The sequence below is a fragment of the Macaca mulatta genome, chromosome 7 (assembly GCF_049350105.2).
Source record: "Macaca mulatta isolate MMU2019108-1 chromosome 7, T2T-MMU8v2.0, whole genome shotgun sequence".
Classification (NCBI taxonomy): Eukaryota; Metazoa; Chordata; class Mammalia; order Primates; family Cercopithecidae; genus Macaca; species Macaca mulatta.
This window is the reverse complement of record NC_133412.1, coordinates 123,903,408-124,191,765: the sequence shown is the minus strand read 5'-3', so window position 1 is coordinate 124,191,765 and position 288,358 is coordinate 123,903,408. Positions and strand designations below refer to the sequence as shown.

Here is a 288,358-nt window from a genome sequence, read left to right as displayed (position 1 = left end):
CGGGAGGAGGAGGTTGCAGTGAGCTGAGATGGAGCCACTGCACTCCAGCCTGGGCAACACAGCAATACTCTGTCTCAAAAAAAAAAAAAAAAAAAAGAAAGAAAGAAAAAGAAAAATGAAAAGAGGAAGATTCAGGTCTTTTCTGGAAATGGCCAGTGAACTTCCCAGAACTGGAGTTCCTTCCTTCTTTTCTGTCCTTTTATAACTTCTTCTGGTCATTGTCCTAGCAATTGTCCACTGTTATGGTGCTGGTCAGAGTGTCGTTTAGCATGGAAATGAGATTATAATGAAGCCTGAGTTCTTTTTGAAGTCATTTGCTCAGCTATTTTGGTTCTAACCAGTCTCAACTGTTCTGGTTACAAAGGGAACTTTTTATTGCAGGCATCCTGTTTCTTAAAGCAGTGTTAGGGCAGAGTAGAAATTCAGCTATGTCACAGAGGCATTACACCAGCTAACAATTTCGTCATTCTGTTAACTTCTGTTGAGTTATTTCCTTTGATAGCTGATAAACTTAAATTCACATCTTAATTATCACTTAAAAGGTCTTTTAAAATATTCCATTATAATGCAGTATAGAAATGAAAAAATATATTGTACATGCATAAAATTAATAATCATTCACTGGATAATATACAATTGAAATAATAGTTATACACTGGATAATATAATTAATAAAATTGTCAAGATGCTGACAACAAATCACAAATTTTTTAAATCTAGGAAAAGTTCTTGGGGCCAACTGATATGTCAAGAACTATCATTCAGATGTCTAAATCTGTCAAAAGCTTCCAGCTACTTCCCAGAAGCTCTTTACTTCCTATTATTTATAATTCAGTTAACAGTAGCAATACAAACAAAATAGCCAAAAGAGAAATGCAAAAAAAAAAAAAAAAAGAAAAGAAAAAACAACACACATAATCCCACTGCATTCTTTAAATTATTCTGCAGCCTCACAAATATGATAACAAGGTCCAGATCTCGTGCAAGGGTAATCATTACATTACATATAACTGACAGTGGCCCTGCTTGACAGAAAGGTATTTGGGTCCCCAATTGTGTTTGTTAGTCTGAAGAGCAAAGTGTCATGTATTTTGGCAGATAATGCATGCTATTGTAAGTAGAGTTTTTCAAAGTGGTGTACATTAAATGTTGAACTTGGCTTTGGTTTTCTCCAAAAGAGCTACTTTTTTTTTTTTTTTTTGAGAGGGAGTTTCGCTCTTGTTGCTCAGGCTGAAGTGTAGTGGTGTGATCTTGGCTTACTGCAACCTCCACCTCCCAGGTTCAAGCAATTATCCTGCCTCAGCCTCCTGAGTAGCTGGGACTACAGGTGCGCGCCACCATGCCAGGCTAAGTTTTTTATTTTTAGGAGACCGGGTTTCACCATGTTGGCCAGGCTGGTCTTGAACTCTTGACCTCAGGTGATCTGCCCGCCTCTGCCTCCCAAAGTGATGGGATTACAGGTTTGAGCAACGGCGCCCTGTCAAAAGAACTACTATTAAACCGGTGGAGCATCGTACAATCTCTAACTAGAACTTCTTACAATTGAGAAATCCAATCACTCATTATATCCGCAGGTTCCACATGGGTGCATTCAAACAAGCTTGGGTTGAAAATATTGAGAAGGAAATAAAAAAACAAGAAAAATAATACAAATAAAAGCAATACAGCATAACTACTATTTAAAAGCATTTACACTGCATTAAGTATTATAAGTAATCTAGAGATTTAAAGTATATAGGAGGATTTGCATATGTTATATGCAAATGCTACACCATTTTATATCAGAGACTTAACTATCTGTGAATTTTGGTATCCCAGGGGGGTCCTGAAACCAAGGCTTCATGGATACAGAGAGATGACTGTGCTCTAATAAGTTGCCAAATATTGAATCTTATTGTTTTCCAGGCAAGGTACCAAGGGCTTTTAGTGATTCATCTTACTTACCCTTCATCTTACGTATGCATTTTTATTATTACCATTTTAGAAATGAAGAAACTGAAGCACAAGAGGTTAAGCAACTTGCCCAAAGTCACACAGTACACAAGTATGACAGCCAGGATTTGAACCCGAACAGTCTGACTCCCGGACACAGGCTCTTAACCAGTAGGTTATATGACATATGATTGCTACACATAGGATGTACCACAGACAACACACTCATTCATTCAATTAATATTTAATGAGCACCTATTAAGTGCTAAATACTGTTATAACAATGCTATTACTAGGAATACCAGTGAATAAAAAAGACAAGGTCCCTATGTTCTTACAGCTGATATTCTAATAGGGAAATGCAAATAATAAGTAAACACAGATCAAGATCATTTTAAGTATTAATAAATAGAACACAGGAAATCCAACAGGCTATGAGATAGAGAGATATGGAAAAGTCAGCCATCACCTCTCTAAAGGGGTGATATTTGGGTTGAAGAAGCCAGGACCAAGGAAAAGGGTAAAGGCCTTGAGGTGGGAACAACCCCAGTAAGTCAAAGAGTTAGTGAGGGTGAGGTGCAGTGAGAGGAAGGAGGGTGGAGAGCCCAACCTGCTGAGGTTATATGCAAATGCTACACCATTTTATATCAGGGACTTGAGTATCTGTGAATTTCAGTATCTCAGGAGGTCCTGGAACCAATGCCCCCACAGACACTGAGGGACCACCGCAGGGAGGCCCTGCCAGGCAGGTGTGCCAGGTAGGAATCTTTAGCTACAAAAACACCCAACCTGACTGTGGCTGACCTAAAGGCATAGAAGGAATATGTGAGAAAGACATGGGGTAGCTCAGAAAGATGGGAACCAGGGCAGCTCTGGGGATCAAGGTAGTGGGAACTGATGAACATTGGGTCTTATCAGAGACTGCCAAGGGAGCGCAAAAGCTCCAGCTCGTCCTCATTTTATTGTCTCACTGCTCAAGATTTAATTCCAGAAAGATGGTGTCTGATTTTGCTTGGGTCCTGGGTCTGCCTCCTAGCTGAGGGAGGGCAGGACATCACCGCTTAGAATTCCAGCCACTGAACCCAATTTGAGTGCTATATCTAGAAAAGTAGGGATGGATGCTTGGCAGCAAAATGAGCAAGGTCCCCTGCACCATGATGAAGTATTTGGGCTTATTCCAAGTGTAGCAGGAAGCCATCGGGTTTAAGCAAAGTAAAGTGACAGGTTATATCTATGTAATGTTTTAAATGAATGAATGCTGTTTAGTCTGGGCCTTTAATTTCTGGGATTTTTTTTTTAACAAAAGTAAATGTTTTGGAAATGGCAGAAAGCTGGGAGACATTTACAATGGTAGCAGAGAATAAACAGCGAGAGGGGAGGTTCTCTTCTATATTGACTTTATGTCTCAGAATGTCAAACGCTCACAACTGATCTAGCTCAAAAAACAACATAGCTTCCACAACTCAGTAGAAACTGGGACCACAGCCAATTTTACTTGACACATCTTTCCCAAGCAACGAACACAAGAAATTATTGCCTCTAAGCTACCAGAAACTGAGCTGGGAATTTTTTTCTGACATAAAGATCCACACAACTGGTTTTACAAATTTTTTAATTATTTGAATCTTATTCACCTGAAAATCTGTCTCGTGGACTCTGGGGTCACAAAAACCCAGTTCCCAGCCGAGACCAATCACCTACTAGATGTGAGCTTAGACAAGTTAATTAACGTTAAACAATAGTTTTAGTCTATCATAAATTGGAGATAATAATATCTGCATCCTAAGGTGGTTGTGAGGAATAAGTTAGAAAATATACTGTGTCTAGTGCAGGAGGAGCTCACGGAGATTCCTTTTGTTTAAGCTGTTAAGTTTATCCTTGCAATGGAGAATGGTCAGTATATAATTAAACATACGTTGCTATTACGTTCACAGTGAGGATGTGGAGAGGTAAAATTATTTACAACGGGTTTTGATTTTGAGTAACTTAAAAAGATGTATAGTCCTTGAATATAGTTCCCACCAATACTTCTTAGGGCAGATAATAATAGTAACTGCCAGTGTTACGGAAGTGCTCAGTGTGTCAGGCACTATTTGAAGCATTTCATATTTATTAACTCATTTAATGTATACAACAGTGTCATGTAGTTGGATTACCATTATCCCCCATTGTAAAAATTAGGAAACTATAGCAATTAACGTTTCTGTATTTGCCCAAGGCCACATAGCTGGTAACTGACAGAGCTGGGATTTAAACCCTTACATGTTGGTTCTAGGGCCTTCACTTTTTTTTTTTTTTTGAGACCGAGTCTTACTCCATCACCCAGGCTGGAGTGCAGTGGCACGATCTCAGCTCACTGCAACCTCTGCCTCCCGGGGTCAAGCAGTTCTCCTGCCTCAGCCTACCAAGTAGCTGGGATCACAGACACCTGCCACCATGCCCTACTAATTTGTGTATTTTTAGTAGAGACAGGGTTTCGCCATGCTGGCCAGGCTGGTCTTGAACTCCTGACCTCAGGTGATCCACCCACCTCAGCCTCCCAGAGTGCTGGGATTACAGGAGTGAGCCACCATGCCTGGCCCTGGGGCCTTCACTCTTAACCATACTTTCCCACACAGCAGAGAAGCACAAATCCACACATTCCCCAGAGAGCTACTCAACTCCCTTCCGTCCTCACATGCAAAGTTGTTCCACTTGGGATTTGGAGTAACAAATTAAAATTCCAGTCTTATGTGTGTTTTGTGGATCCTCAAACATAGATTTGAATGATTTTCAAGTTTTAAATTTTGTTTAGCAGTACTTTTTGTGAATATGCGTTACCTGGAGGCAGAGACCATGTCTTCTTCAATATGACTCCATGCACCTATTGTTCCCTGTAAGCTGTTCCATGTGCACATGAACAAACCAACCACAACCGCCCATGCACACACCTCTAATACCTAATACTGAGCAATGTTTCTCAGCTCCATCTGCTCACTACACTGGCATGTATGGCTTAAAGAAGATGTTATCAACTGGGATCAAAGAGTGGCTTTGGAGGAGAGGGAAATCAGCCTTTCTCCCCCATTTTCTGGAATACATGGAAATGGTTTATATCCAGGACCTGGAGAAATTTTGATAGAGAACTGGTCTCCCTGCAAGCTGGCCCTGGCCCTGGCCCTCCCAGAGGATCACCAAGATGGTATAAAAGAGACTCTTCTCGGTAGGGTCTTAGTCCCCACCAAGTGTCCTGGAGGACAGTGAATAAGGCCAACCTCAGGCAAAGCTCCCAAGTACCTCTCTGGTACCTCTCTGGCACCCCCTCACTTTACTTTCTGTGCCCAACAATTCTCACCAGGAATACAGTATCAGAAGTGTGGAAAGCTTCCGATACTACAGCTCACCCCACGCCTCCAGAGCCATCCTCAGCTCAATCTCTTCTGTTTCCTCAATAAAATTTCCCAGTCTTCAATGTTCAGGTCATTGCTGATCAACGTAATAATCTCTAATACAATTTCTTACAACTTCCCACTAAGAAACCCATAAGAGCGTCTTAAAATTTAAAAGTTTCAATAGCATTAGAAATCCTGTCAACCATTTGACAGTGCATATATGAAAGGGTCATAAATGCAAAGTGGACCCCAAATACCGAAGGAGCCAAGACGCCAAAGAATGAGGCAGACAAATTCAGTCTGTTGATATAAAGTGATTTATTGGGGCTGGTTATGGTGGTTCACGCCTGTGATCCCAGCACTTTGGGAGGCCGAGGTGGGCGGATCACTTGAGGTCAGGAGTTTGAGACCAGCTTGGCCAACATGAGGAAACCCAACTCTATAAAGATAAAAAAATTAGCTGGGCATGATGGCACATGCCTGTAGTCCCAGCTACTCAGAAGGCTGAAGCAGGAGAATCGCTTGGACCCAGGAGGCAGAGGTGGCAGTGAGCTGAGATCGCACCACTGCTCTCCAGCCTGGGTGATGAAGTGAGACTCTGTCTCAAAAAATAAAAATAAAATAAAGTCATTTATTGGGGGGAACATACAAACAGAAGCTTGGTCTTAGGCAGCTGGCTACAAGACAGGTAAATCTCTGCACTGCAACCGCCCAGACCCAGGATGTGTTTCTTGAGGGAAAAGTATCTGTACTCTAGAAGGAATGTGTAGGTGGCTATGAGCATCACAGTCTATGATTTCTGCAACATTATCAAGGATTGTTTTGAGGGAAACTTACAATGAATAAGTGTTCCTACATAAACAGTAATATATCACCTATTCATTTTGGAGGTATTCCCAGACTTGGGGTTAGTCAGCAGATTAGCATTTAAAATAAAGTCACTTATGTCCCTACTAGTGCCTAAAAAGCATTTAGGTCAATGTCAGCATAAAGGAGGCTGGACTGCGAAACACAACTGTGGCCAAGATGCAAAGGAAATTTGTTGAAATAAACAGGCTGCACCCTCTGGGACAGAGAAGCATGGTCACCTGGGAAGGAGAGAGAGGGGAGCTTGGGTCACTCCAGTATCAGAAGCCAGCTCAGAAATGTAAGCCTGCACAAAATAATACCCAGGCAGCTATGAGAATATCTGCTGCAGCGAAGAGGGCACCCTGCCTTCTCTTTTCATATCCTGTGAAGACCGTCCGTCTCAGTGACACCACAGCTGGAGGCAGTGGATACACCACGCTGCGGAGGTGATGCTGCATCTGAGGGCTGAAATGCAAGATCTTCAAAGGCCAGCCATGTTCAGGGCATTTTGTTCACATTCTTGAGAACAAAAATTATGCTTCTCAGTGTAGCAGAACAAAAGAGAGGGAGCTGAGAGTAAGATGGCTAGAAGGATGGGAATTTTTAAGCTCCAGCCATTGCTGCATTGAGGACACTAGAAGGGTGTTTTCAGAGAAAAACTGCTTATTTTCTTCTCCCCACCCAATTTTGTTGTTAAAATGCTTTCATGGAAACTTTGATTATGCAAAAGGAAAACCCTAGCCCAGCCCAGCAGAGATGACTGAGAGAATGTGGAACTAAATTGTTCTGTGCAGTATTTCAACTTTGTGTAGATAGCATCTGGGAATGGGGGCCGGTTGTTTTCTTTATTCTTTTCTCTTTCTTTTTTTTTTTTTTTTTTTTTTTTTTTTTTTTGAGACAGAGTCTCGCTCTGTCACCCAGGCTGGAGTGCAGTGGCGCAATCTCGGCTCATTGCAACCTCTGCCTCGCGGGTACAAGTGATTCGGATACCTCAACCTCCCGAGTAACTGGGATTATAGGCACCCGCCACCACACCAAGCTAATTTTTTTGTATATTTAGTAGAGACAGGGTTTCGCCATGTTGGCCAGGCTAGTCTTGAACTCCTGGGCTCAAGCGAGCCACTTATTTTTGCCTCCCAAAGTGCTGGGATTACAGGCGTGAGCCACTGCGCCAGGCCTGGTTGGTTTCATTTTAAGGGACTCCTTTTTACTCCTGACAAGTTCAGAGATTGCAGTTGGAGTTCTCAAGACAATAGGACATGGTAAAAGCCATTCTGCTCCAAAACAATGGTCACCAGAAACATGGAAGCAGAATAAGACCCAAGGAAAGAAACAGCCAATAACGAATTCCCTTGGACAGTGTTTGTCTAATAGACTTTTGCTGCAATGATGTCTGATATCCTATCTGAAGGCATTTCCTGCTCTGTGAGATTATTCTCTTCTATTACCTCCCTCCCTGCCAAGTTTTTGAAAAGGCTTCCTTAATTTATATAGACCAATGTCAGTCTTTTTAAATTTTATTTATTTATTTTTAGATGGAATCTCGCTCTGTCACCCAGATTGGAGTACAGTGGCGCAATCTCGGCTCACTGCAACCTCCGCCTCCTGGGTTCGAGCGATTCTTCTGCCTCAGCCTCCTGAGTAGCTGGGACTACAGGTGTGCACCACCACACCCGGCTAATTTTTGTATTTTTAGTAGAGACGGTGTTTCCCCATGTTGGCCAGGCTGGTCTTGAACTCCTGACCTCATGATCTGCTGTGATTACAGGCGTGAGCCACTGCACCCAACCTAAACCAGTGCCAGTCTTAAGTGAGAAGTGCTTGTATGATTGAGAGTAAGTGATTTGGGGATTGGAGAGTAAGCCAATATGGGCAGAGTTGATTGTGAGTAAACCAACGCCCAAACAACACATTTCCTTTAATATTTTTTCTACTCAAAGAGTTGTATGCCCAACTTTATCCTAAAAAAGTTTACTTTATCGGCCTTTGTGAAGTAGAGGTAATGACTCATCTGACAATTTCCTAGTGGGTCATTGTTTCAAGGGCCCCCAAGACCACCCTCATGTTTGATGATTCGCTAGAAGGACTCAAAGGACTCAGAAGTAAAAGTATTCACAGTTACAGTTTCTTGCAGTGAGAGGATACAAAGCAAAACCAGCAAAAGCAAAATTCAATACAAAGCAAAATCAGCACATGGGGCAAAGCCCAAAGGAAATCAGACATAAGCTTCCAGGATCCTCCCAGTAAAATGGCACAGGATGCACTTAACTCCTCCAGCAACAACATGTGGCAACATATGCAAAGTGCTCCCTACTAGAGAAGCTCATTAGATTCAGAGCCTACGGTTTTTATTGGGGACTGGTCATAGAAACCCTCTGCCTAGCACATATAAAATTTCAGACTTCCAGCAGGACAATGGTATTCAGCATAAACCATATGGTTTGTACAAATAGTCTAGGCACAGTAAACCATCCTTATCAATCTCAGAATGGTAGGAAGACTCCTGAAAGCCAAGTTCCCAGATGCTGGCCGTGGGTCAACCTTGCAAGTAGGCCTTTCTAAGGTCTGCTGTCTCGGGGCTGCTATGTTAGCACTTTTTTGTTACAGTCACCCAGAGATCCCCCTCTGCAGCTTCTCCATCACCACCACTGACCTTAGAGTTGTTCTTGATTCTGTTGTATAAGTTATGGTCTTGGAGACCCTATAAAGGATTGCAGAATTTCTAGTTCTGTTCAGTTTTGCCATCTATACACAAGAAGTTCTCAGAAACATATGGGTTGAACAAATGAGCTATGTTAAGAAAAAAAAAAGAAAGGCACTTTTAAAACTGAAAAACTCCAAAATATTAACAAAGGATGACGTTATTACGTATAATTTTTATTTCTATTTGTATACGCTTTCCAAATTTTCTAGAATAAACACATTCTATTTTTATTATTAGAAAATAAATAAAACAAATAGTAGTTTCCAAGAAATCTGCTAAACGATGCTCCTGTAGATTAGATGCCCAATCCGCAGGGTTGAGCCAAGATCCACTGGATAACTTTGACCCCCGCAGGGATATTTTTAGCCACAGACATTCTGAGTGAGGCCCACATCACAAAGCATTTGTTTCTTACGACTCAGACTTAGTGTTGCTCCTTTTCATACAGTCTTCATAGCTTAAGCTCATGAAACACAGTGGTCAATGCTTACAATAAATTTGCCAACTTATTAGCTAAAAATAAAAAATTAGAAGATTCACTGATTTTTCCTGGTTTCTAGTGGTAAATGCTACAAACTATGAGTGCCACAATCAGCTTTTAACCATCTGCACAGATAGGAAGAAATTTTTTTTAACTAAAAATTACTTTCCAAGCCTATTGTCCTGAGGTTAATATTAATAATTAGTTTGCAGGATGAGACATTCTAAAAAGATTCTAGATAGCAGTAAAAAACTACGCTGTAAGTTTTTAAATCCAGCACGAGCAATGAAATGGTTTGCCTTGTTACCACTTATTATAACTTATGATAACTAATCAAGATTCGACATTAATAAATAACATAAATACATAAATAAAAGTATCAGTACCCAGCCACTATAAATAATGTCAACTCTTTCTTTCTGGATTTCTAGTCAAATTCGCTTTCTTCATTGCTTCAAATACTTTACTTCCAAAGAACAGTACATCTGTACTCAAACAACATTTTTCACATACAGAAGAAAATGCATTAAAACTTATATGTCACATCTAGCAGTTATATTTCCAACAGAAATGAGGATATGCATGCAATAAAGAACATACACAGGCCGGGCACGGTAGCTCATGCCTGTAATCCCAACACTTTGGGAGGCCAAGGTGGGTGGATTGCTTGAGCCCAGGAGTTCAAGACCAGCCTGGGCAATTCAGTAAAACCCCATCGCCACTAAAAATACAAAAAATTAGCTGGGTGTGGTGGTGCATGCCTATAATCTCAGTTACTGAGGAATCTGAGGCATGAGAATTGCTTGAACCTGGGAGGTGGAGGCTGCAGTGAGCTGAGATCACACCACTGTACTCTAGCCTGGGCAAAAGAATGAGACTGTCTTGAAACAAAACAAAACACATACAAACGGCCGGGCGCGGTGGCTCAAGCCTGTAATCCCAGCACTTTGGGAGGCCAAGACGGGCGGATCACGAGGTCACAAGATCAAGACCACTCCTGGCTAACATGGTGAAACCCCGTCTCTACTAAAAAAAAATACAAAAACTAGCCGGGCGAGGTGGCGGGCGCCTGTAGTCCCAGCTACTCGGGAGGCTGAGGCAGGAGAATGGCGTGAACCCAGGAGGCGGAGCTTTCAGTGAGCTGAGATCTGGCCACTGCACTCCAGCCTGGGCGACAGAGCAAGACTCCGTCTCAAAAAAAAAAAACAAAAAAAAAACACATACAAACATGTTTATGGCAGCTTTGTTCATAATAACCCCAAACTGGGTGCAACCCAAATGTCCATCAGCAGCAAAATGGATATATAAAATTGTGCTTTGGGAGGTCGAGACAGGCAGATCACGAGGTCAGGAGATTGAGACCATCTTGGTTAACACGGTGAAACCCCGTCTCTACCAAAAATACAAAAAATTAGCCGGGCGTGGTGGCGGGCGCCTGTAGTCCCAGCTACTCAGGGCTGAGGGGCCAACCTGGCATATAATGTCCTGTATTTCTGGGAGTCTCCAGGAGGTGTCTCTACGTGCTGCTCCCAGTCCTGCTGGCTACGCCCTGCCCCCCTGGTCATCACAGTTCATCCAGATCCTCCTCTAAGATACAAAAGAATGACTCACTTCTTCCAGTTAGAAGGTATGACACTGTTTCTGAGTCTGAGTATTTTCTATAAAGCTTGGTGAGAAAATTCAGGGTTTGCTGACAGCCCTCTACATCCACAGGGTATACAGGCTTCTAGGTAGCCAGGCCAGGAAACAGAATCCAGAAACTGCTACCGTGCCATAGTCAGACTTACTCCTCCCTTCTGATAACTAAGGCTTCTTCCTGGGTGAAGTGAATCAGCAGACTCCTGCCCTTAGGGTGAGTTCTCACCCAGGAAGCTCCTCAGCCCTCACAGCTTGCTAAACATGCCCGCATACATCTAAATCCCAGCAGTGGGTGTGACCTGATGTCTTTCCCAGATGGCTCCACCTCCCCTACGCACATAGAGTTCACCCAGGCCTGTCTCACCAGTTCACAGATGTGCCCAGACAGGCCTGAAACCCTCTGCTGGACGCCAGCGCAGCTCCCTCTACTTCATGACCCTAATCCTGTAAGCTCGTGGTTCACTGAGAGGCCCAAGTCTCTAGCACATCAAACTTTGAGTGTTCTTTTTTTGTTTGTTTGTTTTGAGATGGAGTCTCGCTCTGTCGCCCAGGCTGGAGTGCAGTGGCCGGATCTCAGCTCACTGCAAGCTCCGCCTCCCGGGTTTACGCCATTCTCCTGCCTCAGCCTCCCGAGTACCTGGGACTACAGGCGCCCACCACCTTGCCCGGCTAGTTTTTTGTATTTTTTAGTAGAGACTGGGTTTCACCGTGTTAGCCAGGATGGTCTCGATCTCCTGACCTCGTGATCCCCCCGTCTTGGCCTCCCAAAGTGCTGGGATTACAGGCTTGAGCCACCGCGCCTGGCTGAGTGTTCTTTAAATCTAAGAATGTTGGAACTCCATACTTCTTTATAATTTTTAAATTTCTCCAATTTATCAGAATAATTTTTTATTTAGATTTCAATGTATGTACATCTGAGATTTTAAAACGGAGAAAATGCCATCTCTTTATGCTCTGTCTAGAGTGATAAAAATAATCCGTTTTTATTTATCTTCTTCAGATTATGGCTCATCTTCTCACAGGGTTTTGCTGCATAAATATCTGGAACAAAGAAAGGGAAATGAAGCAGTGATTAAAATTGTAGTCACATCCTGCTGAACCATTCACTAGCCTGTGATGTGTTCAAATGGTGAATTCCTCCACCTGCTGGTATCAGTCCGTCTCTGCAGTTCACACATCGACTCCCTAAAAAACACAAAATGAAAATTCTGAGTGGGGAGAAACTTTACATTTTCATCTTAAGCTGGAAACGTATGATGACTCCAAGACTGAGAAACAATCATTCAATAAGGTGGAGAAGGAAATGGAACTTCTAGGAAGATAGAGAAATGGCTGTTATCCTTTGGCTTCTAGACAAATGCAAGACATTCTTTTCTTCCTGTGACCTCAGCTACCATCTAAGATCTGGGCTACTTGTTTTTTCTTTAGCATAGTCTGCCTTGTAACTTCATGCGAATATGATGCCTTGAGCTAGTTTAAAGGTTCTGGGTAAGGCAGATGCCATGAACTGAATTTTTTATACCATTAGCAGCGAGCACAGTACCTTGTATACAGTGAGTACCCATTCAATGATCACATTGTTGATATTCCAAGTTGGCTAATACCCAGTTCTTCTGATGACGCCACAGAAGTCCTATAGTCATGGTTGTAAAAACTGGGTCAGGGTGTAAAACAGCCATTCCCACAGTAAGTATATGGGCTTGTACTTAAAGGTAAGACCAGAAGCAGGAAGATAAAGAGAAGAGGGTGGTTCTCAGAAGATAGGATCCTGGGAAGACAAGGTGTTTTGTTATTCTACAGTCAATTTAGTTCACTGTAAGTGTCCAGCACAATGCTGGACTCATAGTAGGTACTTAACAAATATTTTCCTAATAAATCAATAAATTAGAAACATTGAATTTGAAAAACAGAGGTAGGTTATGCTATGCAAAGCTATGCTCAATGAACTATAATCTATTTAATACAACAAGAACTGCAAAAAGAAAAGCCCTCATTTGTATATGAGATCAGCCTTCAGTATATCATCAGACTCCCAGCGTCCATCCTAGGAAATATTAAGTGAAAGGGAAGTTATTTTCTTCCTGTATTTTTGTATGTTTTAAGCTAACACATGTTATCTTTCACTATCTAAGCACCTTACTAGTTAGAACTTTAACGATGGATAAACAGCTTAGAGAAGTTAAAGTATTTGGCATCTGAGAACTTGGGGTCTGTGATTCCTTAGGTTTACCCCCAAAAGGGAACAAAACTCTAAAAATCAATAATATTTTTATAGAAGTCTATATGTTTTATATACTTAACGCCTGCAATTAATCAATCATGTACAAAGGGCAAGTCAAAATGTGGGCTCAGTGGAGGGTTTGCATGACAAAGGCCCTGAGACAAGGCAGCAAAGAGGCTGTCTGTTGTGCACATCGCATCACGGTTATCTGCTGAAACCCTGTGCTTAGCACACTTTGCACTTCCTTTCCTTGGTCAGGATTTGTTCATATCGCTTTGCAAAATTGTGCAGAATCACTCTCCTCATTTGTTCCCATACAGAGGTGAAAGCTTGGCCAGGCACGGTGGCTCACACCTGTAATCCCAGCACTTTGGGAGGCTGAGTTGGTGGATAATCTGAGGTCAGGACTTCAAGACCAGCCTGGCCAACATGGTGAAACCCCATCTCTACTAAAAATACAAAAATTAGCTGGGTGTGATGGCATGTGCCTGTAATCCCAGCTACTCAGGAGGCTGAGGCAGGAGAATCACTTGAACCCGGGAGGCAGAGGTTGTAGTGAGCGGAGATCGTGCCATTGCACTACAGCCTGGGTGACAACAGCAAAACTCCATCTCAAAAAAAAAAAAAAAAAAAAAAAGGTGAAAGCTTTTTCTGGAACATGTCTTATTGCATTAGTAATAACTCCAGTGGGCAAAGCAAATACAAACAGTGTATAAGCTCAGATGTGCAAGGAATGCAGCTTTATATTTTTTGTATTAGTTTAACTTCTTTTTTGTTTTGTTTTGTTTTGTTTTGTTTTGAGGCAGAGTCTTGTTCTGTTACCAGGCTAGAGTGACTGCAGTGGCACCATCTCAGCTCACTACAATCTCTGCCTCCCAGATTCAAGCGATTCTCATGCCTCAGCTTCCCAAATAGCTAGGACTACAGGCGTGCACCACAACACCTGGCTAATTTTTGTATTTTTAGTAGAGTTGGGGTTTTGCCATGTTGCCGAGGGTGGTCTCAAACTCCTGGCCTCAAGCAATCCTCCGGCCTCAGCCTCCCAAAGTGCTGGGACTATAGCTGTGAGCCACCTCGCCCTGGCCTGTATCAGTTTCAGTTTAACTTCTAATGTAGGGTCTCATTCCTCCAGGGAAGAAATTTGATCTCAAATTCAGTCAACCAGTCTATTCAACCGAGGACCCCTCAACAGGGGTTCCCTGTGCTAAGGCCCTGGTGGCAAGAGCTGGTGGAGGGAAGCCTCTAGCCTTGATACCTCTTCCTTGGGTGTTCTCTGAATCAGTCTTCTCTGAATCAGTCTTCAGCTCTGGGGATTCGGCCAATAGCTGCCCTGCGCCTCCCTGGGGATGAGGAGCCTTTGTGCACCTTGTCCAAGACCTGACTACCGAGACCCTCCAGGCAGTCACTTCCTCGTTGGGCTCTTCTCAGGAAGCAGAGCAAAGTCCTGCGCACTTCTCGGATACTCAGCCTGCCTGGGATTTCTGCTACCTGATCGAGGAAGCCAGCTCCAGGATCCTGACTCCAAGACCAGTGACGTCTCTACTCCCCACACCTCCGTGTCATCTTCCCATTACTGCTTAATGTGTCTCCTGAATGTTAACTTGGAGTTCAAAACCAGGAAGGCTCACATCTTCCTCAGAGATTATAAGCACCTCAAGTGGGAGGGAGATAGTGAAAAAGTAAACCATCAGGAGAAAATCAAAACACTGGTTAATATGTCAAAACATAATCCTAACCCAGAAGTTTCCATCTTAATAATGCTTTTTCCATTTCCTGGCACTTCTCCACCTTCTCCACTCATATCTTTTTGAGCTTAACCATCTTTTTTTTTTTTTTTTTTTTTTTTGAGACGGAGTCTTACTCTATTGCCTGGGCTGGAGTACAGTGGTGCGATCTTGGCTCACTGCAATCTCCGCCTCCAGGGTTCAAGTGATTCTCCAGCCCCCCGAATAGCTGGGATTACAGGCACCCACCACTATGCCCAGTGAATTTTTTGTATTTTTAGTAGAGATGGGGTTTCACCATGTTGGCCAGGCTGGTCTCGAACTCCTGACCTCATGATTCGCCTGCTTTGGCCTCCCAAAGTGCTAGGATTACAGGCATGTGCCACTGCACCCAGCCAAGCTTAGCCATTTTACAGAGTGAGAAGGACAGAGAGCTTTGTCCTTACTTTGCAGAAGTTGAAATCAAGGCAGTAAGTGATTCTCCAATCTCAGCATATTCTACAATAGGCATATGAAGGCTGTCAGTGATTTGAGGGAGAAGAAGAAGATAGGCTGGAAGTATTTCCATCTGTTCAGGAACTCCCACTGGACTATGCCTAAGAATTCAAACTACTATATCAATGAGCAGATCAAATATGACAGGACCTGAAAGTGTCAGGAACATCCACTTGTTTCGAGACAAGCCAAATATACTCAGGTAATGAGTAAATGGTCACTGTCATAGCCAATTATAGAGATGGCAATGCAGTCAGCTGCATTTTCTGCAGACACTAAGGGAATTCAAAAGTAAAATAAATCTGGGTTCTCAGTCATCTTTCTAAATATTTGAAACAGTGGAGCCTAGATAACAACCTTGGTTAACAGATTCATACATTAAATATGCTGAGTGCAGTGTACTCAAATTCCCTCGCTGAGCGTAAAGTTCAGCCCATTTTTTACACCACCCCTCTCCAGAGTGTAAGTGACCTCTCCATGGGGCCACTGTGGACCTCTGGCATTTCCCTGGATTGCAGAATGATTAGAAGGTCAAAAACCAATAAACAGTACAAAACAGGCCAGGCACGGTGGCTCATGCCTATAATCCCAGTACTTTGGGAGGCCGAGGCGGGTGAATTACCTGAGGTCAGGAGTTTCAGACCAGCCTGACCAACATGGTGAAACCCCATCTCTACTAAAAATACAAAAAATTAGCCAGACATGGTGGCACATGCCTGTAATCCCAGCTAATCGAGAGGTTGGGGCAGGAGAATCACTTGAACCTGGGAGGCAGAGGTTTACTTAACAGATCACAAATCCTGTTTCAGGGGAGGAGAAACAACATTAAGGGACTTGAAAACCTCTTCCATCACTTACTGAGGTGATCTTGAGCAAGCTACTCACCTTCTCTAAGCCTCGATTTCCTCATCTGTGAAATGGAAAGAAAAACAGAACTTGTCCCACAGAGCTGACGAGAAGATTAAATGAGGTAATGCACATTATGAGCTTTGCCTGAGCCCTTGGAAAATGCTAGTAGCCACTTTGATGAATCTGAAAGTGGTATGCCACCACAATAGGCCCTGCTTTGAAACACAGTGGATATTAACCTATATTTGTTTATCTCATCTCTTTCTGTGGTGGTCACTAGAAAAGACCTCACAGACGCCCCAAGCTTCAGGAAGCATAACCGACCCGGGACTCCAGATAGCCCTGCAAAGGCCATGCCTCCTGGGGAATGCTCCCACCAGTGACTGAGCAGAGTACCGTGGTCTCCTGACAGCAGATGTGCTCCAGAACTGCCCAGTGATGCTGCTGGATCTTCCTGGGACTACAGGGCTGTCTGAAATATGCCCTTCTACCCTTCCATCTCTCTCCCCTTCACTCTGGGTCACACTTGCATCACAGTCTGATGCTGTCTCTGGCTAGCACTCTCTATTTTTCCCTCCCACAAGCATTTACCCCAATAAAAACTCTAACATGTTTAATCCTGCCTTAGCCTCTGCTTCTCTGAAGACCCAAACTAACACACTACTTTCTCATGTTCTTTTGTATTTCCAACAGTGGGAAACTTACACTTGTCTGTGAGTTCTGGACAGTTTGTTCAGCTATCTACAAATGCCACTTTGTTACAGCAGCCATGGGGAAGCAGTGGATGAGAAGCAGGAATAATATAGGCCATTGTGAGTAAGGCTGCTATAAACATGTGAGCCACTGAAATCTGATACGTTTTCAGGGATCCATAGTTTCTGGTTCTTTCTGGTCAAGAGAGGCTAAAGGAAAGGTTTTTAAAGATAGTAATTTTCTTAGTCAAGTAACTTACCCTCTCAAGGCCTCAGTGTCCTAGACTAGCACAGAACAAGCAGATGAAACAAAATTTATATCAGAATGTCAACTGAAAAAGTATCATTTACCATAAATGGAAGATAATAGTATTAAATTCTAGTTAGATGCTAAAACTTTAAGAACGTTTAGAGTCTGGACCTGCATTCTGTTAAAAATATAGATTAAAGAATGCTAACATGTTGACACAAAAGACTTTCCAGAAAGACTTAAAGAAAAGTGAAAGGGGAATAACTGTCTTGCAATGTTATTTATTTATTTATTTATTTATTTATTTATTTATTTATTTTGAGATGGAGTCTTGCTCAGACGCCCAGGCTGGGGTGCGGTGGTGGGATCTCGGCTCACTGCAAGCTCCGCCTGCCGGGTTCACGCCATTCTCCTGCCTCAGCCTCCCGAGTAGCTGGGACTACAGGGGCCTGCCACCTCGCCCGGCTAATTTTTTTGTATTTTTAGTAGAGACGGGGTTTCACCATGTTCGCCAGGATGGTCTGGATCTCCTGACCTCGTGATCCGCCCCTCTGGGCCTCCCAACGTGCTGGGATTACAGGCGTGAGCCACTGCGCCCGGCCTTGCAATGTAATTTATTGTCATTTAATACCGGGTCTATGGAGCACCCTAAATCACCTGGTTCCATCATGTTCTTTTTAACATGGAGATGTATGGTTCTTCCCCATATTCTATATATTGAGCATTCTACAGTTCATGATTTTTCTGCTTAGAGAAATGTTCAAGTTGGGGGTGCAGGCTCATCGACTGGATAGCGAATCAAGAAAATAATGTGTTCATTAGTTCATCATTACCCTGAGTTTCCAACAAGAATTTAGTACAGGAAAGTAGGCAGTGGAGCTGGGAGCCATCTATTTGAAACTGTCTTAAGCAAAACTATGAAACCGAGTGAGCTTGCTTTTGGTGTCTTTCATCCCTTCTTGTGTGCCCCCTAATTATTCACTCCCCAGTGCGCAGACATTATGATGCCTTCTCCTGCTCAGAGACCTTTTTGGGAGGAAGACCTACTCAGACCTGGCATTCTCTCATCCCAGGCGCTACCCTATTCTTTCATCCAGCTGTTAAAGCTGAGTGACTAATTTCACAGCTATGTCCAAATGACCCATAACTGGCTTAATGCTGTGACCTTCTTGGGGGTATTCAAAGCTGATAAACACTTTTTAAAGTTATATAATTATCAAAAAAAACTTATCTTTCTGCTTTATTTCAAATTTTACCCCACAGGCCTTACTTATTTTTAAGATCAATGATTTTGATGGGCCCCCCTTCCCACTCTTAATTCAGGGTATTTCTGGCCCCATCCAGATCCAAACTCTCATGCTCATCTCTTCTATAAATACTTTCCTTTGCAGGTCATCGGTATTGCAAGAGTTGCGCAAGGCCCAATTCAGTCTCTGCCCCAAAGGCTCAAGTCCAAACTTCAGAATCTGGGAAGACAAGGATTCAGGAAATTTTGTCAGACCTATGAGATTTGAACTTTCACTTGTATGGTGAGGGTCACATTTGGTCTGAATCAATTAATCCATCACCCCCTCCCCACCACCATGTATGAATTCAAAATAATCAACTTTGCTTCAATATAAAAAGCAAAACATATTAATATCGGTATACTAAGATTTTTCTAGAAAACTTGGCCGGGCGCGGTGGCTCACGCCTGTAATCCCAGCGCTTTGGGAGACCGAGACGGGCGGATCACGAGGTCAGAGACCGAGACCATCCTGGCTAACACGGTGAAACCCCGTTTGTACTAAAAATACAAAAAATTAGCTGGGCGAGGGGGCGGGCGCCTGAGAGGCTGAGGCAGGAGAATGGCGTGAACCCGGGAGGCGGAGCTTGCAGTGAGCCGAGATCGATCGCGCCACAGCACTCCAGACTGGGAGAGAGAGCGAGACTCCATCTCAAAAAAAAAAGAAGAAGAAGAAGAAGAAGAAAAGAAAAGGAAAAGAAAAAAGAAAACTTCATTCTGGCAATGGACTCTTTCTAAAATAATATATTAATACTACTTAATGAGGAAGAAAAAACCTCTGATATCCTAAAATGTCAAGTGTTTGCCTTTGCCAAGGTTTAAACATACATAAACATGCATATTCAAACAAATACCACCCAAACTGGAGGTGCAAAGATCAGCCTGTACAGCACAGTAACACAGACTGGGTTGTTTTTTGTAAACAAGGCAACTAGTCCAGTGAGTAATCCCTTCATTTTCCACACACATACCCTTCTGTTTTCCCCCCCACACCCTCCACTGCGGTTAAAAGATGATTAGAAGAAGCCTAAGGTAAAAGCCCCTGCCGCATAATGAGCCTAGAGCTTCATCTCACCTGCTCTGATTCTTACTAACCTACCTCTAAGGAAGAGCGACAGGGTGCCTACCCGCAGGGTGAACTTGGGTCCAGGAGTCAAGAAACCTGAACCCTGGAGGCCTCAAAAAAATGAATGAAAACAACAGAGGCGCCCTGAGGATCCAAGCTGGGGCGGTGCCAAGGGCTGGCAAGGGAGGTTGGGACAACAGAAGTCAAACGTGCCGTCCTTCTAGATCCCGGCGCTTATGGCGGAAGCCACTCCAGGTGAGAAATCCTAACAGTCATAATGGCATAACAAATAAACATCTGCAAAACAGCAGTCTGCCAACGACGTGCTTCCCTACACAGACGTCTTCCTGTGTCTCCACACTCTAGAAGGGAGAGGCGGGACAAACGCTGCCTCCGCAGATTTTGGAGATCCAGAAGGGAGCCCCCGAACCCAGGTCCCGGGCTGGCAGGGGTCTCGCCGGCGCTTGGACCTCGGCTCCCACCCGAGCCCACCCGCGGCGCCAAAGCCCCAGGAGGGGCCGGGCACTTCCTCTGCCCTCCGGCCTGGATCGGGAGCCAGGACGCCAAGGGAGTGCAGCACCGCCCGAGGGGGCGGGCCCCAAACTTTCGTGCGCCTTGAAAGCGGCAGGCGCTGCAGGGCCGACTCCACCCCTGCCCGGCAGCACCGCGCCTCCGGCCGCACATCCAGCTTTCTGCGCTGCCCGCCGCCCCAGCCATGGCGAAGCCCCTGACTGACCAGGAGAAGCGGCGGCAGATCAGCATCCGCGGCATCGTGGGCGTGGAGAACGTGGCAGAGCTGAAGAAGGGCTTCAACCGGCACCTGCACTTCACGCTGGTCAAGGACCGCAACGTGGCCACCCCCCGCGACTACTACTTCGCGCTGGCGCACACGGTGCGCGACCACCTGGTGGGGCGCTGGATCCGCACGCAGCAGCACTACTACGACAAGTGTCCCAAGGTACCCGGGGGCGGGCGGACGGGCCGGGATCCAGCCCGGACTCGGAGTCTGCGGTCGCGGTCGGGAGCGACGAGGTGGAGGACCCCTCAGAGCGGTCCCTTGCACCCGGTCCTTGCCCGAAAGTCCAGAGGAGACGTGTCTAGGCTGTGGGCGGGCAGCCTGGGGGACAGATTCGGCCTCCCCACCGACGCCGCACTCATGTCCCCGAGGTGCCACCGCCAGCGCCCCGCCCAAACACTGTGCGGTCCGCCCCTAGAAACCGCCAGGTGGGCAGAAGCCCAGGCCCCTCTTGCCTGTCCCTTCACAAACTTTTGGAAGTTTGACTCTCAGCATTTAATCAAGAGGTGACGGGCGCCTCTTGTCCTGTGTGCGGGACACTGTTCTCTGCCCTGCACACTCAGCCCTAAACAAAAGGGACAAAAGTCCTGCCTTGCTGGAGCTTGGTGTTTAGGGAGGGGAGACAAATACCGAACTGGGAAAAGGTCGTAAGTTTCAGGCCTCTCGGAGTGGCTGCTTAAGTGTGGGGCAGAGGAGGGGCAGGGTCCCGCTCCAAGCGCAGAGCTCCGCCCACCCATTCTTGTGAGTCGGGTTCCGAGCTCCCGCACTTCCGTGAGTACTGCGCGAAGAAGGCCCAGGGCCAGGCAGTGCCCTGGACTCGTACTCCCCGAAGACACACACTCCCCCCACCCTTAGCCCCTCCACCCCCGAGGCCTGCCCCCAGAGCTGCTGAGGAAGGCTGGTCAGGGACCACTTCCATCCACGGCGTGGGGACGGGAGCAGAGACCTCCCTAGGGTGATTTTGGACCTACAGAGGGACAAACTCTCTGCCTGACAGTTTGCGAAGAGGGCGAGAGGCAGTTGGGAAGGACTGGGGAGGACATGGCAGGGAAAGGGATTGTGTGCAGGCTGGAGTGAGGGCGGGTGTGAGTCTGTATTGGGAGAGGAAACTGGAGAAGCCAGGTGGAGACATATTCGAAAGAATAAAATATTGGGATACATCCCAGGGGCAGTGAGAAATATATATAAACGTTTATTAGAACTTTTTAAATATGTAAAGGTGTGAAAAAAAAAGGACTATAATCCCAATGCCCAAGAAACCCCGTAAGAATTTTTAAGAAAGGAAATGAATGTAAATTCTCATAGTAAGAAATCGCAGCTGTAACAGCTTTCAAATGGAAAGTAACTCTTCTTCACCCCAAAGACCTAGGCCTCCACCAAGGTAGCAACTGCTAAAATGTATCCTTAAAAATTTAAATGCACCTTAGAAAACACTTTATGTATACATATATTTACTGTTTTGTTGTTTTGTTTTGTTTTGTCTTGTTTGAGACAGAGTCTCGCTCTGTCGCTCAGGCTGGAGGGCAGTGACGCCATCTTGGCTCACTGCATCCTTAGCCTCCAGGGTTGAAGTGATTCTCCTGCCTCAGCCTCTTGAGTAGATGGGATTACAGGCCCCTGCCACTACACCTGGCGAAGTTTGTATTTTTAGTAGAGAGGAGGTTTCACCATGTTGGCCAAGCTGCTCTCAAACTCCTGGCTTCAAGTGATCCTCCAGCCTTGGCCTCCCAAAGTGCTGGGATTACAGGTGTGAGCCACCGCACCCAGCCACTATCTTTTAAAAATTTATTTACACAGGCCGGGCGCGGTGGCTCAAGCCTGTAATCCCAGCACTTTGGGAGGCCGAGACGGGCGGATCACGAGGTCAGGAGATTGAGACCATCCTGGCTAACACGGTGAAACTCCGTCTCTACTAAAATATACCAAAAACTAGCCAGGCGCGGTGGCGGGCGCCTGTAGTCCCAGCTACTCGGGAGGCTGAGGCAGGAGAATGGCGTAAACCCGGGAGGCGGAGCTTGCAGTGAGCTGAGATCCGGCCACTGCACTCCAGCCCTGGCGACAGAGCGAGATTCCGTCTCAAAAAAAAAAAAATTATTTACACAAAGGGAATGCTACTAAGTACACTATACTGCGCCTCTCATTAAAAATTATTTTTAACAATTTTAAGCGGAAGGGTGGGACACTGAGCATATATTAGAAACACACACTCACGCCTCTGTAGCATTTAGCATCGTAGAGCACCAGAGAGTCTTGTATGTTTTTCCTTCACTGGCTTATGCTGTGCTTTATGGTTTTCCTGGTTCTCTCGCTAGTTTCTTCACTGGGCTCTCCTTTTCTACGTGAGTGCAGATATAAGCCAGGAATTCTGATGTGTATAAACCAGGTATTCTGATAGTGATACACTGGGGATACAACAATGAACATGTTTCATTCCACACGTGTTCATCAAATATCTACTCCATCACAGTCGTCTGTCTAAACAGGATGGTTCCTCCCCTCATAAATTAGAGCCAGTAGGTGTGTGCTCCTTTCCCACCTCCCTTGCTCTCTAATAACTGTGCAGATGAATCCCAAATATGGATCCCACGTTTGAATTCCTTTTCAAACTCTATGCGTACATTTCTAAGTGTTTAGTGAACATACTTAGATATCTTCCTATTTCCTCAAACTCAGCATGTTAAAAACTCAAACCATTATTTCTCCCAATCCTGCCCCATCTTCTGTGTTTTGTTTTGTTTTGTTTTGTTTTCAGGTGGAGTCTCTCTCTGTCACCGAGGCTGGAGTGCAATGGTGCAATCTCAGCTCACTGCAACCTCCGCCTCTCGGGTTCGAGCGATTCTCCGGCCTCAGCCTCCGAGTAGCTGGGATTACAGGTGTGCGCCACCATGCCCAGCTAATTTTTGTATTTTTAGTAGAGACAGGATTCCAGCATGTTGGCCAGGCTGGTCTCGAATTCCTGACCTCGTGATCTGGCCACCTCGACCTCCCAAAGTGCTGGGATTACAGGCGTGAGCCACCACGCCTGGCCTCTGTGTTTTTTATTTTAATGCCATTGCCATCTTGACAATCCAGACACGAACTTTAGTCTCACTTTTTGGCGTTCAACTGTTTGCCAATTTCTGTTGATTTCTGTAGGTTCCCCTGAATGACCTGCTCTCCTCCCTTCTCTCTTCCTGCCTTGGTGAGGCTCTAGCTACCCATTTGTTGTAGCAGACTTCTACGTGGTTATTTTCCTTTCTAGAAGAGGTAAAACTGGCAGCCTGAGGCTGAATAAGGATAGCAGACATATTTTGTTGGCCAAGACGTTTTTCAGGAGTTTAATTTTTAGCACCTATGGGCAGGACTTGCACACTCCTTTTCTTAGCCCGGTACTCTTCTTTGCTTTATGTGACCTCAGTTACACATTTATTTTCTCTGCCTAGTTCCTGAAGGCATTGGAGTATACCATCCCATCTCATTTTGTGCGTTGTAGTTTGCTTAAGCTTCCTGAAGCAACACATCTTGCCCCCTGCTCAGTTCTCATTGGCTCCTCTTGCCTGCCATAGTCCTTAAGCAAGTATTCAAAAGCCCTTCTCCGTCCAGGTGGGCCTGTTCTTCCCTTGTTATCTTCCATTACCCTCTGTACCCACCTTGCTCTCGCAACAAACCAATCCCCACTGCGGGGCCCCCAACTCACTTGCAGTGTCTTTCCTACCACATTTCTATGTCAACTCTTGCCTGACCTGCAAGTCTCAAGTTTATTGACCGGTGTTCCAGAGGTCTTCCCAGAAGTACCCAGGCCCTCTGACTAATGCTGGGGATAAAAATAAAACATATTTTAAAAATATTTGTTATATCTTCTTTATTTTATTTTACAAGGCTTTTGAAAATACCCACTTTTACATAAAATACTAGTAATCATAGTACATGCTTGTAATTTATAAGGTATATTGGAGATGCTCATATATTTTACTATTAGGCATATGTAACAAATGTTTAGAGACCATTAATTAAGAGGATGGCAAAGATCTATTTTTTAAGGTCTTATGTATTCCCAAATATAAGGAGAGATTACCTCCAAAAAGTTATTTATGAGAAAACAGGCAATCACCGTACATTCCTTCCTTATAAAGCCTGTCATGCAAGGAAGTATTTTCTCGTTTGCCTTATTTTGAGCAACCACATATTTCTCAAGAAAGACTTTGAAGTATTTTTAAGAAGACTTAACTTGGTACTAATGTGGAATCATTAAAAGGGAGGCAAAGAAACTTAATACAGATGTAGTCCTTATTCCTGGGGGTATGACCTCACAGTTGCAAGTGTGGAACATATACTATATAAACAAGCTTTTTATAGATTATTTAAAAGAAAAAGGCAAAACATCATGGTTATAGAGATAATGAAAATACACACAGGGAAGGATTTTTTTTAACTGGGTAATATTATGCAAATGGGTATTTGTGGCTTAAAATACTATTTCCTGTGACAGCAGTCATCATGTACTAGAGCACCAGCCATTGCCTATGTCTGCCCCAGAAATGTACTTTCATCCAATCATTTGAAGGCATCTAATAGCTGGTGAGGGTTCTAGTAACAGCATTATAGACATTCAAACAGCTTGGATGAAAACGAAGATGATGTGTTCTGGAAAGCAGTGTTAGATGGCCCGTTAGGACATGGATGTTGACTATTTGTTGTGAAATTTAGAATTCAATTGTTCATAAAAGGAAAATGGGAAAGAATGAAATTTCCAAGTAGACATTTCAAATAATATTTTGTTTTAAATATTTATGTGTAACTAGTGTGTTAAATATGATAATAGGCCTTTATTATACTGAATTCTGTTCACAATTTTTTTTAATGGGTCAAATTCTGTTTTTTTCTTTTTTTACTTCTTATCTTACAGAAATGGGGCAATCCCTAAAATTTGCGGTAACTATATTTGTGCATTTACAGATTTTTGCCATTTTGTTTTGTGTCTAGTAGAGAAGCAGAGGATAAATGATATGGAGAGTAAGATATTGTAAAAGGAGACCATGAAGTTACTCACTGGTTCTATTTTATTTTTTTAATTAGTAAACTGTGCTTGTATATAAAGAAAGTTTTCAGCAGGTCTGACCGTTGTACCTCTCACCTTCAAATCTGATGGTATTTGCCTGACTTTTACCATGTCAAAAGCAAATAATGTCTAAGTCAATAGAGAAATTTCCAATTTCAATAAGAACAAACACCAGTAAACCTTAGGTATCTTCTTGTACATAAGGAATTTGCCAGTAAATAGATCTTATAGAAAAATTTGATTCTAAAATTAATTGTAGGCCGGGCGCTTGACTTTCGCCTGTAATCCCAGCACTTTGGGAGGCCGAGGCAGGCAGATTACCTGAGGTCGGGAGTTCAAGACCAGCCTGGCCAGCATGACAAAATCCCATTTCTACTAAAAATACAAAAATTAGCTGGGCATGGTGGCAGCTGCCTGTAGTCCCAGCTACTCAGGAGGCTGAGGCAGGGAGAATTGCTTGAACCTGGGAGAGAGAGGTTGCAGTGAGCCAAGATCATGCCACTGCACTCCAGCCTGGGCAACAGAGGGAGACTCTGTCTAAATAAATAAATAAATAAATAAATAAATAAAATTGTAAAATTTCTTGCAGTAATCAGTCAAGGAGGAATATTTTCTAGCCATGGGGTGTGTGGGAGTTAATCTTTGTGTTTCTTGGATGACTTGAGGTAGTCATGGCCAACCCACCTTACCAGAACCCACTGAGGTGCCCAATAAATATTTTATTAATGAATGGTGAGCTATGGCAGTCTGACTTCTGTTTGTCCAAAACCTATGCTTTATTCATGAGGCTCATGAACAGGAGGGGGAAAACACAAAACGTTGAATCTAGTTAGTTAGATGAGTTTGCTTTTTTTCTCCCTGAGGGTAAAAGATACTGAATTACTTTGCCAAAAATAGTGCTTTGTCAAAACCTGGTGTCAGTAACACTTTTATTTAGACCTTCATATATCTTTATAGGAGTGTTACCGGAAAGGAGTCACCATCCCAGACCCCAAGAGAGGGTTCTTGTATCTCACACAAGAATTTGAGGCAAATCCATAGAGTAAACTGAAAGCAAGTTTATTAAGAAAGTAAAGGGGCTAGGCACAGTGGCTCACGCCTGTAATCCCAGCACTTAGGGAGGCTGAGGTGGGCGGATCACCTGAGGTAACGAGTTCGAGACCAGCCTGACCAACAGGGAGAAACCCCCATCTCTACTAAAAATATAAAAAATTAGCCGGGCGTGGTGGCACATGCCTGTAATCCTGGCTATTTGGGAGGCTGAGGCAGGAGAATCACTTGAACCCGGGAGGCAGAGGTTGTGGTGAGCTGAGATAGTGCCATTGCACTCCAGCCTGGGTGACAAGAGTGAAACCCTGTCTCAAAAAAAAAAACAAAAATTAAGTAAAGGAATAAAGAATGCCTCTTCCTTAGGCAGGGTAGCCCTGAGGGCTGCTGATTGGCTATTTTTATGGTTATTTATTGTTTATATGCTAAACAAGGGGTGGATTAGTCATAAATTTTCTGGGAAAAGGGTGGGCAATTCCCGGAACTGAGGGTTTCTCCCCCTTTTAGATTGCGTGGGGTAACTTCCTGACGTTGCCTTGGCATTTGTAAACTGTCATGGCACTGGTAGGAGTGTTTTTTTAAGCATGCTAATGCATTATAATTAGTGTATAATGAGTAGTGAGGATAATCAGAGGTCACTATCGTTGCCATCTTGGTTTTGGTGGGTTTTGGCTGTCTTCTTTACCAAGAAAGAAGTCTTTAAGAAAGACTTTGAGGCCGAGTGCTGTGGCTCACGCCTGTAATCCCAGCACTTTGGGAGGCCAAGGTGGGCAGATCACGAGGTCAAAGATGGAGACCATCCTGGCCTTAGTAGAAATTCCATCTCTACTAAAAATACAAAAATTAGCCGGGCATGGTGGCGCATGCCTGTAGTCCCAGCTCCTCCGGAGGCTGAGGCAGGAGAATCGCTTGAACCCAGGAGGTGGACGTTGCAGTGAGCCGGTATTGGACCATTGAACTTTAGCCTGGTGACAGAGCAAGACTTTGTCTTTAAAAAAGAAAAGAAAAGATTTTGAAATATTTTTAAATATCTTAAGTCCATGCTAATTTGGAATCATTAAAAAGGAGGCAAAGAAAACCTTTTATCAGCAAGATTTTTGTGACCTGTATCTTGTGCGGACCTCCTATTTCATCCTCTGACTTAGAATATCAGACCTTCTGAGAATGCAGCCCAGTAGGTCTCAGCCTTATTTTACCCAGCTCCTATTCAAAATGGAGTCGCTTTGGCTCAAATACCTCTGACAGGAGTCTCATTTGAACCTGTGGTGACATAGTCCTGCCTATTTGTTTATTATTGGTGACCTAACACATGACCTTGTGTTTTTATGTTAAGTAAGGTTGATCTCTTAGAAGAAACATTATCTTTCTTTTCTTTATTTCAGAGGGTTTATTACCTCTCTCTGGAATTTTACATGGGCCGAACATTACAGAACACCATGATCAACCTCGGTCTGCAAAATGCCTGTGATGAAGCCATTTACCAGGTACATTGTTCCTAGATTTCTCTCATCCTGTCTCTTTAAATTTCATGTGCACTTCAGGAAACTTGGGGACATTAAACAGAAAAATAAAGTGAAATAAGAGTGAAAAATCACCTCTATAGATGTGGCTATTACAAACTTTTAGAAATATACATCACTGGTCATCTCTCATTTAAGAGGAACAACCAGAAAAAGAAGTTAGAGAACTCATTATGACTCATGAGAATTTTCTTTTGCAATCAAAGTCTTTGACAGCATTCCCCACAAATTACATTTCAGAAATTAATGTCTGAACAAGCCTTTTAAAAGTACTTGAGTCTTCTGCTATCAGAATCACAAGCTTTACTTTGGGCTTCTATCTCATTTTTAAGAAATGATCAAACTTTGTTATTCATGTATCAAGGCAATTTGTGAAAATGATCAGCTTTAAAAATTCTGTTGTCATACTTTCTCTGTTGCTTAATGAGAGGTAAAATACACTTCCTCCTTAAAGGAGGAGCTTGAAGTATTAACCCTAATGTACTAAGTTGTTTTCATGAATATATTTAACTTTTTCTTTCCTGAGCTTCAGGCACCGTCACACCCAAAACAGGTAGTCCTTAACCTTTTTAATGTGGTTGAAAGGAGAAATGTGTATTTGCAAAGACAAATTCTAAATGAGAGACTGTTCAACCTGTTCCTTTCCTTTGCCATAGGATTGTCCCCTCATGTGTCCTTCGCTCAAGAACAAACACATCTACAACCAGGTCATACCTAACCCACACGTATGTGGTTAGGTGGAGTATTTCCTGGGAAGGAACCCCTGCAGGTCCTCTCCATGTCCCTTCCCTCTCCTTCCCCTAATATCAGCTGAAAATAACATCCCTCCCTTGGAGTAGCCTATAGCCAGGCGGGGTGACGTGATCCATGTCTACTTGCTCAAAATTTGTATCATACTTTTTTTTTTTTTTTGAGACAGAGTCTCATTCTGTTACGCAGGCTGGAGTGCAGTGGCACAATCTCGGCTTCCTGCAACCTCCACCTCCCAGCCTCAGCCTCCTGAGTAGCTGGGATTACAGGCGTGCACAACCATGCCCAGCTCATTTTTGTATTTTTAGTAAAGATGGGGTTTCGCCATTTTGGCCAAGCTGGTCTCGAACTCCTGACCTCAGGTGATCCACCTGCCTTGGCCTCCCAAAATGCTGGAATTACAAGCGTGAGCCACCGTGCCGGCCTGTATCACACTGTAGACTTACATTTTTAGAATTTAAAAATGCTGAGTGTTAGCACCAGCAGTTGGCTTACATGAGGAACCTAGTAAGCTCTAATCTGCAGAGAGCAAATTTGAAAGCCCCTTTAACACTGAACAGAAGCATAACCATGGTTGAACTCGTAAGATACAGTTGTCAAGACCTATGTGAGAAAGTAACTTTTGGTATAAAGGTAGGGATCCAAATAGGTGGCTCCATGGAAACTGGGGCACAACTTCAAGCATTGGTACGTATTCCACATATGTTTTTAAATGTGCAAATTATTTTTCCATTTAAAAAAATAGCCGGTTTCATGGGTTGCCTAACTTTCAGATAAGAACCCAGTTGTTTCACAACAGACCACCTTTAGCCATGCCTGGGCTAGATTTGCATCTAGTAAGCATAGAACATGTCATTTGCCTGACCAACAATTCTTTCATTGTAAAATGAGCAATGCAGTGTGATCTCCAGGGCTGCAGAGCTCTGTCCCGAGTGCACAGTGGCGCTGTGGACTCTGCTGTGTGATCCCCAGCACTTTGGGGCAGGGAGCTGGCTGGCAATCAGTCCCATCCATGTCCAAATTCACAGATGCTGCTTGACTTCCCACAGCCTGTTATCTACCCCAGGGAAAAGTAAAGGATTTTACCCCATCCAGCTGGATTGCAGGACTGCAGTTTCCCTGCCTGCTGTCAGGCCCCAGGTCTCCGGGGCAGTGACTCAATAGCTGGTTTTGAGTTAACAACTTTTGACCCTACTGAGTAAATATGCTGTGGTCATGAAAAGATGAACTTTAGTCCATTCAGGAACATCTGACCTCAGGCCTTTTGGTCATTTTCAAAACCCCTCAGTCCAACTAATATCAGCTTGGTACTGGACTGTTTCTGAGGTTTTAACCCTACTGTACACACACAGAAAAAAAATGTTTTCAATGATAATAGCTAACATTTATTGAGGGATATCTGCCCAAGAATAGTTCCAAATGCTTTGTTTGTATAATGTTATTTAATTCACAGCAATCATCAATGAGGTAGGTACTGTTAGCCTCCACTTTTTTTAAATAGGAAAATTGAGGCATAGAGTTAGTAGCTTGCCCGGGGTCATATAGGAAGTAACAGAGTCAATAATGGACTTTTAGAGCCTACACTCTCCTCCATGCTGCAGCTGCACCGTCTCATACAGTTTGCCTCTGCAGTCAGTATCTGATGCCAGAACAACCTTCAAGGGAGCTGACGCTAGTTTAAGTACACAGCAAAACCTGAAAACCTTTACCCAGAGCTGTAGGAAATGGCTGTCCCTCTGAATGGCCTGAATTTGTATCTGCTTCCAATACTGTTTTCCCTGCATTACCAGCTTGGACTGGATATAGAAGAGTTAGAAGAAATTGAAGAAGATGCTGGACTTGGCAATGGTGGTCTTGGGAGACTTGCTGGTAAGTGACATTGTGAGTGTGTTATATTGTCTGGCCGATTGAAGACATCTAAGATGCCATGCATCACCATGCCTGGAAGAACCAGACAGGCTTCCTAGAAGAAGTGCAAGGTATGACCTGGTTGTAGATGTATTTGTTCTTGAGTTCGCACTTTGGTTTGATCAATTCTACACAAATAGTAGAGACGGGAACTTGAACAGAAGAGACACTGCTTAAAATTCAGTTAACCAGATCCTTCCTATGCACTTAAGGGTATGTTAAATGTTGACAGACTAAAAAATTTATTATGCTAGCGTCCACTTTGATCACTACCCAGTTCTGCACTCCTCCCTATAGGGGGTCCTAGGGAACAGTTTAGTATTTAGAATTCCAGACCTTTTTTTCTACATATTCATGCACATTATATACATTTGTACACACACACACACACACAAGCATAAACGTCTGGAATATATATCTTCCAGACCTTTTTTCTACATATTTACACACACACACACACACACACACACACATATATATATATTCACAGAAAACATTTAATTTTTAAGAAACATAATCACACTGTATGGCTTTAATACAATGTGATTTCTTTTTTAATTTGGAGATCTATCCAGGAAAGTACATCTAGGTCAAAAGTAGCACCTTTACTTCACTGTTATTTGTTCAAAGATTCTCAACTCACATCCTTGTGTGGCATGACCTGAGTTAAGTTGCCGTCAGAGGCATGACCCCGGTTGGTCAACCATTGTCTTGCCTTGTGCACTTGACTGCTTGATTGACTAGTGGGCAATGATACACTAATATTATTGGTATGGTTTTTAATTAATGTCCTTTTTGAGTATAGATACAATTTGAGTTCTTTGCTTTTTTCAGGGAATAATTTTTCAGCAAATATATAGGAAAGCACTAAAAATATAATACCAGCTCCATTAATTTAGAAAATACCCATCTCTATAACCTAGTACTTCTACTTGATATCTACCCTAAAGAAGAACACACGTAAGAAGACATGTGGGGAAAATAATTGTTACAGTATAGTTTATAAAAGTACTACACCGATTGTTGAAGAACAAAATTGACCTAGATATACTTTCCTAGATAGATATCCAAATTAAAAGAGAAATCAAATTGCATTAAAGCCATACAGTGTGATACCATTTATGTTTTTTAAAAATTAAATATTTTCTGTGAATGTGTGTGTGTGTGTATGTGTAAATATGTAGGAAAAATATCTGGAAGATATATATTCCAGACATATATGTGTGTGCATGGGTGTGTATATGTGTGTGTGCACATAGGTATATAATGTGAATATGTAGAATAAAAGGTCTGGAATTCTAAATACTAAACTGTTCCCTATGACCTCCTGTAGGGAGGAGTGCAGAACTGGGATAGGGATCAAAGGGGATGCTGGCATAATAAATTTTTTTGTCTGTAACTTAATATTTTTAAGAAGATGCATTAATGTATTATCTGTGAAATTTAAATTTAATAATAAAAATGTACTACCACACATGTATCAGATTGTATTCTATGAAAAATAATTATCTCCTCTCTTTTAGAAATTGTTCAAAAATCTTCTGATTTTGCATACACTCAAATTACTAGAAATCCATTTGCATCTGTTTCATTTTTTTTCATCCTTAGTACATTAGTCACAGTGTGCTTTAACATTGCCATTAATAATGTGCAAAACAAAATAAAACAATGCCTGTGGGATACTTGCCACCTTCCCGTGAAGTGAATTATCTGACAATTTAGTAGGCTTTCTATGGGGCTGCAGGAAGGCCAGCAGTGCTGATGAAATGCACATCTAAGAATAAGAACCAGCCTGCCTACCTTTTATGTGAAGCCCGAGCCCTCAGTCTTCGTTGACTAGGTTAACTCTGTGCCCGACATTCATGGCACCGCTCCTTAAGTTGACTGATAAAGTCAGAGTGAAGAGGCTGATGAAGCTGAGAATTCTCATTAGATGATCTCATCTAAGTTGGGACCCCCTCTAAGGATAATCTGATCACGACTCAGGAAAAGCTGAAGAGCCACAGCTCAAAGAGAACAGGAATGGGAGCAGAGCCAGGCCGTATGTGAGCATAGGGACTGGCAATGTTAGAAAAACTTGAAAGCCTAGACCATTTGTGTTTGTGGATCTCTGTTTTAAGGGCTGTACCACCAACCTCATTCAGTCCCTTTCTGTTTGATCTACAGCTTTCAATATTCTTGTCAGTTTTAATTCCTACTGTACACTTCCTCATTCTCTGTACATTTCTCAGCTTAAATTCCTGGGAGGGACAATCTGATTAGTGTAACGCCTTAGTTCTCACCCAACCACAAGACAGATCCTTACCCAGCCTGTTGGTTCACTGTTCTGGATCAGATGCCCTGTCATCAAATAACAGAAAATCCAGCAAAAATGGTTCAGTCAACAAGGACATGTGTTATCACATAACAAGAACTCCAGAGGTTAGGCCATGCCAAGACTGGTTTGTTCAGCAGCAGGAGTACGGCAGGACTCCACATCTCTGGTCCTTTTGTCTTTCCCCTCATGGAAAAAAGATAATGGCAGCAGGGAAAATATTTCCCAGAATTCTATACCCAACAGACTTTCTAGCACCTCTCATCTGATTGAATGTCGTTGTATGCTCATGGAGAAGGAAATACAATTGCTATGATTGGCTTAGTAGATTAGAACAATCGAGCAAGATTCACTTCCTGGTTCAGCCTCCCTGAAGCATATGATCACCTAATATCTGAACAACAGTAGAATTCCATGAGCCCGGAAGAAACAGAGCTGGCCACAGAATATCTTGTCAGTCAGGTGCTGGAAGGGAATGGGACATATGTAAGTTATACTCTCCTGGGACTGTCTTTTCCAATGGGGTGAGTCTTAGGGGAGGATAGAGAGAGCTTCCCTTAGAAAAGGCAGTGTGGGAACAATAATCGACATTATCTCGTGCAGGCTGGCTTCCTTATCTGTTCTCAAACAAAATGTACACAGTGGTTATTTCTAGATGGTGAGGTTATAGATGACATTTTCTTCTTTATACATTTTTTACATTTTCTAACTTTTGTATGGTATTAATTTTATAATTAGAAATGAGTTATTTTTAAAAAAATCAATACCCATTGTGCAGTAGTATCTCTGCTTTAGAATACAAATGTGGTTCTTCATATAGCAATGTTTTGTGGCTACCATGTGTTTTAGGGAAAGACTGGAAATTTTGACTCAGCTTAGTGACTCTATCTTTTGCCTGTGCTCTGTTGAATGTAGCCTGCTTCTTGGATTCCATGGCAACCCTGGGACTTGCAGCCTATGGATATGGCATTCGGTATGAATACGGGATTTTCAATCAGAAGATCCGAGATGGATGGCAGGTGTGTGAGCTATCTTTTTAAATTTTGTTATTAAGGTACTTCTCTTTCATGGTGTTCTGGATGATTTATAATATATGGACCTTTAACATAGAGCTGTACTAATTTCTCTGGCATTTGGTTGGTATCAGTGAGTTCTATCTATCCATCTTCCCGCTTCAGGATGTAAGTTTCCCAAGAACAGAGAACCTTCCAGTATCACTCATCACCAGATCCATGGCACCGAGTGCAGTGGCTGACTCACAGGGTGCTCTGAAATATTTATCACTGACTGCCTGAATGTGGACCACTAAAATGTGTGAACTTATGGAGGGCACATCTTTGACTCATGATCTCAGCCAAGAACCCTTGATGGTAGGAAGCACGATGCCATTTTGTAGGTGACAACACTGAGTGTCTGAGGAAGTAAAGTTACTCAGATCACACTGCTGGCAGATACATGTCCATATCCCCAGATTCCCAGGACCACATTCAGTATTCTCTTCTACACTCAGAGTCTTGCCTTCCTTAACATGCCAAGGTTACAAGATACAAGCCAAGTGTCCTGATTTTTTTATAAGATGAAATCAGACAGTGTTGTTAACTGTTATAGCAAATAAATCTGGCACGCATTTAAGATGTATAATTACATTGCTCCATAGAAATTTGTACAAATCTATCCAAATGACACTACTTTTACTTTATATAAGAAAACCAGATTGTTAGGTACTTTTTTTTTTTTAATCTCTAGTAATTGTTTGAGTCTACAATTGCCCTAGTGTGGACAGTTTTTGCTGATACTAAGTGTAATTTAGGCTTTCTCTCTCCCTATTTTTGTCTCATATATACACCATTGACAGAAATATATATCTTCAGTTTCCAAAAACCCTGAGCTCTCTGAGCCTTTCCCACACTTATGAGATGAGTCCAACAAGAGAACGCTCAGGGACTGGATGCAGAGACCTAGGCTGATGCTAGGAGAAAGGAAGATGGCCCAATGAGGATGAGTTTAGTGTCACCACTGCCCTCTTTCCCTCCCTCAGTATTTGGATTCTTTGTGAGCCAAGGAAGGGAAAAACTAAAAAATTTGGTTTGATGAGAGAATATGCCAAGGAAAAAGGCTCAGGAGAATACTGGGGATAGAGTAGAAGACAAACTTCCACATTTTGCTAAGGACCATTGCTGTTTATCTTTAGCTACCCGCAAACAAATAAAAGCTGAGAGGCAGCATCTTATAGAAGAGAAGCCTGGGTCCCAATTTCTCATTTGAGACCTAATATCAACTTAGAAGACCTGATTACTTTTATAAGGTATGCTGCCTCAATTAGGTTACCAAACTTCCCTGAACCTCAGTTTTCTCAATGACAAAATGGAGATACAAACTCTACAGAATTATTATAAAAACATGTAAAATATCTGGCACACAATAAAATGCTAATATTAGTAAGCACACAATAAAATGCTAATTTTGCCTAAGAAAAGGAGGACACTTTAATAAATTGTGGTATTCTATAATAAAATATTAGTGAAGCCATTCATATTATAGTTTTGATTAATTTTAACAAAATAGGAAATCATTTGTGTTAGCTATAAGTAGAGGATATAGAGTTGTAAGGGTGATATAACCTCAGCTATCCAGAAGAGGCCAGAAAGATAAAGGAAAAGTGCTAGAAAAAAATACATCAAAGCTTCAACAGAAGTTATCTCTGGAAGACGGGCAACTTCTACTGTCTTCTATGTACTCTTCTACATATCCATTTTCCGTAAGAAATATATGTACTATCTTCTATTTACTCTTCTACATGTTTTATATTCTATAAGTAATGTGTATTTTGTAATCATTAAAAGTTATAAAAATGAAATAAGTTGTTCCTCTCCCCAATGGAGTAACCTAGAGTTCCATGCTGAGAGCCTAGTTTAGCAGGCATTTCCAGGACAACCAAAACTTTGACACAATCTAACCAAACAACACATGGTATCTAATTTTAGCCTTTGAAAAGGATACTGTGTGCTACTCACTATACTCCAGAATCTCCAAGGATCTCATTTCTTATCTCTTAACTACTGTCAGATGGAAGATTTAAAAGAAGCTCAGGAAAGAAATCTCAATATTTTTTTGTCTCAGGTATATTTTCCCCTTACATTTTATGAAGGACCACTATTATCACACCTACCTTTGCTCTTTTTAAATGATCTTTATTCCAGGAAACTATCTTTCTCTCCTATCAGACCAAGAAAGCGTGTATTCCAGTGTTCTTTAAAAAGAAAAATAAAGAAAGACCAAATAGGTTTTGCTCATTCAAAATATTGCAAAGCTGGCCAGGTGCAGTGGCTCACGCCTATAATCCCAACATTTTGGGAGGCCGAGGTGGGTGGATCATTTGAAGTCAGGAGTTCAAGACCAGCCTGGTCAACATGGTGAAACTCCCGTCTCTACTAAAAATACAAAAATTAGCCATGAGATAGTGGCGCACGCCTGTAATCCCAGCTACTTGGGGGCTGAGGCAGGAGAATCGCTTGAGCCTGGGAGGCGGAGGTTGCAGTGAGCTGAGATAGTGCCACTGCACTCCTGTCTGGGCGAGTGAGTGAGACCCTGTCTCAAAAAAATAAACAAATAAAATAACATAAAATAAAATCCAAAGCTAATCTTATCAACCATCATTTCTTCTTTCATTATGACTTGAAATTGAATCAGGAGAGTATGTGATTTTACTTAGCACCTCCATTGTTTACTGGAATGGGATTTTAACTGTCAAACATAAAATATATCATACCATAAAAAAGAAATTATTTCCATAAAAAACAAAAAGCATCTGTCAAGAAAGCAGCAGGCCTCTTCAGAGTACAGTCATGCCCCCACTCATACGTAACACTGTTCTTACAAAGGCAGATTTGAAGAAGACTAATGAAAATTCCACATGCTGGGAAGATTTTTAAAGGTTGATGGGCTTTTAATTTTTGAGTCTCTTCAAAGAAGATTTGCAGTCGTAGAGTGTTCATCATGAACCCCCTGAGGAAAATAATTGTATTGCTAAAATTCTATATTTACCATCTACTCTCATGGGGAGTGCAGTAATAGTCCTCTATGAAAATTGCTGGCCCTGAGGAGGAAGTGGGGAGAAAGACGATTGTAACAACCTCACAGAAGTTTCACAATCACACCAAAGCCCTAGGTGGAAAGGCGCTCACAGTATGTATCTCGGAGCTGGATCCAGGTGGCTTCTGCAGCCCTTCTCTTGCCTCTTAGAACCCACACCTAGTTCGTGATAGCCAGTCATGCACGATTCACGTTACTCAGCAAAGCTTCTAATTATCATTGTGGAATTCTTGGTGTGCCACAGAAACATTTATCAGCTATTTATAACATCAGAAAGCCAAGTTCATGGGCTTTCCTGATGTCTGTTCGCTGGTTCTTTGTGGACTCTATATCCCACAGGTGAAGAGCATTTCTTAGAATTCGGTCAACAGAGTCTCCTGGGCTGACCTCTCCATCCCTGCTGGCTGGGACAGGTTCCATTGAGTCATTCCTCTAAAAAAATGCCTAGTCCATCTGCCACCTGCACCCAGGTTGGCTCTTTTACTCCACAGATCCGCACTTGCTTTCTTCAGCCCTGTGCAGCCTCTGCGATGAAACAGCTCTGACAGCTCACTTGGATGTAGATGAAAGTTCTCCCATCTTGGCCCCCCACCTCTACCCCTTCATATGATTAGCATGTTAGTGCATTTTGGGGATCACTGGCTACATGGAAACCTAAATTTACAGATCAATTTGTCAATTCATTGGAAGAAAGCAAGGTAGAGAGAAGGTTTATCACCATATGGCAGCTTCTGTGGATTTAGTGGAGGCAGCAAGGGATAGTTCTCTCCTTCTCCTCAGATCTCCTCAGATCAACTTATTGTTATGAAACATTTGTTTCTCAATCTACCTTATATACAAATCTTATAAAATTGATATAATTATTCACCGATTCTTTACTGAATCAGTGAGAGATTCACAATAAAGAACAGCAAGAAAATAAAGTCTCCAAGTTGTTAGCCCCATAAAGCTAAAACCAATCATTATTTGGCAGGAAAAAAATTCAACCAATATTTGATGGCATTAAGAATGTCATGTGGCCGGGCGCAGTGTCTCACGCCTGTAATCCCAGCACTTTGGGAGGCCGAGGCAGGCGGATCACTTGAGGTCAGGAGTTCAAGATCAGCCTGGCCAACATGGTGAAACCCCATCTCTACTAAAAATACAAAAATTAGCTGTGTGTGGTGGTGGGCACCTGTAATCCCAGCTACTTGGGAGGATGAGGCAGGAGAATCACTTGAATCTGGGAGGCAGAGGTTGCAGCGAGCCAAGATTGTGCCACTGGACTCCAGCCTGGGTGACAGAGCAAAACTGTGTCTCAAAAAAATAAAAATAAAAATAAAAAGAGTAAATGCAACCTCTGACTTCCACAGGAGTCAAGGAGTGAACCCACAGGAGGAAGTTCAGAGCCCATCCTCTCTTATCTGAGCACTTCAGGCTTCTTGGGAGCAGGACAGTATATGATCCTGCTGCATTTCTCAGCAAAAAAAAAAAAAATGTCGTCAGTTCTCCCACGGTCATGAGTTTTCAGAGGAAAACTGTTTCTGCCTCATCGTCCTCCTATTTCATATAATGCTTTCAGATGGGTTTTACAACAGCCCCGTGTGCTGAAACAAGGTTCTTTCCTGTTACAGGAAGCAGTGTTCACATTGCTCAGTATTTTAAAACCCAAAATTGGCCCTTGCCTAAGTGCAGAACAAAGTATTTTGTAAGTCAGGGTGTTTTGATTCTTTGTTGATGTTATCATTTTACTTATTATAGCGTTTCTAGTTATGAAGCTGTGCTAATGGACTTTTTTTTTTTTTTTTTTTTTTGAGATGGAATCTCGCTCTGTAGCCCAGGCTGGAGTGCGGTGGCACAATCTCTGCTCACTGCAACCTCTGCCTCCCGGGTTCAAGTGATTCTCCTGCCTCAGCCTCCTGAGTAGCTAGGATTACAGGTGCCTGCCACCATGTCCAGCTAATTTTTGAATTTTTAGTAGAGACAGGGTTTCACCATGTTGGCCAGGCTGGTCTCAAACTCTTGACCTCATGATGCGCCCACCTTGGCCTCCCAAAGTGCTGCGATTACAGGAGTTGCCACCACACCTGGCCAAGTTAATGGACTCTTTAACAAGCTTCTTGTCAATTGGCAAACCTCAATTGTTTCTTTATTAAAATTTTAAGAAGATGTGACTTTCTGATGAGCTCAGGTCTCTCTCCAGCCTTCCCTAGGCTTCATCTTGCATCTGATACCTCCTCCTTCCTCCAGTGGCTAACTCCTAGCTCTCCTAACTAAAGATGTTGTTGCTATGAGTCCCATTTCCATTCATCATGACGCTGGTAGTTAATATTAGTGGGAAGCTTACCAGCTTTCTTGATAAAAAGTCATTATCAAAGTTTGAATAAGTGAACGTGTATTCATTTGTCTAGCTGTTGACAATAATCTTTAGTGTTTATTTTTGTCTCTTCACACTGTTCCTGAAACAGGCATTACACTCATGTTTAGGTGATCATGAGATGTCCAACATTGTGTTTAATTCTTAAGCAATATCTTTTAAAACTACAGCTGAGTTTTCTAAGAGGTGGATATGAGGAATCAAATAGGTAAAATAACCATCTTGGAGATGATCTCATTGACAAAGCTGCTTTTTTTTTACCCCCTTCTGGCCAGAACACAATTCCATTTTTTAACGTATAGTCATGCACCACATAACGACATTTCAGTCAACAATAGAGCACATATGCAATGGTGGTCCCGTAAGATGGTAATGGAGCTGTCTCCTACAGGTGTACCATTTCTTATGTCTTATACTGAATTTTTACTGTACCATTTCTATGTTTGGATGTGTTTAGATACACAAACACTTACCATCGTGTTACCATTGCCTACAGTATTCAGTACAGTAACGTGCTGTATAGGTTTGTAGTCTAGGAGCAGGAGGCCATACCATATAGCTCAGGTGTGTAGTAGGCAACACCATCTGCGTTTGTATAAGTGCACTCTGTGATGTTTGCACAATGACAACATTGCCTAACAACACATTTTTCAGAATGTATCCCTGTCGTTAAGCAATCCACAACTGTATGTGTAATATTTTAAAGGTTAATAATTTACTTTAAAAATACATCCCCCTCCAATGTGTTTGGTGGTGGTGGTGTTCTTATTTTGATGTGTTTGTTTGTTTGTTGCAAATGAAAATGTATTTGATATCCAGGATATCCTAAATAGAAACCATAGTTTAAAATTGTATATAAGAAATATTTTGTTATACATTGACATAAATACCTAGGAAAATATTGAAATTGTCAATAAAATAAGTTCATTACTTCTTAGAATATGTTATTTTCAAAATAAACTATAATCTATAGTTCATTATCAAATCAAAATTACATAAGGATTAATATAAGCAAAGACTACGTAATGCAATAATGTTCTGTACCTGTATCAATAAGCTTGATTAAAAGAGTGTTCTGTAAGTAGCATTTTCTAACTGATTCTGTATATTCGAGCCACAAGAATCTTGACTGAACCCATTGTGTAGGACTCGACAGGCCCAGGTGTCCAATGGTAAACATCCCCGGAAGGCCTCTGTCTTTAGCTGAAGCTGGACAATTGGATTCACAGATGTTCAGACACAGGCTGTGGAACACAGAGACCTAAGCGCAGATCTTATCTCTGTCATTTACTGTTTGACCTTGAGATCTTATCTGTACCGTTTACTGTTTGACCTTGAGCAGTTACAATTCCTCATCTTTAAAAGAGGAATCATAGTTCCCTCCTATATGGTTGATATAATGTGAGGATTAAATGCAGTCATACATATAAAATATTTAGAGCTGTATTAACAAGTATTATTATTGTTAATTGTAGGCTGTAAAACAATTATAAAAGAGTACTCAGTATTCATAAGTTGTTTCAGTTAAAGATGTTTTAAACTTAATATAATTGAAGGGCTAGGTTCACATTTCCTCACAAATAAATTCTAAGCAATACTGTATCCTTTTGCAGGTAGAAGAAGCAGATGATTGGCTCAGATATGGAAACCCTTGGGAGAAGTCCCGCCCAGAATTCATGCTGCCTGTGCACTTCTATGGAAAAGTAGAACACACCAATACTGGGACCAAGTGGATTGACACTCAGGTATTCAGAGTGCTCGCATAGCCAGCATTTTGTATAGTATTTAGTTCAGCAGATAATACATTGACTATGTAGCATACAGTGTGATATTGAGTATAGGGCATGTTGTGTATTGAGTAATAGAATATGTTTTTGTAAATAAATCTGCTACTTCTCTTAGTGCAACCCACTCATTTTTGAGACAAGGGAGCTGAGACCAAGAGAGGAGTGACTTTTACAAGGGTCATTTTGCAATCAACTTTGTCAGAAAATCATTGTTTGTTTGTTTGTTTTTTGTTTTTTGGTGGTTTTTTTTTTTGGCACCAGAAAACTGTCAGTTCTATAGTAACCAGCGTGCTTACCTCTTTGGTTTTATATTAAGGTGTTGATAGCAAAATTGAATAATTTTAAATGTCATTCCTGGCTGGGCGCAGTGGATCACACCTGTAATCCCAGCACTTCGGGAGGCCGAGGCGGGCAGGTCACCTGAGGTCAGGAGTTCAAGACCAGCCTGGCCAACATGGTGAAACCCTATCTCTACTAAAAATACAAAAATTAGCCAGGCGTGGTGGCCTATGCCTGTAGTCCCAGCTACTTGGGAGGCTGAGGCAGGAGAATCGCTTGAACCCAGGAGGCGGAGGTTGCAGTGAGCCAAGATCATGTCACTGCACTCCAGCCTGGGTGACAAAATGAGACTCCATCTCAAAAAAATAAAATAAAATAAAATAAAATAAAAATAAAAGTATGCAGTTTACACAATCAATCCTGGAAGCATTTTATTTACACTGTGGGTCCCACTGCTGAGCTAACGTGTATTTACAAAGCACCTCTAGATATTTTCATAAAGTATCGAGAAATTCAATTAGAGAGAGTGTGTGTTTCTGGGCCCACAGAGGCAAGGTTAGGGGGCAGAGGTAATATAAGTGAGCTGGCCCAAGTCATGCAACTTAGCTTCATAGATTGAAGTAATCACATGAATTAATCCCAAACTGGTACCCAGTGAGCTCAGAGCATGAGGCCACATGTGCTCTGTGCATGCATGGGATGGCTTCCAATAAAGTCAAATGACACAGTCATGTGTCAGTTTAGGTCCTCTAGGAAACAGACACCAGAGAGAAGAAGTGCAAGTGACATACTGGGGGGAAGGCTATGAAAGATAAAGAGGAGACGGAGCAGGACGAGGAAGTCTTCAGACTGTGACACGGGTGTGCCACCTGTGAAAAGTGAAGTGCAAAGAAAGAGGATTCTCATGGAGAGCCTCAGACCACAGTGCCACTCTGAGCAAGTGGCCAGGCTGATGGAGCCTGAGACTAAAGATTGCCCATTTAGTGTCCCAGCCACATGGAGCATCCCAGAGAGCACAGCCTTGGTGTGAGCTCTGAGGGAGCAAGTTCTCTTTGAGGTTCTCTGAAAGAAGATCTAAGCTGTGCACTTCCTGGGCTGCCTTAATTATGCTTCAAGGGTCAGAAGGGTCAAACTCTTGTTTGAACCGAGACTCAATCTCAGCCTGCAAATGACTTTCCCTGATTGATTACAACTTGCTTTAAAAGTCCAGAGACTTTATATATTAATGAAAGATATTTAAATGGGGGTAATTTATTACTTTGAGGTCACGGTGATCATGAAAGCATGACTGAATATATGTGATTGATATGGACTAGAATGCTTCATTCATTCACAATTTGGCAGACCAAATTAAAGAGATGCGTGTTTAGGTTTCAATGCTGCCATGACTGTGACCTTGGACAAGTCACTTCTCTCTCAGCTTCAGCTCCCTCATGTCCAAAATAAGTGGGTTGCACTAAATAAGATCCAGCATCCTCCAGTTCAATTATTCTGTCATTCTCCTTCCTTCGAGCTTGACTCTGATGAGGCAGGGAATAAAAATGAATCATTTCTCACATGAATTTTCGATGCACTGTGAAACATACTTCATCTTCCTCTTCTCTATTTCGGTGACTGTCACAAAGATCAAGCTAGATTTTCCAAAACTTACCTCTTAGACTCAACTCAGCTAATTATCAGTTGATTTGGCAGATCACTATAGGAATCACTAAAATAACTCCTTATGCAACTTTAAAAATCTAGCACAGCATTTTAAATATTATATGAGATGTTATAGCTTCATAAATTTCCTATTCCATTGATTTTCATCATATTTGAAATCAGATCACTGAAAAACCTATGCAAAATGTATTCTAAGTGCTATTTTTTGGTGGGTACAGATTCACATTGTCACTTTGTTTGCATATCATATTTTATTATTATTAGAGCAATGGCTTGATATGAAACATGAAAGATAAACTTTTTTGAATACCAATACCATATCATTCCATTCCACTGCATTTATATCAGGGCAAGGACACATGGAGAGTCAACATAGAAACATTATAAAGGACCGTCAGTGTGTATAGTTCCAGTCACTAGATTGTACCAGGTGGGGGAGGAACCACATGTTCCTCTAATACCCTTTACAGCCCTGGGACCCTCTTCTCCATTTAGGCCTCACACAATTTGAGTTGGTGATGGAGCCAGGAATAGAATTCCATTGCAGTCTCTCAGCCCCATGTTCAACCTATGTCATCACACTTGGGAAACAATGAGCAGCTGTTTCTGTTTAATCCTACAGGTGGTCCTGGCTCTGCCATATGACACCCCGGTGCCCGGCTACATGAACAACACTGTCAACACCATGCGCCTCTGGTCTGCTCGGGCACCAAATGACTTTAACCTCAGAGACTGTGAGTACAGCACAGATCTTGGTTTCTTTATGCGTGTGCTTAATCTTTTTGATTGCTAGTTAGAACCAAATTGAGCTTGAAACAAACAAACAAAAAAGCCTTGAGTTTCTGATCTGAATTTCAGTGACTAAGCAGGTGTTGTATGGAGGAAGTAGGGAGGGCATTTTTCAAGCAATTCTCATGTGAAGTCCAGCATGATGGTGTGTTGAAATCCTTTGGGATTTTTAGGAATTTTAGGAATCCCACATGACACACAGCACAGAGCCAGTGAGATCAAGAGGTTTCCAACAATGGCTGGTTTCTCTATTTATTGTTTCTCTAACTTTCCCCTAGTTAATGTTGGAGACTACATTCAGGCTGTGCTGGACCGAAACCTGGCCGAGAACATCTCCCGGGTCCTCTATCCCAATGACAATGTGAGTGATCAAGGTTGCTTTCTTAGTGGCAACAGGAGCAGCTTATTTCACAAGAGCCTGTTCAGTAACTTATAAAACACATTTAATATCGATGTTTTTCCATGTGCAGAAGAAGCTCCATATTTCTTCCTGAATTGTCTAGATTTCCCCTCCCAACCAAGTAAGGAAAGCAAATCTGTATAGTTCATGAAATCAGAATTTATATTTTGCCCTTGATTAGTGACCCTATCACTAACGGGGAAGTTCTAGAGATGTATTTTGAAACAAAACCTGGATATAAGAGATGAAGTAAATCACTGGTGAAGCACTACTTCCTTTCCAGATAGAAAGTTTATCTGCAAAGTCAGAAGACAGTGAAGATTTCCTGCCTCGCCTCTTCTCTCACTGACTAGGCCCTTTCTGGTCCTCTGCCCTGATGCTGGATGGAGTCAGATACCCTGGGGTAGTCCCATGAACAAACACCTGTTTCTCCTGCCACTGACTTGTATCTTTTTCTTTTGTATCTTTTTCTTGTCGTCAATTCAATTATTCTAATTTTATTATAAATATAGCTTGGTTAAGAAAAAACACTTGGGGCTGGGTGCAATGGCTCATGCCTGTAATCCCAGCACTTTGGGAGACTGAGGCGGGCAGATCATTTGAGGTCAGAAGTTCAAGACCAGCCTGACCAACATGCAGGAAAATCGCTTGAGCCTAGGAGACAGAGATTGTAGTGAGCCAAGACTGCACCACTGCACTCCAGCCTGGGTGACAGAGTGAAACTCCGTTTCAACACACACACACACACACACACACACAACTTGGAACTGGATCTCAGGTAACTGCTATTGATTCTTAGTTGTTTTAAATATACGTAACTCTAAACTTCTCTATGGGTAAAATCCTTTTCATGAAGCTGTAATGATTTTTTTAAAGTTTTCTCAGAAGCAATAAAATTAGCACTCTGCTTTACAAAGATGGCAGAAAACAAGGATCTTGGGGGGACTAGGACATGAATAGTCCTTAATACCAGATGTCCACCTGCTGTTAAATCATAATCCCTCAGAAAGGAAGATGATTACATGGATTTTGCTGAAGCATTTTTAGGAACCTAATGGTATATGTTATTATTCCTTTGTGGAAAACATTGTGGCCTCAGTACATTTCAGAGAAATCTCTAACCCAAAAGCAAAAAGTTATTCTATGTCAGGGTCAAAGTAAGAATTCTTCCAAGTCTGGGACCATACTGCCAACCTAAACCCAGGCTGCAGGGGCTTGAAATTCATCTTCCTGTCTTCAGTAAGGACCAAAGCTAATTTTACTGGGAAATAATCATCTGCAGTAACTGACAATATATACGAAGTTAGCACGGGGCAAAAAGTTGACTAGATTTGTTGGGTAAAAGGGAGCTCTCAGGATCATGTTTTTGTTTGTTTGTTTTTAAGAGTGAGCTGATAAATCCTTTTGTATTGTAATTACAATAACAAATTCATTCTTCTCAACTTGGCCATAGCCCTAGTCCAAACATTAGTTTCTCTTCCAGGAAGCCTGCACCTTTCTTCACTCTGCAGCTTTGAGATATCTGTTCCCTGCTTAAAACTCTTGAAAGACTTTGGATCACCTATAAGAGAAGGACAGAATCTTAGTCATGTTACCTAAGTTCTTCATTGATGTGGTTACCAGTCCCCTGATGCATCTTCCATGATTTTGCCCCAACAATAGGCCCCAGCTGTGCAGGACTATTGACCCTGTTCCTTCCCACCTCCATGCCTTGCACGGCATCCATTGCTTGCAGGGAATATTCTGACCCTGTGTGTCAATTCTGACACATTCCTACTCATCTTTTAGGGCTTAGGTTAAGAATTACCTGATCACCCAGGTTCTCAAAATACTGTATATTTAGCTTAAGTTAATTTTTTTAAAAAAATCATCACATTGTATTTATAGCCTTGTTTATACCCCCCCTTTGCCTACTAATTTGAACTTCTTCAAGTCAAGGACTGTGCATAATTAATCATTTTATTTCTAGGACCTTAAAACTTTCCTGGCTCAATAAATGTTACAGTTTATTAGAGGTGGATTCCATAGTGCTATTTATTATGTTTTAGAATAATGACTTCATAACTTTTACAATGATACATGTCATTAGAAAAAATATACGAGTAACATAAAAAGTACCAAGAATAAAATAAAAGCTGGTTCCTAATTCTACCACCTATAAATTTCCGTTGGTACAGGTTGAGTATGCCTTATCCAAAATGCTTGGGACCAGTAGTGTTTCAGAATTCAGATGTTTTCAGATTTTGGAATATTTGCATATATAATGAGATATCTTGAGGATGAGACCCAAGGATAAACACAAAATCCATTTATGTTTCATATACACATTATACACATTATGCACACAGTCTGAAGCAATTTTGTACAATATTTTTAGTAATTTTGTGCATGAAACAAAGTTTTGACTCTGTGTTGATTATGAACTGTCACATGAGGTCAGGGGTAGAATTTTCCACTTGGCTGTGTCACATGAGTACTCAAAAAGTTTCAGATTTTGGATTTCCAGATTAGAGATGCTCAACCTGTACTATCAATCCAGACAGTTTTCTATTAATGACTTTTAATTTTTAATCCAGACTTCTAATTTTTATCAAAGTTGTATATACACATAATTGATTTTCTGGGTACTTACTTCCATATTTCTGAATAACATGCAGTTATTGCTACTTGTTGATTTTTTTTCTTTTTTACAATTGTTTGTTGACTCCCCACCATTGAAGATGAGAATCTAGCTCACATCCTCACATGTACTCCCACCCTCACCACATGAACACATACTTCCCATCCCCAATTCTCTCAACATGCTTGCATCATAATTTCCACTAACTCCTTAATCAGCATTTACATTATTATGACTATGTAATGCTACAGACAGCTGATCTGTGCATATGTATGTCCTCATATAATGATTACTTTTCCTTTTCTTAAAATGTTTAACTTATCCTGGAATTAATAATTTTAATTTCTTTGCTTGCTTGGTTTTCTGATGAATTTTCCCTAATTTAGCCCATACTATGCCCAGTTATATACATTTCCTCTCAATATGTTCACTTTACTTATTCTATTAACTTAATCTTTTTTTCTGATAAATACTTTTTAGTTCATTTAAATATCCCCTTTTAATAGCTAAATCCCAGAGGAAAATGCTAATTCTAGGAATGTGTTTAACTGAAAAAGACTCATATTTCCATTTAAGTTTAGGCAATTATTCTTGACAGGAGGTACACTAACTAATGTTGCAATAAAGCCTCCATCAAGTATCTCATACTTAAGCAAAGACCTCAAATCATAGTTTGTAGCTTATTGCAGCCTTCATTCAAAATATGCTTTATGGCCTGGTGCAGTGGCTCAAGCCTGTAATCCCAACACTTTAGGAGGCTGACATGGGCAGATTGCTTGAACTCAGGAGTTCGAGGCCAGTCTGGGCAATATGGTGAAACCCCGTCTCTACAAAAAGTACAAAAATTAGCCAGGCATGGTAGCGCATGCCTGTAATCCCAGCTACTTGGGAGGCTGAGGCAGGAGAATCGCTTGAACCCGAGAGGCAGAGGCTGCCGTGAGCTGGAATCAGATCACGCCACTGCATTCCAGCCTGGGCGACAGAGTGAGACTCCATCTCGAAAAAAAAAAAAAAAAATAGCCAGGCATGGTGGTGCATGCCTGTAGTTCCAGCTACTCAGGAAGCTGAAGTAAGAGGATTGCTGGAGACTGGGAGGCAGAGGTTGCAGTGAGCCAACATCACGTCACTGCACTCTAGCTTGGGCAACAGAGCCAGACCCTGTCTCAAAAATATAAATATAAATATAAATATTATATTAATATATATGTTTAATATATTTTAATATATTTTTATTATATATACACATATATTTGTTTTATATTATCTGTGATCAAGGAAATCACTGATATATTCCTATCAGACTAAAAAAAGGAAACTGTGACATAGGTCAGTGACATAGAATCACTGGCCTAGGTCAATGATTATACTTTTAAGTATTAGGGAGTTTAGAGCCCCAGATATTCTATATGCAGACCTCTATGCTCATATTCATTTGTTTTAATAAGACTTTAGTCCAAGGCTTACATTTGGGGGGTGGGGTGCTCATCATTTAAAAAATTTTAATTTTAATAGTTTTAGGGGTACATGTAGTTTTGGTTACATGGATAAGTTATTTAGTGGTAATTTCTGAGATTTTACACACCTGTTACCTGAGCAGTATACACCCAATAAATTGCCTTTTATCCCTCAAGTCCCCAAAGTCCATTACATCATTCTCTTACCTTTGCATCCTCATAGCTTAAGCTCCCACTTACAAGTGAGAACATGCAATATTCGGGTTTCCATTCCTAAGTTACTTTCACTTAGAATAATAGCTTCCAGCTTCATCGAAGTTGCTGCAAAAGACATTATTTTGTTCCTTTTTGTGGCTGAGTAGTATTCCATGGTATATGTGTGTGTGTGTGTATATATGTGTGTGTGTGTGTGTATATATATATATATATATCTCACATATTCTTTATCCACTCATTGGTTGATGGGCACCTAGACTGATTCCATATCTTTGTAACTGCGAATTGTGCTGCCATAAACGTGTGTGCGTCCGTGTGTCTTTTTCATATAATGACTTCTTTTCCTTTGGCTAGATGTCCAGTAGTGGGATTGCTGGATCAAATGGTAGTTCTACTTTTAGTTCTTTGAGGAATCTCCATACTGTTTAACATAGTAGCTGTAGTAATTTACATTCCCACCAGCAGTGTAGAAAGTGTTCCCTTTTCACCACATCCACACCAACACCTATTGTTTTTTGACTTTTTAATTATGGCCGTTCTTGCAGGAGTAAGGTGGTATCTCATTGTGATTTTAATTTGCATCTCCCTGATAATTAGTGATATTGAGCATTTTTTCATATGCCTCTTGGCTGTTTGTATATCTTCTTTTGAGAATTGTCTATTCATGTCCTTTGCCACTTTTTCATGGGATTATTTTTTTTTCTTGCTGATTTGTTTGAATTCCTTGTAGATTTTGGATATTAGTGAAGGCTTACATTTTTAATAGAAGCTACAGTTTTTAATTCTGCGACCAGGTAAAGACAGGGCAGCTCCATGATCTATAAAAATTGAAGGGTAATGGCTCAGGGTTAGGACCGTTTATTGGTGACATTTACACGGTTTTGCTGACTGACAGCAAATTTATGTGGGAGGAACTTGGAAGGTGGCCGCCATCGTGGCCTCTAAGGCCTCCACCCTGCACACCATGGCCTGGCTGCAATCCTGTCTCGCAGTCGTGTAGGGCATTCTCAGCCAGTCGTGGTTCTCCACACGGTCCACGGCTGCCAGTGCTTCCTGATACATTGCCTGCCAGGAATGGGACTGCAGTGAGGAAGGCGGTCATGGACATTGTGCTGGTTGTGTTCAGCTGCAGGAACTGGAGATAAGGTCGGAGGCCAAGTGTCCTTAGGCTGTCATTAACCTTTTCCTTCATCTTCTTCCCTACTTCCAAAAGTACTTGGTACTACCAATTCCTGAGCCTTGAGGGGCTCCAATGTACACACTGAGTTGCCTTTTGGCTTTTCCCCACTACCAGGTCAGGATGTGGCTGTCTTAGGTCTTCTGAATCACTTACCATTCATGCATCTGGTTTTCAGCCTCTAAAAGGTCGTTGCTATTGTCTTTATCCCAACCTCTTTATCTTTTATCTGTATGCCTTTAGAGAATCCTTTTAGTGCCATTTTCATGGGGTCTCAGGAAAGAGCAAAGGCTCACAGTTTGGCATTCAAACCACCACCCCTCAGCAGATGTCCAGTGGGCCTTAGTCCTAAAGTTCCCAGGGCAAGAGACACCAGTCACATTTTGGCCACACCTATAATATGAACCACTTTCATTCTATCTCTCTGGCTTGAAGTTTTTTGAAGGGAAGGAGCTAAGATTGAAGCAGGAATACTTTGTGGTGGCTGCAACCTTGCAAGATATCATCCGCCGTTTCAAAGCTTCCAAGTTTGGCTCCACCTGTGGTACAGGAACTGTGTTTGATGCCTTCCCGGATCAGGCAAGTATTTAGTCTGTGGATGCAAGTGGGGTCCACTGAGGGACTGACTGGGATTTCCTATCAGATTAATTCCTCTCTCTCAGTGCTAAAAACGTTGAGCAGGAATAGTGTGCATCAAGCATTTCATAGAGGGTGGGCATATCATCCAGTGCTTTCTCTAGATGTGTTAGGACAAGGAAGCCAGACCCTGAGCCATCCGTTGCCTTCACATTGATGTCTTTCCCCACCCAGGTGGCCATCCAGCTGAATGACACTCACCCTGCACTCGCCATCCCTGAGCTGATGAGGATTTTTGTGGATATTGAAAAACTGCCCTGGTCCAAGGTCTGGATAGTTTGGCTTCTTTTTCCTTTAATTAACCAGAATGGCTGCAGGTGAAAGACTGCCAAAAACTCCCTTTTTAGTTTTTCAAAGTAAGTTATTGTTGCTAACTTTCAACAGTTAAAGGTATATTTTCCCTGATGCTGACATTTCTCCATCCTTAGAGTTTTACAGGGAGTAAGACTATAAAATAAATGAGTACATTCCTAATGGGACACAAATCAGTAGCTGTATTAAGGCTTATATTGTTTACCATTTTTGTGTGGAAAAAGATTAAAAATTAAGTTCTCTAACCTCAGAAGACAGCTAATTGAGTGTCCCCAATGTTTTAGAAGTCAGCATTTTACATACTTTGTACTTGCTAAGAGCACTGCTTATGGTTTTATCCCTCAGTTTTTGTGTATTTAATAAATGAAAGACATGTAAGGATAGTAGATAGATTGATCAGAATGCTGTCTTAAGTTTCATCAGGTAGCTTTACAAATGACTTCCCCCTCACACCCAGAACATGTTTCCATTATCTGGACTATTCGGGAACTTAGTGGAATTGAGTGTGTCTGACTATGCACACTTGGAATTGTCCTGTTGCAGGCAGGGTAGGGTTAAAGAAGGGTTTGGCCTGTGCAGTGGGGTGCCCGCCTTCAGGGCAAGCAGCTGACTCCTTCCTTTCCCCCAGGCTTGGGAGCTCACCCAGAAGACCTTCGCCTACACCAACCACACAGTGCTCCCAGAAGCCCTGGAGCGCTGGCCCGTGGACCTGGTGGAGAAGCTGCTCCCTCGACATTTGGAAATCATTTATGAGATAAATCAGAAGCATTTAGATGTAAGTCATTTTGAGAGATTTTTTTTCTTTTCATGAGCGTAAGGTCTTAAGGTGTTACAGATGGCTACAGTGTTCCCTCTTACCAAACATCTTTCGATCATTGATACAGCAAAAGTACTTGAGTCCCAGTGGGGCTCCGGCAAAGGCAGCTTTTTGAAAGTGCTGAAATGGAGAGATGGCACCTCCGTAGAACTAACTCACCTCCTCCCCGTGGAAGTGAAATTTATATTGAGTACACCAAAGATGTTGCTTAAGACATGAACAACGTTATCCCAATGTTGCTTTAAACCTGAGTGACCAGCAAGGGCTTTCTCTTCCTTTGGCTAGAAAATTGTGGCCTTGTTTCCTAAAGATGTGGACCGTCTGAGAAGGATGTCTCTGATAGAAGAGGAAGGAAGCAAAAGGATCAACATGGCCCATCTCTGCATTGTGGGTTCCCACACTGTGAATGGCGTGGCTAAAATCCACTCAGACATCGTGAAGACTAAAGTGTGAGCCTCCATTACTCTGACAGTGGGTCTGACACTGATCTATTAATGGAATGATGCTACTAAATGCAGGGTTGCACTTAGGGATGAGGAAAGGCCTTGTTCAAATGTTTAAAAGTATTTTCTTCTATACAAAAAAAAAAAACTCTTCTCTAAAAAAAAAGAAAAGGAAAGAAAAAAATGCTTTCCTCTCAGAGTCATCTTAATTCTAGACATAGGAGCCAAAACAAATAAACAAACAAAAACAAAAAAATACCAAAAAACTATTCTACTGAAAGTGTGGTATATATGTCAGTGTAAAGAAGTCAGATGGAAGTGACTAGATTTGGAATTTTTCTGGTAATTCTTTTGAGTTGCAAATGAATTTCTATTTAAATGACAGCCATAGCTACTGTCAGCCTGTCCCTCCACCTTTATTTAACCTTTCTAAGCCTGCACTTGGCTTCTTGAATATAATTCCAAACTTTATCCAGTGTGCAGGACCCTTTGCCGTTTCAGCCAAATTCAGTGATGTGTATACTCTGTCTCCAGATTCAAGGACTTTAGTGAACTAGAACCTGACAAGTTTCAGAATAAAACCAATGGGATCACTCCGAGGCGCTGGCTCCTACTCTGCAACCCAGGACTTGCAGAGCTCATAGCAGAGGTAACTGGGAAGTGCTGAGGGGAAAGGAGGCCTGACTCAAATGCAAGAGGCATATGACTATACTTGTAACTTGTAAATCCAGTCTGCAGCAGGGCCGGCTTCTTCAGCATGTGGCTTGTGCAGTCATACAGGGCTCCATGCTGGGTTTAATTATCTGCTGTAGTCATCTTGAAATTATTATTATTACCCAGGCTGGAGTGCAGTGGCGCCATCTCGGCTCACTGCAATCTCCGCCTCCTGGGTTCACACCATTCTCCTGCCTCAGCCTCCCAAGTAGCTGGGACTACAGGCGTCCACCACCACGCCTGGCTAATTTTTTGTATTTTTAGTAGAGACGAAGTTTCACCACCCAGCCAAAGTTATTATTTATTTATTTTTTATTATTATTAATATTATTATTGAGACAGAGTTTCACTCTGTCGCCCAGGCTGGAGTACAGTGGTGCAATCTCTGCTCATGGCAACCTCCACCTCCCGAGTTCAAGCGATTCTCCTGCCTCAGCCTCCCAGGTAGCTGGGATTACAGGCACCCATCACCATGCCCAGCTAATTTTTGTATTTTTAGTAGAGACGGGGTTTTACCATGTTGGCCAGACTGGTCTCGAACTCCTGACCTCAGGTGATCTGCTCTTCCTTGACCTCCCAAAGTGCTGGGAATACAGGCATGAGCCATCACACCCAGCCGTCATCTTGAAATTCTTAATTTTGGAACAAAAGGTACTGCAAATTATGTAGCTAGTTGCAGCTAACAGTATTCATAGGACACCCCCAAAGAAGATGGTTTTCTCTAGTAAAAGAGGATAATAAAGCTCATATAAATAACTAACAGAACCTGGGTTCCTGGTCACTCTTTTAAGTAGATTTCCTGTTTTTAACACTTTAATACCAGTGAAGCTGGCCGGATGTGATGGCTCATGCATGTAATCCCAGTGCTTTGGGAGGCCTAGGCAGGAGACTCACTTGAGACCAGGAGTTTGAAACTAGCCTGGGCAACATGAGACCCCCCTCCCACCACCACCCATCTCTACAAAAATAAAAAAATTAGCCAGTTGTGGTGGCATGCACCTGTAATCCTAGCTACTCGGAAGCTGAGGCAAGAGGATTGCTTGAGCCCAGGAGGTCAAGGCTACAGTGAGCTATTATCATGACATTGCACTCCAGTCTGGGTGACGCGGTGAGATCCTGTCTCCAAAAAAATGAAATAAAAATAAAAATAATTTTTAAAAACCACTGAAACTACATTTAAGATACTATCAAAAGTGTTCTTCCCACATAGACTTTAGAGCCTCTTCTTTGAGTCAAACTATCCCATGTTCTGTGTGATGCGTGAACCACACTGTGGTAGGTGACGGAGAGAAATACTGACAGAAACTGCCCATGTGGACTTGATTACCATCCCCAAATTGAAGTCACCTTTTCCTTTGAATTGAAAGAAAATTGGAGAAGACTATGTGAAAGACCTGAGCCAGCTGACGAAGCTCCACAGCTTCCTGGGTGATGATATCTTCCTCCGGGAACTCGCCAAAGTGAAGCAGGTGAGCCTTCCAGGTGTGGGTCCCCTCCCAGGTGCTCACTTGGAGAGTTTATCCTGTAGTTTTTGTTTGTTGATTTTTTGAGACAGAGTCTCACTCTGTCGCCCAGGCTGGAGTGCAGTGGCACGACCTCGGCTCACTGCAACCTCCGCCTCCCGGGTTCAAGCCATTCTCCTGCCTCAGCCTCCTGAGCAGGTGGGATGACAGGCGCCCACCACCACGCCTGGCTAATTTTTGTATTTTTAGTAGAGACGGGGTTTCACTATGTTGGCTAGGCTGGTCTCGAACTCCTGACCTCAAATGATCCGCCCGCCTCGGCCTCTTAAAGTGCTGAGATTACAGCCATGAGCCACCATGTCCGGCCTATCCTGTAGTTTTTAAAAACAGACTACCCAGCCAGATGCAGTGGCTCATCCCTGTAACCCTAGCACTTGGGAGGCCAAGGAGGGTAAATCACCTGAGGTCAGGCGTTCAAGACCACTCTGGCCAACATGGTGAAACCCCATCTCTACTAAAAGTACAAAAATTAGCCAGGCAGTAGGGGCGTATACCTGTAATCCCTGACAGGATAGTCGCTTGAATGTGGGAGGTAGAGGCTGCAGTGATCTGAGATCATGCCACTGTACTCCAGCCTGGGCATAAGAGTGAGACTCCATCTCAAAAAAAAAGAAACACCGGACGACCCAATGCTTCTAAACCAAAAGAGCTCTCTGGCGCCATGCACTGTCTCAACAGGAGAATAAGCTGAAGTTTTCTCAGTTCCTGGAGAAGGAGTACAAAGTGAAGATCAACCCATCCTCCATGTTTGACGTCCAGGTGAAGAGGATACATGAGTACAAGCGACAGCTCTTGAACTGTCTGCACGTGATCACGATGTACAACCGTGAGTCAGTCCTGTAGCCAACAAGCCCTCTTGCAGGTGGAAGCAGCAGCCTCAGCGTAGGTCTCACTGCCCTGATCATCAGCTGTCTTCCATTCCATCCACTTCTCCATCTTTTTCAGGCATTAAGAAAGACCCTAAGAAGTTATTCGTGCCAAGAACAGTTATCATTGGTGGTAAAGTAAGTTGATTCTATTCAGTGGGGACTTGAGGGCTCTAATCTCTTGCCATTCTTCTACTTCATCATGGCTGCCTTCTGTCAACGCGTTTGACCTTCTTCCCCAAGGCTGCCCCAGGATATCACATGGCCAAAATGATCATAAAGCTGGTCACTTCAGTGGCAGATGTGGTGAACAATGACCCCATGGTTGGAAGCAAGTTGAAAGTCATCTTCTTAGAGAACTACAGAGTATCTCTTGCTGAAAAAGGTACTACCCTCATTGCAAAACATGCAGGGACCAGGGCAAACTCTAGAGATTACATGGTATCAAAGATGGGGCAGCCAACCTCCAGGAACTAGTAACTTAGGATAAAAGGTGTCACTCTTGTGCAGAATAAGGGCCTAAGGTAAGAGGTTTTAAAGTGACCCAAGTCACAATGAAATTGAGTCCTGGAGTCAATATCACAGGATTATACTTGCAAGTACATTTTCTTCCAAGCCAGCGAGAGCTAGGTGCTGGGGGAGGCAGCCCTGAGGTTTTCACGTCATTCAGAACCCACTCTATAAAATAGGGGAAAGGTCTTCAGTTCCCAGCCCCAGTTTTGCAAGAGAACACCAATTCCCCAGTCCTCAGATATTCCTTTGGTCACCCTGTGAGAAGAAGGGCTGTCACTTGCTCTTGTAGCAATAATGAGGGCAGACGTCAGGCTGCCAAAGCACAAGGCTTAGATGTGCCTCACATGGGCACTCCAGCATCAAGCATGATGCTCCCACATGGGGACAGCCAGATGGGCAAGAAGCCAGTGTCCCTTTCTCTTCCACTGGGACCTTTGGTTATTTGGGTCACAAGCTCACAGAGCACCATCCACATGCAAATGCCCAACTGTGTATTCACCCACTTCCCAAACTGAAAAGGTAGAAAGGGAGCTTTTTCTTTCCGTGGTGTTTTTAGGTCCTCTGATGTTACTGTTTAAGAACTGTCTGCGTGAAGAGAAAAGAGCCAGGTTCCTAGGGATGCAAAAGAAGATACATCTAATCCACAAATAAGCTCTCAGAGTAAAGCAGGAAAGTGGTCCTGACCTTTGTAGTCAAAGGAAGTGCTTCAGGCAGCTCAAATCAGTCTGAAAGGTCAGAGGCTTGATGTCTAGCCCCAGGCATACCTCAATTATGTGTGGCTTATTTTCCCGCAGTGAAAGTGGAAGGAAGGAAGTGAGAAGTAGAAGGAATGCAGACAATCCAATCTCCTCAAGTTGCCAAAGAGGAGTCCTGGAGAGACACTCTGAATCAAGAAAGAGACGTTCAGTCTGGGCAACATAGGGAGACCCCATACCTACAAAAAATTTTAAAAATTAGCTGGACATGGTGGCGCTTGCCTGTAGTTGCAACTACTCGGGAGGCTAGGGCAGGAAGATTGCTTGAGCCTAGGAGGTCAAGGCTGCAGTGAGCTATAATCACACCACTGCACTCCAGCCTGGGTGACAGAGTGAGACCCTGTACCAAAAAAAAAAGAAAGAAAAAAAGAAAAATTTCGATGTATTTTATAAAGTAGAAGAAATAAAACCATAACAAAAATTGGAAGGAATAAAAGAAGAGGAATGTAGTATCAATGTTTGTAGCAGTCAGTAGATACTCTTCAAAGTTTATAGCTTGAGAAAGAAATATCAACATATAAAATGGACAAAAGTGGTTGCCCAAGTCAAAGGGAAAGAGTGTGATCTGCCTTCTAGACCATTTGAATGTTTATCTTGATGTGCATGTATTACTTTAATTATCAAAACAGCCCAACTTAATAAATGCTTCAATACAATATAAGCGGATCTAGAGAGACAAAATTACTAATATTAACTTGCCTTTCTTGCAGTCATTCCAGCCACAGATCTGTCAGAGCAGATTTCCACTGCAGGCACCGAAGCCTCGGGGACAGGCAATATGAAGTTCATGCTAAATGGGGCCCTAACCATCGGGACCATGGATGGGGCCAACGTGGAAATGGCAGAGGAAGCCGGGGAAGAGAACCTGTTCATCTTTGGCATGAGGGTAGATGATGTGGCTGCTTTGGACAAGAAAGGGTGAGAGAATAGCTTCTCTTTGCTGGTCACCTCCCCCGGCCCAAGAAGGTATGTGACCTCAGAGGGCTTCCTGCCCACACAGGTATCCCATTGAGGTTGGATCACATACGAGGTGGCAGCAGAACATCTCCCACGATGAGGCAGGAGAGCCTCCTGGCCACAGATTCATATTATTAAACCCAGCAAGTAAAAGGACAGACACACGGAGGAGTTGCTATTTGTTATTGGCCATTGCAGAGCTGGCCTCAAAGAGCTATTCTTTCCTCCATATGTATGATTTTCACTTTGCTCAAAAGATGAACTAGTTTCTAGTTGGAAGGGTGACCTATAATTTAAATCATGATCTAGTGCTCCTTTAAGATATCAAAGAAATGGACTAAAATGTGATAGAGAATGGATATGGGTGTACGGAAGTACTTGGAAACATTTATTTTCATTTAATATCTGGATGGGTTTATTAACCTGAGTTCAAGCACAAAATAAAGAGTACTGCCCAAAGAATCAACATTTGGAGGATGTTGAATATAATTCCTGACCCTTGGAAGTCAGTTTCACTCAGTAGCAATAACTTTTGAGAATCTGTGGATCCGAAAAGCAACTGATCCACTTAATACAATGTTCATTTAGAGCCATAAAGTCTGCTTTGAAATGGACCTTGCTGTATTCTACCACATTAGACTCTTGCTCTTTGACTAGAGTTTTCATTATCTATTGTTCTTAGTGTCTTTGGTTACAAGGAATCAAATTTACAAAGAGAAAAACTTACAGATCTAGTTAAAAGTTATATATACTCATGGTGAAATCTATAATGACTTATTTGAATGCTAGTATTTCTGAATGCATTTTTTCACAGTGAATGCAGTGTCTAGTGTGTTGTTAATCATACACAATAACAGAGCCTTTTTCTTATCACCCACCCACCCCTACCCCACAGGTATGAGGCAAAAGAATATTATGAGGCACTTCCAGAGCTGAAGCTGGTCATCGATCAAATTGACAATGGCTTTTTTTCTCCCAAGCAGCCTGACCTCTTCAAAGATATCATCAACATGCTATTTTATCATGACAGGTGAGTTCCCATAAGAAGATGGTGCTATTTGGATCATGAAAGGGGGACAAGAAAATCTTAAGCCAACCAACTCTAAAACCAACAAGAAAATCTTAAACCAATCTTAAACCAACTTAAACCCACTCATGTAGATTAGCATAGATTAGCATGATCTGCTCAGGTAATCTAGGCTTGGGAAAAAAGTTAGATATTCCCCACCAACGATGCCAGTAAGGTTTAAGAATAACACACACAAATCCGGTTCTGTTTTTCTCCTTCCACTGATATTCCCAACTTGCAAATGCATCCAAGTGATGACATTCTCACATGTGAGAAGAACCATAAGAAGGTTGAGGGCTGGTTAAAATTCTTACAAACAGAAATATGAATTTGGTAAACCAGCCATGGCTGATATCAAGCAAAAGATGATTTTACATGGAATCTTAGCGAATATCTGTTAATGAAGCTTTTGACTGTTTTTTTTTCCCTTCCAATCACAATATAAAAGGTTTAAAGTCTTTGCAGACTATGAAGCCTATGTCAAGTGTCAAGATAAAGTGAGTCAGCTGTACATGGTGAGTAAATTGCCAAGATTTATAAAGAAAACCAATTTACTATGATTCATTAAAATGTGTGTTTTTAAATTAAATCTAAATAGCAGGTCCCCATTAAGCAATCAAACAACAACAACAATACAATAAAATATAATAAAACAACAACAACAACAACAAACCTTGACTTTTCCCAAGTTCAGGCCAAGGTTAAGATTTGACATTTCAGCAGCAGTTGTAATTTTTTTTTTTTTTTTTTTTTTTTGAGACAGATCTCGCTCTGTCACCCAGACGGGAGTGCAGTGGCGTGATCTTGACTCACTGCAACCTTCACCTCTCAGCCTCCCAAGTAGCTGGGTTTACAGGCACATGCCACCACACTCAGCTAATTTTTGTATTTTTAGTGGAGATGGGGTTTCACCTTGTTGGCTGGGCTGGTCTAGAACTCCTGACCTCAGGTGATTCACCCATCTCTGCCTCCCAAAGTGCTGGGATTACAGGCGTGAGCCACCATGCCCAGCCAGTTGTAAATTTTTTAATATCCAAGTTTTTTAAAAGTCACAAATAATTCAATATTTATTGAGCACCCACTCTGTAGCAGGCATGTCCTGGAAGCTAAGGAAATAAGTCCTCAGAGGGGCATTAGGCGTCTTTTTTATGCCAGGCACTGTGCTGGCACTGAGAACATAGCATGAGCAAAGTCGAGGTCTCTCCCTCCCTCCCCTCACTCAAGGAGCCTGTTTGAACATCGAGGTTCTTAACCAGAGGTACACATCAGAATCACCAAGGTAGCTTCATCATAGTACAGATGCCAGCCCCCGCACTGAGAGATTCTTTCCCAGTAGTGGGTGGGGTCACCATCCATATTTGAAAAACCTGCCATGATGATTCTAAGGCTAAACCATGGTTTATTAAGGTAAGCACTGACCCCTATTCTTTGAAAGTTGTAAAATAAGTACCTCTTCTAGATTTCTCGTGGAGGGGGCTGCATCAACAAAATATAAATGAGTAGAAAGAGAAAGGGGTTCATATTTGAATTTTTTTTTTTTTTTTTTTTTTTTTTTTTTTTTTTTTTGAGACGGAGTCTTGCTCTGTCACCCAGGCTGGAGTGCAGTGGCCGGATCTCAGCTCACTGAAAGCTCCTCCTCTCGGGTTCACGCCATTCTCCTGCCTCAGCCTCCCGAGTAGCTGGGACTACAGGCGCCCGCCACCTCGCCCGGCTAGTTTTTTGTATTTTTTAGTAGAGACGGGGTTTCACCGTATTAGCCAGGATGGTCTCGATCTCCTGACCTCATGATCCGCCCGTCTCGGCCTCCCAAAGTGCTGGGATTACAGGCTTGAGCCACCGCGCCCGGCCCCATATTTGAATTTTTAAAAAAAGAAAGGAGAAAAATAAGGAAGACAATACTATACTGAGGAAAGTAAAAAGGGATGGGTACAGCCATGTGAATAAGCCTCCATGCAAAGTTATATGCTTTATCAAACACCTCTCTAGCTATGTTTTGTAAATATGTAAAAAGGTTGATCATCTCTGATAGGAGAGACTTTTAGTGAATTTCAGATACCCCAGAGGAATGGATACAGGAGGGCGCTAGCTCTGTGCCAAGACTCCAGGGTGGGTTTCACTAACATTTCTTTCTATTCCTTTCCCAAGGCAGATAACAGGGTAGTTCCTACAGTCATCCTAAATGTCCCATTGGGGTTTTTAAAAGGATCATTCAAGGCCTGTGTTGCTTTATGGCCCTTATCTTTTAATAGAATAATGGCCAGTCCCCCAATGGCATATAGACCAGAATAAGTTCAAGTTAATGGCTACAAAAAAGCAGGGCAGTGCTAGAGCTAAACTCAGGGGTTCACTACCTGCCTCCTGTACATTGGAGAGAAAAGCCACATACAGGCCCCAACAATGCAAAGACACAGGGAAGAGAATGGCCACCTCAAAATAGAGCAATAAAACAGTGGAGGAAAGAAAAATGTGAACAAGGGCAAGGACAAATGTGAATGTCTCCTCTGTTAAAATTATGGCCCAAATCCAAAGGATGCTCATCTAGAAGCCCAGCATTTGATTCAGTCTTTCTTGTTCATTAGTGCAAATTGCAGCTTTTTACTCTTAACAATTATTGTATTGTTGAGACTTAGTAAACATGACCTGTATGGCTGGGAAGTCTATTCATTATCTATTTAAATAGTTAAAGAAAATGAAGAGAGAAAGCTTTTATCCTCCTCTTATTATAGGAAGTTTCCAAACTCTGAATAAACAAATCTCAGATGCTGTTTTGCTGTACCTTAAGGAATGATGGTAGTTTTAGTATTTCTCATAAGCATCTATAATGCATTGATAACAATTTCGAATAATGTTCTGTTCACTTCCAATACACTTTTAGAGTTCTTTACAAAATTAAGAGGCTATAAAATAAATTCCTCCTTATAATATTCTTTTATATAAAATTTATGAGATGTTGATATATTTTTATAAGGATAAAGCCTCAATTGACCCTGTTTTGAAGCCCCAGTGGAGTGTTTGGGACTCATTGTAAGCCTACTAGGGTGCATACCTTCCGAAAGAACAAGAAAAGCTAAGTAGGTCAATAAAGCCTCTCATTGAATTGTTTGCCTGCATTGTAGCTAACATTTTAGAGTAGTGTTTTTCAAACTCTGTGAGCCACAGGGTAAGTCTCTTGACATGGCATTTAGCAAACAATGAATTCCTTCCCTATAGTTTAAAAGGAAGTATCTTCATTCATAAGAAAGCATGGGGAATACGGCTTACATGCCCAAACATTGTAACCATAGCAGGAATTGCCAACTAGGCAATGTACATCCACGGTTTCTCTTAGAGTGAAAAATACTTTTTTTTCACTCCTAAGAGAAAAATACTCTAAATATGAGAAAAGTGCATTCTATTCTACTTCTCAACAAGAATATTTATAATTTATTATAATTTATTCCTGTCATTTTTCCTCATGAAATGTGTTTAGATGTGCTTGGCTGATGTTTGTTATAAAGCTCGCTTGGCACTGGGACTCTGAGCTGTACATGCATATGTTGTTTACAGAATCCAAAGGCCTGGAACACGATGGTACTCAAAAATATAGCTGCCTCTGGGAAATTCTCCAGTGATCGAACAATTAAAGAATATGCCCAGAACATCTGGAACGTGGAACCTTCAGATCTAAAGATTTCACTATCCAATGAATCTAACAAAGTCAATGGAAATTGAATTCTAAAATGTCTCTAGAAAACATAGCTTCTTACTGAACTTGAACATTTTTACAACATTCACTGGTTTTTGTTTTGTTAGCTAATAATCTATAATAGTTGAGTATCTCTGGGAATGGGGAGGGAAATTATATGTAATAGAGTTTAAAAATAAAGTATCAATTTCCAAGGGATACATGAGTGCCAAAACTTATTTTATAGCAAATCTAGTGATGCTTTGCTACTGCTAGGATTTACCCCAAAACTAGCCATAAAATTATAAAACTCCTTAGAACTTTCAAATACCATTTAAATGAACTAAACTAAAATACAAAAAAACGTAACTACATAGAAGCAACTTTCTTACACTGCTATCTGAGTCCAAACCAAACACCAATGTCTTAGTCCCTGTGGGCTGCTACAACAAAATGGCATAAACTGGGTAGCTTATAAACAATAGAAATTTATTTCTCACAGTTCTGGGGGCTGGAAAATCCAAGAGCAAGGCACTGCCAATTCAGTGTCTGATGAGGGCTACTTTATGGTTCACAGATGAAGCCTTCTCACTGTATCTTCAAACGGTAGGAGGAGTGAAGAGCTCTTTTGGTCATAATTTATAAGGGCACTAATCTCATTCATGAGAGCTCAGCCCCACCTCCTATTAACCATCACATTGGTGATTAGGTTTTAACATAATTTAGGGGACAAGCCCAGACATTCGGACCATTGCAACTACCTTATTCACAAATATCCATAGGATGTTTGATAACTACATATTTTTAGATAGGATCTAGATTTTACCAAATTTTGGTTCTCCACAGTGAGATTTCAGCATGTTTTACAAAGTAGATTATGATAAACTAAACAAGAACATTCCATACTGCCTAACATTCGTGATTTCTGTTGTTAAAATGGCAAGTGATTTGTAGAGAAGTCAATGGCTTCAGCTCATCCGACCAGCCCAGTACAATTTTACTTAAAACAATACGCATCACAGGTGGTGTTTGGGCGAAGTCTTCATTGAAGATTTCCACTCCTCCCAGACTCATGACCACTGCTTGCTCAGGAAATCTCTGTAGAAAAAGGACCCAGATCAGCTCACACACTTTCCCTACCTAAATAAGCAAAATATTATACATTTTCGTGTTGTGGCCTAAGTAAGCCAGAGCAGCCCTAATTGCCTTGAAGGGCAACATACTCACATTTAGCAAAGCAACTCTTACCTCACGGTTATTAACAGTGTGGGGCTTTTACAAAGCAGGTTGTGTTGGAAGCCAGGAGGAAAGATAACCATCTTGACCCTCTCTTTGTTCCTGTATGCATTGTGTGCAATTTCATAGAGCTGCCAGGAACAGAAAGACAGAGACTCAAAAGCTTGCCATTCAAAGCTGTAGATTTTCTAGTCCAATTTTCCTAAAAGTGTACAGAAACAGCCAACTTGGGGAGTTTGTTCCATTAAGTCAGAGACGCAAGAACTCTCCGTATCCCCAGTTGGCTGTCTCTACAGCTAAAGATCTGAATGCTGCTCAGCTAATATAGACTACTGATAAAACCTCATCCTTCCCTGCTTGAACCCCACTGCAAAATGACAAGCAATTCCTATGGACCCACTCTAGTAGAAGTTTGTTTAAAAGGAAAAAGTCTGCATCTTCCATTTTAGAGCCATTGCAATAGACAACACGGAGGTTCCCATAGCAGCCTGGGATACCCTACACCTGCAGCTCCACACAACCCAGATGAGGAGCCAGGCTCTGCCACAAACACTCCTTCGAGCTAAGGAGCCAAGGACACTGATGCCCATTGTATAAACCTATGGAGGCTATTTAGTGGGGTAGAGAATCTCCTGTAATGTCAGAGACCCTCCTTTCAGCTCTAATCAAAATTTGGCTGAATGAAAAAAATGACGAAATAAGTATAGTATATTTCAGTCAGCATTGAGCTCTTAGTTTACCTTTTTCCCATATTCCAAAGGCACTGTCCTGTCATCCTCTCCATGTAAGATGAGAAGAGGAGAAGAAAGGAATTTAACACTAGGGACAAGTAGAAGAAAAGCATTCAGTTAAAGAATTATACATCGAGATTTTTCCTCTTCTAAGTTAAAGCTTTAGCAAAACACAAGGTCTGTCTAAATTACAAGAAATATCTTTCCTTCCTTCCAAAGAATAACAATATCATACATTTAAAATTTCACATAGTAGCTTTTTTTCTCCATGTAAGTTTCCCTCTCTCTCATTTACTCATGCAATTTAATTGGCTGTTTAATTAATTTACTTCTGCATGATTTTTAGAAATACTAAAAAAAAAAAACACTGAAAGATTGATTTTGTACAGTGTAAGAAGAACCTTATATTCTTCTTTACTCCACCTTATTTTGTAACATCTGAAATATTTTATTAAAAGACTAAAAAAGAAAACGAAACTCAAAACCTCAATAAAACAAAAATTATGACAGATTCAGAGACCTCTTTGTAGCAACTTGTTTACTTTTCTCCATAAATGTAGAGAATGGACACGCAGTTAACAGGTCTGATTAGCTTCCTGGTCAACCCCCTAGTTTGCTAATTCAAAAGGGCTATGGCATGAAGAATGTCTTGTCTCCCGCTCCAGCTACTTTCTCAAACAATGCTTCCCTGTCCCCCCAAAATCCTGATACCCATCCATCTCTGCCACAGTGACTCACTGACACCCCTGAGAATGTTGGATTTTCTCAAGTGTGTTGACATAGAAAAAAGTATTGACAACAACTGTCTATTTGGAACCTTTCTTAAATTCTCTAACTGTGACAGGCTAACTTGATAAATTCTAGTCATTGGATTTGCTGTCACGTTAGTAAGGTAGATGGTAGATGAGTTTTCGTTATATGGGGAAAAGGGCCTAGAAGTCAGAGATGCCTCAAGAAATGTTAGGCTAGATCCTAGAGGACCTTTAAAAGGTTTTGTTTTGTTTTGTTTTGTTTCATTTTGTTTTGTTTTGGGGGGGAGTTGTATGTTGGTTTGTTTACAGGATGTCACTCTGTCACACAGGCTGGAGTACAGTGGCACAATCACAGCTGACTGCAACCTCAACCTCCCAGGTTCAAGTGATCCTTCTGCTTCAGCCCCACATGTAGTTGGGATGACAGGCATGTGCCCCCACACCTGGCTAATTTTTAACTTTTTGGTAGAGATGGTGTCTCCCTATGTTGCCCAGGCTGGTTTCAAACTTCTGGGCTCAAGCTATCCTCTCACCTCAGCCTCCCAGAGTGCTGGAATTATAGGCATACGCTAATACTCTCAGCCCTTTAAAAGGGCTTGATAGGCCATAGATATACAACTTCCTGTATGAATTTAGAGATAGTACTGAATTGGTGAAATCATTGAACTAGACATGAGGAAAATAGCAAATACTAAAAATTCATAGATACTTTACCCAAATCTTAGTGCCCATCTAAGAAGCACAGAACAATATTCTAAGAATAAGAATGATATTCAGTATGTCTCATGTCACCATCCAGTAAGTCACATGATAGCTTCCCCTAGAATCCTTTAGATACAGTAATAATGCACATCTTTTCATCATTAACTTACTTTTCATCATTAGGAAAGACTATTTTGTCTTTTCTCATGGCATCCATAAATGTACGTAAAAATCCTGGAACGTTCCGGTAAATCTATTTTTAAAAAAGAAAAAAAAATTAATATTTGCCCCATAGCTATGCCATTTGTTATATAGTCTTTCGCTATGAACCAGAGTAACACAGAGAGTAGTGACTCTCTAAATATGATAAACTTAACAAAAAACTTCTAAAAGTAATGCACGTCGGGAATTTGGAAAAAAAGAAAGGAACGTAGAAGAAACACATAATCCTGCCATCATAGATCATCATCGTCAACATTTTGTTTTCACTTCCTACAAATGGCATCACTAACTCTTACTTTTCTATATAGAAGCAGTGGTATGCAAAACCTAAAAATTGCTTCTACTGTGAACGTAACTGGTTTAGTTGGTGGACAGAATATTCTGATTAGTCAAAAATTCTGATGAAAATACACAATACATGGCAAATTGATTTGAGAGAAGTTGAACACTATAAACTTTTAAATATGATTTAATTTGCCAATGCCTTAAAAGACATTCTAGGTTTTAACAATGACTGCAGGATTCCAGATACAACAACGCTTATTCTAGACATACTAAATTTGTTGTTTAATAGCAAAATCCAAGAAATAGAATACTAGCTAAAACCACTTTTACAATGTTTTGACTCACATAGTCAACATGTAAGTTAGTTTATATGCCCCAGAAACATCCATTTCATCTGGAAAGAAGGAGTAAAGGATAGAAACCCTGAGCAATATTGCACCTTTCTCACAAACTTTGAATCCTACCTCCAAAACTGTATCCCAAACCCATTCATTTCTCCCCATCCCCACTATCACTTAGCCTAAGCCACCCTTCATCTCTTGCTTATACTAAGCTGCAATCACCCTACCACAATCCAGTTCCCACAGGAAAGCTAGAATGACTATTTTAACGTGCAAATCAGATCATAGTCCTCTTTTGCTTAACACCCTCCAAAGGCAATTGGATTAAACCTGAACATATCACCTTGGCCTCCAAAGCCTTGCAGAATCCGGCAGCTGCCTGCCTCCCTCTCCAGCCTCATCTCCTATCACTAAGGCCCTTCCTGTCTACCTCCTGGCTTCTGCTTCTGGAACATGTCAGGCCTGATCCCACCTCAAGGCCCTTGTCTTTACTTTTACCCCAGCCTGAGATCTCTAGATTTTCCTATCAGCTGGCTTCATCTCAAGCAGGTCTCAGCTCAGATGCTATTTCTTTAGAACTGTTTTCCATAACCAGCTATCAAACCTTGCCCCCACCACCCAGTCATTCTCCATCACATTATTTTGGTGCTGTCACAGCACTTCTCACTATTGGGTTTTTAAAAATGTATTTATCTTCTATCTATTTCTCCACCAACAATATGAACTTCATAGGCAAATGGACCACAACTCTCTTATTCCCTGTGGTATCCTCAGAAACTAGAAAAGTTCCTGGTACATAATAGATACTTGATAAATATTTGCTAAAGACAAAATGAGTCTATTACGCAAATATCCCTGGTGTACACTTTGTTATTATCTGTCATTTTCATGTTAGAATGATTGAACTTCAGGTATTATTTATTTTATTTATTTGTTTCTTTATTTTGAGACAGGGTCTCACTCTGCTGCCTAGACTGGAGTGGGTGCAGTGGCACAATCATGGCTCACTGCAGCCCTTGAACTCCTAGGTTCAAGCAATCCTCCCACCTCAGCCTCCATAGTAGCTGGGACTACAGGGATGTGCCACCACAGCTGACTAATTTTTTGTAGAGAAGGGGTTTTGCCATGTTGCCTAGACTAATCTTGAACTCCTGGGCTCAAAACCATCTTCTGGTCTTGACCATCCAAAGTGCTGGGATTACAGACATGAGCCACCATGCCTGGCCCAGATTTTAAATCTTTTTTTTTTTTTTTTTTTTTAAGATAGAGTCTCACTCTGTCACCAAGGCTAGAGTGCAGTGGCGCAATCTTGGCTCCCTGCAACCTCTGCCTCCTGGGTTCAAGCAATTCTCCTGCCTCAGCCACCCAAGTAGCTGGGACTACGGGCATGCACCACCACGCCCAGGTAATTTTTATATTTTTAGTAGAGACGGTGTTTCTCCATATTGGCTAGGCTGGTCTCAAACTCCTGACCTCAAATGATCTGCCTACCTCGGCCTCCCAAAGTGCTGGGATTACATTTGCAATAAATTTGCAAAGGGGAAAAATAAGCACAGTATTATACATTTTCATGTTGTGCCTGAGAGAGGAGGGGTAGACTGGGTAGTAAATGGGACATGGCCAAGGGAAGGAAATACACACAGAATAGGGAGGTTGACCCCAATAAATACAAACTTCTGCTTCACAATTTTTTAAAAAGAAAAAGAAATTAAAACTTGCCCCATGGCTATAATGTCATTTGTTAATAGTCTCCTACTATGAACTGTAATAATTGAATAGAGACTTTCTAAATAGAATAAACTTACAATTTTTCTGATTTTAGGAAGTAATTCATGTCATTTTAGGGACTGTGGTAAGGAAATGGGTATAAAATAGGTGAGCCAGTACCACTAAACACAAATTTCTGCTTCATAGTTTTGACTTAGGCCTGCTATTCCCCAGAAATCTCCTTGGTGTTTTGTATAGTTTTGTTTTGTTCTTTTGAGACGGAGTTTCGCTCTTGTTGCCCAGGCCAGAGTGCAATGGCACGATCTCGGCTCACCACAACCTTCACCTCCTGGGTTCAAGCGATTCTCCTGCCTCAGTCTCCCAAGTAGCTGGGATTACAGTCACCTGCCACCATGCCCAGCTAATTTTTGTATTTTTAGTACAGACACGGTCTTGCCATGTTGGCCAGGCTGGTCTTGAACTCCTGACCTCAGGTGATCCATCCGCCTCGGCCTCCCAAAGTGCTGGGATTATAGGCATGAGCCACCGCGCCCGGCTGGAATCTCCTTGGTTCTGTGGGATTTGTCTGGCCTGAACTTTTTGGCCTGGTCTCACAGCAACTGAACTGCATTCATGTGTGCTCTGGACTTCCTGACACTGCCTTTCCTTCTCTTTCTTCTCCCTCCTCTTCCATGCCAAGGGCAAGATTTCTTGTTTGTTTTCTCTTTTGTCTTCTGGTACTCTCACCCCCTGAACTAAGAATCCCCTGAGGATAATTCAATAAGAGAAGTCCTTCAGCAATTCATCTTAAATTCTGAAAGAGTAGGAAGAAAGCAAACCCAGGTCAATCTACTCTCATTATTCCTCATTCCCTCCCACCCTGGAGTGCCCTTTGAGACTCACAGGTTATACCTTCCCCTCCAGCCTAGATCATGGCAATGGGCTCTCCTAATTGGTCTTCCTACCTTCCTCTCTCTTCTGTAATACCACCAGATAAACATCCTTAAATTACCAGTTATATTAAATCTTCTGTTACAAAGCTTTGGGCATGTCACACTATCTACTGAAAACAACAATTCCCAGCTAACCTGCAAGCCCATCCACATCTGGTCACAGTCTTTCATTCCAAACCCTGCTCACTTCCAGTCTAACTGCTTGTAATTAGAAGATGTAGGTTTGAGTCTCATTTCTTCTTCTTATAAGACGTGACAATTAGGCAAGCCTCTAAGTCTCCATTTGTCTCATCTCTAAGTGGAAGCAGTGATGACAAACTCACAGAGTTGCCGTGAGGATTTAAAAGAATAACGAGTGTGAAAGGCTTGTGTGGAAGCCCTCTATTAACTCTCAGGCCGTTTATGACATAGAACTGCCCCATTCCTGCCAGGGGTCTGCGTTCACATGCACCTGTTTCTTGCGCTGTTTCCTAACTGCTTTCCCTCACCTTCAAGAAAGCAGCTTAGGTCCAATACGCTGTGAAGTCTTCACTGGCCACACCTGTGAGCAAAGCCTGTAATTCTCCCTATCTTGAATTCTCCCTGTCTTTTCCTGCCATACATAGCACCTTAGCCTAATTTGTAACAGGAAGGGGACAGAAAGGAACAAGTATTTGTCTAGTGCTTACTAGCAGCTGGGAACTTCACATACATTATCTTCCTTAATTCAATCTTCACAACGACCCTGTGCAGTAGGCGTCGTCAACCCCTTAGTAAAAAAATGGGAAAACTTAGAGAGCGAGAAACAACTTACCAAGGTTATAAAGGGTATGTGGCCAAGGACAGATTTGAACCCAAGTCTGAGTGGCTCCACAACCCATGCTCTTTTCCACAACATCATGCTGCCTTTCGATTCTGAGTAACAAAACTGATTCCAAAGAGACCCATAGAAATCCCTGCTGTTACTTTATACCTCCTATTTGTGTCCTGTCTACCCAACTAAACAGAAAGCCTCTTGAGGTTGAGAACACATGCCTTTTACTACATCTGTATGTCTCACTCCATTTACACCTTCTTATTCACTAATGATCAGTTACGGCATTCTACTGAGCATTAAAAAAAAAAAAAAAAAAAAGCTGACATCCACTGAGGGCTCACTCTCTGCCAGGCACAACTGTAGATGTGTTTCATATATTAATTCACTTAATTATCACAGCAATCTTGAATAGACTATAATTACCCCATTTTACAGATGAGGTAGTCAAAGCATTAAAAGTAAGTTTACACAGCTATTAAGCAACAATCCTGGAAATCAAACCTGGCAAGTCTGACACTAGAGCCATCATTCTTTAAGACTGAAATACACAGGACTGTTATACTTCTAGACCTTAGAGTACCTATTAAACTTCTAGACCTTAGAGTACCTATTAAACTAAAGTTTATGACATTTTAAATTAAATCTCAAATTTGAAAGAATGGGGAAATTTACCTCTTCTAGTAATAGAAGAATTGTTACAGACTAAACCTTTCACCAAAGACAACTAGAAAAATTGGACAAAATATTTCTTTAAAACTCTTCTTGAAGGTGTCAGAGAGCTACCAAGGCAGTGAGACCTGGAAACATTTAGATCCTAGAGAGAAGGGGTGATCAGAGAGGTGAGCCTGATACCATATTTCTCTTTGAGACAGAGCTGCCAAGTCAAAGGAAAGCAAGAAACTAGAGGCAAAAGAACACAGAACAGATGACACAAAAAAGAACATAATAAGAAAGTATATTTGAACCTCAATATATAATGGTTACATAAAATATAAATAGACTAAATACTACAATTAATAAAGTTTATTATGTCAGAAATCAAAACCCTACTATATGGCACTTACAAGAGATATATATTAAATGCAAGAATTTAGAAAAGTTGAGATCAAGTAATAGAAAAACATATATCATGCAAACACTAATCAAAACAAAGATATACAAATATATCTCGACAAAGTTGACTTTAAGTCAAGAAGCAATATCGATCACAAAAAGAGTGAACATTTTATGATGAAAATGAGAATCCACCTGGAAGATATGAAAACTAAATCATAGGCTGGGCATGGTGGCTATTGCCTGTAATCCCAGCACTTTGGGAAGCTGAGGCAGGTGTATCACCTGAGTCAAGAGTTTAAGACTAGCCTGACCAACATGGTGAAATCCTGTCTCTACTAAAAACACAAAAAATTAACCAGGTGTGGTGGCACATGCCTGTAATCTCAGCTACTTGGGAGGCTGGGGCAGGAGAGTAGCTTGAACTCAGGAGGCAGAGGTTGCTGTGAGCTGAGATCACATCCCTGCACTCCAGTCTGGGCGACAAGAGTGAAACTCCATTTCAAAAAAAAAAACTAAACTAAATCATAATATTATTAGGCATATTTACCTAACGACATAACCTCAAAAAAACTAAAACAAAAATTGACAGTACTAAAATAGGAATAAACAATTCCACAATCAAGATGAGGTATTTTAATAATCCTCTTTGAGTAACTGAAAAAACAAGCAGTCCAAAAAATCAGTAACAATAGACAAAATTTGAACACGATTAATAATCCCGATTTAATTGACATACATAGAACACTGCATGAAAAACAGCAGAACACATTCTTTTCAAGCATATGGAAAATTTGCCAAAATTGACCATACATTAGTACATAAAGCGAGTCTCAACAAATTTCAAACGACTAAAATCATTCACAGAATATTCTTGGATCTTGAGATAATTAAGGTAAAAATCACTAAAAAAATAATCAAATGCCCAAATGCATAGAAGTTATAAATCATACTTCTAAATAATCCATATAGTCAAGGAGGAAATCACAATAATATTATAAAGTATTTGGAACTTAACGATAATTAGAACACACTTCAAAATTTGGATGCAGCTGAAGTGTGGTTTAGGTGAAGTGTGCCTTAGTGCATAAATTAGAAAAAAATAGTAAAAATAAATTATTAGATGGTATTAAGTACTATCTGAAGAAATTTTTAAATAATAACAAATTAAATCCAAAGAACATATGAGAAAGGGAATAATACAGGTAAAACCAGAAATTAAAAATATAGAAACCACATAACACAGAAGATGAACAAAGTCAAAGTTGGTTCTTTGAAAAGACTGACAAAATTAATAAACTTCTGCTGTGAGTGTTGCCTGCTTCTCCTTATTCTTAGATAACAGAAGCCATCACTCCTAAAAGGTTACGCCATCCTCCTGCCCCTCCTCCACTGCCTACCCTAGGGGATGGCAGAAACAGCAGGCCCTTTACCTCAAAGCTTAGCACCCCGCCTGAATCAGGCCAAAGCTAGACTTTGCTTGAGGTCACGTCCTTGTTCTGCTCTTCCCCTTTCCAGTGCTACTACCCTCATTCCCTTTGGGATTCTTTTCCTGAAGAACATTTCCTCAATAAATCAAACACACCAAATCTCTGTCTCAGGCTTTGCTTCTAGGAGAATATGACCTAAAACTGAAACTAAACAAAACCTAGATGAGAAATAAATGTAAAATTAAATAAATAAATAATAAATAAAATACAATACTCATGAATTTGAAGACTCAATATTAGAAGGATACCAAGTCCACCAAATTGATCTCAAGTCCCCCAAATAGATCCAATGCAATCCCAAAGTCCCAGCAAGTTTTCTGTAGAACATAAGTGTATTTCAAAATGTATACAGAAATGGAAAGGGTTAAGAATAGCCAAGACAATCTTGAATAAGAAGACCAAGCTGAGGAACTTATACAACCAGATATCAAGACATATTATAAGACTTTCTCTCTCTCTCTCTCTCCCCCTCTCTCATTTGCTAACATTTATATGGATGTACAACTATAAACAATTGAGCATTAGATATAGAATAAGATTATAAAGTTAGGGTAGTCTACAAAACAGATTTTTTTTTTCTTTGAAACAAAGTCTCGCTCTGTCACCAGGCTGGAGTGTAGTGGTGTGATCTCAGCTCACTGCAGCCTCCACCTCCCAGGTTCAAGCGACTCTCCTGCCTCAGCCTCCTGAGTAGCTGGGACTACAGGTGTGTGCCACCATGCCCAGCTAATTTTTGTATTTTTAGCAGAGACAGGGTTTCACCATGTTGTCCAGGATGGTCTCAATCTCTTGACCTCATGATCTGCCCGCCTCGGCCTCCCAAAGTGCTGGGATTACAGGCGTGAGCCACCTCACCCAGCCAACAATAGATATTTTTAAACTGCATCTTGTGTCTTGTGGCCCAATTCTTTGTACTTTTTTTTTTTTTTTTAAGATGGAGTCTCACTCTGTGGCCAGGCTGGAGTGCAATGGCATCATCTGGGCTCACTGCAACCTCCGCCTCCCGGGTTCAAGTGATTCTCCTGCCTCAGCCTCTCGAGCAGCTGGGACTACAGGCACGCACCACCATGCCCAGCTAATTCTTGTATTTTTAGTAGAGATAGGGTTTCACCATGTTGGCCAGGATGGTCTCGATCTCTTGACCTTGTGATCTGCCCGCCTCAGCCTCCCAAATTGCTGGGATTACAGGCGGGAGCCACCATGCCCAGCCTTTGTACTTATTTTCTTAGAAAGTTTGTTCTCTTTATCTGGGATACTGTGTAAAAGTATTTGGCAGCTTCCTTAAATTCTCTAGAAAGTTTCTTACGATAAAGTTATGAAAGAGATATAAGTGACATTCATAGGGCTCAAAAATGATGCATGAAATGTTTGCTTTCACTTTTAAGAAGAAAATAAAAATAAAGAATAAACTTAAGGCAAGTCTATCTACTACAAAATTATAAAAGAGATATCGTTAGAAGAAAATAAAAGAAATATCAAACCCGAAAGCCATGGGTTCCCTTCTGTGGTAACTGGTTAATAAACTGTCTCAGATTAGAATGACTTAAAAACATATAAAACTACTTAAGAAAAGGAAGACTGTTAATAAACATAGACATGTAGAAATAGCCTACACTGTATCAAAATAGCCTGTTTGATCCCTTGTAAAGATGAACCAGAGTCTCACCTTTAACAAAGGATAATTGATACTTGCAACCCACATGTTGGTAAATGGAGCTTCCAAGACAATAGCATCAACTGGGCATCCTTGAAAATTAAAGAAAGAAAGAAAGGAATCAGTACCTCCCCTATTCAAATACCATCTTTCCTAGATAAGGGGTCTTCAAGATCTTGTACATGAGCTACGTGCACCAAAATTATTTGTGAAGGTTATTAATAATGCAAATTCCTGGACCCCACCTCATATTTATGAGTCAGATTCTCCAGGATGAGGGCTGAGAATGTGCATTTTAACACGCTTCCACCCTCCCCTCCCCAACAGGTTTCTGTGCACATGATGATAATTGAAAACCACTACCTTCTTCTATGAACACAACCAGGTCATCGTGGCTTGGATAACTAATGAAAGAAAGGCCGGGCGCAGTGGCTAACGCTTGTAATTCCAGCACTTTGGGAGGCTGAGGAGAGCAGATCACGAGGTCAAGAGATTGAGACCATCCTGGACAACATGATGAAACCCCATCTCTACTAAAAATACAAAAATTAGTTGGACGTGGTGGCGCACACCTGTAGTCCCAGCTACTCAGGAGGCTGAGGCAGGAGAGTTGCTTGAACCCGGGAGGCGGAGGTTGCAGTGAGCCGAGATTGCGTCACTGCATTCTAGCCTGGCAACAGAGCAAGACTCCGTCAAAGGAAGAAAGAAAAAAAGGAAGGAAGGAAGGAAGGAAGGAAGGAAGGAAGGAAGGAAGGAAGGAAGGAAGGAAGGAAGGAAGGAAGGAGGGAGGGAGGGAGGGAGGGAGGGAGGGAGGGAGGGAGGGAGGGAGGGAGGGAAAGAAAGAAAAGAAAGAAAGAGAAAAGAAAGAAAGAAAGAAAAGTACTACAGGAAGACAGTGTTCTGCAGTCCATTGCTAAGAATGTGCCAGAGGTTGACTGGGTTGTTTTGGTCAACACTGCCTCTGAGAACAATTAGAAAAGGTATGGTTGGTTAAGGTATGTATACATATATGTTTGAATGGATATTAGAGTTACTGATCAGTGAGAAACTACAGAACCAATACTAAAAGAGAGAAGTCCAGAGAGTTTCAGCTGCCTTTTCCCTCAACTCAGTTGAAAGTAATAATTGTGGCTGAGAGGATCAGAAACAAGACAAAACTTTCAGCATTCTCACAAAATCCAAACGACAGAAATTAGAGTTCAGGATCTGACAAGAAGGAGGACCTCAGTACGTTTCTCAGGTTTTTGGTTATGATCTCAAAGAACTACACTCTAGGAGTAATGTGAACTAGAAATAGACCTGCCATCATAAAGACTGAAGACCAGCTTCAGATCAGCTCAATCTCTAATTAGATTGAGGTGATCTGTCCCTACCATAACTGCCTTTCAGGGGAAGAGTAAATTATATCTGGAAGAAGATAATATCACTTCAAGCCTCAAATCATTTCTATGATTTTCCATAAACCATGTGTAGCACTTAATCAAAAATAGCCATACAAAGATGAGGAAAACACACACACACAAAAGCAGATAATTGTAATGTAAATATTTAAACTGTATGGCATTAGGGTAATGAATATTTGCATTTATATAGCATCTCTATATATGGAGTAAATTCTAATTTTAATTTTTTAAAAATGACTTGACTCTGTTCACAGAGATTCTAATTCTTCAAATCAGCTATGGTCGAAGATTCTGATACAAACAGTTAGATCACTTTGAGAAACCCTGACATAAATATTACTAGGAAGGACTGCAGAAAGCCAGTTCTGTGTATCATTTAATGATACAGTATTTTTTATCCTGTAATTTAAATTAATATCATATCACCAGGAGGACTCTTTTTTTTTTTTTTTTTTTTTTTTGAGACAGATTCTTGCTAGAATGCAGTGGCAATCTCGGCTCACTGCAACTTCTGCCTCCTGGGTTCAAGCAATTCTCCTGCCTCAACCTCCCGAGTAGCTGGGATAACAGGCACCCACCACTGTGCCCAGCAAATTTTTGTATTTTTAGTAGAGACAGGGTTTCACCATCTTGGCCAGGCTGGGCTCGATCTCCTGACCTCGTGATCCGTCCGCCTCAGTCTCCCAAAGTTCTGGGATTACAGGCATGAGCCACCACACTGGCCAAGGAGGACTCTTTCAAAGGTGATTTTAACTTGTTCCTTCATATTTATTTTTAACTGCAGAACCTGAAAACACAGCTATTATTTTATATTAAATGGAGATAAAAAAGAAAGTCCATTGCACTGCCAGAAACCATCTAAAGTTGGGATGCTTTTGGTGTCTGTATGTTCAAAGTGTACACAATAGTCTCTTGACTGTTTTTACTTTCCCATCTTCAGATAGGAAATTATACCACTTAAGCATTTTATATTACCTTTTTCTTCTAACACTTTTGCAGCATTTGTTGCAACTCTGTAAAGCAATGAGAATTAGGACATTATGTTAAGCAATAACTTAACAGTACAAATGCAACTTCCGGTATGAGCATCTGATAAAAGCTCTGGGCTCTCTGGTTAGAAAAATGCATATAGATACAAAATTTGCACACTATGTCAAAGGGTTCCACAGGCCCTATATTAAAGGTCATTTTCTTTCTTTCTTTTTTTTGGGGGGGGAGACAGTCTCACTCTGTCACCCCGGCTGGAGTGAAGTGGTATAATCTCAGCTCACTGCAACCTCCACCTCCCTGGGCTCAAGTGATTCTCCTGCCTCAGCTTCCTGAGTAGCTGGGATTACAGGCATGTACCATCAAGCCCAGCTAATTCTTGGTACTTTTAGTAGAGACGGGGTTTAGCCATGTTGGCCAGGCTGGTCTTGAACTCCTGGCCTCAAGTGATCGGCCCACCTCAGCCTCCCAAAGTGCTAGAATTACAGGTGTGAGCCACCCCGTCTGGCCAAGGATCCTTTTCTTTAAAACCCTCAGAAAGACTTGGACTTCAATGTAATAGATAACCATACAGCTGAAGGGACCTTCTGTTGTTTTACAAACAGCGTGGTGAGGTGGCAAGATCTTCAGCCACTTCTAGAGTGTGAAAGTGATCAGCAAAGAGTCCCTGTCTTCTGGCTCAGTGCTCCTTCCACTACTGGCTGCTGCCTTTGATAGGACACTAAAGCCTCCAGGACCTGCCTCAGGACACATTTGCAGATCTCACTTACCCTGTACCCAGAGAGTGGCCCCAGAGACACACGGGAGTGATGCCACTTCTTGCCTTGGTCCACTCATAGACACGAATGGCATCCGTAGTCAGTCCCTCCTCTGTGGGCTTACCCGTAGAGTCCCCAAATCCTGGCAGCAAGAAAAGGCAAACACAGTATCACTGCCTTCAAAATGAGGGGTCATCAGAGGCCCCCCACTTATTGAAAAATCTTTGTACACTGTTCTTAACACATACCTCTGTAGTCAACAGACAAGACATGAAAGCCACCATCACTCAGCACCTAGGTAACAAAGGAGCTGTTATCACTTTAATTAGAAGATGTAAACAGAAAAGGTTTCTCCTCCCTATATCCATCCATATCACATCACAAGGAGGGCTCTTTCAAAGGTAATTTTAACTTGTTCATTAGTATTTATTTTTTAACTGCAGAACCTAGAGAAACAGCTAGTATTTTATATTACATGAAGATTAAAAAGAAAGTTTGTTGCACTGTCAGAAACTCTCTAAAGTTAGGATGCTCTAGGTATCTGTACATTCAAAGCATATACACTAGTTTAACAGGTGGGGAAAGATGTATTTTTGAAGTCTGGTGTTTAACTTCCAACTTGAGAAGCCAAGGCTCAGTGGGAGAGATGGAGAGCAGGAAGGCTGAGCAGGGTCAGACACGCAGGGTCTCACGCTGGCTCTGCCGCTTACCTGCTGTGTGACCTTGGCCAAGTTATTTAACAGTTACATATGTAAACATTGTTCTGAAAACTGAGAAACAATAATAGTCGCCTTTAGGTCTACGAATGTCTTTTTTTAAAAATTCCTTGAGAATAAGAACTCTACACAGAGTTGTAGTAGAGGCAATCAAAAAGTGGAAGCTATTTATATTAAATATGAAAAAAGAGTTAATTTCAATAAAAAAATAAAGAGATCACTCTAATATATAAGACCACTGCCAAGCTTTTAGTAGGTAAAGAAGGAGATACTATGAAAACATAATTTGTCATGAAATGAAATACAATGATTGTTGGGTATGGTGGTGCAGGCCTGTAATCCCAGATACCAGGGAGGCTGAGGCAGGAGAATCACTTGAACCTAGGAGGCTAAGGTTGCAGTGAGCAACCAAGATCGCACCACTGCATGCCAGCCTGGGCGACAGAGACTCCGTCTCAAAAAACAATAAATAAATAAATAAATAAGAAGAAATACAATGATAAAGAAAAGAGAGATAAAAAAGGACAAAATTTTACTGTGCCGACACTTTTGAAACTTTATTTAATCTTCACAACTGTACTGTAGACATTATCCCCATTTTACAGATAAACTGCGTCTTGTGGAGTTTAAGTAACTTATTTAAGATCGTCCAATTCGCTAGAATTAAAACCAAGATTCACTCCTGGGTCTTCCTCTGTCCAAATACTGTGCTTCTCCTACTGCATCTTAGATCCGGTGGCAAAACCTCATTAGGAACTTGTAAACACAAATTGAACTAATAATGAGGAGCTAAATGTAGCTTTTACATATCTGTTACATTCCCTCCAAAAAAGTTAGCCAAGGCACATGGCGGCTAAGCATCCAGGAAAATGGGAATATCCATGTGTGTTGCAGCACGTGTTGAAGGACCACTAGGCAACACAACCCAAGAACAATACCAGCAGCACACCCTACTCCTAAGAATTCATCTCTAGAAAAAGACACGAAAGAAGAAAAAGCTAGGTGCTTAGAGTTTTCTGAAACAATACTAGTTAGGAAGAAAAAAAATCTTATATACAACAGCAGTGGAATAGTTAAGTAAACAATTGCTTATAAATATAACTGAGAATGATATAGCCTTTAAACTGGATAACTATCATGACTGTGAAAACACGGAAGAATGTCTACAAAATAGTTTGAAGTAAAAGAGCACAACATAAAAGTGCATATAGATACAATCATAGTAACAAAAGCTTTTTATAAAGAGACATAAAAACTAGGTGGGAATGCAAATAAATGAAAACAGCTGTATTAGTCTGTTGCCATGATGAATACATGAATGAATGAAAATTTAATAATGAAAATTTATTTTTTTTTAATCTCCTCTCCAGAGGAGGGAAGGAAGGGCTAAGGAAGTTTGGTCCTGTTGGGGAATGATGACAGTGGCATTTGCTACCCACAATCTGCCTGAGGGCAAAGTCCTGCCGTACCAGCCGTTCTCCTCCCCCACCCATCCTAACTACCACAAGGATCACCGGTCTGCATTTCACACCCACAGCTCTTCTCCTTTCTGGGAACACTGAGACAGCTCTGAGTGGGAGGGGAAAAGCACGCACATTCTCATGTGCATCAGCTTTACCGCGTTCCATGTGGGGAATGCAAAGGGCAAGGTGCAGAGGGGAAAGCAAAACTAAAAATGAATAAACATGGTCCTCCTGGGTAACGCTGCACCCAGACCCCTGCTGCTCCACAAGGGGATGAGGGGAGGGGACAGGAGAGGAGCTTCCTGTCTGCACAGGGGAGGGAGGATGAAGAAAGCACTGGAGATACTGGTACTGCCAGGATTCTGGGCCCCACTAATATCGTTTGACCAGGAAAGAACTCCGAGATGGGAGCCAGCATGTGGGAGGAGAGACCAAGTCCCTGTGGTCAACAGCCGGTCACCTGCAGCGGAGATGACCTAACCAGAGGGTGGAAGAGGATAAACAGGCAGCTTGCTCAACCAGTTCTGAGGAAGATATGGCTAAGTGGAAAGCCTGCCGTCTTCTGCATGCCTGGAAACACAGGGGCTGTCCCAACAAGCCAGAGTCATGCAGCAGGGAGTGAGGAGAGCAAGTGTGGCCACCATGCTACTCTACAAAGCCTTACATGGGCTGAAGCCAGGGTTTCAATGACTTCTTTTTTGAGTCAGGGTCTCCTCACTCTGTCGTTCAGGCTGCAGCGTGGTGGCACAATCCTAGCTTATTGCAGGCTCAAACTCCCAGTCTCGAGTAATCCTCTCGCCTCAGCCTCCTGAGTAGCTGGAATTGCAGGCAAGTACCACCACATCCGGTGAATTTTAAATTTTTTTGTAGAGACAGGGTCTCATGAAGTTGAGACCTTGGTCTTGAACTCCCAGTCTCAGCCTCCCAAAGTGCTGGGATTATAGGCGTGAACCACTGCACCCAGCCTTGAATGACTTTTAAGAGCAGACATTCTGTGTCTTTAGCCTATAACCACTAGAAACTAAAAAGGTTGCTTCTTTTAAAAGGAGTGACCATTGTGCACCTTAATAATACTCTCTCAACCCAACCCCCAGCCCTCGGAGAAAGCAAATAAAAATGTCAGCCGGGTGAGGTGGCTCACGCCTATAATCCCAGCACTTTGGGAGGCCGAGGTGGGTGGATCACCTGAGGTCACGAGTTCGAGCCCAGCCTGGCCAACATGGTGAAACCCTGTCTCTACTAAAAAATACAAAATTAGCCGGACGTGGTGGTTGGCGCCTGTAATCCCAGCTACCCTGGAGGCTGAGGCAGGAGAATCACTTGAGCCTGGGAGGCGGAGGTTGCAGTAAGTGGAGATTGCGCCACTGTACTCCAGCCTGGGCAACAGAATCTCAAAAACAACAGCAACAACAACAAAGCTCTCTCAACCCATCCCCCAGCCCTCAGAGAAAGCAAATAAAAATGCCTTCGCCTCCATTTGGCAATGAGATTATTAAGTTCACGAAGGTACTTAGGGACCTAGAGAAGCTCAGTTCTGTTTTGATCAGTGTAGGAGCAGAAGTCCACCGGTGGGACTTTGAGCCCCAGACACCACAACCCACCCTGACCAGTACCCTAGAGACCTCTCAAAAGACAACCACACGGAGGGCCTGAGGACAATCTTATGACTATCGAACAGCATTCATGAGGACTTATGAAATGGGTGCTTTGAGGCCGCTTCAGACATACCTTTACTAGCTTCAGTCTGTGAGAAGCTGCCCTGTGAAGGAAGTTTAAAAAAAAAGCAAGAATTAGGAATGATGTTGACAAGTTCAATAACAATCACTGTCTGCTGCTGGTATCTGAGCTCACGCCTTTCTCTTTCAGGTTGGAAGAATAAATAACTAGGAGAAGGGGGAATGCTTTCTGGTGTCAGAGCCAGCTCAGATGTGTCAGGGTGAATGATCAATGGCTCCCCACTGGGCCGGCGTTCCTCTCGGTGAGGTCTGGCCAGATCTTTGTAGCGCTTCTCAATACAAGCATTTGATGAAGCGCTGATAATCCACCTTTTTTCACTTCTACACAGTAAAACTTATTTCTAAGAATACTCTTAGAAGCTAAAGGAAAATAGTTTCCAGAAAGTGACTTTCAGAACAAGGGATGATGTCGTCAGGCTGCACTAGACTAAGATTTGCCTATACCCTGTCCACTCTGCCATTTAAGTGCAAGACGAAGTGAAGGGGAGAGGCTCACAGCCCTGTAGGCACCAAAATTATTTTTCCCCAAAAATAGTCTGCTTTATGTTAACCACATTAATAAGCAAGCATCAAAGATCATTCAAAAGACAGAGACTTTTATTATGTCGCCATACTAATGCAACCACAAATTCGATTTTATTTATTTTATTTTATTTTATTTTATTGAGACAGTGTCTCACTGTCACCCAGGCTGGAGTGCAGTGGCATGATCTCGGCTCACTGCAACCTCTGCCTCCCAGGTTCAAGCGATTCTCCTGCCTCAGCCTCCCGAGTAGCTGAGATTACAGGTGCCTGCCACCATGCCCGGCTAATTTCTATATTTTTAGTAGAGATGGGGTTTCACCATCTTGGCCAGGTTGGTCTTGAACTGCTGACCTCGTAATCCACTCACCTCGGCCTCCCAAAGTGCTGGGATTACAGGCATCAGCCACCATGCCCGGCTCACAAATTCAGTTTTATTATGATGAAGTACAAGGTTCTTTCCAGAATTTTTAAATTTAATTGTATTGTAGATGCTATTTTAAGTTTGTGAATAAGAAGTTAGTAGTTGTAATCTTTATTGTGACTGAGATTTCTGTGTAACATTTGTCAGAATAAGATTGGACCTGTATTTTCAGGAAGAAGCCTGATGGTCTTTGTGACCTGTTTATTTTTTTTAGAAATTAATAAAATTTATTTTTAAAACAGTTTTAGGTTCACCACAAAATTGAACACAAAATGCAGAGTTCCCATATAACCCCTGTCCTCACTCACACACAACCTTCTCTCCCTATAAACATCCGAAGCACCACAGTGGTACACTTGTTCCAATCAATTAACCTACATGGATACATTATTATCATCCAAATTACCTAGTTTACATTGGGGTTCACTCTTGGTGTTGGATATTCTATGGATTTTGACCAATGTATAACGACATGTATCCACCATTGTAGTGTCATCCAGAAGATTTCCACTGCCCTAGAAATCCTCTGTGCTCTGCCTATTCCTTCCTCCCTAACCCGCCAAGCCCTGGCAACTACTCATCAAAAGGCAGAGAATTCTTAAAAGTCATTTATTTGAGTTCTATCTTAGAGCCATTACATTGGCTAAGATAGAATGTATGTATATGTATGTATATGTAATGTATGTGTGTATATGTATGTGTATGTAATGTATGTATGTATATGTATGTATATGTAATGGAGCCTTTTGAACTTCTAGTTAAGGCTATGAACCCATTTCCCACGAAAAAATGTACCCATACTTCAAATTTTATGTACAATTGTGGAGAGGAGTTCATGGGCCTTCTGGGGCTTCCACAGATCTCAAGTCTAGAGCCACTGCTTTTGATGCCTCGACAGGTTCCCTGTAATCTCCCATTTGAGGAGAGTACTGTCTGGTACTCATTACTTGCAGCTCAGGACTGCTGATAGAAAACTCAACTTCTGGACAGAGAACAAAAGCAAGCTGCGTCTGATCCCAGAGCCAGGAAATCTGGGCTCATTGAGGGCACTTATGGATTTACACAGAGGGGCAGACATGCTGTGTGATCCACAAGGTCCTTTAAATAAATACATTGTAACATCATGCCCAAGTTTACAAAATCAATACAAAGTTAAACTATGTAAAAATGCTGGGTTTCGGGCCTGGCACGGTGACTCACACCTGTAATCCCAGCACTTTGGGAGGCCGAGGCGGGCGGATCACGAGGTCAGGAGATCGAGACCATCCTGGCTAACACAGTGAAACCCCATCTCTACTAAAAATACAAAAAAATTAGCCCAGCATGGTGGCAGGCACCTCCAGCGTAGTCTCAGCCACTTAGAAGGCTGAGGTAGGAGAATGGTGTGAACCCGGGAAGCGGAGCTTGCTATGAGCCAAGATTGCGCCACTGCACTCTAGCCTGGGTGACAGAGTGAGACTCTGTCTCAAAAAAAAAAAAAAAAAAAAAAATGCTGGGTTTCACAGGAAATTTCAGTAAATGTGGCTCTAAAATGTACACATCAAGAAAGTCTCTTGAGAAAAGGCGAGTCTTGAGAAAGGCAAGTCACCTGCCAGAAAAAGACGAGGAGGAAGGGAGTCACAAGCAGGTGCTCCTCCCCACGTGGAGAAGATCTGTGGGTTTCCGAGGCACATCGCACCTGCCCCAAGCTGAAGGGGCACAGTCACAGCGGGTGATCATCACCCAGCATAATTACACAGGCCCAGAAGGGCTCTGACAGCACATCAAAGGGGAGCCAGACTCCTGGGAGATGTTCTTTATTACAAAGCGAGGTTGGGACTACAGAGAATGGGCTGAGGTATGGCTATTCTAGATTAGAATTAGTCAGACGGTCCCCAGTACCTGTGGTCAGAATTCCATGTGACCTCTCTTGAGGAGTCATATTTTCAGCTAGTAACATTAAAGTTAAATAAAGGACTCTCCCCTGTAGTGTTCTGAAAAATCTCTCATCTGGAAATGGCTCTTCCTCTCCCCCATAATGCGTGCCTATTCCCTTTCCCGTCATTCATGGGTTAAATCCATCATTTCAGACACTCTTAGGGAGCGAAAGAATCACTTTCTTTAAAATCAACATCCAACTTTTGGAAGAGTTATTCTTTTCTCCTTCTTAATTAGGGATCCACATTATTCTATATATAGAATAATCTTTTCAAGCGAAGCTTATTGCCAGAACACCCTCAGATTTCAACAAAGGAAAAGAAATATGTGAAGGCATGCCTACAGAGTTAAAAACAGAGCCCTGTCCTTCTTCATTCCCCCGTGGGGCTGAAATGCGCTCAATCTCTTGAAAAAAAAAACACGTAAGCAGAGCCACTGACCTGTGTTCTGCACTGCCATGAAGATAAACAACGATTGGGTTCCCATCGCGAAGGGCTGCTTCGTACCAGCAACGGTCCTTCCCTTTGGCTTCCTCCTCCCGGCAGCTGGGGACCGTGTGCCTGAAGAGCAAGGGAGGTTTAAACAAATGTAGTAAGAGGAATTATCTATCCTTGCCAAAGGCTGAAGCTCTCCTTATGATATATATACATATATTTTAATTTTTTATCTGAGTAATATATGCACATGGTAAAAATAAAAATCTAACACCACAAAATGTCTTATGATGAGAACCACTACGGCCCTACCCCATGTCCCCATGCACAGAGACGCCTTTTAATGACTTACTGATTTAGTTCTTCTGACTTCTGCACCTGCTAATTTTCCAAGACTGCTGTTCTTAGGTACATTGAAATTGTTTTTTAAAAAAGGGAAACAAGTAAAAGATAATAGATATTTACCATCTGCCGTGAATTTGGCTGAAGAGACAAGTAGGAAATAATTTAAAAAGAAACCCGTTTATGTAAGAGAAAAGAACTAAAACACTAAACCATTTTGCTCCAGAAACCAAGTAACCTTGTGATTTTAAATGTCTGCGTGAGTTCCATTTTCTCCACTTTGTTAAACCAACAAATGCTGCAAATGTGAACACTGCCATATGACATGTCACCATGGGATGTGGGGAACTGGCTAAGGGTGACAAATTTTCTGTCCTCTCCATCATTTAAGGGCAGAAAGTCTGCCATCATCCCCAGGGCCTCTGTACTCAGAATACAGGCACTGCTGCCTGCTGGATGAGCTGATCTTGACGAGGTAGCTGACTCACCAAACCAAGGACCAGTGGGGCAAAAGCAAAGAATAAAAAGATTTCTAAATTCCAGCACTATTGGATGAACTGTACCCTGCAGAATAAGAAGAAGTTACGTGTTGGTTCTTAAACATTTTATGATCAAAGGTTTGAACTCAGGGAGATGAAATAGAAAACAGATCACTGGAAACTTGGCAGCCAAGAATGAGTATTACAACTAAACAGAAGAAATGGTAAGGTTAGCATTGTAAGACAATAGAATGTTCATGACGTCATCTGACATATTTACTGAATGTCCTTTATGTGCCAAGCACTGTGCTAAGCAATGAAAACCCACCAACAAAGTCTATCACCTGCTGAAGTTACAGTCTTGTAAGGAAGACAAATATTAACCAAATCATCACACAAACATTTATTTCATGACAATGGGAATAATTGTCAAAAGGGACAAGCATGGGTGGCCATGGCAGCACATACCTAAAATGGGCAGTGAGGAAAGGCTTTCCTGAAAATTACCAACTGAAGTAAGATCCAATAGATGAGTAGACAGTTAGCAAGGCAAGAAGAGGGAAGGCAGGGAGCTGAGAAATAGAAGGAAGCCTTGAGGGCAGAGCGTGTCCTGGGAAGGCAGTGTGTCTGGACTTGAAGGCATGAAGGCAAAGGTGGTATGGAATAAGGCAGAAGGGGTGGGTGAGGCCAGAAGCCAAGGCAACACTTAAAAGTCTATACTCCAAAGCAAAATTCTTAGAAAGCAAAATCAAGCAAATCAACAGAAGAGGAAGGTATAGAAAACAGCCTCCAGGTACCTCCAGGAGCACTGACCTCTCCATGGGCGGGGAACACAGCACTGCTCCTCTGCGTCCTAACAGGAAAACCTGTCCCATCAAGCAACCCAGTGTCCCATCCGTGCACTCACCAGATCCCTAGCATCACCCCAGGTTCAACTCTCAGGTAGAAGTTCACTGTGTGAGGAATCTTTAACTCTGGTTTCTTTAAATCCACAAGAAATGGGGCTTTGACTGGAAAGTAAAAATCATTATCAACTCCAAGAATCAAATTCCATGCCTTTTAATCACAATCAAAGAAAGGAATTAGCCTACATAGGTTAACAGGCTTCTAAGTTGCAAGCTACTACACTAAACTCCTAGCAGAGTATTTTACTTTATCAACTAGGACTAGCCTGCAGAAGAGGGGAAAAAACAAAAACCCAAAAGCTAGATTTTAAAATAGCATCAGTGTGGTAGCTCATAATACAGAAACAGAGTAATTCAATCCTTATCCTTGTCTCTGGCTAAAAGCAGAGGAGACCATTCTCCTAAGAAGGTAAAAAGGCCTAGAAGAAAATAATAAGTATTCTGATACTTCAGTGAAACCTAGTCATCAGTCAACAGGCAAGAAATGTCCAGAATTCACACACACCAGGAGGCAAGCAGGTAAGAACTAGAAGGACTGTGTTAAATTGACTAACACATAGCTCAGCAGGAAAAAAAAAAAAAAAAAAAAAACCAGAGGAAAAATAGATTCCTTACCTCAGCACTATTCTCTCTCTCTCTCATCTTTAAGGGATGCAGATAAGAAGAGGAAGGGGAAAGGCAGAGAATACAGTAAGCAGTTAGGTAACCATATTAACAATGAATTAATTTGAAGTCAGCTCTTGAATGGAACCCTCACCCACAAGGCCATGCATCTCTCTTTACTTCCAACAGTTTGCAGGGATTCCTGCTAGACTTCAAAGTCAATATTAAACAAGTTTCAGACCATTTCAGTCTAGCCACAATTTTACAGCTGACATGTCTTTTCACTACGTCACAACTTTAAGGATAGTGAGGTCTTTATTTGGGGAAAAAAAAATATATAGGCAAATTTATGGAAGGTCCATACTTACAAAAATTAAAATAAATTAACATGTCTATCAGAGGAGGGAAAACATGTTCTTTTAAGGATTTACTAGTAAAACTGTCATACAGAGCAGCAATTTTTCGTCCGAGCGTTGAACAGGAGTGTGGAAAAGATCTGCAAGATATTGGGAAACACACAAGGTTTTCGAAATTAATCCAATTGTCTTGGTTTTTTCTTTTTCTTTCTCTTTCTTTCTTTTTTTTTTTTTTTTTTTCTTTTTTTGGACAGAGTTTTGCTCTTGTTGCCCAGGCTGGAGTGCAATGGCAAGATCTCAGCTCACTGCAACCTCTGCCTCCTGGGTTCAAGCAATTCTCCTGCCTGAGCCTCCCGAGTAGCTGGCATTACAGGCACCCGCCATCAGGCCTGGCTAATTGTTGTAGTAGAGACAGGGTATCACCATGTTGGCCAGGCTGGTCTCGAACTCCTGACCTCAGGTGATCTGCCCCCAAATTTCAGAGACTAACAGTGGGAATTCCATCCAGGTCAGTTGGTATTTAAGCAAAATCTTTTTACACAATGACATGGAATTATCTATACGGCATGTCAAGACTGGGACTAAGGGGAAACCAGGTAAGAAGAGCAATAAGGCAGGGCCCCAACCAGCAGCTGAAAAAGCCAGGACACGGCAGGGACAGGAGGGGAAGGGAAATGTTTGCACCACAGCCAGGTTTGGTCCCTTACTGTAGCCCCATAGAAGGCTGAGACTGGACCCCAAAGTCACCAGTAAACAGGATTCAGACAGTTTAACAGCTGCCACAGTTTTTAATTATATCACAATTCTGCACTATATGTGTTAGCTATTCTTATCATTAGTCTCAGGCAGTGAGGGAATAATCCTTAGATCCTCTATATTCTGGCCGCATCTTAGGAGAAATGAACCAGTGTTAGAAGACCCCACTTCTGAGATGAGATCCCTGGAAGAGAGGGACCCATGAGGCACAGGGCTGGAGCTTGGTCAGGGAGTGGGATGGGCGCGTGCACATCTTGCCTACACTATTGTTCCCTGTGACACAAACCACCCAATCAGGAGCTGTCAGCACACAAGTGACGATTTGTCCATGAGGGGTCACTAAGGACACTTCTGTCTCAAGCCACTTCTCTTGTGAGGGTCTTAGAGAAATGAGGGATACAGGAGGTCAATGTCATCACCTCCTGCTTCCAGTTTTTGCCCACATTAGCCATTAAATAAGTCCCTTTCCATGTCGTGAGAGGTCATTGTTAAGACTGTTTAACATAATCAAATGGTAAGGTCGAGAGGTTAGAAAGCCTTTTTGATAAATTGTCTCCCCCTGCCCTGATTTCTCTGCCAGACCAGAGGTATTTTTGGAAGATAATTATTACCTTTGCTTTGCAAATGAGACTGGAAAGTTAACTAATCTTTCCAAGGTCGCAAGCCAATGAATGGCAGAGCCGCACATACCCAAGTCTGTCTGATCCCATAGTCCTGTAAGGATCTCCAGGATGTCACAGTCCTGGTGACATCCATGTAAGCAGAAATGAACCCCAGGAACAAGGCTGACCTCTGGCAAAATTCTGCTGGTAGACAATCTTGTTTTAAGATCTCTTTCTGCCCTTAGCCCTCCCAGGGTCCGGTCCTTTCTTCTTTCCTCCTTCCTGCTCCTGTATTCTCAGGAGCCCTCTGATAACAAAGTCATCAAAGAAAGACCTCTAAAAAACTTAACTCCCCCAAAGTGTTAATGAATTAAAAATCAGAGCACTTATATGTGTTTGGAAGAGACACAAAGAGAGAAGATAATGAATCTTTGATGAATTTCCAGCAGTTCTGCAAGAAGTGGAAAAGATATGTGGGCTAAGGGTAATGGATAGATTTTTCAAATACATCATACACAGGCAATTGCCTACTCATAAAATCAGAAAGAAAGAAATGAAAATGATTGTTTCATAATACCTTAAAATAGCACCCCACCACCCCCGCCATGAAGGCGGCAGGAAGGAGAGGACATTGTTGTTCTGATTTTAGAGATAAGAAATCAAAACCCAGAGAAGCCACTTTGAGCCACAGATCAAGCCCAAATGGACAGAATTGAACCTGAGGCTGAACTGTGCCTCCTTCCAGCCGCTGGCTCCTGCTGGCTTCCCTCTAAGCTCCCCTCACTCACCTCCACCCTGCCTGTTAGTCTCCCACTAAGCTGTCTTTTGAAGGTAGGCAGGGTAGTCTCCCGCTAAGTTATGTTTTGAAAGTCTGCTTGGGAAGCAGAGGCAGTAGAGGGAAATGTGTGTCTGTTTTTAAGGAATAATTCATACAGAATTCTTCTCTCAAATAGCTCGAGGCACTTCTCTGAGATGCACTGCAGGAAGAGAACAGAGTGACCAGATCCTCCGAGCATCAATAATGCAAAGCAGCTTCTTTTAACTAAGGGGTTGTCAATTTGACTTCCCCTAGATCAGTAGGGGATCAAAAGTCACCAGTGGCTAATAGACCTTATTTGAGCAGAGGATGCAGTTTCAGCCCAATCCCCACTAACGGCCAGCCACATCAAACGGCCACCTTGGTGCTTTGGTGTTCTTTTGCTTGCCCTTTGATCAGCTGCAGCTGTAACTGCACAGCATCCCGCAGGGGCCTCAGAACCTCACTGTATGATTCTTACTGGTGGAAGCTGGTGGAGTCTGAGCTGCTACAGGGTGAATCACTCATGCTCAGAGGTTTCTGCAAACCAACTTTGGGAAGCCCAAATCTAACTACATTTACTATTTCAAATATTAAGACATGTACCTTCAACCTATGTGCCAATTCATTCAGTCGACATTTGTTTGTCACCAACCACCAGGAGACACCCTCCCAACCAAATACCCTCTTCCTTCATGGCCACGGAAGTATCTCTTTCTTGTCAAAGTCTCCTGGAGACATCATCCTATGGTGACCTCTCCTCTCTTGTCTTTCCTCTCACAAATAATAACGGGGCCTCAGCTGGCCTTGAATTGTTCTCTGATGGCTTTCCCATTATTAGCCCTATCTTCCCCACTCTATCAGGCCACAGACAACAAGAACAACATGGCATAGAATGCTTCCTTTACACTTCACTCTGTCCAGCCCAGGGCTGAGCTCAGCAAATATTTGTTGACGCGTAGGTTGAAAATGGAAAGAAAGTGCATTTTATTTTGTGAGGGAAATGGAGACAACATTTATTGGTAGCTTTGGAGGAAAGAGCAAGGACTTCATTTTCTTTTTTTTTTTACTTAGAATTGCAAATGAATCAATGTAAGCTCCACAGAGCAAGGACTTTTGTCTGTTTTATTTACTGCTGTGTGACCAAGACTAGAATAGTGTCCAATAGATCATAAAGAACCAACCCTGTGGAAAGAATGAATAGATTTATCAGCCTACTCATGGACATTTCCTGAGCACTATCTAGGATTGTAATGACTTGGGGTGGAATAGGGGGAAATGAGGAGGAAAATAAACCTTTGGTTTCCCCCAGCTTCCTTCTGGAGCACTTTTTCCACTTTTGTTTTTATTATTATTGTTATTATTTTTTTTTTTTTTGAGATGGAGTCTCACTCTGTCACCCAGGCTGGAGTGCAGTGGTATGATCTTGGCTCACTCCAACCTCCGCCTCCCAGGTTCAAGCAATTCTCCTGCCTCCAGAGTAGCTGGGACTACAGGTGTGTTCCACCACGCCTGGCTAATTTTTTGTATTTTTAGTAGAGACGGGGTTTCCCTGTGTTAGCCAGGATGGTCTTGATCTCCTGACCTCGTGATCCGCCCACGTTGGCCTCCAAAAGTTCTGGGATTACAAGCATGAGCCACCACACCTGGCCCCATTTTTCTAATTTAAAGAAAACCAGTTGTAAGGTGGAGACTTACTCTCCTTGGCCCATCCACCTTAAGCAGCAAATGGATTTGATAAAAAAATTTATAATATAAATAACTAGATTCCCAAGGCATTAAAAAAATGGCCATTGAAAAAATCATATGAAAAAATGTTCTTCTTAGGTCTCACAACACATCTCACTAGTTCCCGGGCCATGATCAGGGCCAGGGGCATGACAAGCCCTCCATGAAGGTTTGCTCATCTAAACGAACCCGGCTCCAAGAATCAAAGAGGACTTGGGATGGTGGAAATGGGTGTGGGCCTCAGCCTCAGCACATCTTACATTAGACCGATAATCTTCTGCTCAGATGAAGACATGCGCTAGTATTTTATTCAGGAAGTGTCTCTTGAGACTTTTTTCACCAGTTAGTAAGGCAAGTAATAGATAGTCCCCAACTCCCCATCTCCCACTCCATTATCAACAAAGTGGGTTACTCTCTATGAATGTGAAGTGCAACTTTGATTCTCTGCCTAATAAATGCCATTTACTGCCAAATAAATGTTAAATAATCGGCCATCAATTCCACAGAGATCGTCAAAGTGAGAAACATTAGATGTCAACTTTCCCAGAATCCCCACCTCTGGGAGAGAAGTCCTGTTAATATGCAGTTGACAAGTGCAATCAGGACATTCTGCCAGGTGTTCAGATCCAACACAGAGCTGGAAGGCATGGGTTCTAGGTGACTGGGCCCCTGCAGAGCTGCCAGCACTCTGTTGTCTGCAACAAGAATAAAAAAGAATAGAAGAGAAAAGAGGCCAGGTGCAGTGGTTCACACCTGTAATCCCAACACTTTGGGGTGCCAAGGCAGGTGGAACCTGTGAGCTCCAGGAGTTTGAGACCAACCTGGGCAATGCAGTGAAAACCCATATCTACAAAAAATACAAAAATTAGCTCGGTGTGGTGGCAGGCACCTGTAGTCCCAGCTACTGGGGAGGCTGACCTGGGAGGATCACTTGAGCCCTGGGAATGAGCCAAGATTGTGCCACTGCACTCCAGCCTGGGCAACAGAGTGAAACCCTCAAAAAAAAAAAAAAAAAAAAGAGAGAGAGAGAGAGAGAAAAGATCCCTGTTTGTCCTCATCACTCTGTCTGGGCACTCCAAAGTGAGGTCTCCTGTGTCTGGATATTATTTTTGGATATTTTATAATCAGCACAAATTAAACAAAAGGAATAGAAAGAGGGAAGTGAAAATGCCAATACCTTCCCACACCAACAAAACTAAATGAAATACCCACATATCCTGGGTCCAGGATCCCCAACCAATACTTGGCTTCATTGCGAACAAGATTGGCAATATGTTGCTGGTGGATTCCGGTAATTTAAGATTACTGTTTAAACCGAGGATCCATGAGAGAAACAAAACGGAAACAAAAACCAAAACACCCACTGATACATTTCAGATTTAAACAACGTAAGAACTTGGTACAGGTAATACCAAGTTATGGTTTCAACACACTGTATACGTCTTTAGCATACTGGAGGTGTGTTCTTTAAATACGTGCCAGGGAGTTCACACTCAGGGAACTAGGTAGGGATTTTCTCATCCTTTTCCACCTACACAGATAGGCCCTTGACCTAAGAGAACCCCGTCCAAGATTACAACATATATTACTATTGTCACTATTACTAGTGTCATTCAGATCCATCTTGTATGTTAGCTAAATGGTCAGATAATAGAGATTGGTATAGGAATCCAGCCATCTCCCTGACATCTGTATTTCAGACGCCCCCAAAAGTTATAACTTCCTGAAATACCAAACCTGAGAGTATCGCTGGTCCAGGTTGGGACTGAGGCTGAGGATACTGAGGGCAATCAAAGAGCCCTAGAGTTCGCAGGTGGCCGCCGAGGTCCCCCGGGAGCCACAGTGCCGGGCCTTGGGCCCGGGCCGGCAGAGGGGATTAGGCCTCGGCCGCACCCTCGCCCCCTGCCCCATTCCCGCGCAGCCCGAGCCGTCGGGGCACGGCCAGAGGTGGACCTGGCGCGTACTCACCGCAGGTTGCGGTCGACCATGTCCCACCAGGCGGCCACGCAGCCATGGGCTGGGGGCCCGGGCGGCTCGAGCGTCGCGGCAGCCTGGCAGTCCTGCGCGTCCATCCCGTGCAGTGTCCAGAGCCGCCGCCACCGCCGCGGGAGCTGCAGCCCGGAGCAGCCGCCCGCGACCTTCCAGCCCCGGCGGCGTCGCGCCCGCCCTCCTCCCACGCGCGGTCAGGCCGGCTGGTGCGACGCCAGAGACGCAGCCCCAGGGTGCGCTCCGCCCGGATCCGCCCGCTGTTCGCGTCCACACACACACACACACACACACACACACACACACACAGAGAGAGAGAGAGAGAGAGAGAGAGAGAGAGAGAGAGAGAGAGAGAGAGAGAGATCCTACGCTTATAGCTAGCTATGCAACATTTTATTTTAGATTGATTTCCATCATACATCTGTGTGTGCGCGCGGGCGGGAGGCGCGCACAACCCAGTAAAATATGTTTTCACCATGGTACTAACACAAAAGTTTGACAGCCACAGCTTTTGATTTTCACGAAGACTATAAGCTTTCCCCTACTTAGATCCCACTTTTTTCTTTTTCTCTTTTTCTGAAGCCTCCCTGTCTCCAATTCCCCATCCACCCCCAACATCCTCACAGCCTCCACCCTGTCACCCTTACTATAGAAATAATTTCTTTGGCTCCCTTTAACTAATGATGTGTCTGTCCATGTGGGGTTATGAACACAATTATTCTATGTAGCAAAAAATTAAGACCTTTTTGGTATTTTGTTTACGTACCAGCATGTAACAAAACCTCACCATTGTACCAAGGAGTTCACACCTTGAAACTTTGACCTTGGTACAGGTTTACATCTTGGTGCATGTTTACAATGTGCAGCTGTCTCCTGGGAGCAGGAACTGTCTACCACAGCTGCTCTAGGGAAGCCACGGCACGCACGTGTGGAAACAAAGGAGGAAGAAAGAGAATGAGGTTTTATTTGGATACATTCGGATGCCAGCATCAAGGCTTCATCTTGGAGGCAAGGTGCAAATCTTAAGAGGTGGAATGGGTTTTTTGTAGTGTCTGTGTTCAGAGGGCACAGCAGGGGGCTGTCAGCGCCAGAGAGTGCGTGGAAACCCATCTGCTTGAAGACAGTAGGATGGTCTGGGGGAAAATACCCACGCTTCTCACGAAAGGGCAGTTTTCCTTGAGGACAAGTTCATTTCATGGAACTGTCAGGGCAAAGAGGGATTTTGTTCACTGCCTGTTACACTCTTATACTTGCTCTGGGAATGTTTATTTTCTCTTTCTTTCTTTCTCTCCTTCCTTCCTTCCTTCCTTCCTCCTTCCTTCCTTCCTTCCTTCCTTCCTTCCTTCCTTCCTTTCTTTCTTTCTTTCTTTCTTTCTTTCTTTCTTTCTTTCTTTCTTTCTTTCTTTCTTTCTTTCTTTCTTTCTTTCTTTCTTTCTTTCTTTCTTTCTGTCAGGGTCTTACCCTGTCACTGAGGCTGGAGTACAGTGGTGCAATCATAGCTCACTGTACTTGAACTCGCTTCAACTCCTGGGCTCACACAATCCTTCCACTCCAGCCTCCCAAGTAGCTGGGACTACAAGCATGCACCACAATGCCTGGCGTGCACGCACGTGTGTGTGCATGTGTGTGTGTGTGCATGCACGGGTGGAGGCACATGTGTGTATAGAGATGAGATCTCACTATGTTGCCCAGGCTGTCAAACTCCTGGCCTCAAACAATTCCCCCACTTCAGCCTCCCAAAGTGCTGGGATTACAGGTCTGTGTCACCACACCTGGCTGGAATGCTCAGTTTCTGATTCACACACATCAAGATAGAAGAGGAATTAGCTCAGGAAGGACCAGTAGGATCCAAGCCTGACTGATGAGCCAGCAACAGGTGGGTTTTCACAGAGCCACACCCTGCATGATGAGAAAGCTTCAAGCAGATGTCGATTCTACCCCTGGAGTTCTTCATAAGCTTGGTCTGGAATCTCACAGAACTTGTTCAGGGAAGCTCTGAATGCGACTCTGGGGCCATGCCATGTGGAGATGGAGGGATCAAAGATGGGGAGGAGAGGTAGGAGGAGAGAAGAACAGCTGCACATGGTCCCAGGGTCTATTTCCATCTACTTGCTCAGGTTGAGAGAGGATATTTCCATCTACGTGCTAGACGAACAAAGAAAGTTGTAAGCCCCAAGTCTAAGGATGTGTTTGAAATGCTCAGCAAAAATCTCTGAAGTCGGAAATCACTATGGCCCATTTTTTGAAAGGTTGCATAAGACTTTAAAAGAAGGCCTTTCCCAACATAAATAGCCCCTTTCAAATGACACATCCTGGAAATCAGAGAACGAAGTCTCCAATATGATTTGATAGAACCTGAAAAACAAAATATTCGTTCATTTATCCAGCACTCATTTACTGAGCACCTTTTAGGTGCCAGGTACCACATTGGGCACTGTAGGGATACAAACCAGGATCCCAGCTGGTAGAGATTCATCTCAGGATGAACCATGAGAACACAGAACAGGAAATGAAAAGTGTCTTAAGGGTACAGATTAGATAAGGGGATGGCAGAGACTGGAGATGGGGAGAGAAGGTTGACTACAAAGGGGTGTGAAGAGACATTTTAGAGTGATGGCAATAGTCAACATCTCAAGTGTGGTGGTGGTTACTATAAATATCCACCAAAACGCATATAACTCACAGGTGAATTTAACTGAATAACCTCAATAAACCTGACTTTTAGAAAAGTGACCTAAGAAATGTACAGATAAACTGTATAAATGAACATGTCCTATGTCATGTTGTATACATGTTAAGACAAAGCTGATGGTACAAATACATCAGAAACCAACAGTTGAATGTTATTTGCACTAGCAGAAAAATAAGTCTTGATTGGAGATAGATTAATTTGACCACCTAAAATTATTCTGGAAAAACAGGGAATGGGGAATAAGACTGACCACCTCTCAGCTGCTGCATAGCTGTGAATGTAAACTGCTGGTAATAAGGCAGTTGGGTGTTGAAGAACTAGATATCTTGAAAAGAAAGTATGCATCGCCCTTGTGTTTTCTTTTATTTTAAATAAAGCGTTATTGAGACATATAATTCACACACTATAAATTCACCATTTTAAAGTATACAACTCAGTAATTTTAGTATATTCACAGAGTTGTGCATCTATCACTACTATTTACAATAACTTTAGAACATTTTTATCACCACCCCCCAAAAGAAATCCTATACCTATTAGCAATCACCATTCTTCCCTACACCTGCCCTAAGCAATCACTACTGTACTTTCCGGCTCTATATATTTGCCTATTCTGGACATTTCATATAAATGAATCAAACAATATGTTGCATTTTGTGTCTGGCTTCTTTAACTCAGTATAATGTTTTCAAGGTTCATCCATGTGCTATCTCAATGGATACTTCATTTTGGTGGCTGAATAATATTCCTTTGTATGGATATACCACATTGTGCTTATCCACTCATCAGTTGATGGACATTTGGGTTGTTTCTACCTTTTGTCTATTGTAAATAATGCTGTTATAAATATTTGCATACAAGTTTTTGTGTGGACATATGTTTCCATATCTCTTTATTGTACAGCTAGGAGTGAAATTGCTAGGTCATATAGGTAACTCTATGTTTAATTTTTTGAGGAACTGCCAAATTGTTTTCCAAAGTGGCTACCCCATTATACAATCCCACCAGCATAAGCATCATATACCTTTTTCACCCTTTCTCGCTTTCCAAGCACAGGTAGGAATTTTTTTTAATCTAATATTGTTGAGATTGAAATAAACTATTAAAGGGAAGTTTGAGTCTAGTCCCAGATGATAGTGAAAGAATGATGTAACTCACTCACTCAGAATATTTATTTTTCTATGTTGTTAAAGTTTTGGATTGTCTTCCTCTATATTAGATCTAATTTAAAACAATTCATTATAGCATCAAGAGAAGCTGTTGGATTATTCTCATGTGCTTAAAATTGAGAGTGTTAATATGGGTTTCCTTTTAGCTAAAGGAGTGGTTTCTTTGAGAAGAGAAAGTGATAATGTCATGGGCCCCTTTCAGTCGAAACTGGAAGTGCTTGAGTACATTGGGTACACTATTTCTTCCAAAGAGGTCTCCACATTCCTAGACATGGCTCATAGGGTCCTTGCGGTTCTACAGTAAGACATGAGACTTGGTTTTCCTAACGTCTATGGAATAACTGAGCTGGGATTACACCCCAGCAGTTACAACTCCCTCCTACCTCTCTGGGTATTCCTTTCCAAATTCCTCCAGCCACTCCTCAAAAGTTAGCTGTTCTCAGGGTTCCTTCCTAGCTCTGCTTCTCTTCTTGTGTTGTATACACCAGCATTTCCAAAATCCACTGGGAAAGAGGCCAGGCACAGTGGCTCACACCCGTAATCCCAGCATTTCCAGAGGCTGAGGCGGCGGATCACTTGAGGTCAGGGGTTCAAGACCAGCCTGGTCAACATGGCAAAACTCCATCTCTACTAAAAATAAAAAAATTGGCCAGGCATGGTGGCACATGCCTGTAATCCCAGCTACTCAGGAGGCTGAGGTGGGAGAATTGCCAGAACCCAGGAGGCGGAGGTTGCAGTGAGTCGAGATTATGCCACTGTACTCTAGCCTGGGTGTCAGAGCAAGACTCTGTCTCAATAAAAAATAAAAATAAAAAATTTTAAAACTATTGGGAAATAAAGGAAACTTTTTATCTGAGAAGTGTGAGCCCCTTTGAATTATCAGGCCCAGTGAGGCATTGAAATGTGACAGCAGTCACCTCTCACTCCTCCCTTTAGCTAAGTAATCTCTTTTTGCTATGTGGGCTCTACACTGAGTGATGTCAAGTAGCCATAAATTAACCTAACAATCCCACATGCTGGACACCGTAACTCCTACCCTAGAGTTCAACAATGTATAGCTAATCACAAATCAATGAGAATTGCCGGCAAACAACTTTTATAACTGCCCCCTCTCCTTATTCGTCCTTTGCACTTCCTTTGTTTCCCAGGCTGCACTCCTCAACCTTGGCCCAAATAAACTCGCCACCTATATTAATTTTGCCTCAGTTTCTTTCTTTAGATCAACACTGTGTTTAATCATTTGGGAAGCTCTGGGCTAAACACAGTAATAATATGTTCATTTGGCCAAGATTTCATATCTCAAAATCTTTTCTTGTTTAATGATCTTTGAGAGTCTCCCAGAAAAAGGTATAGAATGTGGCACTTCACTAAAGTCTTTCTCCAGACCTGTACCACTTGCAGAATTTCCTATCTTGAAGAACAGAATCATCATACACCAAATTTCCCTAACCACAAACTTGACATTTATCTTGATTCTTCTGTTTTCTGAAGCCCAGTATTCCCTCTAGAAAACATTAAGATTAAGCCTTTGGGTGATATGTCTTTATTTGTATATTTTATATAGTATCTGGCTTTGGAAGCCTACACTCTAATTGCAAGGGAAGGACCTACATATATGAAAAGCTAAATAACAACCTGAGGGGTACCACCAGATAATAAGAAGGCCCAGTGAGAAACACCCGTGTGGGCTGAAGAGGTCAGGCAAGGATTCCAGGGAAGTACTATTGTGTTGCTTAGAAACAGCCTTGGAGATAGGAGGTAATTAAAAATGGCTATCCAGAGAGTCCCATAGAATGTTAAAGCTAGAAGATACATAAGCTTTCATTTGCTAATAATCTCACTTTACATAGAGGAAACTGAGACTGAAACAGACCAAATGATGAGTGATAAGCTGCATTCATTCAGTATTTATTGAGTACCAACTGCGTGCAATGCACAGAATGGGCTACACTTATACAAAAGAGCAGGCAAGGTGAGACTATCAAATAGCACTGGTACTTGGCAAGAAACTAAAACTATCACAGCATCCCAAGGGGCAGGTCTTTGAGGCAAAGGTGGTCATGCCAACTGGTAGTTATAAACTGGGTTACTAGTTCTTCCACTTACCCTTAAAAATAGTAGAATTCAAATAGTTACTCAAAGGTTAGGTAGGCACTAATTATTTCTGCTTCATGAGTAATCAGGGTGGAAGAATTTACCACCACCTACAGTGTCCAGTCACCTCATATCTGGATATACAGACATCCAGGCAGAAAATTCTGAAGCAATCTTTACAGTGGACACAAGCCTGAATGTTTGTGATGTGGTAACACAGCAGCTGGTTTAGGATTATGGAGACAGAGAGGCAGAGAGTGGCTCCCAATCACGGATTATTTATTTTCTTGACTTCTCCTTATTTTTTTAAATGCCCCTCTAATAAATTCAGAGTAAGGGCGTTTCCAAGATGTGCAGTTCTTCAGCCTTAGGATAAATAATGACACTGAATTTTTAGCCTATTGAAGTTCGACAGGAGAAGCTATTATACAAGATCAGCAAGATGATGTAAAAATATCTTCCTGTTAATAGAAGCGCACATGAAGAAATTGTGAAGACAGGAAAAAAGTCACAGCTGTAGATAAAGTAAACAGGAACTGGCTTTCAGTCCTAAAAGATGACGGGCCTGTAATTCTGGGCTTTCTGAATCCCTGCCATCAGTTTGAATTAATCTGTTCCTCATCATTTAGAGAATCTCCGAAGATGGTCCTGAAAGCAGCTTCATTTCCTCAGTTCCCCTGCTCAAGTCCGAGTGTATATGTGCTCCCAGCACAGCTTGAAATTAGTGTACTTTTTCATCTTGGCCTTTAGTTTTTAAACAAGCAGGCAAAGACCCCAGGAGACTTGGACAGGCTGGCCTGATGGTACGAATGGTGTCCGGTAGCCCGAGGCGGGACTTTATTATCTTCACATGGCCTGACTTAGCATGCAAGGAACAACCTGCCCCTAGAGAGGAGTTTTAAAATAATCATATGTAGTGTGAGATGAGATCATAGATATGAAAGCTCTTCTTTGAAGTTAAAAAAAAATTTCAGCCTACAAATGCACAGTATTGGTATTATTTATTAATGAATGTATTTGATACTCTCTTTGTCAGGCTCCTGGGCGTATTTGCATGCATTCATTTACAAAGACACTCATCAACATTATGGCTTATAGACCAATATAGAAGTTTAATTACTAATAAATACGAATAGATACACAAATATACCTAGGAGTCCATGCAGTTATCCTGTTCTACTTCACCGCCTACCAAAAGCAATTAAAAATTGATACCAGGAGGAGACTCATACCCTTCCTTGCAGAGCAAGAGACAAAGGAGTGTGTGAGAGTGGGGGTGGATAATGTTCTTCCTTCTCCTGCCTGCTAAGTGTCAAAGAGGATGGGAACTCCCAAAGGAGTTCTCCCAACCCGGTAATCACAAGTCACTTAGCAAATATCAGCTCATTAATCCGGAGGTGAGTGTCAGGTAGCTTTGCGAGGTGACCACTTAAACAATTTTTCAGCAGAAGGGCTACAGTGTTTCACATGCAATTCGATAGTCTTGCACTATCTAAATCAGGAATCCTTTTTGTCTTTGGTGTTGCTTGTTAAGTTTGGAACAAAATTTCACACATACAGGCTGTGTGTATCTCCAGCGCGGAGCATAATGTGTGGTACAAAGCAGGTACTCAATACATATTTTGTAAATAATTGAAAAACTTCAATCTGTACTGCAGCCAGTCCACGAAACTCCATCACATACATTCTCCATAGGCCACTCTGGCATTCTCTAGTTTGCACCTATACAATTCTGAACTGCGGGATGCCAGGAAAGAAAGCAGGAAGGGCTGAAAGGTGCACTAAGCTGGCCTGGTCTGGGATCTGCTGCCCTGTTCTCACCTCCCCCACCCAGAGGCAAGTTCTGTGCTTAGCATAGTCATCATGTCATGTGTAAAGGTGCGATTCTACCCCACCCCACCCCTGACCCATCTAGAGATTAGACAGGTAGTCCTTCTCTTGTGCAATCCCCACTCAGCAAGCATTCATCAAATGCCAGCTGTCCATATTCCATCATATGAAGCCTTGTAGAGGAAAGGGAAAAGTCGTGGCCCCTGATCTCAGGAACTAATATTATCATTAGAAAGACTATTTATTATTGCTCATTTATTCTACAAACATATATTGAGCACATGTGCTAAATACTCTTCTAAGTGTTGGAGATTCAAAGTTGACCAAGACAAATAATTTTCCTCCTCTCATTATGCTGATGTTTTAGAGGGGGAGACAAAAAGCAACGATGCAAATAAATAAATAATAGAAATTCAGATTAGTGCTACCAAAACCAAATCATATAATAGAGAAACTACTTCATCTGAGATCTTAATGGCAAGACTTAAGAGTGAGGTTCCAGCCAGATGTGGTGGCTCGCACCTATAATCCCAGCACTTTGGGAGGCCGAGGTGGGCAGATCATGAGATCAGAAGATCAAAACCATTCTGGCCAATACGATGAAACCCCGTCTCTACTAAAATACAAAAATTAGCTGGGCACGGTGGGGTGTGCCTGTAATCCCAGCTGCTCAGGAGGCTGAGGCAGGAGAATCGCTTGAACCCGGGAAACAGAGGTTGCAGTGGGCTAAGATTGAGCCACCGCACTCCAGCCTGGGCGAAAGAGCTAGACTCCATCAAAAAAAAAAAAAAAAAAAAGAAAAGAAAAAGAAAAAAAGAATGGGGTTCCAGCCAGAAGTAATAGCAAGTTCAAGGACTCCCAGGTAGGGTACAAGCTGGAAGTAATCAAGACCCATCAAGAAAGCTGGTGTGGCTGAAGCATTGGGACTGACAGGGGGAGCAAAAGGAGACAAGGTTGCAGATATAGCCAGGAGCCAGATCATGCAAGATCATGTCCCTTGCTACTCAAAGTATGGTCCTTGGATCAGCTGCATCAGCATCACCTGAGACTTTGTTTAAATTACCCCAACATTCATTTCCCTTCTTTTACAGCCATAGGACTATCAAATTTCAGGTGGCAAACACCTGTCTCCAATAAAGGCCACTTCTCCAACTCTCTCTTGCAAATAGTTGTAGCCATGTGACATAAAGGAAGTGATATATATGGCTTCTCAGAAGTCTCCCTGAAGGTACATCCTTCCCTCCTTCCTGCAGTCTGGAACACAAATTTAAAGCCTCCTTCTCTGGCAAGTTATCTTGTCCCGGGAGATATCTTTGAGTATGGAAGCTACTCAATGCAAAACAATAAGACAGAGGAGCTGTGTCTTTGACCCTGTGGATGACCACACCAGCCCTCTCAAACTTGTCAGTATGAAAAAAATAGAAATGTCCATTTTCTTAAGCCACTGTTACTTTGGATTTTTCTGTTACTTATAGCCGAATTTAATCCCAACAAATTCACACGCTATGATATATTGTCATTTCTTTTAACAAAAGTGTACATGTTACTAAGCTTTGAGTAAAACCAACAATCCAAGAAGATGTGCTATATTTATTCTATAGCTTCAATAACTCCCGCTAGGTCCTCACTCACCTCTACTCCTCTACAGACACACATACAGCAATTTAGTAGCATGGTCCCGACTGGATGGTGGTCAGGAGAATGGACATGGCAGAGGTCAGTGGCAAAGGCAAAGACATAAGGTTAAGGCAGACTTGGACTCCAGGACCTCTGCTTCTTCCCTCCTGAGAGTACTTAGGGAAGGGGGCCCCTCCAGGCTGAACTGACAAGCCTGAAAACTTGCAGGCATTGCAGGCGTCTCCCTACTCTGAGATTTCTAAAACTCTTACACAACCATGGATCCTCTGGTCTGTTGAACAGACTTCAACCTAGGCTGAATAAACGCTTCACACCATGTTTCTATGCTTAGAATGAGTCTATTGATTGAAAAACTGAAAGAATGACCAACTGAATTCTCTTCAATGACAGTTCCAATGAGCAGCTCCAATAGCGACCCTCAGAGCAGCCCGTAATAAATACACAATTGAAAAGAGTGTGCTTGAATGCAAATGCAGACTCAAGGGATTCTCTCCAGCCCTGTCATCCAATCAGTCACCTCAGCACTCCTCCTATGTAGAAATTCTCAAGTCCCTGCTGCCAAGGTTGTCAGCTACCTTTCCAGACATTGACAGGCACCTTGCCTCTTAGGGTTAAATGTCTGTAGATGTGCAGAACCTGGAATGTTACTAGAAATACACTTTGTCAGAGCAATGCCAATAGCCAAGAAATACTGGACTGTATCTCATTCTGTGACCCATAGTCTCTGCCTTACCTTCCAGAGTGATAAAGCTGGTCTTAACCTAGTTCACAGGAACCTCACACAGATGACTGAAAGAATTCCAAGACAGGATGAACATTCTACCAAGTGGTGTTCTTACAGTAACATCGGCTGCCGATTCAGACCATGCCCTTCACAGCTTTCCTTTGGGAGTAGACTTGGGGTTGGATCTAAGAGAATCTGCCCCCATAGGTCCTATGTGGGCACTGACTTTAACCAGACTTGTTCGATTGCTTTGGTAGGAGATAAAGCCTCAGCCCTCTCTTCCAGAGGTATTTCTGGATTGAACAGTGAAAGATCATTAAGATCCATAAATGGCACTCGGGTTTTAGTGGATGACTTTGGGAAGTCTCACTAAAGTATAGGAAGATTCTGGTGTGAGTATTGGGAACAAGTGGCCATTTCTTCCATGTAGGTAATGTTGAAGAGGAGACTGTGTCATCTCTGCATAAAGGAGCAGGCCCCCCGATCTATCCAGGATGGAAAGCACTTTCCAAATTCCATCTAGAGCAGCATGATATTCTGTGTGGTCCCAGTTTTTATAAAGCAAAAAGTGACTCAGATAAACTACATAGATGAGCAAGAAATAGGAAAAATTGGTGCTCAGTAGAAATCACAGAGGCAGCCTAGTTTCACATCAAAACAGTGATCCAATCTGCTCACCACAGACAAAGGTGCCAGGTGAACACAAAGAGGCTGCCCTTTGGTGAATGTTTGAGCCTTGTGTCAGAAATTCTCTCACATCACAGACTCTTTGTGATTGAAAGCAAACTTTCATCCTAAATACAGGGTTTTTATTTAATGTTATAAAACAAACTCTAATTCAGGTCAATAAGTAACTCATGTGGTTTCTCAGGAAGAGCATAGCATTAATAAGACGTCACTAATATAATCATAACCACTCCCTCTAAGAATTAAATTTATCCCTTCACCAAAGGCTCAATGAATTGGGAAAAAAAAAAAAAAAAAAAAAAGAAAGAAAAAAAAATTGAGTAATCTAATGATATCTTCTGGAATGAAAGACTTGTTGAAAATTCACCTGGGTTATGCAGCTGTCACTAACAAGCCAAAACATTGCTTTCATTCTATACCGTTTGTTGTCATGGGAGCTAATAGGTTGGGGGCGGGGAGGGGAGATGGGACTTTTCTCCATTTATTTGCAAAGCATAAAATTGAGAACGAGCTCTGTGTTGTGATTTTTAGATCAGACACGCGGGGGCAGCAGTGAGCTGATGAGGAGCACAAACAATGGTGACACCTTGGAGCCAGAAAGTTTGAATCTAGAGATTGAGATGCCGGCTAGCTCTGCTTTAAAATCATTTACACCAAAAAGATACACATTTTTAAAACCTTTAAAATTAAATACTAGAGGAATTCCTTCTAGCAGATGTTTCCTGCTCCTCATTAGTGCTTCATGTTCTAATTTCCCTGATGTTTTTGGTTTTTCTATTGACAATTTTTTTTTTCAATCCGTTGAGGAATTTGATCATTTTGAAGCTGAGAAACTTTCTCCTGACCAGCCCGAGTTGAAACCCAGGGGGCACAGGCGGGATATTCCCACCCCACAGGCTCAGAAAACGAGCTCTGTGCGGTGCGGAGGGTAAAAGGACTGCTTTTGTGGGTAGCCCACTTTGGCCTGGAGCTGACAACACTGTGAGAGCAAATCGGTTCTAAGGGCTCCTTTTTATAAAACGGGGAAACAGAGCGGCACTCCTTCGTCCTTCCCAAAGACGGATGTGTTTCATCCCTGCCTATCTGGAGCTGCTGTTCTAGTATGGCACAGGCGGATCGCCCATCTGGGAAGAGCAAGATGGGCCGGTACCCGATTTCAGTTTCACTGCAGACAGGACAGTCTGTACACAAAGGTACCTCAGCCGATCCACCTTTTTTTTTTTTTTTTTTTTTTTTTGAGACGGCGTCTCGCTATGTCGCTGAGGCTAGAGTTCAGTGGTGCGGCCGATCCCTCTTTAAACCCCAGCTGAGGCGGCTTGTTCACTGAGGACAGGCCGGTCCACCTGAAGAGGCTGTTGGAGAATGACACCCCAGAGGCAGAAAGGGAGGGACTCCCCACGTGGCCCCAGAACAGCCTCACAAGGGCGGCCAGGACAGCCCCTCTTGCTGCGCCTGACAAGAGGCCCTTTGTCAGGCTGTCAGGCCGGGTTTTATTTTTAGACTCAGCCAGGGCTGCCCTCCCGCCCGGAGCTTTTCCCTCGCACAGCTGTTGCCTCTGCTTTCCAAAGCCCTAGCCTACAGGTGCTGGGCTTCACTTGGCCTTGGTGTGGCTTGACAAGTTGGAAGAATGATGGTGGCTTTAAAGAGAAGGGCTGGGGAGGGGTGAGCTCCCGGGCAGGCTTCTGGGCCCTTCCTGCTCAGCCCTGGGACAGCTTGCTTCCACCCATCCCAGCATGCAATTCCAACTCAGGCATTTTAAAACCAAACAATCCAGGGCCCCCTGGAGGGGCGGCCCCATTGCATTGGGTGGTTGGTTACCCCTCTGTCTGGGTGTGGGACACTTTACCTGGCACTGACCTGTTGAGTAGCCAGTGAGAAAGCTCAGAGCCAGGAGTCAAACTGCACAGCCACTCCTGAACCTCAGCCCCTTCCTGATCAAAGGAGTTACTTGTATGTATTATATTCTAGATGGCTTATTTCTTCCACTACAAAAGAAATGTGCATTTATTGTAGCATTTCCATCCAGCTCAACTCTCTAGACAAATCTAGGCATAATTTTACGTTTCTGATGCCATACTGAATATGTAACTTTGACCCTCCATATGTGTATTTAAAATCCACACTGAGACAGGGACTATCACTGGGTACTAGGATCAGGGAAATGAGGCATTTTTGCTTTTTCTTTTCGGCCCTTTTGTATTGTTTAATCTTTTCCCAAGAAATAAATTTATTGTGTTTATTTCTTTAATTTTGTATCTTTTATTTCTTTTAAGATGGGGGTCTCTGTTGCCCAGGCTGAAGTGCAGTGGTGCAGTCATAGCTCTTTGTCACTTAGAATTCCTGGGCTCAACTGATCCTTCTGCCTTGGCCTCCCCAGTAGCTGGGACTACAGGTGTAAGCCACCATGCCAGGCTAGAAATGAATTATTTTGTAATGTAAAAAATAAAGGAAAGAGAACAGCTCTAACTGAAGTCAGGCCCATTGCTATGTTGGACATGCCTCAGCCAGGACTCGACACAGCAAGTGGGTTTTCTCTGTTCTTAAAAATATACTTAAGTTGGGCCGGGCACGGTGGCTCAGACCTGTAATCCCAGCACTTTGGGAGGCCAAGGCGGATGGATCAGGAGGTCAGGAGATCAAGACCATCCTGGCTAACACTGTGAAACTCCATTTCTACTAAAAATACAAAAAATTAGCTGGGCATGGTGGCACACGCCTGTAGTCCCAGTTCCTGGGGAGGCTGAAGCAGGAGAATTGCTTGAACCCAGAAGACGGAGGTTGCAGTGAGCTGAGATCGTGCCACTGCACTCCAGCCTGGGCAACAGAGTGAGACTGTGTCTCAAAAAATAAAATAAAATAATATATATATGTGTGTGTGTGTGTGTGTATGTGTGTGTGTGTATATGTGTGTGTGTGTGTGTGTGTGTGTGTATATATATATATATATATATATATATATATATAAGTTCTTGCTCCCACTGCTGTGGTCCCTTTAGCTAAAAGAGTTTGAAGCGGCTATAGTGTCCCTAAAGACCTACTTTTGAGGAGCAGGCTGAGAGTTTCCTTCCTCTGCCCATCCCCCCTCCCCTATGACTTTTTTCCCTCTCTTTTTCAGAAGGCTGATGCTATTAGGCCCAAGAATTGGCCAGGAAAGGACTCACTACAGACAGGACCACTCAGAGAAACAGTAAGATAAGTCCATGTATTTACAATACTCTGAAAAGCAAATTGTCCAGAGAGGGGAAGATAACTAGTTGTTCTTTATTTTCGTTAGCACTTTTGTCCTTTGATTTGTATTCTTTCTTTCCATTCAGCCTCTGCTATAGTCTGAGTGTTTGTGTCTCCCCAAAATTCACATGCTGAAAGCCTAACCCCAGAGGTGATGGTATTAGAAGGTGATCAGGTCCCTCATGAATGGGGTTAATGCCCTTATAAAAGAGGCAGGAGGAAGCTCGTTGGCCCCTTCCATCCCGTGAGGACACAGAGAGAAGCTCTATCTATGAGAAAGCGGGCCCTCACCAGGCACATCTGCCAGAACCTTGATCTTGGACTTCCCAATCTCCAAAACTGTGAGAAGTAAATTTCTGGCTCTAGGCGGCATCTGGGTTATGAATGAGGGTGCCACATTCCCTGCCTGGAGGATGACATGTTCAACTCAGGACACAGGTAAGTGACGAGTCTGTAGTGAGTTGGGCAGGTGAGCAATGAAGTCCAGAGCAGCCAGCCCAGCTCAGCCCAGCCCAGGTCAGAGAAGGTTCTCAGGATGGGGAGATGCCTGCATCTTAAAGGACTCATTAGGTGAGCAGAGACCAGGAAAAGGCTATTTCTCCAGGGAAACAGGAACTCATAGCAAGGCCCCTGTGCTGAGCTTTTCTATACATCACGGCCCTGCCCTGCACGGTTCTCATGTGGTATGTCACTGAATCCCCACAGCCCTGTGTGGCCAGTGCTCTCATAACTCCCATGCTGAAGCTGAGGTCCCCGAGGCACAGAGGAGCCGAGGGACGTTACCAAGGCCATCAAGTGACTGATGGAGCTGGGATTTGAACTGAGGCACGCTGGCTCTCGAGCCCCCACTTTTAACCCCTCGATCATCCTGCAGTTTGGATAACTTAAGAAAGGAGGAATGGCTGGAACACAGAGTTGCAGGAGCTGGGTTGGAAAGGTGGACAGAAAGCCATGCCACACTGAGGAGCCTGAATTTCATCCCGAAGACAGCCAGGAGGATGAAAACAGCCATGCAACCTGATCCAATCTGGGTTCTAGATAGGTCTGTACCTTTGCAAGAAGGATTGGTGAGGCCGGGCGAGGATAGCAGTGTGGAGGCTGGTGTAGTCATAACGAAGAAGGCAGGCACTGGAGGTGGGTGGAGAGGGTGGCAAACCTGAGCTCCATTGAGGAGTCAGGGCTCCATCCAAACAGGATGTGAAGAGGGAAGCCTGATGCTCAGTTTCTGGTGTAGATGAGTGGGTGGCGGCAGCTCCTCTCGGGTATACAGGGAACAGTGGAATAACAGCAGGCTTAGGAGAAAGGGGAGGACTCAGTTTGGGTGGCTGTGGTGAGTCCACATGGAGATGGGACTCTAATTAGGTCAGTGGCAGGAGGAATGGAAAAGGGGAGGTGATTGCCAGCGATCACTTTAAAACAGGTGTTCTTCACCTGGCCAGAGCTCAGGGGTCTGTACACTTGTGTAGGAAAAGCATTGTATCTTTATTTTCATTTCCTTCCTACTAAAGTTTATCATCTTCTTCAATTACTAATGTAAAGACATGACTATAGTAATGTTAGCAATATCTATGACTTTGTCTTCAATAGAAATCACATATTTTTCACATCATATTTTCACCTCACATTTCAGTTGTTGCAGATATTTTCAGGTATCATTTATGTTCATCACTACTAGGTGTGGCGGCTCACACCTGTAATCCCAGCATTTTGGGAGGCCAAGGCAGGAGATTGTTTGAGCCCAAGAACTCAGGACTAGCCTGGGCAACACAGCAAGATGATGCCTCTACAAAAAAATTTAAAAATTAACCAGGCATAGTAGCACATACCTGTAGTCCCAGCTTGCAACTTCACACACAGACCTTCTTGCTGCTTGTAGAAATGCTATAATTCTATTTCACATGATTCCCATTAAGAAAGAAAAAATGGGCCAGGCGTGGTGGCTCGTGCCTATAATCCCAGCACTTTGGGAGGCCGAGGCAGGCAGATCACTTGAGATCAGGAGTTCGAGACCAGCCTGGCCAACATGGTGAAACCTGGTCTCTACCAAAACTACAAAAAAATAGCTGGGCGTAGTGGCAGGCACCTGTAATCCCAGCTACTCATGAGGCTGAGGCAGGAGAATTACTTGAACCCGGGAGGCGGAGGAGGTTGTAGTGAGTTCAGATCATGCCACTGCACTCTAGCCTGGGCAACAAGAGCAAGACTCCATCTCAAAAAAAAAAAAAAAAAAAAGAAAGAAAGAAAGAAAGAAAGGAAGGAAAAAGAAAAGGAAGAAAGAATGTATGTGTGTCTTAGCTTAGGCTGCTATAGCAAAATACCATACACTGGGTGGCTTAAGCAACAGATGTTTATTTCCCACAGTTTTAAAGACTTGAAAGTTCAAGATCAGGGTGGAGTTCTGGTGAGGGCCCCATTCCTGGCTTGTAGACAGACACCTTCTTGCTTATATCTTCACATGGAAGGGAGAGAGAGAGTAGGCTCCCTGATTTCTTTCCACATGAGGACCCATCGCTCATGGCCTCATCTAAACAGAGTCACCTCCCAAAAGCCTTGTCTCCAAACACCATCACACTGGGGGTTCCGGCTTCAACATACGAAGCGGGGGTTGGGGGAAGAGCAAAAACATTTAGCCCATAACCATGCATTTATAGTCATAAATTCTGCTTTCTCTAATATGTTCCTGAGAGGGAAAGACCTTCTGCTTTGACTGTGACCTGAGAGCCAAATCCTCCTATTGATTATTTTTTGTTTTCAATTTTCTTTTTAGCTATAGCGTCTCACTCTGTCACCTAGCCTATAATGCAGTGGCACAATAATGGCTCGCTGCATCCTCAAACTCTCGGGCTCAAGTCAGCCTCCTGAGTAGCTAAAACTGTAGGTGCAGGCCACCATGACTGGCTAATTTTTAATGTTTTTGTAGAGACAGGATCTTGCTATGTTGCTCAGGCTGCTCTTGAATTCCTGACCTCAAGCAATCCACCTGTCTTGGCCTCCCAAAATGCTAGGATTATAGGAGTGAGCCACCATGCCCAGCCCACTTACAATTTTGTATGCCAGAGAATTATCAGAGTTTTCCAAAGACTAACTTCTTGCTCTGCACATTTGGAGCCTGGTTTTCCTGTCTACCCACATGCCTCTGCTGCGAGGCTCTGTGGGACACGTTACCATCACCATGTCCTGCCTTGCAGCACAGTGGACACGGGAGTCCTGGGGGCTGTTTCAACACCAGCATGACCAGCTGTAGCCGAAATCGGCAGGGAAGTGAACAAACCACACAGACATTCCCACACTAAACCCAAACTAAGTGTCTCCAACTCAACTTCCTCTTAGCTGGATCCCCAAATGCCCAGGGCCACCTCAATGCCACTAACATAAGGAAACAGATGACATCTTAACAATTTGTGGTTAAAATATCTTACTTTTGCAAACTTGACTAAAGCACCACATGAACACAGTGTGAGGGCCCCTGTCAGAGACCTGGAAGGGGCCTGGCACGTGAGGGGCTCTACCTTCACAGTGAGTCCACCTCTGCCTCTAGGACACCAGTTATGGATGTGTTGGCCACGGTGAAACCACGGCTTAAAATAAGGTAGCTGACAGTTACATAGCACCTACCAAGGGAAATGCTTTGTATGTTATTAAGTTATTTAATCCTTATAACAACCTTAAGATGTTGGTGTTATGATAATCATCATTTTATAGATAGAGAAGGCCAGCTGACTTGCCCAGGGTCACACATGTAGTAAGTGTTGGACCTGGAATTTGAACCCAGGCAGCCTGGCTTAAGCTAGCATCTCATACACTTTCCACAGCAGCCCCACAGCCTCCACCACCATTCCAGGACTCTACAGTCTCACCTATCACCTTCTAACATAGCACACATCTTACTGATTTGCCCATTATCGACCCCTTGTTACTAAAATATAGACTATGAGGACAGAGCTGTTTGTTTTGCTCACTGCTGAATCACCAGCACCTGAACAGTGCTTGGCACATCATAGGTATGTAGTAAATCTTTTGTGATTCTCTCTTCCTCGCTCCTCTTCATCCTCCTTCTCCTCCTCTTCCTCCTCCTCCTCCTTCTTTGAGACAGGGTCTCACTCTGTCACCCAGACTGGAGTCCAGTGGTACCATCAGGGCTCACTGCAGCCTCTGCCTCCCTGGGCTCTGGTGATCCTCCCACCTCAGCCTCCCAAGGAGGCACGCCACCATGTCTGGCTATATACACATAGAGAGAGCGCGGGGGTGGGGTGGTTTCACCATGTTGCCCAGGCTGGTCTCAAACTCCTGGGCTCAATCCATCCGCCCACCTCAACCTCCCAAAGTGCTGGGATTAGAAGGATGAGCCACCGCACCCAGCTGTGATTCCCTTAAATGCTTTACTTCTCCTCCCAGAAAGTAACCTATTTACTTCCTGAAAACTGCAAAAGAAAATAAAAATAAGAGGGGTAAAACACACACCAAAAAATGTGAACAGTCTGGTTCACATGAAATCCAGGGAGAAAATACTTTTTAAGAAGGTAGTTAGCTCAGTCCTAAGTGTCAGTGATTCATAGTCCCACGTATTTCAGATCAGGCAAGTTGTACAGAAAGCCAACTAAGGATAATCAAAAACTTTCAGATGATCTTGGCTGTTCAGTTGAGGTTCGAAATTAAAAATCTATATGAGCACCTGACTGTATAAGTAGGTGATTTTTTTCCCAGTAATATAAAGAGCCAAGGAAAACAGGTGGGTAGGTGGATCCAAGATTGAGGATTTGTTGGTAGGCTGTGCCAGCAAATCAAACAAGTGTCCTTCAAGCCAAGAGCTCTGGAGGTCATTCAATGGGAAGGCTGAAGGTCAGATGCTTTGTTAAGACTGAAGCTTGGTCGGGCACAGTAGCTCACACTTGTAATCCCAGCACTTTGGGAGGCCGAGGCAGGTAGATCACTTGAGATCAGGAGTTCGAGACCAGCCTGACCAATATGGAGAAACCCAGTCTCTACTAAAAATACAAAATTTAGCTGAGCATGGTAGCGGGCACCTGCAATCCCAGCTACTTGGGAGGCCGAGGCGTAAGAATTGCTTGGACCCAGGAGGCAGAAGTTGCAGTGAGCTGAGATCACATCACTGCACTCCAGCCTGGGCAACAGAGCGAGACTCTGTCTCAAAAAAAAAAAATACTGAAGGTTGGTAGGATGAAGGTGTAGAGGAGGGAAAGGGTATGGGGTTGAGGACAGAGTGGATTTCAAAGTTCAAGATTTCAGAGGAGAAGCAATTATAGATGATGACCAGGTCTTGTAACAGGATAGGAGATATTGATGACAAGTGAGTAGAGCTCTAAGATGAGTCACAGGACATGAGAACATTTGATATTATGTGGAATAGGCACTAATGTGTACATTTATGAGCTGGAGCCATGATTTGTAAAACCTACAAACCGTAACGCCAGCTTTAAATGTCACCTTCTCCAACAATCTGCTTTTGATTGAAAATACTCTGTTTATAGTAATTCTAGGCAGGACATAGTGGCTCACACCTGTAATCACAGCACTTTGGGAGACCAAGGCGGGTGGATCACTTGAGGTCAGGAGTTCGAGACCAGCCTGGACAACATGGTGAAACCCCGTCTCTACTAAAAAATACAAAAATTAGCTGCGCTTGGTGGTGGTCACCTGTAATCCCAGCTACTCAAGAGGCTGAGGCAGGAGAATCATTTGAACCTGGGAGGTGGAGGTTGCAGTGAGCTGAGATTGTGCCACCGGACTCCAGCCTGAGCGACAGAGTGAAAAAAGAGAAAAGAAAAGAAAAGAAAAGATTCTAAATAGTAATCCTCCTAAAAGTAACAAACCAGGATAGTAACATCACCTCAGTTTGGTAGGTTCATAAAGTTGGAGATTGTGAGTTAGGCTTGTTAAAGGTTGATTCTCTTCAAAGAATCATCTGCAATTCAACACATACCAAAAAAGTGTGAATTTTATAGCTCCAGATTAAAGTCCCTTTTGAGATAATACTGAAGAATCCATATATCTTATTCAGTGCTGCATACATCATAGAAGATCTTTAGTCTCCAGAAGTTCACATTGCAAGGCTACAAGACACTCAATAAATACATAAACATAATGGTAAACAACAGTAGGGTGGAAAAAAGCACTTAAATCTCCCAGACACCTGATCCATTGAGCTCCAATTAGATACAACCAGCTGATTTTCAGAGAAACAAAAAACATCAGTGGTTTTTTTGTTCTCTGGTCACTTAAAAAAAAAAAAACATAATAGGAGGTTGAAATTACATGCAATATGTAGTGAGAAGCAAAATTTCAATTTTTTTCACTGTCAAGTATAGCTGGGATAGGGAGAGAAATTATTTTTCATATTTTAAAAAATCCAGTACTTAGCTTGAAACATTGAAGAAAGAGATCATAAATCCCAAATCAACTGCAAGTAAATTGATTATATTCTCCTTTGAGGAAATTCGTAACAAAAGAACCAATATGTGCATTTCATTAAATTCACCTGCAGTGATAGGAAGCCTTACTGAACTCTTTCAAAGTAGTGGCTGGGTAAAAGGCTTTCTATCCTGTGGACTTTCCGAAAAGGAAACAACTAAGCAATATCCCCTGTCCCTGCTTTGGAAGGCACAAGCGCCTGGAGCCAATGCATCTCGTTTGGCAGGTTGACAGGCACCTGGGTAGTGCTGTGGACGTTGGAAGTGAAGGAATCCATGCACTAGAGCTTACATATGAAATAATTTTCAGAAATTTTATGAAACAAGGGAAACAATTTTGCCCTTTCCATTTTTCCTCTACTGAGTTTTCCATATCTCTGAGACAGATGGAGCACATGTAACAAAACCAACCCAATGCAGAGGATGCAATCTGGGATATTAAAAATAAAATCTTTTCCAAATCTTCATAAGCTCCTTTAAAAACACTTCCACCCAAGTGTTAAAGCCTCTAACAGAGGTATCTAAAAATGGAAGGAAGAAGAAGAGATGCCCCAAGGGCTCTTATTTCAAAACCAGTCAGAATTAATATTTACTTCTTCACACAATCAGCAAATATGACCACATTTAGTCATATGTGAACTAGAAAATGAGTATATCCCAGAGGAACCTCCATTAAGAATCTTAAAATATAAAAATGCTGAATTAAATACAGAAATAAGACAAATCAGCAAATGCAACTAATGCTCACATATTGTTAATATATTACTGGACTCCAAATAAACACTCTGTACCATTAAGTTTTTCAAAAAAACTAGTAAGTGTGTATGTATACAATGCCATATATACAATTGTATATTATCATTGTATACATACATACTTGATGATGTATATATATAGAGAGAGAGCTAGATTTTGACATTGTATTCTCTACCCTTACTAACTATAAGTTCTTTATTATAGAAACATTGTAGTTTACATTTTCATAATATTTAATTTTATATTTTCATAGTATTTTAACATAGGAACCTATCCATAGTGGCTCCTGGGTTTTATATTTTCTATGAAAAACTAATTTATTTTGAGCCATATGTAATTTCAGGTTTTCTAGGGGTAGATTAACCTCACAAAATTATGTTCAAATATCACTATTCTATTCGCACAATCCAAAGAATGCATCAAAATTCAATTACATGTCAATAAAATTATTTTTTCTCCTTTATCTCTTTTCCACTGGGACATGTAAGTAACCTGCTTGAAATCTATTACTGATGGAAATTAAATGTAAATTGCTATTTCTTTTTTTTTTGTTTTTTCCGAGACGGAGTATCTTCCTGTTGCCCAGGCTGGAGTGCGGTCGCACAATCTTGGCTCACTGCAACCTCCACCTTCCGGGTTCAAGCGATTCTTCTGCCTCAGCCTCCTGAGTAGCTAGGAATACAGGTGCCTGCCACCACGCCCAGCTAATTTTTTGTATTTTTAGTAGAGACAGGGTTTCATTGTGTTAGCCAGGATGGTCTCGGTCTCTTGACCTCGTGATCCCCCCGCCTCGGCCTCCCAAAGTGCTGGAATTACAGCATGAGCCACTACACCCGGCCTTTTTTTCTTTTTTCTCCAGACAGACTCTTGCTTTGTTGGCCAGGCTGGAGTGCAGTGGTGCAGTCTCGGCTCACTGCAACCTCCACCTCCCAGGTTCAAGTGATTCTTGTGCCTCAGCCTCCTGAGTAGCTAGGATTACAGGCATGTGCCACCACACCTGGTTAATTTTTGTATTTTGTTTTTAGTAGAAATGGGGTTTCACCATGTTGGCCAGGCTGGTCTCGAACTCCTGACCTCAGGTAATCCACCCACCTTGGCCTCCCAAAGTGCTGGCATTACAGGTGTGAACCACTACACCCGGCCTAAATTACTTATTCTTAATTTATGAAGCATCTATGCATTTGGGAACTTTTCTAGGTGATGGGTATAGCCACGAATCAGGCAAACAAAGGCTATTTAGTCAAATAGAGAAGACTGTAAGCAAACTCATAAACAAGCAAATGAACAAAGACAATTTCAGATAGTGATGAGTGCTATGAAGAAAACAAAATCTGCCAGTGGGATGGATAGAGGCCGAGAGAGAGTTGTGGGGAGAAAGGGAACAAGGTGGTCAGGAAATTGGAAAAGCTGGTATCTGGATCAAGACCAGAGTGGGGGAAGAAGCTAGCCTTGCAAAGAGCTGAGAGTGGTGTGGGGGATGCGCGGACAGAGTATTCCAGGCAAAAGAAGGACCAGAGAACACAGAGACCCTAAAGCAGGAAGGAGCTTGGGACTACAGTGTAGGGAAAAGGCAGGAGTGGGGCTAGTGAGAGATGAGATCAAGGAGTGAGGCAGGGCCAGATTATGTAGCAAAGAATTAGGGTTTTATTTTAAGGAGAAGAAGCCACAAGAACTGAGTGCATTTTTAAAAGATCACTCTGTCTACCATGAGGCAAATGGAAGAGGCAGTGTACATAATAAAAATACATATATTTGATCCAGGCATGGTGGCACATGCCCGTAGTCCCAGCTACTCATGAGGCTGAGAGGGAGGATCACTTGAGCCCAGAAGTCCAGCCTGAGTCACAGAGCAAGACCTCAGCTCTACAAAAAAAATAAATAAATAATAATATATGTACACACACATGCACACACACACACTTTCTGCTTTCAGTTCCTGGTACAGAGCTTCTAAAACCCTTGTAATTTCCTGACACAGCGTTCCTAATCCCTTGGATCCCTTGGAATTTCCTGGGTAACAGGACAGTCTTTTGTTCTAATGAAGTGACTCTTGCTGGCCTCTGCATGAGGGCTGGTCACTGGAAGGTCTAAGCCATGATTAGATGCTTGCAACTTTCAGCCCTACCCTTCAGACTCTAGGAAAGGGAGAAGGGATGGAGATTGAGTTAATAATCCATCATGCCTTCGTGATGAATCCTCCATAAAAATCCTTGAACTAGGAGGTTGGGCAAGTTTCCAGGTGGGTGAACCCATCCGCTTGCTGAGAAGGTAACGCACCCCAGCTCCACAGGGACAGAAGCTCCTGCACCCAGGACGCTTCTGAACTTTGCCCATGTAAGTCTTCGTCTGGTTGCTCATTTTATCCTTTAAAATATCCTTTGTAATAAATAGGCAATAGTAAGTAAGCTGTTTTCCTGGGTTCTATGAGCTGCTCTTACAAATTATTGAACCCAAGAAGGGGGTCATAGGGGCCTCTGATTTGCAGCCAAGCTGGGCAGAAGTTGTGGGGAACGTGGCAACCTATGACTTGCAATTGGCATCTGAAGTGGGGCAGTCTTGTGGATTTGTGCCATGAACTTGGAGATCTGCGCTAACTCCAGTTAGCAGCAGAATTGAACTGAATTGTAGGACACTCAGCTGCTATTGGAGAATTGGTTGTTGGTGGGGAAAAATTCACACATCATTGTGACCAGAAGTGTTCTGTGTTGAGTTTGAGTAGAGAAAAAACAGTTTGACTTTTTGCTGTAAAGGAAGGGACAAGAATGGAAGCAGGGAGACCAGTTAGGAGACTAACACAGGAGTCTAAGGAGACACTATGGTGACTGTAAGGTAGTCACTTAGGTAAGGTGCTGGCAGTGCTCACCGTGGAGATGGTGAAAAGTGTTCAGATATAAAATATATTTTAGAGATACAACCTATATGACTTGCTGGTAGATCGTTTCATTTTGCCTAAATATTATCCCTCTTGAGCTACATTTTCAAAGCTTTTGCAAAACAACTTTAGATCCAAGCTCCTTGCCCTTACTTCCCTACTCATATGTACATCCACATACCCATCTTGTGCCTCAGAAAAATTCCCCTCACCCTTTTTTTTTTTTTTTTTGACACGGAGTCTTACTCTGTCGCCCAGGCTGGAGTGCAGTGGCACGATCTCGGCTCATTGCAACCTCCATCTCCTGGATTCAAGCGATTCTCCTGCCTCAGACTCCCGAGTAGCTGGAACTACAGGTGCATTTCACCATGCCCAGCTAATTTTTGCTTTTTTTTTTTTGATATGGAGGCTCATCCTGTCACCCAGGCTACAGTGCAATGGCGCAATCTTGACTCACTGCAACCTCCCGGGTTCAAGCGAGTCTCCTGCCTCAGCATCCTGAGTAGCTGGGATTATAGGAGTACAACACGACAGCCAGCTAATTTTTTTTTTTTTTTTGAGACGGAATCTCACTCTGTTGCCCAGACTGGAGTGCAGTGGCATGATCTCAGCTCACTGCAAGCTCTGCCTTCCAGGTTCACGCCATTCTCCTGCCTCAGCCTCCTGAGTAGCTGGGACTACAGGTACCCGCCACCATGCCTGGCTAATCTTTTTTTTTGTATTTTTAGTCGAGACGGGGTTTCACCATGTTAGCCAGGATGGTCTCAATCTCCTGACCTCATGATCCGCTTGCCTCGGCCTCCCAAAGTGCTGGGATTATAGGCATGAGCCACGGCACCCAGACAATTTTTTGTATTTTCAGTAGAGAAGGGGTTTCGTCATGTTGGCCAGGCTGGTTTTGAATTCCTGACCTTGTGATCCAACTGCCTTGGCCTCCCAAAGGGCTGGAACTACAGCCGTGAGCCACCGCGCCTGGCTTACTCTTCTTAAATCATGATTGGTCCAAATGGCTTACCCAGTCATCCATTCCAGGGCACCAAGTGCATCTCAGTCACTGCTGTGTCTGCAAAGCCCAGAAGTAACTCTCTAGCTAACTGTTCCCAGGCCTTACGGTTCATACCCTCCTACAGGCTCCTAGAGAAATTATTTTCAAACTTGTGCATGACTCTTTGCATGCCCAAGACTTCTGCACCTCTGAGGGTCTACTCTATAAACCTCCAGCAGCCCCAGTGACATGCAGTCGATGGTTATCAGGGCCCAGCTCAATAGTAGGACTTTTACATGATTCATTTACTTAACTCTTCACCACTCTCAGAGAACAGAGCCTATGGCTGAGGAAAACAGTTCATAGACATGTTTTGCAAATTGTGAGACAACACCCAGGTAGGATTTAAGTCAGGTGGAGCTCAATGTGACTGTTAACTTCTGGCCCCTCTGAGAACTGCTTCTCCAAGAACTGCTGCCCCAGGAACAACTCTCTCCCTGCTTAGTTAATCATCAGAGTTAAAACACAACTCTGGAGCCAAATTGCCTGGAATGGAATCCGAGTGTCACTACATTTTAGTTGCATTACCTTGGGCAAGGTATTTAATATCTCTGCACCTCTGTTTCCTCATCCATAAAAGAGAGATAATCATAATGCCAGCCTCGTTATAGGTGAGGACTAAGGGAATTACTATATACAACGTGTTTAGAATAAAACCTGGTATACAACAAGCTAATATTTATATAAAATATTAGCTATCATATCTCATCATCATCACTCCCCTGTCCCAACCACTGACGCATCACCCTCATTTTATATTCGTGCAACAGAATTTCAGCTACGTGATCACGAGCCATTACCAAAAGCCCCTAGGTAGGTGTCTGTTGAGTAGGTTGTTAAGGTAATGCATAGAAAGGTCATTACAAAAAAAAAAAGTTGGTGGGGCACAGTGATGAGGTGACTGTCAGAGATACGAAAGAGACACTTAATAAGTTGTGATTAATTTACTCTGAATAATGCATTGAAGTGAAGACATTTTCAAAGCATTATTTGGATTAAATTACTTACTGTTCCAAGGCTCATTTCACTAACCAGGAAGTGTATGGGGTGGGTAGAGATGAGTCTGTCCTTTCCAATATCTGTTTAGTCATTGACATATACTGCTCCCAATCAGTTTCCTGGCAACTCAGGGTTAAGGTCCTGCATCTCAAGCTCTTGCCTTCACTTCATTGTTTTTAGTACTACAGCTTTCAGGATGTCTACTAGTCAATATAGACTGCATTTATCTGTGATAACAAGAACAACACATTGAAGCAGCAACAATGATCAAGTTTATTTCTTGTCTATTCCACATGTCCGTTGTGGGAGGGACAAGAAGGCCCTGCTTATTATAGTCATTGAGAAACAAGGCTGAAGGAGGCTCCACCTCAGCATGCTTCCCTGATCACAGGGCCAGGGGAAAGGAAGCATGTCAAACCACATATTGACTTTTGAAACTTTTACCTGGAAATATCCCATCACACTGCTCATGTTTTATTGGTCAGAACAAGTCACATGGCCAAGCCTGGGCTTAAAAGGGAGAGCATGTACAATCTTCCTGCAAGGAAGTGCCCCAAATATTTGGAGACAATAATACAGGTTTCTGTAGGAAAGATTTGTCTGAAAGCAAAAACACCATCTAAAAGTGGCTTAAATAATTGAGGGGTTATTTTCTGACACAACAAAAAGTCTGGAGGTGGATCAAGGCCCAAGGAGGTAAATTTGGCATCTCAAAGATGCCTTCAGGGATGCACTTTACTTCCATCTTTCTACTTTACCATCCTTAAGATGGCAGCAATATCTCCCTTCATAGTTACAAGATGGCTGCAGCAGTGCCGGGCATCATGGGTAGACCAGTGATATCCAGAGAAGGGTAGCAGTGTTTCCTGCATTAGTCTCATATTGTTTTGTTTTTTGTTTTTAATTTAAAAAATTAGCCAGGAGTATTGGTTCATGCCCATAACTCCAGCACTTTGGGAGACGGAGGTGAGAAGACGGCTGGAGCCTAGGATTCCAGGCTGCAGTGAGCTGTGATAGGGCCACTGCACTGCAGTCTGGGCAACAGAGTAAGACCCAGTCTCTAAAATAAATAAAAAATAATAAATAAATAAATAAATCAATCAATAGTAAAAGTAAAATAAATTAGTATTTCCACAGTCTGGTTCAAGCACTGTGCCCAGCACTTATTCCACGGCCTCATCCCAAAACTCATCACAGTTAATCACGTGGCTCATCACAAAACTACTCCTGCAGTTTTGAGAAAATCCTTCTCAGAACCCCAGCTTACTTCCTTTTGGGTCCCATTAGCCACAATGAAATTGTATGTTCATGACTTAGCCAGTCGTTGGCAAAAGGAATAAGACTACCTTGACTACCTTCTGGGGTAAGAAAAGACCTATATTCCCTTTGTAGGAGCAACTCTGTTTTCTGTAAGAGATGTAGCGCTGAGCATAAGAATCAGGTAAATGTAACCTTATTTCACCAATTTTGGGAAGGTCCTTTTTGCAGAGTGTAAATAAAGAGGGACCACAATGTCCATTAGTGAAAAGCCTTCATTTGTGCTTACGTAATTAATTTACAGTGGAACAACTATGGGCAAATAAAGCAGTCAAAACAGGCATTTAATAGGGAAGGATCATTTACCAAAGGGTCAGGGAAATAAGAAACTACTTTGGGTTGATATTACATCCGTCTCAAAAGAGTTGACCAAAAGAATTCACCACTCCCTTCTCTGTGGCCCCCTGACTAGAGTCTCCATTCTTCATCATTTCACCCACCACACTTACCATGCTTTATTGCCTTTATCTGTGTACCTGTCTGTCTCCACCTGCAAGATTGTAAGCTCCTTGAAAATATAATCTGTTTCATCTTTTTATTCCTGTGCATAATATGAAACAGTAGTGGCTAAAATGAATTGATAACTCACTGTGTCCGAGAGCCCATTCTAAGTTCTAAATGAACTGACTCTTTAATATTCACAACATCCTATGAGGCATGTGTTATTATTATGTATGTTTTATAAAGGAAGAGATGGAAAGTCAACAAGTTAAGTCCTTGACCAAAGGTACATAACTGTTAAGTGGGAGAGTTGGGTTTCAAATGAAGGCAGCCTAATTGGGTTATGTTTAGGACATTTGCCCAACAAATGGGTGAACCCTATATGCTTTAATACATAATAGGAAGGGGAGAGAGAGAACAAGGGTGAAGAAAAAGTGATAATCTTTTATTTACACATAGAATCTGAAATCAAGTATGATAGACTTATATTCCATGAGGGTAGAGAGTGTGTATGTCTCACTTGTTTAGTGCGGTATCTCTAGCTTCTAGTACAGTCCCTGGCACACAGTATGTATTCAATAATTCCTGGGAGTGGCAGAGGAAGGGAGAGACGGGGGGAAGGATGAAAGAAAGGAAGGAAGAGACTGAACGAATAAACACAACCAATGACCTCTTTATCTTGCTTTCTATTTTTCCTATCTTCTCTCCCTCCATTATTTTCATGCACAGCTTTACTTCTTAAATCTACCTCTTGCCTAGGATTGGAGGAAGTGGTAGAGGCTCTAAGTATTAAGTGTTCTCAAAGAGAATTTAAATGTAACATTGTTACAGAGTAGCAAGTCCTCTCTGAGGCCCTAATTCATTTGGCTTTTGAAACAATGTGTCTTGTATGAAGTAGACTTTTCCTCAAACTAAAACATTTTTTAACAATTTGGACTTGTGCTTTTTCTTCTAATTGTGTGCTGCTTAAAATGTCAATGCAATGCAGGGATGCCAATTCCCACATGGGCATATTGATTTTTATAAAAATCAATGCAGGCTGGGTGCGGTGGCTCATGCCTGTAATCTCGGCACTTTGGGAGGCCAAGGCAGGCAGATCACTTGAGGTCAGGAGTTCGAGGCCAGCCTGGCCAACATGGTGAAACCCTGTCTCTACTACAAATACAAAAATTAACCAGGCATGGTGGTGCACGCCTGTAATCCCAGCTACTGAGGAGGCTGAGGCAGGAGAACCACTTGAACCTGGAGGTTGCGGTGAGCTGAGATTGTGCCACTGCTCTCCAGCCTGGGTGACAGAGACTCTATCTCAAAAAAAAAAAAAAAAAAAAGACTGTCTCAAAAAGAAAAAAAGAAAAATTAGAGCCATAGCCATAAGCAAATGAACAGCAATGATTAAAGGTTAGGAAATGACTACTGTCAAAGCCTCTCTACAAAAAACTGGTTACATTACCCAGATAATAGTCTGTACACACTAAAAGCACTATTTTTTCTCCTTGATTTCAGCACTATTGTCATAGGGCTCTGCTTTCAAAGATTGCTTCAAACAGCCATACAGACTTAACATTTCAGATTCAATCTTTAGACCATACAGACTCCTTACTCTAGTTTCAGTAAGCAAAGTACAGTCGTGATGAAACTGAAGCATTGCATTCAGAATTCTAAGTGTTCCTATTCCTAAAGGATGTCTGAGTTTCTGTTGTTAATTTTGTCGTTTTGATTCCTGTCTAGAAAGCTAATTTTTAAAAGTATCTTTTTGTTCTAATTTTTTTTTTTTAAGAGACAGCGTCTCATTCTGTCACCCAGGCTGGAGTGCAGTGGCACAATTCTGCTCACTGCAGCCTCAACCTCATGGACTCACAGGATCCTCCCACCTCAGCCTCCCAAGTAGCTGGGACCACAGTGCACCACCACACCTGGCTAATTTTGTTTTTTTCCTATAGAGATGAGGTCTCGCTATGTTGCTCAGGGTGAACTCAAACTCCTGGCTCAAGCAATCCTCCTGCCTCAGCCTCCCAAAGTGCTGGGATTACAGGCATGAGCCACCGTGCCCAGGCTTTTGTTCTAAAATTGAACAAGAACGTCAAGAGTATCCAAACATTCTGACTTTTTTGTTTGTTCTTCATTCTCGGATTACTTTGATTCCATTCAAATGTATTTGAGCCATTGTTTTTTTTTTTTGTTTTTTGTTTTTTGTTTTTTCCCAAAAATGAACTCATTGACTTTTCTTCAGCCTGATTTTCTCCTCCTGGCTTCTTTCTTGGTTAATGGCACCATTATCCACCGTGATCCAGACAAACACCTCAGCCACTTTTGACTTCTCACGTTATTGCCTCATATGTCCAGTTAGCTGCCAAGTCCAATTGTTCAATCTCTAGAGCTGTCATTTTCTTTTCATTCTCATGTCAAGGACTCTAAGTCAGGCCTTCATCATCCCCTCTTAGAATATTGCAATGACCCTCAAACTGGCTTCCACTATTTGTCTCTTATTCTCCAATCCATCTTTTGTATTTTTGCTCAACTGTTTTCCCAAAAGATTTATCATATTTCTCCCCTGCCCAAAAACCTACAATGGCTCACTATTGCCATTTTTTAAGACTTTAAAAGTCAAACTCTTTAATGGCATTGAAGACTCTTCCTCAGTTCATCCCAACCAACTCTAGCAACCTCATCTCCTATCACTCCCCATCATTACTTTGATTATTCCTTCATTAATGTATTTCCCCCAGATTTATCATGACATTTCTTCATTCTATCTGTCTGGCAAATTCCAAATTATGTTTCAAGGCCTTGCTCAAATGCTCTCTCCGTTTACGGAAACTTCCTTGTTCTCCAGGCAGAATTAATCCCTCCTTTCTGTGCTCCCATAGCATTTTGTTCGGATTCCTATTATGCCCCTTATTGGGTTCCCAGAAGCAGTTCATGAGAGGAGGATTTGTAGGGAAGGGTTTTGTTAAGGAAATGCTCCCCAAAGAGTCTGGCAAGTGAATGAGGGAGGTAAGACAGAGAAGAGAAAGAGATCAAGCAAGGGTGAGAAATTTGGTGAAAGTCCCAAGGCGAGTAGCCCAGCTCAATTCCATAGGGGAAGTCTGGACATTAATTGATGTCCTTCTCTAAGACAAGGGAGCTGAGCTTGCTTTCTCCCATACTGAGCAGTCACTAGCTAGGGATTCAGTTCCCAAGCACTTCTTGCTCTCTGCATGCATTTGTACACAGCAGCCCAAGGGCAGCCACCAAAACAGAGTCACAGGTGCAGGCCAGTGGCAGCAAAAGCACTCCAAAGTGGATGGAGGAACACACAGAAATGGTTAGAGAAATCCCAGAGTACCTGGGAGGAGGCTGACGGTGTCAGCTATGCTTCTTGGTATAGTGTGCCTTGTATCCACCTAATCACGCACTGTCATCCGCTGCCTCCTCCAGCCAGTGGATGCTGAAGCACTTAGGAGCAAACACTCCCTCTTAGTCATCCTTGTGTCCCTACAGCAGGTAGGATATCACTTTGCACCTGGAAATTGCTTAAATAGGATTTATTGATTCAAATGGAATATTCCTTGTGCAACATTTTGCTTCTACTAATCGTTTCACAGAAATTTTTTCCCCTAGCTGATTTTAGGTCAACGACAATAAAACATGTGAATTCTGGAGTTTCAAAACCTCAAATCTTCAACTTTTCACCTCGCACTTTTATTCCTGGGGCAAAAACTTGCTCAGCACATCTCTTCCTAAATTCCAAGACAGGCTGCTTGTTCTGTTCAGTCAAGAATGCCAACCCAAGAAACATTTTTGAAAGATCACAGTCAACGTCATTGCCAAAAGAAGAAGCTCTTGGCACACAAAGAACCTGGTTCAATATGAGATGCCAGATGGTGATTTCAACTTCAGCTAAATTCCTGCTGAAAAGTGTTTGAACTGCAGATGAGAAAATCTTCTATGACAAATTTCCAAGCGTTAGAAGATTCAGAGGAAAATGGCAAGTGTTGATACCCTCCCTCCCTGCTGCCACCACCACCAACCACATGCACACATACCATGGAACATACCTGCATCTGGTAGCTAAAATTCCAACAAAGATGCCTCTGTCTTTTAAAAAGTCTATGGACCCTGATTTGATTTTTACTAAGAGTATATTAACTAAGTCCATTGGAGCAAATACCATTTGATTAATATGCAGTGCTTTTTCAAAGGGTGTGTTCCCTTAGCATCAGAGATAAGGCTTTCCTGTCTGCCAATAATTCTATTGTTAATTGATAATTAATTGATAGTCAACTGATACTCAGTGTATCTCTCCTCCCTAAATACTTTCGAATTCCAGGAGATATATGTGAGGCATAAATTGATGTTGCTCTGCCCGGATGCCCTGGAATACCTTTTGCTGGTTCTGTGTGCCCACACCCCAGCTTCAGTGTGTTTTGCTTTCTAATGATGAGCTTCTGCAACTATCTTCAGAGGGTTGCCCTTGAACTACTGGAGTTTCACCTGTTTGCACAGAGAACTGAAAGTGCCTGGGAGCTTACTGTGGCCATGAGGTGCCCACAGCCAATGAGTTACTGGTACAGGAAACTGAAAGCCCAGCTCCCCCGAATCAAGTGTGGGAAAACTCTGAGGTGTATTATACGCTCCAGAGCTCCAGTCAGCAATAGGCTGAGACTGGGACTCTGCCTGAATAATACCTGCACTTGGCTTTTTTCCCTCCTTCTTTCCCTGTGTTGCTCCTGCCTTCCCATGTACCCCCTTGGAGGTCTCTCCTCTAACACATCTTTCATATAACTCATGTACAAATCCTCATCTCAGGACCTGCTTCTGGGAAACTGACCTGTGATGATTCTGGGTAATGGAAAAGTTCAAGGAATATCCTGCTAATAAAGAAAACAGAAATTCTTTCTAGAACAAGGAACATATGCATACCCACTTTATCAATCAAAGTCTCAGAAGGAAATAGTGGATAAAGTCAAAGTAGGTATTTGGAGAAAGGTTAGTAATAAAGGGACTATTTACAAAGGTGTGGACTGGGTTCAGAGGAACAAGGATAAGTGCCCACCTGAAAGCTAGTAGCAGGAGGTGCCATTGCCAACTTTAGGCCTCACTGGCAAAAGGAGAGTGTGGCTTTGCAAGCTGGTGACAGAGATGTGTGGAGAGGCTGTGAGACAGGAGCTGTGACTTTATGGGTTGCAGCCAGCCTGCAGAGACCCTACAGGGAGTAAGCATCAACCTTATGCTCCATCTTGCCTCCAATCTTTTGTCAGCGCTACCCCATCAGCTGAACATAATGGGAACTAGGGCTTGAGGGAGCCTGCTAATGTAGTATATCTAGGTTCGCCTCTTGGGGAATACAGCAGGTGGAGAAGAGTAGGCAGAGGATCTGATGGGACAAACAAGCTTTCCAGCACACTTGCCTACCTATCTTACACACACCCCCCCCAACACACACACACACCCCTAAACACACCCAAACACACACACACCCAAACACACACACATCCAAACACACACACACCACCCACACACACACCACACACACACACCCAAACACACACACACACACACTCAAACACACACACACCCAAACACACACACTCAAACACACACACCCAAACACACACACCACACACACCCAAACATACACACATCCAAATACACACCACCCACACACACACCACCCACACACACACCCAAACACACACACCCAAACACACACTCACACTCGAACACACACACTCAAACACACACACCAAAACACACACACACCACACACACCCAAACACACACACACCACACACACACCCCCAAACACACACACACCACACACACACACACACACACAGTTTGGCTGGTTCTTGATCTTGACCTGTGACCAGATACACCTGAATAAACACCACTTTTCTCTCTGCTGCCCTTGTTTCCTTCTATATTATTTGTTTGCATATTGAGGGACCCAGAGATAGGCTGCATGATGTGTGAGAAGGGAACATCAAAAATCAAGTGACAAAATAGATTTTTATTAAAGTCTGAGTATGGCATTTGGGTATCAGCATAGCCCCAGCACTTCAGCCTCTAAGACAATTTATGTAGAGTGAGATATGACTCACAAACCCCACTGCCATAAGATTTATCATCACTTTGACCTCAGTATTTTAGTACAGAGGTCTAAACTACATCTTTAGAGAATTACACCCATTCTCTCACAGCTGACAAAATGCAAATCAAAGATCTTTATGTTGCCTTTTGTAATGCCCTATCTAATTGCTTTCTCATCGGTGCAGGTGCAACAATGTCCTCATTATTCGGTTTACTCCCCAGTGTTCTCATTATTGAAAGTAAGGGTCTCTTCCTAGCGGGCTCATTTTGTTTTTGAAATGGTCACTTCTCTTGGATTTTGGCTTTGGCTTGATTCAGAATATAAGGCATTACAAAGTGTGCAGAGTGGAGAAAAAAAGGTCACTCAGTTATTTTAAGGCCTTTGAGATTAATCATGGCAGACAGCATGGGTCCTTGGGATGCTGGCAGGAGCCAATGTGGGTGGGATGGAGGATGGAAAACAGAGAAGCACCCCTCCCACGCATCCCTGGAGGACAGGCAAGGCCCAGCAGTTACTGCCTCCTTGGCCTCCAACCCTCTCTCTGCCGGGTACCCTTCAAACGCCAATACAGCTGAGTCGAAAACATGTGGGGTGCGCTTTAACAAATGGCCTACGGGGTTGTCATTTCTAAGTATTAAAATAGTATATATTGGGGCCAGGCGTGGTAGCTTATGCCTGTAATCCCAGCACTTTGGGATGCTGAGGTGGGTGGATCACCTGAGGTCAGGAGTTTGAGACCAGTCTGGCCAACATGGCGAAACCCTGTCTCTACCTAAAAATACAAAAATTACAGGAGGCTGAGGCAGGAGAATCGCTTGAACCCAGGAGGCGGAGGTTGCGGTGAGCCCAGATCGCGCCATTGCATTCCAGCCTGGACAACAAGAGCGAAACTCCATAACAACTACAACAACAACAGCAACAAAAATTAGCTGGGCAAGGTGGCATGCTCCTGTAGTCCCAGCTACTTGGGAGGCTGAGGCAGGAGAATCGCTTGAACCTGGGAGGCAGAGGTTGCAGAGAGCCAAGATTGCGCCACTGCACTCCAGACTAGGCATCGGAATGAGACTCCGTCTAAAAAAAAAAAAAAGAAAGAAAAGAAAAAATAAATAAAATAAAATATTATAAATTGGGCTATTTTCTTCAGAAATTTTATGTCTAAGCATATTTTGAGGGCCCAATGGACTTAGAGGTTGGTGATTGTTTTAAAATGTTAGTAAACACTGGGTTTCATTCCATGGCAGCTGTCTGAGTCAGTCATAAGCCCTCTCAGGAGGCGAGTGCTGAGGTGGACAGGTCAGGCCAAGGGGTGTGTGATCCCTGGTGTGATCCTGAGCAAGGCACCAAAGCTTCCTGAACACAGCTTTCTTTTAACAGTAATGGAATTGGGTTGGACAGATTCTGAATCCTCTTCTTGTTCTGACACTGCATTTGTGGCAGCCACTAGCCCCGTGTGGCTGGTCTGAACTGAGATGTGCCGCAAGTGTCAGGCACACACCAGGTTTCAAAGGCTTAGAACAAAAACAAATGTAAAATATCCCATTATAACTTTTTTGTTGATTACATGTTGAAGTGATTGTGTTTTGGGGGTATATTGGGTTAAATAAAAATCTAAAAATTAATTTTACATGTTTTTACTCTTTTAAATGTGGCTACTAGAAAATTTTGAACTACAATTTGTGGCTCACATTATATTTCTACTGAACAGAAATGTTTTAACATGTATGTTTCTGGGTTGCCATTTCTTTTGTGTGCACATCAAATTCTAGAGATTCAAAGTAGTCTTGCTTGGGGAAAAATGTTTCATTTTCCATTCAAAACTCTTCTAATAAAAGCATAAAGATTTTATGTCATATTGGTTTAGTGTTTAAGAGTGTATGAGGGAGGGGCCGGGCATGGTGGTTCACTCCTGTAATCTCAGCACTTTGGGATGCCGAGGTGGGCCAATCAGCTGAGGTCAGGAGTTCAAGACCAACCTAGCCAACATGGTGAAACCTCATGTCTACTAAAAACACAAAAATTAGCTGGGCATGGTGGCGCGTGCTTGTAGTCCCAGCTATCCCGTAGGCTGACAGGAGAATTGCTTGAACCCGGGAGGCAGAGGTTGCAGTGGAGGGGCTGAGATTATGCCACCACTGCCCTCCCGCCTGGGTGACAGAGTAAGACTCCATCCTCAAAAATAAAACAAAAATAAATAAAAATAAAATTTAAAAAAAAGAGTGTAGAGGGAGGGAATGCGAATGCTTCTTAAACTAACATTTCATTTCCTCCCCCCTTCAAATGAAGCTAGAGTGGCAGTCCTTTGGCACTTACAGTCTTCAGAACAGTACACCATTGCCTGCATCCAGCTACATGAAAAGGGATAATTCCAAAAGTAAAGATTAAGCCCCCACCCGCCCATCCCATGTATACATATGCAACATCTCTTCTCTACATGAATGCCAAGTATTTGGAAAGTACCTAAGTGCTCAGCCCATGGGATCCAAAAGACACGTGCAAAAACCACTTCCTGCTATGCTTCAATTGCTGGGCCAAATAATGAACAGACACAAGGCATTCAATACACATTAGGACTGATGATCTGGGCTGAAAGAGCAGCAGAGGGAAGATTAGAAGGTCCACATGAGCAGAGTGGAGGGAGGGTAGGTTTCCTGCAGACACTGAGGATACATACATATGCATTGATCAGGAAGGACCTTCAATATCGGGAAAAAGATCTAGGACCTGATGTGAAAAGCAATGTTCAGAATGCTCAAATAGAAGCCATGTTTTAGGGAAATCATTGCTCTCTTCTCTGCCTTGCTGTAGCGTGTGTATGTCCCCCAAATGGAGAACGTAATTAGACTCCAATGCCACCTAACATCATTCCCTTACTGTCTCATGAGTGCATATTTTTACCTTCCAAAAGGAGAATACATTCCTCAAGGGCAAGAACCAGGGTTGACTTTTGCTTCATTTTGTTTTGTTTGAGACAGGGTCTCTCTCTGTCACCAGGCTAAAGTGCAGTGGTATAATCATTGTTCACTGCAGCCTTGACCTCCTGGGCTCAATTGATCCTCCTATATCAGCCTCTTGAGAAGTTGGGACCAGAGGCATGTGCTACCCAGCCTGGCTAATAAAAAAAAAGGAGAGTAGAGAAGGGGGGTCTCACCGTGTTGCCCAGGCTGGTCTTGAACTCCAGGGCTCAAGGCATCCACCCACCTCAGCCTCCAGAAATGTTGGGATTACAGGTGTGAGCTGTCACGCCCAACCTGATGTTTATTTTGAACATCGTGTGACTTTCAGGACAGTATTAGGCACAGGGTAGGCAATCAATGCTTACTTTAAAAAAATAAATTGTATGGAATCCTGCTTTCCTCTTCTTTCATTTTCTTCATAAGGAAAATGAAGAGATAATCCTAATTTCTAATAAGTGTCCCCCAAGGGCAAAAGTGTAAATCAGTTTGCCTTCTGTCACCTTCCCTTCCCTTTTCTATACTTTCCTTCTTTCTTCCTGGGTTCTTAACCACCAACATTTTGCTGCTGGAACTCTTAGTCCTTGACTTGTATGTCTGGAACTCAAATTTCTCCCTTTTTCCTTTCCTCATTCATCTTTCTTAGGGCCTTGGGGGGATCACTGATGTCCCTTTCTTTCACGCAGTGAGTTCCTGGACTAGACTATAACTGATCATCTACTTTAACAATTTGGCTGTCCTTGACACAGCTCTGCAACGTGCCTGAAAACTGTCCTGCTGAGTTCAAATGGTCACAGAAATAAGAAAGATATCGATTAAAGAAGTTTGAAAGGAGCCAGGAGCTGCTACATGAGTGACAGGCTGTTTGACTACTCTGTGAATGAAAAATAGTTTATACCCAACTGTGACTTGGAAGAGGGTAGACCATGTTTGGTTAGAGCCTTTTTTTGACTAAGAAAAAAAAAATAACTTTTCAGGTTCCAGTAAGTTTACAAAGCCTGACTCTCTCTCTCTCTCTCTCTCATTTGTCGTCTTGACTCTAAACTGCTAATTTCAAAATTACTTCAAGAAGAAACAAAGAGTAGGCCAGGCGCAGTGGCTCACGCCTGTAATCCCAGCACTTTGGGAGGTCGAGGCAGGATCACTTGAGGTCAGGAGTTCAAGACCAGCTTGACCAACATAGTGAAACCTTGTCTCTACTAAAAATTCAAAAATTAGCCAGATGTGACTGTGCACACCTGTAATCCCAGCTACTTGGGAGGATGAATCAGGAGAATCGCTTGAACCCAGGAGGTAGAGGTTGCAGTGAGACAAGATTGCACCACTGCACTCCAGCCTGGGCGACACAGTGAGATTTTGTCTCAAATAAATAAATAAATAAATAAAATACATAAATAAAAAGAAAGAAAAGAGACAAAGAGTAACTTTCTCTTCCCTGGATTATTCTTTAGTTAACGTTTTAGAGCTTTAACCATCTGAGAAAGCCAGTTCAGTCCTGTGAAATATGGCAGAAAACCCTTCAAAAACTTCATGTTCAAATACTTCAAGGATCCTGGGTCCTTGAACAAGTTTCTTTGTAAAGTGAGAGTAAAAATCAGAGGCAGATAAGCTGCAACAGATAAGAGTGAAGTTTTGTTTGTAAAGGGTAATAACTCTGAATAAACATTTACTTTTTTAAAATCTTATATTGGTTATAATGTAGAATTGGAGCCTGGTTGCTACTTCTGCTGTCATTTTGTGTTTAATAGAGAAAAGATCAAGTGATGGGCTCTAAAGGAAGTTTCTGGTTTTTTTCCCTGTGACTCCAGTCTGGACTAAGACTAACCATTTGCTCAATGCAAACCAAATTGCAGGCCCATTGTGTTGAATAAATGATCTTTCTTGGTAGGGTTGCTCTTGCCAACCCACACCATGCAGTAACCATGTTCCATGCTTTCCCTCCTTTGTAGCAAGGCTGGAGGTGATCCCAGTTCCCAGTCCCAGCGCTAACTCCACCCCACTTACTCCTCTCAAGAAAGCGCATCTTGTGTTTTTCAAATTACACAACCCCCAGCAATTCTGATCTTCCTGCACAGGGAGTGAATGCCACTTCCAATATCCCCCGACCCCCAAGAATCACTGCTTTAAACTAATGAGCAATATCATCCTTAAGGATTCTTGCCAGTTAAAAAGTGATGCTTGGAGAGGTAACCAGTAGGATGACGATTCCATGGCAGAGATTAAGTGAAACAAAAAAGACACCTCTTCATTCTTACCTTCCAAGATTGTTGGCTCTTTTAGTGCCCAGTGAGCATTATTGTCTGTCTTACCAGATGATCTCTATGTAAGTATTCTGGTAACAGGTTAGCTATCCTCTTAATGAACTGCGTGCGTGCGTGTGTGTGTGTGTGTGTGTGTGTGTGTGTGTGTTGTATAATTATTACTGGATGACTGAACAACCATGCATACAGTATATGAGTGTGTGTGTTTGTGTGTGTGTGTACTTATTCAAGAGTGTTTAAAAAGGAGAGAGGAGCATAACTCTCTCTTATTCTGCAGGCACACTCACATGCCGTGTTGAAAGAAGTGAGCCTGGTCTTTTGAATAAGATTGATCTGTTTAAAATTTTAAAAAATTTTTTTGAGATAACTGTAAATTCGCATGAAGTTGTAAGAAATAATAGAGATCCCCTATAGACGCTTCACTCAATTTTTCTCAATGGTATCATTTTGCATAACTGTAGAACAATATTACAACCAGGAAATGGACATTAGTGTAGTCCAAATGTCTTATTCAAATTTCATGAGAGTTTCACGTGCTCTCATTTGTGAGTATATATTCAGTTCTATGCAATTTTGCCACATATGTGATCTGGTTTTGAATCTCAATTCTGTGGAGTTCCTGCTGTGTGATCCTGAGGAAGCTCTTTGACTTCTGCGAGATCCATTTTCCTCATCTGCAAAATAATGTCTGCCTCCTAAGGGTGATGTGAGAATTAGGTAAGATGATTTCTGTCGAGTTTCTAGCACACTGGATTCTCAAGGAATGCTGGTTTCCTCTTGTCTATTGCTTGCTCTCTCGGAGCTATCACCAGTTTCTTGCTAAAATAACCACACTTGAGGGTTGTAATCCATCAGGCGGATCCTTCAAGGGCAATACATTTAACACTGCAACTCAAAGAGAACCATGGCCTGAACTTGGGATCCTATTTGACTGCAATGAGATCAGAAGTGTAGGGATGGGGGAGTGAGAACGGAGACTCTGGGGTAGGGGTAGGAGGCGGTAAATATCGAGCAACTGTTGGGCTGCGAACCATCAACTCTAAGGAGTTTCCGTCCTGTGTGGCTTGCGACCGAGGGTTAGCTTCACCCGGAGAAGTCTGCACAGGGGTGGCAGCCTGTGAGGACGTGGTGGGCAGGTGCGGAAGCCAGTGTAGACCCGGCAGGAGGGTCGCGCTCGCTCTACAGGACACCGAGTCACTTCTAGAGCCCTTCCGCCTCCTGAACACCCTTTCCAATGTTGACGGCCAGTGGACACCCGAGGGCTGGGAAATCCAGGGCCGCCCGAGAGCAAAAGAGGCACAGGGATCCCCCCCTTAAAGTCCCGCTGGCTGAAGGCGGGGGCCCTTCCTCTGCGCTGAGACGTTGCTGCCCGAGTGTCAGCGGTGCGGGTGAGTGCAGGCGTGTTGGGAAAGAAAGGGAGGCGGACAGGCAGGAGGCGAGGGTGGCAGCGCCAGCCCCAGCTCGGCGGCGACCTCGGGGCGCCAGCCTCCTCCACCCGCACCAGGAGCCCCGGCGTTTCTAACTTCAGATCTCGGAGGCGGGCACTCGGAGAGGGAGGGCGCGTCCGCGAGGGCCCAGGCGGCGCCGCCTGCTCCTCCCTCAGCTGCCGGAGCCGCGCGGGCCGCAGAGGAGGAGCAGCGCCGGGACCGGCGTCGCCCTGACTCCTCCTCCCCGCGCGGGCCGGGCCCTTCCTCCCCAGCGTCCGGAGCTCCGGGTGGCCGCGGCCGAGCCGGCAGCCGAGCGCGCTGGGCGCGGCCGTCCCGCCGCCGCCGCCGCCGAGCCCGGAGTGCGCCAGCGGCCATGGTTCCCGCGGCGGCGCGGGGCGCCTGAGCACCGGAAAGCAGTAAGTGGCGCAACCCCGGGGACCCGGACCCACGGCCTGGGGGTGCACGGAGGCCTCGCGCTGCCCCCGCGCCGTCGGCGAGGCCCTGAGCGCCCGGAGCGAACTGGGCACCAGATCACGCGGGGGCTTCCCATTTGGGGTCCGGGGCCTGGGCGAGCGCAATCCCTGCGGGCCGGGAGGAAGCGGCGGCCAGGCGGGAGGACGAGGCGGGGACGGGGCGGCTCCGGAGGCGGGAGGAGGGGCCGGTCCCGGAGGCGCGGGCGGGGGGCGGGCCGGCGGGGGTGGGGAGGATGCGCGCTGCAGCCCGCGGCCCCCGAGAGCAGCGCTTTTGTAAGCCCTGGCCCCTTACATATGGAAATGACGCTCGCGCGGGTCCCCATTCGCGTCCTTTTGAAGGACACCCGCCCGGAACCGCGGCGCCGGCTGCGAAGTATTGTCCCGCTTCTCCAGCCCTAACAAAGCGTCCTCCTTCGCTTTGCAGAGCGCTGGAGGCGGGCGGCCGGCTGTGCTGGCGCTCCGGAGAGACCGACAGAAGGTAGGCGAGGGCGGCGGGGCCGGGGGGGAGTGCGCTGCCTGTCCACACAATAGGGTGTCTGAGGTTTCTGGTGGTGGCGATGGGCAGGCGAGTTGAGGACGCATCGCAGGTGGCTAGGGACTTGGGAGGCGCGCCCGTCCTGTGGCCGCACCTCCGCTTCCCCGTCCGGCGGCACCCCTGAGTTTGGGCACCCCCAGTACCCCTGAAGCCCCGGCCGCCTGCCCGGAGCTGAAAGCCGCTTCTGTGCGCTGTCCGAGAGCAGACTTGAGTCCCGGAGGGAGCAGAAGGGGTGGTGGTTCCGTTGGCATGTGCCGCCCGCACAGTCTTGTGATTGAGACGCTGAAGAGGAAGCTGCGTGGGGAAACCCGAGGTGTTAGCCTGGGCTGTCTGGGTAGCAGAGAGCTGCTTGGAGCCCGGAAAGTGGAGATTTTGGAAGGTGTGTGGGGTCGATGCGCGTAAACAGTTTCCCGGTGTAATGCCTAGGAGAAGGGGAAAGAACAAAATGACGTTTGGTTATTGCCTAAAAGGTGTGGCCTGGAGGTGTGGAGTGTCCGGGAAGGAAGCTTCCAGCGGCTAGGCTTCTGCAGCTACCGAAGCGGCCCCTGACAGGACACTAGGTGATGAGAACAGTCTCTGCTTGCAGCTCTCGCTGCGAAGTTAAGAGATAGAGACGGAAAGAGGCATTTTCCCTAACCCCAGCCCTGACAACCCGAGGTGAAGGCACCAACAAAATGGGAGCTGGAAAGACTACCCTGCCATATATCATGTTTCCAGACAACTTGGATATTATGAGATCTGCTTTTTGCACCTAACTAGAACAGATCCTCTCCTGGCATTGAGGACTTCTAAGATGGGCTTGCCATACAGCTCAACTCCTGAATTTATTGCATCGAAACAGATTGCGTAGTTGTCTTTTGTGACTGACGTGGTAGCTTTGTAGGATGAGAATCCTGATAAAGTCCATCCTGACACATGAGGGAAGCCCCTGGAACCACGACGTTTCTCAGTTGGGTCGCCTTAAACACCGTAACGTACACATATGTTTGCATGCTTCCGGAGGCTTGATGATCTAACAAGGAACATTGCTTTTTTCTGTCAGTTTAATTTTACCTTGAGTCTTCTCTCGTGGTGAGCTTATTATACAGGTGGCTGACCTGGAATATTGGTGGCTGCTGCTCTGGAGTTGAAGGGAGCTGTGAGGATTTCCAGAGTGTGTATAGGGGGAACATTACAGGCTGGCTGAAAAACGAGTTTGTGTGTTGTGGTCTCTTCAGCTGTTGTCAGTGTCCTTTGGGAGGTGATGTGGACTGCCTGGGAATTTGTTTGCAGATTTGTTTATTTTCCCTATTCTCTGGTGATTCTTTAGAGCGAAGCATTCTGCAGAGTGGGGAAAAGGTAGGTCATATGAACGTTCCACAGGGTTGGACATCGGCAAAGTTATTGCCAATACAGAGAAAGGCTTCACAGGGGGCAACAGAGAGGAAGCCATCATACTCACAGTCTTTGCATTAAAATGTCGAGGATCAGTCATTTTAACAGGCACTTGCTCAGAATGGCGTGGGGTTCTTTTTTCTTATTTCTTTTTAATTTTAGATGTGTAATGACCCTTAATATCAAAAGATGTTAACTGTCACAGAGGGGGAGAATAGGGCTCCAGTGAATTCTGAACAGCCAATCTTAATTTAATAGGCAGTATTCTTATCATGAGTCAAATGTTTAAATAAATTGTTTTAAATGTCACTGCAAATGACTTTCTAAACTAACATTTCAACAATCTTGATGCTTCCATTTTATGATAAGGAACATACATTTTATCAGTCTTACATTGATAAAGGGTGGGCAAGCTTAGAGCATTTTCGAAGGATTTAAACAGCGTAAAGCCTTTTTAGAAAGCTTATTTTTATAGATGCCAATTCATTTGTAAGCCAATAAATTATCTGGGTTGAATTCTGGCTATTGAACTTGCATCTGTTGGGCAGGGGCTTATGGAGAGACTTAGTGAAGCTTGCAAGAAGATTTTTATCCTATTTATGAATAAAATAGAATTTTGAAAAGATTATGAGATTCTGAAAGTGAGCATCCTTGTTTGAAATTAGGACACTTCTTTATTGCAATTTAAGTCAGCAATTAACCATTTATTCAAGCTTTTGGATGGAAAAATTACAAAGCATCTATCTATACCCTAATGCTCACTTTAAAAACAAAGTTGGGAAAATATTGTTCATAGACGTGAGAAGAGATCACCTTCAGTTACACCTCAGGGTACCATACTCATAGCCTCAGGCATCCTAAATTAACGTGAGTCAATATGGCTCAAGAAGTGGAAGTTGTTATAAGCTTTCTCTTTTTTTTTTTTTAAGTAACAAACTCTTTTTTTTTATTTTTAAAGTAACAAAGCTCTGTTTTCTGCTTCTGTAATTTACTTAGTAGTTGATTACAGGTTATTGAATGCACATTGTGCGAGGCTAATGGGTTTTTTTTCCTGCAGCTAACCTGAGTTATTTGATGGGGTAATCTACCAGTTATTAGCTTGAACAAAAGCATGGGTTTATTACATCCTTCAGAATAGCAAAATAATAAAGCTTGCTTACATTTTTGAATAAATGCTAGTAGGATTCCCTTAGTTAAATATTATAGTGTAGTTGACAAAGGTTGTTATTTTTCTTTTTCTTTTTTTTTTGACATGGAGTCTCTCACTGTCTCCTGGGCTGGAGTGCAATGGTGGGATCTCAGCTCACTGTAACCTCCGCCTCCTGGGTTCAAGCGACTCTTGCGCCTCAGCCTCCTGAGTAGCTGGAATTACAGGCACGTGCCACCGCACCTGGCTTTTTTTTTTTTTTTTTTTTTTTGTATTTTTAGTAGAGATGGGGTTTCACCATGTTAGGCAGGATGGCCCCGATCTCCTGACCTCGTGATCCACCCGCCTGAGCCTCCCAAATTGCTGGGATTACAGGCGTGAGCCACCATTCCTGGGCATTTTTTCAAATTTATTTAATGTGACTTTTTTCCTGTGCATTTAAGCTTTTGTGTTATATTTTTATACCATGATTTCATTCAGAGTGATATTGTTGTGCTTTTGGTATCCAGTTAGGAGTGAGACACCGTCTGAGCAGAGAGGAGGCATTCTGACAGTAATCAGTTTGCTGCTAAGCAGCACTAGTTTTTGGCAGAAGTATTCTCCTATATAAACTCATAAATGGCTGCAACTGCTTTTTCTATTGAGCTTTTACTAAACTTGAATTTATCCTTGTCACTCTTTCCTTTATACTGAAATTAGTCCAATATGGTGAGCCTGAAAATCTTTGCAGCCAATTAAAGTATTTGCGGAAAAGAGAGAATAAAAAGAAACACTTTAATTTGATCATTGGCGTTATTAGGCTCCGAGTTGCCAAATGGTGAAAGCTAGAGGCATAAATGGAGAGTTTTCCCCAAGTGGGGTTTGTTGGTGTTCATCACATCAGCTGTAGAGTAAGTAAATGAGTCGCTGGTTGTCACTGCCTGGTCTGTGGACCCCCAACAGCTATGTCTGCACACAGGTCCAAAAGCATCTATTATGATGCCCTCTCAAGGAAAGCAGCTGAGCCGAGGGGACATGCAGACATTCCGCAGAGCTCCTCAGCTGCTGAACCATCTGGAGGGGAAATAAAAGGCCTGGGCTAGGGGCTCTGGCATTGTGCATATTTATTATTTGGTTTTCACTTGCAAGACTTTGTCCCCTTTTTACTTCCTCTGGCCCAGAACAGACGTCCCCTTTAGCTGGGGTGTCATTCTCACAAGCTCCTTTCTTGTGAGAAGGAGCTTGGTTGAACACTGAAAAGTTCATAAATCCACATATCCACTCATGATTCTGGTCACACCTCCACCTATTTCGTTTGCAGTCCTATTTGGCACTGTGATTTCATCAGCTGGGGTAATGAACACTACTGTCAGAGTCGGCAGCATTTTGGCAGCCTTATTTTGAGTTATTTGGAAGGAAAATGCTCAGAATAATTGTCATGATGGGTGGTTATTGAGTGGTAAATGTTTTGATTAATGGTTCTGTGCATCTGCTTCGTATTTAACCATCCCCAGTTAGAACTCCAAAATATTGCCCATACTGGTTTTTTCATTCCAAAAGAGTCATAAAGCCTTCTAACAATTTGATTGGAAAGGTAGATGTTGAGGAGAGGCCCAGGTTTATTATGGCAGGCTTCATAACACTGGAGTTCTTCTTTGCAATTTGGAGAATTTCTCACTCAAAATGTAACTTTCTTAATCTCTGAGTAAGATTCCTGCTTCTGGTGGGTACCAGTTAGGGTTTGACTCTGAAAAGCATTGGATTGCACAGATTATACATACTTAAGTATTTATTTAGGGGAAGTAATTTACAAATTATCAATTCCTAGACAATGCCCATTATTGAAGATATGGGACGCTTCATGATCATTTTTATATAAGAATTTATTTCTTTCATGCCCTAAATCCCAAAGCTGCTTTAGAAAAAAAGGGGATATGTGTTCTATTTGTATATCCCTGGTGCCTTGTAGGCTATAATTATTCAATAAATGGATCGAGGGAGGTGGGGAGGAAGGAACTCTGCTTCTCAATTCCAATTTGGAAGAGTTTGTGACCATGGAGTGTTCTGTGGGGATTTCTGCTGCTTAGTACTGTTCAACCGGCTGACACATAAAGGTGGAGATGAGTGGTTTGCCAATGGCATCATTTCAGAGGTCTCATTCATGTGTTCTATGTGCATGTGTAGGATTGAGGGATAATATAATTGAGCGTCGCACTAGAGTTCAAATCTTGGCTCCACCTCCATTTTGTTCAAGGAGATTAGTGCTGTATCCTTGGACAGTTGCTTAATTTTGTCAAGCCCCAATTTCTACATCTTGCAGGAGAAAATGAGAATATCTACTTCTAAGAATTGGGAGGATTAAATGAGATAATATACATAAAGTACTTAGTTTAGGCCAGACTCATAGTAAATGTTCAGAAGTAATTCCGAATTACAGTTCAACTTTCTGCTTTTATTTGATGTTAAATTTATCAATAACCTGCTTTTAAAGATAGAGGAAGCTCTGAACATTACCTGCTGCCGTTATCATTTAGTAATATAATGATGTTTATGTACATAGAACACTCCCTGCCCATTCTCAGTCTGTTCTACAGCATTTCACATCTCCTGCTTTGCTTCTTTGGAGGTAGATCTATAGATGATTCACTTGTTACCTCCTCTTCAGTTTACCACTCCTTTGCAGCTGCAGATATTCTCTTGGTTATCTTAAATTCCCTCTTGTATCAGCTTTCTCTGGGATTAGCCACTCTCGCTTGCTTGCCACATTTAACTCTCAGAACAAACCTTCCAGATGCACATTGTTATTCTCATGCTGTAATCGAGGGGACCTGAGAAAAGTTTTAGTATAGATTCTCCTCCAAAGTTCCATCCCATAGCAAGACAATGCAGCCAAAGTTTGTGAATCCATTTACTTAATTACTAGCCTATGGAATTAAACTTCAGACAGCGCTGCACGGTACAGATTGGCAGTTGGTGTTGGCTTTCTACTTCTTGCTTATGTCTAAGGCTGAAAATGCCTTTGAGAAAGGATAGGGTGGAGGAAGTGGAGGTGTGTTGGTGGAAGAAATAGACATTCCAAAGTTTTCATATGCCCACTTCTGTAGACCTTATTAAGGGTACGTTTCCTCTCAAGGAGTGATCCATACAGGAAGTCAATCCATGATATTTGCTGAATCCCTGGCGTGAAGAACAGACTGACTTTACTATGCATTTGGGGGAAGATGTAAAAGAAATAGGAACGTGGAGCTTATGATTAAAGAACTTTCTGCCAAGTGGGGAGAAAAAAAAATTCTTGCACATGAAATTACCGATGAACATTTGGGAAATAATATCAACCAGTAAAAATGCCTTCTGTACCACTGACAACTTTTCACCATGAGTAACATCTCCTGGATGTTTCAGCGTGAGCATTTGTTCCACAGGAGTGGTGCTTTTCTCCCCTTCAGTCAAGCACAGTGTTTTGAGAAGGAAGGAGATGAAATGAAGAGATAAAGAAAAGAAAGCTGCCATAAAATGAAAGAGGTTTGATTTAGTGAAAATCCAATGACCTCCCAAAGAGTCGGTCATGATAGTATATCAAATTCGACACCGTGGATAAGATCAGGACTATAAGTGTTTTATTCCTCTCTTTCGTTGGACAAATCCCCGCCCCTTAAAAGTAATTTTTAAAAAGGGAAGTGTTAGAATTCTTTCACTTTTGAGTTTTTAAACATATATGCAAAATCAAGCAAAAGAAGAGTCTTGCTTTTATGAAATCGGTCAGATAACAGCCCAGGGGACTGTAAAACTCAGAGTGAGACTGAGAGCTACCAACACTGAAAATCCCGAGCACCTTGGGGATTCTCAGCAGCTCTTAGTTGACAATTAACTGGTGAACTCTAAGTGAATCTCGTTAGCCAAGTGTTGGCCTTGTCTAAATTCTTAACTCCTGTGGCTTTGCATAACAACTTGGTATTTCTTTTCTGAGGCTTTGATGTTTATATAACACTCTCAACTTATTTTGAAAACATTTACATAGTGATTAGTTAACCCAGCAGACCAATCCTGGGAAGACAGCCAGAGCTTGCAGCACCTTAGTAACAGAAAAACTGATAATTAGAAGAGACCTGTCCAAGACCAGGAACCTGGACCAAAATTGTGCCATGTTGTTTTACTTTAATGAGTGGCCCCAGTAAAAACTGAGCTGTGTGGCAGAGCTGTTCACATTTATCTTCTGTGTCCACCCAGTTCTGCTGAAACCCCTGGCAAGATCATGGCTCTGTTCTAGCTTGTCAAGTTTTGAACAGCTGTCTATGGAAAGAAAGCAAATACAACCTAGAGCAACGCTGATTTGTTTTAGAAAGCTCTTTTATTTTCAGTTCTGGCTGTGTTCAACATCTTAGCTTACGTTTTTCGTGTTGTAATGATCTGCTGTACGGATGATCACCTCTAAGTTAGTTTTCTCTAAGTTGACTTGGATTAAAGACGCTTGGTTAGTGAAAGCTGCTGCTTTTTTATAGTCAAGGGACTGGTTCGGAGAGCCTTGTTGCAGATGGCTGAGGTCACCGTCCCAAGGGTGTGTTTTGTGTTTGGCATCCATTGCGTCATGGTGAAGGCACCTTCAGATGTGCAGGTTTCAGGCTTTCATCGGAAAATCCAGCACATTAAAAATGAATTGTCATGCAAAGAAAAATAAAAAAAGATTTCATTTGTAAAATACGAGCTCCTTGGAATTTTATGATGTATATTTTTAACAAAAATGACTCAGTTTTTGATGTCTCCAATTTTTTACTGATCCTAAGGAAGGTGGCAAAGTGGAAAGCCTGGAGTATGGGTAGGTGAGAGAGACGGAAGACAGGTTAACCAGGCATAAAGAGGTGAGATGCTCTAGTGAGTGGAGGTTCCCTGAGATGCTGTATGATTCATATAAACCAGTCTGTGGCTCCTTTAAACCTCACTGTCTGAAAGGTTGAAATAGTGTCTTCCCTTTTTTCTAGGCAACTAAGCATTACCTAAAACTCGCTGGGACTAAAGCAATCTTCAGGGAATATTCTTCCCGTCACACCTCATGTAATTGCACCAGTGAAGTTAATTGAGTTGCTTTTTGAGGAACTCGTGTAAAAGGCATTTGGTTTCATGTAAACAGGGAGGTGGTTTTGTAGCATAGCCTCTTGCTGCAGCCCTCCAGTCTAGCTATGATGGAGGCCATCTACGCTGAATGAAGTAGAACAAATCAGCTTGGCCACGCTGATCAGTTGCAACATTGGGGCAGGTTATCTAAAGCTTGCCAGCTAGCATGGAAGTTCTGACCATACAGTCTGCTGTTGCTAACAGTTAGTTCACTTGAATAGTCTTGTGGTCTAAGTGGCTTTTCACCTTCTTAAAATCCTGGGCTAGAAGAGCTGGGAGAGAACTACCTTCAGCCTTGAGTTTGGCAGTCTGGCTGTCCGCCTGAGAACCAGGCAAGAGAGGAGGGTGTCTCCTACTGTACATGACCCCATCATTCTGGTAATGTTGCTCCCAGTGCCATCTAGCCCTGTGTATGTGGCCCTGGTGTGAGTGCATGTGGGAGTGTCACTGGCTAGGGCTGGTCCTGCAGAGACCAGAGGTCTTGCTGTGGGGTGCATCAGAAACTGGGTATTCCTGAGCATTCCCTGGGGACTGGTGGGGTACAGAGAAGGGGAATGTGCCAGGGGGTGACCACAGCAGGACTGGAGAGGCTGCCACAACCTGTCCTTGTCTCTGTCCTGCACAGGTGAGCGCTGTGGGCTATGGGATGGATGAGGTGGAGCAGGACCAGCATGAGGCCCGACTCAAGGAGCTGTTTGACAGTTTTGACACGACGGGCACAGGGTCCCTGGGGCAGGAAGAACTCACCGACCTTTGCCACATGTTGAGCTTGGAGGAGGTGGCCCCAGTGCTGCAGCAGACGTTACTTCAGGACAACCTCTTGGGAAGGGTAAGGTCTGGGGAAGAACATGGGCTGTGGGAAGTGGGGTGCGGTTTCTGCCAGGGTGCTGGGGGTGGGGCAGACCACACATGTTGCAACTTGTTTCTAGCATCCTGGCTGTTACATGATAAAAAGAAGAATGTAATGGATGTGGCATCACAGCCCAGTTTGCTAGGGTGACAAGGGCCTGCTTTAATTTGTGCTCTGGAGTTATGGTGTACAGTGAGCATCTTAGATAAAGAAAAACAGATAATGAAAGGATGTTTTCCAACTTTTGTCTTGTTCTTTGTAGTTTATTTTATTGACTCCACATTCATCACTGGGACAGAAAGGAGGAGGGTGAGATTTCCATTGAAGAGAAAGAAAATGCAGTAAGAAAGCTATTGTTATGACTTTTACTCCCAATGAAGCTATTTCTTCTGTGGATTATTTCTGGGTGAAGCATTAATTAAACCTTCTACTCAGGAAATAAGACAGCAGGGTAAATAAATGCAGTGCAGGTTCCTTTAAAACCCAGCATGACTTGCTTCCAGCAGGGATGTGTGTGTGCATGCCAGTGTTAGCCTCTGTGTTTGACGACAAATAGTCATGTTATTACCATAGATCAAGTCACAGATATGAGTAAGGAGCGAGAGAGGGTCTTTTTTTTCCTCTTGCCAGTGGTGGATATTTGATCTGCCATGACCTGAGATTGCCTTCCATTCTCATAATTATAACTAATAGCTTTTATTTTTTGCCTTGTTTATAATTAATAGCTATTTAGTATCAATAGCTTTGTTTATATGGCTTTGAGTCAGATCTCTTGCTGTTGGATTTTAGAATGATTAGAGAGAAAGATGGACAACACTTTTTACACTCTGTTGCTTCATTCTGGTTTTTATCACGTATAAATTGAGGAAGCAGTCGTGAGGCTTAACTTTATTCTAATGACTGAACTTCCTTTTCTTCATTTCATTTTCGCTGTCTTTTAGCTGACAAGGGAGGTAAGTGACTTCAGATATAGTACCGTATATTGGCTTTCTGTAACCTAAGACAGACAGGAGTAGCCATCATCCTGAAATTAATGTGCAAAAGATGATATTCTCAGGCACTTGGCACATGAATGTGATGTTAAATGGGACTCACACTTGGAAAAAAATGTGAATTCTTTGCAAAAACTGGAGCCATTCTTGGCCTCTCATGGGGGAGGGAGGGTTAGCTGTCTATAAATACATGTGGTCCCCATAAAAAGCTAAAAATCTTCCTTTAATAATCTTAAAATGAAGCTTTGAAGATTGAACCATTTGCTCTTCCGCATGTCATGCAGTCACATAGTTTCCAGTTCTGCCTCAGTCTTAGACCCTGTGGGGAGCAAAAAAACTGGCATCTCCCGGTATGGTCCTTGGGGATCTCAGTACTTTTGATGTCTAAAGGATAGTATCAATGGGCTGATCTGTTTTAATGCTCATTGAAGCCTGAAAAGGCATGATACAACTAAGGTTTCCTTGAGTGGTGTTCTTAGAGTCTGCGTAAGTATGGAATGCCACGCCGTAAACAGACTGCACCTTGGCAGCAGGTCAACAGTTTGCTCTCCAGATGTTGCACATCTTTACCTTCATTTGGTAGACTCAAACAGGGAATAGTTATCGATTGATTTGTTAACAACTTGACACTACCAGCCTGCTTTTGACGCTTGCTATTTGCCTGAATAATGAAAACTTAAGTGGCCTATAGTGTGATATTTACTTAGTGAGCCAGTGATAAAAGTTAAATAGATGGATGCATATTGATTTCATGCGGGAGGTCCCTGGTGATGGTCTTGAGAGTCGGGGGTTGGCATGAGTTAATGCACTACTGTTAAATTTGCATTTTTTAATGAAACCAAATTATTCTCCTCAGATGATCACACAAACTTGGCCATATGCTATTAAGATACTCTATATGGTCTATAATTTTAAATTATAAGATAAAATACCATAGGATTCACTGGAGTCATCCAAGTATTATCATTTTCATGATGCATACAGTAGGGATTATAGTTGTAAAATTATAAGTGTTTTTTACTGCCAGTCATCTTTCTTCTCTTTAGAAGATATTTCTTTAGAAAAATTTATAAGGGTTAGCAGCTTGGTTTAATTAAAAAGAAATAAAGAAATGGTAGCATAACAAATCTGTATATATTAATCTATTCATTAATTCAACAAATATGTATTGTGTATGTCCTGCCTGTGAGGCATTCCTGTAGTCTTATGGCATGGGGTCTGTATTAGCCCATTTTCACACTGCTGATAAAGACATACCCGAGACTGGGTAATTTATAAAGAAAAAGAGGTTTAAGGGATTTCCAGTTCCATGTGGCTGGGGAGGACTCACAATCATAGGGAAGGTGAGAGAGAATGAGAGGAGGAGAGAAACACCTAATGTGGTGGCAGGCAAGAGAGAATGAGAGCCGAGCAAAAGGGAAAACCCCTTATAAAACCATCAGCTCTCGTGAGACTTATTCACTACCCCAAGAACAGCATGGGGGAGACCACCCCCATGGTTCAATGATCTCCCCCCAGCTCCCTCCCACAACACATGGGAATTACGGGAGCTATAATTCAAGATGACCTTTGGGTGGGGACACAGCCAAACGATATCAGGGTCTAAGTTATTTATATTTACATTTACCGTAAACTACAGTTTTCCATTAAGTTGGCTTTTGGCTGCATTAGTATCCATCAACTTCCTGGATGCTTCTGGCTTTAATTTTGTCTTTTAAATCTTAATGAATATAATTTTTAAATCAAATACAACTTCCAAGTTTCCTCTATGGGACTTAGGCTGAATTATCTTAATGAATATAATTTTTAAATCAAATACAAATCCACCTTACCTCTATTGGACTTGGGCTAAATTACTCCTTTTTTTCTTGAAAAAGAAGTACGATGAAAAGCATTGTCTCGCTCAACCAGGAATACAAACATTGTGTATTTATTTTTACATTTTACAACCCATCTTCAAGAACTTGGTTTTTTTTAAGGCCTAATGTTTAACAGTTGTTAATGAAAGTCTCACTCTTAAATCAACTTGCCATTTCTATGTTTTTTACTGATAGGTCATTTCCCTCCAAATTATGTTTCGATTCATTTGTCTTGCTTTATAGCTTGAAACCATATTCACCTGAGCAAGGTGGTTACTGTACAGGTGTTTGAAATGCTTAAAGCTTGTGGATCCCTGATTTGAAGGAAAAGGGATATTGCCAATATGTGTTTACCACTAGATTATGAAAAGAGTTCCATCATATCTCTGTCATCAGTTAAGCACCTGTCAGCTAGGTGAGGCCTCATCCCAAGGGGCTCCTCAAGACACTGAAAAACTTACAATCTAGTCGGGTAATATATATGACAAATGAGTAGCATGGGGAGCAAATACTACGAAAATCTAAGGGAACCATGAACCAAGTTTTATCCAAGCAATCATATTAGTTGTAGATGCTTAAATGAAGTGTTTCTGCATACCTCTCTATCTCCTTTATTAGAAATCAGGACATGAAGCTAATTTGCCTTGGTTTTGTTGAAATATTTAGTTATATCCAGTGTTTTTCTTTGTTTTTTTTTTTTTTTTTTTTTTTTGTTGTTGTTTTTTATAGACAGTCTCGCTGTCACCCACGCCACCCCGGCCACCGTGCAGTGGCGCAATCTTGGCTCACTGCCAGCTCCGCCTCCCGGGTTCATGTCATTCTCCTGCCTCAGCCTCCCGAATAGCTGGGACTACAGGCACCTGCCACCACACCCGGCTAATATTTTTAGTAGAGACGGGGTTTCACCGTGTTAGCCAGGATGGTCTCGATCTCCTGACCTCGTGATCCGCCCGTCTCGGCCTCCCAAAGTGCTGGGATTACAGGCATGAGCCACCGCGCCTGGCCATATCCAGTTTTAAAAATGCATTCTTGGCCAGGCACGGTGACTCACGCCTGTAATCCTAGCACTTTGGAAGGCTGAGGCGGGTGGATTGCCTGAGCTCAGGAGTTCGAGAGCAGCCTGGGCAACACAGTGAAGCCCCGTCTCTACTAAAAATACAAAAAATTAGCCAGCGTGGCAGTGGGCGCTGGTAATCCCAGCTACTCGGGAGGCTGAGGCAGGAGAATCGCTTGCTTGGGAGGCGAAGGTTGCAGTGAACCGAGATGGTGCCATTATTCTTCAGCCTGGCGACAGAGCGAGACTCCGTTTCAAAAAAAACATTCTTTCCTTACACAATATACCAACTTTGAGACAAAACAGCCCCCTGAAGTTCTGAAGAGTTTCATTGCTATATTCTTAAAATGAATTTGGATGCTGAAATACGTTATGTCCCTGGCACACTTTAAAGTGAGAATAAGCCTCCAGGCAGCAGAAATCACCATTGGTTTCTAGAGTACCATAGATATATCGACTTTGGTAATCAAAGACGTGTTGAAATTTTTAGTATTAAAATTTAATAGCTGTACAAATATATATAACTCAATTCTCTTACATTTCTGAAAGGGTTTGAAGTTCTTTGATAAATTTCTTGATTAATTTCAGGTGGTGGATTTGTTTCCAACTCGAAAGCTTTTTAAGATTTCTTTTTCTTATATACATTTTAATCATTTGAAGTGTAAATCGAAAATGGAGAAGAACTTTCTTGTAGTGCTTCTTTGGACTTGTTCTCTGTATGCAAAATTACATTCAATATTAACTGCCATTAGTTTGTAATAGTGGTCCTGCTGATGGGGTTGTCATTATATAACTCAAACAAAAGTCAGACTGGTTGTCTCTGACTTGTGGAAGGGAGGCTAGGGAGACTTAAACCCGCGGAGGGAAATGGCCTATGCTGTGGGAGAGAAAAGATAGCTAGGAGGAGGTTTTTTGCATATGTAGACTTGGATCTAATCTCTAACTTTGAACTCCTAAGGGTCTGTGGTTTCCCATTTATAGACAAGAAGACCTGATTAGGAGACTGCTCAACTTGCTTTGACTCTGTATTAATGCTTTCTCATCAAACTCATTGCAGCATTAAGTGTGTGTTTGTGTACAGTACGTCGCTGTGTCTGTCAGAGATGTTTAGTGTGACAGAGATCAAAAGGGAGAACTGCTGGGAAGGCCTGGACTCGGAACGGCAGGAACAAGTGCTAAATGACCATTCTCTTCTACCGACCTGGTTTCAGAATGTCTTATTTCTACGATTAGGGACGCTCATTAGATTTCATCATTATTTCATGGATACTTTTATGAGTAGCTTCCTGTCTGGACAGAGGGGACTTAAAGTTCTTCAGTATCTGCCTCAGATTTTAGACCTCAGAGTTCATCTGTCTGACAGAGAAACCTTGGCTTTTCCAAGGTCAGATGACTCATTTGAGTCAGTACCAGGATAGGATCCTAGATTTCCCAGCCCCTGCATTTGAATATGTATCTCCACAATTTCCTCAAACTCCAAATTTGCAAAAGTGAATCTCCATTCCCTCACCCTGCTCCCTAAACACTACCAACACCACATGAGGATAGTATATAGTTAGAGCACAGGCTTTGAAGTCAGTCCTGGATTCAGGTTCCCCTTCTTGTCACATTTGCTTTCCCTTTAACTTTTAAGCTCTGGGGTACATGTGCAGGATGTGCAGGTTTGTTACATAGGTAAATGTGTGCCATGGTGGTTTGCTGCACAGATCAACCCATCGCCCACGTATTAAGCCTGGCATCCATTAGCAATTTTTCCTGATGCTCTCCCTCCTCCACACCTCACAGGTCCAGTGTGTGCTGTTCCCCGCCTGCCCCCCAACCCCTACCAATTAGTCCCTGTGTTTTCATTGTTCACCTCCCACTTATTAGTGAGAATATGCGATGTTTGGTTTTCTGTTCCTGCTTTAGTTTGCTGAGGATAACGGCTCCCAGCTCCATCCATGTCTTGCAAAGGACATGATTTTGTGCGTTTTTGTTTTGTTTTGTTTTTTTGACATGGTGTCTTGCCCTGTCGCCCCAGACTGTAGTGCAATAGTGCGATCTCAGCTCACTGCAGCCTCTACCTCCTGGGTTCCAGCGATTCTGCTTCATCCTCCTGAGTAGCTGGGATTACAGGTGGGTGCCACCACGCCCAGCTAATTTTTTGTGTCTTTAGTAGAGATGGGCTTTCTCCATGTTGGCCAGGCTGGTCTCGAACTCCTCATGATCCGCCCACCTTGGCCTCCCAAAGTGCTGGGATTACAGGCCTCAGCCACTATGCCAGGCCGATTTTGTCCCTTTTTGTGGCTGCATAGTATTCCATGGTATATATGTACCATATTTTCTTTATCCAGTCTATCACTGATGGGCATTTGGGTTGATTCAATGTCTTTACTGCTGTGAATAGTGCTGCAATGAACATATGCATGCATATATCTTTATAATATAATGACTTATATTCCTTTGGGTATATACTTAGTAATGGGATTCCTGGGTCTAATGGTATTCCTGCCTCTAGATCTTTGAGGAATCACCACACTATCTTCCACAATGGTTGAACTAATTTACGCTCCCACCAGCAACATGAAAGTGTTCCTTTTTCTCCACAACCTCACCAGCATCTATTGTTTCTGGACTATTTATTGATTGCCATTCTGACTGGTGTAAGATGGCATCTCATTGCATTTCTCTAATGATCAGTGATGTTGAGCTTTTTTTCATGTTTGTTGGCTGTGTGAATGTCTACATTTGAGAAGTGCCTGTTCATGTCCTTTGCCCACTTTTTAATGGGGTTGTTTGTTTTTTTCTTGTAAATGTGTTTAAGTTCTTTGTAAACTCTGGATATTAGACTTTTGTCAGATGGATAGATTACAAAAATTTTCTCCCATTCTGTAGGTTGTCTGTTCACTCTGATGATAGATTATTTCGCTATGCAGAAGCTCTTTAGTTTAATTAGATCTCATTTGTCAATTTTTGCTTAGTTGCAATTGCTTTTGGTGTTTTTGTCATGAAATCTTTGCCCATGCCTATGTCCTGAATGGTGTTGCCTAGATTTTCTTCTAGGGTTTTTATAGTTTTGGGTTTTACATTTAAATCTTTAATCTACCTTGAGTTAATTTTTGTATAACGTGTAAGGAAGGGGTCCAGTTTCAATTTTTTGCATATAGCTAGCCAGTTCTCCTAGCACCATTTGTTAAATAGGGAATCATTTCCCCACTGCTTTTTTTGTCAGGTTTGTCAAAAATCAGATGGTTGTAGGTGTGCAGTCTTATTTCTGAGTTTTCTATTCTGTTCCATTGGTCTATGTGTCTGTTTTTCTATCAGAACCATGCTGTTTTGGTTACTGAAACTTCGTAGTACAGTTTGAAGTGGGTAGCATGATGCCTCCAGGTTTGTTCTTTTTGCTTAGGATTGTCTTGGCTATTTGGCTCTTGCCACTTTTTAACCATATGAACATGTTATCTTAAATACTCTGAGCCTCAGTTTTTTCATCAGTATAATGGGAAGACTATTTCTCTTACAAGAATGTGATGAAGGTGGACTGAGATTTGTGTGTATCAAAGGCTTATCATAGAGCCAAGGACACAGTTAACTTGCTGTATGTATCTGGCTGTATGCTCCTTTCTCCTACCCTCTACACACCTAGAATGACTCTTTGATAAATAGTGACTCCCTAGTAATGATTTACCGGGAAACATGGTTAGAGTGAAAAGTAGATTTGCTAGAAGTTCCTCTTGCATGGTGGTGGTTTGAATTCATTTCCATCTGTAAATAGGATTCCTTGGATCAGTCTTGGAGTACAGCTTCATATAGTTGCTTTAGGTTTTATAAACCTACCTTTTAAAATAGCCTTTGCCTCTTTCTACATTATCTGCAGTAAATGAATATTGTTATAATATTATAATTTAATAGATGAATATTAAATACAGTAAAATTAAGTTAACAATTCAAGTTACAATAACCTGAATACTTGATTTAGAATAAAATAGAAGTGTATCTTTCATTACGAAACTGCCTCTTTTTTAGTCTATGTCATTTCTCTTTGCATAATACTGTAAGCACTTTCCTGTGCATTGACTTCTGATAAGTCCATATTTCTGTAGCCATTTCAATTAACACAATGTTTTGAATCTTCTTTCATTAATTTCTCTTTATATTAGTAAAGACAAACCTACTAAGTTTGTATTAGTTACATAGACCTTTGTGTCATTTCATAAACTCACCTGGTTTAGAGCTAGCTTGAGTTCTCCCACCTGGGGTCTATTTCCAGTAGTGCCTGCACACATGAGGAAACTGCATTTGATCTCCACGATTGCACGAGATGGGTTTATGCAACATTAGTTTCCTTGTTCCACTTCCTGTTACAGGGTTTGTGTGTGTGTATGGTTTGAAGTTGTTTCTTGTGTGATGCTTAAGTTCTTTTTTTAAAAAAAGCAAACTGCATTTCTAAAAAAAGCATTCCTGTGAAATGTGGAGAGGAAAAGTGATGAGGTAAATTTCTCCCAAGAGGTGGTGACACATGACAGAAAATATCAGACTTGACCGGTCTTCCTCTTAATTTAGTTTAAATGTCATGTGTGGTTTTCATCAGTCGTGTAGTTTCCCCATTGCTGCAAACTGCCCTTTGAGGCATACAAGGTAGAGGAATGCTTGCAAAATGAATGGCAGCAATTATTATTCAAATGAAGAGGTACCAACCAGTGTATACACAACTCGGAAACTTGTTACCTTGTGAGACTTAATTGTATTGTATATGTGTGAAGATTTCTAATTTTTAACAAAATGCAGTAGTAAAGCTGCCTTGGAGGAGAAAAATGGTACTTAAAACTTTGCAGTTACTGAACATAGTTAGCCCACCGGTGGGGGGCGTTCATCAACATTTCAGTTCTGGGTTGTGCCCTAAGGGGCTTTTCCACCACATCAGTGTTCATGAGCATTGATGGAAAATAGCAGTAGCCTCCTCCACAACAGAACTATCTCTTTGAAAGATGAGGCATTTACTGCTATTTAAATCCAAGGGCCCAGTGTCTACACTTGCAAGAAGGAAAATAAAGATCAATGCAAGACTTAAGCTGCTCTAATGGTTTGGACCAGCTGCTGTGTGGTGTGTGAATTTTCGGACTTTTTGTTGGGAAAAGAGGAATTCAACCAAGTAGACGTTATTGGGCTATGAAGAGCCTCTGAGTTAATAATCCTGTTTAATCTTTTGTAGAGCCCCTTTTCATCTAAAATGAGGCCGATTTACTACATCATAAGTAAATTTTGGAAACCTTTAATCTCTGTCTGTGAAGATTTTAGAGAATTCAAGCATTGCAAAACTGTCCCTCTTTTCCTCCGTATTGGCCAAGTAGGACATGCTTGTTTATCAGAGGCCACTACCAGCTTTTGTCTCTCTCAGGCATATACCAGCTTCTATCTTGTAGTTACTAATAAACCTTCCTCTCTTTTTCCCCATTCTACCCTTCCACTTTCTGGAATCTATGGGGTAACTGATAAACTCCTTGAGGGCAGAGGTTATATGTCTTCTTGATCATGTATCTCCTGATCCTGCCTTATACCTGGTGTGTGCTTTACACCTGGTGGCTTCGTGTGAAGTTGAGGATTTGACTTCCAGCAGCAAGGGATTTCCCTGAGGGGTCAGACCAAGAGGGAAGTGGGCCTGAGCCAGGCAGGCTTGCTGGGCTCTGATGAGTCCGGTCAGAGGCCTGGTGCATGCCTTCTCTACCTCTCACCTTTCAATTTTGAGGTAGGGTCTCTGCCTTGACTGTGTCACATGGATATGGTGAGATTCAAATGACAAAATGTCTAGGAAAGACTGAACCTATGATAATACTGTCATTCATCTAGCATTATCCATGACCCACATTCATAAAAAAAAAAAACTTTTTTTTTTTCAGAGACAGAGTCTCGCTCTTTCACCCAAGCTGGAGTGCAGTGGTGCTATCTCAGCTCACTGCAATCTCCACCTCCTGGGTTTAAGCGATTCTCCTGCCTCAGCCTCCCGAGTAGCTGGGACTACAGGCACCTGCCACCACGCCCAGCTATTTTTTTTTTTTTTCAATTTTTTTTAGTAGAGATAGAATTTCACCGTGTTGCTAAGGCTGGTCTCAAACTCCTGAGCTCAGGCAACCTGCCCACTTCAGCCTCCCAAAGTGCTGGGATTACAGGTGTGAACCACCGCAAAAGCCCATAAAATTGTTTAATAGCTGGATCTTTTACCCCATTTAATGGTAGACCAAAAACAAAAAAGGTTGACCACTGGGGATTCAAAATTTTAGTTTTATCATATACAAGAGTGTATTAAACACAATTAGATTGTTCATGATCATTTCGAATCTCCTGACCCATGAGTTTTTCTTCTGTGTTATAAGAGTAATACCCTCAAGGCTGAGCGCGTTGGCTCACGCCTGTAATCCCAACACTGTGGGAGGCCGTGGCGGGTGGGTCATCTGAGGTCAGGAGTTCGAGACCAGCCTGGATAACATGGTGAAACCCTGTCTCTAGTGAAAATACAAAAAATTAGCCAGGTGTAGTGGCGGGCACCTGTAATCCCAGCTACTCCGGAGGCTGAGGCAGGAGAATTGCTTGAACCCAGGAGGCGGAGGTTGCAGTGAGCCAAGATTGCGCCACTGCACTCCAGCCTAAGCAACAAGAGCAAGACTCCATCTGAAAAAAAAAAAAAAAAGTAATAGCTTCAGGATTCACTTAATGAATCCTTGCCTCAACACTAAGCATGGATACATGCCCCAACACCAAACAACCCCAGCCCTAATAAGTTTTTGAATACACATGTTGTCTTTTTTTATAGTTTATGTAGTTTTTAATAGAGTTTTAAAAATATGTTTGTAAAGTATAAGAAGTATTATACTTTATTTTTGTTTGAAGGAGGATAGTTAATGTCTTTCTTCAATCTCAATATGTCAATAATTGCTTCTTTTTATTTTTTATGTTTTGAGATGGAGTCTTGCTATGTTATCAGGCTGGTCTCAAACTCCTGGCCTCAAGCAGTTCTCCGATTTCAGCCTCCCAAGTAGCTGGGATGACAGGTGCACACCACCATACCTGGCTAATATGTTAATAATTACTCCTTGTACTTTTAGCTTGGAGTGCCCCTGTCTTTTATTTGCTGCTTCCAATCTAGTGAGTTGGGAAGCAGGATTATGCAGTTTATAATAATCAGGTAGAGTAGGAATGTAGAAATACTGAGCTGGTCCTGTGGCATTTTCTATGGGAAGAGTGCCTGGGCTTTATGGCACCTCCCTCAGCTTTTGACCCCCTGTGTTTCTTTCCTGGTTGTCTGCTGTACTCTAGATAGGTGAGGCTGTGAAATAAACTCCACATAAATGAAGGTTTTACTGTCTCAAAAGCTTGTGTATTTGTCATACCATATTTAAGGTGTACTTAGGCCTCATGTAAAGCTGGAAGTGTATTAGAATCAATTCCAGATTATAGATGTCTTTGTCATTTGTCAGGGAAAGTAAAATTGAGGTACATGGACTACTGAGTGACCTTCGAACAATGAGTTGAACTATGTCAGGACCAAATTCAGGAAGGTGATTTCCAACGGCCTCCATCAAAACTTACACCTTTAGAAGACCCGGGGAGACCCACAGAGTCAAGTGTAAAGGATCTGAAATCCTCCAAACACCTTCCTTTTGAAAGAGAACCTTCTTTATGTTCAACTTGTAACTCTAGCAAGGAGAGACTTACATTTCATTCAGTCCCCTCCATTAATATCCTTAAAAGAGAGAAGAAACCTAGAGTTACAGGTCCCTAAATATAGCAAACTGGATCAGTTTCTCTGATGCTGGGCAACTCCACAGATCCCGGAGGAGAAGGCAGGCCCTCGGACCTCCCTGCTGCTGCCCCAACAACTCACCCTTGGCTATCTCGGTCTCTCTCACAGCCATTAGCTTTGCTTGAAAATATGACCCTGATTCTTTTTTTTTTTTTTTTTCTTTTGAGATAGTTTTGCTCTTGTCACCCAGACTGGAGTGCAGTGGCTCGACCTCGGCTCACAGCAACCTACGCCTCCTGAGTTCAAGCGATTCTCCTGCCTCAGCCTCACAAGTAGCTGAGATTACAGGTGTGCGCCACCATGCCCAGCTAATTTTTGTATTTTTAGTGGAGACAGGGTTTCACCATGTTGGCCAGGCGGGTCTCAAACTCCTGGCCTCAAGTGATCCACCTGTCTTGGCCTCCCAAAATGCTGGGATTACAGGTGTGAGCCACTGTGCCCGGCCATGGCCCTGATTCTTTATAAAAGTGATGGGAAGAGTCAATCACCCTTATTACTATACCTATTGGTACTATTAACTACCACTTGCTGGGTATCTTACAGTCCCAGGACATTCTTGATACTTTACCCAATTCTCATTTTATCTTCCTAACACAGGGAGGCAGTATTATAAATACCATAAAATACGTGCAGTGCTCTTAGCAGCTGCCTGGACTCTCTGTGACATTTCCTGAGACTGTGAGCATCGTGGCACAGGAACTTGTCACTCTCATTCACTACTGTGTCACCAGGGCCAAGTACAGTGCCTGGCATAGAGCAGCTGCTCAATAAATATTTATTGAATGAATAATAAATATCAGTTGTTAGATGTCCCCAGTTTTCCAGACAGACAAACTAAAGCTTGGAGAGGCTTTGTAACATCGCCAATTCACATCAGGCAGTGAAGGAAGAGCTAGGGTTAGAGCCTGGACCCACCTGGCTGTAGAGCCTTTGTGTGTCCTCCTAACCCTGCTTCTGGCTGCTCTGAGAAGAATGAATGATTCTGTGGAAATTGATAGATGCCTGTCAAGTGGCCCTGAGTGCCAGAGCTCTTGAGTGTGTGATGTTTGTGAACTGGCTGATTGGGAAGCTGGCCTTGCCCATGTTAACTGGAGCCTATTTTTGACTCTGGGACAGTAGCAGGACCTGACCTCCCCTCCATCCCCCAGGCTGTTTGAATGTGAAACCTAATTAATGTAGCCTGCCTTTCTGCAATCTTTTACCCTTTCAAGGATTGTACCTCCCTGGATCTTTAGCAGGTGCCTGGTTTTCCTTGACAGGCTTCTGCTCTGGCTCCTTAGGTTATGTAGATTTTTTAAGTCTGTATAAAGGTAACTATGTGAGGTGATGTATATTTTAATTAGCTTGAATGTGGTAATTATTTCACATTGTATACATATATCATGCCATCAAGTTGTACACCTTAAATATATGCAATATAATCTAATGATTTCAGTAATTCCAATCAATCAAAACTAACATAGTAGAGAAATCACATATATTTTGGGGAGAATGTGGTAAATTGCAAGCAGATACAATTTCATGACATATAAATCTCAATGGATTCCTCTCTTGTTTTGATTTGCACAGATAAGACATGATATGATTTTTTGTCCACTGTTTCAATAACTAATGAAATTTGCTGCTTTTGTAAATTTGATTTGGAAGTTTATCTGTCACCTATATTAAACCTCTGGGCAGTGTTTTGTCATGACATCCAAAGAGACCCGTCCTGTAACAGTACAAATTACAAATTTACCAATTTTGCATTTACATGGGGGTTCTGTGTCAATAGGTGCCACATTATCAAACTAGAATTGTGATGAGAAGACCCAAGGTGAGATTACATACATTTAAGTTATAGAATATCCTTGGCCATAAAGAAAATGCTTTTACCTTTTCAACAAAGTCATATCCTAGTTCTGACTATTTACTTAAATAAAACTCAGGTTCTTTCCAACTTCAATCAAGATAACTCTATTTTTTAAGAATTCAGGGAAATACTTCTTAAGATTCTGTTATCCTTTGTGCATCTGCTATTGATTTTTGCTTATTTATGGAGTCATAGGGGTCTTGGGAAATAAATATTATATACCTTCCCCCAAGGAAGACTGTATTCAAGTCATCCTCAAAAGACAGCTTACTCCCTTCTAGAATATCTCAAGATATGGCCGCGTCTTTGGGACACCATTACATTGGATCATTTGCTTGGGAAGGCTTTTCTAATGTCTAGCCTAACATCTTTCTCTTCTGGTCTTGTTCAGAAAAATAAAAGGAACTAAGAGTTTAAAATATATCTTTTTCTGAGTGTATAAAGAGGATTTTGCTATATAACTTTTTTCCTTGGGGGTGAATACATATTGATATGAGTGTTTATGGCACTAGGTGTCAAAATGATCAGCCTATTTTCCCTTCTGTCTTTAGAGAAATGAAAAAGGCAACAAATTGGGTTCTGACTCATTTCAAGGCTGTCAGGATGGGAAGAAAACAGTTCTGGTACCTTGTAGATAGGTTTGCATGCTTAGAGCTGTGGAAATTACTTTAAATCTATTTTTATTTTTTTAGGTACATTTTGACCAATTTAAAGAAGCATTAATACTAATCTTGTCCAGAACTCTATCAAATGAAGAACACTTTCAAGAACCAGGTAAGGGCACTCACTCTTCTTCTCTGCATTCCCCTTTAAAAGTTATCCAGGGAAGAATCTGGGGACCTTGAAGCATGTCTATGAAGGATTGGGGACATCTGCCTTTCACAGATTGAGCAGTTATTTTCAGTGACTTCTCTTCAATATTATCAAAAGCTTTGCAGCTGTTGAACACTAAAATGAGACTTCTCTACTACAGCAGCATAGTATTATGGAGAAAATAATTGGATTGTTTCTAGGCAATATGTCAGATGGTGTGGCAATAACTCATTCTTGGAATGAGTAGAGTGAAGCTGAATGGTAACTGCTTTCATCCTTATTTCCTTTTAAGTGGAAGGATATGATTTGGGGAAATTTTTTCCCGAAGGTAGAAGAGTGGCCAGTGTAGAGATAATTTTACTTAGTCGTAGTGAGTGGATAATGCTCTACTATAGACATTATCATATTACATTATAATTATCTGTCTCCTCCTCTCAAGTGATAATTCCTTGAGGACCATGCTGTTCATTTTTGTATTCCCAGTGCCTAGAAGAATGCTTAGCATGTAGTAAGTATTCAATGAACGTTTCAAAATAAAAGACTAATATTGTATTTCACTGATTTTCTTCTAAGCACCATAGGTTGTAAGACACATTGTTATTTCCTGTATCTAAAAACAAAAATTGTTGCCAATTGTAATGTAAAATGACATTAATGGTAAATTTTCATTTCAGAGTTTCTGGTGTGTGTGTAGGGGGGTGTCTTCAAATCAATGAAATATGGTAGATGTATAAAGGGGAGTCTAAACACTGTGGAAATTTGTATTACAGTACAGTCTGTAATACAAATTAGTGGTTGCCGGGGTAGGGATAGGAGTTGACTACAAAGGGGCATGAAGGAATCTGGGGGACAATGAAACTTTTATATCTTGATGGTGCTAGTAGTTACAGGATTGTGTGAGTTTTTCCAACCCAGAGACTTGTGCAATAAAAGGATTAAATTTACTCTGTGTAAATTATGCCTCAATAAACCCTACTTTAAAAAAGAGAACATCAAAAATATGTCCAGTTTTGAAACTGAGGATAAATCGTTAACATTTTGTCACTACAAGGAGTCATTCGGTGTGACCTATTTAGGTGAGGCACAGATGGAAACTCATTTCTCACCCTTACTGGGTGATCTAGTTCTTCATCCTGCCCTCTGAAGTGCTCTAGATTTGTGTTGTGTGGATGGACCCTACCTTTAGCAATGTTTTAGATTCTGGATTGAGTGTCCCCCTTTTTCGGTAATGGTGACACCCCTAGCAATGTTATTCTTAACTCTGACCCTTGATAGAGCTCTTTAGAAGCCCCCAGTGAGCCTCAGGGAGGTTATTGCATTCTTGAAATTTTCCAGACAAACATTGGCGTTTCCACAGGTGACCACTGCTAGAACATGGACTTTTGTTTTTTCATGTGGTCTCATTTTATTAGTGTTTTCACTTTTTTAAGCTTGTCTGTCATGTTGATAACAATGGTGCAACATCTGGGGGGCCTGAGACATCTGGGGGGCCTGAATAGAACTATGGTGATATCACCACCAGGGTAGATATTAGCTAACATGAGCATAGGTCATATAAGCATAAATTCAGGATTCTGTGTCCTGATAATGTGCTTTTATGTGGATTTGGAACCAGCCATCCTGCTGCTAATCCACATGATCCTCCTGCTGCCATTTCTTCAAAACCCGTACTGTCGCTGTCACCTGCAAGAAACTTATCATAATAAATATACAGATTTATAGTGACTACAGATGTGAAGAGTCCTCACCCAGAGTTGTACATTGCTGGGATCCAAGCAGTAGGATAGGCTAGACCAAGCTTGTCCAACCCACGGCCCACGGGCTGCATGTGGCCCGGGACAGTTTTGAATGCGGCCCAACACAAATTTGTAAACTTTCTTAAAACATTATACATTTATGCATGGACCTTTATTTTTTTTTCTAGCTCATCAGCTATCGTTAGTGTTAGTGTATTTTATGTGTGGCCCAAGACAATTATTCTTCCATTGTGGCCCAGGGAAGCCAAAAGATTGGACATCCTTGAGCTAGACAATGGCTGGTTGAGCTTGGTCACAGCCAGGAAGTAAAATTGATAAATCTAGCTCCAGATGGTGGTTTCATAGTTATGTGTCTGCCTCACTGCTATGCAGGCAAAGATCATAATTTGGACAAGTCTTCCAGGACGACACATGGAAGGGATTTTTCTAGTTTTGCTGTGTGCTCCATCCTTTGAGTAGGCAGTAAGTCTTCGTCTCAAAACTGCCCCACGTCAATGTAATGCAGCAGAAAAGTACTTATTGATAGCATTTCTTGTAGCATTTATGACTTCCCTAACATTTGTCCTGGCAGGATAAAATCTAGGATTGAGCCTGCGCTTTGAGACATGAGTCAGCTTTTCCTCCCACATTCCCTGCTTTGTTCCTGAGCATCTCTGCTTTTTCTGTCTTTTGCCAATTTCTCCTTGGCCCCTCCAGTTGTTCGTGGGGATCATGCAATTCTTTCCACTCAGACATTCTTCCACCCACTCTAAAATGTGACTCTTAGCCAGGCATGGTGGCTCACGCCTCTAATCCCAGCACTTTAGGAAGCCGAGGCGGGCAGATCATTTGAGGTCAGAAGTTCGAGACCAGCCTGGCCAACATGATGAAACCCCATCTCTACTGAAAATACAAAAAATTAGCCAGGTGTGGTGGCAGGCACCTGTAGTACCAGCTACTCAGAAGGCTGATGCAGGAGAATTGCGTGAACCCAGGAGGCAGAGGTTGCAGTGAACCAAAATCACACCTCTGCACTTCATCCTGGGTGACAGAGTGAGACTCCATCTCAAAAAAAAAAAAAAAAAAAAAAAATGTGACTCTGCCCTGCTGCAGGCAGACTGGTTTGGCTGGGCAGAGACAGAGGAAGTAGGGTCGGGATTTGAATGCAGTACATCAAGAGGCCACCTTCATTTACGTCTCCCTCTCCCTTTATGGAAGTAACTATCCCTTAAATCATAGATCATAGCATGTTTAGGGCTGGAGAGAACCCTGCCATTTCATCCATGAGCAAAATAGAGGCCCAAAGAGGTACGTAGCTTAATTGAAGTCTTACAGCTAGTGGCGAGGAGGGTGCTTACACTATATCACCAAGGGATGTGATTCAAGGAGGCTTTAGGTTGAGGATTTTAGCTTTCAGATGGGTGAGCCAGTCCTCAGTCAGTGCAACCTGGCCAAAAGGGTCTGACAAGTGACCAGAGGCAGCAAGGAGGAATGCACAAAAAGCAAGTTTCACCTGATCGTTAGGGATGACAGGGATGCGTGTGTCCTCTGCATTATTTGGCTGGTCATGCTTAGCTCATCTTAGAAGGGACCGGGTCTGTGTTTTTGTTTTTCTATCGCCCAGGCTGGAGTGCAGTGGTGCGATCTTGGCTCACTGTAACCTCCGCCTCCCGGGTTCAAGCAATTCTGTGCCTCAGCCTCCTGGGTAGCTGGGATTACAAGCGCCCACCACCACGCCCGGCTAATTTTTTTGTATTTTTAGTAGAGATGGGGTTTCACCATTTTGGCCATGCTGGTCTTGAACTCCTGACCTTGTGATCCACCCGCCTCGGCCTCCCAAAGTGATGGGATTACAGGTGTGAGTCACTGCGCCCGGGCAGGTCTGTGTTATTTTTGTCTTGCCTTTTTGAAATCAATGGAGATGGTAGTCTTTGAGATAAAAGGTTACCTTTACACTATAGAAGGAGACTGAAAATAATAGGGGGGCCATAGTGCACAGCCTTGGAAACCAAGAGGGTCATGAATTGATATTTTATAACACCAAAGCTTTTTATAAATATCAGATATTGTACCAGACTCTAATATAGAAAAGTCAGCTTGATTTAATAGAGCCACCCTTGAGTGAGGAGTTAGGAAATGCTGGTTCTGTCCCTCTAATCAGATGATCTTATATATCGTGACCTTAGTGGTCTTTGGTCACCTCGTATGTGAAAGTGGTTGTGCTGAAAAAATACATAAAATCCCTTTCAGCTCCAAGATTTGATTGTGTCGCCTCCTAATATCTAAATGGCATTATCCATATCTGTGAAAAATGCTAGCCTTGTGTTTCTGTAAGATTTTACTTAACATTCATTGAAACTATAAAGTTCTTCTTCCTAAGGACAAGTGCATAGTATATCTCATGTTTTTATAGCCTCCTAATAAAAGGCAATTGTATACAAATTCTATGGAAACAAAGCTCCATGGGATTTGAGAGGAGATGAAATGAAGTTGTTATTTCCATAGTCTTGGGCTCTGCCATTTGTAACTCCTCCAAGGTACAGTTCTTTATTTTTAGAATCAGGAGATATGGACTAGATTATTTTCAGCATCTTTTTAACTCAGATATTTATAATTCTAAGACTCTTAGAGTTTTTCCCCTAAAAAGCAATTTTTATAATAACAACAACACAGTGAAAAATATTGAAATTCAAATAAAGGCAGAAAAATGAATTGGGATGTAGGGAGTCTTTTGTAAATTCCAAACTGATTAGCATTGCCAGTGGCATAATTCTCTCATATCTATGTGTACAATTTAATTTTTAAATTGTTTTTCTGGAATAGGAGAGGGGTAACAACTTAATTATTAGCTTTTTATTCAATTTGCCGTGGCTTTGGATTATAGGATTTTTGTAATGGAAATGCTGGCAGAAGCTCCAAGCTACATGGCATCAACATGCCAGCTGGATCCTGTCTCCAGAGATTTTGTCCTCGTTTGATGCATCTTGCATTAGATTTCTGTTCTTTAGTAGATGTTAGCATAATGCAGGAAGCCCTTTCTTCCTTGATGTGATTCATTGGAAACGTCTCTTTGTTTATTTGTGGCAAAAACTCAGGTTTGAAAAAGCCAACTCATTAAAAAATAGGACCAGGCATTGTTTTGGTGCAGATGATTGTTTTATTGTAACAGACCTTCCTAATTTCAAGGACTGCCACAATTGTAATTATTTTCTTTATATTTTGAAGAAGTGATACATACAGTTAACAGACATTTTTTCACTTACTCAGCAATTGTGCCTTGAATCAGGTCTTATAGCCTGTCACTGGGCTAGCTGTTGATTTCGGTGATTGAAGAGTCGTGTTTATAACTATGTTCAGAGGCCTTGGGGTAGGCACTGAAGTCGGGCTGAAGTCCCTGATTTTAGGCGGTATTACACACAGATGGCCCAAAGGCTTGTTCTGTTGTCCTCTCTTGGTTAAGTAAGATAAGTAATAACTTAGTCCCTGTTCTGTTGGCATCAATGAAATGCTAACAGTGAGGACCAGAAGTTTTCTCCAAGAATTAAAAGCAAAACAGGCTGGGCACGTTGGCTCACACCTATAATCCCAGCACTTTGAGAGGCTGAGATAGGTGGATCACCTGTGGTCAGGAGTTCGAAATCAGCCTGACCAACATGGTGAAACCCCGTCTCTACTAAAAATACAAAAATTAGCTGGACATGGTGGCAGGGGCATGCAATCTCAGCTACTCGGGAGGCTGAGGCAGGAGAATCACTTGAACCCGGAAGGCAGAGGTTGCAGTGAGCTGAGATGGTGCCACTGCACTCCAGCCTGGGTGACAGAGTGAGACTGTCTCAAAAAAAAAAAAAAAAAAAAAAGACCGGGTGCAGTGGCTGACGCCTGTAATCCCAGCACTTTGGGAGGTCGAGGCGGGCGGATCACGAGGTCAGAAGTTCAAGACCAGGGTGACCAACATGATGAAACCCCGTCTCCACTAAAGAATACAAAAATTAGCTGGGAGTGGTGGTGCACACTTGTAATCCCAGCTACTCAGGAGGCTGAGGCAGGAGAATCGCTTGAACCCAGGAGGCGGAGGTTGCAGTGAGCTGAGATTGCACCAATGCACTCCAGCTTAGGCAACAAGAACGAAACTCCATTTCAAAAAAAACCAAAAGCAAACCATTACCACCACCAGTGCCAACAACAACAACAAAAGAGGATATTAGGATTGTGTTTATAATCCTGAAATTGGAAACACCTATGCCTACTGATGTTTTGTAAAATGATAGAACCTTTCTAGGATTACATAAGATAATAGGCACCAAGAACTATAATAACGCTTTTGGCTAATCCATGCTACTCTCAGATTTTATGCTATGTACATAATTATAGATGTACATAAAAATGTGTGTATAAGGTTAGTCATTTAAAATAGTGACAAAATATATATGTCGGGCATCCCTAATCCAAAAATATGAAATGCTCCAAAATCCAAAACTTTAAGCACCAACGTGATACTCAAAAGAAATGCTCATTGGAGCATTTCAGATTTCAGAGTTTGAGATTTGGGATGTTCAACTGATACACTTGAGATTTTCTAAAATCTGAAAAAGTCTGAAATCTGAAACACTTCTTTCTGATCGCAAGCCTTTCAGATAGTGGATACTCAGCCTGTATAAAGCGAGTGAAGAAATTGGACAGTGTATTCATACGCAAATCATGATCAATCTATGTAATCAGTGACTAAGTAGCTATTAAACTGTGCTATGAAAGAATACTTATTTATGTGGTAAATTTACTAAGGGTAAAAGGCAACTTAAAAATATTGTATATGTGCAAGAAATGCTCATATCATTTAAAATTAAATAGGACTGGTGAGAATTTTGATAATGAAACAGTTTACTTGGGAGTTGTGTCTGAGATATATATGTGTGTGTGTGTGTGTGTGTGTGTGTATCTTGTGTGGAGTTTCCAGGAGAGAGTAGTTGGGGAGGGAGGTGCTAATGCCCTTCCAAGCAGCTACCTTGGAAAGGGCTTAGTGCACACAGAAGTGTGGTGAGGCTGCTTACTGGTGATGGCCCTAGAGGCAGGGAGTGCACTGGGAAGCAAAAGGAATGGCAGATCATGTCAGAAAGCTTTTGCTGATGGCTTTTTAATGTTTAACCTTTCTTGGCCTCCTCTTCTCCCTTCCCATCCTTGAGACATTCCCCTCCCCACTCCCTTGTTTCTACTTGTTTCTCTTGTTCCACTCCAGCTCACCTCTCCCCTCCTCCTCCTCAGTCTCCTACTCCACCCTTTCCCTTCCTGGTGGTCCTCCCACATCTATATCTCTCGCTCCCCTTCCCTACCCCTCCTTAGGCCTCTAGGTCCCTATTATCTCCTGTTTCCCCACCCACTTCTTTCCCTCTCTTGGTCTCAGTCTCTGTCTCATTCTCTCTCCATATCTGTCTCTCTCTGTCAGTCTCCATTGGTCTCTGTCTGTGTTTTTCTTGGTCTTAGTCTTGCCTTGGATTCTCTTCCCTTCTCTTATTTAGAATCAGGCGTGGGTTTGCGTTTTCACTGTGTAATCCCTGTGTGATGGTGCATTCAGCAAAGGCAAGGAGGTGGGATGCAGAATGGGGCTGGGTGAGGCTCATTTGCTGCATGACTGCCTTTTCCCGAGAAAGCTTCTTGGGGATGCTGTCCTTGAGGTTTGCGCATGCTTCATTTTTTACCTTTCCTTTTCAAACGATTTCAGCACTCCTGTGAGCTCAGCAGCAATGTAACATGAACATGGGCCTCCTGTGCTGAGGTTCTTTGGATGGGGGTGGTGTCTCTGGGAATGATTTCCCAGGCTCGCTAAATGGGTCAGGAAGGGACATAGAAAGCAAAGTCCTATGCGAGCAATTCCAAAATGAGAATACCAGCACCCTAAGGACAGGGTTTTCTTCTTCAACCTTGGAAATGGCCTCAGGTCATTTTGGGAACAGGGAATTTTTTTTATTCCAAAAAAGTGATAAAATATCCATCTTATTCCTCAACAGGGACAACATAATGTTTTGCCTATGGCAGGTGTTTGGTAAATACGCTTATGCGTTAAACGAATCTGCCTAACACTGGGGAGCATCTTTGAAAAATCTCCTTTAACTTCCAGGAAGCAGCTATGGCTGCTTCATTCCAGGTCCTGAGCTTGTGTTTTTTGCAAAGAAAGCATTCAATTGGATATCTAGTGTTCAGGTTTTGCATAATGATTTTAGCTTCTCTTAGCTCCTCATTGCTTTGTCTTTGGCCGTTCATGCAGTGGTTTCAGGAGAGCTGAGCATTTTAAGCAGTGACCTGTATCACATCTGATGCAGATGTGGTGATCTGATGCAGTGGTCAGTTTTAGGGGAGAGCTTTAAAAAGTGTACTCTGTGTTGCTTGAAACCTGGAGTAGGGGAGGCTGTGTTTCTCCCCTCCACACTGCTAGTGGGAAAGGAATTGGGCGAGGAATGAGGCGGCTGTTGGTTATTTCCCCTGGCTTCAGCTGGCTTATCTACTCAGAGTGGTCATTTTCCCTGACACCACATTTTAACTTTCTTTTTATTATGAGTGCAAGACCTCTGGTCAAGCATCATACATGTGCATGGTGGTTTATCCTGATTTGGAAGGGGAACATTATCACAGCTCTGGAGTTTCCCTTCTCGGGACAGATGAGATGTGAGATAACAAATGTGGCATGTGAGCATCCCAATTGTCGTTTCCAAGGGCAGAAGGAATAGTATTTTCTTCATCTTTTTAACTCCTGGATCAGATGTTTTTCCTACATGCTCTGTAGAGACCGTCACTCACTTCCACATTACTCCAGCAGAGGACTGAAACAAGGTTTCTCTGTTGTCCCCTGCTCATAACCAAACATTTGGTTTGTGGAATAAAACCTAGACCATTAAACTAGGTCAGGTTGGACTGCCTCAAAGCCACCTTCTTCTGATTGGTGTGTCTCATAATAAGCTTTCCAGGGATGGGGTCTGAGACAGCTCTAGGCAAGCCGGGCTTGTCTGCTTTCCTTTGAAGCCCATTTTAATTTTTGTAGTGATGCCAAATAGGAGAAATGGAAAATGGGAAAGAAGGGAAAATGGCTCAGAATTTTGACAGTCCAGGGAGAATCATAAATATACTTTCAAGGAACTCAAACACTGAAACACTGAAAGCATGGCAGTCCTTTATACTTTGCTTTGGTAGCATTTCTTTTTGTTTTGTTTTGTTTCTGTTTTTGAGATGGAGTCTCGCCCTGTTGCCCAGGCTGGAGTGCAGTGGCACAATCTCAGCTCACTGCAGCCTCTGCCTCCTAGGTTCAACCGATTCTCCTGCCTCAGCCTCCCAAATATCTGGGACTACAGGCACAAGCCACCACACCTGGCTAATTTTTGTATTTTTAGTAGAGTCGGAGTTTCGCCATACTGACCAGGCATTTCATGTCCCTTCTTGGAGGTGGTGATTGGAGCAGTTACTCTCACCTGTGTTAAAGGAAGCTCTGTGATGTCGATAATTTCATTTCTTAATAAACCAAAAGCCTCCATGTTATCTGACATAGGTAAGATTGTTCCAGAATGACACCCTGAAAAATAAAGGTTCCATCTGGATGTGCTCATAAAGTAAGTAAACTTAGCCCCAGGGTTGCAGTTTTGGATCTCTTCCATTAGGCATGGTCAGAAAGGCTCAAGGCATTCTTTAACTTGAGTGGGTAAGCGTGTCTTAGAGTCCGCATGGTTCCGTGAACTGTTGCTTTTCAGTTCTAAATCTCTGGTTGAGACTGATAAGGAGAAACAGTGTTTTCAATGCTTAACCCAGGAAGGGCTAATAGGAGAAATGGAAAATGGGAAAGAACATTCATGGGACCATGAATGTTCTCTCTGGACATCCTTACCTTTGCCATCTCTGTTCCCTTCGTATCATGTTAAGTGCAGTGAGGTGGATGCTCTAAATGGGAGAGGGATGTGTGAGTGTGTCATTCTACGAGGTGACTATTTTTTAAATGGTGTGATTAATCCACTTCGTTATTGGTCACATGTGTGGTAATGAGAAACTTTAACCCATTTTTCTTTGTGTGTGCTAATGTCTTTATTCCAGAAAGGTTACACAGTTTAGTAGATGTCTCTAGAAATTGACTTTATCATGTTTGTGTATTCTATGAAGGATATTAACTTAAAGTTTGCTCAAATTGGTTATTATATTAAATAAGATAATGAAATAAACGTTTTAATGCCTGGCAATGCAAAAATAAATGAGTAAATAAACCAAAACTCCATAGGGTCCCTGTTGGCTCACAATCTATTACCTTTTATTGCTTAGAAAAAGAGCTGTTTTGAATCCGCCACTGCATCTACACTATGCACTACATGGGGTAGTGAATAGTAAACAACTAGGGAACCATTTCATCCACTGGTAGGTTTGGGATTAGATCACGATGGATTTTTAAAAGATAGTTGTGTTGTCCCACTGCTTTTTTTTTTTTTTTTTACCGCTGATGAAGTGCAGCATGCAGTAAGAGCTCCTTCACCACTTCCATCCCCAGGATACGACTTTGTTCTTACACTGGGAAAATACCGTGGTTCATTATCCAAGGTTCTAAGTGTTTCTTTTAATCTTTGCCAAACCCTATGGTCACTAATGGTGTATCTTGTTGTCTGCCACCAAAATTTAAGAATAGGTAATAAATTAAGGATGGTTCTGCATTGCCTCTTATCTGACTAGCATCTGTGGGTGTCAGCTGCCAACAAGTAGCTCGGGTGTCTGGGCCGCTCCTGAATGGTCACAAGCTGACACACTGTCTTCTGATAAAAGGTACCTTCAAATATGCATGCAATTTTCAGTATAAATTTTGTATGCTTAAACACTTCCTGTAAGAGAATCACTCGACCTAATAAAATGACTTGACTGGGACTTTTTAAAAGCTGGATATAAATATCACTGGAAATGATACAGCTAGCATAAATACTTCACTCTGAGCTTTGCTGAGCATTTTCAGGATGTGTCTGGCCACATTTGTGAAGTTAGTGAAATCTGAGCTTGTCCCAGTGGAAGGACATGGCGGGGAGGTGGTTAGTCAAAGAGGGTCGCCAGTCCTCCCTGGGAAACTGTAAAGTAATGGCTGAACCCCAACATGGTTTCAATGGTGGTAAAGGAACAGTCATTCTTTTAGTTCTTATCTAATCAACTGTTGTCGTTTTTATAATATGTGTACATAATCTCATTTAAAAGTCTACATGTCTGAGTTCAGACATACCTTGCTAAGACTCATGTTCAAACAGAATACATATCTGTTCTCAAGAGAGTATGTCTGTGTGGACAATCAGACAACAGAAATCAAAGCATTGCCATCTTTTGTACTTTAATGAAACATTTTATTCTAATGCTGTACAAGGTGCTAAAAAATCTATATCCGAGATAGCATTTGAATAGAGTGAAGTATTTATTTTATTGCTTTAAAGCTCCAATTGTGGAAAAAGCTTAGCTTGTAGTTGTGGCGGTGGAGGTGGTGGTGGTGGTGGTGGTGGTGGTGGTGGTGGTGGTGGTGGTGGTGGTGGTGGTGGTGATGGCAGTGATGGCAGTGATGATCCAGCAGTGGTGATCCAGCAGTGGTGGTGATGGTGACAGGGAAGGTGGTGAATGTTGAACCTGAGACCTGTGATGTCAAAATGCTGAAGTCCTTCTTTAAGGTCAAGAGATGACTCGCTCCTCATGCACATTCCTTTTTATTTTGTACAACACCGATGCTTACAAAGAGATAAAACAATACAGGTTTTTTTTTTTTTTACCGTGGTTTCACATTTGCTATTTTATTTCACTGCTTTTAATTTTACAATGAGATCTTGATGCCGGGTATCATATAAGTAACTAGCTGTCATTAATTACTTAGAATGTGCTGTGTCCGTTTCTTTGTTCTGTTATCCTGCTTGTCTAATAGATCAGAGAGTGGAATGGTTAACAGCGGAATCACTAAGGTAAGGGAGGGTGTTTCAGACTAATTGATGTGGATACTAAGTTTACAGTGCTGATTTGGTGTCGTTGTATTACCATTTTCTAAGACTTCCTCCAAGGTGATTCTTTGTTAATATGATGTCTCCCCACCCTGCTGGAAAACCCAGCTTAATAAACAGAAGAACAAATGTGACCCCTCACCTTTTCCTGACCTTAATCCTCTACTATTAAGTCAGATCCCTTGCTGCCATTGTTGGATGGCTCCCATCATGTGTAGATATATACTCATGGTCCCATAAATCATTCAGAATTAGAAGGCGTGTTCTGCATCTGACCTGATGGTTCATATACACCCACAGCCACCACAACTGGCAAACAGTGGTGGTCTATTTTGAGGCTGGTATAAGAGGCTGTGTCCAATGGCTGTGAGTGGCAGCTAAGAACTGAGATTCTGATGTCATGTGGCCTCAACTCTTGTCTCCTCACTCAGACTGCTCACTAGAAGCTCAGCCCAAATATGTTAGAGGTGGGAAGCGTTATGGACGAAGGTCCTTGCCCGAGTTCCAAGAGTCCGTGGAGGAGTTTGCCGAAGTGACAGTGATTGAGCCACTGGATGAAGAAGCGCGGCCTTCACACATCCCAGCCAGTGACTGCAGTGAGGTAAGGAGCTGGGCGTGCACGTTCATCTGGATCACGAGTGTGGAGCCCCACGTCAGTGCAGGACAGAGACAGGAGAGCTGAGGGGGTTGATGGCTCGATGTGGGCTTTTCTCAGTTACCAACTCCTTGCTAATCTTATTACTTGCCTTTTGGACACATATAATGTTTCTATCTTTTGAATGTTTTTACCTCGTTTCAGCTTTTGGAGAGCTGACATTTCTGTGCATGCGTCATGTATACATTTAGAGTTCAGGTATGTCCACATCATCTGGGGTCTCCCACTTCTAGTTCTTGAATATCTCTCTCCTCTATAGCATGATCATTTTTAGCTATTTAAAAGGTGAACCAGCTCCTCCCCTACCCTTGCCCCAAACTATAAAACAGCATCTATAGCAGGAAATGAAAGCAATGTGTTCAGGCATTTTGAGAGCCTGCATCTTATCTTTCGTAGTGTGATAAAGCAGCTCGAACACTTGGTTTCTGCCTCAAGATACTGAGCCAGGGGTGCTTTCCAGTGCCCAGCAGTTGCCATGGTTCTTCCTGCTGGTTTCCTTGCACCCAGGCCTGTCTCGTTCTCCAGCATGCGGAGAGTTGCCAGCCTCCCTCATTCTCCATCTTTTCATTTTGCATATTGCCATAATCTACCAATAAAGGAGGTTCAGTAACATTTTCTTTATTCTTTCTTTATGGCTCATTTACCAGCATCCCATTTATAGAACGTGATTGAAAATGCCATGCTGAGCAAGCTGTAAATATTTCTTGCAAATCCCAGCTCAGACTGGGGCTGCAGATATTTCAGATACTAATATAAATTGGAAAAGAAACAAAGCACCTTAACTTTCTGAAAGTGGTCTGTAGATTGACAGTGGACTCTGTGTGTGTATGTGTGTGTGTGTCTGTGTGTGTGTGTGTTTGTGCACGCACACCTGTGTGTTCACTGCAGTCTAACATCTATGTTCAGCTTACTGAAATCTACAGGAAGCTTGCTCCCAACAATGGCCCCAGCAATCAGACATCCGGTGTCCTCCTCAACTTTCCAGAATACCCCAAAATCCAAAAGTAACTAAAAAGAGTCCAAGTGTTGAGCCAAAATGTTGGCAAAAAATATGGATATTTGTAAGGACACATGACCAGTCTGCTGATCAGAGGCCTGCATCATTTTTTTAAAAAACAAATGACACTTGTCCTTCACCATAAGTGAAGCAGCAGTGGCAGAAATGTTATTGAGAAGAGAGGGAGAAAAGCAACTAGAAGAGAGAAGAGGGGAAAAAAACCCCACAAAAGTGGTATAAGAGTAGTGTGGATGAGAAGTGACAGCTGAAAATAGAAAAAGCCAAAAGCAGAAAAAGCTGAGAACAGTTTCAGGAGTCCTTCTGCTTTCTTGGGTCTCTTTGCGAATTGAGATGGGGTCTTTCCCCAGTAAAACACATATACTCATACGCACAAAAATTTTACATATATAATCTCAGGGATGCAAGTAATTTACATACTTCAGTTAGTACAGCATTCGTAATAATTTTCTTATTGTCAGGAAAAGTATCATAAAGTCTGTTCTATAACCCTGAGTGGTGTGGAATGTACATCTTTATGAAAAAAATGGTTCAAATGTCTCAGTCCTTTAGGGGGTAGATTTTTGTTATTTGGAAATCACTTTCAAGTTTAATATCTCATTTCCCCAACTATTTCAGTCCCCAAGGTATTATTATTTGGTACTAAGAAAGTAAATGCTTACTTATTTTTTGACATGAGTTTCTAGTCCTCATCTAGGAATACCCAGAAAGCTGTTGGGCAGAGCTTTGTTGCTGGCAACATATTTCTTATATCCTTGTTATATGTTATCTACTGGTGCCCAGGGAGATTTACTATTTTTAAAGTGAGACTTTGGTTTCATGTATAAATAAAGATAAGAGTTGAGGTCTGAGCCTGGGCAAAATCTTGTGGCTTATGTCTCAGTTAAAGGGTATTTTGGGACAATCATGTCACCCTTGATGTACTTACAACTTCCCTTAACTCCTCCAGAAACCTCTTAGATATGACCTCTTGATGCTATACACAGTAGCTGTAGCGTTCACCACCCTCCATCAACAGAACTGCAAATAGAGGCCTAGAGCTGGTCATTTCTCTGGATTTCTGTTCTCAGCAAGGACTCCAACTGACTCAACTTTGCTATTCTGTTATATCCCACACCAGAGCAATGCCTGTAGGAATACAAGATAATACCTTTGTATCACACCTTTTTTTGTTACCAAAAGTAAACTCAAACCAAAGCCCATCCAGCTGCTTTCTTGCCTAAAAATAAAGTGTTTTGTAAGCTGAATTGTGCCTGTCAGTTTTCAAATCACTTCATCTCTTTAAAAAATTAAGTTTCAGTGCTGGGCATGGTGGCTCATGCCTACCAGCACTTTGGGAGGCTGAGGCAGGAGGATCACTTGAGCCCAGGCGTTCAAGACCAGCCTGGGCAACATAAAGAAACCTTGTATCTACGAAACTTAAAAAAGTTAGCTGAGCATGGTGGTGCATGCCCTTTGGTCCCAGCTACTGGGGAGGCTGAGGTGGAAGGATCGCTTGAACCCAGGAGACAGAGGTTGCAGTGAGCCGAGATCATGCCACTGCACTCCAGCCTGGGTGACAGAGCAAGACCCTGTCTCAAAAAAAAAAAAAAAAAGTTAATAGCTTCACACAAGACATTTTCGATGTTCCTGTTGGCAGTTAAAAGGGCAAAGCCCAGCTTTGCCCAGCAGCTATGGTCATGGGTCACACTCGCTGCCTTCACTGCCGTGTGTGCAGGAATCTTGTGGTACAGCCTTGTCAATGCGTCAGTCTTGCTACTTACTATTATGGCAAGACAGCATTCCTGTTTCTGGCTACTTTCCATATTAGGCTTAGCAGTTGAGGGCCATTCTGTTGGCCTTCAGAAGTTCATGCAACGGGCAGCACAAGATTGCTCTAGAAACCTCTGTTCCTTCTACAGAAGCTGTGCAGGTCTCTTAGGAGACCCAGTGATCTTCCCTGTTCTAGAGTGGCCCCCAGCTGCAGAGTGTAGGGAGGAAAAAAATTCTCAATGATGTGTGGAATCGATTTCCTCCTCTTATAATGAGTTCTGAATCTGACAGTTCTTGTTTTTGTTTTGTTTTGTTTTTTTCTTGAGATGGAGTCTCACTCTGTCGCCCAAGCTGGAGTGCAGTGGCACAATCTCGGCTCACTGCAACCTCCGCCTCCCAGGTTCAAGCAATTCTCCGCCTCAGCCTCCCTAGTAGCTGGGGTTACAGGCACGTGCCACCACACCTGGCTAATTTTTGTATTTGTAGTAGAGACGGGGTTTCACCATCTTGGCCAGGCTGGTCTTGAACTCGTGACCTCATGATCCACCTGCCTCGCCTCCCAAAGTGCTGGGATTATAGGTGTGAGCCACCACGCCCGGCCTCTGACAGTTCTTTATTTTACTACTGGCTGCTTTTTTCTCCCTTTTGGTTGCTGAAAGCCCTTCTGTCTCCCCTCTTTGAGGCTGTTGGGAATTTGGGCTCCCAACTTGGGCTCATACTTAATCTTGGGGCTACTGGGCAATGTGGAAGGAGGGACTGGGGTCGAGTCTCCTTTGATGTGACTATTTCATAAGGAGTAATAAGATGGGGAGTTGGAGCCAGGCCTTCTTTGTTTTGATTGCAATTTTCCTTTGACTTTGGGATCCCAGCTTAGGGAAAGGAGGGATTCTCAGCTCACTTTTGGACTTCAGTTTCCCCTGCTCTCAGATATGCCTCATTTTTCCTAAAATGACTTTTTCTGTTTGTGATGAAGACAATAAAAGGGCCTAAACCCATCATCCGAAGTTAAAGAGAGGGAAATCTGACTGTTGCTACTCAAGAGAAGACTAATTTTAGCTCTAGGTTGCATCAAAGAATAATTTTATTTTTCTGAGGATTGTGGAGGGGTGGGCAGTGGAATGGAACAGTGTCACAATTCCTATGAAAACTGTCCCCAAAGGGGCTGGCTTCCTTCTAGGAACTCATCCTATAGGAATTAGTGAGCAGACAGTCATCTGAAAAGATAAAATAATAATTTCTCCTTTTTTGCCCTCTAAGGTGATTTCATAGTAGGGGAGGTTGCTACAGGTCAGCCAGAATTCCTTCCTAGGCTCTTGGGTTAGTGGTTCACAATGTTTTCTCTGTGTCCTTATTTGGAGGGCCTTCTCCTGTTGCCCATAAGCATAATCCAAATTACAGGTCATCCTCAGTGATTACTGAGAATCATTCACTGCAGTCTACTTACAACTCCACCCTTCATCTCCCACTCAAGAAAGCATCTAGAAATACAGGCATGTGAGAGGGAGGCTATTATAGAGATTGCTTTGAAGCAACTAAGTTTATATTTAATGTAAGTCCACTGTGAAGCTTCAGGCTTCATTACTTACCAGGGACTTGGAGCTCATCTGGTGCCTATTCAGAGTGCCCACTGTGATGTGGTAGCACGGGTGGGAGAGCCCATGTTGGCACTAGGGGGTAGCAAATGTTCTGCCACCTTGGCCTCCTCTCCTGAGTAGAATGTATGAAAATACATCTTGTTACAAGTTGCTTTTGATCAATGTTTTACTTTTGTTTTAGTTTGTATACGTTACAGCCCCAACATAAATTGTAAACATTTTAGTAGTTTCCGTCCCTTCCCCCACCCCATGCTTCTATTGGGCACTTTGATTCTTTCCTGCTGAAACAGAAAATATATAACCTAGCTATTAAGCATATCTCTTCTACCAAGTTTAGTTTACAAGGCAATAAAGCTACTCTGTAGGGAAAGGCTGCTGTAACATAGCCAGATTTTCAGCACTAAAATACGCATTTCAGAATTTCATTTGGAAATCCCGAAGCAGAATGTGCTAATTCATAAGTGACAGGTAGGTCCCACCATCAGGCTACCATGAGGGTTCGACTTCCAATTTCACGTGTTTATCTGGCAAATGGATCCCTTGGGAGTCTGACCTCTCATCTTGGGTGACATTGAAAAGAAAGTGGTGATTTTTCTTTTTTTATGGGATCATTTTTGCTCAAGTCAATTCAGTTGGCCATTTCTATTCTGAATTAATCCAGACTAACAAAGGGTACCTTCTTGATTCCAACCTATGGTGTGATTAATGAGAAGATTTTGGTTGTCACTGTTTTTGCTTTACTTCGTTAAGAAACAAATGAGAGTCAGAAGAGTACATTTTTTGCCTTGTATATTAATAGCTACTGAACTGTCCTTGAATTTTATGCTCATGCTTCTTCTGAGGGTAGGTGGAAGGGAAAACAAAACTAAACTAAACTAATTCTCAGTTCTGTTCTCGATTACTCAGACCTGGTAGAAAAGGTTGTGCAATTAATACAATTGGGGCAGGGCCACTTTGCTTTCTGCCCTGGTTGAAAACAGGGTACACCTTGTTAACTGTTTTCCTCCACAGGGAATAAATCGGGTCTAGTAAGATTCTTATCAACAGCAAGGGGTGTTATACAGTCATTTTTCCAACTGTAGACAATAGTAGTGTAAGCCAAAACCATTGGCTTGCACAGTGTGGTTTAAGTGAGGACCTGAGAGAAAAGTTAAAGCTGATTACTGCACTACAAGCAAATCCAGTCTTTGTGTTGGGACTATGAGGGTAGGAGGATGGGGAGGTGGTTGTTAAAAAGCTTAAAAAAAGACAAACTGATTTTACTACCCTACATAAAATGAAACTTCTTCAAGAAGTGTGAAACTGACTTATCTTTTCCCTTATGTTCATTTTCATGTATGCATAACTTGGCAGTTTATGAATTATTCATTTACATCGTACAGAGTCAATATTTAATTCTGGAGTAAACTTAATAACCAAGAGAAGTTCTGCTAAGACCTTTTGTAGCTGAAATGCACCTATTTTCCTATTACTCCCTTGTTAAATTTTCTGTTCCGGTCTTTGACAAAGCAAGCAGTTTTATTGCTGATGCCATTTATTCTACCAAAGGCTATGATGTCTTCAGGATAGACTTTTTTTTTTTTTTAATGGAATTCCAGTCTTTTCCTTCATTGTCTTAAGTCTTATCAGATCATATGGCTATTCCCAGAGATGAAACATTCATTCAAGATGCAATTGTAGATCATTTGAAAGTGATAGAAGCCCCTTCAAAGCTTATAAAATGTCTTTTTTTCTGACACACACTTTTAGGCTTTGGTGTCCTGGTAAGCCTTGCTGACTTGATCCCAGCGCAATTCTCTTGGAGACCAGACCCCAGCCCCACCTCCTTCCAAATCAAAAATTTCTAGTACTTATTTTCTAACTAGAAACTAAAATAGGCAAGAAATCAGGAATTAATTTTCATGATGACAGTAACATTTTCTGTCCTACATATCATTAAATATTTTCCAACAGAAAAGTAGTATTCGTTACTTACTGAGCAGCTCTGAGGAGCAGGAAAGGTATTTTTTTAATCTCTTTCCTTTAAGGACTTTAAAATCCAGTGAACCAAAACTAGTCCCCAACCTTGCTTGGTAGGAGAAGAGGCTTAAGGCCCAAACTCTTAAATTCAGCATTTCCTTGAACCAGCGGTACCAAAGGCCTTTTAGCCTTCAGTGTGGCAGGACTTATCTAAATGTGTGTGAATTTGTAATAGGACTCATCTAAATGTATGTGCATTTAAAAATCGTATTAATTCCTGTTATCCCCTGCATGCACTTGTAGCAGTTAATTGCCTTAAAAGATAAAGGCACTGATTTGCATTCTAGTCGTGACAACCCTGGCCTTAGGAGCTTGTCCCGGAGTTCAGAATGGAGAGATTGGGAGCTGGGCTGTCAGGCTCTCCATTGCCTTTGCCTTCAAAGGTGGCATAGTGGAAAATGAACCACAGTCCCAGGAAGTGTGTCCCTGCAGAAACAATAGCCAGCCCTGCCAGGCACACTCAGCTTCCACTACCCAGCTCAGAGCACAGGCTTTGTAAATACTTAGGACTGTCAGTGAAATACGCCATAGATGCTGTATTTTTTAAAAAGTCTTGAAGTTTCTTTAATGAGCACTCTTCTTAAACTGATTTCTGGTTTTTTTCAGAGACTTCCTGTGCTTAGCTAAATGTGCTGCTCTTCTAAATGCACACTACAGCTCAGTTTGTTTGGGGAGCTGTGTTACTCTAGTACATTTCCTTCCTCTTCTGTCCGGGTTTACAGGGCTTTCTCCTTTCCAAAGGAAAAAAAAACTCTACCCCAGGCTCTGAGGCTGCTGAGATCAGCTCGGCAACCTCTGCTGGGAAAGAATGGCCCACGTCTGCCCCCGTAATGGTTTTAATTAGCCGTACATTCTGCGGGATGCAAAGGTCTGCGCTGGAGCAGATGGCTGGTGGGGGTGGCGGCTGGGCTATTGTGGGCAGGGGCCACACCAGGACCACAGGCTGCAGATGCTGGCCCGGCCTTGGGACTGGAAGCTGGAGATCCAGGAGGCTCGGGCCATCTGCTCTGCAGTCCAGCAAAGCAGATGTCCCTCCAAAGAAAGCATTCCAAAAATCGGTGCCGCCTGTGCAGCCGCCGTGTGCAGAGCACCCTTGTCCAGCTGTAGGACAACGCAAGAGCTGGCTACAATGGCCAGCATGACATTGAGATGCATGGCCCACAAAGTGGGTTTGGGGGGACTCCCTTTGTCTGCCTGAGGGCGTGGGGACTGTCTTGTGAGCAGCCATTTTGGGGCTGGACAACCTCTGACCTTCTCCTCTCTGCCTACTCTCAATGGGTCTGTTGGCCAGTACACTGGCATGGTAATGAGGAAGGACAAGGCAGCCCCTGCCAGCCGTGGCTGCCTAGGGGACACTGTCTGCAGGGAGGGGCCCCAGGGGAAGCCCTGATCCTAAGTTGAATTGGAAATTCATCGCCTCATCACAATCATCATGCTCAAAGCTATAGTTCTGGGGGATTTCCTTAACTTTATTAAAGGATGATTATAAAAGTTATGTACGTATACAGTGTACAACATGATGTTTTGATATATGGATATATTGTGAAATAACTAAATCAAACCAATTAACATATCAAGGCTCTAGCTTTTAAAGAGAGTCTCTTCTGGGTTTGTTCTTTAAAGCCGGCACTGGTCTGTCTGCTGTTTCTTCTGCCCTTGTCCTAGTTTTACACATCCAAGTAGTAAGAATAGTAATTGTAATATTTATTAACAAATGCTTGGCACTTACCAGGAACTGTTGTAAGTGCTTTCCAAATGTGAAGCACACCGTCAGAGGTACGTGTTGTTATTCATGTACTCATGAGGAAACTGAGGCATACAGAGGTTAAGTAACTTGGCCAAGGTCACACCACGAGTAAGTGGTAGAGCTGAAATTGAACTCAAGTGTGGCTCTGCAGTCTAAACCCCTAAACACATCATTTTTTCTGACTGAAATAATAATAATAGCTAAGGTTTCCTAAGTGCCAAGCATATGGCTGCATGTCCCTTTGGATGCACTGGAGTGTCCCCCTCCCTTTGTAAGGTACTGAGGGGTCACGGAAAGTGGTAGAGCCAAACAACCCAGACAGTGTCTCTGCCAAACCTTTTGCTTCTTTGTCCACAACTGTGCCTCCAGAGTAGGGAGAAAGTGAAGTCCCACAGGATGATTTTCATGTGTATTAATAGCCATTCTTCAGTGAGAGGCTACATACATTTCAAGGGAATAAATAAATCTTATGAATTCAGTCTTGTGAACACATCTCAGCCATTGTCCCTTGCTTTCCCCTCTACTTTTCCAAAGATTTTTGTGATAATCGTCCTTCTAGTGCTCATGGCAGATCTGTGTCTACAGGCCACCTGCCAGGCTTCCACTGTGCTGCGAAAGCCATCAGCAATTGAAGGACCCTCTTCCAGAATGATGCTTCCCTTTACTGGTGGTGTTCCAGTAACCGAATGATTTAATACCTCCCAGCCTTCTAACCTCCTTCTCTCCCTGCGTTTTAATTGGAACTACTGGCTCCAGGCAGTGAGAATGAAAATAAATGAGCTGTGAATGAATTGAATCTTCCCCCACCCACCCCCCTGAAATAGCAATTTAATAACAAATGCTCAACCACCCTGTGCTTTTCTCCCTCTGATTAAGGGAACAGATCCTTGGTGGAGACTAGGTAGGAAGAAGCACAGAATTCCTCATATCTGTGTGGTAAGCCCCATCTCCAACTGAGGTGGTCTTGGAATGAAAATGTAGCCATTAGTATAAGCCTGTTTCTCCTTTTAGCAGGGTGGTCCTGGCTGGATCTGTGTTTCTTACAAAGGAATTCTTGGGATACCGCTACTCCCAGAAGACTTTAAAACATGTTTAAAGTGACTCGGTGCGGTGACTCACACTTGTAATCCCAACACTTTGGGAGGCTGAGGTGGCTGGATCACTTGAGTCCAGGAATTCAAGACCAGCCTGGGCAACATGGCAGAACCCCATCTCTACAAAAAAAAGTACAAAAATGAGCCTGGTGTGGTAGCAGACACCTGTAGGTGGGTCGGCGGGGAGGGCCAGAGGATCACCTGATCTTGGGAGGTTGAAGCTGCAGTACAGAGTGAGACTCTGTCTTAAAAACAAAACCAAACAAAAACCATGTTTATCCTTTTCCCCCAACCTCCACCCCCACTTGCCTTAAGATTTCGTGTGAAATCATTGAAGATGAGGATGCTGTCTGGGCTTTTGAAGGCTGTGCCATATCTGACACTTTTGGGTTGGACCTCCTCAAGAATGTCTCTTTGGGATGGTCTCAGTGCACAAGGCAGGTCACAGTTGAGTGTCTCTGATCTTGCCGCAGTCTGCTAAATTTAGGAGGCTTTGGCATCCAACATTCACCAGCCTGAGCAGCACCTGGGCTTCCCACCAAACCCCTCATCTGTCATAATATGGGGAGATGTTGCAGATGCTGCAGAGCAATATTTACCCAAAGGAGGGAGCTTCCCTTTATCCCACCCCCAAGTCACAGGAAATGAATGTAGTGAAAACTTAGTGGGCAAATAAATAGTGAGAGTTGTACCTGTTTCTGTTGCATAAACAACATTTATAACAGTAAAAGAATAAAAGGAAATTGTTTCCCATGATCCTTCAACCAAGATGCATCTGTTTTTATTATCTCCGTTTCCTCCCAGCCTTTGTCTAATTGTATAAATATTTTTTCATTGTATAGATAGCATTTTTGTAATGGTCTTTCATTTAACGTTTCATAAGATGCTTTTCCATGTTCGTATATGGTTTTTTAATTAGGCTTTTAATGGCTACATTATAATGTATCATTACACTTTAGGCTGTTGTTGAATATTTAAATTGTTTTTAACACTTTCTTATTACAAAAAGTGCTGTGATGTACATATTTACACATATGGCTTTTCTTCCTCGATTTTATTGTCTTTGAATACCAAGTGAAATTATTGGACCAAAAAGTATGAACATTTTTATTGCTTTTGATACATAAAGCCATTACGTTACTAAAAGTAATAACCATTTACAGTGCTACCCATGACATATAAACAGACCTATTTTAAATCATAACCTTGATGACAGTAGAAGTCATATCTTAAATACTTTGCTAATTTAATGGGAACAAAATGACCTTTTTGTGGGAACAAAATGACTTCTTGGTTTTAATCTTTCTTTGATTGCTGTTGAGATGAACCTTCCCACACGTTTTTTTTTGTTTTTTTTTTTTAATTATGTAGCCTCTTATGTGAATTGTCTGTGTTTCTTGCTTCTCTGCTGGGAAGACTTAGCATTTTTCTTACAAATGTATATGAATGACAGATACCTCCCCAGGCCGGCCCAATTGAATACGTTAAGTTTAAAAATGGAAATTAAAATAAATTCTGCATGTATCATATAAACATATGTCCAATAAAAATAACAAAATTGTATAGAGCTTACTATGTGCCAGGCACAATTCTAAGCACTTTACCATAACTCCATGAAATACATACTACTTCGTTCCCATTTTAGAGACAGAGAACCTGAGGCAGAAGTCGTCAGAAGCTTGCCTAAGGCCAACCTGATAGGGAAGCCATGATTCAGCACCAGGCACTCTGGCTTCTAAGTCTACGCAGTGGCCCCTGTACTCGATCCCTTATTAGTTAGGAGTAAGAATCCAGGGAAGAAGGCAGCAGGGAAGTGCTGTCCCAGAGAGTGAATCAGACATAGGCACCCAGTCCCATAGACTCATAAGATGTTGGAAACAGTATATTGGAGCATCTTTTCTGAATCTCTGAATTCTGTGCTCACTATTTTCAGATGAACTGAGAAGTAAATGAGCCAATGCTTTAGTAATGACAAGGATTTTTCGAAGGTGTGTATGTTGCATTTTTACAGCTGTATATTCCAACTGGGACTCTCTTTATGTTTTGGGGCCAGTGATAACATTCTCCTGCCATTTCTCCCATTTGTTTCTGCTGTTAGAAATCATCCCGTTTGAGATTTGGTAGGTTTTGACCAATGGTTCTGAGACCATAAAACCCTATTTTATTAGTCATAGGTGGAATTAGTGGATTCAGTTCTGGGGTGTTTCCAACTGGTATGCTAAATAATGAATTTTCATAATTTTGGATGCCAGAGTAGTATGAGCATTTAAATTGTCTGCTGTGTTGAACAGGGAAATAAATGTGGAGGGACAGACAGGCAGGATGATTTTGTTCTTTTAAATTTTCTTATGCAAAAACAATTTAATTCTGACCAGAAATGAGAATATAAGAAAATTTATGAAGGACTGTTGACGTTACCATTCACTCCCCATCCCCACCATGCCTCAGACACCCACTGGATTGGAGAGACGCCTTTATGTAGAAATGTAGGCTCAGTGAGCTGATGAAATCGTTATCACAAGCAAAAATCACACCGTGTCCTAATTCCTAATTCATTTTTCATTGATACTGTGTTTATTAGTGACTTTCCATTGTAATCTGCATGAATTGTAGTGAACTTCAGCATTTTCAGTTATGGCCTTTTGATGTCTTCCGTTTGTCAGCAGTAACCCATCTCAGCATTGTCAGTTTGGTATGGTCAAATTAAATGAACTCTCTGAATTGGTACTATCTTAAGTATCTAAGTAAAGCATGGACCTGTGAAACCATGATAGGTGGTTGGACCTCATTTAAGAGGAGAGAACTACCACTATTGAGTGTGGAGAATAAAGTAGATGAGGGTAGATTGCCTGAAAGAAGAATTTCGACTCATATTAACTTGAATGAACTACTGGAAAACAACATTTCATCTAAAAATTTTACGTGGCATACCGTCTGTCATGAGGAATCCAAGTTCTAGAGACAGGTATTAATTAGGCTGACTTTCCTGTCGAGTTTATTTTCGGATGCGAAGAAATCAAGTAATCTTGTACAGGTCAGCTACCCAGAAAATGTGCTGGTTATTTGTTATCAAAGGCAGCTTCATTCATAAAGCTGGATCACTGCTATGACAGCAGCCGCATTTGGAAAGGGCGATTCACCTTTTCTAGCAGGGTTTTCTTTGATGGTTGTAGTAACCCCCCGTAACAGTGATGAGTCTTAGGCAGTTTGCTGGAGAGGATAAAGCCATTTGCTGGAAGCCACAGCCACCGTGGACCTACTTGTTGCAACTGGTCAAAAGACGACCTGTACCGTCCCCAGCCAGTGGAGCAAGGGCTGAATTTTGGTCCTGACCTGTGCCCTTAGCAGGTCACTTTTGTGCAGTACACAAATTACAACTGTATGCTGTGACTTTGGAGAAGAGGCAGGAGTAATGAAGCATGATAAGGTGGCAAAATGGTCCAATTCAGATAAATTGAACTGCCTTTAATGTAATTTACTGATAATGTACATTTTACTTACACTTTCTCTAGCCTACTTATTTTAAGTTGCATCTCTCTCCTCACTATGCCACAGATAAACCAGGCTCATTCTTGCCTTCTTGCTTCAGCAAATAACAACTGTCCCCTTCTTTTCATTTGGCTCTCTGCAGTTTATCCTTCAGGTCTCAGTTTAGACATTGCTTCTTCCCGATCTACCAAGTCTAAAGTATCCCATCTGTGTAGCCACATAGCATCCTGAACTTCCTTGTCAAAGCGCTTAAAATACTACCCTGTTGTATTTCCTGTTTTCTTGTCTGCTTGTCTTCATTAGCATATAAACTTCTTGAGGCAGGAAATATGTTTGTCCTGTTCATGGTTGTTTGTGGTTGTATTACCAAGACTTAGCACAGTACCTAGCACAAAAAGAAGCACTCAGTACACATTTATTGAAGAATAAATTCATAAATGCATGTGTACAGATACTTGTTGGTTGATGATACTGGATATTTGCTTTGGCTGGGTTTAATTGGTTTTGATAGGATTTGCTGTTGAATAAGTGACCTAGTAAATGAGGACAAATCATTGGTGAAATGCTGCAGAAGGCTGTGTGGTGTTTCTTAGGAGTCTCATCCTGACTGGCTGGTTAACTGAAGAGAACTCATCTAGATGGATACACTAGAGAGTCCTGAAATTATGTGACTCACTTAGATGATGATTTCAGAGCCAGAGAGTGATCTGCTCTAGGAAAAGCTAGGATAGTTCTTTCTGAATAAGTTATAAAGCACACTAATCTTCTCTTGCCTCCTCTAGCACTGGAAGACGCAACGCAGTGAGGAGTATGAAGCGGAAGGTAAGAGCCGAGTGTGTCAGGACGTGCCTGGAAGGGAAGGGCTGCCAGGTGCTCTCCACACCCTGTCTTTCTGATCTCTTGTGCTGGAGGCCAGCTGGGAATTAACATTAAGAAAAACAGCAACAAAAAAATGTATTCACAATTGATAGCTTTTAGTTTTAAAATCCTAGCATTTAATATCGTGCAAGAGATGGTAACTGAGATACATAATTTCACTTACGGGCTAATTTCTCTGTTACACAGACTTTCAGATTAATTTTATAACAGTCCTAAATAGTGACCTATTAAAATGCATCCTTTGGCCAGGCACAGTGGCTCACGCCTGTAATCCTAGCACTTTGGGAGGCTAAGACAGGAGGATCACTTGAGCCCAGGAGTTCATGACCAGCCTGGGCAACATGGCGAACCCCGTCTCTACTAAAAATAGCCAGGTGTGGTTAGCACGTGCCTGTCATCCCAGCTACTCAGAAGGCTGAGGTAGAAGAGACTCTGTCTCAAAAAATAAAAATAACAATGTAAATTAATTAGTTAATTTAAAAATGCATCCTTTGACAAGTTTCAAATGTGTTTCAGAAGCATCAGAACACGTTGATCCTGTGGCCACAAGATGGCACTGTGGTTCAGCTAACAGAACCTCAGCCCACTTCACAACCCTCTGTGGATTAACTGTACTTAAGTGTAATTAATTACAACCTGTTCTCTAGGTTGAAACGCCACAGCAGTAATGGGCTTAATTCCTGTCAGTAAAGAGTGGGAGTAGCACTAAATATGCCTTTCAACCCTCTGAGGTTCTTCCAAGCACACAAAATTGTGCCAGTAATTATCTCATGTTTAAGTAATGACTTTACAGAATCTCTAATGTGTAAAGCAAAATTTACAAGTGAGGGCTTTTAATAGAGAATAAATAAGCAGTTTTGATTTTTAAATAAGTAGTTTGATCCTTAAGTCTTCAAATGAAATTTGCCTTAATGTATAGATAACTGGGAACTTACAGCTTGCAACCATTGATTTTTTTTTTTTTTTTCAGTTGAACTGTTGGTTTCTGTATGTCAGAATATTCATATGTAAAGATTTGGAAACAGGCTAATCTTGACACTTTTTTTTTTTTGAGATGGAGTCTCGCTCTGTCGCCCAGGTGGAGTGCAGTGGCCGGATCTCGGCTCACTGCAAGCTCTGCCTCCCAGGTTCACGCCATTCTCCTGCCTCAGCCTCCCAAGTAGCTGGGACTACAGGCACCCGCCACCACACCCGGCTAATTTTTTTGTATTTTTAGTAGAGACGGTGTTTCACCGTAGCCAGGATGGTCTCCATCTCCTGACCTCATGATCCACCCCCCTTGGCCTCCCAAGTGCTGGGATTACAGGTGTGAGCCACCGCGCCAGGCCATCTTGAGACTTTTATCATGAGATTATTTTCTTTTCAGTAAAAGATGCTGTAGTACTTAGACTGGAAAGAAAGTGGAGGTAATACATTCTGGTAGCTATAGCTGAGATCGAGCTTATAGAGTTCTCGATAATGGCCCTCAACCAGCCTTCTCTTATGATCACTGTAGCCTAAGCTTGTGATGTGCTCAGTATTGAAATAAAAACCTAGAACTTTGCAATAGTGCACAGGAGATTATATTTATTACACAGTAATGACTGTCAGGGAGCCAAAAAGTACCCATTTACTCTAGTTGCAGCCTTAGAACCATTGATTCTGTTTCATGGGAGCTTCAGGACCAAATCAAAATGGAATTGACATTTATTGTCTTTTTCATATAATATTGATTTTCAGAAAGCACAGTTTTCTTTAAGAATAGGCACTCTCTCTTTGTAATTCCTTTGGAAACCGTGCAACATTTGCTTCTCTCTCAGGCCAGTTAAGGTTTTGGAACCCAGATGACTTGAATGCTTCACAGAGTGGATCTTCGCCTCCCCAAGACTGGATAGAAGAGAAACTGCAAGAAGTTTGTGAAGATTTGGGGATTACCCGTGATGGTCACCTGAACCGGAAGAAGCTGGTCTCCATCTGTGAGCAGTACGGTTTACAGAGTGTGGATGGAGAGGTGAGCCTTGCAGTGTAATTCAGGAATAATAGTGATGGTAAAAGCGTAGCTGGCCACAGGCTAGGAACAGCTGTGGTGTGGCTCTCTGCAGCTTGTTTTTTCCTATGAAGTCATTCATAAAGATCTTTTTCCTAAGAAGTCATTCATAAAGATTTTTTTCCTAAGAAGTCATTTTTCCTAAGAAGTCATTCATACAGATTCTGTCATTGAAGAGCTCTTGTTGTGTTGTGGAAAAGAAAAACTGACAAGGGCTGACACTTACCCAGCTATTGCAAACTCACTGTGCTAGGCAGGTCACCCCATGTGAAACTGTCAGGCACTAGCTCTGTGTAGCCATGATGTCACATGTATTTGTAGAGGTGCCATTCGCAGAGTAAAATGTGGGAAACATGTGGAGGAAGAATTAAGCAAGGATTTCAGTAGATTTGAGTTGGGGGAGTATTTTGTAGGCCAGAAGGATAAATTTAAGTTTTTGGAAAGAACATCTCAGTATCATCCCTGAGTTCTTAAGCAGATTGAGCAATATAGAGAAAAATCTTGCTTGCTGACGAGGAGCTAAACTGCTTTTACATATTGGCATGAAGAGAGCCTTGGGTGAGAGCAGCCAGCAGCCATCACAATATTCTAGTAATGAGAAAATGGTAAAGGGTAGATTGGTTGTTTTGAAAGTACTAAGAAGAGTTTTGAAGGAGCCCCCAAAAGACTCTTCTTTGGGAAAACTCTGAGCTTTATGTTTTCTAAAAAATTAAGAGAGGAACTGGTAGGACTGGGTGCATGAATAGCCGTGAAACATAAGAACAGAAATAATTCTAAGATGTGCCTTTCAACGAGCTGAAAATAAGGCCTGGAGAGAGTTAGGTTAGGGCTACAGTTGTCGCTTTGGGAATCTTTGATTATGATGATATTTGAAACCATGCTTTCTGCTTGCTCAGGAGGTAAGTGGTATTATTTTTCTAAACAAATAATAGAAATATTTGTTTAGTGGTATTTTTCTAAACAAATAATAGCTTTTGCTTTATTATCAAAAGCTTCCAAGTAGCCTGACTTACAGAAATTTTTTGTTGTTGCTTTCCCCTTCTTCCGTGTGTATTTGACCATTATATACCCTTTGTTTACCTTTTTAATGGCTCAGTGGTCATTTATTTTTCATTGGTGACTATTGAGTCATAAAATTAAATTTATTCTCCTGAATTGTAAATCAGTGCAGTATGCAGAATCTTGGGTTGTTTTTGCCAAAAAATATTGCACAAACTTGGATTATTTATCTAAAACCAATTCTTGGAATAAATTGTAGCCATTTGTGGAAAGCTGCATTTTCTTCTGTGGTGGAGTTTCCAAAGCTCAGGAAAAGAAATAGCACATTTAGTTATTTTCCTCTGGCCTGAGGACAAGCAGTGTGAATACAGCTTTTGCTTAGTGTTTTTCCTGCTAAAGAAAAATAGTGAAATACTGTAGTACTTAGTATTACTAGCTCTAAACCACAGAGGAGCTGGAAGTTCAAGATGATCTCATTTACTTGGAATCCTAAAATTTTACAACTGAAAGCCATTTTAGATTTAGTCACCTCTCATTTTATAGGTAGAGAGAGTGAAATCATGGCTGTTCCCTGCTTTGATGAAGGGGAAGTAGAGTCACTGTCTTATGCCTGTAACTAGCACACTCTTTTCCAAAAGCAAGAACAGTGACGGGGCAGAGATGCAAACTAGCATGCTTGATGCCAAATCTGGCCCCAATCCTATTTTATTTGTCATGCCCAGTGTTCTTAAAATTGAACTTTTTGCTACATTGAAAAAAAAAATCAGGAGATTTTTCTCAAAATCCAAAGATTTGGCTCCATTTTGTGGACAGTAAGATGCAGCCAGCTCCTTTGGAGAGAACATGCACGCCTGTGTTCAGTTTCCCAGCACTCACTACTTTCTGATGTCTTAAACCCATCTCGCCTCATTCATTGACATCATTTTCCGGCCCTCTTTGAGTGTGTGGGTTTGTGATTATTTTCCAACTTACACTTCCATAAACCAACCATCCAAAGACCTGGTCCATGTATCCTGGGGAATTAGAATGTCCTCACAGTTCCAGAGACAGCTCCTGCTCGACGTGTAGAGCGTGCCCCAGTTGCCCATTTAACCAGCATTGTTTTCTGCCTAGCCCCCCCAGTCTTCTGAATCCACACTGTTTTATTCATCACTTGCCCACTCCACCACCTAAAATAACTGGAAGGACTTCCCAGGTGCAAGGTCTTTAGGCAGTCTGGAAGTGGTGCACTGATTTGGCTAATGTCACAGGTCAAGCAGTGTGGATCTAAGGTTAGAGCCAAACTTTTAACCTTGTTAACTTCAGTGAACACACCTGGACTTGACTGTAATTTCTGGTATGATGGTCCCGAAAGCCTTGTCCTCTAGGAGAGTATTATTTTGGTTGATAAGAATAGGATAGAAAAGTTAAGGGATCTTGGCAACCTCAGAATCTTGCCCCAAATATCTCTCCATTGATTTGATCCTCTTTTAGGATTGTTGCTTCTTGCAAACGTTTCCACTCCTTAGAATGGTTTTCTTGTTTTAGAGTTCCCTCCAGAGGAAGTAGTAGGAAAGCAAGAATGGAAACTGATGTTTCCTATTGGATATGAATTGGGGGGAAAAAACATTTGAGATAAAAGAATTGCCTCAAGCCCTTACACGAAGAATGAAATCAACAATAATGAGATTGTGTAAATCCTAGCAGTAGTCCAGATTTACAAAATGAATATTAAAATTTTGAGAATGTGTTGCAGAGAATTTAGGTCTGTGTTAGAATGAGTCCAGTTATAGGCTCAAATGCAACAAGAGCAATTTGTTGCTTATTCTGTCTCCTTACTGCTCAGTGGCGTGGGCCTCAACTGCAAGCTTGTTAAAAATGCTGCATCTGAATCCCCACCACCAGACTTACTATATTAGAGTCTTCATTTTAACAAGCTCTCCAAGAGATTTCCGTTTTGTACATTGGAGGCATGTTCCTGTAGAAACATTTTAGCCCCCAGAATAAAGAAGAATCTGACTGCTAGTGGGAGGGTTTTGCCTTTTCTCCTCGTTCTGTGCCTTCAATGATTCACGTTTCTCTGTTCACCTTCCCATTCCTCTGTGGAGCTAGGGAACCAGCCATTCCCAGGCAAACTTCTAGATGGGGCTGTAGCCCAATCTTCCCTTCCCTATTACAGGATAGGGGCTATTTGATTACCATTTGAGAGTGCAGACTAGCCAGTCAAAACTCCCTTGCCTTTACATCTCTTGGAACCCATCTATTGCACACACATAAAATCTTTGTTTCTCCTGCGCTAAAACATTAAAGCAAAAAGCCAACACACTCAGTATGGTTACAAGTAAGGTTCTAAACTCCAGGTTATGGATTTCAGAACCCAAATCTGAATTGTAATCAGATCATTGTAATCTGTCCCAGACCAAATTCTGCTGTGTTAGCATACCAGTTTCAAAAATTCAACATAAAGAAAATATCACCGAGGGTCACCACAGTGTAAAGGTGTAACAGATGTCTAACCACTTTCTGCTGTTATGACACTGGGAAGCTGTATCTATTTTTTTTGTTTTGTTTTTAAGACAGTCTCACTCTGTTGCTCAGGCTGGAGTGCAGTGGCGTGATCTCGGCTCATTGAAAACTCCGCCTCACGGGTTCACGCCATTCTCCTGCCTCAGCCTCCCAAGCAGCTGGGACTATAGGCACCTGCCACCACGCCCAGCTAATTTTTGTATTTTTAGTAGAGACAGGGTTTCACCATGTTAGCCAGGATGGTCTCGATCTCCTGACCTCGTGATCCACCTGCCTCGGCCTCCCAAAGTGCTGGGATTACAGGCATGAGCCACCATGCCTAGCCAGAAAGCCGTATCTTTGTATTATTTAGGTAATTTTTTTAAATTTGTAAGAATAATGTGTAACAACATTAAAGACTGCCTATTGTAGGAGTGTGAGTAAAAGAGAATATAGTTCATTGCTAAACTGCATAAGATTATGAAGATGTTGGAAATTGACTTTTATTTAGTTTGTGTGAAGGACGAGGGCATATCATTACTCGAAATGGAAATCAGTAAAATGAGGATAAAGGGGCATAATTATATTTCTGGAGTCCTGGGACCAACCATGGTGCTGATTACTATTGGCCAGAAGTATACTTTGGGTCTTGTGTTGTTTTCAACGAAGTATTTAAAATATGTGGTGACTCTTTTCTAGATGCTCGAGGAAGTATTCCATAATCTGGATCCTGACGGTACAATGAGTGTAGAAGATTTTTTCTATGGTTTGTTTAAAAATGGAAAATCCCTTACACCATCAGCATCTACTCCATATAGACAACTAAAAAGGCACCTTTCCATGCAGGTAAAAAAATAAGCAAAAGTGCTTTCTTTGTGAATAAAAGTTAGAACCCATTTGAGTAATGTCTAATAAATTAATCTGTTGTCTGAAACAAAATACTAAAGAAAGAGAGGGAAGCAAAAGAAGAATTAGAAAGCCTTAACCATTAGGAAGGGAAGGTTGGGTTTGAGAAATGACCATAAATTACAATGGGAAGACCACTAATTATGCCTTGTCATGTCAGCTCTGGGTCAGAAGAAACCTGGTGTTAATTAGGGATGTATCTCGTCTATGTCATAGAACTCTCTACCAAAACAGTTGGTCTTGCTAAGCTCTGTAGGCTTGACTCACTTGGGAACAGAGATCAGAGACGCTGCACGACTTTTTCCTGGCACGGTAAATTAGAGGAACATGCCTTCTACCCATCGTGGTCAGGACTGACCAATATCTTGTTGAAATACCTGGAATCAAGCCAGGCTTACTTAAGTCTCTTCCTCCTTCCAGTCTTTTGATGAGAGTGGACGACGTACCACAACCCCATCAGCAATGACGAGTACCATTGGCTTTCGGGTCTTCTCCTGCCTGGATGATGGGATGGGCCATGCATCTGTGGAGAGAATACTCGACACCTGGCAAGAAGAGGGCATTGAGAACAGCCAGGAGATCCTGAAGGTGTGGCAGCTAAAATTGAGAAAAATGACAAACCGAAGAAGGGTTGAAAATTTTCAATTTTTTTTTGGAAAACTGTGATTTGATTTTATTTCTCCCTAATGGTACATCTGTTCACAAGGTCTCAAAGATAAGAGGTAACTTTTTTTAGCCCTTTTAACTAGGAGCCTTTTGTTAAGTATTTTCCATGTTTTTAATCCCCAGATTATTGACATGAGAAATACTCTTACAATTGCGTTTATTTACAGGGCCAGATGGTTTTGTTGTTGTTTGTTTTGTTTTGTTTTTTTGAGATGGAGTCTTGCTTTGTCACCTGGGCTGGAGTGTAATGGCGTGATCTCAGCTCACTGCAACCTCTACGTCCTGGGGTTCAAGCGATTCCCCTGCCTCAGCCTCCCAAGTAGCTGGGACTACAAGCGCACACCACCATGCCTGGCTAATTTTTGTATTTTTAGTAGAAACGGGGTTTCACCATGTTGGCCAGGATGCTCTTGAACTCCTGACCTCAAATGATCCACATGCCTCGGCCTCCCAAAGAGCTGGGATTATGGGTGTGAGCCACTGCACCTGGCCAAGATAATTTTCTTTTTAGCACAAATAACCATGTTATGCTTTCCTTAGAGAAAACTTAACTATGTTCTAGACTGATGGCTGTTCCTAAGCAATCACTAAAGCAATGGAATTGTCTAGTTTCTGGATCATTGTCAGCTCTCAGAGTTTGTATAGCCTTCACGTTTTCTGCTTTCAGAGGATGGAATAAGTGATTCGTTTTTGAATTTATGCCTTGCTCTGATTTCTAGGCCTTGGATTTCAGCCTCGATGGAAACATCAACTTGACAGAATTAACACTGGCCCTTGAAAATGAACTTTTGGTCACCAAGAACAGCATTCACCAGGCGGCTCTGGCCAGCTTTAAGGCTGAAATCCGGCATTTGTTGTGAGTTGAGCAGAAGGTTCGCCTGCCCCATTCCCTTTCCTACTTGTCCAGCATGTCATTCAGATGCCTTGGATAGACATCCTTCTATTCTGTATGCAAATGGCGCTCATCTTCTATCCAACTGTTGCACACATCTTCCTTAAACTATAGAAAAATTAAGGAGAACTTAGATTGACGTGTGGGCTTTTGAAGGGAAAGGTGGAATGCCTTTTTGCTTTGGGAGGGTTTTGGTTGTCTTGGTTTTGCTTCTGCATTGATGCAAGCCAGATGAGAGCTTTTCTGGGTCTACTTGTTGCTTAGAAACAGTTTCCCATTAACTCAGTGTACTTATGATCCTAGGGAACGAGTTGATCAGGTGGTCAGAGAAAAAGAGAAGCTACGATCAGATCTGGACAAGGCCGAGAAGCTCAAGTCTTTAATGGCCTCGGAGGTGGATGATCACCATGCGGCCATAGAGCGGCGGAATGAGTACAACCTCAGGTGAGGCCAGCAGTGAGGCTCCTCCTCACCCACCACCCTAGCCCAGCGCAGTGGCGCCTGCAGCTGCAGGGGCAGAACAGTGCACTGGGGACTCTGCTGGCCAGCCTGTTGGCCAGCCTGTTGGCCACACCTGGCTGGAGTGACTCAGATGTGTCAAGCCCTAAGGGAAAGCTGGGTACACTAGACATTTTATCCAGGTGCTTTTCATCTCTGTGCCTCTGTGTTTCCATTTTTGGTAGATCGATACTGGGACCTCTGAAAGACGTGATGGCAGCTTGTCCATTTTTCTTCCTTACAGGAAACTGGATGAAGAGTACAAGGAGCGAATAGCAGCCTTAAAAAATGAACTCCGAAAAGAGAGAGAGCAAATCCTGCAGCAGGCAGGCAAGCAGCGTTTAGAACTTGAACAGGAAATTGAAAAGGCAAAAACAGAAGAGAACTATATCCGGGACCGCCTTGCCCTCTCTTTAAAGGTAATCATCTTATTAGTTCTGTGGTCTGCATCCCTGCTGGGAACACCACGTGGAAAACTACAGCTTTGGAAGTGGCATGTTTGCACAGGGTTCAGTCCAAAAATCCTCTAAGTTTGCCCAGCTGAGTCTTCACCCAGACTTGGCAGGGCGCTGCTAAAATCTGGATTTCAGCAGGGCTACCCAGGCTGCTGCTTTGCTCACGGTATTGATTAGCATATCTTGTTCTTCTCTCCCACTGCGGGTTCACTAGGTCTTCAGGGCTGTTTGGCACCTGGCTGACCCCTTTGTTCCTCCCGCTGCTACTCCAAACCTGGCCCTCACCCTCAGATTCCTGTCTCCTCGCCTGCCCGCCCCCCTCATTCTCAGCAGATGGTCTTGCCTCCTGCTGCATGGATGCCTGTTTCTCCCGGCCTCCAAATGTGCCTTTTCTTCTCTCTGTTTTGAGATGGGGTCTCACTCTGTCACCCAGACTGGAGCGCGGTGGTGCAGTTATAGCTTACCACAGCCTCAAACTCCTGGCCCCAAGTGATCCTCCAGCCTCAGCCTGCCAAGTCGCTGGGACTATAGGCTCATGTTATTATGCTCAGCTAATTAAAAATGTGTTTTGTAACCCCAGCACTTTGGGAGGTCTAGGCGGGTGGATCACTTGAGGTCAGGAATTCGAGACCAGCCTGGCCAACATTGTGAAATCCTGTCTCTACTAAAAATACAAAAAATTAGCAGGGCGTGGTGGTGCATGCCTGTAATCACAGCTACTCGGGAGGCTGAGGCAGGAGAATTGCTTGAACCTGGGTGGCAGAGGTTGCAGTGAGCGGAGATTGTGCCACTGGACTCCAGCCTGGGCGACACAGCAAGACTACATCCAAAAAAAAAAAAATTTATAGAAACGGGGTCTCATTATGATGCCTAGGCTGGTATCGAACCCTGGCCTAAAGTGATCCTCCCACCTTGGCCTCCAAATGTGCCTTGTCGCTCAAACATCCTCCCCTCTTTCCTGTGCCTCAGTGAAAGAAGTGATCCTTCTCTTTACTGGACTCTTACACCAGATAATAAGGTGCAAGGGCTCTGGAGTCAGGCTGCCTGGTTCAGATCTGGGTACCACCACTTACTGAAAACTTAGATCAGGTTCCTCAGCCTGATGGGCACCATAATAATACCTACCCTATCGCATTGATGTGGGGACTAAATGAGATGATGCACATACAGTGTCTGGGAAATAATAAGTACGTACGAAATGTTTGCTGTTACTGCTATCATGAAAGGTTCTTGAAACTCCATACATCAAAAACTGAGCTAATTATCACTCCCTAGCCATCCAACTATTTCATCTCGTGAATTTCTCCCTAATCAACATCAACACCATGAGGTGTAAGTCTCAGAAGCTAAAATTCTTCGTCATCTTCCCTCATCATTACTCATCAGTCTGTAAGTTACATTGATGCTCTGAAGTGACTCTCAGATTTATCTCCTTCCTCTGCATTTCCCCAGCCTCTGATTAGGTTCAGAATTCATCATGATGTCTCAGCTAATTAATGTGTATCCTGAACAGTTCTTTCTTCCATTTCTTCCACCTCCATATGGCTACCAGTTACTCAAATAAAGATCAGTTACAATCACGCTGTTACCACCCTTTGCAAAAAAGCAACAAAAACAATGTGTTAACAGTCAAGGCTCCTGAAAGGCAGCTCGTCCTCATACCTTTCAAACTTGAGCTGCTGCCAGCAAGTCCCAGTGCCATGCCCTCCTCCACCCCACTGCCCCTACCTCAGTTTTCTCTGTGCCCCAGAGGGCAGAGCACATTTATGCTCCTTCATGGCTTTCCCCAACACTGCAGGCCAAATCACCTTTTCATTCCCATTACATTTACTTGTTTCTTGCCAAGAGATAGCACATTTCCTATTGGGTCATACGGAGTTGTATCCACATCTGCCTCCCTCCCCAAGATAGCAATAGTATCTGATTTGTCAATCTCCAGAGCACCAGCACTTCCTGATACACAGAGATTACTCCGTATTGTTCTAGCCTCTCCATTTAGACGTACTTTGAAAGATTAATGTTATAGAACTGGCATTTTAGGGGAAGGTGGTATTTTTTAAATGCTCCAAGTACATTATTTTTTACTTATATTGCTGTATGAGGGTATGAACTAGAATATACTAAAAATATACTGGCTCTGTATTCTTTTGGCAAAATGTACTTAAAAAATGATGTTCTTCCAATCAGCCTTTAACACGGGAAAAGAAAAATGTCAAATGGCATGTCTGTCTGTGTGTGTTAGCAAATGTGGTTGGAAATCTTCCTTAAAAATACTATATATACAGATCCTTTTAAGTTTAAAAAAAAAACTTTTGTGGGTTTTAGTCGATGTGTTATTTTATTATAATATAAACATATACAAATTATGAGCAATGTATATGTACAGTTTTTACATCTTTAAACCAAAATAAATTTATACATTAAATATATACCAAATCATAATATCAATAAATTGATTATAGAGTTACTCTACTGTTTTTTGTTTTTTGTTTTTTGTTTTTTTTGAGATGGAGTCTTGCTCTGTCACCCAGGCTGGAGTGCAGTGGCGTGATCTCCGCTCACTGCAAGGTCCGCCTCCCATGTTCACGCCATTCTTCTGCCACAGCCTCCCAAGTAGCTGGGACTACAGGCTCCCGCCACTACACCCAGCTAATTTTTTGTATTTTTAGTAGAGACGGGGTTTAACCGTGTTAACCAGGATGGTCTTGATCTCCTGACCTCGTGATCCGCCCGCCTCTGCCTCCCAAAGTGCTGGGATTACAGGCGTGAGCCACCATGCCTGGCCTAGAGTTACTCTACTTTTTGTACTTTTTCTGAGTTCTCTTTTGCTGGCAGCTGAACAAGGTATTTTGTAATCATTTTCTTTCATTTGTCATTACTATATATTGAGAATATTTTCATATCCTACTGCAATGCTGTCCAATAGATACACATATGTGGCTTACATTATAACTTCAGTTTGCAAGTAACCACATTGAAACGTGAAAAGAAACAGGTGAAACTAATTTCAAATAATCTTGTTTAATCCAGTTATCTCTAAAACATTATCATTTTGATACACAATCAGTATACAAAAAATATTACTGAGCTAGTTTACATTTTGGGGCTATTCAAAGTCTGGTGTCTATTTTAAACTTACAGTTTGTACTAGACACACTTCAAGGGCTCAGTACCCAGTGTGGCTGCTAGCAGCTACCTGTTTTGGACAGCACAGTTCTATGTGGTCAAAAACAAAAGGGCAAACTTATTTCGTTGTTATAAAATAGATATCAACCTTTTTATATTTACTTTTGCCTCCTGTAGTCTACTACAACTCTTAAGATGGATAAACATCTTTAATCTACAGTGCTGATTTATGCTGTATATAGAATGGTACCACAGTTTGCTAATTTCTTAATCTGTGCCACATTTAATTTCCCCATGCTTGTTCAGGAAAACAGTCGTCTGGAAAGTGAGCTTCTGGAAAATGCAGAGAAGTTGGGAGAATATGAGAATCTGACGAACAAACTTCAGCGAAATTTGGAAAATGTGTTAGCAGAAAAGGTAAACCTGTTCAAATCTTATTTCCTGATAGGCAGCCTACTTTATGTAGTTTACTCAAAAGAACAGAAGCAATGCCACCAGAACATTTTTATTAGGGAATTACTGGGATAGCTAAAGGATGCTCTAACTTTTGCAAGGATATAATTTACTAAGTTGGTTATGAAGGAGAACATGCCTGGCACTGAGAAATGATCCCTGTGTTCATTGAACACGTCACTCTAGTGCGTTCTCCCCATCACCCAGTTGGTGGTGTTTGTGTTTAAATGTCGCATTCCTATCATACTCAAGAGACTGGGTGAATACCAGAAACTGGGCCTTTGCTGTGTTGGGTCAAAGAAGGGCACTCGGGAAAAATGACAGCTCTGCCCTTTTCCCCTTCTAGTTTGGTGACCTCGATCCCAGCAGTGCTGAGTTCTTCCTGCAAGAAGAGAGACTGACACAGATGAGAAATGAATATGAGCAGCAGTGCAGGGTAGGTAGACAAAGAGAATCGAGTAAGTGCAGGAGTGCCTGGGTTCAGACCCCAGCTTCACCGTTCCCTAGCTTTGTCACCCTAAGCAAGTCACTTAATCTGTGGGTACTTCAATTCCTCATGCATAAAATGGTAAAAATAAAAGTACCCACCACAAAAGGTTGTAGCAAAAATTCCATAAGTGAGTATATGTAAAGTGCTTAGAGCAGAGCCAAGGATAGAGTAAGCACTTACATATGTTAGCTATTAATATTATTATTCAAAAATTAGCCTTTCCTGATTGATCATTGCAGACCTAATCTGATGTGATTTGGTTTTGTCCTGTGGGTTTTTTTTTTTCCGTAATACATTTTTTTACTCCATTTATTTATAAAATGCAAATGAAGCAGAAACATCTCAAGTCTTAGCTAGTAAATCATTCCCAATTTCTGCCAGGAGGGACGGAAACATTTTTACAAATAGCAAGAATCTCTGACTTAAAAAAAATTCCCTTAAAGTTAGAAATTTGAATTTTTTTCTTAAACCAGCAATACGTGTTTATTTTAATGAGACAAATATAACTGAGTTCCGGCTACTTAGATAAAAAGTTTAATTATGCAGAGATGAGGAAAACAATCATATTATGAAGTTACTCCTTTTCAGGAAATATATGTACACGTTTAAGGAAAGAAACATTTCTGCTGCTTTTATAATTAAATTTTAGCTCTTGGTTCTAATTAAATAGAGGTATTTTCTAAATGTCTTTAACTATAATGAATTAATCAGTAAAATCTGTCAGCTCTACCTTCAGAAATTCTCCCAGTTCATCCACTTGTTTTCTTTCTTTCTTTTTTCTTTAAAGACGGAATCTAGCTCTGTCACCCAGGCTGGAGTACAGTGGTGTGATCTCGTCTCACTGTAACCTCCACCTCCTGGGTTCAAGCGATTCTCCTGCCTCAGCCTCCCAAGTAGCTGGGATTACAGGCGCCTGCCACAACACCTGGCTAATTTTTTTTTTTTTTTTTTTTTTTTTTTTTTTTTTAGTAGAGACAGGGTTTCACCATGTTGGCCAGGCTGGTCTTGAACTCCTGACCTCAAATGATTCACCCATTTCAGCCTCCCAAAGGGCTGGGATTCAGGCATGAGCCACCGTGCCCAGCCTCATCCACTTGTTTTCTTAACAACTTTGTACACTATATGTTTTACCCATTGAAAGTATAAATTCAGTCTTTTACTGTATGGACAGAATTGTGCAAACATCACCACATTCAATTTTAGAACATTTTCATCTCCTCAGGAAGAAACCCCTGCTCCACTTAGCCATAATCTCTCCCAAGTCCCCCAGCCCTAGGCAATTATTAGTGTACTTTCTGTCTCTACAGATTTGCATATTCCATACATTTCATATAAATGGAATCTTACAATACTAGCCCTTGTGACCGCTTCCTTCATTTAACATAATGTTTTTAAAGTTCATCCATGTTGTAGCATGTATCAGTTCTTCATTTCTTGAATAATATTCCATTGTGTAGATATACCACATTTTGTTTATTCATTCACCGGTTAATGGACATTTGGTGGGTTTTGGCTATTAGGAATAACACAGCTATGAAAATTTGTGTGCAAGTTTTTGTGTGGGCATATACCTAGGAGGAGAATTGCTAGGTTATATGGTAACCCGATGTTTAACCTTTTGAGGAACTGCTAAACTTCTTCTTCCACTATTTTATATTCCCACTAGTATGATAGTTCCAATTTCTCCACTTCTTCACCAGCAGTCATTATTGTATGTCTTTTTTATTCTCACCACCCTAGTGAGTGTGAAATATTATCTTATTGTGGCTTTGATTTGTATTTCCCTGATAGGTAATGATATTGAGTATCTTTTACATGTATTTATTAGTCATCTGTATATCATCATTGGAGAAATATCAATTCAGATCATTTGCTCATTTTTAAAATTGTCTCTTATTATTGAGTTATAATAGTTTTTGTGTATTCTAGTTACAAGTCCCTTATCAGATACGTAATTTGCAAAACATTTCTACTTTCTTGATGGTGTCCTTTGAAGCACAAAATATTTTGTTTTGATGATATCCAATTTATCGTTTTTGTTGTTGTTGTTGCTTGCTTTTGGTGTCACATCTAAGACCTGTGTTGGTTTATAAACCCTAGGTATTACAAGACCAAGTAGACGAACTCCAGTCTGAGCTGGAAGAATATCGTGCACAAGGCAGAGTGCTCAGGCTTCCCTTGAAGAACTCACTGTCAGAAGAACTTGATGCTAACAGCGGTGGCATTGAGCCCGACCAGGGTAAACACATTCAGACAGGCTGTAGATAAAGACTTTACCCTTGTTTTTAGAACCATGGTTCAATATAAAAGTGCAAAACTTTGGCAACTTGAAAAAAGAAGAAAAAAAAAAAAAAGAATTTGGCCATACTTTTTTCTTGAGCTGTTTCACTTGTGGTCTGGTTTTTCATTTGTCCTTGAAGTTTTTATGAGAACATTTCCATCTGATTTTGATATGCATCAACAAAGGAATGGAAGAATCAAACCACAAGGGTATTTGCTTTGTTTAACAAAACAAACAAAAAACTGGCTGCAAATCTGGGAATCCAGGCCTTGGGAGTATTAGAATTCAGACACTGAGCTATTGCTGTCCCCTTCGAGGAGAGTGCCTCACTCGTATGAAGACGGCTTTGGAGAGCAGGCCAGCCAGAAACTACAGAATCCAAAGCTGGTTTTCTTATACTGGCTGTGTTGAATGTCTGTATTACCTCAGCAGAACGAAGAAGATAAATTACAGACTGGCCTCCTGGGCCTTTGAGGAAGATTTTGAGTGGCAAGTTTGGAAGGCAGAGTTTGGGAGCCTCCCACATTAACAATGAGTTCCTTTCCTCTCTCCCGATAGCCTGCCTCTTTTCTTGGGGATGTTGAGTTTAAATTTCAAAGAAAGCTCATAATCAGTCATTCTGTTATAAATAACTTTCCCCAGTGCTACTTGGGATAGGAGTGTCATTCTTACACACGTTGTTTTTCCTCCTCTTACTGCAGAATAATTAACAGATTGGGGAGGGAGGAGACGAAGAGGCCTTAATACCTCCCTTCTGATTCTTAGCTCATTCTAGTCTGAGGATCTCACAATATGATGTATCTCGGCAGCTGTTATGGACTTTTCCATAGATGGCCAAGTGTTGGGGTTGTTCCTCATGGGGACAAGAAGCTGTACCATCGTGGTGTGGCTCACACCCTGAGTGTTACTTCTCAGTTGGGAATATGCCATCAAATATGAAGGGAAGACCCAAAGCAAGACTGCCAGTTGCAGCTGCTAGACCTATACCCAAGAAAGTTCCTTTCTCCCATCTGCCTGTGTGTCCCCACATGCAAAGCTATTTTGGGTCCCACTGCCTTAAGAGATTAGTCATAATCTTTTCTTCTATATACAAGCTCAGCCCCCAACTTATGCTTCGCATTTTTAGTGTCATTCTTAGTCATCATCATGGGCAGTTGCAGAGATGAGCTTATGCGTGAGTTAAGAATTTCTACCCACAACTGCCTGTATCCTGGTTCCTAACCTATGCCCTATTTTTTAAAAATTTAGCTGATAATTTAAAATGGGGATCTACCCACACTCCAGGAAATTCATAGGAAATAGCCAGTCTTCTGTAATTTTGGGTGATAGGTTGTGGATAGTGTAACCCATGAAGCTAACTCCTCAGGGCATAACAACTAGTATGCTGGCCATTCATTTTCCTGCCACATCGTCATTCAGTATTTGTTGGATGGGTAGGAGTCTGGTTGGTTTGATCAAACTACCTCATGCTATTACCTCAATTTGCAGCAGTTCCATTAGGAGGTAGCCACCTTTAAGCAACAATTTCCACCCCCACCACCACCTACTGTTCTAAGAGATGGATTCTATTAAGGTTTTTTCCACTGCCTGTAGCTGAAAGAATCTGTTCACCTTCATTTCTTCTTGTTTGCCCTAATGCTTGAAAAGAGAAAAGACTTCTCTTGGCCTCTGTTAATTTCCTACTTTCCTGATTTCCTATTAGTTCACATCTGTGGCAGTTCAGGCTGAAAACAATTCCTTAGTTAAACTGGATGTCCCTCCTCAGATGCACATTGTGTTGTTGAAAGAACCTGCTGCAGGATCAATGCGTCCCATGTGTTTTCAGGGCTCGGTTCTGAAGAATGCAATCCATTGAATATGAGCATTGAGGCAGAGCTGGTCATTGAACAGATGAAAGAACAACATCACAGGGACATATGCTGCCTCAGACTGGAACTCGAAGATAAAGTAAGTCCTTCCCACCAATCCACTTCTCTAATTTCTTTTGGCTCTGACAGCCTTATGTGTGTAGGGCATTTCCAATTCCTTTTTCTCATAGAGCAGCACATTCTATGTTGGGAACCCACATGCTCAGGATGGTTTTGTAGGGTGATAGCCAGGCCCTTTTTTTTCTGGAGAGTTTCTCCAAAATGTAATATCTTCAGCCCTGGCAATCGTGGAACTTGAAGCTTGAAACCCATTATATTATCTCTCAATTTATTTTGTAAAAACATCTCAATGAAACCAAAAACAGCCCTTTGATGTTGCATTGCCTACTAAATTAGGTACAAGTTCTGAACCTTGGCCTCTAAACTCTTTACCATGAGGCTTCAACTTACGTTTCCAGTTTTCTCTTACACCATTCTTTTGAGTTACCTTATCCTCCAGCTGAACTGGGTAATTCCCAGTTGTCCATAAAACTCTGTCCTCTTTTGCTTGTGCTGTTACAAACTATGCTGACATTAGTTTCTTTCTGCCTCTTGAAAGTCTACTTACCCTTCAGGATTTATATCTAATGCTGCCTCTTGCATGAAGCCATTCTTGAATTTCTCCAACTAAAATGTGATTTTTCCCTCCACTGAATCCCTGGGTTACATGGTAGCTGTTTTTTCTATACCTTTTATTTTCTGCCGCCTACTATACTTATAGTTGTCATATCCATGTCTAGACTGGTTTCTCCTGGATAGCAGGGACCATGTCTTACCCAGAGTATTATGTTCTGAGGCCTGCAAGTACCTGATAGGTGTTCAATAAATATTTGAATTTAATTAAATATTTTAAGACACAGCTGGATACAGTGGCTCACGCCTGTAATCCCAACATTTTGGGAGATCGAGGTGGGCAGACCACTTGAGCCTAGGAGTTCAAGGCCAGTCTGGGCAACATGGTGAGACCCCATCTCTACAAAAAAAAAAAAAAATTAGCAGGTCAAGGTGGTGTGTGCCTGTAGTCCCAGCTACTCAGGAGGCTGAGGTGGGAGCATTGCTTGAGCCCAGGAGATGGAAGGTTGCAGTGAGCCATAATCATGCCATTGTACTCTAGCTTGGGTGACACAGTGAGAACCTGTCTCAAAAAATATGTGTTTCAAGACTTAAGTTTACAGTTGGAAAGGATGCACGGGAAGACAGAGGGTAGCTATGTGTAACGGCTGCTCAGTTCTTAATAGAGCTGTTCAGAGACTAATAAAATTCAGCCAATTCAAAGAGATATGTAAACCATGCCTGACTTAAATATCTTGCTTAAAGCGTTGAATTCAGTTACTTTAAAACAAGATCAGGAAATGAGAAATGTCTTGTAGGGAAAAAAAAAAAAAGTACTTGCTGCTCCATCACTGTGCTTTCAGTGGCCTTGAGCTGAGTAATCTTGTGGTGCTGTCACTCTCTGCCTTCAGGTGCACCATTATGAAAAGCAGCTGGATGAAACCATTGTCAGCTGCAAGAAGGCACAGGAGAACATGAAGCAAAGGCACGAGAATGAAATGCACACCTTGGAAAAACAAATAAGTGACCTTAAAAATGAAATTGCTGAACTTCAGGGGCAAGCAGCAGTACTCAAGGAGGCACATCATAAGGCCACTTGCAGGCATGAGGAGGAGAAGAAACAACTGCAAGCGAAGCTTGAGGAGGAAAAGACTCACCTGCAGGAGAAGCTGAGGCTGGAACATGAGATGGAGCTCAAGGCTAGACTGGCGCAGGCTCAAGCAAGCTTTGAGCAGGAGAGGGAAGGCCTTCAGAGTCGCGCCTGGACAGAAGAGAAGGTGAGAGGCTTGACTCAGGAACTAGAGCGGTTTCACCAGGAGCAGCTGACGAGCCTGGTAGAGAAGCACACTCTTGAGAAAGAGGAGTTAAGAAAAGAGCTCTTGGAAAAGCACCAAAAGGAGCTTCAGGAGGGAAGGTAAGAAAGTGAAGGGAAACGGAGCTACCTGTGCTGCCATCCCTCAGGGCATAAGAAGTGCCAGTTGCAGCTGGGCGCAGTGGCTCACGCCTGTAATCCCAGCACTTTGGGAGGCCGAGGTGGGGGGATCATGAGGTCAGGAGATCAAGACCATCCTGGCTAGCACGGTGAAACCCCGTCTTTACTAAAGATACAAAAAAAATTAGCTGGGCGTGGTGGCGGGCACCTGTAGTCCTACCTACTTGGGAGGCTGAGGCAGGAGAATGGCATGAACCCAGGAGGCGGAGCTTGCAGTGAGCTGAGATGGTGCCACTGCACTCCAGCCTGGGTGACAAAGCGAGACTCCGTGTCAAAAAAAAAAAAGTGCCAGTCGCTTAAGAGACTTGGAGAAATCAGAAGGCATAGTAGCCCATTGATTGAGTAGATTCTTTTAAATATTTTTTACTACTTTTGCCATTGTTTTGATGTGAACCTACCTTGGGATGATTGGAACTGTTTTTATTTTGTTATGTTTGTAAAAGAGGAAAGTATTCCTTGTATTCAGATTTATTGTATCTTATAAGGCTCAAGAGGAGGATAAGATTATCCCCAAAGTGGCTCCTTCCTAGTTCAATCATGTTGCTTTCTGAGAAAAGCTAAACTGGACCCCAGGCAAGATTACATTTCCTACCAGAGTTAAGAAACAGCACTTCGTGCTTACCTTCCTCATGTGAAGTCCCAGGTTTGTTTGAGGACTTTGTTTCATCACATCCTGATTGACTTGGTGCTACTTTGTTAAATAAGAAGCAAAAGCAGAATGAATTTGTTAATATGTGTCATTTATGTGACTGATATCCTATAATGCATGCTTAATTAACATGAAGGAATGGTATATAGTTCCCAAGTTACGGATTAGATTAATATGCATTTGGTCTTTTGTCTTTGGTTTAAAAATCCATAAACAAATACATCCGGGAGTATGCCAGAGAAATTAGTTTCTAAGATTTCCCCCTAGCTCCAGAGAGAGGTAAGTCTTTTAAATGAATTATGGCTGCCAGTCTTAGCTTTCAGAAATGAGATCCCTTTCCAGTATAAATGAATCACACAGGAGTAAGTTAAGACCATTTTTAGGGAGTATGTCAGTTGTTTGCTTAGCAGCTTTCTCAGTGCATGGGAAAATGGTTTTTGTTTGCTTCTGGAGTTGGCGGCAGTTTCAATAATGCTGTATGTTGACTATATTTAGGGAAAAAATGGAAACAGAGTGTAATAGAAGAACCTCTCAGATAGAAGCCCAGTTTCAGTCTGATTGTCAGAAAGTCACTGAGAGGTGTGAAAGCGCTCTGCAAAGCCTGGAAGGGCGCTACCGCCAAGAGCTGAAGGACCTCCGGGAACAGCAGCGCGAGGAGAAATCCCAGTGGGAGTTTGAGAAGGACGAGCTCACCCAGGAGTGTGCGGAAGCCCAGGAGCTGCTGAAAGAGACTCTTAAGAGAGAGAAAGCAACTTCTCTGGTCCTAACGCAGGAGAGAGAGATGCTGGAGAAAACATACGAAGAACATTTGAACAGCATGGTTGTCGAAAGAGAGCAGCTACTCCAAGACCTGGAAGACCTAAGGAATGTATCTGAAACCCAGCAAAGCCTGCTGTCCGACCAGATTCTCGAGCTGAAGAGCAGTCACGAGCGAGAACTGAGGGAGCGCGAGGAGGCCCTGTGCCAGGCAGGGGCCTCGGAGCAGTTGGCCAGCCAGCGGCTGGAAAGACTAGAAATGGAACATGACCAGGAAAGGCAGGAAATGATGTCTAAGCTTCTGGCCATGGAGAACATTCACAAAACAACCTGTGAGAAAGCAGATCGAGAAAGAGCTGAGATGAGCACAGAAATCTCCAGACTTAAGAGTAAAATAAAGGAAATGCAGCAGGCAGCATCTCCTCTCTCCACGCTTCAGAGTGGTTCCCAGGTGATAGGAGAGGAGGAGGTGGAAGGAGATGGAGCCCTGTCCCTGCTTCAGCAAGGGGAGCAGCTGTTGGAAGAAAATGGGGACGTCCTCTTAAGTCTACAGAGAGCTCATGAACAGGCAGTAAAGGAAAATGTGAAAATGGCTACTGAAATTTCCAGATTGCAACAGAGGCTACAAAAGTTAGAGCCAGGGTTAGTAATGTCTTCTTGTTTGGATGAACCAGCTACTGAGTTTTTTGGAGATACTGCGGAACAAACAGAGCCGTTTTTGCAGCAAAATCGAACGAAGCAAGTAGAAGGTGTGACCAGGCGGCATGTCCTAAGTAACCTGGAAGATGATGAGGTCCAGGACCTGGGAAGTACAGGGACGAGCTCTGTTCAGAGGAAGGAAGTCAAAATAGAGGAGTCTGAAGCTTCAGTAGAGGGTTTTTCTGAGCTTGAAAACAGTGAAGAGACGAGGACTGAATCCTGGGAGCTGAAGAATCAGATTAGTCAGCTTCAGGAACAGCTAATGATGTTATGTGCGGACTGTGATCGAGCTTCTGAAAAGAAACAGGACCTACTTTTTGATGTTTCTGTGCTAAAAAAGAAACTAAAGATGCTTGAGAGAATCCCTGAGGCTTCTCCCAAATATAAGCTGTTGTATGAAGATGTGAGCCAAGAAAATGACTGCCTTCAGGAAGAGCTGAGAATGATGGAGACACGCTATGATGAGGCACTAGAAAATAACAAAGAACTCACTGCAGAGGTTTTCAGGTTGCAGGATGAGCTGAAGAAAATGGAGGAGGTCACTGAAACATTCCTTAGCCTGGAAAAGAGTTACGATGAGGTCAAAATAGAAAATGAGGAGCTGAATGTTCTGGTTTTGAGACTTCAAGGAAAGATTGAGAAGCTGCAGGAAAGCATGGTCCAGCGGTGTGACTGCTGCTTATGGGAAGCCAGTTTAGAGAACCTGGAAGTCGAACCTGATGCAAATATACTCCAGCTCAATCAGACACTGGAAGAGTGTGTGCCCAGGGTTAGGAGTGTACATCATGTCATAGAAGAATGTAAGCAAGAAAACCAGTACCTTGAGCAGGGGAATACACAGCTCTTGGAAAAAGTAAAAGCACATGAAATTGCCTGGTTACATGGAACAATTCAGACACATCAAGAAAGGCCAAGAGTACAGAATCAAGTTATACTGGAGGAAAACACTACTCTCCTAGGCTTTCAAGACAAACATTTTCAGCGTCAGGCCACAATAGCAGAGTTAGAACTGGAGAAAACAAAGCTACAGGAGCTGACTAGGAAGTTGAAGGAGAGAGTCACTATTTTAGTTAAGCAAAAAGATGTACTTTCTCAAGGAGAAAAGGAGGAAGAGCTGAAGGCCATGATGCATGACTTGCAGATCACCTGCAGTGAGATGCAGCAAAAAGTTGAACTTCTGAGGTAATGTATGTACCTTCTAGACGTCACGAATCCCACAGAGCCTCACCAGATCTAACTTCCGTTGCTTGCTGTGTCTAGAGAAACTAACCTATTAGTCTTCAAGAAGAGAGCAGTACTCTCTAGACTTCCTTCTGCTTCTGTGCCGTATTAACAAATAAAATAACCTTGTTTAGGAGGCATTCCCTTCCTCTGTAGCAAACAAATGTTCATATGGGGTGTGAAAGTTCACAATGGCCAGTGTTTGCTATTTAACCACATGCATCCTCAATGTACCTCTTTAACTTTTTTCTAGCACTTACTTCATTTGGCTAAGTGTTACTTTCCTCATTTTGAGGAAACACATTATATACAAATGAATGACTTTTTGTGTATTATTAACTTAGTAGATAAGAACTCATTTCTTATGCTAATATAGAAAAAATGTTCTGTCTTTATAGTTTTGTACTCATATCACTTGAAGCACATGCTGATAACCCATAAACAGTGCAAATGGCCAGGCACCACGGCTTACGTCTGCAATCTCAACTCTTTGGGAGGCCAAGGCAAGAGGATTTCTTGAGGCCAGGAGTTTCCAGATGAGCCTAGGGAACATAGCAAGACTGCCTCCACAGAAAAATAAAATAAATGTTTGCTGGGTGTGGTGGTGCACACCTGTGGTCCTGGCTACTTGGGAGGCTGAGGTGGGCGGGTGGGTTGCTTGAGCTTGAGAGGTCAAAGCTGCAGTGAACCATGATCATGCCATTGCACTCCAGACTGGGTGACAGAGTAAGACCCTGTCTCTTAAAAAAAAAAAAAAAAAAAGAGAGAGACAAAACAAAACAGTGGAAATTTATCTTAGAACATATAATTTGAGGAGCCTCCAGATTCTAATAAATATGCTTGAAAAGCAGAGATAAAGGTAGAACTAATTTGAACCACTGTCCACTTGACATTGTAAAATATAATTGCATAGTCTTCCAGCAAATTTGTTTAAAAAAAAACAAAAAACTTGTAAACTATTAAAGGATGTTTGAAATGTCTCTGGAATAATTTAATTCTGAATATAGTTTTTCCTCTTCTTCAGACCATTTTTAGTCCTAAAAATCAGAATATAATGAGATGAATAAAATCACGAAGTAAACAGTGTACATATTTCATTATGGCCCTTTGATTTACATAGAGAATTTTCTTTCCCTAGGTACCCAGGGGCCTAAAACTAAGCTAATATAGCTTTGTAACGTGGCTTATGTGTATTCAGAACAGGTAGGACTTGAGACTGAGATAAATGAAGTCATTTGCTCAAAGCAATATGCTTGCCATTGAGAAAAATCAACAACCAGAATGAGCATTGAGTCTCGATTCATTTCTCCAGGCTTACGGTTTTTTTAGTTACACTTCTCTAACATCTTTTAGTGAAATTCTTACTTCCCAAAAGAAATGTGTCAATATGTCATAACTTGATTTCCAAGTACTAAGAGACTACTAATTTAGACTTTTGGAAGTTACTAGAAAATATTTTCCAAAGATGCCAGATGACTGCCTTGTAACTATTTTTTTCAATCTCTGTGCTTCAGATATGAATCTGAAAAGCTTCAACAGGAAAATTCTATTTTGAGAAATGAAATTACTACTTTAAATGAAGAAGATAGCATTTCTAACCTGAAATTAGGGAAATTAAATGGATCTCAGGAAGAAATGTGGTAAGACATATACTTACATTTTCCTAAGACATTTTTGCAAAGACTAAAATTCTTTTACATCAACTTTTAAAGTCTAACCGTTAAATTTTATTTTCATCATTCCTTTAGGCAAAAGACGGAAACTGTAAAACAAGAAAATGCTGCAGTTCAGAAGATAGTTGAAAATTTAAAGAAACAGGTAAGGAATACTTAATATTTCACAATGTTTTTTGACTCCAAAATTTTCCCTTTTTTTGAAATTTATAAATTTACAGCACACGGTAATGAATAACGTATAGCTAATGATGGGAAGGTTGTAAATTCTGAATTTGAAAATGGAAACTTACCTCATACTAACTCTAAACTTAGCTTCCTGTTTTATGTTAAATAATGTATATATTATTCTAGGCCCTAAGTGCTTAATAAAGCTTTATAATCAGCAGAGTTGGGGAGGTGATACCTCTAAAACCATACCTACGAAATATTAGCTCTAGCCTTTGTGCAGTTTCAGTTAATGTTAGCCCTCCCTTTTTCTTCATGATTGAAAGCAGAAAGTTAAGGACCGAATTTCACATATACAGAATGCCAGCTAATCAGCATATCATTTCACAGAATTACAATTTATTTAGATAGCTGGTGCCATTCAGTGCTCAATTTGTGTAATCTTACAACACGCAGTTATAAAAAGGGAAGGCCGTTTAAGAATCTGTCTGAAGCAGTCAAAAGACAAGGACATATTGGGAAAGAGTATTTTCAGCACTTGAAATAGACAAGGTGTTAACATCCAAAATGTATTTTGGACTCTTACAAATAAATGGGAAAATCCAGTTGAAATATAGGCAGTCTATGTGAATGGTCAAGTCACAGGAAAAAAAAAGAATACAAAAGATGGTTAGCCTTATTAGTGATTAGAGAAGTGCAAATTCAGTGTGTTTCTTTTTTAACCTATTGAATTAGCAAAAAGTAATCTAGTATTTAAAAGGATGTGAGGAAATGACTGTGCCCATGCATTGTTGTTAGGATTATAAGGTGGTAGCACTGTGAGGAAGACATATTGGAGGTATCTGTTGAAACAGTAATGAACATATGTATGTATACAGATCTTCTAACCTAGCAATCCTACTTCTAAAAAATAATTCTAAATACAAAATGCTACCATGTATAAATGGATTTTCTAAAAGATCCATTTAAAAGAAATAATGATTTTAAAAACTTTATCAATGTGGGAACAGATAAATGCATTATGGAATATCTTACTACATGGAATATCCTATAGCCAATCAAAAGTAGAGTATGTGGTGGCTGCTGAGCACACTGACTTGGAAAGAGTCTTTTTTTTTGAGACGGAGTTTCACTCTTGTTGCCCAGGCTGGAGTGCAATGGCGCGATCTCAGCCCACTGCAACTTCTGCCCCCCGGGTTCAAGCGATTCTCTTGTCTCAGCCTCCTGAGGAGCTGGGATTACAGGCACACGCCACCACGCCCGGCTAATTTTTGTATTTTTGTAGAGATGGGGTTTCATCATATTGTCCAGGCTGGTCTTAAACTCCTGACACCTCAGGTGATCCGCCTGCCTCGGCGTCCTGAAGTGCTGGGATTACAGGCGTGAGCCACCGTGCCTGGCCTGGAAAGAGTCTTTAAGATATTATAAGTAGAAAAAGAAAGCTGTCCAAACATAAAATTTCCAAATTTTTGCTAAAGAGAAGAAAAGAATCTGTATGTGTGTATGGGTTCTGTATATGCATAGAAAATGATCTGGAGGGACACGTATCCAGCTGTGGACAATGGGCTCCCCTGTAGAGTGGGGTTAGACTGAGTGTCTCACTTCTTCATACACTTCTGAATGGATTGAATTTGTAATAATGAGTGTGTATTATTTCTGTTTTGAAATTATATATATTTTAAACTTTACATAGAGAGGGAAAAGACAATTATGTCTCTAGATCTGTTTTTTTTTTTTTAGCACAAGTAGGGTAACAAGTTTTAAAAACTTATTTTAATTTTAATTAGATTTCAGAATTAGAAATCAAAAACCAACAGTTGGATTTGGAAAATACAGAACTTAGCCAAAAGAACTCTCAAAACCAGGAAAAACTGCAAGAACTTAATCAACGTCTAACAGAAATGCTATGCCAGAAGGAAAAAGAGCCAGGAAACAGTGCATTGGAGGAACAGGAACAAGAGAAGTTTAATCTGAAAGAAGAACTGGAACGTTGTAAAGTGCAGGTATGGTCTGTAGCCATCCGGCAGCTTTTTTTTTTTTTTTTTTTTTTTTTTTGAGGAAATCCCAAGAAATAGAAGAAATGTTTGTATTAAACTTCCTTAAACATAAAGCCTTAGTAATTAAAACAGTATGGTCCTGGCACATGAACAGACAAGTAGATAAGTGGAATAGAAAGGCTAGAATTAGACCCAAATACAAATGGAAACATAGTATATAGCCAAGGCCGCTTCTCAACCCACTGGGGTAAAGATGGACTTTTTCATTAATGGTGCCCGAACAACTGAGTAGACATTTGGAAGCAGATAAAATTAGACCTGTATTTCATTCCATGCACAAGGATAAACTTAATTGGATTGGGAGACTAAATATAAAAAAATTAAACTATACAAATACTTGAAGAAAATATAGGTGAATTTGTCTTTAACCCTGGTGTAAAGAAAGGCTATTTAACTGTAACTCAAAAACCAGAGGCAATAAAAGAAAAAATTACTTATATGTTAAAAAATATTTACATGGCAATAAAATACCATAAACAAAGTTAGAAGACAACTGACAAACTAGGAGAAAATATTCACAACATATACCACAGTAAAAAGGCCTAATATCCCTATTAGTAAAGAACTCTTAAAAATAGAGGGACATGGGACCAAAAATTTGATAGCAAAATGGGAGAAACATACGAACAAATAAATCACACACAGAAGATAAAAATGGGCCAGGCGTGGTGGCTCACACCTGTCATCCCAGCACTTTGGGAGGCCAAGGCAGGAGAATAGCTTGAGCCTAGGAGTTCAATACCAGCCTTGACAACATAGCAAGACTCCATCTCTAAAAAAAGTTTAAAAATTGGCTAGGTGCAGTGGCGCACACCTGTGGTCCTAGCTACTCAGGAAGCTGAGGCCGGAGGATCCCTTGAGCCCAGGAGCTTGAGGCTGCACCACTACACTCTAGCCTGGGTGAGACCCTATCTCTAAATAATAAAATAAAATGATTAAAATGGCCCTCAAATCTATGGAAAAATGTTCAGAATCACTCATAAGTAGAGAAACGCAAATTAAAACAACACTGTTGTATAATTTCTCACCTGTAAGACCGGCATCAGTTTTAAAATATGACAGCATGCTCTGTGGGCAAGGCTGTGGGGAAACAGACTCTTTCATACTTTGCTGGGAGACTGCAAACTGATCTGCCTTTTTGTAGGTGAATTTGACAATACCTAACAAAATTACATGTGTACCTAGCTTTTGCCCTGGAAATCTCACTTCTAGGAATCTATCCCAACAATATGAAAACTCGTACGCAGAGGGTTACTCACCGCAGCACTGTTTCCAATTGCAAAATTGTGGAAACAACATAGATGCTGATATGTAGGAGAAGAGGTGAATAAATGTGGGGGGTATGTCCATACCATGAAGTAATACTGTGTAGCTGTTAAAGGAAGAAAAGAAATCCCTATTTATATGAAATGATTTCCAAGACATACTGTTAAGTGAAAAAAAAAGTGCAAAAAAGTTATCTATAGAATGCCTTTGTGTGTATTAGAAAGGGATATTAAAAATACATGTCTGCTCATTTGTGCAAAAGAAACATAAGAATGATAAACCAGAAACTAAAAAGGACGGATGGGAAAGGGATGGAACAGAGGAATGAGAATGCGCTAGAAGGGACAAGAAAGGCCAGTGACACTTCTCTGAGTTTATCTTTTCATATAGCTCTGACTTAGAACCACAATGATGTTTCACATACTCTTCACTTACCCCCAAAATAAGTACACAAGTAAAACTAATCAATATGGTAGTGGTGGAGGAAGAAACCCAAAGGGAGCACATACATGAACAGATGAGCCTAACTGTATTATAAATGGATAATATAACCACACTGGGGAAGAAAACAATCATCTTAAGTAATTCAGAAATTAGTATCTTGACTGGATACTATCCGGGCTAAAGACAAGATGAACTGTACCTACATGCTATGATAATCTAGTCAGTAAACAGGATTCTCATGAGAGGTATGGGTTAGTAATTCTGAAACTATATGTATTACTAGAATTGAACAAATAAGTAAATAGGTTGTGAGCAATGAGAACTAGATTTCTCACTGTTGGAGAAGAAGTTGCAAGGGGGGCAATGGGGAATGCTAAGATGAGCCCTCTGATGTTAGATTGAGATCTATTTGTATAAATTCATGGTTTCTAACATATATAAAAAGCTAGATAGATACAGAAACATAGATGTGTATATATGCATGGATTGCCCAGATCTTGGTTACTAAGTAAGCACCATTCTCTTATAAAAGGAACCAGGGTTCCTTGGAAAAATGATTCTAGGGCTGGGGCAGAGAAAATACAGGATAAGCCTGGAACATCTCATGGGGCCAGAAGGAAAAAGGTGTTTCTTTGAAAAAAAGACAGGACATGTCAAAAGGGCACAGGCCCCTAGCTGAAGGGGCTCCTAATGGCCAAAGCTGGAACAATTTGATCACCAAAATAAATGATAGTATACAATAAAATAATTATGAAATAAACATAGACTACAATAAATACCAGCCAGGGTATAGTGGCTCATGCCTGTAGTCCCAGCACTTTGTGGGGTCAAGGCAGGTGGATCACTTGAGCCCAGGAGTTTGCAGCCAGCCTGGCCAACATGGTGAAACCCCATCTCTACAAAGAATAAAAAAAAAATTAGCGGGGCATGGTGGCATGCCCCTATAGTCCCAGCTATTCAGGAGGCTGAGGCGGGAGAATTGCTTGAGCCCGGGAGGTTGAGGCTGCAGTGAGCCAAGACTGCACCACTGCACTTCAGCCTGGGCAGCAGAGTGAGACCTTGTATAGCCACCAAAAAAACTGAATAAATAAATATGAGTCCATATCGATATAAAAAAATTAACCGGGGAGGGAAGACAACAGCTCTAATTCCAATAAATGAAGAAAATAGAAAACCATCATTAGGCAAACACCCCAGTAATAAAAGTTGTAGACAACATGCATTGATAGATGCTAGAATTAATAAGCAGAAGTTTGAGGAGAAACAGGATTTGTATAGCCTCAAAGTATCTCCTCCAAGAAAAAGACAGTAATTTTACAGTGTAGAAACATGCAAAACTTACCTTAGAAATCATGAAGTCTTTGTCCATACCTATGTCCTGAATGGTATTGCCTAGGTTTTCTTCTAGGGTTGTTAGGGTTTTAGGTCTTTTGTTTAAGTCTTTAATCCATCTTGAGTTGATTTTTGTATAAGGTATAAAGAAGCGTTCCAGTTTCAGTTTTCTGCATATGGCTAGCCAGTTTTCCCAACACCATTTATTAAATAGGGAATCCTTTCCCCATTGCTTTTGTCAGGTTTGTCAAAGATCAGATGGTGGTAGATGTGTGGCGTTATTTCTGAGGTCTCTATTCTGTTCCATTGGTCTATATATCTGTTTTGGTACCAGTACCATGCTGTTTTGGTTACTGTAGCCTTGTAGTAGAGTTTGAAGTCAGGTAGCGTGATGCCCCCAGCTTTGTTCTTTTTGCTTAGGATTGTTGTGGCTATATGGGCTTTTTGGTTCCATATGAAATTTAAAGTAGTTTTTTCTAATTCTGTGAAGAAAGTCTATGGTAGCTTGATAGAAACAGCATTGAATCTATAAATTACTTTGGGCAGTATGACCATTTTCATGATATTGTTTCTTCCTATCCATGAGCATGGAATGTTTTTCCATTTGTTTGTGTCCTCTTTTATTTCCTTGAGCAGTGGTTTGTAGTTCTCATTGAAGAGGACCTTCATGTCCCTTGTAAGTTGGATTCCTAGGTATTTTTATTCTCTTGGTAGCAATTGTGAATGGAAGTTCACTCATGATTTGACTATTATTGGCATATAGGAATGCTTGTGATTTTTGCACATTGATTTTGTATCCTGAGACTTTGCTGAAGTCGCTTATCAGCTTAAGGAGATTTGAGCTGAGACAATGGGGTTTTCTAAATATACAATCATGTCATCTGCAAACAGACAATTTGACTTCCTCTCTTCCTATTTGAATACCCTTCATTTCTTTCTCTTGCCTGACTGAGAAAGAAATTCCTGGCCAGAACTTCCAACACTGTGTTGAATAGGAGTGGTGAGAGAGGGCATCCTTGTCTTGTGCCAGTTTTCAAAGGGAATGCTTCCAGCTTTTACCCATTCAGTATGATATTGGCTGTGGGTTTGTCATAAATAGCTCTTATTATTTGGAGATACGTTCCATCAGTACGTAGTTTATTGAGAGTTTTTAGCATGAAGTGGTGTTGAATTTTCCATGCCGTTTAAGTGGAAAGTCTTTTACGTATAAGGATAAAAAATGGTCATAAAACAGTGTCATTGAGTTCATATTATTATTTCCTTCCTATGGCCTTTAATGAACTTAGTAAGTTTCCCCAGTCTAAATATGTATGTCTGTTATTTGACTTTTTTATTTTTCTCTTAGTCCTCCACTTTAGTGTCTTCTCTAGAGGCAGAACTCTCTGAAATTAAAATACAGACCCATATTGTGGAACAGGAAAACCTCCTTCTCAAAGATGAACTGGAGAAAATGAAACAGGTAAGGCTGTGTGCAGCTTAGGGGGGTTCACAGAACAATATGTACCTGGTGGGCTCCTGGTGGGCTGGTATTTCTAGCCACCAGTTGTCTTTTGTACCGAGTCCTATCAACTAGTTGGTAGCTGAGGACTTGCTGCTTGGCAAAGTTGAGGACCTAAAGGGCAAAATCAGATTTGTAAAGGCTATTGCTAATTATCCATGCATCTAACTTATATATGTTGTACACTCTAAAATCCCCCCCCCCCTTTTTTTAAGACAGTTTCCTTCTTCCCTCTGTTGCCTAGGGTGGAGTGCAGTGGTGCAATCTCAGCTCACTGCAACCTCTGGCTCCCAGGCTCAAGCAATTCTCGTGCCTCAGCCTCCCGAGCAGCTGGGATTACAGGTGCCCGCCACCACACCCAGATAATTTCTGTGTTTTTAGTAGAGGTGGGGTTTTGCCATGTTGGCCAGACTGGTCTCGAACTCCTGGGCTCAAGCAATCCATCCACGTCAGCCCCTAAAGTGCTGGGATTACAGGTGTGAGCCACTGTATCCGGCCCACTCTAAAATTCTATTATCATGAATGAATCCCAACCACTTCAGTTTAAGAAATTGTTGTTCTTTCACTCAGGTTATAGATAAAGTAACATGTTTGTCTAAAAGGAGGGGGACTATCTTGCTTATAACTTTTCTAATTCTGTTCACACTGATTTGTGAGACACTGATGAAGCCGGTCCTTCTGCCTTTTTCTCTAGCAACTGAGGCATCAGTTCTAGAGCATGATGGCATGCAGTCTCACTTATGAATTTGGCTTTCAGAAGCCTATTTCAAAGTTTCAAAGGCTTAACTTTAGACCAGGCACAGTGGCTCATGCCTGTCACCCCAATACTTTGGGAGGCCAAGGTGGGCAGATCACTTGAGGCCAGGAATTTGAGACCAGCCTGGGCAACAGGACAAAACCACATCTCTACAAAAAATTAGCTGGGCGTAGTGGTGTGCACCTGTAGTCCCAGCTACTCAGGAGGCTGAGATGGGAGGATCACCTGAAGTCAGGAAGTCAAGCCTCCAGTGAGCTGAGATTGCGCTGCTGTGCCCCTGCACTCCAGCCTGGGCGACAGAACACTCTGTCTCAAAAAAAATAAATAAGAAAAAAGGCTTATTTTTAAATATGAAAATATGAAAGAGATCTCAACTTAAAAATTATGTCCTCCCATGGAGAAATGCATTGTTGGAAAAAAAAATTGTGTCCTAAACATTGTCCTAATTTTCAGTATTTACAGGAGTCTTTCAATTGGAACAATACTGATTTATAGTAGGAAAATTTAGTTGTTCCATTTGTTTACTTCAGCATCAGATGATGGCACTCATATAAAATTTTCTGTCTTACATCTGTCTCTTCAGCCTGTAAGCACAAAGTTGTCCTTTCCTGAATGTGGAAACATTGAGTCTGTACCATCTGGTGTTATGTTTATGTGGATCTGATTGACTCCTATGAGTCTGGCTTTCTTAATAGCATTATAAACCCTCGGGGTATGTGGGTCTTTCATAATGCCTAGTACAGTACTGGTACTCAATAAATGCTTTATAAGAACCTTTTCAAGTCAACTACTGCTATGCAAAATGCATGTTCTGCTGTGACTAGAGAAGTTGCCTGTCCAGATAAACATAACAGAAGTTAAAACTCATAGGGCCTTTCTGTGGGGTGAAGTATTCCAAGGCTGTTATTACCAACTTTATCCTAATTAACTTGAGCATCCTTTTTTCCTTGACTTTTTGAAAGCCTATCTGTTGTTCAGCCTTTAGATGATAATGATTGGTTTCAAATTCATAGTATGGGAAATGTGTGCTTTGTGGCTTTGCTAAGCTGGAGAACAGAAGGAAAGGAGCAGAGCTAGGAGAAAAATAACATGATGAGGACGTCATCAGCATCTTTTCATTTATTTATTTATTTTATTTTTTTAAACAGAGGCATTGGTATAGTGAGATGAAGAAATAGCCTGGTCTGCTTTTGGTAGAAAGCTGTTTTATCAGGCACCTGGATCCTTTTGGATGCCAAGAATAGGGTAGTATCAGCCTATCATTGCTGTTATACAACGTGGACCTAGAAGGCATGTGTCACTGTGTATGCTACTGTGATTCAGAGTTCACAAAGCACATCTATGTGTGTTATTTGTTGCACTGAAAGGAAACACAAATAGCATTAGCAGAAGTCACATGCCAGTCTACAGACATCCAAAGTGGTATCAAGCTTTATGGGTGTCTGGAGGGTGGGGAGGCAAGGCAGTGGATAAAGTAGAAGGTCCTTTATTAAACCAGTGCCCAGGCATTTCAGAATACATTTTCCTATATCCTTCTGACTTGTTCAGATTTGTAAGCTGTGCTGGATTTGTCGCCAGTTGAAGACAAGATTCATCCCTGAAGGTCTATTCCTACAGCTAAATGTGAAAGAATTTCAGGTTCAGGAAGTAGAAAGATGGTCGTAAAATCATAATAATAAAGAATTGAACAGCCAAGTGAAATAGAGGAAAGTTAAAAACCTATGAACTATGGGAAAGGGTTAAGTATAAGAAACAGCCTCTTTAAAGCATGAGTTCTCAACAGGGTGAGGGGGTGAGGATTGCTCTCCCACCCCAGAACATTTATCAGCATCTGGGCACATTTTTTATTTTCACAACTGGAAGCTGGGGGGTTACTGGCATCTTGTGAATAAAGCCAGAGACGCTGTGAAACATCCTACAATGTCCAGAATGTCCCCTGACCCCCAACTCCTGAAGAAGAAGTATCCAGCCCAAAATGAGATTAGTACCAGCATTGATGTTGAAAAGGAATAAAAACAGTATTTGGTTTGTCTTGATTTCATGAAGTAGAGAGGAAAAGCCAGTGTGTTCACACCAACAACATTTTACTGGCCAGTCAGCGTAGGCATCTTCTGAAAGGAAGAGTACAGGGAACAAGCTGAAAACACGGTTTTATCTTTAAACTTGCCTTTGGGTTTTGCCACATACCCTGTATGTGGTCCATGCCAATTCTAGGGTGCTTTTGTTTTGGAGACAGGTCTCTGTCGCGCAGCCTGGAGTGCAGTCATCTCGGCTCACTGCAGCCTCCACCTCCCAGGTTCAAGCAATTCTCCTGCCTCAGCCTCCCAAGTGGCTGGGATTACAGGCGTGCACCACCATGTCTGGCTAATTTTTGTATTTTTAATAAAGACGAGGTTTCACCATGTTCACCAGGCTGACCTCAAACTCTTGACGTCAAGTGATCCTCCCCACCTTGGCTTCCCAAAGTGCTGGGATTACAGGTGTGAGCCACCCCCACAGCCCAATTCTATAGTCTTGACTGATTTTTTGAAAAACATTTTTCTAGTTAAAAGCATGAGGAAAATGTAATATGCTACATGTGTTAAATTGATGACAGAATGGCAGTATGTTATTTTACCCTGAAGGTAAAATGGAGAGCTAGGATCATTATTTAACAATGTCTGTCTGGTTGAATCTACCTAAGCAGACATTTCAACAGTCAGCTGGGGAGCAGAGAGAAGCCAGAAGGGAATCCTTGAAGTTTATTATAGTCTCTGCTAGAGTTTATGTCCTCTGAAATATCTACAGATAGGCAAATAGCAGCAGCTGTGAAAATGCCTTATTGAGAAGCACCCCTTTGTACTTACAGCCATGAGATATGATGGGATGGCTCATTTGTTTATCTCTTACAGCTGCACAGATGTCCCGATCTCTCTGACTTCCAGCAAAAAGTCTCTAGTGTTCTGAGCTACAATGAAAAACTGCTGAAAGAAAAGGAAGCTCTGAGTGAGGAATTAAATAGCTGTATTGATAAGGTAGTAAAAATAATAAGACTTTGCCATCATCGTATACAATACACACCATAATGAACCTTTCTCTGTGAACAGTGGCACAGGGGCCTTCTGTGGTAGTCTGTTGTTCCAGAGTGTCCTGGAGCAACATTTCTTTGGCATTCTGTGACCCTAGACTTCCTGCAGCCAAGACTGATGGAGTCTAAATTAGTTGTTTACTAATTATATTATTAAACTCGATAATATAAAATTTGTCTCATTATCATATCACAGTGCTACTTTATACTATTTTGTTATAATATAAATATGTGTTTAATAATCTGAGGTCAATTTTATAGACAAACACTTTTTTTCTCTTGTATCTTCCTTAGCAAATCCAAAACCACCACCTTTTTCCCCCACTTACCTTAATAGATATTCTGTGTTTTCTTCCTGTGGTGTGCTCTTGAGATTTTTAATAGCCTTCCAGCTTACCATCTTCCACCCTCAAACCATGAAGCAATAGAAAAGAAAAATAGGAAATTTCCAAAAAGAAGCAACTCCTCAAAATTAGACGTGTAAAACAGTCTTTGGTTTGTCTTGATTTGGAGCCAGGAAGACCATTTCCTTTGACCTTGCCCTGCTCCCCCACATAAATAGATGGTGCTTATTCTTGACAGTGTAAGTGCAGGCATATAAATTAAGGCTAGCTATGTTTGCAAAAATGCCCTCTTACCTCTTTTCCCCTTCCTGAAACAGTTGGCAAAATCAAGTCTTTTAGAGCACAGAATTGAGACGATGAAGCAGGAACAGAAATCCTGGGAACATGAGAGTGCGAGCTTAAAGTCACAGCTGGTGGCTTCTCAGGAAAAGGTATGTGGACAATTCTTGTTTCATCTTCACAGTTAGTATTCTCCTGGATCTTCCACCAAAAATCCCAGGAAAAAGAATGCTCCAGGTGCAAGTAGCGTAAGAGGGTTCCAAATGATTCAATTTGACCAATGTTTGATGTGTGTTTATAGCGTGGCAAGGCTGGGCGTGGTGGCTCACACCTGTTATCCCAGCACTTTGGGAGGCCGAGGTGGGGAGATCACTTGAGGTCAGGAGTTTGAGACTAGCCTGACCAACATGGTGAAACCTCATCTCTACTAAAAAATTTTTTTAAAAGCCAGTTGTGGTGTCACGTGCCTGTAGTCCCAGCTACTCTGAAGGCTGAGGCAGGAGAATTGTTTGAACCTAGGAGGCGGAGGCTGCAGTGAGCTGAGATCACACTACTACACTTCAGCCTAGACAACAGAGCGAGACTCCATCTCAAAAAAAAAAAAAGTAAATGTAGTGTGACAAAATGATTTAAATATTTCAAATATATTGTGGCATAATTTAAATAATATTTCCCTCAAAGTTTATTAATTATGAAGGCTTCAGAATAGTGCGTAAAAGTGACTGCTTGTTCCTAATTTATAAATAGGACTTCTAAGGCAGTGTATACCCTATTTTAAAGATCTGTATCAACATTCCTTTTATGAATTTAAATTTTTCAAATTGGAATTTATATGCGATATTAGCATAAAATAGGATTCTTCTTTAAGAGGTGATGTCTCAGCCGGGCGCAGTGGCTCATGCCTGTCATCCCAGCACTTTGGGAGGCTGAGGCAGGAGGATCATGAGGTCAGGAGATCGAGACTATCCTGGCTAACACAGTGAAACCCCGTCTCTACTAAAAATACACAGAATTAGCCAGGCGTGGTGGTGGGCGCCTGTAGTCCCAGCTACTTGGGAGGCTGAGGCAGGAGAATGGCTCCCGGGAGGTGGAGGTTGCAGTGAGCCGAGATCACGCCACTGCACTCCATCCAGCCCGGGCAACAGAGCAAGACTTTGTCTCCAAAAAAAAAAAAAAAAAAAAAAGAGATGAGGTCTCCCTTTGTATCCCAGGCCGGATCACCGCTCACTGCCACCTCAAACTCCTGGGCTCAAAGGATTCTCCCACCTCAGCCTTCCAGGTAGCTGGGACTACAGGCGCACGCCACCACACTCGGCTTTTTATTTTTGTAGAGATGGGGATCTTGCCATCTTGCCTAGACTAGTTTCAAACTCCTGGGCTCAAGCGATCCTCCTGCCTTGGCCTCCCAAAGTGCTGGCATTCCAGGTGTGAGCCACCATGCCTAGCCTAGAATAGGAGTCTGCAAGTATACATTTTTATTTTCAACTAAGAGGGCCCTTTATAGTCCAACATCTCAGGCTAAAACATAATTTCTACAAAATTCAGTGAAACCATCTTTTGTGATACCAGTTGGTACCCATTGGTTCTGTAAGATACCATTTAGTAATCTACCAGATGACTATCAGCAATACCTTGCTCCAGACATAGTTCATCATTGTCCTAAATATAATTTAACATCCTGTAAATATACATACTATCCTAGGTTTCCCCTGAGCTACTGATTTAGTAAAGAGAAACAAAGGGACCTGAAAGTTCTTTTGTCCTTATTCATTCCTGAACATGCTAGAGGTGAAACCACAAGTTTGTGTAGTGGTAAAAGATCATTCTCATGATACAGGTTCAGAATTTAGAAGACACCCTGCAGAATGTAAACCTGCAAATGTCCCAGATGAAATCTGACCTGCGAGTGACTCAGCAGGAAAAGGAGGCTTTAAAACAAGAACTGATGTCTTTGCATAAGCAACTTCAGAATGCTGGTGGCAAGGTGATTTGTTCTTTTTTTATTTAGGTATAAGTTATTTACAGTAAAGCATACACATCTTAAGTCTACAACTTGGTTATTATATGTATATGCATGTATATATAAATATGCATATTTTATGTATCTGTATGTATGTGTTTGTATAACCATCACTTAGATAAAAAGGCAGAACATTTCCAGCACCCAACAGGCTCTCTCTCATTCCCTCTAGTTGGTAACCCCAAGGGAACCACTTTTGTACCCTCTGCCACTGTAGTTTAGGGATGCTTTTTTCTAAACTTCATATAGATGAAACCATAATGATATAAAACAGGTCTTTTTTTGTATTGAGCAAGTCAGAAGACCATGACTGAATTGAGTTTTGTAATAACAAAACTAAAACATTTTGTTAAATGGTAGATAAAAGTATTTGTGTGACCTTAAAAAAAAATCAAGTGAAGAAAAACATTGAAAGAAATCAATCTGGAACATATACGCAGACTTGCAAAAAAGTACAACTTCTGCTAAAAAGGCATAAAACAATAGTATTAGAATTATTTCAGGAGATAATTCATTGCTACAGATAGGTTGCTGTGGCACGAGAAAGTCCAGGAAGAACTGATTAAAGCGTTAGCTGGCTGACACATTATGGTGGTGTGGTAGAAAGTGTCTCATTTTAGTAAGTCACAATGCTGCCTAATCTGTGTGCAAATAAATTAAGAACAATGTTATAGATATCAGTTTTGGGGTAGATGTCAAGATTTTGTCCCACAAAAAAAGTAGACACTAATTCTCTTGGTGAAATTTTTGTAAAAAATTAAGATAGTTGTTTTGGGCTGGGCGTGGTGGCTCATGCCTGTAATTCCAGCACTTTGGGAGGCCGAGGCAGGCAGACCACTTGAGGCCAGGAGTTCAAGACCAGCCTGACCAACATGGCAAAATCCTGTCTCTGCTACAAATACAAAAATGGCCGGGGCGTGGTGGCTCATGCTTGTAATCCCAGCACTTTGGGAGGCCTAGGCGGACGGATCACAAGGTCAGGAGTTCAAGACCAGCCTGCCCAACACGGTGAAACCCCATCTCTACTAAAAATACAAAAATTAGCTGGGCATGGTGGCAGGTGCCTGTAATCCCAGCTACTTGGGAGGCTAAGGCAGGAGAATCGCTTGAACCTGGAAGGCAGAGGTTACAGTGAGCCAAGATCGTGCCAGTGCACTCAAGCCTAAGCAACAGAGCTAGACTTTGTCTCAAAAAAAAAAAAAAATTAGCCAGGTGTGGTAGTACACGCCCCCCCAATCCCAGCTGCTGGGAAGGCTGAGGCATAAGAATTGCTTGAGCCCGGCAGGTGGAGGTTGCAGTGAGCTGAGATTGCGCCACTACACTCCAGCCTGGGTGACAGAGTGAGACTCCGTCTCAAAAAAGTTTCCATTTTTGAAATTACTTCTGGGTTGACTTTCTCAAAATGAGATTGTACCCTTTTTTTTTTTTTTCATGTTTGGTTTAAAAGGCAAGAGGCTTATCTATTTGTGTTATCTTTTTTATTTTTTAAATCATTTTCAAGATCCAAAAAATCACTTTGGTAGCTGAAAGCACATTTCTGAATTCAGATGTTAATTACATGGACAATATGTGCTTTGAATTCTAAAAAAAGGATATGATTGCATATGTGAAAATGAAAGTAGAGTTTAGCTTGTGAAAGCTTTCGAGTTAGCAGTGCATCTCAGCTTTCTCTTTATGTCCTCTGTGAATCAAATGAATATCTTCTGGGCTCAAAGATAACTTCATAAGAATGAAGCAACTTTTTTTATTTTTATTTATTTTTTTGAGACAGAGTCTCACTCTGTTGCCCAGGGTGAAGTGCAGTGGCGCGATCTCGGCTCACTGCAACCTCCGCCTCCCGGGTTCACGCCATTCTGCTGCCTCAGCCTCCCGAGTAGCTGGGACAATAGGTGCCCGCCACCATGCCCGGCTAATTTTTTTGTATTTTTAGTAGAGATGGGGTTTCACGCTATTAGCCAGGATGGTCTCGATCTCCTGACCTTGTGATCTGCCCACCTCAGCCTCCCAGAGTGCTGGGATTACAGGCGTGAGCCACCGCGCTCGGCCAGAATGAAGCAACTTTTAAGCCACCAATCTCGATACACTTGAGTCCTTTATGGAACTGGACCTTGCCCTTCAGTCATATTCACTATTGGAAATGGCATGGCTGTTTTGACAAAGACCATTTTAAACAGAGACTCTCCAAACCTTTTTTTTTAAATCAAACTTCAAGAATATTGTTTTATTCATATTTATATATACATACACATACTTTCATTAGAAGACTGAGGGGACAATTGAAAGGTACTTACTAGGAGTCACTGTCATTGGGTAAATATGACACCTGTCTCAAAACAGAAATTACCCAATAGCTTGTTTTTAAGGCTTACACTCTACAATTCTCTTAAGAGCTGGGCCCCAGAAACAGCTACTCATCCATCAGGGCTCCATAACCAGCAGAAAAGGCTGTCCTGGGACAAGTTGGATCATCTGATGAATGAGGAACAGCAGCTGCTTTGGCAAGAGAATGAGAGGCTCCAGACCGTGGTACAGAACACCAAAGCAGAGCTTACGCACTCCCGGGAGAAGGTAACTTGAGAAGCTGCACATCATGGCATATGTTTGAAAATGACTAGTTTGATATGAAAATGAATGTTGGATATGATTGGAATGGTTCTAAGGTACGGATTTGAGTATCTTGCTATAGCAGACTTATTAAGAATGTGTAATTTATCATTTACTCACATATAATTTTATCCTGATGTTTATAAAATATTACAGCAGTTTTATATTAAAATATATTTGACTTTAATCTTCATATCCAAAATGTAGACTCATGGAAATTATGTGAACCATGTATTCTTCACATTGGCCAGCCACCAAGACTAGTGTACAAAAATGGTAAAACCAGACTCAGATCTTGCAGGTCTAAATAACTCCTCACGAGAGAAAAAGGTGCCTCCTTTAAAAGACAGCATTTCAAGGTTAAAATCATCTTTAAAGGTCTTTTCCAACCACCAACTTGGTGCTGGAATTCCTTACCTCTGGTGCATAGTCTCCCAATGATATTTAACCTATGCTTAACACCTCTTTTGAGGAGGAACTCTGAAGAGTCGCAGATATTTATTTAGAACATCTACTCCATGCCAGAAACTGCTATCACTGACGCTGCAGTGGTGAGCAGGACAGACATGGTTCATGTCCTCATAGAACTGTTTTAGATGTGAACAGTCCAATAAGAGCAGATGGGACTGTCAGCCCATTCTCTCCTAAAAGTAGTGTTCATGTCAGAAAAAAACGGGCCTGGGACTGCTGTGCCTGCTTTCCTGGCAGCCACATCACATACACTGTTGACTCCTGGAGAGTTAGTAGACCCAGAAGTCTCCTCTTCCCTGTCTTGTTCCTACAGTGTTGGGTTTGTAGACCTAAGCAGACTTACCTAGAAAGGGTCTTTTGAAATCCAGAAAAGCTAGCTTCGAGTATTTACAGGCTTGACTGAAAAAGAAAGTTATAACAGGACTCACGTACTGAATTAAAACTTTCCCTATGTTTGTTTTTGCTGGCTGGGTGATTGTATTAGCATTTCTTCCTCTTACATTTGTTCTTTTTAGGTCCGTCAACTGGAATCCAATCTTCCCAAGCACCAAAAACATCTAAACCCATCAGGTACCATGAAACCCACAGAGCAAGAAAAATTGAGCTTAAAGAGAGAGTGTGATCAGTTTCAGAAAGAACGATCTCCTACTAACAGGAAGGTGAGTTTTTGAGAATATATGGCGTGCGTCTGTGTTCTCACTATAATATGTTCCTAAGTGTGTTTCTTCTCAGGTGTACTTCTAAGGAAATGATTATGATGGCATATTTTGGCATATATCCCTTTATGCTGATGTTCTCTTGTCAAAATAGCATCATAGTTCTTTTTGATTGAATAATGGTTGAAAAAAACAACAATTTGGCTGGGTGCAGTGGCTCACACCTATAATCTCAGCACTTTGGGAGGCCGATGTGGGCAGATCACGAGGTCAGAAGTTTGAGACCAGCCTGGCCAACATGGTAAAACCCATCTCTACTAAAAAATACAAAAATTCGCCGGGCGTGGTGGCACGTGCCTGTAGTCCTAGCTACTCGGGAGGCTGAGGCAGAAGAATTGCTGGAACCGGGGAGGCAGAGGTTGCAGTGAGCCAAGATTGCACCAGTGCACTCCAGCCTGGGTGACAGAGCGAGACTGTCTCAAAAAAAAAAAAAAGAAAAGAAAAGAAAAACAATTTAACTTTTCTTAAAGAAGGCAGTTAATCATCTTTATTAGTATTAGAAGCTTTATAAGTTGGCAAAATATTTATCACCCGAATATTAGAAACATCTTAATATGGGCTGTACATTTTATTGTTATGTAACAAATTAAAACAACGTTTGTTGTCTTTATCTACAAGTTAGGAATTCAGAAGCAGCTTAGCTGGGTGGTCCAACTCAAGGCTGTCATGAGGATGCAGTCTAGATGTTGGCCAGGCCTGCAGTTGCCTGAAGGCTTCACTGGGGCTAGAGGATCTACTTTCCAAGCTCATTCATGCAACTGTTAGCAAGAGGCTCCTGTACTTTGCTGGCTGCTTGCCTGAGACCTCAGCTCTTCACTACCTGGGCCTTTTCTTAGGGCATAGCATCTGGCTTCCCCCAGAAGAAGTGATGCAACAGACACTGAGACCAAAAGACCAAGACAGAAGCTGTGGTCCCTTGTATGATCTAAGCCTGCAAGTGACATACCAACATTTCTGCTGCATTGTATTTGTCACGCAGACTAACCCTAGTATAGTGTGGGAGGGGACTGTATAAGGGTGTGAATACCCGGAGGTGGGGCTCTTTGGGGCTCTTGGAGGCTGGCTACCCCATGGTCACACCCTCTGTAGTGCCACTTAGTTTGCTTTCTGTAATTTGTCCCATGAAGTTAGAGTTCTAGACCAGACTTCTCAGAGTTGTTTTCTTTTTCTAAACTGAAACTCAGTTTTCACTATTACCTCTTTATTAAAAAAATATGGTTTGTTTAGAAATCTGAGAAAAATACTTCATTATAAAATATTCATAAAATTTGTTTTTTGTGAAAGTTATGACCATTTGCAGTAAGAAGGTCTGGTTGTGCTCTAAAGCCGAAATGTCATTTAATTTCAGGTACATTCAAGGAAACTTTGCAGAAAGAAAATGGGTTTCATTTAGCTGCTCATTAGGGAGAAAAAAGTCTGTGATAGGCTTTTAATTTATATTGAATTTTAAAACGGACCTGGAAGACTACACTTCTGCTTCACAATTCTTGCTGTTCTCTTCAGCTCCTTTTGATAGAAGCAAAATCAGCTTTCTAAGATAGTGTTGTATGTTTTTTACTGAGCAATATTCTGACTTAGTGTCCTGTAGCTCACTAGGTTCTTCCTGTAGTAAGAGTTATAAAAGTGAGGCTGGATGCAGTGGCTCACGCCTGTTATCCCAGCACTTTGGGAGGCCAAGGTGGGCGGATCATGAGGTCAGGAGTTCGAGACCAGCCTCACCAACATGGTGAAACCCCATCTCTTAAAAAAAACACAAAAATTAGCAGCGCACAGTGGTGCACACTTGCAGTCCCAGCTACTCGGGAGGCTGAGGTAGGAGAATCGCTTGAACCTGGGAAGCGAAGGTTGCAGTGAGCTGAGATTGTGCCACTGCACTCCAGCCTGGGTAACAGAGTGAACTCCATCTCAAAAAAAAATAAAAATAAAAAGCACTCATGAAATCTTTAAAATTGAAAAGTTATATAAATCAGGTTTTATGTACTCTCAATTTTAAGCCTTTAACTTTGCCTTAAGACAGTATTTTTCCCACTGCAGATCCATAGTAGAGGATTATGAAATCAACTTAATGGAAACCAGCATTTTTTATTAATAAAATATACAAAATATCAGAGTACATGGTCCATGGTAAGGATATTTCCGTGATATGTACCTATGTACTGTGCATATGTGTGGGGGTGTGTACTGTGCTGTAAGATAAAATGTATTTCTTACAGTGGGTGACATCCAAGTTTAAAAGCCAGCTGCCTTAAGGAATCTATTCTCTGTGAGGACAGGTGATTAAAACTAGATCACTTAAATGTAAGCAGTACAACTGAATTGTATTATTTGTTTTCTGTCACTGAATTAACTTGGATTTCTTCCAAGAGTTGAGATTTCTGACAACCACAGATTTGTCAAAATAGAGCAACTCAAGTGTTTTTGTTTTTGTTTAAAGGGAATATTTTGTTTTTTTAAATAGGTCAGTCAGATGAATTCCCTTGAACAAGAATTGGAAACAATTCATTTGGAAAATGAAGGCCTGAAAAAGAAACAAGTAAAACTGGATGAGCAGCTCATGGAGGTAAGTTTCTCAGCAGATGGCCTTAGCTATGAAGAATATTTTAATCCATGAATGAGCCATTTGTTGGGAGAGACTAGACATGGCATTGAATTCCCGTTGTGAAAATCTAAGTACCCTGCCAAGTTGAATTCTTTGGTCTGTCTTACCAAGTTTTATAGACAACTTTGCTTAATTATACTGTCATAGGAAGCCATACTGCTTTTCAGAGGAAGTAATAATGATGACCTAAAATGCAAAGACCTGTACCTCTGCAAATCCAGGTTGCAGGGACTCTGATTAGCCACGGGGCCCTGAGCACTCTTGCCATCACCGTGTTTATGCCAGTTCCCCTGATCCCTCCTATATTGCAGTATTTTATAGACATGATTGGTCTCTAGCACCCTCTTCAGTTGGGAAATCTATGCGGGAAATTTGAGAGCATTAACATTTGGAAGTTTTAATTTCAAGTGCTGCTATTCTTCATTACTACATTTAGAACTCAGCAGTGCCTTGTGAGAGGTACATCTAATAACTATGAAAATGTATTTGTGGCCAGGCATGGTAGCTCACACCTGTAATCTCAGCACTTTGGGAGGCTGAGGCAGTCAAATGGCTTAAGTCCAGAAGTTCAAGACCAGCCTGGGCAACATGGCGAAACCCTGTCTCTACAAAAAAAAATACAAAAATACAAAAATTAGCCAGGTGTGGTGGTATATACCTGTAGTCCCAGCTACTTGAGAGGCTGAGGCAGGAGGATTGCTTGAGCACAGGAGTTGGAGGTAGCAGTGAGCCGAGATCACGCCACTGCACTCCAGCCTGAGCAACAGAGAGAGACCCTGTCTCAAAAAGAAAGAAAAAGAAAAAACTGGATTTGTAAAACTAACTTGTCAGCTTGGACTTTGGGTTCCAGTCTTCTAGATTGTTATATCCTATAATTAAACTAAGTATTCAGAAAACAAACTTATGTATAAATCCTTCTTAAGGATTTCATTGATATACCTTGGGTAGATGAAATTAGTCAATCTAACATTTAGTGAACTATAAGACTTACGTAAGGCAGAGAAGAACATGTAGAAATTCTTTTTGTGCTCTTAAAAAGTACTATGTATACACATATTTTTAAATCCAGAATTATAAGAAGAAATGGGGCCAGGCACAGAGGCTCACGCATATAATCCCAGCACTTTGGGAGGCTGAGGCAGGTGGATCACCTGAGGTCAGGAGTTCGAGACCAGCCTGGCCAACATGGTGAAACCCCATCTCCACTAAAAATACAAAAAAATTAGCTGGGCATGGTGGTGGGCGCCTGTGATCCTAACTACTCAGGAGGCTGAGGCAGGAGAACTGCTTGAACCGGGGAGGCAGAGGTTGCAGTGAGCCGAGATCACGCCACTGCACTCCAGCCTGGGCAACAAAGCCGGACTCCATCTCAAAAAAAGAAGAGGAAAAAGAAGAAATGGAGCTATTTTTTTCTTTTATGAAGCTGGCCACATGCAAAGGTAGCTTTTAAAAACCAAGCACCAAGCACTGATTTTTAATGTGAAATATGGGCATACATATAGCACTAACATTTAAATCACCGGTGAAGTTTGTCAATTTTGTGTTCTCTGATCTGTCAGCTAAAGGGGAAATTCATGAAACTTTAGTGAAATCTAAACCATTTTTTCTTTTTTTTAACAGCAATAAAATGAATGCATTCAAAACTGAGCTGTGGGCTGTACTTAGATGTGGATGTGCTTTTCTCATGAAATATAATTATATACTCTGAGGAATAAGATGTCTAAAACTAAGCCCATATTGTCTAGTATCAAACTGAAAAGTAGCAGTGTGTACTTAGTCACCGGAGAGCCTTTCCAGAGGCTCTGCCAAGAGGCCAGTTCTCCCGCCTGTTCCCCTGTCTTACCAGGCACCCGTTGACAGTATTAGCCATCATAAGCAATTTTCCCATGTTTTTTTCTGACCTAGTAGTAAATATTTGCTAACAGAGGAGGAAAATTAAGTGGTCTTGACACTGGAGCCAAATAGCTAAGGAAAAAGCATGGATTTTTCTATTTGAACACTGAAAAGAACATCTCATACCTGTTTATTCAAATGAAGCTTTCATTAGGAAATGGAACCAAATTATTGGCTGGGTGTGGTGGTTCATGCCTGTAATTCCAGCACTTTGGGAGGCTGAGGCAGGTGGATCACAAGGTCAGGAGTTCGAGACCAACCTGGCTAACATGGTGAAACCCCATCTCTACTAAAAATACAAAAATTAGCTGGGTGTGGGGGCACGCGCCTGTAGTCCCAGCTACTCAGGAGGCTGAGGCAGGAGAATTGCTTGAACCTGGGAGGCAGAGGTTGCAATGAGCCAAGATCACGCCACCGCACTCCAGCCTGGGTGACAGAGCAAGACTCCATCTCAAAAAAACACTATAGATTTATACAAATGGGATATTTTTTTGAGATTCTGTCACCCAGGCTAGAGTACAGTGGTGTGATCACAGCTCACTGCAGCCTTTAATTCTTGGGCTCAAGCAATCCTCCCACCTCAGCCTCCCAAAGTGTTGGGAGTTCCCTGATCTCTCCTATATTACTCCAGATTGGAGTTTTTAAAAACAGTGTTATTGGCCGGGTGCGGTGGCGGGCACCTGTAGTCCCATCTACTCGGGAGGCTGAGGTAGGAGAATCGCTTGAACCCAGGAGGTAGAGGTTGCAGTGAGCCGAGATCACACCACTGCATTCCAGCCTGGGTGACAGAGCAAGACTCCATCTCAAAACAAACAAAAACAGTGTCATTTAGGTATAATTCACATACTATGTAGTTCACATATTTCAGGTGTACAATTCAATGGTTTTTAGTATATTAATTTTTAACCTGTGATAAACATAACTAACATAGAATTTGCCATTTTAACCATTTAAAAATGTACAATTCAGTGGCATTCATTAAATTCACAACATCCTACAACCATTACCACTACTTCCAAAACCTGTTCATCACACCAAACAGAAGCTGTAGCTATTAAGCATTAACCATTCCCCCTCTCCAGCCCTACAAATTGGATTTTTATTTATAGTGTGATATCTATAGAGCAGGTTAATTTGGGGGGTGTACAGTGTGTCCCAGCTCACCTGAGGGATAGGTACATTCCTTCTCACTCTGGCAGGGATTCTCACCTGATTGGAGCAATGCACCACGTGGTGGGCTGGGCTGGGCAGGGACAGGTTTCTGCATCAGAATCTCTGGAATCGGGATTTGAGCAAAGCTGTCTTCATGGTTCTGATCTGACATGTTCACTCCCTTGAGGGAAGTAGTCGCTCCTCATCTCTATATACTAGTTTAACAGTCACGGTTCTAATATAACACATCCCCCCACTGTAATTGAAGATCACAGGTCACTAGACTAGGAAAAGGGAAAATTAGGGCTAGAATTTGACTCCTACTTCAGGACTTTTTCAATGTGAGCGGTTCAATAAATTCGCTTTGAACATTCAACAGAAGGGTTACAGAATGTATCAGCAGTTCTCGAGTCTGTTGTGTACCTCTCTGATAGCCAACATTTCAGACACTTAACAAAAATGGTTTATAGTTTATACTTCTTTCTGCATCTCGAAGTGGCAAGAGATTTTAACGTCAGATCCGTTCCATACTGGACCTGGAATAATCTTTTTTATTTATTTTTAAACAGAATCTGGCTCTGTCACCAGGTGGGAATGCAGTGGCACGATTTCAGCTCATTGCAACCTACGCTTCCCAGATTCAAGCAATTTTCCTGCCTCAGCCTCCCAAGTAGCTGGGATTATAGGCGCCCACCACCATTCCCGGTTGTATTTTTAGTAGAGACAGGGTTTTACCAAGTTGCCAGGATGGTCTCCATCTCCTGACCTCATGATCCACCCACCTTGGCCCCACAACGTGCTGGGATTACAGGCGTGAGCCACCACACCCGGCATTTTTTTTTTTTTTTGAGACGGAATCTCACTCTGTCACCTAGGCTGAAGTACATTCGTGTGATCTTGGCTCACTGCAATCTCTGCCTCCCAGGTTCAAGCAATTCTCCTGTCTCAGCCTCCCGAGTAGCTGGGACCAAAGGCAATGTGCCACCACGCCTGGCTAATTTTCATACTTTTAGTAGAGATGGGGTTTCACCATGTTGGCCAGGCTGGTCTTGAACTCCTGACCTCAAGTGATCCACCCACCTTGGCCTCCCAAAGTGTTGGGATTACAGGTGTGGACCACTGCACCTGGCCCGGACCTGGAATCTTCTACATCATTATATTGGGAGGGGCACAAATAGGATAAAGTAAGTGAAGATGCACTTGCAGAATTAGAATTGTAGGACATTTTAATATCTGTAAAATTTATATACAGAAAAATGTAAATGTTGGTCTTTCATATGCTCTTATTCATGTATAATAGACCTAATTAGGACTGTTCTTTCTCTTTTTATAACTCATACTTTTCTCTTTTTATAACTCCTGTAATTTTCTCTTCTTTTTGTTTTGTCTGTGGCTAACCTGTACCTAGAACTCAGTGGTTGGAAGTAGCAGAGAAGGGTGCAGTTCTCTGCCTGAGATAGTGTGTGAAGGTAGAACATTCTCTTACAATGAACTTTCGTAGCATGGAGCCATCTCATTAAACCCCTTGCTCATGTTATCATTTCTATTGATTATAACAGTTAATAAGTACTTAAGCTAAGAGCCAGTATTCATTTTGTTTTAATGGTGTGTCTGTTTACATCAAACTTTTCCTCAGTATTTAAAGCATTATGTATGAAGAAAATTATCCCACTGATATAAAATTATGGGATAATTCTCCATAATTTTAATCATAAAAATAAAGTGATTTTCTGAATCTACAACTAGAAGTATCTCAAAGTGGGCAGTGCCCCTGTCCCCACCTAGAAATTTAGATATAAGGAAATGGATAGTGGCTCTGACATTTCATGGTAACATTTAGTTATAGCTGAGTCTTAGAGGTTCTCTTCCACCTTTCTCACAAGCCTGGAGGTGCCGCTTCTTGAATTTAGTACTTGGTCATGTTTGTTGCATGCTCTGCATATTTATAGATGTGAGGTGGCCTGCCTCACTGGCCAAAATGCCGTGCATCCTCCTCCCTTTCCTCTCCCCCACTTTGACTGGCATGTTGGTACACATTTCCTCATTGTCTTGAATTCTTCCACTCCATGTTCCCCAGTTCCCAGATGTTCTAGGATATTATTGCTTTATGCCCCAGAATTGTCTGTCTTGTGCTGTTTAATCTAAGGGTATAACTACATATTGATAAACTAAAGGTAGGTTAAAATAATTTTAGATGCAAGATGAGGTTCTTCAAAAAAAATTGCTAACTTGGGGTTGGAAAAAAATGTAGTCATTGAACATTTAAGAATCTTTATGAATGGTAAGTAAAGCGGTAAAACCCTAAAGCATAACCACTTTCTCCAACCCCAGTTTTTAAAAGGGGGGAGGTAATTTTTCCAGTGTAAGAAAGAATGAAATAGAATTCAGATGCATTATGTACATCATGCCCTTAATATCACTCCAGAGTTGGGAAGGGCTTTTTTTTTAAACCTAAAACTTTTAAGAAAGGCTACTTATTAAGCATATTCTCTGCTAAGTGAAATAGCTTTTCTCATTTCCTCAGGCCCATATACTGTCCTGTTTCCAAGTTTCAGTGGATCTGAGGTTATTAATGAATTCATAGTCTTCATTCCTCACTGCCTGACACCATCAAGGGCAGCTCTGGGATTGAAGGGACTCAACTGACCAGGATTTTGCCCTTGTCCTTCAGATGCAGCACCTGAGGTTCACTGCGACGCCTAGCCCGTCCCCTCATGCTTGGGATTTGCAGCTGCTCCAGCAGCAAGCCTGTCCGATGGTACCCAGGGAGCAGTTTCTGCAGCTTCAACACCAGCTGCTGCAGGCAGAAAGGATAAACCAGCACCTGCAGGAGGAACTTGAAAACAGGACCTCCGAAACCAACACACCACAGGTGTGAAGCGCTCTCTTCTCTAGTAGTAGATCACCTGTTAATCACCTGTTCATTTTACCTGTTTATTTGAAAGTTATACCAGTTCAAAGGTGGAGAGAAAGAACCTAAATCTGATGGCACACACCTGTAGTCCCAGCTACTTGGGAGGCTGAGACGGGAGGATCGCTTGAGGCCAGAGGTTTAAGGCTGCAGTGAGCTACGATCATGCCTGTGAATAGCCACTGTCCTCCAGCCTGGGCATCATAGCAAGACTCCATCTCTTAAATTTAAAAAACAAAACAAAATCACAACCCTAAATCTTCTTTCAGAGAGTTATATTTCACCTGTATGACAAATCCACAGAACTGCAGTGCTGTTTTTTGGGCTGTGCAGTGCTACTTTTGAATTCTCAGCTTCTAAGCTGAGTCATTTAGTGTTCTGGGTCTCCTTTGCCCATTTGTAATAGACAATGAAGTATCAGGATCACTTAAACATAGTGTGCAATTGGCCTAAGGTTCCCATCCCATGCCAAAAATATTACAAAATTTAAATGTGGCTAGGATATGCCCTACTAACAAAGTATACTGAGCTTCCCTGTGCCGGAGCCCTGCAGCCTGCTGCATCCCATGAAAATCACAAGTGAGGACTTTTCACAACAAATAGAGTATGTAGTCAGTGACATCTTTCTAGTTGACATAGTTCATAAAACTATTTAAGAAAATAAAAGTCTTCTCATTGTTTGCATTAGCATGATCCCAGCTCACCACCACATCCAATCTTATATTACTTAGATTTTCAAGTATTCATAGTTATTTCTCTGTAGTGCCTCATTCGTCATCCTTTCTCAGAAGTTTCTTAACTCTTGGGGCTTGCCCATTTAGTTAATTCAGAATTAGCAATGAAACAGAAAGTCCTTCTTTGTGGAATTCTGCGTTAATGCTTCCTGGTTTGCATGTGCTTGTGTGTTCAGATACCTTGCCTCTCAGATACCTTGCTTGATAAGGAATTTCCCATCTCTTATTTGAATCCCCTCAGCGTGACTTTGCAAAGTCACATTAGCCCTGGAACTCTACATAGGAACAGTTCTGTTTCTTCTACTAGTATCCATCTATGCTTAATTACTAAGTACTCCTACCACTTGTCAGTTCTAATAAACTTTTCCCTCTACATCCATACCTATGCTGTATTTCTAATACACTTCAGAAGGTCTTTGTCTTATGAGCTTTAAAATCTGTTTTTGGAAGCTTTATACACACTTCTTCAACTTCCCAATATTAAAGTTCTTAAATTGTGATGGTAGAGTGTTAGATGCTTTAACTCTCCAGTATATAATTGAACTACAAAACTTTGATCTTGGTTTTTAGTGGACCTTCTGACCAAATGATCCTCCAGGATTCTACTCATTGCTCTCGTACACACTATTTTCAAAGCCTGCTGTTTCCAATCCACCCACCAATGTTAAAAAAATATCCTTTTCCTCCAATTCCTTCAGGATTAGACAAACACTAAGATTTTTGAAAGAAAAAAAAATCCTCCAACCAGATGACAGGGTGGACTGCTTATTACTCCCACCAGAATGCTACTGCAGGCTCACTTCCCGCTGCTGAGCTGACACTAATTTTAAGAATACAGAATATTGTTAAATCTGCACGTTTCTGTGTGTGGAGTGATGTGATCTCTTCTGCATTTTGTGTTGCTTTGCTTGCCTGTGTAGTGTTAATGTGTATGCTTTTAACCATTGTTTGCATTAGAAATGTGTGAATTTAGACTCCCCCTAAAAACTCCTCCTGACATGAGGGTGAAGTGTACCACTTGCCTTCTTTCTCTAGGCCTTGCTACCGGAGCAGCGAGCAGTGCATGCAGATTCCTACAGAAGGATTGGGCACCTGTGAAAACTGGGCTGCTATCGATGGCATTTCTTACCATGGCAGACAGATGCACACACCCACCCATGCACACACACCACACACAGAGACATAAGCTGTGTTGGAATTAAGTGCTCTTTTAAATTATTATTTTTACTGTTAAACCTTTGCAGTATTATGTCTCTTATTTATGTAGAAATGACAGATCTTGTGAATCAAATTCACAAACATCAACTTGTTACAAATCATTTTATTTATACCCTTTAAAGAGTGTGGATTTAAGATTCTTGAAAGGATGTAGTCTATATATTTTCTCATTCCATATGTTGTAACTATTTTTAACAAAAGGTACTACTTTTATATATGGAATTTGAAGAAAATCAGGGGTATTTATACTGTTTTATATAAGATGTATAAATGTTTTTGACAGGAAATTTTTGATGAAACAATAAAATAAATTTTAAGTATATGACTGCCTTTGTTTTTCCTGTTTTTCTACTCTTTTGCCAACTCTTTGAATTATCTCTTAAGTTTTTTTGTTTTGCTTTGTTGTTGGGCAAATAGACATCAGACATTTTATATTTATATGTTTGAACTTTAAAAAGCTATTTTTTAAAATATAGGCCTTTTTAAAAGCTAGATTTCCTCCAGGCCCAATTTTTTGTAACTTACTTCCTGCATTAGACCTTTGCCTATTACAGTTTTTATCCTCAGGATAGTTACTACAATGATTTAGGGTTTCTTTTATGATTAAGTGTTATTACTTAGTATCCAAACAGATGGTAGCCTTTCACTCATGTTTGGTCATTCTGCATGTCTTTTAAAGTATTTCTTAACTACCATCAGCTGTTAACACCTTTATGAAATTTGCAATTCCTTATAGGGACATTTGGGTGGACTGCAGAGGGATGGGGGTTGCATTCTAGGCCTCTCTCCTCTCCAAAACCCACTTACTCCTTAACCCATCACTGTTGTGTGAGGAGATTTTTAATTTTCAGTCTGCTCTGGTAGTAAACTCATCCTCCAATCCAGGTGTGTGCTTCATGTTTACAAGTGGGAAACAGATGACTAGAAAAATTGGCAGGAAGAGGCTGATTATTATGAAGAAAGAAAACCACCCTCACAGTTATCAGCCACACCAAAGGAAAAACAGACATGCATATTGCAAGCTATTGGAAATGTTGGGAAACCCTGAATCTATTCCGTGCTTGTTTTGGTATTGAGAGGCCCACAACATTGCAAAGTCCCAAATCACAGATGGGAAGTTGATAACTGTCTTTTAAGTTACTTTGGATTTCCATTTTACTAGAAGTACACACAGGTATTAAATTCTGGGTTTTAAGAATTTTGCTTTATATCAGGGGGATGATGGTAACACAGGTAAGATTCTTTTGTATTTTAAATCTGATTCTTTCTCTGATAGAGTTACTTTTCTGACCTGTGCAATCCATGCAGGGCTCAAAACTCTCATTTCATGAGAATCCATCCTTCCTGTTACAAAGGCAAAACATTTGCTGTCTTTTCTTTAGGCATCTTGTGGGGAAAATAAACCAATGTTTTGTTTTCAGTGTGACATGATTTTCGAATAATATACTTTTCTTCCCTTCAGGGAAACCAGGAACAACTGGTAACTGTCATGGAAGAACGAATGATAGAAGTTGAACAGAAACTGAAACTAGTGAAAAGGCTTCTTCAAGAGAAAGTGAATCAGCTCAAGGAACAAGTGAGCCTCCCTGGTCATCTCTGTTCACCCACCTCACATTCCAGCTTTAATGCCAGTTTTACATCCCTTTATTGCCATTAACTCATTAACTTACGTTGTCTAATAAAGGCAAATTCTATTATAAATGTCTACAAGAACTTAGGATTTCCTGTCCCTCATACCGCCCCAACATGTGAACTGTGTATTTTTCCCAAAGCTCTGTTTAAGGCATGTTTGTCCACAATTTAAAAGTGTAAATCTTTGCTAACATGATTCACATGGACCTAAGATTTTAAAGATCAAAAAATACATATTGATTCACATGGACCTAAAGCATATCCATTCACATGCTTTAGGTCCATGTGAATCAATAGATTTTTCTCTGCCCGAGACAGGAAATACTCCTGTTTAAATTGAAAAATGATATTGGTTAAAAAAAAAAAAAATAGGGGGGTAATCAATGGAACTTTAGCTTTCCTGTTCCCAACAGCTTATGAAAACCTCAAAAAGTATCTTATTGCTACAGTGACTCCAAAAAGATGTAGTTTGAATTAGAGTCTAGACCCCAGATTCCAGGACCACTAAACAGCCTGCTCCTTTTCACCTGCTGGTGGCAGATATGGCTTTGGTGTTTAGAAATTAGTTGTGCTTCCACTGAAGAGACAAGCAGAAAGTACTACCCTCTGGGACAGTGTTATAGCCTCTCTGGAAATTGAGATGAACATGTTGGGTGGGGGGCAGAAATTGCCCAACCTAGTTCTTTAGATACTTAAAACCTAAGAATAACCCCAAGAGAGGGTCTGAATTCAGCTGTAGACAGGAACTTTCTGTTGCTCTGTGTCTTAATACACAGGGAAGAAAAAGTCCCATTTAGTAAGCATTTATCCACTCAGTTCTTTACGTATTCAAGCATTCAGCACATAGTTACTGCGGGCCAGGTCCTGCCGTGGGCACATGGATACAACAGTCGCTGCCCATATAGAATGCACTTACAAGGTGCCAAACATTTGGCCAAATGGTAGGTTCAGAAGTAAGTGGGATCCATCCTGTTTTCAGTAGAGGGGAACACAAGAGAAGAGATATTTGATCCAACCCGGGAGTTTAAAGAAAGCTTCCTGAAGACCTCGTAATCTGCATCTTGAGAGTTAAGATTTCACCCAGTTAAGAAAGTGTGGGGAAGGGCATCCTAGGCTGTGGGAACGTCATGGAGTTATGACCACATGTGGGGTGTGGACACGTATGAACACTTCAGCATTGCCAGTTCACACTGTCCTGGGAGAGGCAGGAGGAGAGACTGGAGAGGAAGGGGGAACAGGACAGTAGGCCTCCAGTGCTGAGCCACGGAGCTTGATTTTTATTCTATTGGTGATGAAGAAATATCGAAGTGTTTTTTTAAGGAAAGGAAGGGAGGGAGGGAGGAAAAAAAAAGTCGTATTTGGGAAGTTCAACAGAGAATAGTTTCTGAAATGTTATGTGATGCCTGCCAAACATCTAGGTTCTGAGCTTGAGAGTGCTGTCATCCTTCTCCCTGCCCTAATGGGTGGTTAAGTTACTCTTTAACTACTCTTTATTCTCATAAACCTTTATGCTTTTAGATGCCTTATTTGAAATTGGGTATAAAATGAACACTTAAAAGGTAACATGGGAAGGGGGTATGGAAAATATTAACCAGAACAACAATGAAAGTATCCCAAGGCTGCTAACAAGTTTTCCCACCCCAACCTAGACCATATATTCTAACTATAAAGATTAGACTAGACAAAGCCCCATGCAAAACAAAACAAAACAAAGACATTTCAGGAAAAGTAACTGCCCAAATCTTATCTCTGTTATAATACGTGAGCTATATTTTTAGATAATCAGTGAGTTGTAGTTATGAATGGGAAGTTCAAGCATCTGTTACAAGCAGAGTTAAACAGTCCACAGCTGACACCTCAGGAATTTAAGTTTTAAAAGTATTTTATGTTTTTAAAGAATAAATAAAGAAATAATGCCCATTTAGGTAGAAAAAAACCTTTTGTTTTGGTGCCCTCTAATATCAATCTGTTCTATTAGTAACCTACATCAACATCTTATGCAAAGAAATAGCTTGGAAAAAGTGGATTTGCTCCAATGGTATCCGTGATGCCAAGTCTGATGTTGAAGCTATATTGTAAAATAAAATAATTAGAAGAAGTGATTTGCCTTTATAAAACAACAGTCCTTATGTCCGACCTTAAACTGAAGGTTTAAGAAGAGTTACAGAAATGGAGTCAAGATGTTTCTGGTTCTGTTTCTAGCTCTGCAAGAACACTAAGGCAGACGCAATGGTGAAGGACTTGTATGTTGAAAATGCCCAGTTGTTGAAAGCTCTGGAAATGACTGAACAGCGACAGAAAACAGCAGAGAAGAAAAATTACCTCCTGGAGGAGAAGATTGCCAGCCTCAGTAATATAGTTAGGAATCTGACACCAGCGCCACTGACTTCTACACCTCCTTTGAGGTCATAGCCAAACCAAAGGGTACACTCATATTTGTGCACTTTACTGAAATAGATGGAACATTTCAGTAGGTTCTCAACTTTTTTAAACTTTATTGGCTTAAAGTTAAAATTAAGCAACAGAACTGGAGTTTCCATTTATCATAATTAGTTTTTCTAAATAGACACTTACGGGAGTTTGAAAATAAATACTCACATATTTCACTACTTAAATTATTCCCAAGATTTGAGTTTATTTTAAAATTCTAATAGCCACCAAGAATGTGGACGTATGAAAACAATTCAAGAACCTAAAAAATACCAGTTTTGAATGAGTTTTTGTGGTTTGGGTTTTTTTTTTTTTTTTTTAAATCATTACTACGAATCTATGTGTAAAGTCTAGATATTTGAAGTTTGAGATCTGATGAGAATGGTTGTTATAAACTGTATTTTAAAACCAAATGTAGGTGTTCTTACATATTTAAATACTGGAAAGTTATTGTAATAGTTTTGGTTCTTTTAATTGGTAGACAATTAATTGGTAGAGTGTCATTGTTTGGTTAGGAGGCAGGACTTGTTAACCACTGAGGTCAGACAAACCCAAATCTGTAGAATTCTAACCTTCTAACACCTGTGGCAGTATTACCACTCTTTTTGTATTATAGATTTAGAACTGATTTACTCAATTGCACTCTTAACTAATGTTAAAGCTTACTTGCTTTAAACAGCCTTTTCTTCTTTCTCTTAGAGGTTTCATTTGGGGAGCTGGTCTTCTAAGAAATGGATAAAGCCACATAATTAAAGCAGTTGAACTATAGGGAAAGCACTGAACAAACCACTTTGCAGTAAATAGCTACTCTTAGAAAAGAGGGATAAGCAGACCATGTAGGTTTTCTGTCTCTCAAGTCTTGGAGTTCATGAACTTACTTGAGGTTGCCTCAAGAACTCAGGGAACAATACTGTAAACTGTCTTCCTGAACTACTGTAGGGCCTCTCTAAGAATCTGAAATGTATAAACCATGTGACCTCATTTATTTGTCTTATATATTTACAGCCATAGTAGAATTTTTATTTCTACGTTTTTAGTAAATTTAATATTCTGGGGGAAAAAAGGCCTTGATTTTAGGGTTATAAAACCTGACTTACAGAAGAGTTTATTTAATATAGGTCAAAATTTTCCGTGTTTCTTATTCCTTCTATACCTCAAATCAGATTCTAAGAATTTTACTGTGATAATCATTGGCATGCCACCTGAGGTCAAGGAGTGCCAAATAGGACTTTCCACTCATGCTCAAGATCAAAACTTTATAGAACAGTTACACATTTTAGATTCGGTAACCTTTTTTTTCTTCCAATTATAATCTCTGCTTCTAGCCACTTCCGCCAGCAGTTGGTGGAATACTTACTAGGTGCAGGGCACTATCCAAGCTCATCACAACAACCTGCTTGTTTTCATGAGACAATAATCCAAAAAGTTCGCTTTGATATATTCCTGGAGGGCCAAGCCCATCTATTTACAAAAGGTGTAACAGCAAAATCAAGCACTGCTTTATGGGCAGGAACACAAGAGACAGCAAACTGCCCAAGAAGTCATCGTGTCAGAAACTCAATCTCAACAAAATAATTTCCATCAGGGAATTTCAGGGTTTCTTGGGGCTTATGAGTCTCACCAGTCAACCCAGGAGGCCTCACTACAAGAGCCTTGACAAGGCACTGTTTTTTGTGGGACTGGGAGTTCACACTGATGAAGCAGACCTTTGAATTTTTGCACAGCTCTTGTCAGAAAGCCCTGACTTCCCCCTGGATATAGAGTTAATTTTAATCCTTCCCTATTATTATACTTCAAAATATTTGACATCTGCTATCATGCATTCTTTAGATCTTTCTTCTGCCGGGCAAACATTTCTAGTAGGTGTTTAACTACTTGTATGGCATTAGCTTTCACAGAAAATTGTTTCACTTAAAACTATGGATTGGCCTAGGCTAAGGACAGACATAAACTAAGTATCTGTAGTGTATTTGTGATATGCGCCAAGTTACTCAAGGTTTTTGCTGTCGGAACTGAACAATAATATTTCCCAGCTAGCTGGCCTTAGCATGTGATCACAGTTGTTGTATTTTTAATTTTTGTCTTTTACACGATGAGAGGTGTAGGTTAATTTGTGTATTTCCTATAAATTTGTATTTATGTGTATATAAAATGTACAATGAATGTAAATATGACTTTCTGGAAAGTTTAGACTACATTTAGAATCTCTATTCAAAATCAAAATGCTGCTCAAATGAAAGTGAATTTAACCAACATCTAGGTGCTTAATTTCTCGTTTTACCCCACTTATGAGATTGATATTTCTCATATTGAGGTTTTTCCCATACAGATACCTTAAATGTATACATTTGTGCAACATTTTTTGAGAAGGTGAGTGGCAATTTATAATTTAGTTGGCAATTTGTAATACAGCTTATAGCTTTTAAAAGACCTTTTAAAGAATTAAATGTAAACTTAAAGTTACATTTAGATGTTGTTTCAAACTTTACAATAGCACTCTTCAAAATATTAAGTTATATGTATTATAGGCATTTAGTTGCTTATTAAAAGCACTGATTTTTAAGCCTTTTTATTTAAGAACAATTATTTAAGATCGTCTTAGAAGATAGGATCTTCGTTTCAAGGAAAGGGAATCAAGTTTGCCTTTGTGATAACACGTTACACTAAGAAAAGGAAAATGTGGATAGTAAAACCCACTTCTCATCCTATCTTGCTCTCATCTGTTCTTTAGAAGCCTGCACTTAAGCTCAGATTTGTGAAGGGAGAGTAGAAGGGGAGAGGTAGAACCACAGTGTTTTATTTATTTTTCTAAAATTCTTACTAAATCCAGAGTTTTGAAACTGTTTTAAATGTGAATTCTTCCCAGAAACTTCAATGCATTGCATATTTTACATAAGTAGATCATGAAGTCATAGACTTTCAAGGCATAGGAAGCGATATTACAGGTCTAGTATTTTAATAATGCACTAATACCCAGGGCAGATATGAGAAACTATTTCTTCTCTCAAGAATAAGGGTTTATGGCAGACTTTGCTTTTTTAACATGTGAGAAATGAATTTTTTGTTTTGTGATTTATGTGATTTCTTTTTTTTGCTGAGTGAAGGAAAAGAGAAATTGTTGCTATTGTCAGCATCTTAAAGGTATTTCCAATCAAGGCAAGGCTAAGTGCTTTGTGATAGTATTAAGCAAGTCATGTTTTGAATGGATTACCTGTAATGATGCATTGGAATGATATAATTATACAAGTAATGCCAAAAACCAAGTCAAAGCCTAATTAACCAAAGCACTCATTTAAAAATCATCAGTTTGGACCTATTTGGACCTGTCAGTACTGTGAAGTAGTTTTGGTTTTGTGGCATATGAATAGCTGTTTAACAAATCAAAGTTAGCTTTTTGCTTCTCAGCTGTTTTGGACAATACAAGTTCTTAATGGGGAGATATTATCATGGCATGACTTAAGGGAACATTGGTTTTGTGAAGAAAACAGATTATCTAAAGCCATCTCTATATTTCTGTTCAGATAAAGATTAATGAGTTGTGTTTATATCAGCTTTGTATATTTCATCTTAGCCATTCTATCCTAGAAAGATTTTAATGTGAGCTTAAAATGTAAATAAATAATTTTGCAAACATGCCTTTTGTTTTCTATATACCCTGACTTTTTAAATGAAGTTTCAGTGTATTTTTCATTGGTCTTTAGAATGATAAAATATTTCACCAAACACATTCTACAAATGCAGAATCTCAGCCCGCACTCCAGACCTACTAAATCAGAATCTTCATTTTAAAGAGATTCCTCAAGTGATTTGTGTAGGACTTAGAGCACTGAGATTCCATTTCTATTCTAGAAGGATGACTTTCACACCAGCCAGCTTGGGGTCCCTGTATACTGTGGCGGTGCATAGTTTACCTGCAGAATCATGACTTAACCTTGGCAAGGCCCCATTTGTGATTTTGGGTGCTTCAAAGGTGGCTTTATTTCACCTTGCCATCTTTATGGATGGCTCAGACTTTAATTGAGCAGCTCATGAATGATGAGATATACATAGTTGGAAACTCATAAACAACTTAAAAGCATGTTAATATGCTGAACACCGAAATGTAGAATTGGAAATGTTGCCCAAACTAGACCCATCTCGTGAGCCCTGTTGTATTGAATTTCAAAGCTTTTATACCAACCTCACACTGCCTTTTCATGGCAGAAACTACCAGTATTCCCATTTTATGGATGAGAAAAATAGAGCTTAGCACACTCAAGGCCACACTGCCAGGTAAGTAGGGGACTTGGGACTAGGGGCTCAGGTTTGTCTGAGTTGCAATACTTGTATCAATTCCTACTTCTGGCAGAACATTTTATCAGTATTAGTTCAATGGAAGCCATGTACACTGCACTCTGAAAGGTACTGTGTAAAACATTCCTGCCATCTGTTTGCGGTAAAGTGATAAGATTTACACAGAAAAGAAGATCAGAAAATCTGCATCCATACGGAAGACAATCAAGTGTTGACGGACTCTGTGCTATGAGCACCGAGATAGGATTAGTGTCAAATGTGTAAGGTCCTAAACCTAGAATTCAACATAATTCTGCACTTCACTGAGATTTGTGCAGTCTGTGTGTTTTGTAGTCTTATTTACTGTGCAAAATCACAAACAGTAATTTTCTAATATGTACTTGATACCCATTTTCCCCATAATGTTATGTTTTGGCCATAAGACTGGAATTCTCACCTAAATTTTGAAACGTCTATTATATAATCTCCTGATCAAAAGGTTAAATTTCACCCAGAAGAGCTTTCTATTCTTTGTTTGGTTGCTTCACTTGCAAAACAGGAGACATGGCTAGTTTTGACAAAGACTTTTTAAAATTCCAAATAAAGTTAAAATTCCAAAGCAGAGAACTGTATAACTAAATCAGTGAAATGTTGTAGTGAGTAGGCAACAATGTAAAATAGAGCAGAATATCCTTACGTTAAAATAATATTTAATTCTGAAAAATGATTACATGAGATATGCTTTACTAGTTAAGGCAAAGTAGGCAGCTCTTAACAGTGCTTACAGCCCAGATGAACATTTACCAATCCTTTTTCTTTCCTGTTTGAAGGCATATCTGTCTTCAAGATCAAGCAATAAGTAAGTACTGACCCTGTGCCAGGTACTAAGAGGTTATCTAGTATTAAAGTACTATGAATAATAAAAGGGACTCTTTAAAACTGTCAATGTCAAAAAAAAAAAAAATGTGGCAATGTTCCAAATTAAAGGAGTCTAAGTAGACACGATAACTAAATGTAGTACCTAATCTTAGACTAGATTCTGTGTCAGAGAAGAAAATGTAAAGCAGGTGGTCCCCAGCCTCCTGGGCATTAGGAACCAGGCCACACAGCAGGAGGTGAGCAGCCGGTGACCAAGCAAAACTTCATCTGTATTTACAGCCATTCCCCATATCTCCCATTACCGCCTGAGCTCTGCCTCCTGTCAGATCAGCCGTGGCATTAGATTCTCATAGGAATGCAAACCTTATTGTGAACTGCACATGCAAGGGATCTAGGTTGCGCACTCCTTAGGAGAATCTAATTAATGCCTGATGATCTGTCACTGTCTCCCATAACCCCCAGATGGGACCGTCTAGTTGCAGGAAAACAAGCTCAGAGCTCCCTCTAAGTCTACATTGTGGTGAATTATATAATTATTTCATTATATATTACAATGTAATAATAGAAATAAGGTGCACAATAAACATAATGCATTTGAATCATCCCAAAACCATCCGTCCCCTTTCAACCCTGGTCCGTGGGAAATTGTCTTCCACAGAACCAGTCCCTGGTGCCAAAGAGGTTGGGGACCACTGCTCTAAAGGACATTGAATTAACTGACAAAATTGGAGTATGGATAGTAGCTTAGAAAAGAATATTTTATCAATATTAAATTACTGAAGTTAGTTACTGCGTTTATGTAAAAGTATCTTCTACAAAAGTATACACTGGTGTATTTAGGAATAGAGACTACGATATATGCAACTTATTCTTTTTTGAGAGGAGTCTCGCTCTGTCCCCCAGGCTGGAGGGCAGTGGCATGATCTGGGCTCACTGCAAGCTCTGCCTCCTGGGTTCACGCCATTCTCCTGCCTCAGCCTCCTGAGTAGCTGGGACTACAGGTGCCCGCCACCACGCCCGGCTATTTTTTTTTGTATTTTTAGTAGAGACGGGATTTCACTCTGTTAGCCAGAATGGTCTCGATCTCCTGACCTCGTGATCCACCCATCTCAGCCTCCCAAAGTGCTAGGATTACAGGCGTGAGCCACCGTGCCCGGCCGATGTACGCAAATTATTCTTAAATGATTCAGAAACAAAATTGCCCAGGCATGTGCACACATGTGTGAGGGAGAATGTGAGAGAAATAAGACAATGAAGCAAAGATTATTTGTATTATCATTGTAACCCTATTTGTAAGTTTGAAATGATTTCCAATTAAAATGTTTGAAGTGTTACGGATAAAAAAATATACTGTGTGGTATCAAGCACCTTAACCTTCCTTGCCCTCGTAGCTACTCTGAAGAATAGATGGTATTCCGAGCAAAAACTCACTAGAAACCATTTATGCTAGCCTAACCATACACCTATAGTTTATTATGAAAAGTTCAGCACTGGCCGGGTACAGTGGCTCATGCCTGTAATCCCAGCACTTTGGGAGGCCAAGGCAGGTGGATGACAAGGTTAGGAGATTTGAGACCATCCTGACTAACACAGTGAAACCCCATCTCTACTAAAAATACAAAAATTAGCCAGGCATGGTGGCACGTGCCTGTAATCCCAGCTACTCAGGAGGCTGAGTCAGGAGAATCGCTTGAACCCGGGAGGCGGAAGTTGCAGTGAGCCAAGATCGCACCATTGCACTCCAGCCTGGGTGACAGAATGAGACTTCATCTGCAAAAAAAAAAAAAGAAAAGAAAAGAAAAAGAAAATAAGCACCATATTCAGTGCTGTCTAGTGATAAGTGTGGTCACTCAGCACTATTTCTCATATCATTCCTTCTTTTGTCCTTGCTGTCTCCCCACCCCTTTGTCCTGATTCCTATGTATTCTCCAGATACCACATGTAAAGGTTCAACAGTGTCCATGCAAGTCACAGTAGGTATAATAAATGCCACCCACCATATCTTACTTAAGTGACACGACCTGGTAGCAACTTACTTAAAATATTGCCAGTGAAGGTCAAAGTAAGGATTTAAATTTTATACTAAGGTTATGCATAAATTAAAGAAGTTCTAGCCGGGCGCCGTGGCTCAAGCCTGTAATCCCAGCACTTTGGGAGGCTGAGACGGGCGGATCACGAGGTCAGGAGATCGAGACCATCCTGGCTAACACGGTGAAACCCCGTCTCTACTAAAAAAATACAAAAAACTAGCCGGGCGAGGTGGCGGGCGCCTGTAGTCCCAGCTACTCGGGAGGCTGAGGCAGGAGAATGGCAGGAACCCGGGAGGCGGAGCTTGCAGTGAGCTGAGATCCGGCCACTGCACTCCAGCCTGGGCGACAGAGCGAGACTCCGTCTCAAAAAAAAAAAAAAAAAAAAAAAAAAGAAGTTCTATGGAACTTTTCCAAGTTGTCTTCCTTACCCTCAAATACTGGTGTGGCAGCCCCTCTGTGCTCATGGAAGCACCCTGTGAATTCCCAGTTGAAACAGGTACTACTCTATAAGTAACTGCCTACTGACCATTCTGACCTCCACTAGACTAAGATTTTCTCAAGATGAGAACTGATGTCTTATTCAGCATGGTATTATTCCCAGTTCCCAACTTGATGCTGGAAACAAAATTGGTGCTCAAATATTCATTATGTGAACGGAAGACTGTAGATTTCTATTTTAAGTTTGTCTTCCTGAAGTAACACTCATAGGAGAATATGTATGCTAATTGTTTTCTGTATATGATTTAATAGTGTTCTTCTCAGTCTTTTTTTTTTTTTTTTTTTTTTTTTTGAGACAGTGTCTCACTCTGTCACCCAGGCTGGGGTACAGTGGTACAATTGCAGCTAACTTCAGCCTCAAACTCCCAGACTTGAGCAATTCTCCCACTAAGCCTCCAGTAGCATGCACCACCATGCCCAGCTAATTTTTAAAATTTTTGTAGAGACAGACTCTCACTATGTTACCCAGGCTGGTCTCAAACTCCTGGCCTCAAGCAATCCTCCTGCCTTGGCCTCCCAAAGCACCAAGATTACAGGCATGAGCCACTGCACCTGGCCTCTTTTCTTTATTCTTTATTAAAGGACCAAAGCTTTAAAAATATTTTAGCAAAGGCCTGAGGAAATTTTCTAAATAAGGAAAAATCATCTTTCAGCATGAGAAAAGTCAAGTGCTGGATTCCAGCAATTAAAAGAATACATCTCTATTTCAAGCCTATAATTCACAATCTAACTAAACTCTGACCATAACAGATGCAAGCTCATGACATAAACTAATGAATGGTTTGTAAAGACAATGTAACAAATTAGACATTGCTTTTACAATTTTTTTTTTTTTTTTTTGCTGGAGAAGCTTAAGTTATCTGACATATTGCTACAATTGTTTAATTTTTGCTATTCAACAAATTGCAATATTCTCACTTTTTCTAGGAGAAGCAAAAACTTAAAAGCAGGTTCATGTTCTGACTGCATGCAGTAGGAGGGGTCTCTGCACTTGGGTTTGTGCCTAGCTGTGATGTGTCTTCCTACAATTGATTTTCAGCTACCTGCTTGAACCTAAGGATCCAACCATACGTGAAGATTAAGTCACTTCCCATCACCCTTTTTTTTTTTTTTTTTTTTGAAACAGTCTCGCACTGTCACCCAGGCAGGAGTACAGTGGTGCAATCTTGGCTCACTACAACCTCCTCCTCCTGGGTTCACGCGATTCTCCTGCCTCAGCCTTCTGAGTAGCTGGCACTACAGGCGCGCGCCACCATGCCTGGCTAATTTTTTAATTTTTTAGTAGAGACAGTTTCACAATGTTGGCCAGGATGGTCTCAATCTCTTGACCCCATGATCCACCCACTTCAGCCTCCCAAAGTGCTGGGATTACAGGCATGAGCCACTGACCCTTCTTTATTTCTATTCTCCCTCTTACTAGACATGCAGTTTAAAATGGAGGCAAGGTAAGAACTAGGGTCACTTTAAAACAATCCATTAAAAGCTTCCCCAAAAATGTAAAATCATTTTACATCTTCCTGAATTCAAGAATGATATACATTTTCAAAGAATATTGAAGCTTTTTTCTAAAAAAAAAAAAAAAAAAAAAGTAAAGATTACTCAAATCCTAGGCCCTAGTGGTAATCACTGTTAACACTTGCGAACTCCTTTCTAGACATAGTTTTATGCTTACAACATATACACACAATGTTATAGAAGTGATAGTATGCACATATATGCACACATACATATGGTTTGCTCCACAACTCTCGTAGAAGAAATATCACACTAGTTTGGGGTTTTGTTTTGGAGATGGAGTCTTGCTCTGTCACCAGGCTGGAGTGCAGTGGCATGATCTTGGCTCACTGCAACCTCTGCCTCCTGGATTCAAGTGACTCTTCTGCCTCAGCCTCCTGAGTAGCTGGGACTACAGGTGCATGCCACTATACACAGCTAATTTTTGTATTTTTAGTAGAGACGGGGTTTCACCATGTTGGCCAGGGTAGTCTCGATCTCCTGACCTCATGATCCACACGCCTTGCCTTCCCAAAGTGCTGGGATTACAGGCGTGAGCCACTGCGCCTGGCCCACATTAGTTTTCTTAAATCAATATAAATCTGGCTTTGAGATCTTCACGCTGGTGTCAATGAGCTGTCCAATACTCATCATGATTGAACGGTCCTCCTCTTAAAGATTGTAAAGTGTCCCCAACTACTGACCTTTTAGCTACTGCCACATTTTACCCTATTTGTTGAAGAGTTTAGCATCTAAATCATCTTCAACAACTATTTGTCATTATAATCGGCGACTTCAGTCTCTACATAAACAAGAGTCCAGAGGAGGTAAAGAGTTGAGGCAGCAGACGAGGCGCAGAGGCTCATGCCTGTAATCCCAGCACTTTGGGAGGCCAAGGCGGGTGAATCATTAGGTCAGGAGTTCAATACCAGCCTGGCCAATACGGTGAAACCCCGTCTCTACTAAAAATACAAAAATTAGCAGGGCATGGTGGCAGGTGCCTATAGTCCCAGCTACACGGGAGGCTGAAGCAGGAGAATCTCTTGAACCCAGGAGGCAGGGTTGCAGTGAGTGGAGATCGCACCACTGTACTCCAGCCTAGGCAACAGAGCAAGACTCTGTCTCAAAAAAAAAAAACAGAGTTGAGGCAGCAAAGGTTGACAATTCTTTTGAGAAGCAGGGCTGTGAAAGGAAGGAGGAAGGGTGGGAGATAGGGGGAGTATGGCCTGAAAGGAAGACTGGGGTTATGTAATGGTTGTGTTTTGTTTTAGAGATGGAGTCTCACTCTGTTACCCAGGCTGGAGTATAGTGGCATAATCACAGCTCACTGCAGGCTCAAACTCCCAGGCTCAAATGAGTCTGCCACCTCAGCCTCCCAAGTATCTGTAACTATAGGTACCCACTACAACATCCAAATAAGTTTTTGAGCCAGGAGCAGTGGCTCACACCTGTAATTCCAGCAAGTTGGGAGGCTGAGGCAGGAGGATCATTTGAGGTTAGGATTTCGAGACCAGCCTGACCAACATGGCAAAACCCCATCTCTAGTAAAAATACAAAAATAAATTAGCCAGTCATGGTGGCGTGTGCCTGTAGTCCCAGCTACTCAGGAGGCTGAGGCAAGATAATCACCAGAACCTGGGAGGCAGAGGCTGCAAAGAGCAAAGACTGCACCACTGCACTCCAGCCTGGGCAACAGAGTGAGACTGTCTCAAAAATATATAAATAAGTTAAGCACTTTTGTAGAAGCAGGGTCTTGCTATGTTGCCCAGCCTGGTCTCAAACTCCTGGCCTCCAGTAATCCTCCCGCGTCAGCCTCCCAAAGCACTAGGATTACAGGCATGAACCACCACACCCGGCTGACTATTGTTGAAGATAGGAGAGACTTTAGTTTAAATGCTGTGAGAAGGTACCAATGGAAAGGGGGAATGACATATACGATATTCACAATAAAAGGAGAAAATGGCAAGAGGATTGGGGGTACATTGGGTAGAGGTTTAGGGGAAGAGCACAGATTAAGCTCAACAAAGAAGGCAGCAAGAACCAGAGTTGGATGTGGGCAGGTGCTTGACGTGTATGAAAAGTGGTAGGGTCAGTGTTTGGGAGTAAAGATTTTTTGAACTGGAGATGCTAAAGTAGGTTTGTTGGAAATATTTTTTCTTAAATGATGGTCAAAAAGTAGGATATTTAAAATAAGCAATTCTGAGGTAGTTCACATAATGGTGAAGTGGGTAAAGGAAAAAGATCACAAGACATTAGAAAAAAAAGTCAATGACCTGAAAGTTCAAGATTTGGGATTGCCTTTCCCTGCCCCTGCCCCATCATTTCATCAAATCTGCACTTGCCAAGGTCACCATGAACCTCTTAAAGTTGCCCCACTCCAACCTGCTCTCCACACAGCCTCCAAACAGGATTCTTCTAAAACAACACTGAATGTCACACCCCTCTTTAAGAACACCCCGTGTCCTCAAGTCTCCATTCTTTTTTAAACTGACAAATAAAAATTGTGCATATATATCCTGTACAATGTATTTTGAAATACATATACATGACTGGGCGCAGTGGCTCATGCCTGTAATCCCAGCACTTTGGGAGGCTGAGGCAGGCAGATCACCTAAGGTCAGGAGTTCCAGACCAGCCTGAGCAACATGGAGAAACCCTGTCTCTACTAAAAATACAAAATTAGCTGGGTGTGGTGGGGCATGCCTGTAATCCTAGCTACTTGGGAGGCTGAGGTAGGAGAATCACTTGAACCCCGGAAGCAGAGGTTGCAGTGAGCCGAGATCATGCTGTTTGCACTCCAGCCTGGGCAACAAGAACGAAACTGTCTCAAAAAAAAAAAAAAAAGTTAGAAACATCTCAAATTAACAATCTAACATTACAACTGACAGACTAAGAGAAGAAGAAATCAACCCCAAAGCTAGCAGGAGACAAGAAATAACCAAAATCAGAGCTGAACTGTAGGAAATCAAGATACAAAAACAAAACAAAAAAAATCCAAAAGATCAATTAATGAATCCAGGAGGTGGTTTTTTAACAAGTTAGTAAGACGGATAGACCACTTGCTATATTAATAAAGAAAAGAGAGAAGATCTGAATAAATGCAATTAGAAATGATGAAGGGAATGTTACCACTGACCTCACAGAAATAGAAATAACCATCAGAAACTACTATAAACACCTCTATACACACAAACTAGAAAACCTGGAAGAGATGGATACATTCCTGTACACATACAGCCTCTAAGACTGAACCAGGAAGAAACCGATTTCCTGAACAGACCAATCATGAGCTCTGAAATGGCATCAGCAATAAATAGCCTACCAACCAAAGCCCAGGACCTGATAGACTCATAACTGAATTCTACCAGATGTAGAAAGAGCTGGTAGCATTCCTACAGAAAACGATTTCAAAAAATTCAGGAGGGGGTTCTCTTCCCCAGCTCATTCTATGAGGCCAGCATCATCCTGATACAAAAACAGGCACAGACACAACAACAACAAAGAAAGAAAACTTCAGGCCAATATCCTTGATGAACATTGATGCAAAAATCCTCAATGAAATACTGGCAAACCAAATCCAGCAGCACATCAAAAAGCAAATACATCATGATCACATAGGCTTCATCCTCAGGATGCAAGTTTGGTTCAAAATGCACAAATCAATGAATGTGACTCATCACATAAATAGAACTAACGACAAAACCCACATGATCATCTCAATAGACACGTAAAAGGCTTTTGATAAAATTCGACACCTCTTCATATTAAAAACTCTCAATAAACCAGGTATTCAAGGAGCATACCTCAAAATAATAAGAGCCATCTATGAAAAACCCACAGCCAACATTGTACTGAATAGACAAAAGCTGGAAGCATTCCTCTTAAAAACCTGCACAAGACAAGGATGCCCTCCTTCACCCCTCCTATTCAACATAGTATTGGAAGTCCTAGTCAGAGCAATCAGGCTAGAGAAAGTAATAGAGGGCATCCAAATAGGAAGAGAGGAAGTCAAACTATCTCTGTTGCAGACAACATGATTCAATAACTAGAGAACTGCATCATCTCAGCCCAAAAGCTCCTTTAGCTGATAAATGACTTCACAGTTTCAGGATACAAAAGAAAAAAAAAAATCAATGTATAAAAATCACTAGCATTCCTATACACCAACAAAAGCCAAGCCAAGAACCAAACCAGAAAGGCAATTCCACTCACAATTGCCACAAAAGATAAAATACCTAGGAATGCAGCTAACCAGGGAGGTTTGAAAGGTCTCTACAATGAGAATTATAAAACACTGCTCATAGAAGTCAGGTGAATGTAAAAACATCCCATGCTCATAGATAGGAAGAATATCATGTAAATGGCCATATTGCTCAAAGCAACTTACAGATTCAATGCTATTCCTATCAAACTACCAATAACATTCTTCACAGAACTAGGAAAAACCATTTTAAAATTCATATGAAACCAAAAGAGAGCCCAAATAACCAAGGCAATCCTAAGGAAAAAGAACAAACCTGGAGGAATCACATCACTAACTTCAAACTATAATAAACGGCTACAGTAACCAAAACATGGTGCTGGTACCAAAAAAAAAAAAAAAAAAAAAAAAAAAAGCACATAGATCAATGGAACAGAATAGAAAGCCCAGAAGCAAGGTCGCACACCTACAACCACCTGATTTTTGACAAAGCTGACAAAAACAAGCAATGAGGGAAAAGACTCCCTATTCAATAAATGGTGCTGGGATAACTGGCTGGCCATATGCAGAAGACCAAAGCTGCACCCCTTCCTTACACCATATACAAATATTAACTCAAGATGAACTAAAGACTTTAATGTAAAACTCAAAACTATTTAAAAAAAAAAAAACCTGGAAGGCAACCTAGGCAATGCCATCCCAGACACAGGAATGGGCAAAGATTTTATGACAAAAACAAAAGCAATTGCAACAAAAGCAAAAGTTGTCAAGTGGGATTAATTAAACTTAAGAGCTTCTGCCCAGCAGAATAAACAGAACAAACAGCTAACTTACAGAATAGGAGAAGGCATTTGCAAACTGTGCATCTGACAAAGGTCTAAATATCCAGCCTCTATAAAGAACTTAAATTACAAGAGAAATAACTTCATTAAAAAGTGGGCAAAGAATATGAACAGATGCTCTTCAAAAGAGGACATACATGTGGCCAACATGCATATGAAAGAAAGCTCACTATCACTGATCATTACAGAAATGCAAATCAAAACCACAATGAGATACCATCTTACATCAGTCAGAATGGCTATTATTAAAAGTCAAAAAATATAAGATGCTGGCAAAGTTACAGAGAAAAGGCAACACTTATACACTGTTGGTGGGAGGGCAAATTAGTTCACCCGTTGTGTAAAGCAGTATGGTGGTTCCTCAAAGAGCTAAAAGTGGAACTACCATTTGACCCAGCAGACCCATTCCTGGGTATATACCCAGAGGAATATAAATCATTCTACCATAAAGACATGTGCACGCAAATGTTCACTGCAGCACTACTCACAATAGCAAAGACATGGAATCAATCTGGTATGGTTTGGCTGTGTTCCCACCCAAATCTCATTTTGGGTTATAGTTCCCAAAATCCCCACATGTCGTGGGAGGGACCCGGTGAGAGGTAATTGAACCATAGGGGCAGTTACTCCATGCTGCTCTCGTGATAGTGAGTTCTCATGAGATCTGATGGTTTTATGAGGAGTTTTCCCCTCTTCGTGCTGCACTTCTCTGTCCTGCCACCATGTGAAGGAGGATGTGCTTGCTTCCCCTTCTGCAATGATTATAAGTTTCCTGAGGCCTCCACAGCCATGTGGAACCGAGTCAATTAAACTTCTTTCCTTTAAAAATCACCCAATTTCGGATATGTTCTATATAGCAGAATGAGAGCAGACTAATACACAACCTAAATGCCTATCAATGTCAGATTGGATAAAGAAAATGTAGTACAGGCCTGGCATGGTGGCTCATATGTGTAATCCCAGCACTTTGGGAGGCCGAGGCAGGTGAATCACCTGAGGTCAGGAGTTCAAGACCAGCCTGACCAGCATGGTGAAACCCCATCTCTATTAAAAATACAAAAATTAGCCAGGATGGTGGCAGGCACCTATAATCCCAGCTACTCAGGAGGCTGAGGCAGGAGAATTGCTTGAACCCAGGAGGCAGAGGTTGCAGTGAGCCGATATCATACCACTGCACCCCAGCCTGGGCAACAAGAGCATAACTCCATCTCAAAACAAAACAACAACAAAAAAGAAAATGCAGTATATATACATACTATGGAATACTATGCAACCATAAAAGAACAAGATCATGTCTTTTATGGGAACATGGATGGAGCTGCAGACCATTATCCTCAGCAAACTAACTCAGGAACAGAAAACAAAATCCCACATTTCTTCCCTTATAAGTGGGAGCTAAATGATGAGAACACACGGACAGAAAGAAGAAAACAGACACTGGGGTCTCCTTGAGAGTGGAAGGTGGGAAGAGGGAGAGGAACAGAAAAGATAATTATTGGGTACTGGGCTTAATTCCTGGGTGATGAAATAATCTGTACAACAAACCCGTGTGACATGAGTTTACTTGTGTAAAAAACCTTCATATGGAGCTGAGATGATTGTGCCACTGCACTCTATACTGGGTGACAGAGTGAGACTCCATCTCAAAAAAAAAAAAAAACAACAGCAACAGCAAAAAACCTTCATATGTACCGCCAAACCTAAAGTTAAAAATAGAAGGATTCAAGTCATACAAAGTACATTCTCTGACCACTATTAAATCAAATTAAAATTCATGAACAAGAATATTGCTAGAAAATACCCACAAGGGGCCGGGCGCGGTGGCTCAAGCCTGTAATCCTAGCACTTTGGGAGGCCGAGACGGGCGGATCACGAGGTCAGGAGATCGAGACCATTCTGGCTAACACGGTGAAACCCCGTCTCTACTAAAAATACAAAAAATTAGCCGGGCGAGGTGGCAGGCGCCTGTAGTCCCAGCTACACGGGAGGCTGAGGCAGGAGAATGGCGTAAACCCGGGAGGCGGAGCTTGCAGTGAGCTGAGATCCGGCCACTGCACTCCAGCCCGGGCGACAGAGCGAGACTCCGTCTCAACAAAAAAAAAAAAAAAAGAAAAAAAAAAAAAGAAAATACCCACAAGGATTTAAAAACTAATGAAGACATTTCAAATCTCATTGGTTCAGGAAAAAAAAAAACCCTAAAGGGAAACTAAACTATGTTGAACTGAATCAAAAGCATTTCAAAATCAATATGCTTTTAAAGTATTACTTATAGAACAATTTATACCACTAAGCATCTATATTAGAAAAGAAGAAAGGTCTCAAACCAATAACCACAGGCTTTACCTTAAGAAAGGAGAAAAAGAAGGCCAGGCGCGGTGGCTCACACCTGTAATCGCAGCACTTTCGGAGGCCGAGGCGGGTGGATCACGAGGTCAGATCGAGATCATCCTGGCTAACACAGTGAAACCCCGTCTCCACTAAATACAAAAAATTAGCCGGGTGTGGCGGCGGGCGCCTGTAGTCCCAGCTACTCGGGAGGCTGAGGCAAGAGAATGGTGTGAACCCGGGAGGCGGAAGTTGCAGTGAGCCGAGATCGCGCCACTGCACTCCAGCCTGGGCAACAGAGCCAGACTCCATCAAAAAAAAAAAAAAAAAAAAAAAAAGAGAGAGAGAGAGAGAGAGATAAAGCAAGACAGCCTGCTCAGCCAGGATGGCTGGGAGCCTGCAAAGACTCCTCAGTGCAGGGAAAGGGAAAATGAGGGACCCTCAGCAGTCCACATTCCCACTTCAGACTCCTGCATTCCTGACCATGGGAGAGCCTCTTCTAACTCTGCATGGAACCAAGGACTAATGTAGAAAGCTGCCTGGAGACTGAGATGGCATTGCTGCAGCGAGGGAGCTAATGCTGGGTTCCACACACCACCCACCCTGCAGTCCTAAGTAGCTACAGCACAGTGCCATTTTGGGAGCCCAGACCCCAGACTGCATTCTGCCTTAAGGTCTAACAGCCCCTGCATCTCCACATCCCTGGAGCCCCACCTATATCCCCCCACCTGCAGTTGCCACCCCACTGTAGCTGGCTGCTGCTGCCGGGACTAAAAATGAGCCACTGGCAGTGACCCCATGGCCCCCATCAGTGGGGATACAGCATATTCATACATCCTGAGGATAGTCTCCCCACTACCCACAGCTTCTGCCTGCCACTGTGGGGTGAAGCATGAAGTGCAAGCTACTGGTAGTGACCTCATTTCCCTGAGCAGCAGAGCTGCAACACATTTACAAGCACTCTGAATATAGGATACCTCACCTGAGACTGCCACTTGGGGTGGAAACACTCCTCAGCCACCTGCCTACAGCTGCTGCCCTTGAAAGCAACCCTGCCCTCCCCTTCCCCTGTAACAGGGCTGCAGTACATCTGCTCCTGCCCCAACTCAGGCATTCTGCTAGGAACCTGGGGATCACCCCACATCTGCCTACCACAGCCAGTGCTCACACATACCACACAGAAGCCAGAGGGCAGGTCTGCTTAGACTGGCTCTGCTCCATATCCCCAGGACCAAACACTCTGTGCAGAAGTCTAGGGCATCACCCAGCCCTATCCATCACCATTGGCAAATAAGTACTCTTCCCAGGGGCCACAGACTTGGCCCATCCAATCTTCTGTTACCACCACAGCTGGTACTCACACACACATGCCACCTGCAGGCCTGGAAACTAGCCCACCTAGCCATCACCAACACCAGCACGAACCACTTGGGAACCAGAGAGGTAATCCCACTACTGTTACTGTCATTGCCCATGTCACACCTGTTACCCAGGAATCTGTCTACCTACCTACCTGCCCAGCCTACCACTACCACTAGTGGCACCTGAGCAGGCCACATGGAGACCCAAGAATCAACTTACCTGTATCCACTAATACCAATGCCAATGTTTGGACCCTGAGGCCCAAAAACAGGCATGTTCAGTCCACCACTGCCACCATTGAGGCCTGTGGACTGGCCTACCTGGCATTCCTATTCCTAGCAAAAATCACCATAACCTCCACTGAGGAAATTGGAAACCAGTGCTATTTACAGCTGAAGAACTCATACAGAGACCACGCTACCGCATGCACCTAGAATCAAAACCAAAGTGCTTTATCCCACCAACACCATAGATACATCTTCAGAAGAAAGTTCTCTCTCCAAAAACAAATTCAAAAAATTGGAAGATGTGACCATTGTATAAGATGCACAGATATCAACATAAAGACAAAAAATATGAAAAAGGAAATATGATACCTCCAAAGCAACACAATAATTCTTGCACATGTAACCCCTGAACCTAAATTTTTAAGAAAATTAAAAAAAAAAAATTCTCCAGTGTTATGGTTTAGGCTGTGTCCCCACTCAAATCTCATCCTGAATTCCTACATGTTGTGGGAGGGACCCTGTGGGAGGTAACTGAATCCTGAGGGCAGGTCTTTCTCATGCTGTTCTCGTGATAGTGAATAAGTCTCACAAGATCTGATGGCTCTATAAGGTGGAGTTTCCCTGTACAAGCTCTTTGCCTGCTGCCATCCATGTAAGATGTGACTTGTTCCTCCTTGCCTTTCCCCATGATTGTGAGGCTTCCCCAGCCACGTGGAACTGTAAGTCCATTACGCCCTTTCTCCTGTATAGATTACCCAGTGTCAGGTATGTCTTTATCAGCAGCATGAAAATGAACTAATACAGTAAATTGGTACCAGTAGAGTGGAGGACTGCTGAAAAGATATCCAAAAATGTGAAAGCAACTTTGGAACTGGGCAACAGGCAGAGGTTGGAACAGTTTAGAGGGCTCAAGAAGAAGACAGGAAGAAGTGGGAAAATTTCAAACTTCCTAGAGACTTGTTGAATGACTTTGACAAAAATGCTGACAGCAATATGAACAATAAGTTCCAGGCTGAAGTGGTCTCAGATGGAAATGAGGAACTTGCTGGGAACCGGAGCAAAAGTGACCCTTTTTTTTTTTTTTTTTGAGATGGAGTTTCACTCTTGTTGCCCAGGCTGGAACACAATGGCGTGATCTTGGCTCACCGCAATCTCTGCCTCCTGGGTTCAAGAGATTCTCCTACCTCAGCCTCCCAAGTAGCTGGGATTACAGGCATGCACCACCACGCCTGGCTAATTTTGTATTTTTTTTTTTTTCCTTTAGTAGAGACAGGGTTTCTCCATGTTGGTCAGGCTGGTCTTGAACTCCCAACCTCATATGACCTGTCTTCCTCGGCCTCCCAAAGTGCTGGGATTACAGTTATGAGCCACCGTGCCCGGCCGGTGACTCTTGCTATGTTTTAGCAAAGAGACTGGTGGCATTTTGCCCCTGCCCTAGAGATTTGTGGAGCTTTGAATTGAGATAATTTAGGGTATCTGGCAAAATAAATTTCTAAGCAGCAAGGCATTCAAGAGGTGACTTGGGTGCTGTTAAAGGCAATCAGTTTTAGAAGGGAAGCAGAGCATAAAAGTTTGGAAAATTTCAGTCTGACAATGCAATAGAAAAGAAAATTTAATTTTCTGAGGAGAAATCCAAGCTGGCTGTAGAAATTTGCATAACGAGGAGCTGGATGTTAATCCCCAAGACAATGGGGAAAATGTCTCCAGGGCATGTCAGAGGACTTCATGGCAGCCCCTCCCATCACAGGCCTGGAGGCCTAGGAAGAAAAAGTGGTTTAGTGGCCCAGGCCCAGGGTCCCCATGCTATGTGCAGCCTAGGGACTTGGCGCCCTGCATCCAGCTGCTCCTGCTGTGGCTGAAAGGGGCCAATGTAGAGCTTGGGATATGGCTTCAGAGGGTGCAAGCCTCAAGCCTTGGCAGCTGCCACATGGTGTTGAGGCTGCAAGTGCACAAAAGTCAAGAATTGGGGTAGGGGAACCTTTGCCTAGATTTCAGAGGATGTATGGAAATGCCTGGATGTCCAGGCAGAAGTTTGCTGCAGGGGCAGGGCTCTCATGGAGAATCTCTGCTACCACTAGGGCGGTATGGAATGGCTACATGGGGTCAGAGTCCCCACACAGAGTCCCTACTAGGGTACCATCAAGTGGAGCTGTGAAAAGAGGGCCACCATCCTCCAGACCCCAGAATGGTAGATCCACTGACAGCTTGCACCATGTGCCTGGAAAAGTGCAGACATTCAATGCCGCCAATGAAAGTAGCCAGAAGGGAGCTGCCCAAGACTATGGGAATCTACCTCTTGCATCAGCATGACCTGGACGTGAGACATGGAATCAAAAAAGGTCATTTTGGAGCTTTAAAACTTTACTGCCCCACTGGATTTCAGACTTGCATGGGGCCTGTTGCCCCTTTGCTTTGGCCAATTTTTCCCATTTGGAATGACTGTATTTACCCAATGCCTGTACCCCCATTGTGTATAGGAAGTAACTAATTTGATTTTGATTTTAGAGAGTCATAGGCAGAAGAGACTTGCCTTGTCTTGGATGGGACTTTCAACTGTGGACTTCTGAGTTAATGCTGAAATGAGTTAAGACTTTGGGAGGCTGTTGGGAAGGTATGATTGGTTTTGAATGTGAGGACATTAGATTTGGGAGGGGCCGGGGTGGAATGATATGGTTTGGCCGAGTCCCCACCCAAATCTCATCCTGAATTCTCACATGTTATGGGAAGGACCCAGTGGGAGGTAACTGAATGGTGGGAACAGGTCTTTCCCGTGCTGTTCTTGTGATAGTGAATAAATCTCACGAGATCTGATAGCTTTATAAGGCAAAGTTTCCCCGTACAACCTCTCTCTTTACCTGTTGCCATGCATGTAAGAAGTGACTTGTTCTTCCTTGCCTTTTGCCATGATTGTGAGGCTTCCCCAGCCACGTGGAACTCTAAGACCATTAAACCCTTTTTCCTGTATAAATTACACAGTACCAGGTATGTCTTCATCAATAGCAGGAAAATCAACTAATACATCCAGTAACAGATTCTAGTGAGAAAGATATTTATGAATACCAGATAAAAATTTTAAAAGAATTAAAAGTTCAGGCCGGGTGTGGTGGCTCAAGCCTGTAATCCCAGCACTTTGGGAGGCCGAGACGGGCGGATCACGAGGTCAGGAGATCGAGACCATCCTGGCTAACACGGTGAAACCCCGTCTCTACTAAAAATACAAGAAAATTAGCCGGGCGAGGTGGCGGGCGCCTGTAGTCCCAGCTACTCGGGAGGCTGAGGCAGGAGAATGGCGTGAACCCGGGAGGCGGAGCTTGCAGTGAGCCGAGATCGCGCCACTGCACTCCAGCCTGGGGCACAGAGCAAGACTCCGTCTCAAAAAAAAAAAAAAAAAGTTCAGTGAGATACAAGAGAACACAGATTAAACAATGCAAAGGAATAAGGAAAACAATTCAGGATATGAGTGAGAAATCTACTGAAGAGAGATATCATTAAGAAGAACCAAACAAATTATGGAACAGAAGAATTCATTGAATGAAATAAAAAAAAATTTGAAAGCTCCAACAATAGACTAGATCAAGCAGATGAAAGAATTTCAAAACTTGCAGACAGATATCTTAAGATAATCCAGGCAGGCAAAGTAAAACAAAGCCTACATGATATATGTGACACCATAAAGCAACCAAATATTCAAATTGTTGGTATTTCAGAAGGTGGAGATAGAAAGCCTATTTAATGAAATAACAGCTGAAAGCTTCCAAGGTTAGTAAAAGATTTAGATATCCAGATATAAGAAGCTCAGAGATCTGCAAATAGAATTCAAAACAGTTGTCCTCATGGCACATTTTAGTCAAACTGTCTAAAGAAAGCCAAATAAAAAGATAATTCTTAGAAAGGGGGAAAAAAGCATCTAGTGACTTAGAACTCCAATCAGACTAACAGCAGATTTCTCAACAGAAACCTTACAGGCCATGAGAGAATGGGATAAGATATTCGATGTGCTGAAAGAAAATTGCCAGCCAAAGATAATATACCCAGAAGAGTTATCCTTCATAGTTGGAGAAATAAAGTATTTCTCAGACAAGCAAAAGCTAAGTGAATTCATCACCCCTAGAGTAGTCCTAGAGGAAGTACTTAAGGTAGTCCTAACACCTGGAAGCAAAAGGACAGTATCTACTATCATTAAGACACAAAAGTAGAAAACCCGCTAGTAGAACAAACACATAAGTAAGGAAAAGTGAGGACTCAAATGTTGCCACTATACACAGCCACCAAACCACAATGATAAATAAGAGAAAGAAAGGAACAAAAGCTATGCAAAAAAAATAAAGAAAATGATAGGAATAATCTTCATGTATAAATAACGACCTTGAAGGTAAACAAATTAAACTTTCTACTTAAATATAGAGGGAGGCCAGCTGCAGGACCTCACACCCATTATCCTAGTACTTTGGGAGGCCAATGTGGAGGATCCCTTCAGCTCAGGAGTTCAAGACCAACCTGGGCAACATAGTGAGACTTTGTCTCTACAAAAAATAAAAATTATTTAATAAGTTAGCTGGGTATAGTGGCATGCACCTGTAATCCCAGTTACTTGGGAGACTGAGGTGTGAGGATTCCTTGAGTCCAGGAGGTCAAGGCTGCAGTGAGCTGAGATCATGGCACTACACTCCAGCCTGGGTGACAGAGCAAAACACTGTCTCAGAAACAACACAACAAAAAAGATAAAGATGGGATAAATGGACTTTAAATGACCCAATTATATGCTGCCCACAAGAGATACATCTCACATATAAAGACAAATGTACACTGAAAGTGAAGGAATGGAAAAAAGTATTCCGTGCAAATAGAAACCCAAAGTGGGTAGGACCAGTATACTTAAGTAAAACAGACTAAATTAAAAACAGTAAAAAAAGATAAAGGAGACCATTATATGATAAAGGGATCAAGTCAACAAGAAGATACAATTCTAACCATATATGCACCCAGCACTGGAGCACCCAGATTTGTAAATATATTAAGTCTAAAGGGAGAGAGAGACTCTGACTCAGTAGAGTTGGGGACTTCAATGCCCCACTCTCAGTATTAGATCTAGACAGAAGATTAACAGAGAAACATTACATTTAAACTGCACATTAGCCCAAACTAACAATTACAAAACATTTCATCTAACAGATATAGAATATATCAGCATGTAGTACATTCTCCAGGATAGGTCATATGTTACAACATGAAACAAGTCAACTAATTTAAAAAAAAAAAGTTGTCATCAAGCCAGACACCGTGGTTCACTCCTACAATTCCAGCATTTTGGGAGGCTGCGGTGGGAGGATTGCTTGAGTCTAGGAGTTTGAAGCTAGAGTGAGCTACGATAGTGCTTCTGTACTCTAGCCTGGGTGATAGAGTGAGACCTTGTCTCTATGAGAAAAAAAATACAAGGGAAACTTTGGAAACTATACACACACATGAAAATTAAAACATGCTCCTGAATGACCATTGGGTCAAAAAAGAAATTAAGTAGGAAATAAAGCTTATTGAATCAAGTGAAAGTTGAAACACAATATACCATAACCTATAGGGTACACCAAAAGCAGTGTTAAGAGGAAAGATTATAGCAGTAAACCCCTATGTCAAAAAAGTAGAAAGATGATTTCAAATAAACAATATACACCCCATAGAACTAGAAAAGCAGGAAAAACCAAACCCCAAATTAGAAAAGAAACAAGGTCAGAGGAGAACGAAATGAAAAAACTTAAAAACCAATACAAAAAGGACAAAATGAAAACTTGGTTTTTTTGAAAAGATAAAGTCAACCAAGCTGTTAACTAAATCAACCAAGAAAGAAACAGAAGACACAAATAAAATCAGAAATGAAAACGGAGACATTAAAACTGATACCACAGTTGTCCCCAACAAAACTTACAACACTGATTTGTTCTAAAATAATTACCCACAGATGCTTTTGGATATTCTGTATACATAATAATGTCAACAAATAGTATGACAGTTTTATGTTATGCTTCAATACATATAATTTTGGTTTTATTTCTTTTAATGGACAAGCCAGGAACCCAAATATGTATAAAAGTGAGTATTCTGCCTATTAAAAAGATATTTTTAACTCTTGCAAATATAGATAGAATGATCAACCTTAAACGTTTCAAGTCTTGCTCTGTCTCCCAGGCCGGAATGCAGTGGCACGATCTCCGCTCACTGTAACCTCTGCCTCCCAGGTTCAGGCAATTCTCCTGCCTCAGCCTCCCGAGTAGCTGCGACTATAGGCACCTGCCACCACGCCTGGCTAGTTTTTTGTATTTTTAGTAGAGACAGGGTTTCACCTTGTTAGCCAGAATGGTCTCAATCTCCTGACCTCATGATCTGCTTGTCTTGGTCTCCCAGAGTGCTGGGATTCCAGGTGTGAGCCACCGTGCCCAGCCCAAGTTATTTTCATTGCAGTTTTCTCTTGCTATTGAGAAATTTACAACTATAATGTTAGATTCTGTTGGCCCATATGTGCTGCAGCTTTTAATATTCCCTTAAATACAAGTAGGATTATTTACAGTAAAATATTGCAAAACACTGCTTAATAAAATACAAGCATCCAAAAGATGAATTCAAACAAGGGCCTAAAGAATGAAGACACCATGGTAAAAAAGATTAGTGGTATGTACAAAATTATTTAATCAGATAGTTAAGTCCCCTCAAAGTCTTTATCATAAGTATAAAGTAGGGGCCAGGCGCAGTGGCCTATGCCTGTAACCCCAGCACTTTGGGAGGCCGAGGCAGGCATATCATGAGGTCAAGAGATTGAAATCATCCTGGCCAACATTGTGAAACCCTATCTCTACTAAAAATACAAAAACTAGCTGGGTGTGGTGGCACTTGGCTGTAATCCCAGCTACTCGGGAGGCTGAGGTAGGAGAATCACTTGAACCCGGGAGGTGGAAGTTGCAGTGAGCCGAGATCGCGCCACTGCATTCCAGCTTGGGCGACAAGAGCAAAACTCTGTCTCAAAAACAAAAAAAAAGTATAACAAAAATGGTTTGAACCTTGTCAATTCCTAATAAGAACATAGGTTATGGATAGCAGAGATCTAGGAAAAGCATTAGAATACCATTATTCTCATCTTTCACCTAAAGGAATCATAGATCTTGTTGAGTATTGAAAACTAGTTAAATATTACTTAATTACCTTAATATTTTAATAATATTATAAATCTGAGCATCTTTTAGGAACTAGTGTATCTTAGGTGAGAAAAATAACACCTTCATCTGTACCTTAAATCCTTTAATTTCTACTCAAATTTTTATCTTCTATTGGGTTCAAAGACAACAGTCTAGATTTAATCATTAAAAACAGCACACCATCCCATTTCACTATAATATTCTTACCTAGCTGTCTCTCCTTAGGCGCTATTATATTTATTTATTTACTCTCAGAGAGATTCTGCCTGTGGTATTCTCCTAAGCTTTACAATGGTTCTCTGTAATTGGATATTGTGAGATAACTGTCTTACTGTATTTTAAGAAATGTTTTTGTATTGCTTTCATAGTTAATGCAAAAAGTGTTTTATAAAAATATTTTGATTTTAAAATGGATTTATTCATCAGTTTGAAAATCTAAAATGTTTGGTATTTATAAACATGAAAAGTTTCAAGGAAATTTTCTGAAAAATCTCATAGGTTTTATCCTTTCTTGTCAGGAAAGTGTATTGGTACCACCTTTTCAGACACCAAATTGACATTTGTCACAATATAAAATTAGTACACTTTGTGTGCAAACCCTTTAAATACATTGGTAAAGCATCAAACTTTATTTAAAACTATATTAATGGCAACATTATTTGATATAAAAATACCCGGTACAACTAAAATGCCCATATGCAGAAGTGGTTAAATCATGCTATCTCTATGTAAAAATTTAATATAGTAATAATTTTCAAAAAGTAGATTTGTATGTACTGATATGGAATGTGCCTCAAGAGACCTACAAGTGGGAATTAGATTACAGGACAGTGTATAGAGTTTAATCTGTACATTAACTGTACAGTAATAAAATATGTTCTGTATTTAAATAAAATAAAATATGTTCTGTAAATAAAATATGTTCAAGGAGAGAGGGAGAAAGGGAGAGAGAGAAAAGGGATAATGAGGGATATAGTTTCTTCCCTTGAGAGCATCACAATGAGACTTAACAGTTAACTCTGACGGGCTAAATAATGCAGCAGATAGATGTTTTCCTTTAACTTTTTCTTTGTAAAATGTAATATTCACACAGAAAAAGTACATAAAACTTAAGCATAAGATTTAACAAATAGTATAAAATTAATCACCCCAGTTTTTTTTAAGGAGGTAGGAGTACTACCAGGTTCCATCTCACTTCTCTTGATTCAAAACTCTTTTCCTGCTAAAAGTATTAGCCTAGATCACAGAAAGGCAGAGCAAGATGGCAGAATAGAAGGCTCCAATCATTCCACAACAAAGACACCAATTTAACAACTATCTACACAGAAAAAAGAAAAAGAAAAAAAAAACCACCTTCATAAGAACCAAAAATCAGGTTAGCCCTCATAATACCTAGTTCTAACTTCATCACTGCAAGAGGCTCTGAAGAGACAGAAAAAGCAGTCCCAAATAGCCGATGCCACCCTTCCCTCCAACCCTGGCAGCTGGTGTGGTGCAGAGAGCACTTCTGGGCAAGTCGGGAAGGAGAACACAGCAATTGTGAGGCATTGAACTCAGTGCTGTCCTGTTAGAGCAGAAAGGAAAATTGGACCAAACTCAGCTGACACCTGCCCACAGAGGGAGCATTTAAATACCCCTAGCCAGGGGAGGGAATCACTGATCCCAGTGGTAGGAACTTGAGTTCCTGCAAACCTTGCCACGAGGGCTATAGTGCTCTGTCTCCAGGCGAACTTGAAAGGCAGTTGAGGACATAAGGACTGCAACTCTTAGGTGAGTCCTAGTGATGAACTAGGCCCAGGGACAGTGAACTGGGGGGACATGTGACATATTAGAAGACCAGCTAGGATGGCTAATGGAATGCTGGTATCACCCCCTCTCATCCCCAGGCTACACAGCTTGTGGCTCCAAAAGAGGCTCCTTCCTTCCACTTAAGGACAGGAGAGGGAAAAGTAGGGGAGAATTTTGTCTTGCATCTTGGATACCATCTCAGCCACGGCAGGACAAGGCACTAGGCAGAGTTGTGAGGCCCCCGTTCTAGGCTCTAGCTCCTAGAGGACATTTCTAGACACAACCCAGGCAAGAAGGGAACACACTGCCTTGAAGGAAAGGACCCAGTCCTGACAGCATTCATCACCTGCTAACTGAAGAGCCCTTGGGCCTGAATAACCAGCAGTACTACCCAGGTACTATGATGAGGCCTTGGGTGAACCCCTAAAACTCTCTGGCTTGAGATGAAACTCAGCACATTCCCGGCTGTGGTGGCTATGGGACAAAACTTCTGCTTGAGAAAAGTAGAGGGAAAAGTAAGAGGGACTTGGTTTTGTACCTTAAATACCAGCACGGCCACAGAGGGGCAGAGCACCAAGTAGGCTCTTGGGGTCCCCGATTCTAGAACTTGACTCTTGGACAGCATTTCTGGTCCTGCCCTGGGCCAGAAGGGAGTCCATTGCCCTGACGGGTGGGTCCCAGGCCAGGCAGCATTCACCACAAGCTAACTGAAGAGTCCCAGCTATAGTCTGGCAGTATTCCTCATGGACCTGTGGTGGGGGCCATGGGGAGAGGCTCTTCTATGTTTGAAAGGGGAGGAAAGAGTGGGAAAGACTACTATCCAGCTAAGCGCAGTGCAATAGAACACCAGGTAGAATAAGTTGTGACTCTAGTCCCCAACTCCCAGATGGTATCACTGGACCCACTCAGGGCCCAGGCAACATTGCTTCCCTGAAGGGAAGGACACAGGCCTGGCTGGCTTTACCACTGGCTGATTATAGAGCTCCAGGGCCTTGAGCAAACATAGGCAGTAGCCAGGGAGTGGGTTACAGCAGGCCTTGGGCAAGACCCAGTGCTATCCTGGCTTTGGGTCTGACCTGGCACAGTCAAAGTGGTGGTGGCCACAGGAATGCTTGTGCCATTCTACCTTCAGATTAAGGTGGCTCAGAACAGACAGAGACTCCGTTTGGGAAAAAGTAAAGGAAGAGAACAAGAGCCTCTGCCTGGTAATCCAGAGAATTGTCCTGGATCTTGTCCAAGACCATAAAGGTGATATTTCTATAAGTCTTCAAGAATCAGTGTTACTGGGCTTGGGGTGCCCTTTAAAGCAGACACAGCTTAGATCCCAACACCCAAGTCCTTTCAAATATCTGGAAAGCCTTCCCAAGAAGGGCAGGTACAAATAAGCCCAGACCAATGAAGACTACAATAAACACTGAACTCTTCAATGCCTGGCCACCAAAGAACATCTAATAGGTAGCAATACCATCCAGGAAAACATCACCTTACCAAATGAGCTAAATAAGGCACCAGGAACCAATCCTGGAGAAGGGGATATGTGACCTTTCAAATAGAATTCAAAATAGCTGTGTTGAGGAAACAAATTCAAGGCAACACAGAAGGAATTCAGAATTCTCAGATAAATTTAATAAAGAGATTGAAACAATTAAAAAGAAAAGCAGAAATTCTGGAGCTGAAAAATGCAATTGGCATACTGAAGAATACTTTAGATTTTTTTTAAGACAGAGTCTTGCTCTGTTGCCCAGGCTAAAATGCTGTGGTATGATCTTGGCTCAATGCAACCTCTGCTTCGAGGTTCAAGCGATTCTCCCTCCTCAGCCTCCCAAGTAGCTAGGACTATAGGCGTGCACTACCACACCCAGCTAACTTTAGTATTTTTAGTAGAGACAGGGTTTCACCATGATGGCCAGGCTGGTCTCGAACTCTTGCCCTCATGTGATCCACCTGCCTTGGACTCCCAAAGTGCTGGGATTACAGGCATGAGCCACTGCACCCAGCCTAGAGTCCTTTTAATAGCAGAATTGATTAAGCAGAAGAGAGAATTAATGAGCTTGAATACAGCCTATTTGAAAATATACAGGAGACAAAAGTAAGAATAAAAAACAATGAAGCATGCCTACAGGATCTAGAAAACAGCCTTAAAAAGGGCAAATCTAGTTATTGACTTTAAAGATGTAGAGAACAATATATGGGTAGAAAATTGATTCGACGTGATAACAGAACTTCCCAAACCTAAAAATATCAATATCCAAGTACAAGAAGGTTATAGAACACCAAGCAGACTTAGTGTCTAAAGACAACTACCTCAAGGTATGTAATAATCAAACTCCCAAAGGTCAAGGATAAAGAAAGGATCCTAAAAGCAGTGAGAGAAAAGAAACAAATAATATACAATGGAGCTCCAGTACATCTGGCAGCAGAGTCTTCAGTGGAAACATTACAGGCCAGGAGAGTGTGGCATGACAGCTAAAGTGCTGAAGGAAAAAAACGTTTACCCTGGAATACTATATCCAGTGAAAACATCTTTCAAACATGAAGGAAAAAAGACTTTCACAGACAAACAAAAGCTGAGGGATTTCATCAACACCAGATCTGCCCTACAAGAAATGCTAAAGGGAGTACTTCAACCAGAAAGTAAAAGATATTAATGAGCAATAAGTAATCACCTGAAGGCATAAAACTCACTCATAATAGTAAGTAGACAGAAAAAAAAAAACACAGATTATATACTGTAACTGGTGTGTAAACTACTCTTATCCTAAGTAGGAAGATTAAACAATGAACCAATTGAAAATAAGTAGAACAACTCTTCAAGACATAGTCAGTACAATAAGATACATAGAAACAAAAAGTTAAAAAGCAGGGAATGGAGTTAAGGTGTAGAATTTCTATTAGTTTTATTTTTGCATGCTTGTTTGTGCAGTGTTGTTGTTATCAGGTTAAAATAATGGGTTATAAGATACTATTTTCAAGCCTCATGGTAATCTCAAACCAAAAAATATATAATGGATACACAAAATATAAAAAGCAAGAAACTTCAGGTAAGTTATGTCTGACAGGAGCAGAAAGCAATAAGCTATATATATTTTTAAATAAATTAAAAAAGAAAAATAAAAATAAAGCAAGAAACTAAACCATATCACCAGAGAAAATCACCTTCACTAAAGGAAGAAAGGAAGGAAAGAGGAAGGAAAATAAGATCACAAAATAACCAGAAAACAAATAAAATGGCAGGAGTAAGTGTTTACTTATCAATAGTAGCATTGAATGCAATTGGATTAAACTCTCCAATCAAAATATGTAGAATGGCTGAATGGATGAAAAAACAAATCTGTTGCCTACAGGAAACACTTCACCTATAAAGATACACATAGACTGAAAAATAAAGGGATGGAGAAAGATATTCCATGTTAATGGAACCTTAAAAAGAGCAGGAGTTGCCATACTTATCAGACAAAGTAGATTTTAAGACCAAAACTAGGGCCGAGCGCAGTGCATCACGCCTGTAATCCCAGCACTTTGGGAGGCCAAGGTGGGTGGATCAAGTGGTCAGGAGATCAAGACCATCCTGGTTAACACAGTGTAACCGTGTCTCTAATAAAAATAGAAAAAAAATTAGCCGGGCGTGGTGACGGGTGCCTGTAGTTCCAGCTACTCGGGAGGCTGAGGCAGGAGAATGGCGTGAACTCAGAAGGCGGAGCTTACAGTGAGCCGAGACTGCGCCACTGCACTCCAGCCTGGGCCACAGAGCGAGACTGTCTTAAAGGAAAAAAAAAAAAAAAAAAAGAGAGAGAGAGAGAGACCAAAACCACAAGAAGAGATAAAGAAGGTCACTGTATAACGATAGAGGGGTGAATTCAACTAGAGGATATAATAATTTTAAATATATAGACACCCAACACTGGAACACCCAGATATATAAAGCAAACATTAAAGCTAGAGAAGATAGGGCCCAATATAATAATAGTTGGAGATCAACACCCCCCTTTCAGCCTTGGACAGATCATCCAGACAGAAAAAAAAAAAAAAAAAAAAAAATCAGAGAAACAGTCTTAATCTGCACTATAGACTAAATAGATCCAATAGAACTTTACAGAACATGCCATCCAATGGCTGCAGAATATACATACTTTTCCTCAGCACATGGATCATTCTCATGGATAGACCATATATTTATTAGGTCACAAGTCTGAAAACATTCAAAAAATTGAAATATCAAACATCTTCTCTGACCGCAATGGAATAAGACTAGAACAAGAAGAATTTTGCAAAGTATACAAATATATGGAAATTAAACAGTATCATCCTAAATGACCAGTGGGTCAAGAAATTAAGAAGGAAATTGAAAAAAATCTTGAAACAAATGATAATGGAAACAACATACCAAAACCTATGGGATACAGCAAAAGCAGTACTAAGAGGGAAGTTTATAGCTGTAAGTTCTACATCAAAAAAGAGGGAAAACTTCAAACAGACGATCTAACAATGTATCTTAAAGAAACAGAAAAGCAAGAGCAAACCAAACCCAAAATTTGAAAAATAAAGATCAAGCAGAAATAAAATTGAAACGAAACAATACAAAAGATAAATGCAACAAAAGTTGGGGGTTTTTTTGAAAAGTAAAACAAAAACAAACCTTAGCCAGACTGGAAAAAAAAAAAAAAAAAAAAAGAGAAGACACAAGGTCAGAAATGAAAATGGAGACATTAAGACTGATACTGCAAAAATCCAAAGGATCATTAGTGGCTACTGTGAGCAACTATATGCCAATAAATTGGCAAATCTACAACAGACAAATTCCTAGACACATACAACCTTCCAAGATTGAATCATGAAGAACTCCAAAACCTGAACAGACCAGTAACAAGTAACAAGTTTGAAGCTATAATAAAGTCTCCCAGCAAAGAAAACCTGGGAACCGACAGCTTCACTGCTGCATTCTATCAAACATTTAAAGACCAGTCCTACTCAATTCCAAAAAATACAGGGAGTACTACACGGCCAGTATTAACCTGATGCCAAAACCAGATGAAGACACATCAAAAAGAGAAAACTACAGACCAATATCTCTGAATATTGATGCAAAAATCTTCAACAAAATACTAGCAAACTGAAATCAATGATATATTAGATTATTCATCATGGCACAGGGATTTATCCCTGGGATGCAAGGATGGCTCAACATATGCAAATCGATGTGAAACATCATAACAGAATGAAAGATAAAAACCATATATGATCATTTCATTGATGCTGAAAGAGCATTTGATAAAATTCAACATCCCTTCATAAGAACCCCCAAAAAGCTGAGGAAAGAACATAGCTCAACATAATAAAAGCCATATATGATAGATCTACAGCTAGAATCATACTGAATGGAGAAAGACTGAAAGACTTTCCTTTAATATCTGGAACATGACATGATGCCCATTGTCACCACTGTTATTTAACATAGTACTGAAAATCATAGCTAAAGCAATCAGACAAGAGAACCATATAAAGTGCATCCAAATTGAAAAGAAATCAAACTATCCTTGTTTGCAGATATGATCTTATATTTGGAAAAAACTAGTAGAAACAAGAAAACTACTAGAACTGATAAATTCAGTTAAGTTATAGGATACAAAAGTCAGTAGCATTTCTATGTGACAACAGCAAACAATGTGGAAAAAAAATCAAGAAAGAAACTATCTACAATAGCTACACATAAAAGTAAATACCTAGGAATTAACCAAAAGAGGTGAAAAATCTCTAATGAAAACTATAAAACACTCATGAAAAAAATTGAAGAGGACACCAAAAAAATGAAAAAATATTTTGTGTTGATGGATTGGAATAATCAATATTGTTAAAATGTCCATACTACCCAAAGAAAGCTACAGATTTAATGCAATACCTATCCTAAGATGGAGGAGGGGTGAGGAACTGGAGGAACAACATTACCCAACTTCAAATTGTATTACAGAGATATGGTAACTAAAACGGCATGGTACTGGCATAAAAACAGATACATAGACCAGCCGGGGCATGGTGGCTCATGCCTGTAATCCCCGCACTTTGGGAGGCGGAGGCAGGCGGATCACGAGGTCAGGAGATTGAGACCACCCTGGCTAACACGGTGAAAATACAAAAAATTAGCCAGGCATGGTGGCAGGCGCCTGTAGTCCCAGCAACTAGGGAGGCTGAGGCAGGAGAATTGCTTGAACCCGGGAGGTAGAGGTTGCAGTGAACTGAGATTGTGCCACTCCACTCCATCCTGGGCAACAGAGCCAGACTCCATAGCAAAAAAAAAAAAAAAAAAAAAAAAAAAAAGGAGAGAGACATAGACCAATGGAACAGCATAGAGAAACCAGAAACAGATCCATACACATACAGTGAACTTGTTTTTTAAAAACATGCTAAGAACATACATTAGGGAAAAGGCAGCCTCTTCAATAAATGGTGCTAGAAAAACTGATTATCCATATGCAGAATAATGAAACTAGATCCCTATATCTCACCATATACAAAAAGTCAAAATGGATCAAAGACTTAAATCTAAGATCTCAAACTATGAAACTCCTACAAGAAAACATTGGGGAAAATCTCTAGGACATTGATCTGGGCAAAAATTTATTGAACAATACCCCACAGGTACAGGCAACCAAAGCAAAAATAGACAAATGGGATCACATCAAGTTGAAAATCTTCTGCACGGCAAAGGATACAATCAAAGTGAAGAGATAACCCACAGAATGGGAGAAAATATTTGCAAACTACCTAGCTGACAAGCTATTAATAACCAGAATATTTAAGAAGCTCAAACAACTCCATAGGGGAAAAAAATCTAATAATCCAATCAGAAGATGGGCAAAAGATTTGGATAGACATTTCTCAAAAGATTACAAATGGTGGCCAAAGCAGTGGCTCACCATAATCCCAGCACTTGGCCAAGGCGGGTGGACCACCTGAGGTCAGGAGTTCGAGACCAGCCTGGCCAACATGGTGAAACCCTGTCTCTACCAAAAAACAGAAAAAGAAAAGAAAAAATAACTGGGTGTTGTGGTGGATGCCTGTAACCCCAGCTACTCGAGAGGCTGAGGCAGGAGGATTGCTTGAACCCGGGAGGCAGAGGTTGCAGCGAGCTGAGATCGCGTCATTGCACTCCAGCCTGGGAGACAAGAGCAAAACTCCATCTAAAAAAAAAAAAAAAAGATATGCAAATGGGAAACAGGCATTAAAAAGGTGCTCAACATCACTGATCAGAGAAATGCAAATCAAAACTATTATGTGATATCATCTCACCCCAGTTAAAATGGCTTATATCCAAAAGAGAGGCAATAACAAATGTTAACGGGGATGTAAAGAAAAGGAAACCCGCGTACACTGTTGGTAGGAATGTAAATTAATACGGTCACTATGGAGAACAGTTTGGAGGTTCCTCAAAAAAACTAATAATATACCTGCCATACGATCCAGCAATCTTACTCTTTGATATACACCCAAAAGAAAGGAGATCAGTATATCGAATAGATATCTGCACTCCCATGTTTGTTGCAGCACTGTTTACAATAGCCAAGATTTAGAAGCAACCTCAGTGTCCATCAACAGATAAACAGATAAAGAAAATGTAGTACATATACACAATATATACGTCTTAAAAAGAATGAGACCCTGTCATTTGCCACAACCTGGATGGAACTGGAAATCATTATGTTGAATAAAATAAACCAGGCACAGAAAGACAAACATTGCATATACTCACTTATTTGTGGGATCCAACAAACAAAACAATTGAACTCATGGAGATAGAGAGGAGAAGGATGGTTACCAGAGGCTAGGAGGGAAGTGGGGGTTGGGGGAAGGTAGGGATGGTTAATAGGTACAAAAACATTGAAAGAATGAATAAGACCTACTATTTGATAGCACAATGGGGTGACTATAGCCAATAATAACTTAATTGTACATTTTAAGAAAACTTAAAGAGTATAGTTGGATTGCTCAAAAGATAAATGCTTGAGGGGATCGATACCCCATTCTCCATGATATACTTATTTCACATTGCATGCCTGTATCAAAATATCTTATGTACCCCATAAATATATCTATGTGCCCACAAAAATAAAAATAGATTTTTAAAAATGAAAGTAATTAGCCTAGTTTTTATAATTCCTTTACTTTTCATGTTAGCAACTGTGAAATGCATTATTTTGCATTGCTTCTTTTATGTAACATGATGCTTATAAGATTAATCCATATTGTTTGCATTAAGACACTGTTTACTCATTGTAATGGTTATTCACTCATCTGAATATTGCACAATTTATCCTTTCTAACAGAAATACTTGTTTCAAGTTTCATCCTAAAACTAGAATAAAGCTGTCTTTTTTTTTCTTTTTTTGAGATGGAGTCTTGTTCTGGTCCCTTTCCTCCACATCCTCATGGGCATTTATCATGTTTCTTTTGATAATAACAACAAACAAGGCGCCCGCCACCACACCCAGCTAATTTTTTGTATTTTTAGTAGAGATGGGGTTTCACTGTGTTAGCCAGGGTGGTCTCAATCTCCTGACCTTGTGATCTCCCTGCCTCCACCTCTCAAAGTGTGGGGATTACAGGCCTGAGCCACCATGCCTGGCTGGTCTGTGTATCTGTTTTTATGCTAGTACCATGCCATTTTAGTTACTGTATCTCTGTAATACAATTTGAAGTTGGGTCATCTTGTTCCTCTTTTTTTTTTAGATGGAGTCTCACTGTGTTGCCCAGGATGGAGTGCAGTGGTACAGTCTCGGCTCACTGCAAGCTCCGCCTCCTGGGTTCACGCCATTCTCCTGCCTCAGTCTCCTGGGTAACTGGGACTACAGGTGCCCGCGGGCAAGCCTGGCTTTTTTTTTTTTTTTTGTATTTTTTAGTAGAGACGGGTTTTCACCATGTTGGTCAGGATGGTCTCGATATCCTCACCTCGTGATCTGCCCGCCTTGGCCTCCCAAAGTGCTGGTAGTGCAGGCATGAGCCACCGCGCCCGGCCAGATGTCTTAAACATACTTGTAGAAAAAAAAAAAAACAACAACTGATACCACAGATATAAAAAAGATCAGACACTATGATGAACAGCTATATACCAACAAACTGGAAAACCTACAAGAAATGAATTCCTGGACATACAACCAACCAAGATTGGAACAGTAATAAAAAGTCTCTCAACAGAGAAAAGTCTAGGACCAGATGTCTTCACTACCAAATTCTACCAAACTTACAAAAAACCAATACTAATTCTTCTCAAACTATTCTAAAAGATTGAAGAGGGAATTCTCCCCAACTCATTTTACAAGCCCAACATTGCCCCAGTACAAAAAAACAGACAATGATACAACAACAAAAAAGAAAACTGTAGGCTAGTATCCTTAAGGAACATAGATTCAATGATCCTCAACAAAATACTAGCAAACAAAACCCCAGCACATCAAACACCATGATCAAGTAGGATTTATCCCAGGAATGCAAGTGTGGTTCAACATACACAAATCAAACATGGTACATCACATCAAGAGAATAAGGAAAAAAAACTATCTGATCATCTTAATAGATGCAGAAAGAGCATTTCATAAAATTCCACATACCTTAATAAGAATTCTCAACAAACTAGGTATAAAAAACATATTTCAACATAATAAAGGTCATATATGACTACCCATAGCCAAAATCATACTGAACTAAGAAAAGCTGGAAGCCTTCACTCTAAATACTGGAACAAGGATGTCCACTTTCACCACTCCTATTAAACATGGTACAGGAAATCCTAGCCAGAGCAACCAGGCAAGAGAAATAAATAAAAGGCATCCAAGTTGGGAAAGAGGAAATCAACTTATTCTTCTTTGCAGATGACATAATCATATTTTTAAAAACTAAAAATACCTTCAAAAACTCTTAGATCTGATAATGTGTTAGAACAACAAAGGTGGAAAAAGAATGAGGAAAAATGTACAATTGTAAAAGGTTAAGCATGATCTATGTTCGATTTCTACATATTAATCTGTATTGTGTATTTCTATTTCTTTCCTATTGTTTTCAAATTGTGTCTCTCATTTTGGTAACAAAATGGCACTGCTAAGCTTACTTTCAAAAACTTTGTTTTTTGACATCCTATCCTATTGAAGGAACTTTTTTTTTTTTTTTAACTCTAAAACATGCAATATCATACTCAACCTAACTCAGAAGGCTCAAAGTAGAACTCATGCAATTCCTTTTCAAAAACTCAGGTCAAGTTTCTTTTGAAATTTATCAACACTACTGAAATGTATCAACATCGTTAATACTTTTGTGGATCTATCAGGTTTAGGATACCTGTATGAGAAGAAAAAGAAGTACCAGACATGTTTCATACCCTAGAAAAGTTTACAAGTTATTTAAAAGAGAATATACCCATTAAAAAAAGGTGAAGATTAAAGAGACATTCAATCATCAGGGAAATGCAAATAAAACCCACAATGAGATATCATACCACTCCAGTTAGAAGGGTTATTATCAAAAACAAACATGACAGATGCTGGTGAGGATGTGGAGGAAAGGGAACTCTTGCACTCTGTGGGTGGGAATGTAAATTAATATAGCCATTATGGTAAACAGTATGGAGTTTCCTCAAAAACCAAATATAGAACTGTTCTATGATCCAGCAATCTTACTACTGGGTATTTATCCAAAGAAAAGGAAATCAGTGTATCAAAGAGATATCTGCACCCCCAAGTTTATTGCAGTGCCAGTCACAATAGCCAAAATATGGCATCAACATAAGTGTCCACTAACAGATGAATGGCTAAGGAAAATGTGGTATACATACACAATGGAATATTATTTGGCCATAAAAAGAATTAAATCATATTATTTACAACAACATGGATGGAATTAGAGGACATTATATTAAGTGAAACAAGCTAGGCATAGAAAATTAAGTAATGCATGTTCTCATATGCAGACACTAAAAAAGTATAGTGATTACTAGAGGGTGGGAAGGGTAGGGGAGAGGGGAAGATAGGGAGAGGCTGGTTAATGGATGCAAAACTACAGTTAGGAAAAATAAATTGTAATGTTCTATGACACCGTAGGGTGACTATAGTTAGTAATTCATTGTATATTTTCATAAGCTAGAAGAGAAGACTTTGTATGCTCCCACCACAAAGCAATTATAAATACCTGAGGTTACAGATAATGCTAATTATCCTGATTTGATTACACATTGTACACATGCATCAAAATATCACTCTGTACTCCATAATATGCATGTGCCAATTAAAAATTTAAGAAGACAGGCATGCATACACTGCTGATAAAATTTGGCAAACCCTAAAACCATTTGCAAACTTTTTGTATCAGTTTGCTGTTGCTACTGTAACAAGTTACCACACACTTACTGGCATAAAACAACACCAATTCATTAACTTACCATTCTGGAGGTGAGAAGTACAAAATCAGTCTCAGGAGGCTAAAGCCCAGGTGTTGTTGGCAGGGTGGCTGCCTCTGGGGGCTCTGAGGGCGGAATCTGCTGATTCTGCCTGACTTCTTCAGCCTCTAGAGGCTGGCTGCCTGCTTGGCTCACCTCATCAACCTCCTGTTTCCATCCTCAATTCTCCCGTCACTAGTTTCCCGACTCCCTTTTATAAGGACTCTTGTGATTACTTTGGGCATTGGGCCCACCTGGATACTTCAAGCTCATTCTCTCCATCTCAAGATCCTTAACTTCTGATCACCCACAGTTCTATTAACTAATTACATCTGAGATCATTTGGCCCTAACATGCAAGGCTACCCATGCTCTAAATTCTCAGGAGACTATTGTGAAAGCTCTGAACATCAATGTATCTGAAGACATTAGGCTTCTAAAAGCACTGTGAAATTAACAGTAAAGCACATCAATGAAATACAATATTTGAATATTATTACTAACTGATTTGGAAATCTCTATAGAAGTTCCAGGAATTCGGAAGCCTCTGAGTAATACATGAATCATAAGAAAGAAATCTATTTTTATGCCTTTTATTTCTGCTGCCTTTCCTCTTCCTTCTCTACTACTTGCAGGACAGTCCCTTCATCCTGTTTCAATAGCTCAGTTTGTTGTTTGTTTTACCGTATTCCATGTTTTCTAACATGCGACCTTTACATTCCGTAACTTTCTCAATTTCATTTCTTCCACCTCTACTCCAACTACTGGTTAATTTGGTCACACCTGATAGCTATTTAAAACTCTGAAATTCCCCACTGACCACAACCTCCTGTTCATCCCCTCCCATTTCCTCACTCCACTGAATCTGCTCTTTGTCTACATTGTTATTTCTAGTTCCTCGATTCTGATCAGCACGAAATAAACAGCATTGCCAGCCAAAGGCACAGGATCTTGATATTCAATGTCCTGTTTAGACCTGTCTTGACTGAATGTATAATTTTGGTTGTTTTTAAAGATACTGAGCTCTTTAAACTTAAATTTTTTAAGATACAGTAACATGGGAAAATGCACGACAAAGTCTGATTTCCTTATTTTCTATTTTTGAAACAGGGGCTCACTCTGTCACCCAGCCTGGAATGTAGTGACATGATCACAGCTCATCACAGCCTCAACCTCCTGGGCTCAATTGATACTCCTACCTCAGCCTCCTGAGTAGCTGGGACTACAGGCATGTTCCACCACACTTGGTTAATTTTTGCAATTTTTTTTTTTTTTTTTTGTAGAAACGGAAGTTTTCATTATGTTGGCCAGGCTGGCCTCAAACTCCTGGGCTCAAGGAAGCCTCCTGCCTCAGCTTCCCAAAGTGCTGGGATTACTGGCATGAGCCACCATGCCTGGCCTGGTTTCTTTAAAAACCCTATTTCTCATCATTGTTTAGGCTTTTCTATGTTTAAATGTATTCAATGATTACCACCTGTTCACTTACAGCTACTTTTCCAATCCTGAGTTTCAAATTTTGACTAATCTCTTGGTTTGTCAAAATCAAATCTAATCTCTTTGTACTCAAGTAGGTCTTTTCAGAAGGGCCCAAAATGCTGTATTTGCCTGAATTTTCATGTCTCATTGCTTTTCTTTTTTCACTGAATCTTCCGCCTTTATCACCTTTGTAATTTGTTCTAAATTGCACAGATTTCTTAAATCTCATCTTTTCCTAGGTAGCTTCCTTTTGGAGTCCTCTAAAGTCCAATTTCACTCTGGATTGATTGGCTTCCAGGCTTGCTATACAACCATGATACTGAGACTAAAATTACTTTCCTGAGTTAGAGTCACTAGTTCTCGAATCCCTATTTTTCTGTTTTTGTTTTGTCCTTTGTGTGAGTTTATTCGCTCATTTTTTAAGAACTTATCTTCTAAAGCAACTTACTAGAATAGGATATATGAGAAGTACACTTTCTGAGTCCCTTTATTTCCAAAAATGTCTTTATTCTTTCGTTTTTGATTGACATTTGGATTTTGATTCACCTATTTTGATGGATATAAAATTGTAAACTAATTTCCCCGTATTTATTTGAGGGCATTGTTCCATAGTCTTACAGAAATCCTTGTTGCTGATGAAAAATCTGACATTAGTCTGATTCTCATTCCTTCATAATTGATACTTCTGTCTTTTGTTTGCAGTATATACAAATGTCAGAATGCTAAGATCTTTTCACTGGAACCTTTCAGGGTCTTCCTTTTATCCTTAATGTTCTGAAATTTCATAACACATTGAGACATGGATCTTTTTTCATTTATTTCGAAGGGCACTTGGGATACCCTATCAATTGGGAAATTCCTCCCTCTCTGAAAAAATATCTTGTATTCATTTTTGATGATGGCATCTTGTTACCAGACCCCTACTGACTTCAGTAGGAATGGCACCATGTTTGAGAGGCCGAAGAAGAAACCAGAGCCAGCAAACAAGACATAGGACTTATTGAGGGGACTCACGTACAGGGTAGTCCAGTGGCAGTGGGCTGGACTGGAGAAACACTGCCGTTTGTAAAAAGCATGCAGTTTATGTTGCATTTTCACTTAGCACCCTCCTCCTAACAACCTCCACCTGGCAACCTTCATTTAACCCAGAACAAAGGACCTCAATCCCCCTGGAAGGCCTGCCTTCTGTGGGATGGGCTGGGGATTCAGATGTTCCTCATAGACAAGGAATGAATCTGTGGGTTGGCTACTCCCAAATTCTTTAGCTTGGAATTTCGAACACACACTCTTCTGAGATCATAGGGTCATTCTCGGGGTAAGTTTAAGTTATTGCTGTCAGGTGAGTCTGCCACACACCTCTCCATTTTCTCTGTTAACCTTCTGGAACTTACCTTTTCAGGATATTGGGCCTTTTGTATAAAGCCTATTTCTCTTTTCTGTTCTCTGAGATTTCTCATCTCAGTCTTTTTGTTCTGTTTTCTGGAAGATTTGCTCAACTTTATCTTCCTAACTTTGTTCTGAAAATTTTACTTTGGCAACCCCTATCTTTAATTTCCAAGAGCTCTTTATTGTTCTGATTTCTTTTTCATAGCTTCCTGTTGTTTTATGAGTGCAATATCTTCTTGCAAATCTTCCTGTTGATAGTAAAAAGCATTGTTGCTTACTCATTTATACTCTGAATTACCTGTTTTATTTGTAGTTTATTTTTCTGTTTGTTTATAGTGTTATCACTCATGTTGCAAGTTTTCCTAACATTTCTGGTGATCCTTGATTGCGTACTTGTATTTTAAAATGATACATTAAAAAAGCAAACACAGACAGGCACGGTGGCCCATGCCTATAATAATTCCAGCACTTTCGGAAGTTGAAGTGGGAGGATCACTTGAGCCCAGCAGTTTGGGACCAGCCTGGGCAACATGGTGAAATCTGGTCTCTACAAAAACGGAAAGATTACCCAGGTGTGGTGGCATGCACCTGTAGTCCCAGCTATTTGGGAGGCTGAGGTAGGACGATGGATTGAGCCCAGGAAGTTGAAGTCGAGATTGCAGTGAGCCGTGATTGTGCCACTGCACTCCAGCATGGGTGACAGAGTAAGACCCTGTCTCAAAAACAAAAACAAAAACAAAACAAAAAAGCAAACACTTGTGCTATTTGAGGATCAGGGCCCACTACCCGGAAGACTGCTCTATGAGATTCAGTTCTTTCATTGTTAGGATATACAAAGGTCAGAATGCTAAAATCTTTATTATAGGGCCATTTAATTTATCCAAAAACGGAATGTGAAGATCCCTTTTCAAGGAAATAGGTGCATGACACCTGAAATTCTATGGGGGTAGACGTCTAACTTTCAATTAGTGCGTCTTCTCAGCTCCACATTAGTTTCCTATCTTCCTTAATTCAGGAGCATGTGATCCCAACCCTCGCCTCGGCCTCTGGTAGTATGTGCTTCCATAAGTATCTTAGGCTGTGAACTAAAATACTTCATCCTGCTTCGTTGTCTCTCGATCTCCTCCCCACCTCTTGCAACCCTATCGCTCTTCATCTTCTAGACATTTATTAATGTCACATTTACTGATCTAATGGCCTATTTTGTGTTCTTGTAATAATTATAAGTTTATTCCCTTTATATTCTTTCACTGTCAGTTAACTGGGGTTCCAGGAAGGAGAGGAGATATATTTATGTGGCCAGTCTCCACATGGAATGGGACATTTCCATTTTTTTCTTAATTTTTTACCTTCTGGCTCTACTGAAGTTCTGTTTAAACTTCTTTCTTGAAACTATTTCAAACAGATGTATTTTTCACTCCCCCCTTTCTCCCAAATCATGTTTGCTTTGCACCCTAAGATTAAATTTACTGCCCCCGAAAAAGGGTCATTAGACCCTTCAACAAAGCAGCCCACAAGATAGGGCAGAGATGATACAGAGAAATTTTCTACAAGACATGAAATGGAAGTAGAGCACTTTTGGCAGGGAGAAGAAAGACTGAGAAAAGAGAACAGGCGGCAGGCTGGAATAAGAGATGGTCATGTTAAAAGGTTCGTGAAAGCTGGGTACAGTAGCTTGTGCCTGTAGTCCCAACTATTGGGAGGCTGAGGTAGGAGGATCACTTAAGCCCAGGAGTTCGAAGCCATCCTGGGCAACATAGTGAGATATCTACCTCTTAAATAAATAAATAAATAAATAGCCAGGCCTGGTGGCTCACGCCTGTAATCCCAGCACTTTGGGAGGCTGAGGGGGGTGGATCACCTGAGGTCAGGAGTTTGAGACCAGCCTGGCCAACATGGTGAAACCCTGTCTTTACTAAAAATACAAAAATTTAGCCAGGTGTGGTGGTGGGCACCTGTAATACCGGCTACTCAGGAGGCTAAGGCAGGAGAATCGCTTGAACCTGGGAGGCAGAGATTGCAGTGAGTCAAGATCGCACCAATGCACTCCAGCCTGGGTGACAGAGCAAGACCCCCATCTCAAAAAAAAAAGAAGGCAAGTGAAATACCCAACGACTGCTGAAGACAGAAGGATGTGTTTTGTATCGATTTCCATTTGGGTCTCTTGGAGATCATCTTTGCAGAGGGCCTGTGCATCAGCACGACGTGGCCACAGCACATGAGAAATTGTGGTACAGGTTATTTAGGGGGTGCAGTATTGCCTGGCTCCTATGTTGTGCGGAATGGATGGAGTAGACACCCATAATGACAGCCTTAGTCACTTTTTACTGAGTTAAAAAAAAAAGTTTTTACTTTAGCCTGTTACGGGAAAAAAACCAAAAGTGCTTTTTTGTACTCTCACACAACACAATTTCTGACACCTGATGTGTAGGGATGTTTCTTCGCACACTAAGCAATCAATTCTACAGTGGACACCAGCCAGGTGTCCTTTAAATTCAATTTTAACACAATCTACCTCATAGGATCCCATAAGTTGAGGGCTTAGTCCCACAAGATTGCCCCACTTCAGATGCCAATCGCAAGCCCCACACTGTGACCTGTGTTTCTAACCCATCAGCTATAAGTTGGGGTTCCCGCAACTCCCTTCTTGGGTTTTATTAATTTGCTAGAGCAGCTCACAGAACTCAGGGAAACACTGTGTTTACCAGTTTAGTAAAAATAATAGAATAAAGGAGGGCTTCCATGCCCTCCCTAGGAATGGCGGCCTCCAGGAACCTCAGTGTGTTTAGCCATCCAGAAACTCAAAACCCAGTCCTTTGTGGTTTTATGGAAGCTCCGTTATGTAGAAATGACTTAGTATCTCACAGGCAACTTAACCTTCAGCCCCTCTCCCGTCCCAGAAGGTTGGTGGTGGGGCTGGAAGTCCCCACCCTTTAATTCTACCTTGGTCTTTCTCAGTTGACCAGCCCTTATTCTGAAGCTATCCAGCCACCAGTCATCTCATTAGCATACAGAAGACACTCTTCTGGAGATTACGAGGGTTTAAGAATTCTTTGTCAGGAAACAGAGATGAAGACCAAATATATATTTCACAATATCATGAAGCCAAGTAAAAACTGATAATTGCAAAGAATAGTTTAAAAATAAAGTTGAAAGTGGCTGAAGATAACGGCCCAATTCTGGAAGGAAGATAAAAGTTTCTAGGGTCAGAGAAGTCAAGATACAGAAAGAACCAGAAGGACAGACAACAGAAGTCCAAGGCCAGTGTTGCCAAGAATAAAAGACTCATTTTGGCTTTCTATCAAGTTTTCAGAGAACCTCTAAGTCTAAGCAATCACAGTACATAAGAACAAAAGCTAAGCTCAGAGACACTGAATCTCCCAGTTTGACTCCTTTTTATTAGAATTGTGTTAGTAATTCTTTATGTTATTGGGGGGATGATTCGTCTTACATAACAGGGATTTAGAAACCCAACTAAGTTGCTAATATTAAGCAGTTATATAATATCTTCAGAGCTGTGTAGACATTACACACCCTTATCCTTCATAGAAAACAACCAAAGTTTCTGCCTAATGGACACTTAGGAATTTACCCTCCCTTTTTTTTTCTTTTAGAGACAGAGTCTCTGTTGCTCAAGCTGGAGTACAGTGGTGCAATCTTGGCTCACTGCAACCTCTACCTCCCTAGTTCAAACGGATCTCCTGCCTCAGCCTCCAGAGTAGATGGGATTACAGGCACATATCACCACGTCCCGCTAATTTTTGTATTTTTAGTAGAGACAGGGTTTCACCATGTTGGCTAGGCTGGTCTCAAACTCCTGACCTCAGGTGATCCACCCGCCTCGGCCTCCCAAAGTGGTGGGATTATAGACGTGAGCCATCGTGCCCAGCCCCCTCCCATATTTTAATAGCAAAATTTTAGAGACTCGAAGAGCTATGATTGGCATAATTATTACTTCTTCCTGAGACAGATTAAGTTTATCTTGTTATGTGAACAAGAAGAATGAGTTGGAGAGTAGACTAGAAGTTCCTCTTCTTTTTTACTTTTTCTTTTTTTTTTTTTTTTTTTTGAGGCTCCATATGTAGGCCTTATTTCCATTTTGGTTGTCTTTCTTGGATAATCTTTCACTGAATAGTTCACCCTTTAAAAATTTACATGCTTCTAACAAGAGGACATCAACATAGCATAAAGCCCTTAGCTGTCTTTGAAAGTAACAATCTGGCATGAAATTTTATTTTTATACTAATGATGATTTTATATAATGCTGATAATTTAATATTTTAATAGTTGAATAAAAAACAAACTTTTTAAAGAAAGAAAATCACCAACATTTCTCTTATCCTATGAAGGTAAGTTTTTATTTTTGCCTATTCCCTTCTGCCTACATGGTGGAAAACTCCAGGACTGCAAGACACTTCAGAAATCAAATAGTTCAGCTGGGCACAGTGGCTCATGCCGGTAATCCCAGCACTTTGGGAGGCCAAGGCAGGCAGATCACGAGGTCAGGAGGAGATCGAGCCCATCCTGGCTAACAAGGTGAAACCCCGTCTCCACTAAAAATACAGAAAATTAGCTGGGTGTGGCGGCGGGTGCCTGTAGTCCCAGCTACTCAGGAGGCTGAAGCAGGAGAAGAGCGTGAACCCAGGAGGCGGAGCTTGCAGTGAGCTGAGATCGTGCCACTGCACTCCAGCCTGGGCGACAGAGCGAGACTCTGTCTCAAAAAAAAAAAAAAGAAAAAAAGAAAGAAAGAAAGAAAAGAAATCAAATGGTTCACTTTCTTCATTTTCAGATGAGACAACCAAGAACTCAGAATGCTATGAGGTAAGCCCAGGGTCATACCCCAGAGGCTCCACTAAAATAAATGTTGATGCTAAATTAATGTTTTTAAAAAGTTGTTAAAAACACGAGAAGCTTCCTAATTGCCAGTTTTCTCCACTGAGAATGTAACTGTAAGGGGAAAAAAAAATCTCTACTATGGAATGCAGTATTAGCATTACTGAAGGCAATGTCTGGAGAATTACAGCTCTGTGGAACTATAGCAAATCTGAATTCCTTAATAAAAATTCTCAGAAGTCAAGGAATTTCTAGAAAACAGATGTTAATTGAAAGCTTTTAGATTTAAGGATTCAAATTCAAAGTTCACGTATTTGTTGTGCATTGCTATAGCTAATGCTGCCTGCAGATTGTTGATTCTGGAATGTACCCTCCTTGATAAAAAGGCAAATTAGGTGTCTTAAATAGAGCATCTAATTAAGGCTTTCTCTCTGCTATAATTCAAAGAAATGAAATAGTATTGTACAAGGGAGTACTTTGTAAGGAACATAGATGGCTTTCCAAACAACTGTGTTAGAAACAGTCTGGACTCACATTAGTGGGATTCTGAATGTTCTGTAGCAGAAAAGAGCCCCAAATGGAAATTGAGGCTGGCATAGTGGCTCACGCCTATAACTGCAGCATTTTGGGAGGCCGAGGCCGGCGGATCACTTGAGGCCAGGAGTTCGGGACCAGCCTGGCCAACATGATGAAATCCGGTCTCTACTAAATATACAAAACGTAGTTGGGTGTGGTGGCGGGCGCCTGTAATCCCAGCTACTCGGGAGGCCAAGGTGAGAGGATCGCTTGAACCTGAGAGGCAACGGTTGCAGTCAGCTGAGGTAGTGCCACTGCACTCCTGCCTGAGGGATAGAGCGAGACTTTACCTCAGAAAAAAAAAAAAAAAAGGAAATCGAAAACTCCAGTTCTGATGTTATTCTGTCATTAACCAGGAATATAATCTGAGGCAAAACACTTAATTTTTCTCGTTCCTTTTTGATGTTGATGAGGTGAGCCCAGGTAATCTCAGAATTCTTTTTCAACTATAAAATTCTAGGATTCTTTCCTCCACACGTGAAAGGTGTCCCGTATTTCAGGCTCTGGGAAAACTCGCAGTGAGAAGAGTTGCCTTGATTAACAAGGTACTAATATCCTTTTGCCCTTCTCTGGGGTAAGCCTTGGGCAGAAACCTGGCACTTCTTTGGCTCCCCCTTCCCCCTTCAGCTCCTGCCTTCACACTCTGATGTGTAAAAAAAACCCCATTGTGTTTTCACTTAAGTTTCATCACTCTTTCTTCTCCCTGCACACTATCAATGCTTTAGGACTTGTCCTTATTTCTGAACCACAGGAACAAGTAACTGTTTTTCTAATGTTTCTCTCAGAGTACACTCTGCTTCTAGTGAGTTCCAATTCTGTTTCTTAAGATTTTCGTACCCATGGGAGTGACTGATAGTCTCACACTCCATATTCAATGTCAGCAAATTTGGCGGGCTTTCTTTAAAATATGTCTAAAATGTGTCCACTTATCTCCACCTATTATTACCTGGGTCCAAGCCAGCAATAACTTCTGACTGATCTCCCTGCTTTTGCCCTTATCTCCATTGTCTACTCCCCACCCAGCACCCAAAGCAGTCCTATGAAAACATTAACTCAGATCATGTCACTCTTCTGCTCAAAGTAACACTCCTTACAATGGCCTACAAAGCCCAAGGTGCAGTGGCTATTGTTACTCTCTAACTGCATTCCCCATTCGTCTCCCCCTCTTTTCCAGTAGTAAACCCTCTTACTGTTCCTCCAATCTGCCAGGAACATGGCCACTTGCAGTGACTTTGCACTTGCTGTTCTTTCTGCCTGGAATACTGTTCCTCCAGATAGCTGCATGGCCAGTTTCCTCATTCTGTCACTTAACTCCAATGTCACCTTCTCCTGAGCCTTCTCTGGTCCCTCTATCACCCTCTCTAAAATTGCGAGTACTCTCTTATTTTCACTTCATCACTTACCACTATCTAACATAGTATGTTTTGCTTATTTTTCGTCATTTTTTTCTTTCCCATGACAGTAGGAATTTTTGTCTGTTTTGCTTATGGCTATATCACAAACACCTAGCACAGTGCCTAGCACAGTGGGTGATGAGTATTTATTGCTAAATGAATGAATTGGGGGAGATCTGCATCAAGGGAACATATGGAGACAGACCCTAGATTAAATGTCTCATTTGTTTGCTCATGGTAAAACAAAATTTGACCATCTTTTTAATGTTATGTGGTAAAAAAAATTCCATGTCTTTTGTTGTGACATGTCTTAGATCTCTTGTGAGATGTTTTAGATCTCAGGGAAAGCATTCTTCATTATTAAAGCCTGAATTTGGTCACTAGGGGATGAATCCAATCTTATTTTCCAAATGTTATCCTGTACATATGGCAGTTTTGCTAAGTTATATAGAAGGAAGTAGAGTCTATTATTTTAGATAGAAAATTCCCGGTCCCGACTTGCAGTGGTCAAAGTCCTCAAAATTCTAAGATCGTAACACATAACGTCAGGAGGAAATACGTGGCTATTAATCATACTAATGATAATGATGCAATAAAATAATTGTAATATGCTAACACCAAATGTATCTCAAAAAGAGGTACTGGAAATTCCATCTTGCATTCTTCCGTTTTTTCCTGTTATTAGAAAAACGCACTCCCTGATACTCAGTAGAGGATCAACTTATTTCTAGTTAACCAGCATGAACGCTTCCAGCAGAATAGATGGTATGATATAGCACTACCCTGGGGGTCATGGTTAGCATTCCACATTTTTTACGGAACTGAATTCACCAGCCTTGGAAACACTAAGAAGAACACCCGTCTTGGGAGAAGGGAGTCACTGCCTCCATTAGAAATCTTGGGAGGACACAAAAACAACAAAAAAAAAACTGTCGTGGAGAGTGGCTTCACGACTTGCGCATGCGACGAGCTCCCGGTCTCAGCGAGGCAGGGTTCGTCCTTCATCTTCTCAGTCGGCAGGACCTGCTTCTCGCTGAGGATGAGCGAGGACAGCCGCGGCTCGGTGGGACCCGCCCGTTAGCCGAGAGCCCC

At 41.7% G+C, this 288,358-nt stretch overlaps 3 protein-coding genes and 1 non-coding gene across 19 annotated transcripts; 2 read left to right on the top strand and 2 right to left on the bottom strand.

Annotated features, from left to right (window-relative positions):
* The first annotated feature begins 19,425 nt into the window (after positions 1 to 19,425).
* On the top strand, positions 19,426 to 62,250 carry PYGL (glycogen phosphorylase L). 2 transcript variants are annotated; one of them, XM_001102253.4, is made up of 20 exons: positions 19,426 to 20,515; positions 27,821 to 27,922; positions 30,499 to 30,577; positions 33,846 to 33,949; positions 40,992 to 41,123; positions 43,729 to 43,840; positions 44,174 to 44,256; positions 50,198 to 50,341; positions 50,573 to 50,665; positions 51,339 to 51,485; positions 51,813 to 51,976; positions 52,505 to 52,619; positions 54,052 to 54,153; positions 54,886 to 55,033; positions 55,153 to 55,211; positions 55,317 to 55,458; positions 57,052 to 57,259; positions 58,194 to 58,328; positions 58,816 to 58,882; positions 61,914 to 62,250. In XM_001102253.4, exons 1-20 carry the CDS (start codon positions 20,273 to 20,275, stop codon positions 62,076 to 62,078), a joined length of 2,544 nt encoding a protein of 847 aa, XP_001102253.3. In that variant the 5' UTR covers positions 19,426 to 20,272; the 3' UTR covers positions 62,079 to 62,250. The 2 variants fall into 2 exon arrangements, with proteins under 2 accessions (XP_001102253.3, XP_077797120.1); XM_077940994.1 differs by lacking the exons at positions 19,426 to 20,515; positions 27,821 to 27,922; positions 30,499 to 30,577 and adding an exon at positions 33,302 to 33,416.
* Positions 62,251 to 62,499: 249 nt separating this feature from the next.
* ABHD12B (abhydrolase domain containing 12B) lies at positions 62,500 to 93,291 on the bottom strand. 2 transcript variants are annotated; one of them, XM_001102076.5, is made up of 13 exons: positions 92,849 to 93,054; positions 87,011 to 87,138; positions 86,042 to 86,144; positions 84,320 to 84,439; positions 81,009 to 81,039; positions 77,350 to 77,395; positions 77,114 to 77,243; positions 76,332 to 76,369; positions 73,966 to 74,045; positions 65,623 to 65,705; positions 64,008 to 64,086; positions 63,280 to 63,398; positions 62,500 to 63,129 (listed from the first exon to the last, which is right to left on the bottom strand). In XM_001102076.5, the coding sequence occupies exons 1-13, from the start codon at positions 92,950 to 92,952 to the stop codon at positions 63,102 to 63,104; spliced, it is 1,089 nt and encodes a 362-aa protein (XP_001102076.2). In that variant the 5' UTR covers positions 92,953 to 93,054; the 3' UTR covers positions 62,500 to 63,101. The 2 variants fall into 2 exon arrangements, with proteins under 2 accessions (XP_001102076.2, XP_001102161.2); XM_001102161.5 differs by lacking the exons at positions 86,042 to 86,144; positions 87,011 to 87,138 and having other exon boundaries at positions 92,849 to 93,291.
* Positions 93,292 to 120,137: 26,846 nt separating this feature from the next.
* On the bottom strand, positions 120,138 to 120,219 carry LOC114680019 (small nucleolar RNA U83B). The gene has a single exon (XR_003732096.1). It is a non-coding gene; the product is annotated as a small nucleolar RNA U83B (small nucleolar RNA).
* A 13,557-nt stretch (positions 120,220 to 133,776) lies between these two features.
* NIN (ninein) lies at positions 133,777 to 242,720 on the top strand. 14 transcript variants are annotated; one of them, XM_015143673.3, is made up of 32 exons: positions 133,777 to 133,914; positions 134,396 to 134,449; positions 142,741 to 142,944; positions 157,192 to 157,273; positions 167,740 to 167,829; positions 169,457 to 169,626; positions 183,174 to 183,213; positions 185,070 to 185,260; positions 189,479 to 189,625; positions 190,106 to 190,273; positions 191,071 to 191,207; positions 191,547 to 191,687; positions 191,986 to 192,160; positions 195,629 to 195,739; positions 196,122 to 196,211; positions 198,366 to 198,504; positions 200,372 to 200,493; positions 201,917 to 202,419; positions 203,642 to 205,783; positions 207,337 to 207,462; positions 207,571 to 207,640; positions 209,451 to 209,666; positions 214,108 to 214,221; positions 217,909 to 218,031; positions 218,746 to 218,859; positions 220,545 to 220,691; positions 223,116 to 223,295; positions 224,318 to 224,461; positions 226,977 to 227,078; positions 232,834 to 233,034; positions 236,488 to 236,601; positions 238,860 to 242,720. In XM_015143673.3, exons 3-32 carry the CDS (start codon positions 142,762 to 142,764, stop codon positions 239,067 to 239,069), a joined length of 6,492 nt encoding a protein of 2,163 aa, XP_014999159.3. In that variant the 5' UTR covers positions 133,777 to 133,914; positions 134,396 to 134,449; positions 142,741 to 142,761; the 3' UTR covers positions 239,070 to 242,720. The 14 variants fall into 14 exon arrangements, with proteins under 14 accessions (XP_014999159.3, XP_077797112.1, XP_002805084.3 ...); XM_077940986.1 differs by lacking the exon at positions 134,396 to 134,449; XM_002805038.4 differs by lacking the exon at positions 167,740 to 167,829.
* Positions 242,721 to 288,358: the final 45,638 nt, after the last annotated feature.

Excerpts from the sequence above, each read along its gene's own strand:
- ABHD12B (XM_001102076.5), bottom strand. The coding sequence starts at position 92,952 with ATGGACGCGCAGGACTGCCAGGCTGCCGCGACGCTCGAGCCGCCCGGG. Across the intron at positions 86,145-87,010 it reads GTTAATTTATTTTAATTTTT|TCAAAGCCCCATTTCTTGTG; the intron begins GTAAGTATGGAC and ends TTTACTTTCCAG. Across the intron at positions 65,706-73,965 it reads TCAATTATCCTTTGTTAAAG|ATTTACCGGAACGTTCCAGG; the intron begins GTGAGACTCTGG and ends TTTTAAAAATAG.
- PYGL (XM_001102253.4), top strand. The coding sequence starts at position 20,273 with ATGGCGAAGCCCCTGACTGACCAGGAGAAGCGGCGGCAGATCAGCATC. Across the intron at positions 33,950-40,991 it reads AGATCCGAGATGGATGGCAG|GTAGAAGAAGCAGATGATTG; the intron begins GTGTGTGAGCTA and ends ATCCTTTTGCAG. Across the intron at positions 58,883-61,913 it reads AAGTGAGTCAGCTGTACATG|AATCCAAAGGCCTGGAACAC; the intron begins GTGAGTAAATTG and ends TGTTGTTTACAG.
- NIN (XM_077940986.1), top strand. The coding sequence starts at position 142,762 with ATGGATGAGGTGGAGCAGGACCAGCATGAGGCCCGACTCAAGGAGCTG. Across the intron at positions 191,688-191,985 it reads CGGAATGAGTACAACCTCAG|GAAACTGGATGAAGAGTACA; the intron begins GTGAGGCCAGCA and ends TCTTCCTTACAG. Across the intron at positions 195,740-196,121 it reads AAAATGTGTTAGCAGAAAAG|TTTGGTGACCTCGATCCCAG; the intron begins GTAAACCTGTTC and ends TTCCCCTTCTAG.